This window comes from Drosophila virilis, chromosome 5 (genome assembly GCF_030788295.1).
Source record: "Drosophila virilis strain 15010-1051.87 chromosome 5, Dvir_AGI_RSII-ME, whole genome shotgun sequence".
Lineage (NCBI taxonomy): Eukaryota > Metazoa > Arthropoda > Insecta > Diptera > Drosophilidae > Drosophila > Drosophila virilis.
Genome location: NC_091547.1, coordinates 9191389 through 9455256, shown reverse-complemented (window position 1 = coordinate 9455256; position 263868 = coordinate 9191389). Strand labels below are relative to the sequence as shown.

At 41.7% G+C, this 263868-nt stretch overlaps 38 protein-coding genes and 2 long non-coding RNA genes across 63 annotated transcripts; 23 read left to right on the top strand and 17 right to left on the bottom strand.

Annotated features, from left to right (window-relative positions):
* The first annotated feature begins 13135 nt into the window (after positions 1 to 13135).
* Positions 13136 to 13991, top strand: LOC26530993 (uncharacterized). 2 transcript variants are annotated; one of them, XR_001450301.3, is made up of 3 exons: positions 13136 to 13381; positions 13439 to 13520; positions 13583 to 13991. It is a non-coding gene; the product is annotated as an uncharacterized lncRNA (long non-coding RNA). The 2 variants fall into 2 exon arrangements; XR_004304084.2 differs by having other exon boundaries at positions 13573 to 13991.
* Positions 13992 to 22114: 8123 nt separating this feature from the next.
* On the bottom strand, positions 22115 to 32590 carry wde (Fibronectin-III type domain-containing protein windei). 2 transcript variants are annotated; one of them, XM_015173654.3, is made up of 5 exons: positions 32413 to 32590; positions 28389 to 28542; positions 25274 to 28331; positions 24804 to 25213; positions 22115 to 23060 (listed from the first exon to the last, which is right to left on the bottom strand). In XM_015173654.3, the coding sequence occupies exons 2-5, from the start codon at positions 28498 to 28500 to the stop codon at positions 22615 to 22617; spliced, it is 4026 nt and encodes a 1341-aa protein (XP_015029140.1). In that variant the 5' UTR covers positions 28501 to 28542; positions 32413 to 32590; the 3' UTR covers positions 22115 to 22614. The 2 variants fall into 2 exon arrangements, with proteins under 2 accessions (XP_015029140.1, XP_015029141.1); XM_015173655.3 differs by lacking the exon at positions 32413 to 32590 and adding an exon at positions 29605 to 29894.
* LOC116651043 (uncharacterized) lies at positions 29804 to 30097 on the top strand. Its single transcript, XR_004304082.2, has 2 exons — positions 29804 to 29923; positions 30028 to 30097. It is a non-coding gene; the product is annotated as an uncharacterized lncRNA (long non-coding RNA).
* A 502-nt stretch (positions 32591 to 33092) lies between the features above and the next one.
* Positions 33093 to 34020, top strand: LOC6626555 (transmembrane protein 223). The gene is made up of 2 exons (XM_002050537.4): positions 33093 to 33579; positions 33638 to 34020. Exons 1-2 carry the CDS (start codon positions 33177 to 33179, stop codon positions 33928 to 33930), a joined length of 696 nt encoding a protein of 231 aa, XP_002050573.1. The 5' UTR covers positions 33093 to 33176; the 3' UTR covers positions 33931 to 34020.
* On the bottom strand, positions 33944 to 34373 carry Nop10 (Nop10 ribonucleoprotein). The gene is made up of 2 exons (XM_002050538.4): positions 34214 to 34373; positions 33944 to 34155 (listed from the first exon to the last, which is right to left on the bottom strand). Exons 1-2 carry the CDS (start codon positions 34265 to 34267, stop codon positions 34015 to 34017), a joined length of 195 nt encoding a protein of 64 aa, XP_002050574.1. The 5' UTR covers positions 34268 to 34373; the 3' UTR covers positions 33944 to 34014.
* Positions 34374 to 34461: 88 nt separating this feature from the next.
* Positions 34462 to 35890, top strand: mms4 (Methyl methanesulfonate sensitivity 4). The gene has a single exon (XM_002050539.4). It carries the CDS (start codon positions 34540 to 34542, stop codon positions 35467 to 35469), a length of 930 nt encoding a protein of 309 aa, XP_002050575.1. The 5' UTR covers positions 34462 to 34539; the 3' UTR covers positions 35470 to 35890.
* A 19-nt stretch (positions 35891 to 35909) lies between these two features.
* LOC6626800 (transmembrane protein 170A) lies at positions 35910 to 37098 on the bottom strand. Of its 4 annotated transcripts, none has more exons than XM_015173653.3 (2): positions 36690 to 37098; positions 35910 to 36618 (listed from the first exon to the last, which is right to left on the bottom strand). In XM_015173653.3, exon 2 carries the CDS (start codon positions 36300 to 36302, stop codon positions 35910 to 35912), a length of 393 nt encoding a protein of 130 aa, XP_015029139.1. In that variant the 5' UTR covers positions 36303 to 36618; positions 36690 to 37098. The 4 variants fall into 4 exon arrangements, with proteins under 4 accessions (XP_015029139.1, XP_015029138.1, XP_002050576.1 ...); XM_015173652.3 differs by having other exon boundaries at positions 36732 to 37098; XM_002050540.4 differs by having other exon boundaries at positions 36738 to 37098.
* Positions 37099 to 37213: 115 nt separating this feature from the next.
* On the top strand, positions 37214 to 38592 carry Yeti (yeti). The gene is made up of 2 exons (XM_032436675.2): positions 37214 to 38199; positions 38269 to 38592. The coding sequence occupies exons 1-2, from the start codon at positions 37388 to 37390 to the stop codon at positions 38357 to 38359; spliced, it is 903 nt and encodes a 300-aa protein (XP_032292566.1). The 5' UTR covers positions 37214 to 37387; the 3' UTR covers positions 38360 to 38592.
* LOC6626802 (sensory neuron membrane protein 1) lies at positions 38303 to 41812 on the bottom strand. The gene is made up of 7 exons (XM_070210603.1): positions 41209 to 41812; positions 40994 to 41151; positions 40479 to 40937; positions 40116 to 40380; positions 39170 to 39382; positions 38930 to 39108; positions 38303 to 38862 (listed from the first exon to the last, which is right to left on the bottom strand). Exons 1-7 carry the CDS (start codon positions 41308 to 41310, stop codon positions 38730 to 38732), a joined length of 1509 nt encoding a protein of 502 aa, XP_070066704.1. The 5' UTR covers positions 41311 to 41812; the 3' UTR covers positions 38303 to 38729.
* Positions 39272 to 126481, top strand: scaf (scarface). 3 transcript variants are annotated; one of them, XM_015174572.3, is made up of 8 exons: positions 39272 to 39396; positions 76517 to 76667; positions 109730 to 110094; positions 115657 to 115836; positions 122882 to 123798; positions 123870 to 124022; positions 124090 to 124358; positions 124432 to 126481. In XM_015174572.3, exons 3-8 carry the CDS (start codon positions 109765 to 109767, stop codon positions 124722 to 124724), a joined length of 2142 nt encoding a protein of 713 aa, XP_015030058.1. In that variant the 5' UTR covers positions 39272 to 39396; positions 76517 to 76667; positions 109730 to 109764; the 3' UTR covers positions 124725 to 126481. The 3 variants fall into 3 exon arrangements, with proteins under 3 accessions (XP_015030058.1, XP_015030057.1, XP_002050581.1); XM_015174571.3 differs by lacking the exons at positions 39272 to 39396; positions 76517 to 76667 and adding an exon at positions 49284 to 51534; XM_002050545.4 differs by lacking the exons at positions 39272 to 39396; positions 76517 to 76667 and adding an exon at positions 106264 to 106354.
* On the bottom strand, positions 42688 to 59498 carry LOC6626803 (uncharacterized). 2 transcript variants are annotated; one of them, XM_015173651.3, is made up of 3 exons: positions 58413 to 59498; positions 43477 to 44097; positions 42688 to 43400 (listed from the first exon to the last, which is right to left on the bottom strand). In XM_015173651.3, exons 1-3 carry the CDS (start codon positions 59195 to 59197, stop codon positions 43181 to 43183), a joined length of 1626 nt encoding a protein of 541 aa, XP_015029137.1. In that variant the 5' UTR covers positions 59198 to 59498; the 3' UTR covers positions 42688 to 43180. The 2 variants fall into 2 exon arrangements, with proteins under 2 accessions (XP_015029137.1, XP_002050579.2); XM_002050543.4 differs by lacking the exon at positions 58413 to 59498 and adding an exon at positions 44181 to 44371.
* Positions 125368 to 126914, bottom strand: Gmer (GDP-L-fucose synthase-like protein). Its single transcript, XM_002050546.4, has 4 exons — positions 126714 to 126914; positions 126540 to 126654; positions 125923 to 126480; positions 125368 to 125847 (listed from the first exon to the last, which is right to left on the bottom strand). The coding sequence occupies exons 1-4, from the start codon at positions 126836 to 126838 to the stop codon at positions 125680 to 125682; spliced, it is 966 nt and encodes a 321-aa protein (XP_002050582.1). The 5' UTR covers positions 126839 to 126914; the 3' UTR covers positions 125368 to 125679.
* A 123-nt stretch (positions 126915 to 127037) lies between these two features.
* Positions 127038 to 132201, top strand: MED23 (mediator complex subunit 23). The gene is made up of 15 exons (XM_032436668.2): positions 127038 to 127173; positions 127232 to 127319; positions 127375 to 127516; positions 127572 to 128475; positions 128539 to 128741; positions 128795 to 129171; positions 129228 to 129402; positions 129461 to 129949; positions 130013 to 130339; positions 130405 to 130628; positions 130687 to 130769; positions 130825 to 130972; positions 131035 to 131692; positions 131755 to 131895; positions 131958 to 132201. The coding sequence occupies exons 1-15, from the start codon at positions 127135 to 127137 to the stop codon at positions 132199 to 132201; spliced, it is 4242 nt and encodes a 1413-aa protein (XP_032292559.1). The 5' UTR covers positions 127038 to 127134.
* A 188-nt stretch (positions 132202 to 132389) lies between these two features.
* Positions 132390 to 146367, top strand: LOC6627024 (venom protease). Its single transcript, XM_032436673.2, has 3 exons — positions 132390 to 132645; positions 132705 to 133520; positions 146231 to 146367. Exons 1-3 carry the CDS (start codon positions 132393 to 132395, stop codon positions 146329 to 146331), a joined length of 1170 nt encoding a protein of 389 aa, XP_032292564.2. The 5' UTR covers positions 132390 to 132392; the 3' UTR covers positions 146332 to 146367.
* Positions 146368 to 146531: 164 nt separating this feature from the next.
* On the top strand, positions 146532 to 163107 carry nahoda. Of its 4 annotated transcripts, none has more exons than XM_002050549.4 (11): positions 146532 to 146718; positions 156589 to 156659; positions 157083 to 157180; positions 157235 to 158220; positions 158475 to 158984; positions 159136 to 159576; positions 159632 to 160204; positions 160262 to 160478; positions 160724 to 160944; positions 161009 to 161178; positions 162430 to 163107. In XM_002050549.4, the coding sequence occupies exons 1-11, from the start codon at positions 146532 to 146534 to the stop codon at positions 163093 to 163095; spliced, it is 4140 nt and encodes a 1379-aa protein (XP_002050585.1). In that variant the 3' UTR covers positions 163096 to 163107. The 4 variants fall into 4 exon arrangements, with proteins under 4 accessions (XP_002050585.1, XP_015030059.1, XP_070065986.1 ...); XM_015174573.3 differs by lacking the exon at positions 162430 to 163107 and adding an exon at positions 161351 to 161706; XM_070209885.1 differs by lacking the exon at positions 158475 to 158984.
* Positions 163108 to 163848: 741 nt separating this feature from the next.
* On the top strand, positions 163849 to 169557 carry Rif1 (Rap1 interacting factor 1). The gene is made up of 4 exons (XM_002050550.4): positions 163849 to 164083; positions 164182 to 166717; positions 166784 to 167067; positions 167602 to 169557. The coding sequence occupies exons 1-4, from the start codon at positions 163988 to 163990 to the stop codon at positions 168949 to 168951; spliced, it is 4266 nt and encodes a 1421-aa protein (XP_002050586.1). The 5' UTR covers positions 163849 to 163987; the 3' UTR covers positions 168952 to 169557.
* Positions 169558 to 171435: 1878 nt separating this feature from the next.
* Positions 171436 to 175553, top strand: Gpo1 (glycerophosphate oxidase 1). Its single transcript, XM_002050551.4, has 8 exons — positions 171436 to 171670; positions 172396 to 172539; positions 172596 to 172752; positions 172810 to 172919; positions 173108 to 173220; positions 173280 to 174139; positions 174200 to 174903; positions 175302 to 175553. Exons 2-8 carry the CDS (start codon positions 172438 to 172440, stop codon positions 175434 to 175436), a joined length of 2181 nt encoding a protein of 726 aa, XP_002050587.1. The 5' UTR covers positions 171436 to 171670; positions 172396 to 172437; the 3' UTR covers positions 175437 to 175553.
* On the bottom strand, positions 174909 to 177972 carry cGlr1 (cGAS-like receptor 1). 3 transcript variants are annotated; one of them, XM_015173650.3, is made up of 5 exons: positions 177741 to 177972; positions 176200 to 176936; positions 175854 to 176064; positions 175555 to 175785; positions 174909 to 175502 (listed from the first exon to the last, which is right to left on the bottom strand). In XM_015173650.3, exons 1-4 carry the CDS (start codon positions 177907 to 177909, stop codon positions 175568 to 175570), a joined length of 1335 nt encoding a protein of 444 aa, XP_015029136.2. In that variant the 5' UTR covers positions 177910 to 177972; the 3' UTR covers positions 174909 to 175502; positions 175555 to 175567. The 3 variants fall into 3 exon arrangements, with proteins under 3 accessions (XP_015029136.2, XP_070065993.1, XP_015029135.2); XM_070209892.1 differs by having other exon boundaries at positions 174909 to 175478; XM_015173649.3 differs by having other exon boundaries at positions 174909 to 175483; positions 177741 to 177971.
* A 743-nt stretch (positions 177973 to 178715) lies between these two features.
* Positions 178716 to 180981, bottom strand: LOC6625055 (methyltransferase-like protein 25B). 2 transcript variants are annotated; one of them, XM_002050553.4, is made up of 7 exons: positions 180863 to 180981; positions 180703 to 180792; positions 180435 to 180644; positions 179561 to 180381; positions 179355 to 179491; positions 179241 to 179288; positions 178716 to 179185 (listed from the first exon to the last, which is right to left on the bottom strand). In XM_002050553.4, the coding sequence occupies exons 2-7, from the start codon at positions 180781 to 180783 to the stop codon at positions 179106 to 179108; spliced, it is 1377 nt and encodes a 458-aa protein (XP_002050589.2). In that variant the 5' UTR covers positions 180784 to 180792; positions 180863 to 180981; the 3' UTR covers positions 178716 to 179105. The 2 variants fall into 2 exon arrangements, with proteins under 2 accessions (XP_002050589.2, XP_015029134.1); XM_015173648.3 differs by lacking the exons at positions 180703 to 180792; positions 180863 to 180981 and having other exon boundaries at positions 180431 to 180566.
* Positions 180982 to 180986: 5 nt separating this feature from the next.
* Positions 180987 to 186333, top strand: LOC6625056 (PX domain-containing protein kinase-like protein). Of its 3 annotated transcripts, none has more exons than XM_070209888.1 (10): positions 180987 to 181145; positions 181207 to 181417; positions 181578 to 181869; positions 181928 to 182336; positions 182392 to 182570; positions 182626 to 182865; positions 182928 to 183073; positions 183131 to 183280; positions 183386 to 183575; positions 183659 to 186333. In XM_070209888.1, exons 2-10 carry the CDS (start codon positions 181316 to 181318, stop codon positions 183853 to 183855), a joined length of 1905 nt encoding a protein of 634 aa, XP_070065989.1. In that variant the 5' UTR covers positions 180987 to 181145; positions 181207 to 181315; the 3' UTR covers positions 183856 to 186333. The 3 variants fall into 3 exon arrangements, with proteins under 3 accessions (XP_070065989.1, XP_032292232.1, XP_070065990.1); XM_032436341.2 differs by having other exon boundaries at positions 180988 to 181145; positions 181593 to 181869; XM_070209889.1 differs by having other exon boundaries at positions 180988 to 181145; positions 183386 to 183566.
* An 864-nt stretch (positions 186334 to 187197) lies between these two features.
* On the top strand, positions 187198 to 187835 carry LOC6625057 (dynein light chain Tctex-type protein 2). Its single transcript, XM_070210602.1, has 3 exons — positions 187198 to 187275; positions 187346 to 187545; positions 187604 to 187835. The coding sequence occupies exons 1-3, from the start codon at positions 187198 to 187200 to the stop codon at positions 187767 to 187769; spliced, it is 444 nt and encodes a 147-aa protein (XP_070066703.1). The 3' UTR covers positions 187770 to 187835.
* A 255-nt stretch (positions 187836 to 188090) lies between these two features.
* On the bottom strand, positions 188091 to 192779 carry nito (RNA-binding protein spenito). 2 transcript variants are annotated; one of them, XM_002050556.4, is made up of 3 exons: positions 192634 to 192779; positions 191759 to 192362; positions 188091 to 191691 (listed from the first exon to the last, which is right to left on the bottom strand). In XM_002050556.4, the coding sequence occupies exons 2-3, from the start codon at positions 192307 to 192309 to the stop codon at positions 189861 to 189863; spliced, it is 2382 nt and encodes a 793-aa protein (XP_002050592.1). In that variant the 5' UTR covers positions 192310 to 192362; positions 192634 to 192779; the 3' UTR covers positions 188091 to 189860. The 2 variants fall into 2 exon arrangements, with proteins under 2 accessions (XP_002050592.1, XP_032292231.1); XM_032436340.2 differs by having other exon boundaries at positions 192630 to 192751.
* Positions 192780 to 193525: 746 nt separating this feature from the next.
* On the top strand, positions 193526 to 196161 carry LOC6625812 (zinc carboxypeptidase). 2 transcript variants are annotated; one of them, XM_002050558.4, is made up of 4 exons: positions 193526 to 193947; positions 194005 to 195865; positions 195936 to 196025; positions 196091 to 196161. In XM_002050558.4, the coding sequence occupies exons 1-2, from the start codon at positions 193585 to 193587 to the stop codon at positions 194995 to 194997; spliced, it is 1356 nt and encodes a 451-aa protein (XP_002050594.2). In that variant the 5' UTR covers positions 193526 to 193584; the 3' UTR covers positions 194998 to 195865; positions 195936 to 196025; positions 196091 to 196161. The 2 variants fall into 2 exon arrangements, with proteins under 2 accessions (XP_002050594.2, XP_070065991.1); XM_070209890.1 differs by having other exon boundaries at positions 195936 to 196161.
* Positions 196162 to 196231: 70 nt separating this feature from the next.
* On the top strand, positions 196232 to 199708 carry LOC138910835 (polyadenylate-binding protein). Its single transcript, XM_070209893.1, has 2 exons — positions 196232 to 196912; positions 197273 to 199708. Exons 1-2 carry the CDS (start codon positions 196232 to 196234, stop codon positions 197495 to 197497), a joined length of 906 nt encoding a protein of 301 aa, XP_070065994.1. The 3' UTR covers positions 197498 to 199708.
* Positions 199709 to 200092: 384 nt separating this feature from the next.
* Positions 200093 to 202397, bottom strand: sub (subito). Its single transcript, XM_002050559.4, has 4 exons — positions 201750 to 202397; positions 200671 to 201688; positions 200425 to 200605; positions 200093 to 200359 (listed from the first exon to the last, which is right to left on the bottom strand). Exons 1-4 carry the CDS (start codon positions 202261 to 202263, stop codon positions 200252 to 200254), a joined length of 1821 nt encoding a protein of 606 aa, XP_002050595.1. The 5' UTR covers positions 202264 to 202397; the 3' UTR covers positions 200093 to 200251.
* Positions 202398 to 202515: 118 nt separating this feature from the next.
* Positions 202516 to 203695, top strand: LOC6625814 (ribonuclease H2 subunit B). Its single transcript, XM_002050560.4, has one exon. The coding sequence runs from the start codon at positions 202590 to 202592 to the stop codon at positions 203601 to 203603; it is 1014 nt and encodes a 337-aa protein (XP_002050596.1). The 5' UTR covers positions 202516 to 202589; the 3' UTR covers positions 203604 to 203695.
* A 517-nt stretch (positions 203696 to 204212) lies between these two features.
* LOC6625815 (WD repeat-containing protein 5) lies at positions 204213 to 205580 on the top strand. The gene is made up of 2 exons (XM_032436266.2): positions 204213 to 205059; positions 205144 to 205580. Exons 1-2 carry the CDS (start codon positions 204316 to 204318, stop codon positions 205435 to 205437), a joined length of 1038 nt encoding a protein of 345 aa, XP_032292157.1. The 5' UTR covers positions 204213 to 204315; the 3' UTR covers positions 205438 to 205580.
* Positions 205581 to 205700: 120 nt separating this feature from the next.
* On the top strand, positions 205701 to 209698 carry LOC6625816 (sodium-independent sulfate anion transporter). Its single transcript, XM_002050562.4, has 9 exons — positions 205701 to 205895; positions 206596 to 206895; positions 206951 to 207175; positions 208030 to 208145; positions 208204 to 208507; positions 208567 to 208869; positions 208932 to 209077; positions 209146 to 209316; positions 209373 to 209698. The coding sequence occupies exons 1-9, from the start codon at positions 205871 to 205873 to the stop codon at positions 209598 to 209600; spliced, it is 1818 nt and encodes a 605-aa protein (XP_002050598.2). The 5' UTR covers positions 205701 to 205870; the 3' UTR covers positions 209601 to 209698.
* A 2568-nt stretch (positions 209699 to 212266) lies between these two features.
* Positions 212267 to 215633, top strand: HLH54F (basic helix-loop-helix domain-containing transcription factor HLH54F). The gene is made up of 3 exons (XM_002050563.4): positions 212267 to 212504; positions 212580 to 212920; positions 215127 to 215633. Exons 1-3 carry the CDS (start codon positions 212429 to 212431, stop codon positions 215445 to 215447), a joined length of 738 nt encoding a protein of 245 aa, XP_002050599.1. The 5' UTR covers positions 212267 to 212428; the 3' UTR covers positions 215448 to 215633.
* A 172-nt stretch (positions 215634 to 215805) lies between these two features.
* ACOX1 (acyl-CoA oxidase 1) lies at positions 215806 to 219318 on the top strand. Its single transcript, XM_002050564.4, has 8 exons — positions 215806 to 216232; positions 216985 to 217144; positions 217203 to 217299; positions 217361 to 217556; positions 217614 to 218526; positions 218586 to 218691; positions 218748 to 218900; positions 218960 to 219318. The coding sequence occupies exons 1-8, from the start codon at positions 216109 to 216111 to the stop codon at positions 219218 to 219220; spliced, it is 2010 nt and encodes a 669-aa protein (XP_002050600.1). The 5' UTR covers positions 215806 to 216108; the 3' UTR covers positions 219221 to 219318.
* A 213-nt stretch (positions 219319 to 219531) lies between these two features.
* OstDelta (oligosaccharide transferase delta subunit) lies at positions 219532 to 222080 on the bottom strand. Its single transcript, XM_002050565.3, has 4 exons — positions 221931 to 222080; positions 221488 to 221726; positions 220146 to 221430; positions 219532 to 220085 (listed from the first exon to the last, which is right to left on the bottom strand). Exons 1-4 carry the CDS (start codon positions 221941 to 221943, stop codon positions 219709 to 219711), a joined length of 1914 nt encoding a protein of 637 aa, XP_002050601.1. The 5' UTR covers positions 221944 to 222080; the 3' UTR covers positions 219532 to 219708.
* A 119-nt stretch (positions 222081 to 222199) lies between these two features.
* Positions 222200 to 222920, bottom strand: LOC6626618 (uncharacterized). Its single transcript, XM_002050566.4, has 2 exons — positions 222710 to 222920; positions 222200 to 222647 (listed from the first exon to the last, which is right to left on the bottom strand). Exons 1-2 carry the CDS (start codon positions 222813 to 222815, stop codon positions 222349 to 222351), a joined length of 405 nt encoding a protein of 134 aa, XP_002050602.1. The 5' UTR covers positions 222816 to 222920; the 3' UTR covers positions 222200 to 222348.
* Positions 222921 to 222951: 31 nt separating this feature from the next.
* LOC6626619 (uncharacterized) lies at positions 222952 to 225482 on the bottom strand. Its single transcript, XM_002050567.4, has 3 exons — positions 224668 to 225482; positions 224408 to 224613; positions 222952 to 224348 (listed from the first exon to the last, which is right to left on the bottom strand). The coding sequence occupies exons 1-3, from the start codon at positions 225024 to 225026 to the stop codon at positions 222952 to 222954; spliced, it is 1962 nt and encodes a 653-aa protein (XP_002050603.1). The 5' UTR covers positions 225027 to 225482.
* Positions 225483 to 225548: 66 nt separating this feature from the next.
* LOC6626620 (uncharacterized) lies at positions 225549 to 231562 on the bottom strand. The gene is made up of 3 exons (XM_002050568.4): positions 231020 to 231562; positions 227207 to 227587; positions 225549 to 227149 (listed from the first exon to the last, which is right to left on the bottom strand). Exons 1-3 carry the CDS (start codon positions 231040 to 231042, stop codon positions 225811 to 225813), a joined length of 1743 nt encoding a protein of 580 aa, XP_002050604.2. The 5' UTR covers positions 231043 to 231562; the 3' UTR covers positions 225549 to 225810.
* A 142-nt stretch (positions 231563 to 231704) lies between these two features.
* Positions 231705 to 237587, bottom strand: fab1 (fab1 kinase). Of its 2 annotated transcripts, none has more exons than XM_032436551.2 (7): positions 237063 to 237587; positions 234697 to 237007; positions 232717 to 234639; positions 232486 to 232651; positions 232268 to 232428; positions 232044 to 232205; positions 231705 to 231975 (listed from the first exon to the last, which is right to left on the bottom strand). In XM_032436551.2, exons 1-7 carry the CDS (start codon positions 237585 to 237587, stop codon positions 231788 to 231790), a joined length of 5436 nt encoding a protein of 1811 aa, XP_032292442.1. In that variant the 3' UTR covers positions 231705 to 231787. The 2 variants fall into 2 exon arrangements, with proteins under 2 accessions (XP_032292442.1, XP_002050605.1); XM_002050569.4 differs by having other exon boundaries at positions 232268 to 232425.
* A 21-nt stretch (positions 237588 to 237608) lies between these two features.
* LOC6624809 (anaphase-promoting complex subunit 13) lies at positions 237609 to 238405 on the bottom strand. Its single transcript, XM_002050570.4, has 3 exons — positions 238248 to 238405; positions 237800 to 237946; positions 237609 to 237747 (listed from the first exon to the last, which is right to left on the bottom strand). Exons 1-3 carry the CDS (start codon positions 238257 to 238259, stop codon positions 237664 to 237666), a joined length of 243 nt encoding a protein of 80 aa, XP_002050606.3. The 5' UTR covers positions 238260 to 238405; the 3' UTR covers positions 237609 to 237663.
* Positions 238406 to 241913: 3508 nt separating this feature from the next.
* Positions 241914 to 244402, top strand: aft (cap methyltransferase 2). The gene is made up of 3 exons (XM_002050571.4): positions 241914 to 242350; positions 242403 to 242549; positions 242603 to 244402. The coding sequence occupies exons 1-3, from the start codon at positions 242063 to 242065 to the stop codon at positions 244274 to 244276; spliced, it is 2109 nt and encodes a 702-aa protein (XP_002050607.1). The 5' UTR covers positions 241914 to 242062; the 3' UTR covers positions 244277 to 244402.
* Positions 244314 to 245534, bottom strand: Ubc10 (ubiquitin conjugating enzyme 10). Of its 2 annotated transcripts, none has more exons than XM_070210001.1 (2): positions 245519 to 245534; positions 244314 to 245182 (listed from the first exon to the last, which is right to left on the bottom strand). In XM_070210001.1, the coding sequence occupies exon 2, from the start codon at positions 245122 to 245124 to the stop codon at positions 244660 to 244662; it is 465 nt and encodes a 154-aa protein (XP_070066102.1). In that variant the 5' UTR covers positions 245125 to 245182; positions 245519 to 245534; the 3' UTR covers positions 244314 to 244659. The 2 variants fall into 2 exon arrangements, with proteins under 2 accessions (XP_070066102.1, XP_070066101.1); XM_070210000.1 differs by lacking the exon at positions 245519 to 245534 and adding an exon at positions 245274 to 245415.
* Positions 245535 to 245723: 189 nt separating this feature from the next.
* Positions 245724 to 248480, top strand: LOC6624813 (ribosome biogenesis protein BOP1 homolog). Its single transcript, XM_002050573.4, has 5 exons — positions 245724 to 245887; positions 245947 to 247252; positions 247314 to 247801; positions 247878 to 248173; positions 248239 to 248480. The coding sequence occupies exons 1-5, from the start codon at positions 245789 to 245791 to the stop codon at positions 248390 to 248392; spliced, it is 2343 nt and encodes a 780-aa protein (XP_002050609.1). The 5' UTR covers positions 245724 to 245788; the 3' UTR covers positions 248393 to 248480.
* A 471-nt stretch (positions 248481 to 248951) lies between these two features.
* On the top strand, positions 248952 to 257000 carry Dhit (Double hit). Of its 4 annotated transcripts, XM_070209997.1 has the most exons (7): positions 248954 to 249907; positions 250567 to 251121; positions 251230 to 251577; positions 253133 to 253210; positions 253277 to 253338; positions 253402 to 253690; positions 253757 to 257000. In XM_070209997.1, exons 3-7 carry the CDS (start codon positions 251231 to 251233, stop codon positions 253839 to 253841), a joined length of 861 nt encoding a protein of 286 aa, XP_070066098.1. In that variant the 5' UTR covers positions 248954 to 249907; positions 250567 to 251121; position 251230; the 3' UTR covers positions 253842 to 257000. The 4 variants fall into 4 exon arrangements, with proteins under 4 accessions (XP_070066099.1, XP_070066098.1, XP_015030061.1 ...); XM_070209998.1 differs by lacking the exon at positions 250567 to 251121 and having other exon boundaries at positions 248952 to 249315; XM_015174575.3 differs by lacking the exons at positions 250567 to 251121; positions 251230 to 251577 and having other exon boundaries at positions 248959 to 249176.
* Positions 257001 to 263868: the final 6868 nt, after the last annotated feature.

Sequence of the window (263868 nt, the reverse complement as noted above, 5' to 3'; positions counted from 1 at the left end):
GAAATATAAAAATTTGGATTATGACAAAATTAAGAATTAAAGATGACATAAGAATTTAAATTAAGAATGAAAACCTTAACACCACAACCTTGGCTTCTTTGACCAGAAATGGGTAACGCATGAAGGAGACATCTCGAACCTCGTAAACAATATATATTCTAGATCAGCAACAAAACAACCGACTTGATATATCCACATCTGTCTAACCGTTTGTCTATTTCTATGCGAACTGGTCTCTTTGTTTGCTGTTTTTTCAAGATATCAAGACCAAACTATATATAGACAAAATATATATATATATATATGCAAAATCCCATCAACATCGCATTACTCTGTGGCATAGGAACGATCACTGGAATGGCAAAATGTTCTGTTTGACTAGATAATTTCATCAAACTCATCATTCGCGACCTTCACTATTTCCATACATCTGGAAAAGCGTATTCATTCCTTTCGCTTTCAACACTCCTGGCATTGCCTTTGACCACTGTGCATTGCCGGCGTGCTGTTCATTATGGAGGAAAAAGTGTTGCCGAGTTATAATGAGAGCAAAGCTCGAAAGCAGAAATTTACGAGATGCGCCACGTTAAGTGACAGCCAGAGACAGACAGAGGCAGCTATGTATGGGAGGCAGGGTGTAGCAATCGGGGGCGGGGGGGAAAATGGACGCGCTGCAACATAGATGAAAAAAAAAAAAACTTTTCCTATTTAAGCTCAATGACAAACAGCAAAGTTCGCTGAATCGAATTTTCAACTGGCGCAACTCATAAAATATGCACATTTTAATTTTCAGCCAAGGAGAACTTAAGTAATTGGCTAGCAGCAAAAAGAAGAAGAGAATAGCAAAGAGGCGGCGCGGAGCGGTGCGGCAACAATACGAAATGAAAAGCCAAGCGCCTGAGACCACAAAAGGCCGCAAACAAGCTGAATGCAGACAGGATGAAGGCCGCAGGCAGCAGGATACCGGCAACGGCATACAGGACGCACCTGGAGGCAAGCCCAGCAACTGTCAACTGATAGTTGCTGACAAAGCCGTAGTCACAGATAAAGGAGCCAAGCAAAAAAAAAAAACCCATTCGTTGGCGCCGCCAGCCTAAGCGTTGACATCCCATCAGCACAACTAATCCGAGGCGTTCTCCAAATGATAGACACATAAGAGCGCAAAATCCTTGACCAGCCCAGTTGCTTTTTTTTATCCTTGCCTTTCCCTTTAACACTTCTTCTGCTGATTACTGGACGCTTAGCCGGAGGGGTTGGCAGCAGATTTGCAGCTGCTTCGGTTTGCTTAGCCACTGATTGCAGCTACTTCTGCTCCCTATATGGAAGCGAGCGGGTGACGGTGGGAGCGGGAGGGAGGGAGAGAAGGGAGAATGAGGGAGCCAACTACCCTTCTATTTGTTTTTCTTGCTTCAGGACTTGTGATGCTGGCCTTGGAATTTGTCTTTTTTAGAGGCTATTTCAATTCTGTACACAATTATATTTTTCCTCGGATAACTTAATGAGACTTGGCACAAAATTCTTTAGGGAATAAATATGTCGAATATATACAATTAGCTAAGAAATAATCGTTTAGGTATTCGGGTTCAATTCTATAAATTTAATAATATATATATACTTTTACAGAGATCTCTAAGATTATAATAATCATGCGGGTTCAATTCTATAAATTTAATAAGATATATATTCACTTTTACAGAGATCTCTAGGATAATAATAATCATTTCAGCAATTCGAGGGTATTTGCCAGTCTATATTAGCAGACATCTCCCTTGTTTTCTTTTTGAGCTGCACTCTTGAATTACCGTGCAAACAAACAATTCTCAATTGCTGGTCAAGAGTTGTTTATGTGCATTTAGCTCATTTGTAGCCACGTCCATTTTAAAAGCAGCTTTTGAGGGCACGTTTCCACTTGTCATGTATTAACCAAGTCCGAATAGCGCCCTTTAAGCCATTGAATATTATGCCCAAACACGTAATTTGCTGCGCCTAATGCCCGTTCACATCGATCTGTGTGATTTAGGCAAGTTACGAGTAATTCCAATTATTGGGCATTACTCATACGCCATGTGTTGCCCGGCCGTGCATGCACAATAAACGTATTTTGCGTAATTCCCTGTAAATTGGCAATCGCAAATTTTAATGTGCACATTTTGCGCTGGCTAATAAAATCACCAAATAAAATTGCATTCAATTTGCCGGCCTCTAATTGCCCATTGATTTATGGCCGCTCTGAACTTTGGGTACACAAAAAACGATCAATTTTAATTAACTAACTGCAAACCGGAAATGCAGAATATTTAAAGAAACTGTACATGATTTTGATTTAAGTGCTGATGAAGAATATAAAATATATATGCTACAGACTGATGGAACAACTGATTCAGCGAAGATGAATACTATATAAAATATATTAAAAAATATTTATCTTTAGTTAAACAAGTTTCTCATAATTTTATTCTGATAATATAGAAATCATATATAATATATTTATATACTTTTCGTTGTAATTATTAAAATTTAGATACATCAAAAATGCATTTATAATTGTAAACTAACAAATATGCTTCAAAATCGATTAATTTTAATTGAAACAAATTTAATAGACTGTCCTTGGCCACGCCCTAAGCTCAGTCTGTGGCCACAAATGGGCAGCAGCCTTGAAAAGAACAATGATTGGTTTGATAAGTAGACTTAATAATTGATAATTGGTAAGACGAGACGAATGATTGAAGCCTTCAATTGAGGCTGACAATTTCAATTAATATGTCCTGTCATTTATTTTATGAAATTGTAATTAACACGAATTTGTAAATGAATATAACTTGATATTTCCTGAAAGAGCGCAATTATCTGAATTGTGCCCTTAACTTATTCAGTGCGCTATTTCTGTGCTATGCGGCAATCGCTTCGGGGACCTGTCAAGGTTGTCCGCTGACATCGAACTTGGAGACCCTGGCGAATTGCTTGACAGCAGCGCACAGCACACATTCGCTCAAGTTGAATCAATATTATAATAATATAATACTTGATGCGACAACAACTGTGCAAAGCGGCACGCGCGCCCTCTGGCCAAATGGAGAAATGTTGGGGCGGGGAAAAAAAAAACAATAAATCGATGCGGCAGCTCACGTACAGCACGAATAAGGCCAGAAATCACGCTGAAAGCAGGCAAATCCTCAAGATTTTCCTGCCATCTCAACACGAAAATAGGTAAAAGCGTTGAAAAATTTCATTTTTACGCGCAGCAGCAAAGCCAGCTGAGGGCTGACAGCAATGGAAACAAGTTAACTAAGACCGGCGACTGGCGCCCATTCGCATAAAAAAGCAGACAAAAGCCAGCCAAGGGGAAAAGACAGCAGGCAAGGGGAAAAGGCAGCGCGGTGCGATAAATTCATATAAATCGCGTTAATTTAACCGCAAGCGCAGTTTAAATAACTCAAATGACTCGGAAGCTAGCCAACCCTCTGGATTTAGGCACCCAACAAAAGTAATGATACTTGCTGAAAACGAAGCTTTAATATAAGAGCAATTGCAATTTTGTATAGATTCTAGTTACAGCTTAAAGCTTTAAAATAATGTTGTTTTCAAAGAGCTTTACTTAAAGCTTTCAGCTATTTTTTAATCTGCTCCTGCTTTTAACTTAAAAGTGAGTAAAATATTTGTAAAAACGAAAAAAGTCCACATAAAGCTCGTTTAACGTAATTTTTGGTTAAGCTTTGGTTAAGCTTTTATAGTTACATTTTGTGCTTTAAAAGCTGCTTAAACAAGAATCAAAAGTATTTGCGTCTAGAGCTTTAAACCAAATTCAAGATTTCTTTCAGTAAGCTATGAAATTTAATAATTAAAGTTAAAAAATTGAAGTTAAAGCTTGAAGAAAATAATTATTAATCAAAAAAGCTTCAGCTTGCTTTTTGGCCCTCCAAGCTAAGTAGCTTATACCAGTTTATGATGTCGTGTGTCTTACAAACTACATTTTCAGTTAACTTTAATTTTACCAATGAGGTCTTGATTAAGTAATAATTTTCAGCTGATGTCACTGGCTGCTAAGCCTGATAAAATGTCGAAGCAGCTTTGAGACAAACAACAGAGCGTTATTTTCGCATTGGCATTGTCTAACGTGGGGGAGGGGCCGCTATCCTTAGCTGTATCTGAAATTACGCTCTGAAATGTTAGCCACAATTTGTTTTGCTTTATAATGAGTTGTTTTGTATGCTTGGCAATGCGCAGACAGCAGATAGCAGACAGCCCCAAAGGAGCCGGAGCTGGAGCAGTAGCACAAGCCTGAAATATGGCTGTCTCGCATTTAGAGCCGGAAAATGTTAATGTTAACGTAGCCCAGTGTATCCAAGTGGCGCGGACTTGCAAATCGTATTTTGCCCGCCCCTAATGCATGCCCCAATAATGCGTACAAGTGTTTTTGGCTGCTCATGTTAATTGTTTATAATTAATTTGTAGCCAGTTTTGCGGCGTTAATTGCTTTTAATTGGGTCATTTAAGCATTGCACTGGCCAGCGGAATAAAAGAGAAAACAAATTTGAAAATCAATTAAATATGCGCACTAAATTAAATTTTAATGGCTTCACTAAGCCCAGACAAAGTAAGCCGATTAATGGCAATGTGTGCGCTCGAATGGAAGGGTGGCTCTGAGCGGCATATTAAATTAATATATATTTGATTTTATATTCTCGATTATGTTTTACAGTTTTACAAATATCACTCGTTATTAGATTCGTTACATTTATGCGGTCTGGTTATGAGAAATGTTAATGTTGCTGCAACAGAAAATGTTAATGTAAATGTTATTGATTCTATGTAGGTTAACTGTAATCTCATGCAAGCTGTGGCTTATGAAAACAAAAGAACGCCAAAATTTGCATATTTAAACACCTCTTCTTACAAAACTGGTTTATATGTTTGTGTTTAAATATCCTTAACTATTATATTACATAATTATAAACTATAAGTTCTGCCTCTACACCCCATCTAAGCCATTACGATTAACATTTGCTCTTTAAAGACACTTTTTAACTTCTTAAAATCACTTCGCACTGCTTTAAAGCTAAACAAAATTTATTATTAATAACTGTCAACAAGCACATTTTCAATTCTGACAGCAGCTCTGAACCTTTTTCTTCTGACTTTCAACAGCTGTTCACATATAATAAAATTTGTTGTTTAAACGTGCCTCAACTATTTGCACAACTTGTGTCTATTGATTCTTAAAATTCTCTGAAAACAGAATTTATTTTGTTTATAGACCGTTTTGTAGTGTCTATTTATTTTGTTTTTAATATTATTAAAAACCTGCTTGTAGATCACATTTAGATCACATTTATTTATTTAACAGCTGTTAAGCATAACAGAGTTAGAACAATAACATATTTATGTTATACATATAGATTGCTTCCGTCTGTTTAGGTTTATATGTTGTCAGTTGTCTGTTAAGCATAAAAGAGTTATAACACTAACAGAATTATGTTAAGCATATGGAACTACTCTGATCTCGTCACTTTTGTGACTATGTTATGGTTTACAACTGTTTAAGTTTAGGCAAACAATTGGTTTGAAAGTGATTTTACTAGCCATTAATTGTTTTGAGGGGATTTTTCAAAAGCAAATGTGTACATTATTCAGATAAGTGCAATAAGTTCTGATTTGTGCTAAGTGCGATCAGAGAGCGTTATCGTGTAATTACAAATTTCTATTGCACCTTATATTGTTTAGTGCATTATTAATAACGCTCATTTTCCAGCTAACAAAACGTTCATTTATTTACGCTGCATGAAAAGCTACTGAGCGAAAAACCAAAGCACACACACACCCATAAGTGAAATGTCTTCATTAAGCGTTAGGACTCCATTTGCACAACATACAAATGTGGCGAGGGGGGGGAATGGGTTGCAAAGGGTGCGGGCAGTGCATTGGGGGCCACGAGCTCATGCCGCAGACCGCAGCAAACGAAAGCAGACGCCTCATTGCCTTTGAATGGCAGCCGCTGAACTGTAAAGAACGTGGGTCCGCGGGCATTGCAGGGGGGGGGTCGGTGCTGCGGCAGCTACTAGGCTGTCATTTCCGTTGCCGTTTAGGATTTTCATTTGCGGCACAGCTGCAGCTGCAAAAACCAATCGAAGTCCGAGTTTGGAGTGCACTTTCCAATACCCTTTGCAGAGGTAATTATGAAATGTGCAAAGTACCAGAAATTCGAACGGCTTTCAGCATAAGTTTAAGGCAAATGGGACAAAACTTTATAACTTCACCAAAAAAATTTTGAGAAAAACATGAAATGCGTCTCAAGTGATTCTTGGTAAAAACATTTGAGAATTAATTTAAACATGAAAAACGTTTCCTCTGTTTAGGTAACAGCTCAGCTATCGTATCGAAAGGGTATTCAAACTTCGTCAGTTTTTTTTTTTAATTATTACCCTCAAATTCAAACCACTGACCTCCCAACCCAGTTGACCTTACGGCGTTGCCAAAAAAAGAAAAAAATGTTATATATATATAAAGACAACACAAAAAGTGTCGGGAAAAAGTGTCTGGCCGGGTCCATCAGGCTTAATAGCTCATTTGTTGCTGGTCAGCTAAATGGAATGCCAAATGACTGGCACTTGCCGAAAACAAAAAATAAAAAAACCAAAAATAGAAAAAACGCAGCCACGCCCTAAGCCTGACGCCCATTGGCTTCCTTGTTCGGGGCAAAGAACAAATAAAGGGGAAAAAGTTTAGATTATGATGTGCTTGTTAATTTCTTTTTTGCTCTTCGTTTTTTTTTTTTTATGCTTTTACTTTAATGCGCTCGTTGCTTCATTTCATTAATTTGCAGCCGGAAAAAGTTAGGCAAATTTTCTTTTAACTTGCGCTTTCGTGAGCACTTAACGTCTGCCTCCTCTTCTTTGTCATGTATAGCATAATATTTTATTTATTTTTTTTTTGATTTTATTTTTTGCTTTGCGAGCAACCCTTGAAATATTCATTGCATACCTTGCAGCGACAGGACACGTCCACAGGACACACAGCGTTAATTGTTGTTGGTCATGACAACAACACAAACAACAACAATAACAATGGCAGCAGCTAAAAAAGGCCAAAACAGCCATGAAAATGGCCAAATGACTTGCCGCAAATTGAAAATTTTCTGCAGCCTTGGCCAACAAAAAAAAAAACACGATTTTTGCATAAATTTTGTTGTGCCTTGCGAACTGAACTAACAGCACTTGTTCAATGGGCCCACTTAATGAACTTACAAGCATTCACACACAGACACACACACACACATGTATACCAACAAACAAACGCACACCACTTTAAACCACACACACACACAGGCACAGTCACAAATACCCTCAACCACAGCTGAGCAAACGAGCAAATGCGCGGGTTGTTTCTCCTCTTATTGCACTTTTCAACTTCTTTTTCAAGAGATTTGTTTTTAATGATCAAAAGAGAATTAATTAGAAAATTTGTGCTGAACCAAGGCAAAGTTCTCAGACCTTAGCAAGAGATCTTAGGTGGCCAGAAGGCTTTGCAGACGAAGAAAGTAACGAAGACCAAACCCAACTGGCTACTGGGATAAATATCAGCTATAAATATAAGTTAAATTTAAATAAATCAAATTAAATTACTTTGCCTCTTCTTCCTGCTTTGCCCTTACAATGTATGGAAAATAAGATTCCCAATTAACTTTGGCATTGTCAGAGCTTAAATGTAGCATACTAAAGTGGGCCTATATTAATTTATCTAGAGGAGAATACAAGCATGTTAAGTTCCTTCACAATAAACATGTAACCTATTGAACTTTCCTCGCAATTTGAACGCTTTTTGGACTTGGTTTACTTACGGCTCAGCAGGAATTCAGTACAGGATCAAGCCAAGCGCAACGGTTTGGTGTGTTAGGCCTAATGAAAGCGACAACTGTGACGCAAACGGAACGATTTCCAAATACAGGCACATATTACTGAATCTGTAACCCTACAAACACACATACACACACACACACACGAGTGTAGAGTGATGAAAAATGTGCACATTTCGCTGTTAAAAGAAGGTCAAAATGCAGCCAAACATTACAAGCGGGCATAGATGGTTGAATGAGTGAATGAATGGTTGAATGAATGGTTGAATGAACGGTTGAATGAATGAATGGATGGATGGATGGATGGCTGAAATGAATTGAATTTGTTGAAAACGCATCAATTCAAATTCAATCAAATGAAAATAATCTACATTTAACTGAACCGTAAAATTAAATTTTGCTTGGCAACATTTTTGTTTGGTTTTTTTTTTTGCAACATGCGAAATGACAATTTTTGCCATTTTGTTGATCTGCGAATTTCGTGTCTTTTGATTTCAATTAGTTCAACTACATGCGGATAAGCCGTCTGCTATTTGCATATCTAATTGATTAAGAGGAATGCAAATATCATGTGCTTAGAAAGATAAATGTATGACCAGAAATCATATTGCCAGAATTGGAGTTAAATGCCAAACCCTGAACGACTAGCCAAGCCTCGTGGGAATCGGATGAGATATGACCGAGTTATGGGCGTGAAAAAGTCAAAATAATCTGCTGGAATAACATATGACAATCATATTCACATTGTTTATGCTTGATTTGTGTTTGATTTAATTTTCATTTTGATTTCAGCATCGAGCCATTGAAAAGCCCAATCAGAGTATTTGAAACGTGTCTCTGATCCTCTTTATAGCCTGATTGGCGTTTACATTGTTTAAATTTTCGAGCACGTGAGCTTGCATAATCGAGAGTTGCGTGCGAAAAAAATTAAAAGTTTCCTAACAAACCGAAAGCCAAATAACTAACTAAAATGAAAAAAAAGCCCCAACACAAAGTGAAAGGGATAAGGCGAGGCGAGGGTGGGGGGAAACGCTAACGAATCGATGACAAGAGTAAAGTAAATGCATGTGGAAGCCCTACGCAAAGCCAATTAATCTTTGCTTTGATGCAGACAACGGCGGATGACGGTCGAGAGACAACAGATCGGGTATATGGGACGAGCTGAAAGCCAAATACGCAACAAATCGTTGCATGATTCCAAACACAAACGAAAGCGGAGCTGCCCCCTCTGACAAAACCTGGCCCCGTTCCCCCGTCTGTCGACACAATGCCAATCATAATCCTTTCCATTTCCCTTGAATACGTTTTAGACCCAGTCAGCTTTGTGATGTGCTTATGTGCCGATTACGACTGGTTGCAAGGCGTTTTCACAATGGGCGTGGCAATCTGTTTAATGGCTTATGCGTACACGCAATCAGTCCCTGGAAACGACAGACCCCTTAATATGAGCTGGTAAGGCTCATAGCGCTTAGATCAAGGTAATTTTGCCTTTGTGAAAATTCAAAATGTACGCAGAATTTCAACTAGTTTTACTTTTGAAGAAATCGTATCCGAAAACGGACGACTCAAGATTTTGATTTAGTTTGCAATTTAAGAAAATATATTTTTAGAAATTACAAAGAGCCCATCTTCGCATAAGCTTGTATATTCTTAAAATTGTTTCCTACTTTATTTGTTTTGCTAATTAAATTTACTTTAATGTGATTTAACGTAACTTTTTTGCGCTTTTAAAATGGCCTTCAAATATTGATAGATATTTATTTGTAACTAAAGTTTTTCATTCGCACAAAATCCAACAAACTTTTCTGCTGTTCGCTTCCTTGACTATATTTTCTTTTTATATATATCTAACAAGTTCCTGGCCCTGCTCCAAGCCTCCATAAATCGCCAACTTTCTGTTGTGCACTGCGTTTTTTTTTTTAAAGTTCAGCCAACGGAATGGTCCTCCATGGCCACTTGCTTGAGTGTCATTTACTTATTTGAGCAGCAGCAATCCTGCATATGCTTCAAGTCAGCTTCAACTTGTTCAATGAGCTTACAAGTCCTCCATGGTCACTTCGCCTATTGTTGTCCGTTTAGAATGTACACTCATATGTTATTTCTGGTCCATTTCAGTTTTCAATATTATATATTTATTTGCTCTTTAATTGTTGGCTATCGAAGTGTTTTTTCTTTTAATAAACAAACATTCATTTCAATTTCTTTGCAACAGCTTGCATCTTCTCCATAGTCACATTATTTGCAGGGCTTAACTTCTTTATTTTATTATAAAATTATATTGAGCTGAATGTTCTCCATGTTCACTTTAATGTGACTTGGTTTGTCTAGGCTCACTTTAATCAAGTCCGCCAGGGTCTGTTTATTTTCTCCCTTTACAATATTTTACAATTAACTGCAAATTTGTAGCGTGACAAAGCCCCACCTCGGCCCATTGCCCTCCACCCACCCCTTCACCTGTTTGTGTGTTCGTCAAGGCAGACCAAAACAGATAAACAGATATAGTTATACACATATATATGTTTGTATGTATGTGAATGTGTGTGCGACATGTCAGACATTAAGTGAAATTTAAAACTGCACGCATTTGTGTGTGTGTGTGTGTGTGTGTGTGTCTTCTTTTTTGTTGCCTTAGTGAAATTAAATTAATGACAAACAACTTTTCATTGTATTTTATTTTTTGTCTTTTTTTTTTGTTTTTGTATTTTGCACGTGCCGGAAATGGATTCACATCCGTTTGAAAATGTTTTCCATTGTTTCAATATCACGCAGCTGGGAGTTGGGTGTTTGTGGGTGGAGAGAGGGCAGAGGGGCACAGTTACAGTAGTGTGGCATAATTACAGACACATAAAAAGCGCCTTGAAGCCATATATAAGGCCGTGGCAACTCAATAAAAGCCACCTCTCTCAGCTGTACTCACACCTAGCCGCATGGTGTCCAAGTGCCGTCAGCTGTTAACGACTGTGGCCGAAAGGGTCTTGCAGCTATTAGAGATCATAAAACTTATGGCCAGACATGGTCAGCATTATGACAGCACCCAAATGGGCCGCCATCATTGACAGCTGTGCCAACAATTCACTTGACCTCGCTGCCAGGCAGGCTGCCCTTCCAAAGCAGCCAGCTTTTGCTGCTGCTGCTTCTACAAGTTCCTTTGTTCTTCGTGCGTTTGCATATTAAGCATTTAGTTGCAGTCACACCCAACCTCTAGACACACACACACACACACACATACGCACACACTTGCAATTTCCCAGGCGCTGCATTGTTGGCCGTGAAATTACTGGCAACTGCAACTTGGCCATGATTGAAGTGGCCATCGTTGGCTTTCAAGTTTGCGCCATTTACTTTTTTTTCTGTCTTGCAACACAATTTACGCAGTTGGTCATAAAATACATTCAGTTCATGCTAAAAACTTTCAGTAAATAGCATATACCTTTAAATATAATTTATGGCATCAACAATTTAACTTGTGAAACTTTGATGAATAGCAGGGCCGTAAAACGAAGCCAGGACATTTAAGTTTGAAGCACAGTTCAATTATGGTCAAAGTTAGCTACATAAGTAGCTTAAGCATGTAAAAGTAATTGCAATTGAAATTATTTGAATAATTATTTGGTAGAGTTATAAACAATTTAACAAATTACGCTGAGAAGTGAATATAAATCAAATGGCCTGTGAATCAACACGATGGCATGTGCCTGTATATGAGGGCTGGCATAGTCTGATCATTTAAACTATGAAACATTATAGAGTGTAGCTTAACCAAGCAATAGTCCATTTTAATAAATAAATAAATAAAAAAAAATATGTGCTTTTTTGAAACTAAACGCAATAAAATAATTTATAATGAAAAGTTACAGGCTATATTTGAATGTGTGAGAATCGCAAAGAAAGGCGTTTAGAGATATTTCATACAATTCACAAGCTTAGCTTAGACATGTCATTCTTCGATTTTTCAAAATTAAAAGTCTGTAGTCTGTAGCACCCCTACATATATATATACATATGTTTCATACTAAGCACTGGAGTTTAAATAAATTCAACCAAAAAGTTAAGGTAAGTAATTTAAAGGGTATCCCACAGTGTTGGCAAGCAAGCAGTCGTTTGTTAGAGCCCGTCTAATGTATGTCTACCTCAAATGGTAACAAAGTTGTTTTTAGTTATTGCAAAGTTTGTTTTCCTTGAATTTTCTATTTCCCCTTGTCCACGTTGCATTCAATTATTCACAAATAGATTTACAAATTATGCAAGCCGCCTGCGGTTAAAAGAAAGTTGGGTTGGGTAATAACTATTTACAATCGAAAATTTTAAACTCTTGCCGGCACAATAAAATTGCCAGAACAGAAAATCTGTTTTAATCTGTCGCCTTCTGGCTTAGCCCGAATTGGACTTGTCTTTCGGCTGGCAAATTAATCAGAATATTGCCAAGTCCATGTTGTGGTTTGGCTTTGTGAGCGTGCACGCTGCATGCCTCATGTTGCACGTTGCAGCTTGTAGCTTGCCACTGAATTTGCTCGAATGCGATTTTATTGTGTGCTGCAATTTCAATATGTACATTCCTCGGTTAGGCTCTGAGGTTTACTATGCAAAGCTGCAAACCCAAAGGCATTCTGCATTTAATTAATAAACAACATGGCTAAACATAAACATGTCCTCAAAAGTTGTTTGTGTTTAGCTGTTAAAGGATGGTAACACCATTTTGACCAGGAAAACCTAATAAATGTGAACTCAGAGGCAAATTATATGAGAGGTGAATAAAGAGGACTATTTTTGCAACAAATTCGTCTTTATTTTGCTTTTATTGTTATGTGAACTATTTCACAATTCAAGAAAGCTTTTTGCTTCTCGCTCACAACCTACATACTTCCTAGAATCGCAGCAAACTTAATGAGAAGCGCATAGAGAGGTCTTCTTTTTTTTTTTTAATTTTTATTGTGCTCTGATCTACTTCACAATTCATGAGCACTTTTGCTTCCCGTTTTACTTGCATATTAAAAAAATAAGTTGAGCAGCTTTTCGCTTCTCCCTCTCTTCCAAAATATTTCTTAAAAAAAATAACTCTTGATTTATTATTGTGTCTTCAATTTATCTTATCAAAATGTCGTTTAATTTCAATGGAATAAATCTGAGATTTTTACTTACAGCACTTATTCATTTTGCAGAAAAATGCTGTTTGCTTTGAACTTGTTCTATTCATGGAAATTTATCTATGGCCCACGCTCAAACATGCAAACATAACACACAAACACACGCAGTCAGCATGATAAATGCGAGTTGCCTTAGCTTTGTTTGTCTGTGTTGAAATGCCTAAAAATGTTTGCGGTTGCTTTTGAGAACTGAACTGAAAACATTTGCCAGTCATGCTGTTTTCTTTATACATCTCATGAAGGCGGCATTTCCATTTTATTATGGCATGTGTAACGCGCTCGCGTGGGCTCGACAAATGTCGAACTGCTGGATTTTTATTGGGATTGAAGTCTACGAAAGTGTCTTAAATTGTTTTTCGGTGTTAAAGATTCTTCTGTAGGCTAAGTAAGGAAATTTCATACTTTGAATGAATTACTTGGCTTTTATTAATTATTTTCACAGAATAAATGGAGAAAGATTCTTTAAGATTCTCTACGAACTGGTGCAAATATTTTGAATGAATTACTTGGATTTCTTATTGGAGGTAATGAAATTCTATATACGGAATAGATAGATATAAAAAACCTAACCTTTAGAGTATTACAGCCCAGTATTATCGTTATTCCCAAAATATATATGTTCGCTAGTGTATTTAATGTTTGGCTGTGCAAAAATAGATGTTTCTGCTGGATTAATACCAGGTTCCTTGCCTTGTTTATCTATTTTGGTGTTGCCACAGAAATATATTACCGCAACGAGCAGAGGAATGCTTATGGAGCATAGGCGTGGGTAGTATAAGGTGTAAGGCTGTCTTACCTGGCCATGATGATGTTACGCAGATGCTCACTTTGCCGCCTGCCAAAGAATGTGAGGTGTGTATACGAGGGGGATATTGAGCTTAATTTTTGGCCTTCGCAGTGGTTTTCGTTTACACGTCCTTGAATCAGGCTCGAAATGTCATTGAGCATCCGTTCGAGGGGTGTGCTGGCATGTTTACAATGCTCAGGTCCTGGCCGCAAACTAAATCAACGATTTTTTTTTTTTTTTTTTGGCAGCAAGGGGACCCACAAGAAGAAACCAACAGTCAACAGCCAACAGCCAGAGCCGAGATAATGCTGATGATGCTCTGATGATGATTGCCCCAATGCTATCTCAGTGGCAGCCACTCGGCATCGTTTATCGCTCTGTCTCTGTCTCTGTCTGTGGGACTGGAGACCTGCCAGTATCTCAGTCTGAGACTTTTGAGTCCTGTTGGAGGCCTGGGCTCGGCTACCTTGTTGCGTGATTGAGTTCGGATTTATGCCTTAAGTGTTGCTTGGGGATTTTTGCTCCGGCTTCTGTATCTATCCAGTCGCACGGCTTATGCGGCGTATGCTCTATATCCACACAAACACACACTCGCACACATGTGTGGGACTGTATCGCTTGGCTATTTGTTTGCTTTTGCCTTTTTGCAAGCGTTTTGATTTGAGATTTGAGATTTTAGTCCAAATGATGCGAACCTTTTGCGCTGTAAGACGGAAAAAAAAGAAAACAGAAACAGAAACTTTATTTTAGTTGCTGTAGATTGTAGGTGTGTGGGTGTGAGTGTGTGTGGGTGTGCGGGTGTATTTTTCCGCTTTATTTGATTGGCTGCTTTCGTTTTGCATTTACATTTACATAAACATCAACATCATTAATATTGCAAAAGCATATCAATGTATAAGCTCTTTACAAGCGCTGAGCGCTGTGTATTCTGTGTGTGTGTGTTGTGCGTATGTGTGTATGTGTAAGTGCCCTGTTGAAAACCTCATCATGTGGCATAAACAAATATATAATTTTTATACAATTTTCAGTTGCATGTAAAGCTCAAAGTCAGCAGGTACTGAAAACTCGGCTAACAAAAGTAGCATGCCAGCAGCACTTCTTTTTTCATATATATGCAGAAACGAGAAGAAGAAGAAGCCATTAAGCCCACAATCAGCTTATGTAGAATGTGAGAAACGTGCATTTAGCTATAACAAATGCAGTTAACTCCTGAATGTTTCCCTACCTAAGGCATGTGTTCAGCATACCTCTATTTTAAGCGATATTATCTTTTATTTAAAACGTTTTCAATATCAGTCGAACCCTTTTTAAAAATAATGCAAATTAATTTGAAGTATGTGCCAAAAGAATGCATAATTCATGCCTTTTACAACAGGGTTTTCTTTCTCGCATTTTTGCTTTAAGCGTTTCCGTTATTTCATTTCCGCAACAAATTTGATGCGGCTTACATTTATCATACGCCGCGTGTGCTGTCACTTCATGTTCGCACACACACACGCACACACACACACACACACATACATACAAACAAACATACAATCACATAAATCTCTCTTCTGGAAATTGCCATTCAAATGGCAAATGCAATAATAATTCGCAATCCAAACAACTTTCAGCCAACTGCCAGTTCCCAACATCAACCGAAGAGAAAGGCGTTGCCATGGGAAGATGTTGCTGAAGTGAGTTGGGGACGAACGGGACGAGGGGGGGGGCGTCAAGTTCATCCATTTGATTTGTTTGTTGTTTCAGTGTTGTTTGCATTGTTGAAGCGTTTATCATGCTCAGGTTCATGATTGATTATAATACGGCTATTGATTTCGATTGCTCCAAGGCGCCATCTTCCGCCCGCTACGTCCCCCTTTGCCACTACCCTGGCTAACTAACCATTGTGCTTCATGCCCAAGTAATCGAGGTTGCCTGCAATTTGAGCAGCGTCTGGCGGCGCAATGGATTGTAAAGGGCGTGAAAACAATGCATGTTCCAAGGGGAAACGCCCCGCTCACAGCCAGGCCAGGCCAGAATCCTCCCTTGCCCAAAAAACGTGAGGCAAACACTTTTTTATAGCTTCCTCGTAGCCGAAACAACAGGGGTGTGTGTGTATGTCTGTGTTATCAGCTGTTTGCTGCTCGTATTATGACTGTAGCGGAAATGTACGAGCAACAAATACAACGAGAGGCAAAAAAACAGGAAGAAAACAGCCAACGGAAGCGCCGCCAAGCAACACTAACACACTAACCGATAAAAATAGAAAATACAACAAAACATACACAAAACGAACTAACAACCAAAAAAAGAAACCAAAAAAAACTACGCGGCGTATACGTAATAAAACAGCCCAAAAAACAATGGCGACGACGTTGGCGTAAAATAGATAGAAAAAAAGGGAACGGCCGCCTCTTACCAAAAAAAAAAAAAAAATAAAGCCTTTGAGGCGCAGCAAAAAAATAAAACAAAGCAAATAGGCAGCTACTGTTACAAAAATAACAGTAAGGGTATTCCTCAATCACATAAATACAAATATTATGCAGTAAGAACATTTAAACTAATACGAATTTCATGGGCAGCTCAATTGTTTTCAGAAATTTAAGAAAAATATTCATAGCTCAATTACTATCTTAAGAAAATTATTTCAATAGACTTAAATGGTATTAGTTCAGGAAAATATACATCAATTCAAGGAAAGAATAGTTTTATTTAAATTGAACCAAAATTTACCATTAAAAGAATTACCAGCAAAATTGAAGGAGTATTTCAACTAAACTGCTTACTCAGCAGAAAGGAAGTATTTCCAAGAAATTCAAAGGGCTTTTCTTAATAAATTATTGTATTTTTTTTTAATTTATATTTTACTATAGTTCACAATATTTTATTTTTTTTAAAAGATTCTTTAGGATTTCTTTATTGTTATATTTTCGATTTTAATTATGTTATAATATAATTAATAATATTGTTTTATTGTGGTTAAGAAAGAATGACAAATTCACAAATATTTATAGTTAATGAACATATAGTCATATTACAGGCATACCCCTAATGTTAACTCGTGTTGCGGCTTTGCTTGGGGCCATGAGGCGCTCCCTTTTTGCTGTCCAAAGCAGCTGCCATGGCAAACAGCAAAACGGCGACTCTATCAAGCACACACACATAACCCCAAACACACAAACACACACACACATATATATATATATATACATACAAATTCATGTTAACATTTGTATGTGGCTGTCGCTTTGTTAGCCCGCGTCTCGTGTTGCCCGCCCATCGGCGAAATGGTCGGAACAAAGCGCTCGCTTATTAGTATGCAAAACTGATAATCAATACTCGGTACTCGATACCTCAGTGCTCGGCACGAGTACTCAATACTCAGCTTTAAAGTGCAGCTATTATGGCACATTTATGCTGGTCTTTGCACATTTGCATACGTGTTTCGGGACACTGTACCACACCCCCCCAAAGTAACGTCCCCCCGCCATCAACCCCCTCCCTTGACGGTGAGTGTGTTTAGAAATTGTGTTTCGTATTCTTTTCCACATTTGTCGGAAAATTTATGAAAAAAAATGGGTGTGTTTTTGTGTGTGCGTGTGTGTGTGTGTGCGTTTTGTCTACAACACCTCGATGTGTCGTGGGCAAACATGTCCTGCAGGCGACATGACATCCCTTTTTATATCCTGTCAGCCCTAAGCAATGAAGAAATGTCAAGCTGTTGCTGAAACGAACGACAAGAAATCTACGAAAACTGCAACTTAATTGAGTTTAGAATGGACCAAAAGTCCAAAAGGAATCAAATGTTAACGAAATGAAATTTCATAAGGTACTGAAATGCTGTAATTAAGCGCACAAATCTACAAAAGTTACTTAAGGAAGCCTTTTTATAAAACTTGTAAAATTATTGTGCAAAGTTGTCGACTAAAAACCGAACTGAAATAAAGCAAAAAAATATCTAGTAGCTTGACGTACCGTAGTGCAAATATAAATGTTATTATTATTAAAAATATAAAAAATGAAATAATAAAGAATTAATAAAAAATAAAAAATTAATAATCCTGTATTTCTATATAAAATTAAAAAACTATATCTTTCGCAGATCGTTTTTCTAACTTGAAAGTACCGAAATTTAGAGCTTGATATTGAAATATTTACATAATATAAATGTAACATAATGTGAGTTAAGTTAGGTTGTGCGTAAAATGTCCCAAAATAAAGGCAAGTTGACATCTATTAAAATGCCAAAAATATATTTATTTTTGGAGAATAAACTAAAACTTAAATCTTGTGCTTAATTCTGGCATCGAAAGCATTTGGTCGCCATGTGAAATGAAAATAAAGTGCGGGCACATAAGCTGCAAGCTTTACCAGATGACTGATAGACCACACACACACAAACACACACACACACACACACACACACACTCACGCACACCCATCGATACAAAAGGATCATGATTTTATCGATTTGATTCGTAAGCCTTTCAGCTGAACAATCTGCCCAAGCTGCATGCAATATACGAAAACATGCTCATATATACAGCTAATGCTGGCTTATGGCACCTTGAGTACACACACCCACACCCACACATACACATGCACATGGGCAAGCGAGCGTGTGTGTCTGGCTGAGTCTGAGTCTGAGTTACAGAAACCGTAGCATACTTATGTGCGCTCTCATTGTACAATAAGACGCTTAATAATAGTAACGCGCTACGTGCAAATGGCCACAGCTTGTAATAGACCTAGGCACAGCCCAGTTAACACACACACACACACTCAGGCACAACAAATATCAAATATGGCACCAAGCGGCCAGGGCCAAGACATGAAACCAGAGTCGCAGCTCGAGTCGAAGTTGGGTCTGAAAATGGATTCATGTGTTATTGTTTATACTGTGTATGTGTGTGTGTGTGTGTGAGAGAGAGAGAGAGTGTGTGCGTGTAGTGTTTTTATAGTTGTTGATGTTTTTTTATAATTACTCTCAATGGAGGTTACGCCGTGTAAGCGGGCGTGTGTGTGTGTGTGGGTCGATTTGTTGTTGTGGGTTTTGGGATTGTTGTTAAGCACACATAACGGTAATTTAATTAACATGCATAAACACACACACACACACACACACACATGCACGCCGAGAATGTGGAACGCTTTGGGGCATTGTTATACTTACAAAGCAATTGACGAGTTGCCACTTGTAATCGATATTTCAATTAAAGGTTATATTTATATTTTTAATTAGGCCTGTTCCTAAGCAATATGTTATAAACAATTAAAGCCGCTTTGTTATATTTCTAATGTATTTTAATTAAGCCTGTTTCTGGGCAATATATTATGAACAATAAAAGCTGATTTAATGCACAATGCCTATATTTTTTTAAAATCTATTTTCTATGCATTTTTTTTATGAATGATCTTTTATATTTATTTATAATTTTTAAACATTTCTTGCTTAGTTTTTATTTTATATTAATGTTTGTTTTCGTTTTATTTTTTTGTTCTTAAATTCTTTGCAGCATTAATATTTAGTTGCTATGAGTATTAATTTATTTTCGATTTATGATAACTTATTTTTTTTTTTTTACACTTATTTATTTTTTATAAATTTATATTTTTTAATGTTTTTACACTTTTTTTAATATGTTCTTGTGGTTTATTAATTTTCTTTAAGTTTGTTATGTATTTTTTATTTTATCAACACACGCAGAATTTTGTTAAAAGCTTTTTTAAATATTTCTTATATATTATATATGTTTTGTGTTATATTTTTTCATATATATTTTATTGAAACTATTTTTTGTTGTTGTTTATATAGTGTAGTTAAATATTATAGCGGCATATTTTTATGTTTATATGCTTTAAGTGTGTTATATATTTTTTAAATATTTTTTTTTTAATTTAATATATTTACGTATTTCCTAAGAATATGCGAAAAACACACACACAACTGATGCAATAATTATTGTTGCATTATTTTTTAATAAAACACGCGTTAATTGTCTAAAAGCGCGCCGCATGCCGCCGCTAAATGCACGTTGCGCGCAGCAGAGTTGCGAAAATAGACGACACACAACCGTTGTGTGGCGCGTTCAGCGAGCGAATAACAAAACAAAGCACGCAAATGCTGCTACCAATATGAAAACAGTGTTGCCGTGCGGCAAGTGACGCATGCGCTGCGGACAGTGAGCGCCAGCAGTTTTTTGTGTGTGCCTGCTGACAAAACATCTGTGTTTTTGTTATGCTTCCAGTAGTACATGTGTGCGTGTGTAGGTGTGTAGGTGTGTGTGTGTGTGTGTGTGTGTGGGTGAGTGCGTGTTGTGGCTGCTAAGACATTTCCCGGAAATGAAGCAGCAACAACAATTAAATTGCGCTTACTATGTGTGGAACAGTTATTTCAATTAAATGCAAGCAGGCAGTGTGCGCATATGTGTGTGTGTGTATGTGTGTGTTTATTTATTTATTTTTTCCTGCCTTGACAATTGCCAAATAATTGGAGCGGCAATGACAACAACAGTCCAAAGGGGCCAGGACATGAACAGGACATGTTTGCGACACGTTGCCTGCAAATGAATTAAAATGACAAACTGGCAAAATTTCTGTGCGCCGGATGTGCAGCAGGCGCAGAGGCAAATACCATGACTTAACATTGAGCCGCACACACACACACACTCGCACACTCGCAGACACATGCGCCTAATGTCAAGGTTTTTGGCTGCCGTTCAAAATGCGCTGGCACGTGGCACGCGCGGCACGGCAGCTGCTTGCCACCATGTTTGTTAGCGCGCCTTGCCAACTAAGCCAGGCGGCAGCTGCATATGCAGGCAACAGCCAACCAATCACGCCGCTCTCTGCCACATGCAGCGCATGAATGGACACAAAAAAAAAAACAAAAAAAAGCGCCACACGGTACAAAAAATTTGAAAAAGGTCGCGACGTCGCCTGCAACGCTCATCCAATGTCAAGTGCATGAGAGAAATCGGTGTCGCAGCCATGACAAAAAAAAAAAGCAAGTAAGTGTAGGGAGTGCACGACTAGATGATACCCTGAAACTCTGAGACGTTCATAAAATCGGACAGATGATGATCAAACATATATAAATATATATACTTTATTGGCTCGGAGATACCTCCTTTTCACTATCGCAAGCATTTGCACAAAACCCTTTTATCCATTTTTACCAATATGCAATGCGTTCAGGCTAAACATGATATCATGCAGTCGAGTTTACCGACTGCCGCACACTCTGTTCATAGGGAATTTCACAGTTAAATGAGTCGCAGGGATTATAAGTTACCGGCTTTGTGACCCCAAAACTGTTGTAAATGGCGAAAATCCGTTCTTGGCAGTTTGTGGAAGGCACCAAGCCAATATGCCCCTTTTGACATGGTGCCTAGCGTATAAAAGGGCTCTATAAATGGGTCCGGGTAGGAAGGGATTGCACTTAACATGCAATATTGGAAACGTAGGCCATTAAGCGGGAGGAGAGGAAGCAGCGGGCAGCAAGTGACCCCTAAATGGACAGTACCCAGTCTCACGGAAATGAGCGTATCTATATTTTATGTGTCATCGATTGCATTCTCATATAGAAATGCTCCCTGCCAACCCAGCCCAAGCCCCTGCCTCCAACTAATTTAACTGCTTTCGGACTGAAAATCAATTTGTGCATGCAATTTGTGCTAATTTGTCCTTTGGTTGTCCTCGAGTGCATACTGTCAGCAAGGATATGGTCATTAAATGCTAATTGAGCATTAGATTGCCATAACATTTACCTTAAACTATACGACAACAATCATCCACTCATAAGCGATAAGTATTACATTTATAAAGCTATTTTGAAATCATTTGCCTTGTAAATTAGGCGAAAGATGAAATCTAAAGCCCACTGTAAATTTAACATGCACTTGCAGAGAATGTTTCACCAAATAGATTATTTCAATTGTAAATTGTTTAATTTGCTTTGGTTATTAGTTTAGGTTTTAACTGACTGGCAAAAATTTACAAAGCACTTTATTTACATTGCAAATATTTGCAAAGGATTCATCATGACCAACCTATTGAAGAAGAGTTGCGATATTCACACAGAATTCGAAAATTTTTTAAGCGTGTGATATACACAGTTTATCTTCATTGTAAATTTTGAATCGAAATAGCTTCATTGTAAATTTAACATGTACTTTTACACAATGTTAAGACAAAGATAATAAAAACTATTGAAAATAATAATCAACTATAAACTAACCAAGCTACCTTTCCCAGAAACGTAAGAAACGGGCCTTATCACGACAAATTGATAAACAAATACAAATTTTTAATTGGATCTGAGAGTTGAAGCAATCAAAAACAGAATGCTTTTGATGTTTCAGTTTGATATTTATTCATTGTTTACTATTCCTTTAAGCTTAGAACATAAGTCTTAAATTACAAAACGAATCATATTGTTGCGTTTAATTTCTACGAAGCAGATGTTTGAGTGATGTCTGATTAATCCATAAATAAACACTTCATAAGGTTAAAACTTAAGACTAACTTAGAGTATATGGGGGGGGAGGGAAATGAATCAATCTAACAGCTGCAAGTTCTCAGTGTTTTCCCATCGTATAGGTATATCTTAAGGAACGAACATAGACGTGATTTTATATATTAGTTGGCTTAGAGTTTGGGACCACAAACTGTGCTGCTCGGCTGCTTGCCAAAAGCTCAAACTCAATACTTAAAATAGGGGCTGGGGCACAAAATGCGTACATAAATATGTTATAAATACAATTTAAAACTAATTTCAAAGAATTTAAAATCAAAAAAATTACACAAAAACAAAACACACTCCCAAACGGGGCGGGGCACTCAACATATTACCACGTTTTGGGCAAACTGAATACCCCGTAACGTTCATGGGCATCAACGCCGCGAACGGCGAAAAAGTAGCGCTGATTCTCCTGGAACTGATTCAGTGTAACCGCCATGGGCAACAGCATGGCCTTCACGTCGCCCACATGACGCCAGGAGTCCGTGCTGGGATCGTTGCTGGTCTCCTGGTAGGCGTAGATTTGATACGTGACACATTCCGCGAAACGGGGGCCCGTATCCTCGAGCGTCCACGAGATGACAATGCCCGTATCGTGCAAACTGATGCGTATAACGGGCCGAGATGGCGGCAGCTTCCAGTCCGGATGAAAGGTTTGCGGCGGCGCCAGCGGCAGCGGTGCAGGATGCGTATAACGCATACGCGTCCCGCTCGGCGGCGTATTCTCTGAGCGTATCTGCATGGTGACATTGGAGCCAATCGAACTTCGCTGAACTGTTAATGAGATGCCAATTAGTGATTGCTCCGAAATTGTATGCTACATATTTGTGGTTCACACGTGTCCCTGAATCAGGCAATGCATCCCATTTGTGGTTACTCCTCGGTAAATGTTCCTGCTCCTTCTATTTTCCCAACAACACTTGTGCTCCATGTTAACTTAATTTCCGAAAACATCCGGATTCTATCACTAACCATACAACATATAGATGCGACCGCTAGCAGAAAAGTTTGGTACATTCATTTTTTACGATTTCTGGTCCAATGTGGACTTCGTTTTTGTTCGGGTCCGAGACTCGCTCGCTTTCTCAGAGAGCAAGAGAGTAAGAAATCCATATTATTGGTGCGATAGAACGGCACTTTTGTTTTTATTTCGCTCTCACTACAGAAAACTGCTTTGGCTTACTCTCAGTGCTCTCAATGTGCTCTCTCATTGTGTCTAGTGATCGCTTTAATGTATGTGTGTCTTTGTGTCCGCACAAGCAACAATGAGCGCAAATTGAATTTCTTCCAAATTTCGGACGCATTTCTCCCCTTTTGTAATATGAAACAATCAACAGGTCATACTTGCATTTTGCCTCGTTATTATTGGTAAGGGTACCTGGGCGTGGGCTTTTGTATATATGCATATGATCGAAGTATTTATGCGTTTGTGTGGCTGCCTGGGCGATGCGAATTTGACTAGTTTTTAAATTTTTGGGATTTCCAAATTTCGAACTCTACACACACACTCGCGCACAAATGTATGGGTTAGTGATTCTATCCAATTTGATGCAAGTTGACATATATTTTTGCACTATTCGTGTCGAAACCGATTCAATTTTGTCATATTTGTATTCTCTTAAAACTCACTTCACTTCATTTGCATTCAGTCTAGCACACATTGTTTTTTTACTTCATACTTTATGGGATCGCTGACTAAGCTTCTTATTAACATTTTGCGATAAAACAATACGTCCTCAAGGGTATTCAAAATAATATACATATCATTATGTACGAATTTTAGCATGAGTATGTAAATACTGTATTAACTGTAAATTGATAGGATATAGGATATAAAAACTAGATAACACTTCCTACAGTTTTTGTTATTTCTTCCAACGTTTTTGTAAGCGGACAACTCCCCCCTTCAAATTTAAATTTGATAATATGCAAAAAACAAAGTAGCTTTTATAGTCTAGCATGTGAGTTTTCAGAAGGGGTTATACAAAAAATAAACCAAACCGAAATAGTCGTATCTAAAGCGAGCTTGATCGAGCTGAATTTTCGGACGAGTCGAGTTGAATCTCGACTCGCTTGAACGTGTTCTTTGACTATCCGAACAAATTGGAATTTTGACTCACTGGTAAAAAGTTTGAGCTAATCATTTATATTCTCACATCAACAGAACCCACATTAGCTCGAACATGTGTTCGAATTCGCTAATATGTATGTCTTCGAACATGTTGGATCGTACGTTCGAGCACTGCTCGATAGTCGAAAGTTCGAGCCTGTTGGTTTTCGGTTTGATCGACTGAGTATTCAAGGTTTGATTCAAGTAATTTAATACATGCTTGGCTCTGTTTATATGCTTACATATTTTCTTTTCTCATTTAACTACTAAGTATTTTGGCAGAGAAAAGAGATTGCATTGATAATATTTTACAACCATAAATCTGTCTCAGCCTATAAAATATGGTTATATTTTACCTGTTATCGGGACGTGTGAACCCAAGTAAACTCCACTTTTATGTAAATTACCTGGTCCATTGACAATCTGTCGGGCAACGGCATTGGCGCGCGGTATATTCATGGGGGAGACTCTCACCACGCTGCCGCCCGCCGAACGCGAATTGGGGCCCATGGGCGGCGTCTGGAGGCTGCGTTTGGCGGCTGCACTCGGCGTTTGCCGCTGGCGTGCACTGGCCTCCACGGCGGCAGCGGCAGCAGCAGCAGCTGCCGCTGCATCATCCTCATCGGTCAGATCGATGACGGCCTTTTCTTTGGGTCGGGCGGGCGCTAAACTGGGCTGCCCAAAGCCGGCGGCAGCAGCGCCGCTGTCTGTGGCATTTGACATGGGCACCGAAACGGTGCCGCCGCCAATGGGCATGGCTCGTGGCTTGTTGTTGATGCTGATGGGCTGCTTGCCGGGACTGCGACCGATGCGCACGCTGCAAGGAAGATATTGAGTTAAAGGAGTTGCTGTCAGAAATAAGGCAGGAATAACTCACGGCAAAGGCTGTTGTTGCTGTTGCAGCTGCTGCTGTTGTTGCTGTTGCAGCTGTTGCTGCTGCTGCTGCTGCTGTTGTTGTTTCGGTGTCATGTAAGAGCCGGGGTAATCCTTGCCAATGGGCTTGGCTGTGGTGCCGCGCGCGCGCATCGCTGCCGCGACAGCCGCAGCGGTTGCCGCATTCGTGCCGCCTGTGTGCTTGCTGGCGTACATGGGCCGTGATGTGACATGGGGCAGTGATTGGATGCGTTGCATGCCCTGGTTGGGGGAGCTCGCCTGCTGACCGCTGGGCGTGTTGTTTACGGGACGCTGAGGCGTCACTTTCTGCATGCAGCCGCGACGCACGGGCGTCGTGCCGCTGGTCTGCACGAAAGGTCGGGATGCGGGCAGCGTCGGCGGCGTCTGCTGCAGTTGCTGCTGCGGCTGCAGCTGCTGCTGATGATGAGGCGGACTGGGACCTGGTCGCGGCGCATTGTTACGCATGGGCGTGCGCATCGGTGAGGTGCTTGCCTTGGGCGGCGTTGGCATTCCTGCTGCTGCCGGCGCCGACATACTGCCCGCAGTATGTACGCTGGCCTGGCTGCGCGCCTCCTCGCTGGGTTTCTTCATGAGGGCCATGCCCACCTGTAGACCGACAGCGCGCGTAATGCGCACGGGCGCCGTAAACTGTGCATTCTTCGTTTCCAGATCCTTGAGCACGCGCTTGTGCACCGTCTCCAGATCGAGAAACTGCTTGGACACCTCGGCTATCTTGCGTCGATAGTTGGCCAGTGTCAGCTCGTGATTGTCTATCTGGCGTCGGATCTCCGCAAATTCGCTCTTCACCAGCATGCTCTCGACGACCTTTTGCAGCACCAGCTCCTCCAGATCGTGCCGTGTCATCTTGTCGAAGTTCTTGCGGAATTTCTTGATAAATTCCATGCGCAACGGCCTGACATCGGGCTGGAATTGCGGTTTAGGCTTCAAATCGAGCGCCAGCTCCGTTGGCTCCGACTTCTCCTCGGGCTTGACTTTGGCTGACTCTGCAGCAGCTGCTACCGCTTCCGACTCCTGGGTATTGTCGTGAGCATCGAGATCGATTTGCAGCGTACCATCGTTGGAGCTATTGGAATCGGAGTCGTCGGTCTTGAGCTTCTTGCTGGGCGTCTCCTCCTTCTCCACGGGACTGCTATTGGCTAGCAGGCTGTGACTGCGTTTGGCAACTGCGGGCAGAGCTTCCTCATCGTTGGTGGTTGTGTTGGCGGTGGTGCAGCTGGAGCTGCTGCTAGCCTCCGGCTTGTCCTCGGTGCTCAGTCGTATGCGCTTGACGGCCGGCAGGCCCGCATCGGGCTCATCCTCGGGCTCATCGCCCACCATTTCCACATCGCCGTCTTCAGTCTCCGCAATGGGCTCGGCCTCAGCTTCGGCTGGGACCTCGTCTCTGCTCTTCTGCGAGGGCTGCAGCAGATTGCTCGAGTTGCTGTCCACATCCTCCCCAGAGCTAACTTTGAGCTTCTCCTGCGTTTTGAGCTTCTCAAACTGATCGCAAGCATTGTCCGAATTGTCAGCTAACAAATCTGTGCTTACGGCTTCATTCGATTTGGAATCTATTGCTGCAGTCGCAGTTGTTGTTTCAGACTTTTTACTGGGCGCCTCCTCCGGTTTCTTTGCGGGCGGCTGTTCATCTTCGTCCTCGGACACAAGGACCACCTCGTCTGTCTTCTTCTCGACCGTCGGCATATCCTTGACAGCTTCTGTTTTGTTTTCGTCTGCTTCAGGCTCCTTTGCCGATTTCTCAATAGGCTCGAAAAAGATCACTTCGTCATCCGATTCTGCCTCCTTTGTGTCAGCTTCGATCTTCTCTGAATCTTTGCTCGGCGCCTGCTCTTCACTCTCCTCGTCCGCCTTCTCCAAGTCTTTATCCAAGACTCCGTTTGTCTCTACAACCTTGTTGTTCGGCAGGACAGGAACTTCGCTTTCTATTACTGTGTCCTTTGAGTTGGCCTCCGACGTGTCGGCAGCTTCCATCAACATTTCATCAAGGTTTTTCACTTCGAGCTCCTGCGTAGTTGTCAGTTTTGATTGCTTATCCTCTTTATCATCAGGTTTATCAAGCTCCTTTGGCTCAGCACCTTTCACAGCTGTCTCTGATTTTTCTGCAGCCTTCTGCGCGGGATCTTCGGAACTATCTTGAGGCAACTCCGTTATTGCCTCAGCTGCTAGACATTCATCCGATGAGTCTAGATCAATAATTGATATATCGCCTTTTGCCTTATCATTGGCAAGTTCCGCTTTATCATTGCTTTCGTCGGAGGTTATGTCTTCTAGGCCATTTTTGCACTCCTTTTGGGGATTTAGTTCATCGGATTTTTTAATTTGCTGATTTGCCAATGCTTCGAACTCATCTGAGCTGGATATATTTTCCAATGCATCCATGAAGACCTCATCGTTGGAGTTATTGAGGCTTGTCTGTTCATCGTCCGCTTTGGACTTATCTGTTTTTGAGATTTCCGCGTCCTCGCCTTTACCAACTACCATATTTTCCTCGGCTAGCACATCCTTTACTGCTGTTTTTTCATCCTCATTGGCAGCAATATTTTGTTTATTTTCGCTTTCCTCTAAATCCACTTCCTCTTCTTGTATTTTCTCTTCGCCCTCGACAAGATCGCCGGACTCGGGTTTCTCCACGCTGTTATCGTTCTCGTCTTCCTTTTGCTCTCCTTCGGCGCCGATCTCTTTGGCGGCAACCGCATCGATCACAATGTTGCTTTTCTCATTGTTATCGATATCGGCTGCGAGCGACTCATTGTCAGCTACACTCTCCTCTGCTGCCTCCTCGTCGATAGACTCCTTGGGATCGCAGTCTACGATCGAACTGATTTTATCCAAAAGAGCATCCAAATCTGTGCCAGCATTGCGTTCGCAGGGCAGCGCTTCGCTGGCAATTTGATCGATGCTTTTGCCTATACTATCGATAGACGGCGCTGCTTCAATATCGGGTTCCAGGACGTCTGCTTCCAGGCCATTGTGTATTTCCTCATCGCTGGCTGATTTGCAGTTTTCCATCGTTTTTTTAATATCTGTAAACGGTTTGCCTCATTTAAATGCGAATTTATCGATTAAAGTGTTGTACCTACCAGGGGTGGTGAGCTTATCGACTTCATGGTCGAGTTCCTCTGCAATGCTTCTTATAATTTCATCTTCAGTTGCCAACTCCTTTAGTTCCACTTTTTGTGTTACTTCCATCATATTTGCGCGTTAATATTTTGCCTTTAGTTGGAACACATTGAACTGAGATGAAATGAAAAAATGAGGTGTTTTGTCATTTCATTGGTTTCATTGACGATCCGGCAACACTGAAAGCGACTGTGTGGCAACCTTGCGCAGAGGCTATCACACCATATGACCTAGCCCCTACCCCCCCACCCCCTCCAACCATACAATCAAAACGTTTTATACATCAAATGTAAAATCCGTTTTACAAAACCTAAAACAATTAATTCGTCAATTCCCTCTTTAAGAATTGATGCAGACGAAAAAGCTTTCGGCGAAAGCTTACCGAAAGCTTTTACTGTAATTTCTGTCAGCGATGAAAATGAAAAAGAGCGTTGGTTAAAAAAAAAAAAAAAAACAGAAATTTACAATGAACCAAGTCCGGATTTCACTTTCAGACCCTGCTTGAAAATCGTATTACCCAATAAACAAAAAGCCCACTTATAACAATTGACCTTGAAAAATGAAAGAGTTCGATTAAATTTAACTAGCATTTAAAGTTTGGGTAAAGTCTTGAAATATGAATGTTATTTTAAAATTCTATCAATCAAGTAGTTATAGTATGTTATATATATATATATATATATAAATTCGTAAGCACCAACTGATTTTCGTCTGGTGCCTTACGCTATTTCGGTTTCGGTATGTATCTATAAATCTACATGCCTAACCGGTGTGCTTGTCGCTCGGTCGGTCGGTCGGTCGGGCGGTTCGGTCGGTCGGTCGGTTCGGTGGTATTTTGCCGCCGAACGCAACAACAACAACAACAACAGCAAGAGCCGCCGCAGCGCAAGATGACTGCAGCCGAAACACAAATACAAAGCGAACAAGCCAGAGAAATAAGCGTGCATAAAGCAGGAACATGTGATAAATATTTGGAGCCAGCGTAGAAGCAAAAACAAGATATGTTGTATGGAGAGTGTACGGGGACTGGGAGCGATATACATATGTATATTCGATAAATGATATATGATATATGTATTTTAGCTTTTACCGTAACAATGTTGGGTGTTAACAAATTTGAGGTTAAATTGAAGCAATTTTATATAATTATTGAAATTAGGACAAAATCCAACTTACGATAAGCTCGAGCCGTATGGATGCGCCTCGTTTCGTAGAGTCTCAAGCAATTTACAGCAATTTACACTAGACTCTTAAGAAATCAAATTATTTGTAACTAGATTTCTGTGCGAGTTCAAGGCAACACTAAACATTGGCCGAAGTGAACGCGAACGCGAACGCAAAAACCAGCTGACGGCGAGACGACGACGACGACGACGACGACGGCATTAAAAAAAAAGAGCACAATAGCGCTGCGAAGAGAGAGCGAGCGGGAGAGAGACAGGCAGACAAGGTGAAAGAGCGCGAGAGAGGCAGGGGCCAGCGACCTAGCTGCTTGGTAAGGGCGTGTCAGATAGGATTTGATAACGTTCTATATCTAATTTTTAAAAAATTTTAAATCAATTTCACTTTCACATCTTCGATATGCGTAAAATTCTACAGTGCGTGCGACCCCTAGCCAAATGCGCTGTGACGTCAGCATGGCTGGCAAATAAATGTAAATGATTTTGCACACCATTATGCTTGATATTGGGTACTTCTGAAATAGGTCAACTTTTCAGGCAATTTGTCAGCGTAGCTATAGACGAATTGGATTTCCAGCAACAATTTTGAAACGAGTTGGCAGCGCTGGCGCTTGAAGAACTACCTTCGGAGCGGAGGGGGTTCGGCTGCAGGGGGTTGAACCACATTACCAATTGCTGCTGCAGGGGATCTTCGTCTATGTTATGGTTTTCCACAGAGTTCCGATAACAATAACAGCCAGATAATAAAAGAAAAACGCAAAACAAAGTAAAAGTAAAGTTGCCATAAATTGCCATTTTATAAACGAGCAATGCTGCCGACTGTGCGAGCGGGAGGTCTAAAGCGAGTGAGCTGTGTGCGTGAGCGAGACAACTCTATGTGAAACATTTTATCTGCCAATGGATTGAATGGAGCGGTTGGGGGCGACGGGGGATAAATTAAATTATTATTTTCTACAGAAATTAACGACAAAATATGAAAAACGCCATTTGAAAATGAAAACATGTAAAACGGCAAACAAAAACAAATCAAGAGCACACGTTTAGAGAAAGAGACTTAGAAGCAGGGGAAAGGGGGGGGGGGGTAGAGATAGTTAAGCAGCAATATTGCGGCAATTTGTGCGCTAGTCTAAGATCCGCAGTTTTTGGGATTTGAGAAGATGCAGTTTTTTATGCGTTTGCCTAGGACTTTTGGCAGGATACCGGTTTAGTATCAGGTCGTAGGCTTTCAAGACCAAAGAGAGGGAGAGAGAGAGTGAGAGAGCGTAAGAGCTTCAACAGCAAGAGCGAGAAAGAGCAAGAGAGTGCTAATGAGTGACAGAGAAAGAGCGAGAACGGTACTAGACGTTTATACGAGGTAAAAAAATATGTATTGTATGTATGTAAGTCATCTATATGTAGAAAATAAGAAAATGAAAAAACTTTGCCGAACGACAAACACATTTGGTTCGTGCCGTCGTACAACAACGCGAGGCGTACCGAAAGACACAGCAGCACAGTGAGAAGCAGCAACTAAAACGGACGCAATACAAAAATTGAGGCGTCGCCAGCCATATTTGCCGTCCAAAGTTTGTACTATGTATTGGGAGAAAAAAAAAAAACAGGTCTTGGATTTCGAAATGTCAAGATATAGAATCGATCCGAAACATGATTTGGTTCAGTTACTTATCATTATGTTTGGGCTGTACCCCAATGTCGCCTGCCCTCTGCCTCCCTACCCAATTATACCCTACTTTAGTTTTATTGCTCTCATCTTGTTTGTATGCGCTTTACATATAGACAAAAAATAAATATGTTGTAAATAAAACAAAGCTACCTGATTAATTGTATATCTGCATATACTATGTTGATGTCTATTTCATAGTAACATAACTGTGTTTGGACTTGTTTTGGGAGTTATGTATGTCTATTATAGCTGTTTCGCTCTCGCATGCTAGCACACACACACGCACATACACTCACGCACACATGCATACCTGAGTTCGTTTAAGTAGAACTACGCGTGTGTGTGTGTATGTGTGTGTTCGTGTATGTATAACAAGGTTTGAATGTGTATAATATTTTGCAGCGCATTCACATTCTTTTTAGGTTACGTATCGATTTTGATGCAAAGTGAGGTTAGTTTGAAAAACATCTAAGTTCCGTAGAATTTTACGGATCCATGGGTCTTAAACGAATATTTGATTATCTTATTATGGGTATATCATTTGATCCTAGACATCGGCGGCTAAGTTATCATGTGCAGCTAACTGCAAGCGCAAGAGTAAAAGCAAACGGGGCAACAATTTAATTTTATGATTGTACAATTGAATGTTTTTAGGGCTGCCAAGTGCTAGCACAGCATTATTTTGATTAAAGATAGTTTTCGTTATCTATGTGCATAGGTATGGACGTTATTGTACGAATGTACATGTCATTATGGTGCACATGGTATACAATAGGGTTGCCATCTGCAAACATTGTCATACATATGTACAGCCTATGCTTGGGGTTCAAGGACACACACACACATGTGTACTCCAAAAGCCGCACTCAATGTTTACATTTTATAATAAAAGACGACAAAGTTGAGACATTTATAGTTTTACCGGCTGCGTTGCAGCCACCTGACAACCCTAAAAACGCAAACAAATGCTAAAAAGTCTCTCTTTACATATTCGAAATCAAAAACTTATGTGAATACGTTGGAAAACCCCTTAAACCCATGCATATATACATGAGACGATAATATAAACAATAATAATAACAATAATACAATGTGAAGTTAAGAGCTGGCAACAATCCTAAGTACTTAACATTAACTTACCTGTGTATATATGTATTTTGGAAGTTGTTGTTCTTGATTTTAGCATATAGATTATAACGTAACGTTTATGATATGCCCTACCTAGTAAGGATTTCAATAATTTAAACGGTTTTGTTGCGATTTGTTTACACCGTACTGAGAACCACCGCCCTGAACAACTGGAATACCAAACACAGACTAAATCAGAGCAGACAACAACAATTTGTGAGGAGCTGCGAACCAGTTGCGTTGCGGCTAGTTCCTGAACGTCAAAACTAGCTCGCAGGCAGGGCGACAAATGAACTATAAGCAACATAGCACAAACAACATCTGTAAGTTGAATGCATGGACAATACAAACGAGGGGTTCTAATAACAAATTGATTAATGAATAAATTTTATTAATTGAACTTGAAACTGGTTAAATTTGATTAATTAGATTGATTTAAGGCACTGTATAACAAATACATTTTATTTTTATGAACCGATACTCATTGGTATTAGTTGAAATTATTCAAGAAGCGAATAAGTAACTAATTGCAAAATAGTTTTGCACGTAATTATGGCTTACCTCTTCCGATACGGTGTCAATTGCATTTCGAACTGTAGTTCAAAGTTCCACAACACTGGCTCATTTAACTTATCAGCCCTGAAAAAGAGTGTGCAAAAACCAGTTCACGCGCGAACGAACGAACGATCAAAAATGAAACAAAACAAAAACATCTGTGCGGCTTGTAGGTTAGTTTGGTTTTATAATAAATGCTATAAACAAAGTTATCAGTTAAAATGAGCAATTTGGTTAATTTTGCGCTCAGACACGGCGCCAATTTCCTGAAAAGACACTCACTGCAAAGCCTACGCTGCGCCTTGGCACCGAAAGTCAGTAAAGTGCCGGCTCCTATTGCGCCCATCAGATCCAATTCGACACGAGCTGCCTTCGATGTGAGCACAAATGTACCAAAAGATATTGTGCTGTTCAAGTATGAGAATCCAAGGTTCTATCAGATGCTCAACTTTTTCGGCGTGTGCCAGTTTGTGTTCTGGACATATCTGTCGCACTTCGCCTTTACGACGCTCAAAGATGCGCCAGTTGTCGAGAAGCCTGGCGAGGAGCTGAAGTGGTTTCAGCGCATAAATCTGGGCGAGAACAAGTACAAGAATGGCATAACAATATGCAGCTTTTTGATTGGTGAGTGATGCCACAAAAGTAATTGCTGCACAGTATTAAGGTTTATAGTATTCTTTAGGCTATGGCATTTTGTTTGCCGTTTGGATGTTTACGCTGCGCTCTGTGCGGTTTCTCATCCTGCGCAAGGGCGGCCAGAGCGTGTCCTTTGTGACCTACGGTCCGTTCAATCGCAATCGTATTATGACTGTGCCGCTGAAATGCATCTCGGCGCAGGAGTCACGGGAAATGGCGCGCGTGCAGCTGCCCATTAAAGTTAAGGACAAGACGCTTTACTATGTGCTGGATATGCGCGGCGAGTTTCGCAATCCCCAATTGTTTGACTATACCGCGGGCCTCAAGCGACGCATTTGATGTGTTTACAAAGTTTTGTTTTTTACGGTTTACTTATTATTTGTAAATATACACATGTAAGCTAATTTAAACATAAACGCTGGCTTAGTAGATGGGCTCCGGCTTTTGTGTGAGCAGCAGACCAAAGCGCTTCTTGATGGTAAGGCGCTGGCGTGAATACTTGTCCTCGGGCGAGAAACGCGCTGGATGTGCAGACAAGGTGGGACGGCCGTCCTCCGTGCGTTTCTGCAAGAAAGCACAAGCAGCTGAGTTGCATTCTTTATTTACATATGCTTTAACTAACCTTCAACGTGTAAACACGATCGCCGTTTTCGTTAATTGTGTACATCAGATACATTTTGAATAAAAATTAATAAAATGTGCGTCTTTTTCACAATAAATACAAACACGTGTGGCTTGCAGTGCTGCGCAACGATTAGAGGTGCAAGCTGTGCCTATCGCATTGGTTAGACGTAACTATCGATAGTAAAGTCACGCAGTTTCTAAATCAACTCTATCGATAAGAAATATATAATGCATAATGGCGTTGTGCAGCACTAATAAAATTATTTTTATGCAAGTTGGCGCTCAATTTTGTTAAGATTTGCATTTACATATATATTCGTAAAAATGTCAAACAAAGCGGACAAGCTGCTTAAACAGGCCATGAAGGAGCAGCAGAAACGCATGAAGCCCGGCGAATGCCAGAGATATGTACGCTTGGTGCTGGACGCGGGCCTGCTGCGCATTGCATGGGGTCAGGAACTAATTGGGAAGCTAAACAATACGGACTTGAAGTACGAAATACGCACATTGCCCGCCCGCAACTGCATTATTTGGGAGCGCAATGTGGGTCAGCAGACGCTTGCGGCGGGCGCCGCACTGGAAGATGCCTGGCACATGGAGCCACAAGTTTTGGTGATCTTTACCGAAACGGACTTTCAACGGGCGCTAAAGGAACAGAATCTGGCCTGCATAGGCCCCAAGTTGCACGATGCATTTCCCGCAGCCGATTGCCAGTTTACGGTGGTGGTGCCACGTCTGCGCCAGAGCAAACACAGCGCCGGCAGCAGCGAGGCGGACGCGCTGATTGAACTGCAGCTGCTGCAGCAGCTTCACGTAGAGCAACTGGCTCAGCCCCAATGCCAGGAGCTGCTGGCACTGCTGCAGCGCTACACAAAGGCCATTGCGGAGAAGCCCTACAAGCAGCAGCGTCAGGCCATTCTGGGCAGCTTCAAAAAGTACCTGGCCAATGACAACAAACAGTGCGTGCGCGTGGAACAGGGCAACGGCTATGGACGCCTCTGGCAGCAGCATCTGAATAGATTGCCCCTGGTCACGCTGGAGGTGGCGGAAGCCATCATTTCGCAATATTCCTGCCCGAAGCGCATGCTGGAGCACTTTGCCAACGATGCCCAGGCGGTGCAAACGCTGGCGGATGTCAAGATCAAGCGCAGCAATGGGCCACAGCCGCTGCAGTCGGAAAGGCGCATTGGCAATGTCCTAAGCAATAAATTGTATACCCTGTACAATGCTAGAGATCCGAACACATTGATTTAGGTAGTATAGATTTAGGCCGTTTATTCAGCTGCTCAGAATTTACAATCGATCATTTAAGTGCTTAAATATTATTTATTTTTATTTATATATTTACAGTTTTCTATTTCGTTAGATAGTATATATTAAAAATCACAATATTTTTATACGCGTGTCTCTTAAAAATGTACATAATTGTTTAATTTGTTTAAGTTCTACACCTGAATATTTTGTTGATAGATATTTCGATTTGGCGCGTAGAAAATACTATTTAAAATTACAGATTTTCGATTTTCTAAATTAACAAAAATTCTATACGATATTAATTCAAATATATGTAACTAGGCAAAAACATATATATACCAATCATATACAGATGAGAGCTACGTATTTGACAAAGGATTTTGACATAAATAAAGAGATGGGTGTGGGTGCCAATGTGAAAGTCAGTTCGTCGCATCTTTCTACAGCGTGGCCAGAATGCGAAAGAAGCCCAGGCAGGCCGAGAAGATGGTCTGTCCGACGCCCCAGAAGAGAGCATAGATCGGTGACATGGGCAGGCTGGAAGCGCGATGGACAAATGCGATCACAGCGCTGCTAATGATGCCGCTGCTCGCAGGCGATACGAATCCCATAACCAGTATCAGTATGGAAAAGAAGCGTCCAAACTTGTGCCGGCGCAGTGTCACAAATGCCACCAAGGCGGCGCAGGTGTGTATAAATATTGATGAGAAGAAGGCCCACAGAAAGACATGGTACCACATCTCGCGGAACGTGTTGAGCCGCGCCTGGGAGCGCAGCCCAACCACATCGACAATGGCGTCCAGCTCATCGGTATCGATGGGCTCCGAGTACATGGCCAGCAGGATGGGCAAGCAGTGAGTGTAAATGTATTTATAATCCTGAATTCGTAGAATTTTGGCTACAATTATTGGAAGTACCCAGTGATTGTTGTTGTTGTTCTTGTTGTTGTAGATGTTGTTTTTAGTAGTTGCTATTAAATACGTTTAATTATTGCTTTTCCGTTGCTCCGACGTCGCGTTTTGGTCATTTGTTTTTTGTTGCTGCCGTTTTTTTAGCTACGATTCGCGTCGGTCTGATCAATGTGCAGCTGGAAAGTGTAAATAAAGCACTGTGCATTGTAGTTAATTGTGTTGGGCATTGTCAAGGAACCTGCAATGGAGGAAAGAAAAACAGCACGTTTCAGTTGTTGTTGACCTTTTGGCCTTTTGCATGCTACTCACACACACACACACGCACGTGCGTACGTACGCACACATACATACACTAACTCAGTTTGATCCTTGCGTGTGATCCGCACCCGTTCCAGTCGCTCTTATAAGCCTAGTATGTTGTTTTGCCCTTGTGCGCTGAACAAATATTTTGCTTTGTTTTCTTTTGGCGCTGGCAAAACGGGAATCGATTAAAAAGGCCACACCAAAATAGCACTTGCAGCGGCAGTGATTCACCAACTCCTAGCTAGGGTTTTTTGATTAACTATTTAAAGCACATCGCGTTATTTAGTGTATTGTGTCGTTATGCACAATTGATATACACTTGATTAAATACTAAAATATTTTAATTATTATTAGTTTTTCTTCGACTGCGTTCTATTTTACATGGCAACGGGCTGGAACGCTTTGGTAAATGAACGCGCTTGATAAGCTGTCAACTCAGCTGTTTTATGCACATATCGATATGTTTATATCGCACGTCTAGCCCAGCTGTTGTGTGTATCGATTAGCGTGCATCGTTTGCATGGCACATCACTAGCTGGAATGCTGTTGGGGCAGCTGTTTTTCGCGTTGCGTGTCTGTGTAATTTGTGCTCGTGTGCGTGTCGCCATACAAATTCTTTGCGGCCGGAAAAAATCTTAAATCTCGCTGTGAAATAAGAAATTAAAATCGCGTTTAATCTAATAAAAAGTAGCTAGAACATTAATATGAATAAGGAGCAAGACTATGCATCAGATAGCGATGAAAGCGACGAGGATTTTTGCCTAGAAAATGAAGCTGATGCTGATTCCGTTGAGGAGGAGGAGGAGGAAGACGACAGCGAAAGCGAATTCGACGACGACAACGACGCCGAATCAAGCGAAAAACCAAGTAAAGCTGCAAAAGGCAAAAAGAAAGACAAAGTAAAGCAAAAGTCAATAGACATCGACAGCGGTGCAGGAGCTAAACGTAGCACGCGTCAAACGGAAGCCAAACAAAATGGACGCGAAGTTGCGGAAAAGGACGAATTGGAATCAGACGAAGAAGCCGACAAATCGCGTTCCGATGCGCTCTGGGCAGACTTTCTGGGCGATGTCGGCGTCAGCAGCAAACCCGCCTCAAAGCCCAAAGAGACGCCGTCGCCCGCCAAGCCGACAGATAGCGGTAAACGCGCTGCGCCGGCCGCCAAGCAAGTAACGGAAGTTCTTGACTTTGCCGGCGAACCGGTGACCGTGACCAAAACCATCACAAGTTCCAGTTCCAGTTCCAGTGCTAAGGAGAACCAAGAGCAGCCGGCAGCGGCAAGCCCTAAATCTCCAGCGCCACGCGCCTTTGGCGCTGCCAAACGTGCAGCCAATGGAGGCGGCGGCGGCGGCGGCGGCGGCGGCGGCGGCGGCGGCGGCTTGGGCTCTTTGCTCAATCAGCTTGGCAAGAAGAAGAAAATGTCAGTGTTGGAAAAGTCACAGCTAGATTGGAAGTCGTTTAAAAGTGAAGAGGGCATCGACGAGGATCTGCGTACACACAACAAAGGCAAGGATGGGTGAGTTCTTTTTTTTTTGATGGCTTTGCCATGTTAAATTCTTGAATAATTTAACTTTATTCGTTGCAGTTACTTGGAACGCCAGGACTTTTTGCAGCGCACCGATGTGCGGCAATTTGAGATCGAGAAAAGCTTGCGGCAAACGCGACGTTCAAACTAAAACACGCCGCATCCACATCCTGCAAGTTTTCCACTTTCCAACACACACACACATTCACACTTGCTGTCCACACATTCGTACATGTCTTTTATTTAGGATAGTGCGTATGCCTAACAATAAGTTATAGAAATATATATATGTATATATATATATCTATATCTATATCCGTAATGCTGTTCCAAGGCACTATCGAATCGTATAATACATTCAACTGAACTATTTTAAAATGTGAACGCTGTAGACATCGATGGGAAAGCAACAAAATTATTATCATGTAAGGAGAGATCAGGAGCTGTGTGACTATAATTTCCAAATGGTTTAAACGCACGCGCTGCTGTGTAGCCGGATAAGGATAGAATTGTATTGATATTCATTCCGCATCGATGACGCCCACGCGCTTCGCATCGCTGCGAGTTAAATGCAAAAACAGAGCTCCGAGTATACAACCGAAGCTTCCCAATCCAATGGACAGCCATCTAAACCAATTATTGGCATTTAATACGCTGTACATGAAAGGAAATGGGCCAAGCATTAATATTGTAACTTTCACAAGTTCTCCCGCAAACCTACGCAAATATCTTTTTGTGCAGCAGCTGTGTAACTTGTTCGTCCAGCTGCAGCGACTCCTCAATCCAAAAGAGCGGCATGGCCAAGGAACGCAGCTGCGACATCAATGGCACATCCTTCACGGGCGCCACTTTCAGGCTGAACTGCAGGCGATTATGCACGGAGAGCACTGTGCCGGAAAACTATACAAATCAATGGATATTACTTTGGCATTTACTTGAGTTAAACAAAGCTTATGCTAACCTGCTCGAAGATCAATATGCTGGCATGTTTCGCAGCTGTTGGCTGCACTCCCTCAACTTCAGCCAATAACTTTTGATCTGCCTGATAAAAGTGCGGCAAGGAGGCCATTAAAGGTGTGCCGCTGCAGCGTACCAGATCCATGGTGCCATCAGCCGGACAATTGTCGGGATAGTCCGTGCAGTAGCAGTGCAAATCCGGTTCCGTCTGGAAAAATATTTACTGTTGCTGTAAGTTTTTAAAACTATTTTCATTTGGATTTTTTTCGGGTTTTTATTGAATTTATCTATTTTTATTAATATTCGCTGTGCCTAGACTTGTTTTAGGCTTTCTCTTGTGTTTATGAGTTTTTATGTTTTGCATTTGTTTTCTATTTTGGGCAGATTTATATATATATTTAAAGGATTTATCATTTATTATAGAGTTTTATCTTGGTTTTGTGAATTTTGTGAAATTATTTTTGAAATTTTATTCCCATTTGATGATCAACAAATTTTTGGCGTTCAAGGTCGTTTTCTTGTTTAAATTTCTTTTATTTTTATTGTGTATTTTTTTTTTTAAATTTTGATTTATGAGGTAGTTTTTTTTTTTTCAACTAAACACAGTCTCTGAAGTTGTTTGGAATTCTTTTCTTGTTTAACGCAAATATTTTGTAAAGGCTTCTTCGTAAGCTGATGGGTTTTTAGAAGTCTGCCTGGAACTATATTTATTTATCTATAATTTTTTTATTTATTTATTTTCACTTATAATTTTTTTCTGGATCTTTTTGGAATTGTATAATTAATAATTGTTATATTTTCGTTTGTTCATGTTGGCTAGCTTGATTCAATTTGTTTTTTCTTGTGATTTGGGATTTCTTATATTTTGTACTTATGAGATTTTCTTCTAAGACTATTTGAATGTTTTTTTTTTGATTATTTAATTTAAAAGTTGTTCTTGCAAGACTTACGCGTGCCGAGCCAAAGTTGAGCTCATAGCGCTGAGCGGGCAGCCTGTTGTATTTCGTCCTGCCCATCCACTGGGGCGTCAGGGAGCGGCACAGCTGTGGCGAGTAGCTCCAGAGACCCTGCTCTGGTCGCATAAGTGGCGCAAAGATGGTGCCATCTGTGCCGCGCAAGCGATTGCAGCTGGTATTATTTAGCTCCGGCCAGATGTGCAGCTGCTTCGCCTCATTGAAGGCGAGCACACGTCCCACGGACGACTGCCGCGATCTGCTGCGTGAGACCTTAAAGCGACCGGCATTTGTGTGATTGCCCTAAAAAACCAAAATGAAGTAAATTATAAAAGAAATCTCTGGGCGCGTCCAGTTGACTTGCCGCGCCCATCAGGGAGAACTTGTAGTGGGTGGCATTCACTGGCAGCGCGCCGGGCACTGCGCCCGCTTGGAACTGCTGGCAAATGGCCTGTGCAGCCGCATGCTCCTGGTCGCAGTTGATATCGATGCCAGCGTAGAAGAGATCCTTGAACTTGGCTGTAATAAAAGCGCTCTGCGGCTTGAAAATGATGTCCAGGCCCAGGGCCACAGTTGCCAGCGTTTCGGCTGGCTGCTCCAAGTTCGCAATGGTCATGAACTATGTGGAATCTCTTGTAGATCTGGTCAAGAAAAGCTTCTTCCGTTTTTGGGCTTACCTGCAGCAGTGGATGTGGCATAGTTATGAGCTCCTCGCCGCTGAGACCCAGATCGGCGCGCGTTTGAAATGTGTTGCGCATGTTAAAGCTAATCGCATTCTCCGCTTCTATATCCATTAGCTCATATTTGTCCTTCCACTCGCTGAAAAAAATTGACATCTATATGAGATGTCCATTTGGGGCTTGTGTCTGGCTCACTCGTATACAAATGGACCCACTTCCTGTAGCTTCGGCTTGCCGCCCATTTCAATATCCTGCGCATTGGTCACGTTGAACACGTAGATCTTGAATGTTAGAGGAAATGGCATTTTCTCCCATAGCTGACGCGTTTCACTGCCAGGCTTTAGATTAACACTCTGTGGAAATTGTCCTGTAATGTGTATAACTTAGATAGCCTTTATGTCTGCACTCACCCGCTTAACTAGCTCCTTGAACAGCATGGGAAACGCCAGAAATCCTATGAGTGCGCCCAGGAGCAGCACCACAAAGGACACAATTATTACCTTAAGATACATTTGTTAGCTCAACGTTTCGACGACGTTTGAGCAACTTATTCTCGAACTGGCCTCATTTAAAACGTTACGTGTCACATAAGTTGGGCATTTTTGATGAGACTTTTATAAAATTTTAATGGCTCCACACGAAAAGGCAGAAACTGGCAACAGACACAGGTCCCTTCAAATTTATTATGCACGCTAATTTGACACTCAATTTTTGTGAAAAGTAAACAAGCTGCGTCTAATTAACATTTGACCCAGTTTATTTCGGGTATTTTCCCTTAAAGCCTTTATTAAGTAATCTTTGGATTAGGTGCATTCCACAAGATTTGAAGCTATATTTATCATAAAATATTCATTAGCTGTGACTATATGCAACAGGTGTGAAAACTTGATTCAGTCAGCCTAGACAACAACCGTCTGAGTGGCTGATGTGGCTTGTGTCTTGGCTGTCTTACAGTGGTGGCAATATTAGTCGTTACACACAAAAATGAGCAAGTTAGCCCACAAATTGACTATTTTATTTAACAAAAAATAACTCGAAAAATGTCACCTAAATTCAAGAAAATACTAATTAAATTTGTTGCAATTTTGCAAATAGATATTTACTTACCAAATTCGTAGCTTTGTCATAAATTAGGCAATGAGCACGTTCGTTAATGGGCTCGTAATCGTAAAATATTTTCTTGATTTATAATTGGACGTGTGCCCAAGTCGTAGTTAGTTACATAAAAGCTCAGGCGCTCAGAATATTAACAATAAATTCAAATGCAATATTACATATTGTCAATCTACATACATCTCCCTGTAAAGTGCTAAAATCTATATGCGTAACTGGTATTTATGAAAAGTGCAGAGAAAGGCACAATTTAAAAGACATTAGGTAAGAGAGCTGCAACAAGAGAGAGTAAACGAAAGAGAAGGTGTGTGATAGACCGTCAAAGATGAGGAGAAACGGAAAGTAAGAGAAATATATAGACAGGAAGATAAATAACGAGAAAATGACTTATGTAGAGAGAAAGAAGAGAGAGAAGAAAGAAGAAGAGAACAGCTTGCTTTATTAGATGCGTTTAAATTGAAATGTTTTATTACTTGAGATTATGAAAATCGCATAGAAAGGCGCTTTCTAAGACATTAGCCGTGAGATAGCAAGTAGGCATAGATCAGGAGAGATCAGGAACACCGAGGATTAAATAGATATAGAAAAAAGAACAAAGAGCGGAGAAGAGAATAGCTTTAAGCAATTTAATATGAATATGAAAACGTTATTACTGCAGATTATGAAAATCGCATAGAAAGGCGCTCAGTTCGGATACAGCCCTCTTTCCAAATCCAAATACATTGGTCTGCTATCTAAATAAATACCTGTTAAAAGAAATTAAAATCACACATCGATTTCACATTTAGGCCATTTAAAGACATTTATTATTAAATTTGGCATTTGGACTATGATCAACATAACATATAAAAGCCGCAGCGTAGAGCATTTGGCTAAAACTGAAAACATCTGTTGCACGTAGCATCGCGCATATGTAAATACTAATCTATGTTTATATATATGTATATAGTTTCTTTAGGTATAAAATTAGGACGTTCATTTATAAAACTATGTATGTATATTTATGCATAAATTATATACACTTAAATTTCACTAAGTTTTTTATGCTTGAGAAGGACAACTTTTAAAACTAGAATATCTAAAATAAATTTGTACAGTTTTCATATGTTGAAGATACGCAACTGAATATGTATGTATATATATATATATATATGTATATGGAGCTTGTGTATGATATAAATCAGTCAAGGATCTTGAGAGGAAAACCCACACAGTACACACACACACGTAATTGTTTAGCTAATCTGCTTAAGAGATTCGTTTTGCCTTCTAGTCGAGTTCCACCTCCTTGAAGAGCGTTTGGCTCTCCGCCTCGCGCGTCAGCGGCATTGCCGCCTGATCCTCGTGTATCTCATCGATCTCCAGCTCCTTGAAGGATGTCTGGCTGATGGCCTCGCGTGTGCACAGCACCGTCAAGGGATCCTCTGCGGCCTGCTCGCTTGTAGGCGGCAGCGAGATGCCTGCGGACAGCATGTGTGTGCCCGAAGTGCTGCAGGATTGGGGAAAAAAGAATCAATCGTTTAGTAAACTGAATAAGTTTCGGTCTCTCGTCTAGGCGTACTTACTTCAGGGAATAGGTGGAGCGGTAGAGCGGCGGCGGCGTGTTCATGCGGACGGCGGCATAGGCCGCCTGCGGGGGATGGGCGCTCGGATGATAGACGAAGGCGTATTCATTCAGCGAGGTCAGATACGAGGGCGGCGGCGGCCGATGCTGAAACTCCGGATAGAGATAGCTGCCCGGCAGCAGGCGATTCGTGCAGTGCGGACTGTTGCAGTTGCGGCAGGTCTCCATGCGCCGGAAGCAGGGGCAATCGTCGACATCGTCGGGCAAGCTGAGACGCCAAATGGCGCCCGAAATGACCAGCAGCGAGACGCCGATGCCAATCATCAGCAGCGCCGCGCTCAGATATTGCGTGGAGTGCTCTATCAGGCCCGTGGAGCCCAGCACAATGCCGCCCAGTGTGCAGGCCACGCCGCCCAGCGCAAAGATCCCGATGACAAACGGCAGCGAGGGCCGCGCAAACCATTTGCGAAAACTGTAGCCCAGCGGAGCGCCGCCCAGCTCGGCGCCCTCCGGAGCGCCATTTGTGCCGGCAACGGCCGAGATGTTCAGGTTGTTGCTGGCCAAAGGGCTGGCAACATCGCCGCTGCCGCCGGCCAGCGGCACAGCCACGTCCAGAAGCGTTCTGTAAGTGCAAGAAAATGGCAATTCATGAGCATACACTGTGCGAAAAACTTGGGCAGAAATTTCAGTTTTTTGGATGCGAACATTTTGTGGCAGCAGCAGACAGTTTGTCTTAGTTGAAAGGGCATTAAAGCGCTCTACTTGGGATTTTGCAATTTAAATTTACAATTGGAAAAACTTGGAGAATAGTTATAAAAGAATCTCGTGGTCACAGCGGGGTCAGTTTAGGCTATCAAATTTGATATTTCGAGCACACTGTAAAATATATATGAAATAATATACAAATTTTAGTATTAAGATAGCCTTGTCTTGGCCTCCTTGGCGGACAAGGATTTGGGCTTAAAGTTAGATGTGGACTTTTTATGACCTTTGGAAATAACTTGAAGAATCAAAAATCGGACTTGCCAATTTATATTGCATACCCTGTAAAAATCGGATTATGTTTTTGTGCAAATGTGTGTAACAGTCGGAAGGATATATATATTCCTGATCAGCATCAAAAGCCGAGTCAATCGATATCGAAATCCTGATCAAATCTCTGAGGTTTTCAGACCTAGAGAAACCAAACTTGATATATAGCTGCTATAAAATACTTTATACAGATAAAGTATCTTTCATTTTAGCAGCTATTGCTGCATTTGGTGTTGGTAGAAGGTTCAGGGTATTCCCTAGTCGAGCACTTTTCGATTTCACAAACTTCCTTTCGCTCAGTGTTCGTTTAGGCTTTCTTGACTGCCGCTACCTGAGTTCAGTCGCTCAGGTAGCCGGTGTCTAGTTTTCTTTGGTTCACATTACATCATAGGAAATGCGGATCCTTTTGTCTACCACATGTTACGCAGCGTCAACGCGTCCTTTGCACTTATCCCCTAACTATGTGCACTTCTCCTCCTCTCACACCCTTGTCATTGCTGCCCTTTGTCTGGCTCTCAAATCTATGATTTGGAACACACACACACACACACACGCACACACGCACATTTGTTGTTGTCCAGTTTGGGCCTGCATAAATTTTGGAAAGAATCTTTGGCCTGACACGAATTGCACCTGCCTGGTCCTGGCCGGGCCCCGATCCTGGCATACCGCTCGCTGTGCGTGTGCGTGGTCCATTTGATTTTTAGAACTATCGTGGCAGCTGTTTCTCATTTGATTTGCTGTTTGTCTTTGTCTTTTTTTCTCATCTGTTTTCTTTGTATCTTAGTTTTTATCATTTTGTATCTTGTTGGGCCGTCTTTTTATTTTTTTGCTGTGCGTCAAACAAAAGCGACTTGCTGCAGTTATTGAATACCCCTACTAGGTTTAATTTATTTCCGTGTGCATCCTACATTTGCAGAGCCATAAATTCAGTATCAAATGTTTAGTTTTTTTTATTGCTGTTTGAAATATTAAAACACGATAAAACTATGAAACCTGCAGCTTTCAAGGTGTGAAAATAAATTTTAGTTGCATCGTAAAACCAAATATGCGCATAAATCAACTGAGGGCCAGACCAGGGCCAAAAAAAGGAAGCGGTAAGCCATAAAAATTAAAAAAAAAAACTTAAAGGAAATCGTTTGAAAAGCCCTAAAAAATATTTATACATATACAAAAAGAACGGAGTCGAGTTGTGCGCTTGAGATTTCATTTAATTACAAACGCCAAACAGCTGCGGGCGGCGGCGGCGGCGGCAAGAATTGACTTTCCCGATCAACTACCAAAACTAATTCCGAGACCAGACAGAGCGTCACACTCAATTGTCTGCAATTTGTCATTCGAAATCTAAAAAAGAAACATAGAATGGAACCCACAGAAAAATGTATAGAAAAAGAAAAACTAAACAGTTAATTAGGCATTGGGAAACTTTGAATGCCCTGTAAAATGTTGCGGCTATGTTAGCTACTGGGATAAACATGTTATTTATATAGATGGATTTATAACTATTTCATGAAATGCGCAATGCATAGAAGGAGACATCAAGTGGGCCACATAATGCATAGATTTGTGTAGTTTGTTTTGTAAGGAAGAAAAGTTAGTGACATTATCCAAAATCGTCTCTTAATTAATAAGCTCTCAATCTTCAAGTCTTCTACAATATTTAAATCTCAGTCTAAGACATACTTTTCGATCGCTTATTTATATGTCAGCTAAAGCTTACTATTTTTTTTTTTTTTTTTTTTTTTTTTTTTTTTTATATTTTGTTTATTAAGAAATCTGGTATCCTGTTACTCTATGTTAGCAACTTTTATCAGAGTGACATAATAACTTAGCTTAGCGATGATTGTGGTTTTACAATTAGTTATACAATTAGGTTAACAGATTACAGAAACATATTTTGGTGTAATTAACGAAGCTTGTCACCTATACATAACGATCGATTAGGTCGGTTGGGTAGGTCCTCTTCAGTCGCCTTCTTCTTCGCCTCCTTAGCAGGCTCCTCGCCAGGATGTTTGGATGGTTGTGGAGCTTTGTTGAGTAGCTCGCTGCTTGCCTGTTGACTACGTCGCCCACCATTGGAACCTTGAGGTCCTTGGCGATGTCGCGTGTGCGAATATACCATTCGGCTCCAGTTATTTTGCGCAGGGTTTTGGCCTGAATGATGCGAATTTTGTTCAGGTGTGTTTTTGCAGCTATACCGTAAACTTGAAGCCCGTAACGCCACACTGGGGCAAGGATTACCTTGTAGATTAGGACCTTGTTTCGGAGCGAGAGTTTGTTTTTGGAGTTGAGGAGCCAGCTCATTCGCCTTATCTTAGATTTGATGTTGCTCGTTACTGCAGAGACGTGCTTACTAAATGTAAGTCGTCTGTCGAGAGTGACACCTAGGTACTTGTGTTGACGATATTGCTCTAGAAGCTCACCATGAAGAAAAAGTCCGGGGCATGAGTCCTTGCGTAGAGTGTGGGTAACCGTGGCGCACTTTCCAGGGTTCACTGCGATGTTCCATCTACAAGCCCAGTTTTCAAATCGCTTGAGGTATTCCTGCAAGAGGTCAGTTGCCACGTACACACATTTGTTTTTTGCAAGGATTGCCGTGTCGTCAGCAAACGTGGCCACCAGAAGGTCCTGCCGATCATTCCGTCTGCTTGCATTTGCTGTGGGCATGTCATGTGTAAACAGGCTATATAGCGTGGGACCCAAGACGCTGCCTTGTGGAACGCCCGCTTTTATGCGTTTGGTTTGAGAGGCTACTCCATCCTGCACCACTTGAAAGGTTCTCTCAGTTAGGAAGCTCGCAATGGTGCTAAATAGCTGCGGATTCAATTTGTCCTTTATCTTGGAGAGGAGTCCTGCGTGCCACACCCGGTCGAAGGCTTCTTGGATGTCGAGGTATGCTGCCACCACATACTCTTTCCTGTGAAAGCCGTCCAAAATATAATTTGTGACCCGATGTAGTTGCTCAGGGGTACCGTGTTTGAGTCGAAACCCAAACTGGAACTTCGGGATCAAGCGTTTTATTTCCGGGGTATCCAGGACCCTTCTGAGGATGCACCTTTCCAGAATCTTACCAAAGGCAGGCAGGAGGCTGATGGGGCGATAGGATCCCAGTTGATTAGGGGGCTTTCCGCTCTTGTGCAACATGATTATATGTGCCTTCTTCCAAGCCACTGGAAAGTAACCTAGCCGAAGAGCTGCATTAAAAATGGCGACGAGAAAAAGCACCGCCTTGTATGGCAGTAGCTTGATTGTCTGGTTGTCCAACCGATCTTCCCCAGGGGCTTTGCTGCTTTTTAATCTCTTCATCTCCTGCTCTACTTCTTGGAAGGTGATTGGCGATACAGGGAGTGACATTTGGAGTGGCGCCTCCAGGATTTGCGCGACTCGCTGTATCCTTCCATGCGATGCGGTCTCAAACGGCTTGAAGCGCTCCTCCAAGTTGCAGGCAAAGGCTTCGGCTCTGTCCATTGGTGATCTGGCCCAGGTGTCATCGGGAAGTCGAACGGGGAACTTTGGCGCAGCTTGCCGCTTGTATCGACTGCTAAGTTTCCACAGCGCGAATTTGGAGCTCTCGTCTGCCGTTGCTTCCTCCAGCATGGTGTCTGTGGCATTTCTTTTCGAGATAATCAGCTCCTTCCTGACCCTGTTAGCAATACGACGATAGATCCTGTCAATCGTGGGGTCCTGGGTACGGACATACTCCCTCCTCAGTCGCTTTTTTAGGGCGAGAAGACCTTCCAATATGGGGGAAAACGTCCTTGGCCGCTGGCTTGTAGGGGCTGAGTAGATATGTGCGGGCGCAGCGTTGGCGGCTGCGGCATGTACTTGGTCCAACAGGGTTTGTACTGCAGCGTCGACGTCCTCAACTGACAGAATCTGCGTGTTTAGGTTGATCAAGCTATTTAGTTCGGCCTTAAATCGTTGGATGTTCGACCCAGGGAGGACAAGCCTGCGCTTTTTTGGGATCCTTTGTGCAGCCGTGTTGATCGTTGTGAGGAGTGGCAGATGGTCGGAAGATAGATCATACTCTTCGCGAACCGATAGTACGCTGTTGGGGATGCCCTTGAATATAAAAAAGTCGATACAGGAAGGCGTACTTTGCCGGTTGTACGGAAAGTGGGTAGGTCTACCGGTGGCCAGTACCTGGGCTGAGCAGGGAGTGAGCGCCTCATGGAGCGCAGTGCCTCTGCTGTCAGCTCTGTAGTTTCCCCACAGTCTGTGCTTAGCGTTGAAGTCGCCTCCAACGATGAATTTGGGGCCAAGCTGGCCAAACAGGGAATCAAATTCCGCTCGGTTCCAGGGGATGTTTGGTGGTAGGTATGCTGCCGCAACGAGGATTTCGCCCAAGGGAGTCTCCACCATGATAGCAGCCAGCTGTGTGTCGCTGGAGGTCACTGTGTGTAGATGGTAGTGTGCTAAATCCTGCTTTGCCAGCACTACAGCACCACCTCTGGCTCGTCCTGTAGGGTGATCCGCACGGTAGCAGACGTACCCCTCCATTGTTAGGTACAAGTTTGTGTGCAGATGTGTTTCTGAGATGAGCATGATGTCTACATCATGCTTTTTCAGAAAAAGCTTGAGCTCGTTAGCATTTTGGAGGATGCCACGAGCGTTCCACGATCCGAGACGTAACTGGGTAGCCATTATTTGCGGCTTTTTGGGAATCTAAGCTGCGGGGAACCTTGCGCATCCTTTAGCTCTTTAATGCTAACCAGAATGGTTGCAACTGCGGCATTCAGTGCTGCAATGGACTGCTGGAGGTTTTGAAGGATGCCTCCAAGGGAAGCGTCTTGCTCCTGAGGTCCTTGCAGTGGTTGTTGGAGCTGCATTGGATTGACGGTGGGCTGAAGAGTGCGCGCTGGGGGTTGGCGGACTTGTACATGATGGCCTGGCCGTAGCGCATCAGCATACGACAGGCCCTGTTGCACAATTCGGGAAGGTACGAACTGCTGAGTGGTTCTTCGTGTATTTTGAGGATGGCTATATCGTGTAGGAGGGGAGACATTGATGGCCGGCTGCCTGGCATTTAGTCTCACCTGATAGCTTTTGCATCCTTTATAGGAAGCAGCATGGTTTCCCTCGCAGTTGGAGCATCGCAGGTCTGCCACTGTTTTGGCCTGGCACTGCTCGGAGTTTGTCCAATGGGACTGACCGCACCTACCACACTTGGGCTGTTTGAGACAGTAGTTTTTGGTGTGGTCGAACTCGAAGCAGCGGAAACACTGCCTTATACTATTGTTCTTCCTCGGAAGCTCAATAGTGACCCGTTGGCGGCCAACCTTGTTGAGCCGCAGCGCTTCCCTGTTGTTAAGAGACTGCTTGAGATCGACAAACCAGAAGTTGCGACTTGGAAAGTCGTTGGTGGAGTCTGCATCACTTGTTGGCTGTCTGGCGCCCGGGTTGTAAAGGTTCGTCACAATATGGCCGTGCGATGTAAAGGCAGCTTCAATCTGGCTTCTGGGAGTGGAAGCGGCCAGATTTTTAACCACAACGCGGTATGGTCTGTCTTCCTTTAGGCAGAAGTGGGTAAATTGCACTCTCACTTCAGTGAGCTTGCGGACAATTGCTCTGTGGGTGTCGGCATCTTTGGCGTAAATTCTTAGATAGCCAGAGGGAGAGACCTTGAATTCATAGGCGTCTGCGCCCACTGCCTGATCTATGGTTCGCTCCATTGCGACAATATCGCTGACTCCAGGGACTGTTATCGGCCTGGGTTTGGAGATCTTTTTCGCTGATTGTTGTTGGTCTGTGACTGGAGGCGCTTCGTCGGCAGTGTCCATCTCGCCGTCATCGATTACAGAGGCGTCTTCCTGAGGCTCAAGGGAGGCATATCTGTTGCTAATTGCCGAAGCGGTACTGGGAGTTGCGGGCTTAGCTCCAGCGCGGCTGGTGTTGCGGTTATTTAGTTGCTTCCCTTTTTTTACGCCTTCGGATAATAATGTAGTCCCACGCCGTTTTTTTGCGGAAACCGTTTGCCAATCTACCAGTGGCTCTTCGAAGGCTAGCGTAGCACCTGCGTTCTTTATGGGAGGCAGAGGGGGGTTTGTGACACAAGAACCAGCTGCCTGGGTGCCATAAGGGGTGGACTGCAAGGTCGGATTGGCGGCTTTGGGGCGGGTCCCGATGGGCTCTAAAGCGGCGCGGCTTGTGCCTGTTGAGGCAGATGTCCTGCAGCCGCTGCTGGATGACGCTGTGGTTGTGGTGGTTGTTGCTGTCGTTGTGCTGACAGTGCCGTGCTGTTGCGGTTGCCAAGTCGAGCATTGCTGGGTACCGGCTGACAGCGAGGTGGAGGCGCCGTTCCGGTTTGCACTACTGGCGAGCACGTTGTTGTAATATTGGTAAAAATCTTCCAGTGGCCTGCTTCCGTCGAGGCGATCGACATTAGCGGCTATATTTGTAGGGGATATTATTGAGCTGTTCGGCAGCGGGTAGATTGGCGAATGAATTTCTTCGTTGTTTTGGGGTCGGTTGTTTGTAGCCATTGTTCTTTACTTTGTTATAATTTTTTCCCCACAGGGAGAAAAAAGAATAAAAAATAAAAACAAAACAAGTTTTTTACACTTAATTACAAAAATAACCCGTATTTTTGTAACAAGTGATTGATCACAAATTGTGACTTTAGTGTCAGCACTGTCACTGCAGTGACTGTTTTGCCAGCACTATCAGTGCAGCTGCAAGCTGAAAGCTCTCTCGCGAAAGCTTTGCTGCACTCGCGCACACACACACGCACTTGAGTTGCGATCAGCTGAGCGCAGCTTAAGTTTTGCAAGAACTTGTTCTCACGCACTGCACGCGGTAATTTTTTTTTGTTAAAATATTGTTAATTTGTATAACACTCCGGCTGCCAGAGGCAGCAGTTGCGTATAGTTTACCCACTATAAGCGGGATTTGTATGGATTGCCCTGGGGCGGGCTTTATACAGTGTCAATGTCACTTTCTTGGTTTATGCCTGCTGCCAGCGGTGCACTAACGCGCACACACACACGAGACTGCAATTTTCACGTCCGATCTCCAGAGAAACACAAACGTAAGTGAAAGCTTACTATAGAATTTTATTTAAAAAAACCTGATTGATTATAAATAGCTCTGACGAAAATATCTATAAAAACAATGTCGTGTTTCTTAGCACAAAAAATGTTGTTCAGACTGTGCCTGCGGCATATGGAACAACATTTTCTGTGTAATAAATTTATTCGATTTAGTCGACTTTTGTTACTTTTTCAGCTATTGCTATAAGAAACAACTGTATGAAATTTTATCGGGCTGGCTACAGCGAATTGACAGTTCGCATAGACGAGCTGCGGAGTTTCATCTCATTTGTTATAGTTGCTGTAATAAAATACAAGCACGCTCTGTTGGGGCATAAACAATGTAATGAGACCCCTAGAAAACAGAACAGAAATAACTATAAAAAAAACTGGCAGCATGTAATTGGGGCGTGAAGAGAGCCATCAATTTTCCATATAATATCAAAGCGGCGAGTGCAAATGTAAACTTGTTAAAGTTAATAAAATGAAAAAAAATCTCTATAGAAATATATGTGCATGTGCATGTGCTATAAATAATTTTATTTTAGCATATTGCCACACATATTTATGACATTTTGAGCATGTTAAAAATCTGACATACATCAAATTGATGGACATACATCGCGTTGCTCATGTCATCAAATTTATTAAACTGTAAAGCGCATAATTCAGTCAAGAGCTTCGTTTACAATTTGCAACACGTACGCATTTTTGTTTTGTACATTTCTCGCATTTCAAAAGCTTTCAGAAGCATTTGTATCTTTTGTTTTTTTATTTTTTAGATTTAGATACCTCTAAGATCGTGGCTAACTGATTTGTTTGATCATTTATCAGCTGGAACTATTACTGCGAGCGCAGCTAATGATGCGATGCGCATCCAACAGATACAAAGCAACATTTGGTAGGAAAAAGATACTTAGATGCAATATTTGTTTGCCCCGGGCACACGCTGCAGTCTGCAGCACTTGTGAATTATGTGTTTGAGTTTTCAGTCCCTTTGACAGTGCCACCATTTTTAAAGACACCCTTCAGGCACACACTCGCACACACACTCGGCTAATTTATGAGCTTTTGTGTGTGTGTGTGCGCAGCGAGAATAACATTTATTGTTATTCGAAAATGTTTGCTGCACTCTCGCCGGCTCGTAAACATTTCTCGCCTTGCCGCGGTTTCAGTTTCGGTTTTCGGGCTCTTAAGCTCAATCAGCGCGCATTGAAATTGAAATGGGGCAGCAGCGACCGACTGAAGATACTTCCACAGATACCTGAACGTGCAACATGAGGCAGCCGATGCGACAGTATCTCTACGATCATGCACGTAAAATAGCTGTATAAATGTGCTGGGATATGTTGTGCATTGGTTGGGAATACATTTTGGCCACAACTAAATATCGAATTAAATCGATAACTCAATTTGATTATTATCGAATAGATCAAATTGCATATTTAATAGCTGAATGTCTTTATTACACATATATATAAAATTAAATATATACATTTATCTCTCGCTTGCTTATTTTTAGCCTATCAATCAATTTTTTAGTAGAATGCAATTAACATACGAATGACTGAAATTATGTTCATTGCTTAAAATGTATTAATATATTTTAAAATATATTTCTATTTGCTTATCATTCGGAATGTTAACAAGTGGAATGCTGGCCAACAGAAGAAGCACATTTCATCATTCAGAATGTTGGCCAGTGGAATGCATGTGAAATGTATGAAATGAAGCAATTATAAAGCAATTGTCTTAGTTCTTTGATGTTGATGAAGCGCATCTTAAACAAGAGGTAGCTAAACGACGCGTTCTGCCCCCATTTAAGCCTGATGTCGTAGGGCATTATTTTGAGTAGATGTTGTTGGGATTGCGTACAACAATCTCGGCAGCGACTTCCGTTGCAAATTACCTGGCCCTTTGTCTGCGATCTAGTGAAGTGAGACACGACTCGACTCGAGACACGGACTTTCTTTGCCGCGTCATTAGCCGCAATGAACGAAACGCATTAAGCCACTTGCTGACCCAATTTTTAGTTCGGGTCTATGCGAGCAACAGTTGTCTGTCATTAGGCATAATTACTTCCCTAATAGCATTTTCTATTTTGGCCAGTTTTGTGCGTACAGTTAAACATTTACATTGCGCATGCGTAGCCCGGACTTTGCTCAAGTAGCCAAAACAGCTCAACAGCTGCTTCGCAGGCGGAGAAGGGCATAATTAAGAATGCCATTAGTGTAAAAGCCGCCAAGAAAAGACAATAGCTGCCGTAATTGGGTGCCAAAATAAAACAGAGAGGGGAAAAAAAAGCCCACAACAGAATAAAGTGTATTAGGAAATGCGTAAATGTCGGCGGAGTAAGAAAGAGCGTAACCCCGCGTGCACGTAATATGTAAATGTACTTGAAACACAATTAAAAAAAAAAAAAAAAAAATTAAAAAGTGCCGAAATTCTTGTTTGAAATTGGCCGCCGCCTGCGCATGTGAGAAGGGCGTCAACTCGATTTCACATGACGGCTAAAAACTATGATTAAAAGTCAATTAGAATTATTAGGCATAAATTTAGAGCTTAGATCTAGCTTCTGGCAGCTGCAAGTAACCTAAAGTTAAGCGGCTTAGGCCATAAATCGCCCCGCACTCAGCTATTGTTTACGGCTTAACTGGGCCTACGGCTCGGTTCGTTGTGCCTAGCACGGGTCCAACTTGTGTGGAGGCTACTGTTTTCTTTTCTGAGCAGGGGGAAGGGGGACCCCTCACGTGTCCAAGACGAAGAAAAATGATGATGAGCCTGATGCCGCCTAAGCTGCCCAGCCTATCATTAAACAGGGTCTTCTTATACAGCGCGTCTTTGTGTTCGCTTCTCCCTTCTGCCCACATTTGGCTGCACTTAAGCTCAGCTTTAGACCTAACTGTACTACAACTAATGGACTTTCAGCTATATATAAATATAAAACATATCATTAAATATCTTTTTTTTTTTATTTGTTAAAAAGCCCAAACTGTTGAGCTGTGAATGTGTTGGTTGTGCTGTTTCTGGCTTAAGGGTGTGCAAAGGTCTCGCCAGTGTGTAGAAAATTTGTTTAGCAACCCTCAAGGCTAAACACTTGAGAAATATTATTTGTAATAGCCTCGAAGCCAAGGTCTGAAGGTGACTGGCCCATGATCCTTTTAAAACACTTGCGTAGGGTATCAACATATTTGCATTGAATATGCAACACATTGAAAATATCTCTTCGATGTTTAGTACATATATATTTTTGATGAGTGTATATATTATATATTCTTGATCGGTATCAAGTAAACTTTTCTAAAAAAAACTCAGCTATAAAGAGCTTAAAATGTTTATTGTTCCGAATATACAAATACGATCCGCAGACACATATACAATTCGAACTACTAAGCTTCGTCAGCCTCAAAAAACCTTTTCCTTATACGATTCAAATACACATATCCGAGATCGACTAATCCCATAAACTATGTCTTGAAAGGGTATGGAAACTTCGTCAGTGCAAAGAAACTTCTTCTTTCGCATATTTTTTTCAAATTTGAAAGTCAACTTTTTGCTGGCCCTCATGTCTGCATCTGTCTGATAAAATATGCCAAGCCAAATTCAATTTGGCTCTAAAGTGTGCACGGCTTTTGGACTGGGTCCGGCGTAGATTGGATTTGGGGTTGCTGACAAAACGCTCGAAGGTAACAGCATTTATTATCAATAAACGCCAAAGGCCATTCAAAAAGGGGCGAGTTTTGAAAAACATCTTCAAGTTTCTAAAAATATATATATAAGCCGACCGAAGAGTAATGAGCATTTTATGGGCTGATGAGTACTGCGTGTGCTTGTGTGTGCGTGGCACAGATTAAAGACGCAGTTATATGATACTCGCTCGCTGTGTGAATGAGGCAAGTTTTCTCATTCAGGACATGCGAGGACACAAGATTATAAGAGGACTTGCCTGCGGTTGAGCCAGCTAGTTAAGTGCCCCAACAGGAGAACAACCACACACACAAAAAAAAAAAAAAACAAAAAAAACTGAAACCCAAACTGACTATTGATGAGACTTCCTCTCCCGCTCTCATTCTATCTCGCTTTCTGTGCGGTGTCAAATGACAGCGTGAAGAATGCCGCACTGAAAGGTGAGTTCAAGGAACCGAACTCTGCTCTGATGAAGTATTCGTGGCACAGCACTAAAATTCGACTCGAACTCTAGGCCCAATTCTCTGGCTTATGCGTTGTGCACTCGAGCGTTACAGAGTATCGATTTTGTGTGCACAACACACACACACACACACGCACACACACACACACACGCACATCACATTGTCAAATAGATTGTCAAATTATATTGAACTCTCTTTTGATTTGTTTAGGCATTTTTTAAGTCTCCTCTTTTTTCCAGGCCTTCTTTTTCTATGAATTGTGTTTGATTTGAACTTGTTGCAATGTTTGTTTCATATTGGAAATTGATATTTTCTGATATGACAGACAGACAGCCACAAGCAACAACAAACAATTGTTTCAATTAACTCTCGAGTGCCATTTAGTGTACTATTTTTTATTTATTTTTATACCCTGTGCCCTTTAAAGTGATTTAAAAGAGTTGCATACCAGTTGAGCTGTAATAGAGAAAAGTTTATGTTGTACTATCTAGTTGTTAGCTATATAATTCGATCTGCATAAGAAATCATTTAATCCCTAACGATTGGCTTAGTAATATTTTTATAATTTCCTTAAATTATGCTCAAGGTTTACTTCAATAATTTTATATATTTATTCATAAGAGTCTCTCAGCTATACATGTTTAAAACTCTTTCTAAGGTATCTGCCAGTCGTTCACTTTCACTTCTCACATATTAACATATATATTTTTATATTTTTCCTATTCGTAAGAGATTCAAAATCGCCAAAAAACTTCTAAGGTATCTGCCAGTCGTTTACGTCCATTTGTTATTATTTTGAACGCTATCAAATGCATTTGTGACAGCAAATATTTGAATTGTGCCCTGTGTACGCGTCATAATTTTTCTGTTTTTATGATCTTTGGGGTCTCTTCGGAATATGCCATAATATTTCCATAGCTGGCCTTATCAGTCGCCTTGGCATCTCGTTAGTGCTTCTAATTTGCTGTCTATCAGCTTTTTTCTTTCTTTCTCTACTGTCTCGTGTAAGTTTTATTTCTCTTTGTCTATATATATATATTTATTTCCTAAGTGTTTTAATTGGATTCGATACGTTTTCCTTGACCCATCAAAGTGGCCTAATGCAGGTGTCCATCACAGTTTGTTTTTGTTGTGGGCTTGGGCGCAGCTAATTGTGAAACTTACAAACTTTAACAAAGTTGTGCTTGATGTGCTTCTGTTGTTTTTGTTGCTCTACTTCATTAATCACGTCATTTATTTTAATTAATATTTTTTTTTATATATATACAGATCTTTTCTTTGGTATTATTTTTAGCTAAAACTTGCCTAAAAATACATGTGGGGAGATATAACTATGATAATTAATCAAAGGCACTTTTTGGACATGTCCCATGTTCTGTTGGGCTGACAAAATTTATGCGCCACTATTAATTTTAATGCTTCTAGCACCAAATTCCACGAATTGATGAGTTCAGCGTGGCTGTAGTAGGCCACTGAGATACCCCACATATGCTCTAATAATTGTGAGAATTGTGGTGAAAACAAAGGGTTAACTTTTGTTCATTTAAATTAAATTTAATGAATTAAAAGTTCTTTAACGTCGATGCTTTCACTGCGAGTATTCCTATTTAGGTAGTCGATAATATGATTAGTCGATGGTAGTTAATTATCGATTGTCGATAAACGATAGTAAATAAAGTTACTGAGCGATAACATTAATGATCGATTATCGAGTATTCCCCAAATATAACACAATATAATTAAGAAAGTCGATTGTTGATTACTGATTGCAGTTAAAAATATAAAATACTATCGAGTGTATCATATCGATATTTAAAAGAATGCTAATTAGTAATCGATAACTATCTATAAATTATTTTTTCCGTTTGTCGATAAACTATGTCGACTAAAACGGAAATGAATAGTTTATCGATTGAGAGCTAACATTGATAATTAGTAACCGATCGGAGTTTACTTAGTTATCAGACATTTTGGCTTTGCAGTAACTATTTTCATACATCGCGAAGCTCAATAAGCACGCACAAACAATATACCCCATTGCTGGCCCCCTGGCTACAGGGTATAAGCACATACAGCTTTTGTGATAATCGCCGAGGCCTTACATGTGACATGTTAAACAGCAGCAGTTGTGCCCCCTCGACAAGAGGCAAGTACAAGCGTCTGGTCGTATCTTTAGCTTTATGGAATTCCTCTCGTGCGCATATCAATGTCAGTTAATCTGCCCAATAAGGCATAAAGCGGAGAGTCTAGAGTGTGTGTGCGAGTGTGTGGCTGCCCTTGTAGTATGTCTCAGCCAAATCTCTGCTCCAGTTCTTCTTGAATAGGGGGCATGGCCGAGCATTTGGATGTGGCTGCTGCTGCTGCTGCTGCTGCTGCTTCGCTTCTTGTGCGTGACATGATTTTTGTTGAATGATAAAGTTTTTTATTTCTGGTGCAAAAGGAGGAGGAGCAGCAGCAGAGCCCCGCGGCAGTATGCCAATTATAATTTTAAATGCGTCTGTCAAACTTTCGGTTTCACTGAGACGCGACAGCGACTGTAGCCGACCGTCCGTCGAGTAGCTACTGTGCCTGTTGACCAGCGCCAGACAGTAGCCATTTTAAATGGCCACTTCCTGAACGATTTGTGCGTCTGCCCTTTGGCTACCGCTGTCATTTTAGCGTCGGTTTTTATGTCACTTTTTATGGCACGTTTATATATATATTTTTTTGTTGTTGTAAAAAGTTACCTGCGCAGATGCGGATGAGCCATGCCCATGGGCCGCTGCTGATAGTACTGATGATATTGCAAATAGTTGGCGGCGCTCTCCGGATTCGCGTTGAGGAACGGCGATGTGGCCGCCGCATTGGCCATGGCATTGGCGGCCGCTGCTGCGGCATGATGATGATGATTGAGATGATGATCCAGAAATATGGCCGTATATTGCGGCGGATAGCTGCCAACAGGTGGCGCACCGTTTGCTGCAACTGCGGCGCCAGCGCCAGTAGCTGCAACTGCCGCATTGTTGCTGCATTTGCTCTTGTTGCTCTTGCTGTGGGATTTGCGGCGCGTGCGCTTGCTCTGCCGCGACTCAGAACGGGAGCAGGCGCTCGTATTGAGCGTCGTGGACGGTGGTGCGTTGGCAGCCATGCCGGCGGTGGTGGACGTAAACTGCAGCTCACTGTAAATGCTCGACTCGAGCATGTTGCTCTCGGATGTGGTGCGATTCAATATGAACTGCTCAAATTCGGTGTCCTCCTCGGCGCCCTGCAGCTGCTGCTGGTGTTGATGCTGCTGCTCCAGCAGCGCAGTGCATTCGGCTGCCATTTCCTCATTGGCATTCGGATGGGCTGCATCAATGTCAGGGCGACTGCGATGGAGGCTGTTGCTGCTGTGGCTGCCGCTAATCACAATTTCCGGTATGACAAATGTGTTCGATGTGTTGGACATTAGAGGCGGCTGTAGTTTCCTCTGCTCGCTCATGGCGCCCAGCATGGTGCCGTTTTCAAACACAATTGTAGGCGTGGCTGCCATCACTCAACAAACACCAAATCACTTCTTTCGCTGTTAATCACTATTATTTGCCTAAATGTCCCTAACAGTCCCTAACTGTGCTTTTTAGCCCACAGCTTAATACATTTTCTTATTTTTTATTTTCCACAAATAACTTGTTATAGAGATTTTTTCAACTTAGTTAGCTCGACTTTCGCTTGACGCGCCAAATTTTACGCACACGAGTTTCGCAGCAGTCAGCTTATTTCTTGCAGTGAACGTTTTTGCTTTTACCGCTGCGTAAATGAACCGTCTCGGTGCGCGTACCGCCAAAAACTGATTTGTATTGTTGATGCGTTTGTTGTGTTTACTACGGCTTCTGGTTTTTCAACTTTAATTGCTCGCTCTCCATTTCTCTCTCTCTCTCTCTCTCTCTCTCTCGCGTTGTTCGTGACGACGCCGACGTCGTTAATAGTTCTCTGACAAAAACAACCACCAACAACTCGAACTTCGTGCGCTGCATCTCATTGACGACGTCACTGCTGCTGCTGCTGCTGCTGCTGCAGTCCGAACTGCAACAAGAACAACGCCAGCGCATCGCGCTCACGCACCAACACTAGCAAGAAACACCCTCGCCTTCACCCTCACTCTTGGTGTAAAGATGCTCGACGAGTTTTTGGACTTCAATTCGTGCGTTTGCTATCTCTCTTTCTCTCTCTCTCTCTCTCTCTCTCTCTCTGCCGCTCTCTCTGTTTTCAATGCTCACCGCCACGTTTGTTGTTTACGTCGCTCTCTGAAGGGCTGTCTAACAGGAGCGCATTTGTAACTTTGGGCGCCTTTGTGATGGTAAATGCGCCCGTTCTTAAGTCAGTTGCAGTCGCTCCTGTGCTCATCTTTTCACACTTTTACTAAAAGAACAGCAAGCGTATATTCGACGCATGTAAACATTTTCCTTAAGTGTGTTAGAGCGCCCCTGTTTGGGCCCGCATATGCCACATCCCTGCCGCTGCCCCTGCCGCTCTGCTGTTTACCTTCACCCATGGAAACTCATTTTGAACGAAAAGAAGAAAACATAAAAATGAAGCCAAACAAGAACTGTGGCCAGGAAGGGACGAGCCCGGCTCTCCAAATAAACACCACAAAATCCCAGTGTGCAACAAAAATCTATCTGCAAGATACAGATACATACACACACAACACATTTGTGTGTTGAATGCCGCATTAAATCTTTTCTATCTTTTTTTTTGGCGAGGGTGAAATATTGTTATTCTACTGCAGAAGTTCCAATGAAATCTGCTCTTTATAATAGAAATTATTTATATTTTATTTTATTTTACTTTTTTTTTTTTTTTTTGCTGTCCTCCAGTTTACTTGCAATTGTATCTTGTGCGTATTGTGAGCTGCCTTTGAGGCATTTAATTAAAATGCAACGTAGAAGAAAAAACAAGGATTTGTATCTGTTATCCTGATGGTACTCTTCAATCTTGGGCTCAACTTGTTGTGGATTTGCATCGCTTTCTGTTGCAATTCGAGTGGCACTTTAGAAAAGCGGACAGCAAAAATATTTGCCATTATTTTAGTTAGTTTCGAGTCTCCTCCTAAAGTGGGGGCCGTCAAGAGTACACAAACAAAGCCAGGGCTTTGAATTGTTGATTTAAGACGCATCTCGACTGAAATTGAGCCTTATTAGCTTAATGGCTATTAGGCTAATAACTCTTGTATCGGAGCACTCCGGCAGATGAGCGCCACTCCAACTTCAAGAAGCAAAAGCAAAAGCGAACTTCAGTCAATATCAAAGTCACGGCGTCTGCACATTTTAGACAATTACCAATCTGTACAGACACGCATATGTCTGCCATATAATTTCAAGTTTTATGCCTCATTCCTTGTTTTTTTTTTTTTGGCAATAGCCCCTGCAGACAAAATGCTGCTTAATCATAAGATACAATACACTTGCGCAAATTAGCCGCGACTTGAGGCCGAGTCGCCAGACGCAATGATGAGGACTGACCCGAACCCTTTAGGAGCGACCCTTTCTACACCCTGTAAGCGTGAAGGAACAGCAAAAGGTAGCATCGACTTGTGTTAGCTTATAAGATATACTGCATGTAGAATAGTGTACATATTCCTGATTATGGCTTGATTGAGCCTTTAAGGATATAAAATAACTGCAGCTGGGAGTCTAGTTAATCTCAGGAACTATAATACCTGGGGTACCAAAATTTGGTATGTAGGTGTACTTATGTATTGCATATAGAATAGCAGACTAGTTGAACTCAGGATCTTTAAGAGCTGGGGTACTTCAGTTTGGTATGATGATGTACTGAGTCATATATTGTATATCGAATATTTCTGACTAGGAGTCTAGTTGAACTCAGGATCCATAATACCTGGGGTACCAAAATTTGGTATGTGGCTAGTTGGGGCCGTACATAAAAGTTTTTTGATAATGGCAGCTAATTAGTAAACAGAAAGTTAAAATATATTTAAATACTAGGTTTAGCAGGGGAGATTGTGGTATCTTGTGGTCGAGCAATTTTATTCATATATTTTATTTCTCATTTAATTTTTTGTATATTTTTTTTTTTTCGTGTATGTTGTCTGCATGTTGTGTTCTGTTTTCTTTTTGTGTTTCTTTTTTTTTTTTTTTTTTGACAAGCACGCGCTCAGCTCATAATTACCAATTAGATGCTTTTCAATTTTTCGCTGCGGCCAGCGCTCAACACGTTTCGGCCATGGCCAAGTTGATGGATGGTTAGTTGGCCGCTTGGTTGGCCGTTTCGTTTGGTGGACTCCTCAACACTAAGTCCAGGTCTGTTGCATGTGGTACTTAAGTTGCTGTCTCATGGCATTTTTTGTATTTTTTGTGTTTTTTGTTTTGTTGTGGTCACGTTGCATGCAACACTTGGAGTTGGATAAGTTGTACCTGTCTATCTCATGATGCGGCTGCCACATGAGCTGGCATTTTTACTTATCATATTACGAGCCAGACCACAAACATTTCGTTTTGATAGCGGAAATTTGAGGCAACTTTATCGAGTTGGTTTTTTTTTTTTGTTTTTTGCTTTGTATTTCACAAACTTGTTATCAAATGTTCTACGATTTCCGGTCAAAATGTTTCCGCTAGTATCCAAAAAAAGCAAAAAAAAAAAAAAAAAAAAAGTAACTTAGCAAACGCAAACGTTGTGGAATTTGCATTTCCGTGCCGTGTTTGTCAGCTGAACTTCATTCGTGCAGTCAGAAATTCAAATTGACATGCAAATTTATGTAAATCGTCAACAAAGGCAACAATCAACAATCGCCGCCTGTTTTTGTAATTGGCACAAATCGTATTATTAGCTGCTTGATTAGCCAGTTGAATATCAAAGACGAGTAGCAGTAGCTGTCATTAGCATTGCATATAGCCAAATCAAACAAAAAAAAAAAAAAAAAAAGATACTCGAACGCATCCGTGAGATACGCATACTTCTCGTACTTAAGTGCAGCTACACAAATAACTCGTTGGCAGTCAGCGTTAATTTGTGCATACCCTGTAAACCTTCAAGTTGTTTAAGTGAGCATGATTGACTAGAAAGTGGTTAGATAATGGCATATTCTATATTTGATTTGTATTAACAATTGAAGAAAGTCTTGATAAAAACCTAACTTGTAAAATAGGTATTAGTATCGCCAGGGAGATACTTTTGCGATAGTGAAAAATGATTTTGTGTCGCGTGGGCGATAACAAAGCGATAATCTATATTATTTTGTTCTATTTTAACATTTGGTTTGGGTATCTCTTAGTTGAGCAAGCCCGCCTTGTTCCGACTGACTTGTTTTCAATGTTTGCTCAGCTTCTATTTCTAGTCAGCCTCAAGCCCAACGCCCATTTGCCGTCCCTTGGTCAACGGCTTGTGATAAAACGTAAGAATATTTCTATCTTTATCTATACAAAATATGTATCTATCAGGCTTTGTGTTTATCTTGCCATCTTGGCCAGCACGTCAAAGAGTTAGCGCGGGTAATTGTGACTGCTTCAATTTGTTTATTTTGTTGCCATTTGTTTGTTTATTGCTGTGAGGCACAACACAGCACGTGAGTGTGTGTGTATGTATATATAAAAGGGCCACTCGAGCTATTTGGGCAAACCTAAAATAATAGCAACAACAACAACAAAATCTATGTACATTTTTATGATGCTGCTAAAAAAAATGTTGAATACTTTTTTCCTCTGATGCCTTTTGATCTTGCACAGTTGTCGTATCTGTTGGATCGTCTCGAGGAAAAAAAGAAGAAGAAAAAAACTATTCAAACAACGCTTAGGTCCCCCAACCCCGCAACCGCCTCATAACCCGGCAGCGCCCCCGCCTGCATTGCATTAGCATCAAATTGATTTTTCATTAGCTTGTGCCGGGCTAGCGGCTTGTACCACGTCTCTAGATGTATCTGTATCTGTATTTGTATCTGTATCTGTTTGTCGGCTTTGAGTCATAAAAAACTCAAGCTCGATATGATTTTTTGGAGCTGAACTTGGCGCAAACTGTGCGCAGCGTGCGCTGTAAATGCCATTAATAAGATTGGGAATTTAATTTCTCGTTGTTTTTGTTATTGTTCTCGAGAAATGCGTATTAGTGTGGGTTACATATTCCATATTAGATTAGGCCCTATTGATAGCTAAGGGCAAACCACAATGAACTTGTTTTTTATTTAGCCATCAACTTGTGTGTGTGTGTGTGTGTGTGTGTGCGAGTGTGCAAGGTCAGTGCAATTAATATGTGTAATTAAATGCTTAGTTGAGGCAGGGAAAATTGTTTCAATCTATAATTACCAAGATACTTTGCACATGCTGCTGACTGATTAATTAGCCGCTAGAATAAGCTGATACCAAGAATATCACAAAGCGTTTGCTGTGTTCTTCCAAACAGCCAGAACAGAATTTTTGGTGAAAATTGAAATTTTGCTGAAATAATGGCATGGAAAATTCAAATGAAAAAAACAAACTGAAACAAATATCTATGATTTAGTTTACTTAAAGTGTTTTGTATAAACATTTGCCAATGAGAATTGATTGAACACTTAAAGAATTCTTAGTCAATAGCATTTCAAGGTACACAACAGGGCTTTAGAAAATTGTAGCTTATAAATAATAATTTGATAGCATTTAAAAGTATAGACTTACGAGGTTTGTAAAAAAGTAAAGTCAAGAACTTAATTGAACAAAGTCTTTAATTTCTAATATGAAGCAAACTTTAAGCCAAAACACAAATAAAGAAACTTAACTAAGACTCGAACCTTTAAATAAATAACCTTTTAGAAAGATTCAACCTTGAGTTCTAAACATTTATCTAAAAATAAATGAAAGGCTATTAAAAGCTGAAAATTTAAATATTTCAACAATTTATTGAAAATGAATGTTGAATAAATGTTTGAACTTAAGGCTGGGTTCATGGTTGAGAAAAGCCAAGATCTTAAGCTGGATTTCAAGGCAGGAAGTTGTCTTGAAGTTGGAATCATAATATTAATCAAATTTTGTTTGATTTGCAGATCTGTTTGAATAAAGATTATAGATTTTGCAGCGAAAAGAAAGAAGAAATAGAAGATTTTCATTTAAGGTTTTCATATACATAATAAGTTTTTAAATAATATACTTTCTTAAACAAAAGCTAACACACGCTCGAATATGAGATACTTTTGTACTTGAATAGTTAGTTATCAGTAAATATTGCTGAATAAATTTTATTTAAGCAGCATTCTTTTAGGGCTCAGCACACAAGGCACGTACCAAGCACATCAAATTCCATATGTTAATCTGGAATTGTATTCCAGCAGCTGTTGCTTTCAAGCTGAAGATTTTGCAAGAAGAGCTCAGCTTAAGTTGCGACTGCATCTGAGATACATTTGGCTGACTTTCAGGTGTCTGTCTCTTTCGCTCTCTGTGTGTGGAATTTGTCATGCTACTTTAGTGTACAGTATTTGCTCATTTAAGTAAACAGACGCCGACGCCTTTTGTCACAAACAAGCGGCAGTCCGTTCAAATTGAGTTTACCTTGAACAAATTTCAATATGCCGCCAGGAGGCAAAGGATGTTGTCCAGGCGGGTGGGCCACGTTGACATGACCATAGCTAAAAGGCAATGCCAATTATTTGACAAAGCTAGAGAGAGCGTGAGAGAGAGAGAGAGAGAGAGAGGGAGAAGGAGAGGGAGAGGGAACACCCATGGCTAGCAAGGATGTTTGTAGGGACGTTGACAGCATTGGGTTACAGCTAAATTGCATCAGGAAGCGGAAGTGTCAACAAAAAGTCGCCAAATTGCAGCTGACAAATGCCAGTGAAAATACCAGCAAAAAAAAAAAAAAATGCTGCCAGGAAAAGCAAATTTAATTAGCTCAGCTGCATTTTTGCATGCAAATTGGCCAGCTCCATGCAGGACACAGCTGTTTGGTATTTAGTTTTTTTTTTTTTTTTTTTTGCCAACTCCACTCAAATTTCATTGCAGCTGGGTCCTTTCATATGATATGTGGCCATGCTCTATCAGCTGCTTTCACGCTCTGCCATATCACACACACACACACACACACACACACACACATCGCATTGGCTTCTTCCCATTGATTCGGTTCGTCTCACACGCGTACGGCACGCGTTTCCTTCCGCTCTCAACCGGAACTGCAATGCGTTACATTTCCCTTTCCATTTTTCAGCTACATTCACTCTGAATTTGTTTAGCCTAATTGTGGCGTGTAAATGTTTTAAATGTTGCCCCGCAAATGTTCCATTTCTTCAACTTCAACTGTCAAACGCATTCGGATTCAGCTTGATTCGTTGCAGCCCCCGCATAAAATATATTTTGAGTGCATTTGCAACTGGAACCTGCATTTGGGGCAACGCCTTCTCCAGCAAAGTTTTCCATGCTATTCCCAAGAGTTGGTCTATAATTTGTATGACAAATCAGACGCGCCCCGAATCGCTCTAGCCCAAGTCCCTTATCGAAGGCTTGGCATCAGCATGGCCGGGCATCGCCGGGCTCATTAGACAAGTTCAGGTTCGAGCCTTGGTGTGAAAAGGACTGCGGACTGCACAAAAGGATCTCGCAGACAAACAATTTCGATCGACGGCACACAATATGTATTATCATTATCATAATTTGGTGAACAACAACAACTCGCCTGTTCGAGCAGGCAAGATGCTCGTATAAAGGGCCGCAAGAGATCGCATCAGCGCCAGCCTTTGAGTGCACGAAATGGTTAAAGATAAAAGCCGATTTTCGTATAAATGAAAATGAAAAAAACATCTGCTGCTACTGCTGCTGCTGCTGCCAAACATTTGAAATTTCTTTCCAAAAACTCATGCGGCGTCGCAACGACGAGGGCGACAGCCCCGAAACGGACCCCGAGATCGGGGCCAGCTAAGAGATGATGTGGAAGTTGAGGAAGCACCGAAGGGGCAGGCATTAACAAAATGTGTGGCATAAAATGCAGCATGCTGAAATTGTACACGCCTGATTTAGCGGCATGGCAACTGTTGTTTACACAGGCAACAAGATGAGGCACCAAAACTGGACCCGATGCCTAGAAGACCCAGTAGGAATAATAATGACGTGCAGAACGCATAGCCATGGCAGCTGAAAAATGTGCTTTGATAGAGCTAAACTACGCACGCATAAGCATTTTCTATGATTTTTATAAGTTTGTTTTTCTTTAGTTCGAAATTTTATTTAACCCGCTGACAAAAACACGTATGCTGCATGCCTGAAAAAGACAGGCACATTTTCATGATCCTTTCTTTTCTTTGCTGCCTAGAAGTTGTATGCTAGAAGAAGTATGCTGCAAGCATGAAAATAGCAGGAAGTTTCTCATGGATATTTTTTTTGCTACTCCACAGTTGTGTCTAGCCTATTCTGCAGACAGTTTCTGCTACTTTAAAGCAATGCCAGCAACACGTATGCTGCATGCATGAAAAAAGCAGGCATATTTCCATGAGTCTTTATTTTTTGCTGATTAGAAGTTGTATTTGACATACCCTGCATACAGCTTCTCTTCCTTAACTACTGCCAAGCTATATATGCTGAATGCATGAAAAAGGCAGGCACATTTTCATGACATACTACCTTTGCTGCGCTGTAAGCCTAAACGGGTCCCACAGGGTATACACACAGGCACACACACTCCGTAGCTCTCAAATTTGTTATTGGTGTCTGGCGACGTAGGGCAATTTGATTTTGCGCTGTCTTTCGATTCTTCCACTTAGTTTGAGTTGCAGCGTATGCCACAACGCAGCCGGAGTCCTGTTTCGGGGTCCTTGTCTGACTGTCTAACTGTCAGCCAGTTTCTAATTGGAACTCGACCGGATTGGAACAAATATTTTCTTTTCGCCAGAGTTGCCGCACAAAAGCGCGCGTATATATTTTTTTTCCTTTTAATTGAGTTTCAACATCGATTTCATCGAGCCAGAGCTCTCGCACATCCTGTCAGACAGTTGGCAAACATGCGACACATTTCCGTGTAAATAAATGTAATGTGAGACAATCGAATGCGAACTAAACTGAAATCTTTGCATTCTTTGCCGCAATACGTTTGTATTAATTACATAACATTTCTTTTTTTGCCAGCCGTGTGAAAGATGCAATAGCCGCCAGGGTTGTCACCCCACAAAACACTGCGATATCTATGACAAATGCTGTCTGTCTATTGTTTGGCAGCGACTCGATGTCGCCTTTGTCTTTTCTTTGGACGTAACCTTCCCCTAACCTGGATTGCCCAGCCCAATTTCATACAGTTTTTATGGCATTTGCGAGTGCGTGTGAATTTTGTCAACTCTTGCGCACAATACAAGCTATTTTTATTGTTTCACAGTTGAATGCCTTAGCTCGGCTTGATTTCTATGCTAAAAGACGGCAACATTTGCCAAAAATTAAGCCACTGCCTCATCTGACAGCTGTCATAAATTGCATTCGCCGTTTGAATAAAATCCAAATGGTTAAATTGGAATATATTTGTTGATTTACTGCAGTTTTTATAGACTGTTTCCATTGTAAATGGTTGTGAAATGTGATATAAAGAGATATAAGAGAAAGTCGATACTGGGCATTTGATGTAAAAATCTACAAGCCGGAAGGGCGTGCTTTTGCTGATTCAGGGTTTTGGGTCTATTTTTTTTGACTGATCAATCGCTGATCAATCTAAACTTTAACATGCTCGTTAATAAGGTAAAATATAGCCAGAAACATGAATGTAAGGATATATTCGGCACACCGAAGGTTTTATACCCTGAGTTTCCTAAAAATATCTTTGAAAACAGAATATTTTGCCTTATAGAAATCTACTTTTCGAGCGATCCTTGCTATGGAGCTGTAAAGTTGTTCGATGTTGATAATATTTTTATTATAAATGCGAAGTCTTGCTGATTTAATTGGATCTCCCCTCCAATAGGAAGTTCAGAAGAATACGTTGCCTAAAAATACTAGGGATATAATTAATATGGTCGCTTAGTGCATTAAGTTCTCATTAAGTATAACTAACATTTGTTGTATTTCAATAGAAGAACAATTTCTCTTTATACCAAAATTCGTATCGCAATGCCCGCAACACAAAATGTATGCAATAATCTGTATTATTCTGTGGAACTTATATCCCGTATTACTCATTTTTTTTGTCTATAAAGCATCACTTTTTTGAGAATTAACCATTTCTTCTATTGAACCTACATCTATTGCTTGTCAACTGCTTAAATGCTAATCTATGCTCAAAGATCAGTTCACATTTCAATCATCCAGTTTCGTTTACCATTTCACATTTTGCCAACATCATTTAAGAGATGCATTTGCCAACCCTCATCTGGCTGCAGTTTGTTGAATATTTGGCCATATGTTGGCTTATTTTTGCCAGTTCGGCGCCTTTGTTCCTTCTGTTGTGTTCAATTTTTGATGGATGGACTGTAAATAATTCGGATGTGTGGCGAGAGCTAAATGAATTGTCTACCTGGCTATAAGCAGAGAGCCAAGGGCTAGCTTGGCTAATAATGAAAATTGTTGAAAATTATCATGACGCAGGTAAAACGAAAATTTCGCATTAGTCATTTACATTAATTAAGCGCAGCTACTTTTATTTCCCTTTTAAATATCCGTACCCTTCGAAACTGCGTTCCACTTTCCTAATTCCATTTCTGGGGGGTGCATAACAATTAGTTGGCTTTAATTGACTTACCCAGTGAACGCGTGTGTGTGTGTGTGCGTCAGGAATGTCCCATATGGTCACCCTGAAACGGCGATTAGTCATAATTTGTGACCGAATGAAAATAGTCTGAGTAGCATTCGAATAATTTGTGTCGTACGTTGACATTAGTGTTGTTATTTTTTATGGTTTTATGGCCATGTTTCTTGATTATATTTAAACTGGAATATGAGTTCTAATTGAATAAGGGTTGGCATTTTGTTACCCTTAATTGTGACACTCTAGATAAGTTTTGGGGTAAGCAGATTTTATTTATGTTTAACAAATACCACAGAAATATTTATAAAAGTTATATATATATATATATTATTATTTTCATTTATATTTTCTTGGAAAGATGTCTGTAATAAATTAGATTATTTTTAAAAACTGGCATAAATTGACTTTACAAAACTTTGACTGTAATAACAGACCAGGTAATGTATTTAAATGTCAATTCAATTCTATCTTCTTTAAGGCGTCACACATGTCGACACAAATTATAAATATAGTATAATTATACATTGATGACACACGGAGTTGTCTTTGAGATCAAACAAATGCTTTACACATTGCGTATACGCCTGTTTGGCCAGCAACTGTTGAGTCTGTCAGCTCCATTAAATATTTATGCATTTACGATGTCATTTATTTTTTATGCTGAGCCAACCTGTTTACATTCATAAAAACTCAAAACTGTTGAAATCAAAGTATAAAATTACAGTCCTGCATAGTTTGTACTGCATAGCCAGGGGTAAAGAATGCAGAGAAAGAAGAACAATATAATCATAATAAGAGTGGGTAGAGTTCATTGATTGCCTTTTAAGGTGAAATATGAAACCGCAAGTCATGGCATGTTGAAGCGGGCCCAAAAAGGATGCGACAGGATGTGTGTCTGCTGCAGCAGTCGCAAGGACTGCGAACAGCTGGGAAAAGTGCGCACATGTGAGAGTTTGCAGCCTCAGTTTAGTTAAGCATGGGCAGGGAAAGGAGACAGCTGAGAAAAGTGCTTGGAACAATGCGGTCACTAATTAATTTGAAATGGCGCGCAAAATCAGTCGATGCTCCCCATTTTGTGTTTAATGTAGCTAATATTTCCGTTAGTTGCAAATCCTTTGTGGCAGCGCCCGAACGGTGCCCAAATCCCGGCTGTGTTTAATCCCTCAAACGTGTGCAACACGTGTGCCGGCAATGTGTTAAACTCGCATAATGAACTATGAAAACATGAAAGTAAAACGAGAACTTTGAGGGCGTTTTTACACAGCACACACACACACACACACACACACGTACACAAACACACACTCACAGCTCAGCTCAGTTTTGAAATACAATATCTAAGAAAAATGCTCGGCATTCAAATATACTTATGTATGTAGTTTTCTTATCGCACGCACATAATCTATGGCAAAAGTAATCCGCAAGCAAAACATGTTGCTCCGGAACACGGAGCCTAAATAAGTAGATGCAAATCTAACAAAACAATGAGTTATTTTCGGTTTGCTGTATCTTAAAGATACATTTATATAGCCGCAGCCCTGCCCTGGGGCAGGCAACAATGACGACGACGTCGACGACGAGTTCGCTTGTTTATTTGGCTCATTTGAAATTCGTTGAACTGAAAACATTTGATTTTGTAGAGAATTGCAGATTTATCTGTGTCTCACCGAGGCTGCTAAGCGTTTTTTTTTTGTGCGCGTGTCTCGTAATAGAGATGGGCAAAGGTCGTGACGAGCACGAGCAAAAACTTAACCGATTATTAGATATATGAATTAACATTATATTGACATTAACTAGATTAGGTTAAATCTATATCTATATATATATCTATATATAAATATGTCTATATATCTATATATCTATAAATCTATATATCTATATATCTATATATCTATAAATCTATATATCTATATATCTATATATCTATATATCTATATATCTATATATCTATATATCTATATATCTATATATCTATATATCTATATATCTATATATCTATATCTATATCTACATCAACATCTATACTTATCTACATCTATATGAACGTAGTTTTCACGCACGACTCCCGCTCATCTCTGGCTTGTTGAGGCAACAATGAAAGAGTTTGCTCTTTGTAAGATTATTGTTGGATTTAAGTTTACAATTTTCATTTGGTTTTCATTGAAGACACCTCCAGCTGTACTTCAGTCGAGCAATTAGGCGTGTCTACGCTCGTAGTTCATGGCCGGGCTCTGTACAAGATTATGTTCGATATTATGGCCGCAATTGAAAGGCGGCTTTTGTTTGCTCAGCGCTTAGGCTATACATTTGTTGGCTACAACAAAATTTTGCAGAATTTTGAACCAACAATGAGAGAGTGGGGTTTTTCTACATATTGATGGGCCAGTTGGTGTGCTTGTTGACATTGTCTGCTCAAATCAAATGCCGAATTCCAACCCCCAACGGGCAGGCAGCGTGAGGGGGAGCAACGCATATCCTTTTAATTCATGCTCGAACGAAACCCAAATGCAATTTGACCAAAAAAGATTTAGAGGACTTTATTATTGAGCAGCCGAAAACCCAAGGCAAATAAATTGCCACAGGCCTGAGAGTTGAGAGGCGAGAGACATGGCCGCTACCCGCTGTGACCGGGGGCGGTATTCCATGACAAACAACAATTTCGGGGATGTTTTCTTCAATGTGGCACACAAAACGAAACTAAGTTACATAAAAGCGAACTCTGAAAATCAATAAATATTGTGGCAAAAATGTCTATCAAAGCGAAATTCATGGAATAATTTTTGTGAAAGACAAAAGTGTCTAATGAATTTATTTGGTTGACACTCGTTAGCACAAACTCCCCCCCCCCCCCCCCCCCCCCCCCCCCCCCCCGCTGGCATTTGTACAAGTTTGATCCTGTCTTACCAGACTGCTTTTGAGTACATTTGGAACAACTCACATTTCTGGGCACTTTTCATGCACGAACGGCAAAATGCGTTCGAGTGCAACGAAAAACAATTAAAACGAAATCAATTTTCCAGCCACGGCCATGAAAAAAAGAGAACAGGAAATGCCATAGAAACAGGCACACACTCGCAGATACAGCTACATATACACCCATATATTTCAAGTACTTGATGCCGTTAAGTTATCAGCGCCCAAACGACAACCATAAATGCGGTAGGAGCCTGGGCGGGGATCGTTGTCCCACGTTAAGGTTGAACATGAAATGTCCATAAGCGAGGCATAAAACACTTGTGTGTGCGTGTGCGTGCTAGCTCTGAGATTTGGCCTTGGCTGGGCATACCCTAGCTAAAAGGGTATTAACATTTTGTCACCAACTATGCCAGGCAGGGATATTTTAGAAGATAAGACTGCTAATAAGAAGCACGAGACAGCTTGATCTGCTTTATATATTCAATATAAAAATGTTTCTTTACAAATAAACCAGCTAGAACAAGTATGTGTATCATAATGCTGTAACTGTTTTCTATCGTTCAGATGAAATGAGAAACCAGTCAGAAAAGGGTATTAACTCTTCGGTATTTCAGCTATATCCACTTTGGTTATCATTTAGTCAGCGAAGCGTTTGAAAACGCGCATAATTAATTGAGCGACTCTTTAGTAAAAGGAAAACGAGAAAAAAAAAACTCGGGAAATTCAACTCCGCCACGAGCAATTGCACACAAATTCGAACAGTTGTTGTGCCTATGTGTGTGTGTGTGTGTGTGTGTGTGGGTTTCTGATAATGCACAAGTTCAAGTGCATTTGGGGTCTGGCCGCAGTTCAAATCGCTTAACAAATTCCAACTAATAGAAATGCATTTTTAAATGAATTTAAAGCGCCGCAGAGTCAACGCAGCTGGGTACCAATTCTGCTGCTGCTTCCTCTTCTCCGCCAGCTCTCCAGTGTTTTTTTTTTTTTCAGTATTTCCAACTGAAGTGAACTAATCCGCACAGCTTCGCATTTGTCACGTTTTATCAGGCCCGGGGAGGGTTGACTGTCGACTCCCCGCTTCGCCTTTTACATCAATGAATTTTATTGAAGATATTGCATTAGACTTGCGCCTAACTATGCGACAGTAACGGGGGCGGAAGGCTGAAGGGGCAGCGTTTCGTGGGAGTGTGTGAAAAATGTTATTATCTCCATATCATCCCCTTTGCATGCAAATCTTCTCGATGCGTTGTTTTCCATCTAATGGAGCTATTGAAAGTGCTTCGTAATTGAAGCCAGCAAAGAGACTGCACAATTGCTGCAATACAGTTGTGCTCGAGAAGTTGGAGGGTCTTTCTCATATTTTAAACTAATAAAATCGTGAAAAAGTCATTTGATCCTATATAAATCTTGAAAGTTTCTATACTTAAATTTAATTTTACTAACAGAACTATGTCAAACATTTTGCTAATTTAAACTACGACTTGAAGCTTTAGGATCACATATGTAGTATTTTTAAGGGCGAGTTTAAAGTTCCCAGCGACCTTAAGTGGAATTTTCCTGTAAAAATAAAGAGTTTATTCCAAAAACTATATTACCTAAGCAAACCGCAGTAAATGGCATCTCCTAGTCCAGCTATAAAACATTTTGTTTATTAATTAAGAAGTTAAATGACGTTTGGCTAATTTTAGATCAAATGTAAGCCACTTTAAGGGCGTATAAGCTTAGAATTCCCAAAGGGTTCAAGCGCACTTTCGCTGTATAAATATAGACGTCACCCCAAAAACTATTAAGCCCAAGCAAGTCGCAACTCTTAGTCAAGCTATAATACATTTAGTTGATTTTATAACAATTTAAATTATATTTAGCTAATTTAAACGTCGACTCTTCTAGTTCCCATTATAAAGCATTTTTAAGGGTGTAAGCTTTGAATTCCCAAAGGGTTCAAGTGCACTTTTGCTAAAAGGGTTGATTATATTAAAAAGTCATGCGGCAAGATCAATGAGGTGTTTATCTTGATTGATTTTGCGTGTACATCAACTCTACCCTGTTCTTTTCTTCAAGTACTTTTTCTTGAGTCCTTCTTTTTCGCACTTTGAAATCTGTATAGAATATTAAATTCTTTTGCAGCATACTCTTGAATAAGCTAGCTTTATACATGCTGTTGTCAAGTGCAATTAATATTGTAACCACATTTGATGATGACAGCTTTTGCCAACTTGTTGCACACACGCACACACACGATGGCAACCACAAGGAATGAGCTCAATTTGAAATTCTTGACACATTTCAAATGTGCTAGAGCAAACGCATAAGCCAAGCCTACCGGCCTACAGACCAACCGCAACTGGCCAGCTGCAAAAGGGTCTCTTTTGCTGTCTCATATTGCCACAATCCCAACACGAACTCGAAACAGAATCCAAGCCCAATCATAATATGTGCATTGTTCCATGGTGGCAAATGAATTTGCAGCTCATATTGCGACGTCCAGTGGGAGAGGGGCAACAGCAAAGCAAAACTCGATTTTTATTAGTGTCAATGCAGAAAACAGCAGACCCAAAGGAGCTATTCTATTGACCATATACCATGTATCTATGTGTGTGTAAAAAGTATCTGTGTGTGCGAGTATGTGTGTGTGTATCTTCATTTATTACCCAGGCAACTGGATGCGGGCTGTGCTGCCAATCCCAGGATAGTTTCCTGCCATTATTTTTCATACGTATTGATAAAAGCAAACAGCACACAAATACATAGACACACACACCCATATATACAATATATGCTCACATGTGGTCCTTTATTGCATTATTATGATGTGCTCTTGTCTATCGACAGTCTGTGCCCCATTCCCGTCGACCAAACATCAGCATTAAAATCAGCCAAGCGCGAATCATCATCTGAACCCATCAGCAGACACTGGGCAGGGGGCAAATAAAGCAGCACTCTATATAAATTAGCGCTTTATTGAATTTTGCGGCTTGGGTGGGGTATTTGGGGGTAAAGTTCAACAACTGTTGCTTTTAGTTGAATAAAATACCAAACTAAACTTAAAATTCGATTAAATGCGCTGTCTGTAAAGTTAGTTAAATATTGCCGATGCTTGCGTAAAGTTTCTTTGGCTTAAATCAAATGTCGGTTCAATAAAATTTCAGCATCAATTTGCAATTTTCAACAGTTGTCCGAGTAGAACGAAACGCGCTGCGCATAAACAAGGGTTGGCTTTGTCATGCGTGCTTGACTCCTTAAATACCCTATAGACGGGCATATTAACTGAGCTGTGTAACAGGCGGCGATTCGATTTTTGTACATTATTAGCAGATAATAATAAAAATTAATGAAAAACTCAATTTCTACAGCAACAACAATTGGAATTTATTTAACTATTGAACTAAATTAAGTTATTAAAATCTCTTAAGGGAATTAATTTCTTAAGTATCACAGAAGAGCAAAACTAAGCTTAAGCTCCAAAGAGTTGTAAGAGTTGTGTTGTTGTTTAAGAATTAATAATTGGAGATTTCTTTAAATTAATATATGTATATAGAGCATATAGAGCATACCTACCTGAGTAATTGTGCATTAAAGAATTAATTCTTAATTAATTACTTAAGTAATTTTTACTTACCTTGAATATATTGCAATTGTAGAGCATTTACCAGTTCGTAGTTCTCATTGCTGCATTTTACGTATTTTTTATGCCCTGCACTTAACAATTTGCCACAGCGTCGCGACAAAGCCAAAGGAAATTTCGCATTTGTGATTTTCTTTTTGTGTTTATGTAGTTTTTTTTTTCGACTACCCCCTTTTTTTATTTTGTATTTTTTTTTTATACGGGGTAGCCCGTATAATAGGCCGTCGTCGCGTGCTAATGTGATTTGGCTATTAATTTTGCACAGGCTGCCGTCTAAGCCTTGGCAAATTGAATTGAGTTTCGCTTAACGCTGCGCTCCCATGTCTGCGATGGTGTCTAGCAAAGGGCAGACAGGATGCGGCGGCTTTGGTTTCCTTTATCAGTACGCAGCCCGCCCGTTCTCCCCTTTTCGTGTAACCAGTCTTCAGCTAGTCGCAGCTCTTAAATTGTGGACTGTAAAACTGATAAATTTAAAATCAATAGCTGGGCGGGGAGCATGGAGTGTGGTTTTTTACTTTTACGACACTCGAGTTCCGTCTGCTGTTTGTCTTTGGGTCCGTCTTGGGTTAGGGGTATTCCCCAAACGCTGCCTTGCCAGACATTTCGGCTAATTTATTGTGTTATCTTTTCTAGCGCTTCGACTCTGCCGTTCCTCTGGGTGCACTCTTGTCGGTCCCACGAAAATAGCCGCCGACAAAAAGGCGATAAACGATAAACGAATATAAATTGCTTTGCTCCGAGCAGGCAAGTGGCCAGCCAAATGGGATTCAACTCGGATCTAAAGGTACTTTTATATCAATTAAATTTTTAAAGAGAATTTTCAATGTTATTTTCGCTTTGTGCGACACATAAAAAATGATGCTGCAAAGTGCAGAACAATGCGAAAACATGCTGTAGATTTGAAGTGTAGTGTATTCGACTTGAAAATACCCTGTCTGCAAGATATTCCTTTGCTGCAGTGATTTTATTTACGGGAAATAAATCGTAGAGCCTGTATAATATGGTTGTATAAGGGATTGCTTCATGTTATATAACCTTTTAGTTGTAAATTATTTTTTATACTTGAGAGAAGATGCAAATTAATAATTACATTTTGATTATTGACATTTTCATCTTGGGTATACAAGAAAACCCATCCACATTTACTGACTCATTTTTTAATAGATCACAAAATTCAGGAGGTTCTTTAATAAATAGAGACAAGATAGAAAGGATATCCACGGTATGTTAAAGATTTAATATCCTTGTAGACAGTTGCCTTTTGATCTTAGAAAGTCAAAATATTTTGCCATTAAAGAATATACTTTTAATGGAGTCGGAGATATGCGTAACATATTCCATGACAAAATTGGAATACCCTCTACAACAGGAAAAAAACAGATTTGATTTCACTCAGGCTTAACTATATGATACTCTTTTGAGTCCTTTAATAGGGTATACAAAAGTGTATTGTTAGCAAAAAGAGAAAAAACTCGCCCATTTTTCACATGACTCAACTGTTTGGCTGGCAAACATAATGCCAAATTGTAACAATTGAGTTGGGTTGTTGCCTTGATGAAAATGCAGCTAAAATTGATTTTTAACTCTATTGTACACTGGACCCGCAAAACAATGATAAATGGACGGGCAGGTGTATGTGTTTAAATGCTGTGGGTGTGCGTATCTGTATCTGAGACTCTGTATCCGACCCCTCCTGCTGTGCAACGAAATGTGGCATGTAGGCAGTGCATTTGCCGACGGGCGCAGCTGCAATCCGAGCCTTAAACTGAAACAGAAACTGAAACCTCAAAGGCAGCCTTCGGTTTTGATATATTAATTGGAAGTTGTGCCGCATATCGAGAGAGCTATCGGTTTGCCAAACAATTTGCCTTGATTATGACGCGCTTTTCGCTTGGGATTGGGAATCGGATTCGTCGTGAGGTGGGTGGCTGGCTACGATATATTGTATATATGTACATATTTATATAGATATGTATATCTGCCCCCTTGGGCGCCGTTTGTGTTTGTTCAAGGCGCTGGCTGTTGACACTAACCCAAACCAAAGCAGCTGATAACGTGGCGCCGGCACGTGACCCACTAATGAGCATTTGTGTTGGCGTTCGAAGCCGGCGAGTTCGGGTACGGGGGTCATGCAAATAGCTAAGCCGCGCACTTTCCTGGAAGCTCGCTGTGTGGCAGCAACTGGCTCATAAAAAAGTCATTTACTTTGCTTCGTCTTCCAGCTCGTTCAAGCCATAAACTATAATCATCAAAAATTGTGTAGAATTTCGAGAGCAGTTTTAAAGTCAGGTAGCAAAGTGTTGCCGGAAATTTTTGGTTTTTCGGCATAATTAGATGCCGAGCACAGACTCAAGATTTATGTCGGGCCTCGATACAACAATTGTGCGGCATTTGCCTTCAAGAGCCGCTTTGTGCGGTCGCCTGACGCACTATTTTCTTCAGCTTCTTCATCTTATTTTGTTCTTGCCGGAAATTGTAAAACTTGTTCGTAAGTCAAAGAGCAAAAAGGTTGCCAGATACCATGTTTAGATCTTGAACATATTTTTCAATTGCAACTTCGCAATTTGTGAACAGATTTATGTCGTTTTTCACAGCTCTCAGCTCAATGCCTGGGAAAATTTCGTTGTTCCTCGGCAACTTTTCTAATTAAAGTACGTAAATCAGTCGTCAACCGCGCCCTCTCTCTATTGCTGCTGCATCTTCAATTGGGGGTTGGTTTTCGGTTGGCTCTCTTAATTAACAACCAATGTGACAATTTCACTGCTTAGCGGACAATGAGCAATGAATTTCAATTAAAAAAGTAGACGCTGCCCCAGCTGGAAAATATTGCAATTAAAATTTTCATATTCAAGCTGGGAGTGTAAAGCGTGGAAATGGCAATGCTGCCCAACCTAGATGGTCAATAACCCACCCACGCGAAAAATAATAATTTTATTTCGCTTTATACAAAAGCAAAAGTAAATAATAAAAAAATGCAGTAAAAGTAAAAGTAAACAGCTACGGTGAGAGTTTTGCTTAGCAAGTCGAACACGCGATACTCTTGAGGGTAAGCGATAAAAATGTGTGAAAACAAAATTTACATATTTCTTATTGTTACATATATAATTTGGCATAAAAAAGAAACTAATATATTTAAACTTTAACGTTCAAGTCTCATAAATTTGTAAAATAATGAATTATAAAAACGAAATCTTTCCTAGCTTACATTAACGCCTTTAAATTTGATGGTATAAGAATAGCGAGTATCTTAAAACAAAAATAAGATTTTTGGCAATACATTTTTCTGAGTAATACATTGTAGAAGGAACTAATAATTATGTGATTATGCGGGACAAAAGGTTAAACGAACGAAATCGAAGTTTAATTCTCGGCTTAAGGCTTCTTACCACAAGACTTACATGAGAGGAAACTATTGATTTGGATTTATGGCTTCCTTATTCCATTTATTTTTAAATAGAAAAGGGGTTTAAGATTGTACGTGCTGAATAACATTTTTCATATATTGAATATACAATATATTTTTGAATGGGATCAATAATGTTTTATTTTACTTGAATATGTTGCACATTTCTTGCCATAAACGTATTACCCTCTGCCCTGGGTTAGTGTATGCGCAACAAAAAGTAAAAGTAAAAAGTAATATAAACAATAGTCACCCCATTTTTTTAATCCGACGCCCTCCTGCGTTTGCCCTCCATTTACACGGTTGAGTGTGTCTACTCGAAATTGTACTTGAAATGTTCTGCACAAAAACAACACAAATATTTGTGCAAATATTTACAGACGGGGTGTGCTTGGGTTAGGGGGCATGCAGGGCACAATATTTACCCCACTCCCCCTTTATAGCCATACCTTAATGATTTGTCAATAGTCGCATGTGCCAGTGGCATTTAGATTGCTTAAATTCTCATGTTTATGAATGTGTAAGCGTATTACCAAGTACTTACCCCACCATATAAAGCCCCCCAAACCGAATCCTCAAACTTTCTCGGACATTGCTTTCATATTTGATGAGTGTGCGTGTGTGTGGTGTGTCTGTGTGTGCACATATTCCCCTTATTCGCACGTCTTATCGACATCTCTGGCAGTCATGTGGTGCACACTGCGGCTGCGTCTTATATTCCCCTCTCCGGGCTAAAATACACCAAGTACTTTGGCCGCATATGGACAGCGCTCGGAAAGTGTGCCAAATGTATCGATATGAGACGTGTGTGTTCGCAGCTCTTTGGCCTTTGTTTATTTATTTTAAAGGCAGCAAGCAGCAGATGCTCACTTGAAGGAGAGCCGGGCCCTTAAATGCATAACTACATGCAACAACAAGGAGTCCACGCAGGAGTAGAATTTACATTGTGTATGAACCAGCTGACATTCTGCTGCTGTTGCTGCTGCTGCAACTCATTTATGAGCCTTTGGTAGTTCAGTTAAGCGTTGTCCTTTGGCATTTTGACACCTGTCACGCAATTGTTATGCGTATTAGCTTAGCCACTTAACATACTCTGACACATCCTTACAATGTACACTTTGGGCATCTGTGCTTAGCTACAGATAAATGTTTTTGCATTAAACATTTTCTTTACACGTTCAAAAACTATTTTAGGCCTGTCTCCTGAGTGCTTGTTCTTGACTTAAAGCGAACCTTATTTGTTGCCCTGAACCTCTCGTTTAACTCTTTTTCTAAAGTATATCGGAGTTTTTCATAAATTTTACCTTCAAATATGCAATAGACATAACTTAAAATTTTCCACCCCCATAAATCGGTCAAATCTCATCCGATTTCCACGAGGCTTGGATCTTTTTCCATGGTTTTGCCTCTAAATCAATTGGGCATCTAAATCTGCCAACATGATTTCTGGTCAAAATTCATGTAAAAATGTTACCCTCAAATATCCTATTAGACACAGCTCATTATTAAAAACATGTTAATGTAATAAAAGTATTGCAGAATTTTAGGTTGTGCATGTTAAATGAGATGCTTTTTTACGAAACTGCCGTAAAGTATGCACAAATTTGGTGAAGATCTTCAGCTGTAAATTTAAGAGAGAGCCAAAATAAGTTAACAAAATATATGTGCCAAAAAATGGAATAAAAAACAGTCAATTTTTTTTTGAAAAACTGTAACTGAAAAATAGTAAAAGAAATTGAAACAGTATATAAAAGATGTAATAAATGGTATACATATAATGCACAAACTTATAACACGCATACAAAAATACACACACATATAATATATATACATTTTAACAAGATACCCTGTAAATTGTAAACTCATTCAACTGCCAAGTTACGCAGCAATCAGGCAACAATTAATATTAATAATTGATGGCTATTGACACTGCGCTCCCATTAGCTGCCTTTATGTTGGGGCAAAATAAACAAACTATATAAAAATAAAATCGTAACATTACATTGCGCAGCTCAATTATTCTTGCAACATTGTAGCAACAACAATAATAAACGCACACAAAAGCGGTTGAAAACCAATTTCCGCTTAAAACCAAATAAGAAAAACTCACGTTTGGCTTAAAAACGTTAAAGAAAAGTGGTCAAGTGGACGCAGATGGATGCGAGGTCAATTATGCTCGCAATTGGTAGCATCGCCGCGCAAACATGTCCAAGTACAAGAAAAGGGCGAAGCACCGGCAACAAGCACATTAACATTTAGATTAACATTAACATTAGCAGACCCTCTGGCTGTACGCATTTAGGCAGAGATTAACAGTTGGTAGACCCCGGTTGGAAAAGAGCAATTAACACGTTGAGGTCAAGTCGTGCTGGCCAACGGGGCCCCATCACAATGGGGCAAGTGTACCATTGCGCTACAAAAACTCAATATATATATATATATATATGAGTATATATGAGTATTATCATATTTCTTGTGATGTCATGTGTTTTTTGGTTTGGTGTTTTGGTTCCTATTTCGCATGGGTCTCATCTGCTGCTCAGCGAGCTGCGCACTTGTTAAACTATTTGCTGTCTGACACTGAGATTTGTCTCAGGCCGACAGCTCTTTTGTTCTTTTTTTTGTCCAAACAGGCAATCGGAAGTATAACACAACAAGAATGTTGATCAAGTTGAAGCACACCAAGAATAATGTACTTGTGTTTAAAGGGAACTGTCTATTTTTGGCATTCACAAGTGCCCTAGAAGTCAACTCAACTTCGCTTTATTTTTGTTTTTGGTATTTTTTGTTTTGCCGCGTGAGTAAAATAATTTGGTTTACTCGTCTGTTTGCCTAAGACACAGTGACACGAGCTGAATGTGGAAGAAGCCATAAAAAAGATACTCTTTAAAGTGTTAAGTGTGTTAAGATGCCGGTTAGATTAATCTGTATAAAGCTTTAATGAACTTTCATTTAGTAAATTTCTAAAGCGTTTTATCTCCGGACGTGCAATCTCCAATTTTTTCTCCAATGTTTACTCTAGAACAGATTGATTAATCTCTATAAAGCTTTAATTTAATTTCAAGAATATTTGCTGCACATTTTTAGTTCGTTTAGTCAATATAAAAAGCTGTTTTCTAAGTTACCTTTCTATAGGCTTCATTAGGAGCTCCTCACACGCAAACTTCTTTGCGCCAATTTCGGCTTGTGTCATTTGAATATTCGGTAATATTTTGTTTTAACTTTGACTAATTTGCTCTGGTTTTTTTTTGGTTACGCGTTAATCGTCGGCTGTTTGTCTAAATTAATTTTCGGGACAGGTCACAAGCCGGGCTGAAACTCAAAACTCATTTAAATGAATTCAATAAAAATATATATACTTATGTACGTATTGTTATATAAATACGCTGCAGATAAGATGTTGATGTAAATATAAGACAACACTTTCACCATAAATTAGTCGTTCGGCGTATTTGTAGCTTGATTTAATAAATATTTATAGTTGATTATGGATATCGATATTCGCGGATTGATGGATAAGGTACACCGAAAATGCAATCAGAAAAATGCCCGAATATTAATTAAATCGTCTGGTTTAACCAGCCCATGCCAAATCCGAATCCAGCCTCAGTCAACAATTTGCACCTTAACCTGTAGCTGCGAGCTGTTTACATTGTTGGCATTCCAGAGGTTTGATATTTGAATATGAAATTTTATGCCCGCCAGCCACATTCATTAGCTAAACAAACTCTCGTATCCCAGTTCGTGCAGGGGGGTTTCCTGTTGCCAGCGACAGCATCATCAGATCTATACTTATTCATAATGCTCATTCACTATTCAAACAACTCAATTTAAAGCAATTTGCGCATCTTAAAGCTATTTCGCTGTGGAGCAAAAATTTAAACACTGTAATCGCTTTTAATTGTTTGTCCGACAAGAAATAAATAGCATTGAAAAAAAATTAAACAAAAATGTACAATTAATAAGAATTATCCAATGAAGAATCTAAAATGACTTGGAGTTACCCTGTTTTCAGCTTGGCAAATTGTGTTTGTTAATCTAATATAAATTGAACAACAATATATAAGATTTATATTAAATTAAAGTTGGGAATAAGCCAAGGCCAAATAAATATATTATTCGAAAATCGGTTCAGAAAATGTATGAATATTTGGACTAAACGCAACAAATTTTAGTTCAAAATTTAATAACTTAAAATATTTCGAAAATGGTTTGAACTTATAGAAAAAATGTAAAAAATAACTAATAAAGGAGAAAGCCAGAAATTTTCGATAGACCTTAGCTTTATTTATGAGCTAGATATGCGAACTGGATTATTATACCCTAATTAAGTGCATGCTTTTTGGCAATAGGGTATCCCAAGAAATGACAACAATGCTGGCTAGATCATTATCACTGAGATTATTTATACGACTTTGTATCATTAGATGGCCAAAACGTAATGTACTTAACTGCAAAAAAAAGGAAGAAGACGAGCAGAGAAAAAAAAAATAACGCCAAAGTCTTGCACTTAACATTGGCAAGCTGTTAATTGCTCGGCCTTTGGCAGCGAGACTTAAGAACGCAAAAGGTCAGCTTTATAAATAGTTATAATACAATTACCAATTATAAACAAATATTCGAAATAAACGCTTGATTAACGTCAAGTTCAAGTTAAATAATTAGTAAACAATGCGTAACGTGCAAAAATGATTATTTATGCTTATGGCTTTTGTCTTTAAGCCGGAATTGCAGCTGTGGGCGTTTGTGGCTTTTAGCCAAAAAGCAAATGAGCAAATGAGCAAATGATATTCAATATTTGCGATATGTAATTTGCGATTTGTGCAGATGAAACCCATTAATTTACCAGCCAGATGTTAACGCATTTGCTTAACACACACGGCTGCCGCTTCTGCCGCTGCTGCTGCCCAGTTTTAATTGATTGCTGACAAGCGAAACGGTGCATGTTAATCGTTAATTTGGCGCCACTGAGCCACTGAGCCACTGAAACCGCCGGCAAACGTGCTGTGCATGTCCTTGCCAGTTGGCCAGGTTCGTTAAACCGCAACTGAAACGCAATTAAGTCATAAAATCAAATCGTCATAAAATCAAATCAAAGCCAACTAAAAATGCTACCATTAAAATGCGTGCGCAGACTTCGTGGGCAGTCTGCAGCCGGAAATTATCAAAGAAAAAAAAATATAATATTTAAAATAACAACAAAAAAAAAAAGAAGCTAATTTCGCCTGTTGAAATCAACAACTATTTTGTAATATTTCTTAGCTACTGCTGCTGCTAGACACCGCCCCGCCCCCGCCCCCGCCACGCAGGTCAATAAATACAAATGTAGTTAACTCTTGCTGAAGGGCCTTGCGCTGCACACACGGCGTATGCGCAATCTTGTAGAAATATTTTACTCGCCGCTGGCGATTCGTATTTAGGTCTTTAATCCATTCGCTTAAAAAGGCCAATGCAAGCGGGTTTACTGAGCTTCGGATTCAAAATTACCTGCTCAATCTCTGACCGAGGCAGCTACACAAAATATGTTGCAAATAATACGCATAATTAACAAATGATAGTCTGGACTGAAGTCCACTAAATGAAGGGGGCGTTACTTGCCTGACAGACAGACGCCATGTAAATACCACAGCAAATTGAAAAACTTCAACGAAAAAAAACAACAAATTTCGAATGCATACCAAAGTATTGCCAAATGCAAGACTCTGAAATACCAGTACCCAGAAAAATGCCAGATATATTGCTGTCAATTAATACAAAAGTCTTAAGATTATATTTCATTATGATATTAATACATTAATTTCATTTTGTGTATATTTAATATCCTAAATATCCATTTAAATATTCTGCAGAATCGTGAATTCCGAACGTTTTCGTTTTGCTGTTCAATCGAATTGATTTCACTTTTTCGATTTTGGGTTTTGTCTCATTTCGAGACTTCGCTTCCGTAAATTTTGAACGAAATCGCAACCGTTAAAAGGCCTAAAAGTTTTTGCAATATGCCTATGGATATCATATGTGCTGGCAACAACTAAAGCTCTACAACCTGTCAGTATAATAGGTTTATTTAGGCAGATGACAGATGATACAGCTTATTATAAAACTTAAGACGATCGGCGTGCTATATTTAAAGCAACTACTCAAGTGCTTTGGGTGCTTTGACAACTTGAAAAATGTTGGCGTGCGCATAGATTTCCTCTCAATCACATGTTTTCAATTGAAAAAATGACTAAAGTAGATTTCACGACATCATAATGGGTCAAGTCATGGCCTAAGCGTGTCAGGTCAACAGCCTGAAAGCGGTCAAAAATTAACCTAACCTAGCCTTGACGTGAACATTTAGTTTATGGTCCAACACCTTAATTTCAAAATTGCCTTTAAAAACATTAATGAATTTGGCTGGCACACGACTTTAATTATTGAACTTGATATTGTTTATGTTTTCGCGTTATATGAAACCTATATTTAATATTTTCTGATGCTATAAGAGCTGATGAATTATAATTTACAGTAATTGCTTGATTTAAATGCAGTCCATAGTTGATTTTGGCTAGACAAAATGGAATTTCAGCTTGATTTGCATTTCAATTTTTCTAAATTTAGTTCAATAATAGCTCAGGCGCAGCCAACTTAACTCTTGCAAGTGTTGCCAGATCGAGCAGAAGTGCAAATTCTCAATTTTAACGAGCTCAAAAACAATAAATTAGTATTGCCAGATAAATTTTAAATATTTATCTACATTTTTAACATGAACCAATCAAAATAATTGGACTTATGCTTTATGAAAAATATAAATATAAATGTTGTGAATTGTCATTTGTGATATGCCCGCTTTATATGCCGGTGCCGGGTATTACCTAAAACCGAAATTGAAAAAATCAAGTGCAGCGCTCGAATGCCAAAAACCAAATTCGAAGGTCAGCGCCGTGGCATGCAACAATTTGGTGGCGTTGCTCGATTGGACATGCTGCAGTAGAGCGTCCGCCTGTTTGCCAGTTACCTCTGTTGTTGTTGCTGCTGCTGCTGTTGCTGCTGTTGTTGTTGGCCGGCTGCGCATTTTATTTCTTCATTATGTACGAAACAATAAAATTTAATTGAACGTTAAATTTAAAACGTAGCACGAGTCGGCGGCAGCGGCAACCGCTGCGACTAAAAAGGAGCAAATTAACTCATTGTTGCAAAAAGTTATGCAAATGGGGCGTAAGGTGCCGAGCAAATTAAAATGGCATTAAAATTTATATGCCAATAAAAATAAAAATCTGAAAAAATCAAAGAATACAAAAATAAAATATGACAAAAGGAGAGCAGAGTGCGGTAAAAGTGTCGATTGGTTGTAAATAAAATGCTCGTTAATTTATGTGGGCGTAATTTATTTTTACATTTTGTATTTTTTTTTTTTTTTTTTTGCTTTACAATGGAACCTACAGCTCATGCATATGCAAGAGACATACAAAATTGTTGCCATATACCATGTTAATTCATTATGCTGTGGGAATATCCGAGGGATAACGTAGCCGTGGGAAGCTTTAAGGATTCAATGCTGAGCAGGTGCTTAAAGCGGATACTTTGACATGGTTTAAGATATATTCAACGCAGAGGGTTTTACTAAGTGAATGCAGAGAACGTCTGGCTTCTATTTGAGCCGAATCTCCTTTCTATGCGATTTTCAGTATTTAAAATAACTTTTTCTCGCTCTACCCAACGACTCCAACCATATAAATATATACAATAAAGATACATTTTCCACAATCATCATAGAGAACTATCATTAATGCTCACTGAAGGTTGAAGAATTCCCCTCCTTAAAAAAGAGAACTACTCTGATCTATCATAATATGAATAATAATATGTTACTCGCATGTAATGGGCATCACCTCACATGTAAATCAAATAAATTATTTATAATAGTTGCTGACAATTAAATGTTCATGGATAAACTCAATATGGGAAACGTCTTGGTTACGTTTTACAACATCCAAATATAACTTAGGAATACCGCACAATTACAAAAGAGACCTTCAGCAGCGAAATATTAATTACCCACATAGCTTTACAGGGTTAGAGCAGCAAGTGTGAACGCCCCAAAAAGTGCAGCGATGAAAAACATAATAGAAGAAGAGCATACCATGATCTATTATAATATGATATATGCTGTGATTATCGAACATAAAACTAATATGCTGACAGTTAAGTGGAAATTAATGAATGCTGCGTCTCAATGCGTTTTGTGCCTTTTGTTGGCGCTCTTCAATAAACATTTATGCACACACAAATACATATATATATATTTATATACAAAAATATATATATATTACCGATTGTTATGTATTTATTGTCGAAGTGTGTGGAGTCTTTGGCGAGTCATCGAACCGCTGTAGTTGTATAATTTATGCATCTGCTTGTTGCTTACAATAAACATCAAGAACTGATGACTTCAATCAACCGACAAAACTGTCTATTTGGCGTATCTTGTGTAGGTTGCGTGTGCGTGCGTATGTGTGCGTGTGTGTGTGTGTGTGTGTGTATCTCAGCGCTGATTCACGTTGACCTTCTTTGGACTTTTTGATCTGACTATGTCTTGACTCAGATGAGATACATTTTACACATTTTGTTGGTAATGAATTAAGCCACCAAAGTCACTCGAATTAGCACAAAATTAGCTAAAAAGCATTTTAGTTGCTCTCCTCATTTTATTCATAGTCACAGACAATTTACATCGGACAACGAAAGCCCCCCACAATCGCTCATAAATTCTAGTTTTATCTTCCAACCGCAGCAACAAGTTTCTGGCCACATTTATTGTTTTGTTTTGTCTGCCGCTTGATGTTGTTGTTGTTAGTAAAAACCCGAAATTCACATCCGCCTACAGAAGTGTTGCCAGGTGGAATCTGGGCTACGAGTCGAGCTAAGCTTCACATCGCTCATCAACTAATAGCATGCGAAATTAGAGCATTTTTAAGTGGGGAATTTTAGATTTTCGATTTTGAATTAACAAATTCTAATGCTAGGCACAAGTAAAACACAAGTGTTTACGGCTGACAAATGCCCTAGAAATTTATTAATTTCAATTTATTAAAGCCATTTAATACTTAATTTCATCATCATATTATTATTACCAGTCATTTATATAGTTTATTTTAAGTGAGCAAGTTTTTAGTTTAATACAAGAAAAATGATTTTCATCAATCTCAATATTATCGTTATTATTAAAATTATTATTATTATTAAAATTATTTTTTATTATTATTGTTATTATTTGTATCTTTCTCATTATCTTTATCATTGTCATTTTCATTATCATTAACCTTATTATTAATAATAATACTATTATTATCATTTTCATTATTATTATTATTATCATTATCATTATCATTGTCATTATCATTATCATTGTCATTATCATCATTATCATTATTGTTATCATTATCAATATTATTATTATTAGTATTAGAATTATCATTATTATTAGTAATGATCATTATGATTAATATTATTTCTATAATTTATTTTTAGTTGATTTATAATTTATATTTGAAAAATGTAAACTAAAAGTAAGTATTTAATTAGGTATCCATAATTATTAAATCGCTTGCGCTGTAAAACAAACTATTGCATAAATAAATAACTGATCCAGCTTAATATTACTCTTTGAACTCCATATTAAAGCGTCGAATCGACCTCTTTATAACTATTTGGCTGCTGGGCATAATCAGTTGTTTGCTGTGTGTGCGGCTCACCAATTTTCTAATGAGTTTGTTCGCACACAGGTTGCGCCCCATTGGATCGTAGGCCTCGTCGTCGCCTTTGGGCCTAGCTGTGGTTGCGCAGGCGCCATTTAAATTGAGTGTGGGGTGTGGGCTGACAGCTGGGGGCCAGGGGCATTCATTATAGTTACACCAGCTGCAACCACTGGCCGACTGCCTGTAATTATCAAGCAGCCGAATATCATTTTAATTGTCTGATGTCTGCCCAGAGCCGGCCGTTGTGCACTCTGATGGGAGGTTTTGGGGGGGGGGCAGAGTGCCAGCTGACCATTTGCCATTTTGCATGTGCAATTAACACCGTCGTACAATGCGTGCAATGTGCAAGACCTGTCCAGACCTCAAAGCCCCAAACGCTGCTGATGATGCTTAACCCAAGCTGACGCATTGACGTGCAGCTGTCTGTGCGATGTCTGTGCCGAGTCGGTCTGTCCGTCGGCCGGTCTGTCAGTGCCTGTCAAATAGTTGCATAGAGCTCTATTCGTGATGGTCTCTTGGTAAACGCCTTCTCCTAAGTCTTAAGACCAAGACGAATCTGCGGCGCACTGTGCCGCGTCTTTTGTTCTACGTAAAACTCTTTCATAATGCTCCATTAAATTTTATGCTTTCATAGATCAAGATGAACAAATAAATTTGAGACCATGTGACGAGTTGTTGTTGCTGCTGCTGCTTTACAGTTTGTGCAGTATTTCTTTTGTTGCTGGAAGGTCTGCGATCGCTGCCCAACCAGCCGTTGAAATGAACTTGAGCCCAAGCCCAAGCCACATCAGTTTTTGGGCTCTGCCGTTGTTTGGGTTTCGTTTGCCTCGTTTGGTTTGGTTTGGCTTTGGTCCATGGTTTATATGTTGGCCCAGTTTCGATGCGATGCGCCTCAGCTAAAGAGGTTTAAGCCATTCTGAACGGAAGCGCTTTGTTTAACGCGCCTCAGACATTGCAATTTTTTTTTGCCCACTTTTTGGCTATGTGGGCTCAGGCCACTGCACAGTGGGCCTAGCCGCAAAACTAGGAATATATCATATATTTTTTTAAACATTCTTCAAAAATTGATTCATCGTTTAGAGTACTCTGGAATATATATTGAACTTAAATACGATTTGATTGTGCTCTTAGAAATTTCAATCCTCCAGTTTGATCCTTTGCACCACAGTGCTCTGGTATCTGAGGTCTTTTTGGGGTCTTAGAGCACTCGGTTCACATTTGGCTTTTGCCGTTTTGTTTATCGGAAGCGGTCGACGTCGTCGTCGTCGTCGTTGTTGTCGTTTGGTTGGGCAACTGTTACCAAATAACTGGAATCATATGGATTTATGATAGAACCGTTTTGTGTGCTGTCTCCCGCCGAGTGGCCATATCATTACCCATAAAGATGCCAGTCCTTTCTAATTGGCTGCTCCGACAGTCGAAGGACGGTTGAGAATTTTTATTATTATGATTATATATTTCGTATTTTCGTATTTTGCATTTCGCATTTTGCATTGTCTTCAATTAGCTCAACCATCAGCAAAATTTAAGATCTTATTATGCGCCTTAATTAGTTCATAAAGCTTAGCTTGAAGTTATGATAGCTGGGTGTGGATTTGGATTAATATTTTATAGCAGCTCGTAATTTATAATTATGCGAACGACTTGGCCGGATATTGAGTCAGAATATGAGATAAAATTTAGCAGCGGAGTCGAGCGAACGTATTTTACGGTCAAGTGTGAATATGCTGGCAATCGGACTTGACGTCAGAGTGTTTGTGGATCTGTGGCATTCCTCGAGCTGATTCAATAAGTTCCATTGCTTATGGCTTTATTTTGTTGTCTGCAGCGCGACATTGTCCACTTCATTTGCTGGCCGCCGATAATCTTTGTTTCGCTACAATTTTGTGTTTCACTTTTCACTTTTGTTTGTTTTATTTGTTTTTGTTGGCTGTTGCTGTTGCTGTTGTGAGCAGGAGGCGTCAAGGTCGGACGTGACATGCACAGCAACTCGAGCGCCACTCAGCGCCAACGGCGGCGGCGACAGAGGCAGAGACAGCGGCGTCTGCGCATCAACGTGAGCCAACACAGTCAGCACCAGCAGACGTCAGATCAGTGAGCCAACACGACACCAACTTGAACAGTCGCCACACGTTGCTTGACCAGCACTTGACCGGGTCGTTTCGCTTGGAGGCTGTGCTGGGCCCAGGCTGAGGTCGTATGGGAAGGCAAATGCAACGCACGCTTTTGTCTCTGGACTGAAACGGGATTTGGCTGCAAGTGAATTATTTAGTCACGCCAATGTGCATGTTGCAGGCAAACAACAAACCCGAACCTGATGCCTATCAACAAATTGACCCTCATGCGGCACACAATTATTCAGAGCAATTCATTTCGATCTTTTATTGCATTCCAATAAAAGCAGCTGCACGGCCACCAAAAGCACTTAACAGCTTTAAGTGTGCTGAGTCTGATGCTAAAAGCAATTACAAATTTTTAAAGTTTTAAGTGCGGCTTTAAATCGAAATTAGGTACAATATATAAATACATTTTACTTAGCTAAATTCAGTTGACAATTGCCTTATATTTAACTTTATTGAGTTTAAAGTTAAGTTTATATTATGATTAAAGCTTATTAAATATTAAAGCTTAAGCAGCTGCACAACCACAAAACCCATAAGAGCTTTAAGCGTGGTGAAGCTTGTGACAACTTTTTAAGGCTTCAAGCACCTTCCTTGAAAGTTCTTATACCTAACTGAATTTATTTTACATTTGGCATAACACACTTATTAAATATTAAAGCTTAGAGCAAGCTTAATTTAGAACTCAATAAGTTTAAAATGTTGTCTATGCTTTACTTTAAAAAAAGTCATGAATCTTGTAACTCTTTTGCAACAATGTTTTTAAATACTTGCAGAGCTTTTGTTAAGCTTCAAGTGTATTGACTGATTTAATACAAATATATATTAAAGCTTATTCTTTTGTTTCATTTGGCCTCGATCTCACCAATTGCTTGTGTCTCTTTAACAGGCATTTTCAGCCAATGGCTGTTAAGTCTTCACACCTGCATTGCTTAATATTTTTCAAGCTGGTTGTTAATAGTTTTTACTCCCAGCTTCAAAAGCTTGTGCAAACTTCAATCAATTTGAATTTGAAAAGCAGCATACAATTAAATAGATCATTTAAAGATCAAAACTGAAATTTGTATCTTGTGCCCGTGAAGTAGCCCATTGTTTTCGAGCTAATGTCTATCAGGCTTTTCAACATTTTCGAAGCTTTTGCAATTTGGATATTTAATACATAATTCAAATAAAATAAAGCAGCTCTCTCAAATTCTAAAAAAACATTCAACTATCAAATTTTATGAGTTTAATCAAATTTACGGGGGTTTTTCGGGGATTTCTTTCTTTTTTTATTTTTTATTTTTTAGCTAAAACAAGTTAAGTTTTATTTGGTGTGTGGGCTGCTGTCAGCCTGTGGCTGCGTGTGTTTTATCGCTTTTTTCTACTTCTTTTTTTTATTCAATTGAATTACGAAAAGTTCAGAGTTCGACACAGTAGCCGAGCATGGGTCCAGCATTATATCGTGTTGCCAAACTGTTGAAGTTCTCTAATAAGATAATTTGAAATGCGCCAAATTTTGGTTATTTATGAACTGCAAGCAGCATGCGAAGTAGTTGAAAATGTTTGGGGCGCAGCTGGCGCCAAAACTGGCGCCAAATGAATTTTTCAAAAATGTTTATTTGACACTTTAGTTTTCTTATATTATTTTTAAGCTTTATTTATCCAACATAAACAAGTTTTTTCCCCGGGCCGTGTTTGCGTGTGTGTGTGTGTGTGTTAAAACCAGTTCAGTGCTCAGTGATCATAATGCTTGATTGATATGAAACTGATCTATTAGTTTTCAAGTCGCATCAATGCAAATTAGTCAGAGAAACATAAACAACAGCTCTCAAGAATTCAGAAAACTTCAAGACTTTTAACGCAATCGACAAATATTTTGTGCTCGCCTCGGTCCATCTCCTTGACTGGGGCCTTATTAATTAGCGGCTGGTATTTTGTCTAAAACGTTCTATGCAGACGCCATCAATTGGCCACGTTTTGTGACCGCGCTTCACGCACGATGTGTAAAGTGATCAACTTTATGTTGCTGACCGCCAGCGAGCAATGGGGCGTATGAGCGATGTTCGAACCGCAACGCGTTTGCTTTTAATGTCGCTCATTATTTACGCACAATAAACAACGGGCGGCGGCAGCTGCCGGTGCTGCTGGTGGGAGCAGCAGCCACATCTGGCCAACAGGCCAACAGGCGGCCCCACAACTTGGCCAACAGCCACACACATTGCCGCACAGCTTGAAACCTTTCCCACATGTCACTGTGCATTGGCGTTTTGCCGTTTCCGATTGACTGGCAACTGCTTCCACACCCGCATCATGTGCAACAACCTGGCAATTGACTCTTGTAGCGTTCGAATATGCTTCAATTCGCGACATGACATTGGACACATTGATCACTGCAAGCGCCCTCATAAATGGCAGTTGATTAAATTCAATTGGCAATTTACCTTTTTGGGATTATGACTAAATTAGTTTATTTATAATAATTAATACTAATGCGGCTGTAAACGGGAATGTCTTTGTTTATGTTGACACGTTTTGCACAATAATTTATTAAATTGTTGTTATTCATGGAGAATTCAAATAGAACCAACTAACCGAAAAGTACTTAACTCTCCAGCCATTGCAAATAGGAATATGTACGAATATCTCCCACGAACCGAAGATTTGATATCCTTGTTGACATTTGTAAAGCTCGTAAGGCTGAGGTTGGGAATATTTTTGAAATTGGAATCTGTTTTGATATAAGATTAGCTTAACTGTTTTAATTATTATTAATTTATAGGGAATATACTTTGTATTTAGCGAATTATTAAATATTCAATATTATTTATTTTTTTGACATTGTCATAATTTTTTTTTTTTTATAATTTTTACTTTTGTAGGGAATATTTTTATATTTATATTTATTATTTTATTTTGTTGTTTTTATTTTTATAAATTAGTTTTTTAATTATTATTTACTTTTAATTATATTTGATTATTATTTTGTATATTAATTATTATATCATTAATTAGTTTATGTTTTCATTAAATGTTTTTGTTTTTTGTATTTCTTTTATTGTCGTAAATTTGTATTATTTATATTATTATTGATTTGTAGGGAATATCATTAATTTTTGTTTGTATTAATAAATTGTTATTTTCATTGCTAAGCTCAGCTTTTAAGCCTTTGCTATCTTTTTATCTTCTTCTCCAGAAAGTTACTTTAAATTTATGGTTCGTAAAAAGTTAACTGCTTGCGGCTACTTTATAGAATCCTCTGTTCATTCAATTTTTTAAAATGCAATCACAAATCAAAAAATAATATACTCGTATAGGTAGGTTTGTTCATCTAAACATTTGACTTTTGATATTTGTCGCCTTTGTTGCTTTCAAATAATCAGATTATCAGCCAAATTGGTAAATGTGACCAAATGTGAATTAGAAATTGTTTGTCGCTGTCTCAATAAGTGCTGCCTAATGGCATGTCCAGAGTAACTGCTGATCCATAAAGCGCATAAATTAGTTATGCGACAACTCCGGGGGCAGCTATAGGGCAACCACTTAGCGCTCGGCGGATGGCATTGCCCATAGGTATTACATTGAGCACTGGAAGACCTTCGTGGCTTAAAGCGTGAAAGGTCTTAGAGCCGATTAAAAGGTGATCAGTTTTTATTTTTTGGTTTTTTGGGAGGGGGCTCTAAAATGATTAATAAATGTACTTCCTATAGGCCATCAATAAGTGCCTCGAACTGTGCGCGACAATTTTGGTCGCATTTTGTCAGCCATTTGAACTTTCCAGAGCTTAAATTGTCACTACTTGAATTTCAGGCGGCGTTGTTGTCGGTTTGCCTCATTTTCGTGCTTGGCTTTAAGCCAAATCAGCCGAAAGCCATTGACTGAAACACGCCCACAGCAATCACAGCAATCACAACTGGCCCAGCCCTCCGCCCCCTTACATTTGATGAGCTTTATTGACTGCGGTTGATGTCATAAGCTATTTATTATTTGTTTTGTTCATGCGCCTTAATACACTTTCGGTTTCAGTTGTATTATTTTTATTATATTCAACATTATTTTCCTCGCGTCTCGCCTTTGTTTACTCATTTCATCAATCACAGTCACTGCCACTAGGCTTGGAGGTTCATATCGTTTATTTTTTTCTTGGCAGAATGTCATTGTCCTTGCACTCGCAAGTGTAACAAATTTTAATTTCAGTTTGAGTTTCTAGTGATGTAAAATTAACTCAAAACTGATTTAAAATTAAACATTCGCAACGAATTGTTGTCAGTAATGCCTTGAGCTTCAATTACTTGCCAAGCTGCTCTAAAGTCAAACTTATAAATGGAGAATTTTTTCCAAACATTATTTGTATTTAAAAATAATAAGGAATATCTCCTGAAAACAAAGTCTATTTGTATTATGTTTTATTAATTTATGTATTTTGTAGGTAAGGATTTGTAGGTAGGACTTTTTAAACGAGTTGGAAATGAATTAAATTAAAATCATTTTAAGAGTTTAATAATAATCAGTATTTGCATTTTATATTAAACTTAAATGTACTGAACCTATACACTTAATTTAAAGTTAAATTTAATATTAAAAGCTTAAAGCTCTTTTTAAGTAATGAAATGATAAATAAATAAATAAATATCTTGCTACGGCTCTCTTTAAGTCAAGTTCTTAGCTTCAATAACAAGAACCTTCAATACAACAAATTTAGTTTGCAACTTTAATGTCTTGCCAAAGCTTTTTATGTGAAGCTCTTAGCTTTAAGTGAACTTACTTTTATGTATTACAACAAATATCGTAAAGCTAAAGCAAAGAAGTTTACAACAGCATTTGGATGCAGCTTTAATATACTTCCAAAGCTCTTTTAAGTTCAAGCTGTTAGTGCTTGAACCTTGTTAGATTGTGTGGGAAAACATGACTTTATTTAAAATAATATTAATAAAATTGTCACGCAGTTTTCCTGCTGAGGAAAGGGACAGTTCCGCATTGTAAATAGCTGGCGATTATTGCTTATTATGAGCCGGAATTAAATTGTGTTAGCGTGTGAAAAACGGAGGACACGAACGCACTTAAAGTAGCCCAGGTGTAGCATTATGAGCAATTTGTCGAAGCGTAAACAAAAAGACAAAAAAAAAAAGAAAGAAAAAATACCAAGCCAAACCAAACAGCGGCAACGACATTGAAAATAGACATAAAAGTGGGCAAAAACATGTCGGAGATGCTATTTCGCACCTTCTGTGCGCTGTTTAATTATTGTGGAATCTAATGACAATGGGAATGGCTATAAGCATGCATATAATTCTTTTGTCATGCCGCCCCAAAGGCAGTCGCAGTCCTTAAGCCGAACGGGCTGATCTCATTTGCGGGTAATTTAAATGTAAATTTAATCAATATGCAAATTTCATTAATTTCTTATTGAGCTGAGCGTTCTCAAAATATGTTTGAGATATTGATATGCTGGCTATGCTCTATGAAAGAAGAACGAAACAAAAGCCGCGCTGAATTGAGGAAGACAAACGTATATCGATCAAGCCGAACGTTAAGTTATTTATGCATAATTAATCTATGCTCTGGCAAAAATTAGCAATACTCAATTGGTTAATTAATAAGAATTTAATAGTTATTAATTCTCAGCTCGTTGCGTCAATAAAAAATCGATTTAAAATTTCAGTTATAAGCATAAATATGCATATAACGCATTTAGTTCAGTTATCTTATATTTTTAATCTAATTCTCAGACATAAAACTTAGTTTTGCCATCATTAATTTCCTTTTATTGATGGCACACTTCTGCAGAAATCCATTTTAAAATGGAACCATAAAAATCTCTTTTGCTATAATCAATAACACTAAAAAATTGAATACCCTGTAAGAATTAAAAGCGGCATGTGCGGCATATCTATACAAAGAAAATATTCTTGAAATCTCAAGTCAAGTATATCTTTTAGCTTTTAATTGTATATATAATAATATATTTTTATAAATATAAACATATTTATGTTAAAAACTTTGAACTCTCCAGACCTTTTGAGAGGGCAACTCGCAGTCGAGTACGCTCGCAATTGTTGTTGTACAGAAACTAGTTGGAGTATTAACTTTTACTTTTGTTTCGTATAATTTTTGTTTTTTTGTTCGCCAGAACAGGCAATATCTTTTATTCTGCCAGACATGAACATTAATTCAGCCGTCTCTTAATCTGTCTGTCTGTTTTGGCCATTGTGCAGCGGGTTTTGGACACATTGAACATGGCTCCGACGCAGTGTTAAATGGGCTTTTCTGTGTGGGTATTTTTCTTTTATAGTTTTTGGCAACTCCTTTGGCGCAATGTTTATTGATGAGCGCACATTAGGCGACAATGTATTGTTTTGACTAAAGATTCCTTCTTAGTGCTATAATTGATCGCCGCTAATTTGAATCTCAATGGATTCTACACAACTTATGCCGCGCTGCAATTGTCATGAGAATTGCATACGAAACTTGTCTATCTCCGGGCGGGCAAAGCCGGCGCATTTATAAGTGCCAAGTTGAAAGGCTTTGAATGCAGCTCGGCTCAATTAAAATGTTATAAATTGCTCTCTGCACTGCGCTTACCTATTCAACATTGCGCATACGTCGTGTGGTGCGCTCAGCATTTTAATTAAAAATACAAAAAATCAACAAAAAAGCCAAAAATAAAAATAAATAAATAAAAATAAAAAAAGCCACGAAGCCTCTTGATGGCCAAGAGGAAAAATTGCCAGCAACTTTATTTAATTTATGCTTTCAACTTGATTCATAAATTTTCCACTCACAGTTGCTTGTTTTAGCAATTTAGTTAATAAATGTTAGATTTAACAGCATTACATATAATTTTTATACACTTGTAAAGAGTATTTGAATCTTGTCATGAAATGTGTAACGCATGGCAGGAGAGATCTCCGACCCATATATCATTTTATATACAAGATATATTGACCAAACTCGGCATTTAAAGGTTTCACTACACTCATAAAGCTGCAATTGGAACAATCGGGCAGAAAATTGCAAAATATTCTGTCTTTCATCCAGCATTTACGAACTTTAGTATTTCCACATACTATAAAAATATCTAAAAGGGCATTAAAACTTCGGTGTACCGAGCATATCCTTAGTTTCGCTTTTTTATTTAATTTTATGAAGATTGGAATATTCGTCTAAATTTTAACTGCAATTTTTATTGTATTTTTTAATGTTTGAATTTGTTTTTAACTCAGCTAGATCTTATAAATTGAAATTGATAAATTCATGTACAAATTGTGTGCTATAAATTAGTTTTTTTTAATTTATATTTTGATTATCATCTTTTATTAAAGACAGTTTTTTTTTTTTATTAAGCATACCATATTTTTCATACTATTTTAAATATATATATTTGTTTTCTAAATCCTGTTTGCAATAAGTCCAAACTTTTTCTATTTTGAAATATTAAAAAAATATTCATTAAAGCAATTCTCATCTCTACCGAATTCCACTCTGTATTAGCTCTTGCTGTTATAAGCAATTAGCCAATCTTATCTGGGCGATAATTGAATTGGTATATTGTAAAGATATTGCACACAGATTTTTCGTTATTTATTCACTTTGCACAATCGAAAAATGCCTTTCGTGTGAGGGCTGACGCTGAGGCTGAGGCTGAGGAGAGGTACACGCCCATTCGAGTGGCATTTGGCAACCAAGGCTTTTGTGCTGGCAGATTGAATAATGATTGCCATTCACACCGACTGGACATGACTGACCTATGTTAATGCGCGTATTAACGGTTATTTGTTATTTGTCAGAGTAATCATAAAAATGCAGCAAGTGACAGCACAAGAATTTGCAGTCAAACTTTGCCCGCTTTGTTGCCTGTCAATTTTGTCAGAAGTTAACATTATTTGTTGTGTTTATCAAATTGTATATATATTTGATTTTTATTTTTTTCTTAAATTATTCTCTGGTTTTATTTATTTTTAAGCATTTGTACGACCCGCTGTGCTGTTGCAGCCTTGTATCTAAATGTTGTTAACTTTATTCTTCAGCTGCTGCGATGCTACAATAATTTGTATTCGATTTTTATCTATTGGCACTCGTTTTGATTGCTGCTCAGCTGGCGCACAAGTGCAACGGGGTATATTCGTTTCTATTGGACTTATGTTAAACAGCAGAAGATATTGTGTGCTTAAGTGGGATGTTTTGAGTTTTTAATGGGGTAAAATATCCTTCCCTCTCTATGTTAACATTTGCCTGAAGTACTTTTTTAAGGTTTTAGATATAAACAAAAATTTAAAAAATACATATATATATAAGTGGGCAGAAAAAAGTGAACATCCAGATAGTCTAAGTATTTTGTAAAAATAATTAAATATTTTCGGCCTTTTACGCTAAAATGTAGAACTGTATTTAAAAATCATATTGCATTGGCTGCCAATAATTCCCAAGCAGTTTAAGCAGTAACTAAAAGGCTTCGATCATTGGCCGCTGTCTTAGTATTTCCTCTGTTCGTACTACCACAAAAGGTATCTCGAAGCCAATCCAGATTTACTCAACTGCAGTCGGTTGTTCTGATTGAGGCTGTTTTTGTGCTGTTGCTGTTGCATTGTTGTTGTATTTTTATAATCCCAATAATCTCATTGAAATCATTGAGCAAATGTGCATTTTATACGATTGCCTTATGCGCTTAAAATTCCCGAGCTACTGTGCAGAATGGCCCATTGTTATTTGAAAGCTATTGATTGATATGCAGTCATTATGATTTTCTGCATAGAATTAGACAAATTGTTATGGGCAGCATATGAAAATTATCGAATAAAATTTTGTACCATATATGTATATATATGTTTAAGATCATATGCTCGAACTACTCGAACTCTTCGCTGTTGCGGAACATCAATCAAAAGGGGTTTTGAAATCTTATGCGTTTCTTTATCGCAAAGTATTTGCATTTAAAGCTGTTATTGTATGCAGAATTAATTGTTTGTCGCTTATATTAAATATTAATTTACCATATCGGAAATGGAAAGACCAAAACAAAAATCAATTATCAAATATATAATATCAAAGGTACAATTTGTCATAAACATCAAAACTAATCGATGAGCAATGAGCGATTTTTGATTTGAATATTAAAATGGAAGCGTAAATAACAAATTTCTATTAAAAAAAAAAAAAAAAAACAAAATAAAATCAAAAAACTCGTTTGTTTCACACATCGAGCAGACGATTGTATGTGGCGTCAAGAGACCTACACAAATCCACATAAATGGCAATATAAACTTAATTACACTCATTAAGAAGGTAAATTCCTTTAATTAATTAGACTTTCTCAGCATACTGCGGCTGTCCAGAACGTTCGCCGTGGCTCTGTTTATCTGTTTTTTAATGCGGGTTCTATAAAAAGACTTGCCACGCCGCATTCCACAAATAGAAAAGAACGCGAAGCCAACTAATTAAATTGAACGCAGTTCCTAAAGTTGCACTCTGGGGATTTCAGGACGACATTCTTAAGACTGCGCTGGCCTTGACTGTGGTCAAGTCTTGTACCGCCAAGCAGTCAACATAAAAATATAATATTCAAGAGTGAGACAAACAGATCAGAGAGAGAGAGAGAAAGGGAGAGTGAGAGAGATCTCTGGTCGCAGCCTCAAGGCCGTTTGTTGACGCTGGCGTCTGGAGTGGAAACCTGATGAAACAGACAACAAAATAGAAGAAATTACTATCTGAGTGTCTTACAAAATGTGGTTTAGACCCACATAATTATGGCCAGAGAGATACGTGTATGATTACAACAAAAGCTTTTGTTGGCGGAACTACGCAACCAGATGACTGGCAAATGCCAGAGTTATGTGGCCAGCCAACGCATCCAATTCCAATTCCATGGCAAGTTCTCTACGCAGGGCCAACATAATTTGTCTGTGGGTCAGTCGAGGCATTAAAAAGCAACAAATTTTTATGCGCTCAAATTATATCAAGTAGCCGACAAGAAACCAGTCCCAATAACAATAATAATAATAATAATGCTGCCGCTAGAGCTAAGTAGTTCTAGTTCTAGCGCTGCAAATCAAAAATTAAGATGACTTGATTATGCTTAAATTATGCTAATCTCTGCTCTTTGACGATGCGACGACAGCGGCCAATTACGTCAGCTTAGCAGCACGAGATCCATAACCTGCACAATCTATGGCCCCAGTTCTTAAGATCTTCAGTTATTTTAGGGGCCACTAATCATATGCATATCCGCCTTCTTACGGGTTCCAAACAACGCGGCTGCAGTCAAAACAAAGAGCTTGATTTGGTTCATTGGTTTGGCAATACCCTACAAAACAAAGGGCTGCTGAGGTTTATTCGGCGAGCAGCAAGAAATGGGCTGCTTCGGAAGAACGCATCGCAGTGCGCTTTAATGTCGTTATATGATATGGTTTAAGCTTAAACTTTTTGGAAATTATAAACAAATTGTTTACAGAATTCATATTTTTTATGGTCGAATCTTAAGTCCTGAAGAAGTTTTGGCCTAGATGGCAACGCTGCTTAAAACGCAAGTGCTGGATAATGAACAAAGCCGGGAATCAGTAATTGGGAGCTTTTAAAATTCTTGATTGACAATTACAAAATTGACTTCAAGACAGATCCTCATCAGTTTTCCATTTAAAATTTGGAATTTTTCTATAGTCACTGCCGGAACAATGCTGAGTATTTAATAGTCCATCACACCCAAGCAGCATTCTTAATACACGAGCTTCGTTTCGGTTAGGCTGTAAGTCTCTTGGCATACGGTAGCTCAAAGACATTTGTCAGGCTGGTTGATAAAATAAAAAATATAAATATATGCCGCATTGGAACTTGATCTCAGCATGTTTTAAAAATCCATTTACAACTTTTTATGGATTTAATGAACATTTTAGCACCAGCTACGCATATTGACTATTTTTCCGCTGCCTGACTTTGGTGTTCTTTTCCATGGCAAAATATCTGTTGAGTATTCTAATTAATTTAAACCCAAAACTGTAATTTAATTATCTTACATTTTTGGTAATAAAAATTAGACAAATTTAAGACAAAACAAAAAAAAAAAAAAAAAACGGAATAATATAAATAAAAAAATTCCAATAGAAAACAGAATTCAGACAATGCCAAAGACTTTAGTTCCGTTTGTCATAAAAATGCCGGTAAAGATCAAAATTTTTAAATATATTATTGAGCATTTAGTTTTTTATTATTTTGTTGTCTCGCTGTTTTCCTCACCCACATTGTTTTTAAATATTTCAATCAACCATTTCGCAGCACAACAAATTGCACAGCTGTCAATATTCTTTAAAAGTTTTTACGAATTTTCGAACAAGCCCGCGCTCAGCTCCTGGCTAAGCTTTATTAATTGTTCTAGTGCCAGTTTGTTGTTTGTTCTTTGGAACAGGATCTGTTTTGGAAATATATGTTTAAACTACATTGTGCATGCTTTAATAATTAACTAATCATCAATCTTCATTTCCTGATGCCTTCATCAGGTGAAAGGAGTCTAGAGTCTGACGTCAGTTGTGTTCCATCCCCATAAAGCTGATTCATTTCAATATTTGTAGCATAAGTTTATATTTGAAATGCGTAATATTTGACCTTCGGCTTGCACTATTTGACTCATGCATTCTCGATCAGAAAATTAAATCAAATTCCCCAATGCCCAAGTCCAAGTCCAACAGTTCAATAACCTGCCAACATTGGTATTCTTGTGGTTCGCATGGTTTATGGTCACCTAATAAATGTATCTGATTCATAGCTGGTTGTGAAATCTTTTCTAGAAAAGTTTTCGGACATTTTTATAATAATTTTATTATGCATAACTTTATTAAGTCCGCTTTTGAAATTAGTTAGTCACAAATCTGTCAGCTAAGCGAGCAGCTATTTTGTTATTTCAACAAACCTTTAAGAAAAATAATCTACTCCAATTTAACTTCGCTTAAGGAAAGCGATTTTATACATTACTATTTATCCAATCGCAGCTTGAGTGGAGATCTAACTTCAACTTAATTATTTTGTAAGACTCCCTTTTCGTTAATATAATATTGGTTTTATTTCTGTATTGACTTTTAATAACTATAATGGAAACTCCTTAACAGAACTTTGAGATGTCTTCCAAGCTCAGCTCTTCATATTGATTCATACTTATGGTTCATATTGTTTGACTGATCAGTAATAAACATTAGAGCTGTGCCTTCATTAATATAATAATATATGTATACACATAATAAAATAAATATACATAATATAATAATGTATGTTGGAAAAAAACGTTTGCCTACGTGACACAATTAAGGTCGCACTCAATAAAAAATACAATATAAAAGCAAATAAATAAATAAATTAGACAAACGCAATTAAAAAATTCAATTTGTTTATACACAAAAACAAGAAGTTATTTTTTTATATTTAAAAAAAAATTAAATATAAATTAATTATAAACTGAAAAATTCGTTTGAAGATTTACATAATTTAAGCAAACTTGTTTAAGTTCTAACTATCCAAAAACTTAGGATTATTATTATTTTTTTTTATATTTTTAATTTTAATACGTATTTAATATTACTTCAGGAATTTCCAGCATTAATTTAGTTAAGTAAATGCCCAAAACCGGTAGAAGGCAAATAACTTGTTCTGATTCTAACTTCCAAATGTGGCTGAATGTAAGCTAAACTTTGTTAATTTTTTTATTAAAGCCAAAGAAATCGCCAAAATGTTTAAAGGGCCAGTAAATCTCATAAATTCTTCTAGAATTCGCGTGCCATTCGTGAATAAAATAATAATTCAAAACTTATTTTAAGCAAACTTGTTTATTTTTTTTTATCACTTTCACGGCTCGCCAAATTATTGTGTGTATATATAATTATTAAAAAAAAAAAAAGAAGATATCAGGAATTTCTAGCTTTTGTATTTGATCAAATTGCCGAAACAAGTATAAGGCTATGAATAATCTAATAAATATTTATGTGCCACAATAAACTTGTTATGTTGGCTTAAATACTTAACGCCTAGGTGAAAGGAAATGCCCAACAGTCTGGTACTTAACAAGGGCCTCTCCCGAATTGACCAGCTGAACTGTTTTTTGTTTGGCTATTTGAAATTTCACCCAGCATGGTCCCTGAATTGAACTCGCATTGTTCGATTCTTCAATTAATAATAGCCCAATTCGAGCCACAAAAGAAATAAAGGAAAAGTTGAAAATAAAAAATAGCTGAACTGCTTTAATTATAATGTGCATTTGATTTGCGAATCAGTCTGCTATTGACCCGCCAGTAATTACACAATACCCACATACATATATATATATATATATATGCTATAGCTTTCATCACACGGCCAAGTCTTTGGACTGCCCCAATAAAAACAAACCACAACCTCACACAATACCAAAATCCTCTACGGTTTGTGGCAATCAAACGGGGGCTTTGAAAACTTCAGATGTGATAGATCACAATTGTGACTTGCACTTGATGGGAATTGCAGCAACCGAAGGGAGACATTTATGATATTGTGTCAACAAAGTGGCAAATATTACACTGCGAAATTATTTGCGGGCCTTGCCTTGACCCACATATAATTGAAATTCATTCTATAAGAGCCAATTGGGCGCATTAATTAGCCATCAATTGTTGGCAACTGATAAGCGTAACTATTATCATTTTTTTTCATTGATATGCCGAAATCATCCCAGATTTCAATTCGCATTTGGCACATGTGAAAAATGCCGCTTGGTAATTAACATGGCCGCAAAATGCGGCCAAATCTCGTGCATTTTAGCAAAACTGAATGAAAGTTTGGTTTGGCAATATAAAGTTTTGGTTTTTTTTGTACGATTTCGATTACATGCAGTGTAGTTTATACGATATATTACGAGCATTTGGATTTCCACATGCCGCGTGATTTCAGTTTGGGGCCAGACTAAATTCGGTTGCGTTTTTGTGGCTTCTCTTTTATATTCGCGTCTTTTGGCATGATCAATATTTAATTTTGTTAATTAATTGTTTTGTTTTTATTGTTTACAGTATTCGCATTTTAGGCAAACAGCTGCTTGCTGTCTTTTTTTTTCTGTATTTGTATTTTGTATATTGTATATTGTATTTGGCTTATGAATCAGCAGCTTGGCTTTGGCTATGACAGGGCCGAATGACTGTGACGTTTTGGTTAGAACATCTACCCGGATTTGTTTGCGGCTTTAATTGCCAGCCTTTAAAACAAACGTTGGAATTTAATTGTTTCCCAGCAATAATTTTTGCGTGAGCCACAAAACAATAAAAAAAAAAAAAAAAACAAAAAAGGAACTATGCAAAAATTGCTTCTCGTTTTTTTTTTCTCAAATATTATTTTGACAAATTGCCTGTTTCATTAAATAGAATTACCGTATAAAATGCGACTGTCGTAAAACTTGGTTGGCTCTAGAACAAATTTGCCTAATGCTGCTAAAAAAGTTCATAAGCAGAACAAAATCAATTAGCTGCCGGTCCTAAAATCAAGCCAAGAAAATAATAAAAAAAACAAGCCCACAGAGAAACTAAACAACTAAAACTAGAAAAACAACAGAAACACAAGAATTTCGATTAAAACGGCGGAAAGACTTTCCGAATAGCTGTGCCAAAAGCCCAAGAAGCTTTAGAGGCAGAAGAAGAAGATGAAGCAGCAGCTCAAGAAGCTGCTCTGCTCTGCTTTGAACTGATCTGCTCGGCTGAGCATGCACGCCCGCACTAAAAGCCAGCGCAGCCATACACGGCTAAGGCCCAGGCTCGCTCTCGTTCGCGCTCTCCCTCTCTCTCTATCTCTCTCTTTTTTTGAGAGCCGCTGCCAACGAAAGTGAGCAAAAGCAGCAGCAGCGCCGCATCGCATCTGCTGGCGTCAACGCTTTTGTTGCTGCTGCTACTGCTGCTGTTGCGTTCGCTGCCGCTGCCGCGGCTGCTGTTCTGCTGCTGCTGTTGTCTTCTGCTTGAATCCACTTGTTCGCATCTTCGAGCTGCGTTGGCAGCGTCGACGCCGACGCCAACTATTGTGTTTGTTGTTCTGCTTGCCGACGCTTGGGTGCTGCTAGATATGTGAGGCTGCGACGCTGGCAGCGACGCTGGCGCTTCCAAACGTTTGCTGGGCCGCATATAAAAACGACGAACTTGGTAAAAATATTCACAATCATATTGAAGTATTGAAGTTGTACACGTTACGTGCGTTCAGTTGTGCGAGTTTAAACAATATATATACACATAAAATCCCACAGTGTGTAAGTGTGTTCTACTATAATAATCATAATAACAATATACAGTTAATTTAATAATTAAAGAAATAAAAGACAATTTACAACAAGTGCCAAGAAATGAACTAAAGACTTTGTGCCACATTTTGTGATTAGTGACCAGTGCCAGGCAATAAGGATATTTGATATATATATACGTATTTTTTCAGGATAACTAAGCTAGAGTAAAAGTTACAAAGTTTTCCAAGTGCTGCACAAAAACCACCAAAATTAACTGTAAATTGTGCCGTGACGTTATTTTTGTTGTGGTTGAAAATTAAATTCATTTGCGGTTGATTGATTGATGGATGGTTTGATTGATTCAGCTGCCGCACCGCCCCTGCCACACAATACCCAGCTCTGCCTAACAGGCATGCCCTGACGCTCTGTCGCTCTGTCTGTCTGTCTGTCTGTATGTCTGTCCGCCTTGACTGGGCTGTGCATTGTGTTTAACTCACTTGAAATTTATTTGTTAGAGATGCGATCTGAACTTTGTGCCGCTGTTGCAAAACTGCATACGGCTGCAGCTTGAGAGAGAGAGAGAGAGAGAGAGAGAGAGAGAGCGAGAGAGCGCGAGCGAGAGGGCGAGGGAGACAAGACAAACATTTGCACTTTTAATTTATGTGAAAATCAGTCACAGAATCTCAAACCCAACTAGCTAAAGAGTTAACCAAACACCAAGTTCAGGCGGAAGCCGCATTTTCCAGCCGCAGCTAAATTAACATACATATATAAGTATGTCCAGTTGCAAGCATTAGAACACAACAACTGGCCACTTAGAGCAGACGAGTGTGAATTCATTTGCTGCATTCCATTCAAATGTAAATTAATTAGCATATATTTTATTTTGGCTGTTCTTCTTAACGAGCAGCACAACGGCAAAAACAAAAGATTATCCTAAAAAGCAAGTTTGTTGCCTAAGTCTTTTGTTTGCAGCGCCAAGCCAAATTCGGCAAGTCCATCAATTCCCGTTAAAAAGTGTGTCAACTGACAAGAAGCCCGAGGCCACAGAATTCCCAAAAGTCAAACAAATTATGAATCTGCGCATCAATCAGAGAGCAGAGAACAAAAAATTAATAATGATAATAATAATAAAAAACACAATTTTTGCCAGCTTAATTCTGAGCGCATTATGTAGAGAAAGTATTAGAAACTTGCCAAAATTCCCAAGTTGTTTTTAATGAGCAACGAAAATCGCATAACATATTTTATGCAAATTAACTACAACAACAACAACGAAATTCGCTGTGGTAAAACCAACAAATTTGATTTGTATTTATTATAAACATTCGCCAGTCCGTCCGTCCGTCCGTCCGTCCGTCCGGCTGTTCATAGATTTTTATTTATAGCACTGAGTCAGCTGGCACGCATCCAGCCAAATTTGGCTCAAATCGAACAGCTTTAGAACAGGCGTAGTTCTCCCTCTATCTCAAGCTCTATCTCGATGTCTATCGCATCGTTTGTCGTGTTTATCTCTTAATGCTAATTTCTTGGCAGCTTTTGCTTTTCATTTTCTATTGTTGCTATTGACGACTATTTACGAGCCAAGATATTTGGGCTTTGAGTCAGCGGGCAGGATTTAGCAAACTGGTCTTGACAATCGAAAAAAAGCGAACAGAAAAAAAAAAAAGAACAACTGACATCCTGACTATAAAAAACTAACGAGCGAATGCAAATGAATTAACTTCAAGTTTGTCAATTTAGAGACTAACTTGTCAGCTGCCATCAATTATGAAATTGCCGCACTAAACGCCAAGAGGCTGGCCAGAAGCTAACCGAACGACGCCTCTTTGCGTAATCCAAGCGGCCAAACAGCTTAGCAACGATTTAATGAATAGACAGACAGTCGGACAACTAGACGGACGGACAATACGGATGGACATATCCAAACAGATACATCAACTAGACGCAACAGCAGCAGTTGCTGCTTTGTAATTTATCTGACTTAGAATCTTTGACAAATTGCACAGCAGCCGCCCGCAGGGGGCAACAATAAATATGCTGCTCCATAGACAAACATATATACTTTACTTATATATATATATATATATATATATATAAATGTTTATATATTTAGGCATATCTTTTGCAAGTCTTTTCGGAAGTCTCTTTGGCCAAAAAACAAGTTGCGCGCTAGACACTGAAATTCCTTTGCGCAAACAACTTGTAGACAACTGCCCAAAAGCCTGGCCGAGCCAGCCTCACGCAGCGGACTCCAAAGTAGAATCCGCTGGACAGTCATGCTGTCTGAAGTGGACGCTTGTCAGCAGCAAGTGCCATTTGCCATGTTAACCATATTGTCGTAGTAGTTGTTACAGCTGCCGTTGTTGTTGTTGACTTGGAGCCGGCTCATTGCAATATCCATAGCTGGCAATGCGCAGCAGACACCCAGATACAGCGGCACAGCGTGTAGGCTGAGGCTTGGGCTACAACTCACAGCATCTTCGGGGTATCCGGCGCGTGCACTTTTATGGCATTTTGCACGTTCCTGTTGCGAAATTATGTCATCACGATATTTTGCATTTCATCGATGACGACAACAACAGCAGCAACCACAACTGACAGCTGACAGCTAGTGTTATAGCCGGCCGGCGAGCGCTTAGTCAGCAGTTTCTAATTGTTTAGTGTCGATTAGCTGGTTCAGGCTTTTATTTTTAGCCTCACGGGAAATTGTAAATCAAGCTTCGTTTATTCTAATAGTTATCTGCGGGGAATATGTGAATTGGACTAGTTTTAATAGTGCTCAAACAGGAATAACTAGAACTGAAGTCAAATCTTTTAACTGCCTTTGTGTTAGTCTAGTTTTAGGCAGAAGAAATATAAAAAAATATTTGCCTCGACTTTATTATTAATTATATATTGAAAACTTAGTACTAGTATATTTGCAAATAAATAATAAATAAATACCAATATGAAGCATATATTAAATTATGAAATATTATTAATATTTACGTAAATAATAGTTGCCAAAACTTATATTTATATGCAGAGATCTGAGTACTGGGATATTTTGATTGCAAAAATAAATCAATAATAATTATTATATATATTATGTATAATATGTATAAAGTTAGTAATTATTTTATTTCCATCTACTTTTATATATTACATAATTTTTTTTTTAATTTATTTTAATTTGTGGAAATGCTAATATCTATATTTATTACACAATTCTCTGAAAGTGTCGCACAAAAACCCAGCATAAATTAAAAAAACAAAACTGTGAATATCAAGTCGTTTTCATATTATGTAATTTAAATAAAAATAAATAAATATTCAATAGAAATAATTTATATGAGTAATAATTATGAATTTTAAATGATCTTGCAATAATTATGAATTTTTAATTATCATCCATTTCAGAAGCGACACGCATTTGGAATATAAAATCAAACGCCATGTCACGGTTTCGAAGCCCACTCGCTTTGGCCCCGCTGCTGCTGCTGTTGGCCATGCAAGGCGCCGTCAATGCCAGCTACCAGGCCAACATGTTCCTCAATGGTCAATATCAAAACGACATTAAGGATCAGCCCGAAACGCACTTCTCCGTCAATCCCGTCTCGAATCCATTCCTGCATCATGCCGTGATCAGCAGACAGGCTGCGCCATTCCAAGCGCCAACCTATCTGCCGCCGCTGGAGCAGCTTAAGTGCGCCAATGGACAGCAGTGTGTGCGTCAGGATCAGTGCCAGAATGGCTACTTTAGCCAGCAGCTGCCCAAGATTCAGGTAAGCCAGCCGTAGAAATCATCAGATTGTCGCTCTTGCTGTTGTTGCTGTTGTTTGTGTTGTTGTCTCGGGTCGCTCGGCTAGTTTGCTAGCAATTGCATAATGCGCATCGATTGTGGCTCGGTTAAACCCGATATTCATGAAATATACGAGTAAATGTGGCAGGCGCTTGACAAGCGGCAGCCCGGCAACCGGACAAAAGGCCAACGCCAAATTAAAAGCCTGTCTACGGTCTGGATAATGTTGAAAATATGGCAATGCGCCTGATTAGCCAGATCTGATCTGCATTTTTTATTGTTGGCACAGTCACCGTTATTTTCCGGTTTGTCGTTACAAAAAATAAATATATATATACATATATATATAAATGAAAACCAAAACACATTCAACCTTTCGTCGGCAGCGCATTTCGTAATAGCTGGCGAGTGAAATAAAAAGTGAAGTTCATGTTTAATTGCTGCTCGCCAAGTTCGCCGCTTGCCAAAAAGAAATTTATGTAAATGCACAAAAGTTGTTTTTCTTTTTTTTTTGTTGCCCTTTTTGCTCTGCTGAGTGCTCAATTTTGCATATTCATCGGCCGCCCATAAATAACGTAAACAAAACAGATCACAGACCCCCAAAATTGATGCACCTGCAACTGCAACCTCCGGCGGTTTCTCCACATGCTCTGGCTTATGGCCGCAAAAGTTCGAGCATCGAGCGTCTATGCAAATGAATGGCGACAATTGCAATTTGCGACCAAATTTTATAACTTATTTTGCTTTGAATGGCGCACATCGCCGGCAGCTACAACAAAAGACTTAGGCAACAAACTTGCTGCATTTTAAACAGCCTATTCACGTTTATGTGTGCATGCTAGTACATTTATATGTGTGTGTGTGTGCTTGTGCATATAAAAAATGCATTTTATTTCGCGCTTAAATTGCAAAACCAAGCAACTGAATTATGTTTTTTAATTAAAAATTATTGAAGACGATCTATGTCTACTTATTGGCCACAACGTCGACGCTGACGTTGACGTTGACGTCGACGTCGGCAGCGGCGCCTCAAGTGCACATTTGACCCATTGACCAGCGACGACAAGTTTGGCAACTCAAATAACAGCAGCAAATGCAATTTTATCGATGACAAACTTAATTACGCATACAAATAAGAAGGTAAAGAATGCATATGTTTATTACAACCGCTAGACGGATAAATACCCTGTAGCTAAAAGAAACAATAATGAGCTGCAGACTTCTGTTACGCAAAGGCTTCTGCTAGAAATGCTGTTCTTTGTATTAAGGAACCAAAAGTTGGAATCAACACTTTCCGCTTATGTTACCCTTATGGTGAGAAGCTTGAAGCCGAAAAGTAATCTCGCGTTCATTAGGCCTTTCACACGCATTTCTCATCCAAAGGGGGAAAATTTCCAAAAAGCACCCCTCAAATAAATTTGAACAAAGACCGTTGAAAATGACTTTGAGGCGGATCGGCTGGTAAAAAAATATGTGGTATATTACGGTTTTTGATCTTTCAACACTTGCGGGTGGAATTTCCCAATAGCCAGTCTTAGCGTGCATCTGCATCACATAAGGAAACCGCAAAACAATTTGCAGGTTCTCTGCTCTTATGGCTTGGGCTGTGCATTAATCAACAGTCAGTCAGTCAGTTAGTCAGTTAGTCAGTCAGTCAGTCAGTCAGTTTTATATATAGAGATCATATATTCATATATTCTGTCAATCTGTCTAGCTTGAATTTATTAACCGATCTTCCGTGTCCAATTTGTCAAAATGTGTGAATATGTTAACAAATTAAAACAAAAGTTTTATTTTTTGTTTAATTATGTAGGAATTTTTTGATTCGAAAACCTAAGCATATCAGATATTGATTGAAAAGCATAAATAAGATAACAACAGTATAGAATTGAATGTTAAACAAAAATTAAAGGTTTTCTTTATTGGAATATCTTCATTAGAATAAAGATTGCATAAAGACTTTCCATTTAATGCTTCATAAAAGTAGAGAATGTCATATGCTAAATTAAATAGTTTATAAAAATAATCTATTATTTATCAAGAAAAAGAATATCAATGTCATTTGTCTGTTTAATATGCGATTGACTTGAAATTTATTTAGCGCTTTGTTTTTTTTGTCTATAAACAAAAATGTGTAGCTCAAGCCATGTTTGTTTGCATCAACTAATATAGTCAAAAGATATATATACACAGGTTAATGGGAATTTTAAGTGTGCATTTCAAGCATTTTTATTCAATTCAATTAGCAATAGCGTTTAAAATGTTTTAAACAAAAAAAAAATATGGTTCTAAATAATAAATTATAAATAACATATTTAAGCTAAATGTGCGGAGCGCGCGTTTTGGCTACGAAACATGTTGATTAGCCGTAGCTAATAAGGCTTAATTTAGTGCGGCTCGAAATGGGCAGCTCAGCTGCTCAGCTGCTGGAATTTGGTCATTAAAGCGGCTTAGAGCAATGAACCTGGAAATCGAGAGAATGTCTATAATAAGTGCGACTATTAATAGCTGTATTTAAGAGCTGAGCGCTGTCGATTGCTTAAATTAATTGACTAGCACCAGATTAATGAGTTGATTGAAGCCAAGCTACAATGGGTAAAATAAAGTAATGCCAATGATAATCAGTCAACAGCAAACACGTGCACTTTAACTATTTATGTATCTATAACGGACAGCTGGCAAATATATTTGCAGACCACAAATGTTGACCAATTCGCGCCTGGACAATAGACAAAGAGCCAAATCGTTAGACAAATATTTAACGCGTGGGCGTCGCAACGCACTGAATCACAACATTATGTTTGTCTCTGTGCTTTTGGCCAAATTAGGCAGTCGGCTAACAACTTTTGTGTAAACTTGACTTTGACATAGTCAACAGTGCGAGTTATGCCAATTGTGTTTTTTCTTTTTCCCCATTTCAATTTGTTTGCATTTCCTGAACAAATCACAGCTTTGCGCTTAGGGGAATCTGCAATACAATAATATATTTATATTTGTCGAAATACCTCACATTTTTGTTGCTTCTTTCATTAGCGCTCATTATTATTAGCACACAGCATGCCAAAGATCTTAAATCAATAAACAAGCCAAATATTTGTGCGAATTTTGGAATATAATTTGCGCGCACAACCAATTAAAGTTGAATACATAAAAAAAAAAAAGCACAACAATCAAAGCTCAGGAAAAATTCTCAGCACGATGATGTCAAGTGTGCTGTGCGCCGCTTATTTTTATGATTATTCAAAAATTGAACAGTGTTTGGACTTACGTCAAAAATGCCGCACACGTTCCGTTTGTTTAAAAAAGGTTTAACAACCTGTGCGCCGAAAACCCCCCAATTTTAGATAACCAACTAAACCCGCGCAGCTAGTCATCCGGTTTGACGGGAATACTTCAGTTCAGAGTCTAGCCCGGCGTTCACACGTGCGCGCCTAACATGTTTATATTATCCTGAAACCTGAGAAACAAATGCCACGTAGAGTATTCTAACATGCAGCTGCCGCAGCACAATGTGTGTGCCTAAGCTAGATGTATTAGCATTTATTATACAAGCTAGTTCAGGCTTTACTTTCAACTTTAAACAAAACTTAAAGTGCTTCACAGTCATTAAGTTTTGTGTGCTGTGTTTTTTTTATGCTTATAAAAGCGTTTCATAAATTTGTCAGTCGTGATTTAAATGATTGGACTGTGCTACTAAGCCGAGGCCCTACTTAAAACTGATGTTCTACATGTGCCTTGACAAGAATTTCTAGTTTTCGAATACCAATTTGAGCGTGTCCAGCGATCAGCGTTTTTTATTACCCAAGGTCGATTAGTTTGATTATTTTTTTCTATCTCTCTATAAATATATAACATAAGCGCGTGTTTTGCGTTTCGTGAGGCTGTAAAATGTGAACATAAATTAGCCAGAAATCAATTTGGCCTGAAAGCCAACGAGCCGCAGCTTGATTGATATGGTATCAGACCCACTCGTATATATATATACGTGCTACAGTTCATCTTTGAACTGGTTTTGTTTGCCTAGGAAATGGGTTCAATATTGAGTGAATTGCATAATAAAGATTAATGGCTCAATCTTGAGCCAGCGCTATTTGAGCCATGTTAATGCTGCATTTAAGAAATCGCATGGTCAAGCTAATTGATTTGCATAGACGTCTAAAGCACGCCTTTGGCTACTGTGAGGCTTCTGTAGCTGCGGCCAAGCAAGACGCAAAAAAACAAGAAAAAAAATAAGCCTAGCAGAAGAAACACCTTGGTAATTCTTGAACTTCTGGCCCGCAGACAGCTAACATGATTATTATTATTAATTTGCAATTGTTCAAATGCCAGCTGGACGTTTGGCTTAAACAAATTAGCTAGCATTGTCGAGGCGTTGCGAAGGTTCCATTAGAATCACATAAAACCGTTGAATGAAGGCGGCAAAGTTCAATGCAAATGCTGCAATGCCAACAAGAGGCTAAAAGATAATAAAAAGTAGCTGAAGACTGTGGCAAGAAAAAGCACAGCATAGGCGGCATTTGTTTGGACATTATTTTAACACATCATTTATGCAACTGCAATGGCCGCTTTGCTGACCTTTTGCCAAAGGCGACTGCAACAACAATTGCTGCAACAGTCGCAGTCGCAGTCGCAACAGCAACAGCAGCAGCAACGATCGTTTAGGCCGCTTAATTAATGCCGATGCCAACGAGTGGCAACTTTATGGCTAACAGTGTTGGTCAAGTACGCGGCTACTAAACACATTGATTGATTGTGCGACAAGGCAAGTGGACAGTAAGCTTTGTATCTGTCATTTGCCAAGTTCGTTGCAGCAGTCATTTATCTCTTTATGGCCTATACAAATCGAAGAAAAATACAGGATATTTCATAGCCATCGTGGAATGGGCCATAAAAACACAACAGTTAAGGATATGCCAAAAAAAAAACATTTAGCCTAAGCCTAAGACTTCAGCTCTTGGCAACAGACAGTTATGTAATATCTGCAGGTTCGTTGCCTAAGTCATTCGTTTCAATGGCTATAAAAATATACATTAAGAAAGGATATCATATATCAAATTAGCTTCAGTATTTTATACTTTTGTACATTTAGCTATGGCCTGAAACAGGTTTGTTTCCTCAGTCTTTGGTTTTTTATGGTCTATGTAAATTTAGTAGCAACAAATAATTTTAATACTTATCATCACATATTGAAGAAGACATATTATATGAAAACTAAGTTTGAAGACACAGCTATGACAAGTTATATAAGCATTAAGTTTGAGTGCACAGCTATGACAAGTTCGTTGCCTCAGTCATTCGTTTGTAGGACCTGCAACTATTCAAAGGTTCATATAGCTCTATCCTTTTATTCTTCTATTCGTCTGTATGAACGCGTCGGTGTCGATTCTAAAAGATTTAAAGACTCCAGATATCATAAGTAGAGCAAATTTATATTCTTTTTTTCTTGATATATCATTCCACTATCAAAATATCAATCAATTTTGAATTTAAGACTTGGTTTCTTAAGCAAACGTATGTGAATTTAAAAATATCTCTTTGCTTGCAGAACTGCAATCCCGAATCAAACATCTGCTGCACTTACCGACCACCGGCCACAAGGACGACCACAACCACAACAACCACGCCCGTGCCGTATGCCACCTGTCCACGTGATTCGGATTGTGTGGCGCCGCAAGATTGTCGCAATGGCGAAATCAGCGCCATCAACTATGTGAAAAAGCAGGGGGTAAGTTGTGATAAAACATTTGTCAGACCCAAACCGTTTAATTGGCTCAACTTGAGCAACACACACGCACACACACAAAAAATAATCATTAGCACCGGAAAGTGATCTGGGCGTATCAAAAATATCAAGTTTTTTGTTGTTGTTGTTGTTGTTTGTGAGCAGCCGAAAAAGCATTAGAAAAAAACCCAGCAACTGCATAAAATCGCATTTGGATGTGCCAATGATGAGATGCCCCGAAAACAAAGCGTTCCGCAGTTAAATGCAGCAATCGCAGCACATTTCACAAGCAACTGCAACTGCAGCAGCCAGCGGCAGCAGCTGGAAAAACCCACAACAGTTACAGATGCAGCTGATTAGCACACAATTAGTTTACATTTTGAAGCAAAATATTCTTTTGTTGTTGCTGATTGTTGTTGTTGTATCTGTAACTAGATGCAAATTGCACTCAACTTTTGATCTATTTGGTTGTTTTTTTCTTGTTCGCATCAAATTCTGTGAAATGACGAATTGTCCGCCTTTGCAATCCGAGATTTCAAATCCGCTTTGACACGACATCAGCTAGAACCCGCTGAGATAAGTCTCATCGCGACGTGGGAGTGAACCGTGTCAGCTTCAATTGTCATCTAATATTCGTGTTTTGAAGCTTACAGCTTAAGAGCACAAGACTTTTAGATTGGAATCAATAGTAAATTCAATATAATTGAAATATAATAATTGGATTTTGTTGTGCTTCCTCTGCGCTCATATAGAAATCTATATATATATATATATATATATATATATATATGGGGCTTCACTTCCTTGTTTTTATTTTGCGAATAAGTTTTTCACAATTTCAGGCTGATTTACAATAGGTTTACGGCATTAATATATGTACAAGTCATGTTCTCACACAGTTTATATTTCAAAAAAATAATAACTTCATTTTAAATGCGGAATATTTGAGAATTTCAAGATTTCACTTCTGCATTTCATGCATTCGCTAACATATTCGACTTAACTATTGAATTGTTGCTGCATTTAGCCACATTTAAGCTTTTGGCTTGAAATACATAACATAAGCTGCTTTTTAGCTGCAAATGATTAACATATAGTGAAAATGTATCTGATTTACATAGTAATACGATGACATTGCCCAAGCTGGAGTCCGAGTTCGCAGCCAGTGGCAATGTCAAAACGAAAGACTCAGGCAACGAACTTGATGCCGTCAAGTGGCAATCAAGCAATGGAATACAGTTGAACTTACGAGCAATGTGCATGAAATGCATTCAAGCCAAAAAAGTGTTAAATTACGGCCTACCAGAATACTAGCCAGGTGAAAGAGACAGCTAGAGGCGGACAGAAGAAAGAGATGGCAACAGGCACTTGCAGATTTATTCAGACCGGGCGCTGGCATTGCAATTGCATAATTTGTTTACATGCAATGGCCAACAAAACGGGTCAGTTGCGTACTCAACGCTCTTGTTGCCCGTTGCCCGTAGCCCGTTGCCGGTTGTTGCACGCAAAAAAATAAACAGCAAAAAAAAAAGAGAGAAAAAAATCAGCACAGCAAGTGAATTATGTTGCAGCAGCGCCTGTTGCAGCCACGCACTTAAAACTGAAATCGTTTCAGCCAGTTGATGTTTTCTTATTCAGTTTTTTGTTTTTGCTGGCTGCACATTTCGGTGGGCCGCAGCCTCATAATTTGCCTCGACTGAGAGGGGAGCGAGCTGGCAGCTGGCTGCGACCAGGCCCAGCGACAATTACGCACCAAAAAGGTGCCTCGAACTCGTTAAGTTATGCAGGCATTGACGCCAATTGCGTGGCATGCTACAAAATGCACGCTGGGGACAACAAGCAACAGCAACAGACGAACCAGTTGCCGCAATGTATACCTAATTTACAAGAGTGCGAAGAGGCAAAAATAACTTAAGTAGTTTAACAGTGAAAAATGCGCGGAATGCAACATTGCAAGGTCGTTCGGCAGCCCTCTCTGTCAAGCGTTGCACCGGGAGAGGCCATACTGTGGCCTAGGCCTAGGCACACTCTCCCTCTTCCTCTCTCTCTCTCTCTCTCTCTCTGTTGCTGCGCGCATATCTGATCAATTAATGTTTACATGCCACATGCCACGCATGCCCACTGTGCCCATATCGGCTATTGACCGACCTTTAAGCTTCAGCATTTGCCAAGCTTATTGATAACGTGCATACGCTGCTTTTTTAATGGATCCTCCTCTGACCAGCTGACCGGCTGACCAACTGAACTAAACGACTTCTCCTGCCATACAAATAGCATCGTATAATTATGTAGATGATTATGGCGCATATTTTCATTATGGCCATTTATCATTTGGGCTGCGGTACTGTGTGCTGTGCATGTTGCATGTTTTACATTTTGTAACATGCTGCATTGCGTGAACTCAATTTTTAGTGTACATTTTATTTTTTAGTTCCAGTTTCATGTAATTTATGTAAAACGAAATGTTGTATTTTTCATCGTTAATTTTTTTTTTTTTTTGTATTCAACGAGCCGGTTTAACACTTGCAACTTTGACAAATTTTAAGCTACGGATAAACCTTGTTTACTGACATTTAACATAGTAAATTATATTTAATTTATTGCATCCAAGAATTTTAATAGAGAGTTAAGACAGCGCTTCAGAATTAATTCGACATAATACAATTTTTTATTATGCATAAAAGACATATTTAATTTAAAGTTTCAAAATAGCCCATCAAATTCCATCAACAATTTCATTCAAATTCGATTTAAATCTATTATCAAATGTTGGTTTAATTCGTTAATTGCTTTAGAATGCATAGAAAATAATAAATTTATAAAATTTCGCATTATTATTTTATAAAATTTTTAAAAATAAAGCATGAACCAGAGAAAAATCCATTTAGCATATATATTTGTCTAAAACAGTCTTTAGGTTTTTTCTGCAGGCTCTAAGCAGACTAGGAGGCCTCATTAGGCTTCTTCCCTTTCAAATTGATTGAGGCTTTAAAATAAATTTGATTGATTGGCCAGGCGAATAGCATTGAAATTTTTGCAAACTCTCCAATTTCATATAGAAATCTTAGCAAAACTTGACCAATGTGGTCTTTGCATTGAACCCAACAACTGACCTAGCATTCCGTTTGACAGGCATTTGGGGTTTTTATTGTTTTACCTAGATTTGCTGTCATAATTGTTGCGTTATTTAAGCTTTTACTGTAGACAGTCATATGGGTAGCTGACTGTCATGTTGAGAAGGCAAATACCGTAAGACAGACAAAAACAACAAAAGGCTAACACAGCAAACAGAGCATGTCGAGTAGGCACGCAGCAAACAACACCACTGACAATAATGATGATGATGTTGATGATGTTGATGATGATGATACTGACGATGATGATGATGACGACAACTACAACAACTTCAAGGTCTAGGTCGTAGTCGGAGACAGCCAGAGGCTTTGCGGGGCGCCAGACTTCGCCAAGCAGTCGTTGACAGCGTTTAACATTTTGTTGTTTTTTGTTTTTTGTCTTTGTATTTATTGATTTTGTTTATATTTTTTGTGCTTATATATTTAAGGCAGCTTTGGTATTTCTTTGTCTGTCTTTCGGCTTGAATTTAATGCTGTGGTATTTGCCACATTAACGCTGTCATAAAAAACAATTTCGCGAAACATTTGTGTCATAAATTTGTATTTTACATAAGGCACCAGAAGAACACTTGACATTTCCAAGCGAACACACGACAGCCAGGCTTCAGTTACAAATGAACTGCCCATCTCCAAGCTCTAATGACAGTAGTTGAAACTGGCAATAGCTTTATTTCAAGATTCATCTGGGAAGCAGCATGATATGTTAGAGCTCGAAAGCTGCTTAAATGAATATAATGCAGCTTTATCAATTCATTTTTGACAAGTTATTAGCAGATACTAAATATACTAATATTTTGTTTGTTTTCATATTTTATTTGATATGTTTTTAAATAAAAAATTTGTCAAAGAGAAATTTTTCACTTTTTTCTTTTTAGCAACACTGTCAAAAATAATTACTATTAATGTAACAACACTAACAAAAATAATTCTTAGTAATGTAGAGCACATATAGAAGGCTTTTAAAAGGTTTTTAATTTCTTACAATAAAAAAGCACAACTTTTTTTAGCAATTTACCAACACTGTTGCATAACACTCTTTTCAACACAATACTTTTCAATACAGTGCAGATAAAAAGCTTTTATGTGATTTAACATCTATTAAATATTTACTGCATAGCCTAATAATTTAATTTAGCACAAGGCTATCAATTGCCTGCCTTCTCTCTCTTCCCCTCCCCCTTTGACACTCTAACACTCAACATTTTTATAACTTAAGCTAATAATCAAGTGCCATTTTAAGCTACTGTCATTGCCGATATGACTTTATGCACTATTAGCCTTTGGTCAGTTCGTTGCCTAAGTCATTTGTTTTGTTTTGTCTTTTGCTTGGCTCAGGGAACAGCTGCCGCGCCTGGCTTGGCTTGGCTCGCTTAGCAATGGCATTAAAATAAATTTCATAAAATTTCATATACTTATTGTAATTGCAACATTATTAACAAATTGCAGCGCGCCGCAACTGAGACAAGCAACAACAACAACAACAACAACAACAACAACGAACAAGTTGTATGGCCAACAAAATTTATTAAAAGCATTTTGGCGTCATTGTTGCTGTCGCCCGTACAAGTAGCTTCAACTCGCTGTTCTTGTTGTTGTGGTTGTTGTTGTCGCTGTTGTTATCTCGAAGCTGCAAAATGATTGATCATAAGCAAGAGAGTAAGAGACGCGACTTAATCGGCAATCAGGTGGAAGCTGAGGGCTGCTGCCCGCTGCCTGCTGCCTGCAGCTTGTCATTGATCAACAACAACAACAACAGTAGCAAATATGCCAGTTTCGCATTGTTGTAGCGGTTTTTTTTTTAATGATAACGTGTATTACATAAAATTTAATGCGTGCGTCTCTGGCTTTATGCTTAATGCTCATTGGTCATTGAGTGATGTCTACATTAAGATAACATTTGATTAACGCTTAATTGATGAAAATTATGCCAGAGGGTCAACTAATGATAATGATAATGATAAGAAATTAAGGCAGCCAGTAAGGACAACCGGACCACATGCGACAACGTCTGGCAAATTTAGGCCAAGCCTTGGCCAGCGGAAGCGTCGCATTCCCCCATTTAATTATAATTATTAATTTGTCATCCGACGCATCTCGACGGCCCGTCGCTGTTCGCTTTTCGCTTAATTTTTTAACAAATGTGCACATTATTTTTTTTTTTTTTTTGCCTTATTCTTGTTTTTTGTTTTCTTTTTTTTTTTATTATTATTATTATTTTTCGCACGCCCCGCGGTAGCAGCTGCTGTCTGTCGTCTGCTGCTTGAATTATGAGTTACAAATTGCGCGAAAACAATAAAACAGAAGGTCGCAACGTTGACAACGCGGCCGTGCGAAGAGCTCAGGCTTGGGATCTGTTTAATTTTTGCTTGGTTTTTGAATTTGTTTTTCAAGAATTTACAATTCAATTCTTTTGTGGGCGGCCATATAAACATTACGATTGCGTAAACATTGCGACAATCAAGAACCAGTTTTTTTTTTTTTTCTACCCCCTCTTTCATGCAAATGCAAGGTGTTGAAAATAATAATAATTGTTATCTGTAAATTTGCGGAACAAAAACTTAAGTGAAAAATAAGCTGAGCTAGAAGTGCAGAGACACAAGTACGATTAATAGAGATTGTTCTCTGAGTGTGCTGCAAATGTCAACAACTTTATAAAATGCCCAAGGCATATGGATTGTGCATTTATTAAAGCTTTGCAAGGCAACTGTATAAAATATATTTAAATATATTTTATTTTATATAATTTATAAGATTTATATTCATATTTATTAACTCGAGCCAGAAAATAAATAAATATAATTGGAAACTCGCCAAAAGCAAACATTAATACATTTTAATTGCTTTCTATTTTCTTTGAGAATGCATAAATAAAATAAATATTGCAAATTTTAACTATTTATTAAGCAGCTTTAATACAAATCTCTGCTGTTAGCTGACACAGAAAAAGTTGGAATATTCATTTGTTTTATGAACAACCTTTTTATTTAAGCAAACTTAATAATATAAATTCTACTGCAAAGAAATTCTACAAAAATATAATACCCTGCCTAACTGAAAGAGTATTTAAGCTTCGTCACGTTCCTTATGGATTAACGTGTATTCTTTACTTATGTCTAAACTTTTGTTAGTTTCCATAATTTGTGTAATTTTTGTGTAGCGGCACTTTGATTGTAGAACCGACTAATTGCCGCTGAATGAAGCCGTTAATGTGCACATTTATATTAATATTAATATTAATATTAACTTTATTAAGATGTGTCTAGACGTGTTTTTTATTCCTTCGATGATTTTTACACAATTTAGTCATCAATTTGTTTTTGTTTGTCTTTTATTTATTTGATCATTTTTTTTTTTTGTTTTGTCACGCACCCACAAAGTTTCTCAAATGTTTTCCGTTTGCAATAATTGTTGGAGATTTTAGCATATAAATAAACAAATTAATAGACAGTGTGTGTGTGTGTGTGTGTGTGTGTGTGTAGGTGTTGCCAGCGAGCAAAAGACTTAGGCGACAAACTTGACACAGCAACTGCCGCAGCAATTGAAACGTTTTGAAACGTTTTCTTGCCGCATAGATTGCACCATGAAACTGCAAATTTCTGGGTTAACATTAACACCAGATGCAAAACCAAAAGCAGAGGCTGCAGCACACAGAAAGCAAAAAAAAAAAAACAAGCAAAACAATTGACAGGCAGCATTGGCCACTTTAATGAGCGGGTTGCCGTGCTCAACAGTCGAGTGGTTGGCAGCAGTTGCCAGTCGCTTGTTGCTGGTAATTTAATGCGCTGCCTCATGGACTCCAAAGCACGACCCAGACACGACTCTGACTCTCCGCCCGTTGCTAATTTGTGTGAGCCCTCCCTCTCTCGCTTGGCAAATTTATAATATCTGTCTCTCGCCTTTTTGGTTTCTTTCAGGCAAACCGTTGCTATGAGCCGGACATTTGCTGTCGCATGCCATCGACTACGCTGACCGAGGATGGCTACATTTTCAACCTGCCCGAGAAGACATTCCCGCTGCCCACCAATCCCACCGTGCCCGCCGTGCGCACCACACAGCCCGCCTATCGGCCACAGCCCACAACTGCGCCCGCGCCTCGTCCCACCAATGAGTATCTGCCGCCCACAACCACACGTCGTCCCGTGGTTGATTATCTGCCACCGCAAACCACTCGCCGGCCCATCTATCAGCCGCAGCCGACGCAGACACGCGCTCCGCAGCCGACACGCCCACAGCCCACGCAGCAGCCGTACCGCCCACAGCCCACGCAGCAGCCGTACCGTCCGCAGCCCACGCAGCAGCCCTATCGCCCGCAGCCCACGCAGCAGCCGTACCGTCCACAGCCCGAGCAGCCCGCACCCACCCAGCCTGCGTACCGTCCACAGCCCACACAGGCGCCGACGCGTCGCCCCACTAACGAGTACCTGCCGCCCGTGTCCGTCAACGAGATTCCACACCGCGAACCGCGTCCCACACAGCCGCCACGTTATGAACCGGACCGTGTGCCACAGCCGTCCAATGAGAAGCCCGTGTACCGCGGCGAGGATCAGCTCTCGCCCCAGATCTTCCCCACGCCCGGTGCCGCCGATTTGCCCAAGCACTATGCCAAGTGCGCCTCAGCGCTTGTCTGCAGCCCGGAGAACTATTGCAATGCCATTGGCGTGCTGAGCGATACGCCCCTGCAACTGAGCCCCATGGAGGCCGCCTTCCGTGTGCCGCTCACCGACTGCCTGCTGCCCGACAGTGGTGCGCCCGGCAAGTGTTGTCGCGATCCCAACTATGTCGATCCCTGGCCCGTCAATCTCGCCGGCGTTTGCGCCACCCGCAACAAGCGGTAAGCTGGGAATTCGCTTTGAAAACTAACCTGGAACAGTTGCTTGACTTTGTCCGATTTCATATTTGCAGCACCAAGCCCACGGGCGTTAAGGATATTGATGCCAACTTTGCCGAGATCCCATGGCAAGCGATGATTCTGCGCGAGTCGAGCAAGACCCTGCTCTGCGGCGGCGCCATCATTGGAGACGAGTTCGTGCTAACCACGGCCAGCTGTGTGGACGGGTAAGTTTCCTTTTTTTATCTAGTCTCTAGTCTCTAGAAGATTACAATATACGCCCTGCCGCTGCAGCGTGCCCGTCAATGATGTGCGCATCAAGGCCGGCGAATGGGAGCTGGGCAGCACCAACGAGCCCCTGCCCTTCCAGCTGGTGGGTGCCAAGACCATTGACGTGCATCCCGCATACGATCCCTCGACCAAGGCCAATGACATGGCCATCGTACGCCTGGACAAGCGTTTCGAGTTCGCCACCCACATTCAGCCCATCTGCATCAGTGACGAGGATCCCGGCGCGTCCGAGCAGTGCGTGACCACCGGCTGGGGCAAGCAGGCGCTGTCAAGTAAGCCCAGAAGAAGAAAGCCGCCCAGTCTATGGCCAACTTTGATTAATTCCTTGCAACTCTCACATCACAGTTCATGAGGAGGGCGCCATTATGCACGTGACCCAGACCTCAACGCAGGCGCGCAGCGATTGCGGTGCGGACGGCACCAGCGTCTGCAGCGCCACCAAGTTCGATGCCTGCGAATTTGATGCTGGCAGCGCGCTGGCCTGCGGCAGCGGCTCCAATGTCAAGCTCAAGGGCGTCTACAGCGGTGAGAACAATTGCGGCGAGAATCAATCGGTGCGCTTCGCCAAGCCGGACATCAAATGGATCAATCAGGCATTTGCTGATCGCAGCAAGCCGCTGCTCCTGAAGCGCTTCTAGAGGCGCCTCGGGCCGCTGAACTGGATTTAGCCAACCAATCGAGTGTACAACAAACGGAAGATGATATCCAGAATGTTGAGCAATCAATGCATCGGGCGACAGCTCAACTGTTGCGAACGTGTTTTTTTTAGTTGAACTATTTTTAATGTAGCCAACTTTGCGCTGCTGTTAAACTCTTTTCACTCTTCCCCAAAGCACCGCCAGCACCTGCACCATCACACTGACCAGCAGCAGCACCATCCCATCGCAAACCACCAACCAGTCCAACCACATCTACCCCTTCATATTTCTAATTTATTCAAAACAAGTGTCTTTTGTCTTAACCTTTCTTTGAGTTTTTAACTGCCAGCGTTTCTTCTTGAATCTATTTCTATTTTAGTTCAAATAAGCAAAGTGAACAATTTTAATGGTATAGAAGTCCAGCAAGTTGTAAAATATTTAATTATAAGCCTAGGTTCTACGGACAAACTCGATGAATTGCCAATACGAAAATTACGGACGAACGAAACCCAAAATTCAATCACATTCAAATCAAACAACAATGATGAACCGCAAACCTCCAAGTCCTTTGAGAGAAATTGAGATTATACAAGAAATATAATATTATTTTTGATTTTTTTCTATCATTTACTTTACTGCGTACCTAGCTTAAGCGATACCCGCCCATGCCCCTGACCCCCAAGTACTCCTTATAGATGTGCACCTTTTCACATATGAGAGCACCAATACCGAGATTTACCGTTATTTAAAGCTTTTTCCTATATCGTAAATCGTATAATATGTATGTATGTAATATGTTAAACATGTTGTATAAAGTGTCTATGCATCTAAATTTAGCTTCTTATTTAATTTTTAAATAAAGAGAAATTATTTAGATATATCGTAAATGCGCGCATTTATATTTCCTTTCATTCTTTTAATCACATTCAATTATGTATATATATATATATATGTATTAGTTTCTAGCCAGATCGTAGTTGGTCGTATACCAGAGCACAGATGCCTCTATGGCTTCCTGGAAGTCTGTAAACTTAAAGTCCGGCAATAGGCTGCGCAGCTTGGCATTCGATGCCGTCTTCTTGTGTTGTCCATCTGCTTTGCTCGTATCACAGACGAGTTTACCCTGGAAAAACAAATAGCTTTATAAGTATATCATCATTTAAAATAAATTAATTGGCTACGGTTGCCCATGGCTCACCTTAAAGTTAAATGCCTTGGCTATGGCTTCCGCCACTTCGTAGATCGTCACCTCCGACGATTCATCCACGCTAAGCACAATTGGCTCAACGCTGTCGTAGTTTCGCAGCACCCATATCATCAGCTTGGCCAAGTCCAGAGAGTAAATGAACTGACGCAATGGCTTGCCACTGCCGTAGACTGTAAAAACCTTTTCGCTTTCGGGCGTTTCCGGATGCTCTGTGCGCAGCTTGTGCATGCGATTGATCATGCCCGGTATGACATGACTCACCTCGGGCTTATAATTGTCGTGTGGTCCGAATATGTTGCAAGGTATCACAGATGTATACAAGTGTCCGTACTTGTCATGATATGCGTGATTCTGTATGTCTATCAAACGCTTTGCATACGAGTAGCCATAGTTGGAGGCGTGTGGTGGTCCGTTGTGCACCATTGTCTCATCGATGGGGTAGGTGGTCTTGTCCGGAAAAATGCAGGTGGACAGGCAGGAGACAACCTTTGTGCAGCCCAGCTCATGTGCCGTTTGCAGCACATGATCGTTGATCAGCAAATTGTTGCGCTGAAAAAGATAAGATGAAATTTAAGGCTCTGCGAACAGCTGAGGCGGCGCCTTCTTACCAAGAAATCCAGATTGTTGTTCATATTGTGAAACAGTCCCCCGACCATGGCAGCCAAATGTATTACATGCGTCGGTTTCACTTTCTCAAAAAGTGCCTGCGTGGCTGCCAGATTTCTGCATTGTTTATAAAAGTCAAGCCAAAATTATGTGAAGTGCAAACAAAATTCACTAACGTCAAATCGGCATCTTTGGAGCCAGCAAAGAACCATTCCTCGTCGCTTGGCTGCTCATTTTTGATAACGGCCTGCAAGGCTTTGCCCACAAGACCAGTACCGCCCGTAACAAGCACCTTTTTCATAATTCTAACGGCTTTAATGTGTGAAGTTCACTTTTAACAACAAATTCAACCACCTGATAGACTTAATAGTGATGGTCAATGGGAGAAACGGTATGAGCGATATATTGAGTTTGCATGTCGCTGCTATCGATAGGGCATAAAATACCAAACATATCGATATGGCATACAATGGCAGACGTATATCGCCGGCTGCAATCGACTTCTTGTACTCGATACCTCATTTGTTGTTCGTCAGCCGGCTTGCAGTGAAAATTTGTTTATGCGTGGAAAAAATGCACAATAAATGAATAAATAAAATGGATACGCAAATTTTAGATGCCGTAAACGACTTTCTGGTAAGATGAAATAAAGCAGCAATTATAGTATGACCTCTAAACGCATTAATTTGAACAGAAAGTGGACTCCATAGATGAAGCGTTTGTAAGCGTCATTTTATTCAAGTCCGAGGATGACAAGGCAAGCAATTTTACAAATAATTTGAGTAAGTTAAGCCATAAATTCTGTTTCAACACACATTTAATGCGCACTTTTTGCAGTCACCGCATTCGGCAATGTGGAAAATCGGGAACAGGTTCTGCGCTCGTATTTGCTGCGGGCCGCAGAAGCACCAAGCTACCACATGCAGGTGCTGATGGGCGCGCTGCCCAAATTGGTGGATGCACACCTAATTACGGCAAGGTGGGTAAGCTTACAGCCATATGATATATCAATCTTAATATGCGTACAATTATAGAATGCTGTGCGACAAGGTTTTGTCCTGCGAGAAACTCGACTATGAGCGCAAAACTTTTTGGATCGAAAGTTTCCGGCTGATCAAAAAGGTTATCGCGCATGTGGACTATAAGGGCGTGCGTGAGATCATGAAGGCGTGTCGCGACAAGGCCCAATGGTTTCCACTCAATGTCAACGTCACATATCTACCCCAATTGCTCGCCGTGGAAGAAATCATACGCTTTATATTCGATCGTAACAACTGCCTGCTGCCCGCCTACTTCATAGCCAATGAAATAATGCGTCCGTTTCCCTATCACTGGAAGCTTAACAAACTGATGACTGATTTTGTTGAGGAATTCCGGGCTACAGCGCAAATGGTTTCGATCATTGGCCATGCAAATATGCTGCCCATTGTGGAACATTTTGGTTATGCCGATCACTTGATGAACTCCTGGCGACTGGATCACAACACCTTGAAGTTCAACTTTAAGGGCAGCCTGCCGTATGAGCCGGAATTGCTAGAGGATCAGACGCCGTTGTTGCGCTATGTGCTGGAGCAGCCGTATTCGCGCGAAATGGTTTCAGTCATGCTCAATCTCCAAAAGCATCAGAAGCAGCGCTACAATGCGCTCGAGGAGCAGCTGGTCAATCTGATAATACATGCTATGGAAATGACTGAATCGAATGATGCCACTGCGGGCAGTGGCTTCAATGCTACCGACGAACAAATCTCGCCCAATGAATGGGTTTGGCTGCATCTCTCCTCACAGTTGATTTACTTTGTGCTCTTTCAATTTGTCAGCTTTATGCACATTGTATTGGCTTTGCATGAGAAGCTATCAAAGCTGGAGCTGCGCAAGGGTCGCGATCAGCTGATGTGGATACTGCTGCAGTTCATCTCAGGCAGCATACAAAAGAATCCCGTAAGTAGGCCAACTTGAGCAACCCCTGATTGTAGCTTATAAATTCAATTTACTTTTACGTAGATCACCAACTTTTTGCCTGTGTTCAGACTCTTCGATCTGCTGTATCCAGAACAGGAGCCACTTAAGCTGCCCGACTACAACAAGTCTTCCCTGGTGCGTCACATGGCGCCCATCTGCATCTGGATACATCTAATGAAAAAGGCGCGTGTTGAAAATATGAACATAACACGACCGCTGCCAATTGCGCTGAAAAACCATCAAGAGTGCGTATTTTGCATTTTAATCTATTCTTTTTATAAACTAATATTTCTTGCAGCTTTCTGCAGCACCTGGTCGCGCCAAACAGCATGATGAACGTCACGTTGGGCAATGATTTTCGCATTATACTCATCTGCAATGCATACTCAACGAATCAGGAGTACTTTGCGCGACACATGAATGTATTGCTGGATGCCATGAATGGCAATGCGAAGTCAGCGAACGGCACTCCGATACCAGCTGTAACCTACTCCGTTTCAGTGCTGGACAGCCTGACGGTGCACAGCAAAATGTCGCTGATACACAGCTTTGTTACGCAAATGCTGAAACAGGCGCAGAGCAAGACATTGGTCCCGGCACCGGCGCTCATTGAGACCTATGCCAGATTGCTGGTCTACACTGAGATTGAGTCGCTGGGCATCAAGGGTTTTCTGAGTATGCTAAATAAGATAAATGTTAACTTAACGGCTGATTCAACATTCTCTTTATAGCTCAACTGCTGCCAACAGTCTTTAAGAATCAGGCCTGGGCCATGCTGCACACGCTAATGGAAATGTTCTCCTATCGCCTGCACCATGTGCCCACACACTATCGCGTCCAGCTGCTCTCACTGCTCTACACACTCTCCTCAGTGCCGCCGACCAATAAAATGCAGTTGAATCTGTGGTAAGTTTGTTATTCAAATATTGTCTTCAATCCCATATTAATTGTGCCCTTTCCGTAGCTTTGAGTCCACTGCATTGCGTTTGATAACCAGCATTGGCTCCGCTGAGTTTCAGTCACAGTTTTCGCGCTATTTGAATGACAAGTCGCCTGGTGGCGTTGCGTCCAATGAGAGCGAGGAACTAAATCGTGTCCTCATCTTGACGCTGGCGCGTTCAATGCACGTTCATGGCGGCGGCGATGAGTTGGCCGGCTGGTGCAAGGACTTCCTGTCCAACATAATGCAACACACGCCGCATTCGTGGCCAATGCAGTCGCTGGCATGCTTTCCGCCCGCACTCAACGAGTACTTCACACAAAACAATCATCCGGCTGAGAACAAACAGCAGCTGAAAAAGTCCGTGGAGGAGGAGTATCGCAATTGGACATCCATGTCCAATGAGAACGACATCATTGCCCACTTTATCAGGCCCAACACAAATCCGTTGTTCTTGTGTTTGCTTTTTAAAATCATATGGGAAACGGAGAGCATCAGTCCCGTGGCATACAAGTGAGGCACTGCCAGCTCAGCCACCTGTAAAACAGTCCTTTAATAGATCTTACTCCTTTTTAGAATTCTGGAAGGGATCAGCGCACGTGCCCTGTCCACACATCTGCGCAAATTCTGTGATTATCTGGTCGCCGAGGTCGCCAGCTCTTCGGATGGACGTGACTTTATACACAAATGTGTGGATACCATCAATAACATGATCTGGAAGTTCAATGTGGTTACCATCGATCGCCTGGTGCTCTGCCTGGCGCTGCGCACGCACGAGGGCAACGAGGCACAAGTATGTTTAATCATAATTCAGTTGCTGCTGCTGAAAGCCTCCGAGCTGCGCAATCGCGTGCAGGAATTCTGCAAGGACAATAATCCTGATCACTGGAAGCAAAGCAATTGGTAAGTAAAACTCTTTTCAATAAATTCAAAACTGAATCTTATATTTGCTTACATTTTGCTTTCAGGCATGAGAAACATTTGCAATTTCATCAAAACTATCCCGAGAAATTTGCGCCGGATGAGTCTGCGTCGCAAATCCCGCTACCCGTCTACTTCAGCAATGTCTGTCTGCGATTCCTGCCAGTGCTCGATGTGGTCGTGCATCGCTTCATTGAGCTAACCATACCGAATGTGCACCAAATTCTGGGCATCATATTGGATCACTTGAGCATACTCTATAAGTTTCATGGTGAGTGTAGCCGCCTTTTCTCGCTGCACATTCATAAGCTCTTATTTTCTGTTTTCAGATCGTCCCATTACCTATCTGTACAATACGTTGCACTATTATGAGCGCATTTTGCGTGATCGCCTGCCGCTGAAAAAGAAGCTGGTAAGGCATTTGCTTTAATCCGTATTAAACACTGTTAAAGCTGTACTTCAAACAGGTTAGCACCATCACAAGCGCGTTTAGCGAGATACGTCCCGCCAACTGGAGCGTCAGTGAGCCGTATAAAGTTTATCTGCAAAGTCAGGACGCTTTATGGACGCCCGAGCTGAGCTACTACATGAATCTCATTCGAAGATTGGCTGACAGTGAGCTATAACCAGAGTTCTCTTAAAACATATATTAATGCCCAATTTTGTCTCCCATTTAGCTATCAGCGGCAAGAATGTCTTCTATACCACCGATTGGCGTTTTAATGAGTTTCCTAATGCACCCACCCATGCGCTATATGTTACCTGCGTGGAACTGCTTGGCCTGCCTTTGGCGCCTTCGGTGGTTGCGGGCAACATAATCGATGTGATTGTTAATGGTTACGCTGTGGTGCCGCAAAAGGAAATACACAGCTACATCAATGCGGTGGGCATTGTGCTGGCCGCCCTACCGGAACCCTACTGGAGTGCCATTTACGATCGCCTGCAGGACATGCTAAACACGCCCAACATGCTCAACTGGACATATCGTTTTAATGCCTTTGAACTGTTCAACTTCAAGACTGTGCGAGAAGCCATGCTGGAGAAAAGCTATGCTGTGGTGCTGGCAGTGGCGCATGCGGTGTTCCATCACATGGGCGCCTTCAAGCTGGCAGCCATGACCAGATACATCAAAGAGAAACTGAAGCCCTGTGTGCGCACCGAGCACCAATTGCTGTATCTATGCCATGTCTTTGGACCGTTTCTGCAGCGCATTGAGCAGGAGAAACCCAATGCGGTCGCGGGCATAGCCATATTCCTCTATGAGATGCTGGAAAATGTAGACAAGCAGCATGGACCTAAACCGTTGGAGTATATGGATCAAATTTGCGACTTTCTGTGAGCATTTATTGAGCCAAATATTGTGTATACATGTATTAAGAAACTTTACTTTTATGCAGCTATCACATTAAGTACATACACGTGGGCAATATTATCAAAAACGAATCGGAGGCAATAATCAAAAGGCTGCGACCGCAGCTGCAAATGCGTCTGCGTTTTATAACTCATCTTAATCTGGAGGACATACACACAGAGAAGATGTAAGCTTTATAAGCAAATTTGTGTCATTTATAATATTCATGTATTTATTATAATTGAATAGAGCTGACAGCAATGCAAACACAACCGCAAATGCAAATCATTCGCCATTGCAAGCACAGCAGCAGCAGCAAGCTCAGGCTCAGGCTGTGGCAGCCACAACAACCAGCTTGCCACTGGGCAGCGGCGGCAGTACTCAACAGCAAATGTACCTGCAACACATGCAGCAGCAGCAGCAACAACAACAACAACAGCAGCAACAACAGCAACAACAACACTTGCAAAGCATGGGCATGCGTCACAACTAGACAGCAGCAAATAATACTACTAAAACAACAACAACAACTAGCTTTAGCTTAGGTTCTACGTATTTATTTAAGTATGCATAGGTTTAGTAACAGTCCGGAATTCACAATTAGCACAGCTCAGCTTAGGGATCTGGTTTGGCCGCTAGCAGTTCACCTCGCGCCGTTCAGTTGTGCATTCGAACTTGTTCGCAATGTACGCTTTTTGTAGTTTACTTTTAACGCTTCTCGCCTGCTTGAGCATCGTTTGGAGTGAGCTTTGTGATCGCGGCACTGGCGAGTGCAAGGAGCTGTCCGCCACGGAGTGTCCAGTCTTATTCTATAATCAGCATCTGATTGGGAACGAGATCAAATATTGCAATGAATTTGAGGACATAGTGTGCTGTCCATTGCCTCTTAACAGGCAAAACCAAGCGCCAGTGGATGTGACTCGTCCCTTTGAGAAGGGTAAGCAGCAGCACTTTTTATTTAGCAATTTAAATAACCCCACGCTCTATCTTTACCAGAATGCAAGCACTTTAATGATATCAGAGCTTCTTGCCATAACTCGCCCTTCATTGTGGGCGGCACCAAGGCAGAAGCTCGTGAATTTCCCTTCATGGCGCTCATTGGCACCATCGAGAAGGGCGAGAAGAACATTAAATGGGACTGCGGCGGCACATTGATACATCCCAAATACGTAATTACGGCCGCCCATTGTCTGGTGACGATTGAAACAAAGGAGCAGCGTCTGGATCCCAACTTCGACTCGCCCAAGTATGTGGTGCGGCTGGGCGAATTAGATTACAATAGCACCGAAGATGATGCGCAGCCGCAGGACTTTAAGGTCGTCAATTACGTGGTGCATCCCTTCTACAGTGATGATGATGAGGGCAACCTAACCAACGACATTGCCGTCATTGAGCTGGATGCAAATGCGACTTTGAACGAGTATGTGGCACCCGCCTGTCTGCCGCCCAGCACCGGCAACGAGAATCTGCAGCTAACAGCCGCCGGCTGGGGATTAACCGAAGATGCGGGCAAGAAATCCTCGCATCTGCTCAAGGTAACCCTCGAGCGTTTCGGCGATGATCTGTGCGAGGAACGACTCGACCTGGACATACAAAGGCGCACCCAGTTCTGTGCGGGCTCCGTCGACAGCAATGGCGACACCTGCAACGGCGACTCGGGCGGGCCCATTTTCGTGCAGCATCCGCATTACAGTTGCCTCAAGCTGCTCCTTGGCATCACCTCGTTTGGTCGCATCTGCGGCACAAGAGGTCTGCCCAGTATTTACACTAAGGTTCACCTCTACACAGATTGGATTGAGAATATTGTGTGGGGTGAGTAAATTAAATGTTGTCTTCAGTCTGCAAATTGTGTTTGTTTTCGTCTACTCGTTTTATCTGTGTAAATTAATTATAAATTATTTTAATGAAAATGTCATTTAAGTAATTAATTGTGTTAAAAAACTTTTATCAAACGTGTTTAACATATTTAAATATTATAACCGACCTCCTCCACCTATTTTACATCAAAGTCCACACAGAAAATTCTATAGCTCTTATATAATTACTCTGAGAAAGTTACAGTAGACTTGCAAAGCTTTCCAGTCAATAGTAATTGTAAATCCCCACGGACTGGTTTTATGCATATATATATGTATATTACTTTAAACATATATGTACTTTAATCGTGTTTACAAAATTTGTGGGTAAAAAGTGAGGTTAGGGCCGTTTGTCTTAAGATATTTGTAAATTGATTTCCTTAGCTCTACTGCAAATGATAGAGTTAAAATTGAGCTATATGACTCCCTCTGATCCGCATAGCTGCTTCTAAAAATCATTGCGTGTAATAATATATGCCTTTATTGGCATTGTTTTCCACTATGACTCCGAATTCTATTCTTATGTTTCGCTTCGGAATATCGTAGACAATGCTGAGAGTAGGAAATTCAACTGTACTTCTCATACATAGTTGCTCTCTCTCGCTCTCTTTCTCTCTGGCTGTGCGGTTTCTGATTTTCGTCGTTCACCAATTTGAGCAGATCTAAGTGCTGCCACTCAAAACTGCACTTTATTGCCACTTAGTTAAAAAGTGATCGTCCGTTGCATAGCAAGCAGCTGCTGTATGGCAACATTGAAGCTTTGCCTGCTCTATTACTCACGCGCTCTCAACAACGTTTGCCTGTAAGTCCGGCTTAAGCTGGCGCTGCCAGTTAGTTTTTCGACGTGCTACCAAACAGACGTGTGCTGCGCCAGAGCTATTGTGATTGTGTTTGTGTGTTTGCCGCCGAATTGTGCAAGGCACGTACTGTAGTTGATCGTGTGCTCACTGTGGGGCCCGTATAGAACGCGCCATTGCAATAAATCAAGCGAAAAGTATTTAATTAGCAAAAAAAAATGCAGCAAAGCGAAATGTACATTCGATGCGCATTCGATTTTTATTGATTAACACATCGCACACAAACAACCAAAGCGCGTGTGTGTGAGTGTGGGTGCTACGATCATCGATAGTTGTGTTAGGGGTGCGCGGAGTGTGCAATACCACCGTCTTACCGTTGCTTCAGTACCTTAGATCGTAATACAACTCTACGTTCAAAGTGCCGCGCGACTGCATTGTTTTGACTTTGATCGTGTGCTTACCCCGCCCCTCGTTGCTCGGCTACCTGCCCCCGCTGTCAAGCGCGTGCGTTTCGTAACTTTTGATTAGCTTTTTTCTGCGATTCCAAGACTCGTCTTCAAGTGCCCCGTCACCCGCACCGTCACCCTCTCCGACTACCTAGCAGGAGCTGCAGCTCACCCTTTGGAACATTGCGCTTGGCGTTTTTGTTGTGTTTTTGTTGTTTTTTTCGTAACTTATCGCCGCCTACATCGCATAATTTTTGCAGCTGTTGCCGTTTCGAAGGTGAGCATCAAAGGAATTCACATTTGCCAGTTATTGTTCTTCTTTGTATTGTTGGCAGGAACACGGGCATAAATTTATTTATATTTCGTTTCGTTTCTTTTTAAATACCCAACGATATGTTGTTCTGAAAGTTGTGAACTATAAATACATGGGACAGGTGTCTTCCGGTTCGTCAAACTCTTAAGTCAGACAAAACGTCCTTAGCTTAAACCTTTTGGGAATTGTAAATGAAATTTGCATTTGCTTGCCTCACTATTAGAAATATGAATTCACAGGCTTGATTTTAACTTGGGGATAAATTAATATGTTCGTCTTGTGCATGGAACATTTGGATTCTAATCTATAGAAGCTCAAATTTCCAAGCAATCACTGTAATATGATGATGACACACCTTTTCTTCATACCTCATCGATATTTTTTCAATTATGTTTTTGCCATACGATTTGATTATTGCATATTGGTTGACAGCTGCTTTTAGTAATTATTCAGCCTTCACAATTGCCGTATCGAATGCTCATCCAATGTGGGCTGTGGATGCTGTCGCAGATGAGATCATTTCTAAAATCAAAGACCGCAAGACGACGAGCACACACAGCACACAAAAGAATGGCCAAAATAAAACAAAACAAAACAAGGCAGAAAAAATACCGAATTCTTGTGTGTTTGGCTTGTAAGTCCATTAATCACAAAGGAAACGCTGAGTCCGCAGCTCCAAAGTTTTGTATACTGAGTCAGAGACGATATTTAAATACTTTCATTAAATACAAATGCGGATTGTTTTGATGTTAATGTCTCTTTTGAGCGCTTTGTGAGTTGTTTAGCCTGTCTTGACTTGTCCAACAGAATCTACGCGTAATTAATTGTCGGTTTTGTTAACCGAGCCGCACTTTTACGGCCTTTGATAAGAGCCACTTGGCAAAACCGCCAAAAGCATTCAAACTGTATTCAAACTCTGCTCTGACAGGCTCTTAGAATCGAATCTGAGTCGGAGCGGTTTCTAGAAATACGTCGCACTCAGCTTACAAATAAGCTAACGAATTTCGATTTTCCGATATCGAATAAAGCGCAAGTCATAGCCCAACACTTGAGAGCAAAGAAACAAAAAAAAAAAAAAAAAAACACAAATGACCTTGAGGGTAATAACTCTTCGGTGTCTGTTAGTCATGCCTGGAATGCAGCCGGACCGCATTGGCGGGCAGTACGCCAGTGCCTTAGCCCCCAGCTGCAAAAAAAGGCCAGAGCTAACCAAACCGGATGGCATCTGCATGCATCTAACAACCGAACAGCAGAACCCACACACACAACAGACACACACACACTTATACATACAGTGAGCGTTAGAAGTATTCGTCAGTGAGTCGCTGCTGTCCACGCAGTTATGAATAGAAGCTTATGGATATTAAATTTTATGAACATACTTAGAACGATATGCCACAGAGAATTTCAATAAACGAAATGCCAATAAAATTTTTTTTAAGCCCAGAATAAATACGAAACAAACAGCTAAAAGTGAGAATGCGGGGAGCCGAAACCAGTCGCCGGATTTGTCTAATGTGCGGGCGCCGAATACGTTTCGGTTAAGCAAACTGGTTAGAAATACAGACAGAGAGAGCTAGAGAAAAAGACAGAGAGAGAGAGAGAGCGAGAGAACAGACGCTGCTCAATTGGAGATTCGTTTGCTGACAAATAAAACCTTGATGCGCATCTTGACTCTTTTAGCTGTATTTTTCATATAAAATATACAACAACAACAACAGCTGCCAGCATTTAGCTGTAACATTCCATTTAACCAACTGAGCATATTTCACAGCTGAATAATGAATTCGCATATTTGTGCAGTTGTTGCTTTGGCTTTAATCACAGTGCCAAGTGCGCAGCATGTCTACAAATAATAGTTGCTAATAAATGAAATTTCAATTAGCACATCACATGCCAATTGTTGTCTTAGTCTATCCTTATTTGCGTTTATGTTTGTATTTGAAAGTTCGTTGCCTAAGTCTTTCGTTATGGCGCGAGGTCAAGCACTGCAGAGCGTGCACACATGTGCTGAAAGGTTAAAATAATGCGCTGCACATGTGTGTAAGACGCGTCACGGGCCACAGACCACTCTCTAAAGCATATTCATTTCCGCTCGGGCTTTCAGTTTCTTTTAACACTTGTAACTTGCCCTCTATATAAATTAGAGCTGGCAAATCAGCCATGTAGACCTCAGATCTATGCGTTTAACAGCTGGCTGTAAAATTATAAATTACCCTTTAACCCAGCTAACCCCCCTCTTAATCATTCTGTTAAGCCATAAGCCTCTGTGCCTGCGTAATCTGAGCCTTTGACTTGCCTGTAACTTGCTCTCGATATTAGTTAGAGCTGGCAAATTATTTATGTAGATTTTGATATCTTTGCGTTTAACAGTTTGCTGTCAATTTATAATGTATCCCCAGCCCCCTCTCAACCCGTCTGCTAATCAATAAGCCTCTGTGTCTGCCTCTTTGCACGCTGCGTAAGCTGAGCCTATCAAATCTTTGTATATGGCCTCTCGAATAACACATATTTAACGGGCTGGTGTCAAATTTTTGCTGCAATTGGCAGTCGATCCACATTGATTTACCCCCTTCCCCCCCCCCCCCCCCCCTCGGCTAATTATTTAGCCGCAGCCTTCAAAATCATACGCTAAGTTATTTTCAAACATGTTGGCCATTAAGTGGCATGCAGGGTATTTAATAGCCGCACAACGCTTGATTGGCACACACTTATTGGTTTTTGGCATTTAGTTTTTGGCTCGAATTAATAATTGTTTTCAATGCCATCGAAGCAGCAGCAACAGCAGCAGCTGCACACAATTTGTAAGCGTCTCGTGTAAATTGCCATAATCGTAATCGCTCATCAAAAAAATGATGCAATTGGCCAACAATCAATCAGTTGGGCGCGTGTTCAACAGCGGCTGCGGCAAGCGACCTTTAGCATAGCCAACGATCTTAGTCAAATTATAAATCAATGCACGGCAGCATTTATGAGGGCTTCACAACTCTTTTTTTTTTTTAAAGTCACGCAAAATTTCGCTGAAAATGACACCCAAAACTGTTTTCAGCGAAAGTCGCAAATGCAAATCATTTGCCAGAGCCAAACAAAAGCCGCCCGATTTTGCCGTTAATTATTTCTGTTTTTTTTTTTTATTTAAATCAAGTGTGTAAAATGTAAAAACCACGTAAAATAAGCAAAAGTCATTTGTGAATTACAAAAAAAAAAAAGAAAAGGATTTCTCAAGTGCTGCTTGGCAACAGGTGAGCAGCCATCGGGCATGTGTCTAATTGTGATTTAATGTTTATAAATACAATTTACGTGTGCACACATCAATTCGCAATTTGTGCGCGGACTGTGCCCATAACAAACTGAACTTGAGTTCAAATGAAGCTACACTAAACAAGGTACACAACAACAACAACAACAACAACAAGAACAACAGGCCGATGAGTCGAGTCTGAAGTGCGGGGCCCAAGTCAAGACCCAATCGTTGTCGTCTCGACTGCCTTCTAATGCCAACAAACCGTTCAGGCAAAACGGCCATCAGTTTACAATTGTTTGCCATCTTGAGATGAAATATGATCTGATAGGCAATGTTTGTCTATAAACACGTCTCTCTGTGTGTGTGTGTGTGTGTGTATAGCTCGAATGTCTTTGCAGTTTTTGGTATCAAGTTAAATAGACAATAAACACGACAAGCGTCTAACAAATAAGCGCTTAACGCTGCTGCCTGAACCCTGACCTCGACTTTGACTATAATTTTTATACCATTTTTTTTTTTTTTTTTTTTGGTAAATAAAGCTTAATAAAACTTGTGTAGCTAGTTAGGCTTGATTCTTGTGAAAGTTGATTGCCGATCTGTCTAGGTATGTGTGTGTGCTTGAGTGTGTATGTGTGTGCGTATCTGTGACTTTCCATAAATGCGTTTTAGAAACCAACAAAAATAAACACCAACATTTAAATTCACAGATAGCCAGAATAAGCAGTCAAACTTGCGCAGGCGACTATGAAATACTCTAGCAGGCACAAAAGCAGTGAGAGTGATCTAGTCGGGAGTGCCCGACTCGGAAATACCCTGAACTTTTCTGTTACCAACACCAAATGCAGTTCGTGTTGGTGTGGTTGGGGGAGGGAGGGATGGCGGTAACTATAAAATATAGGGTAGCTATAAGTTTCCAGTGCAATGTGTCCAAATTTTAAGTTCCTAAGACTCGCATGCGCTTATATAAAATGGCGATAATTTGTGCGTAACTCAGACTTGAACGCCAAACAAATTCACCTTCACGGTGTTACATATTGGTTAACATAATGTAAATAACTTAAGCAAGTGTAAGAAATAGCTCCCAAAACGTGCTTCTATTTTTGTATGCTAAGCATACAAACGAAAGACTTAAGACACGAACTGGCTGCACCAGTTCGACTAGATTACATATCGCACAGCTAATTTATGTTAATTTGATCCATAAATATGCATCATTATTTATAGCTAAGCAGTTGACACTTTGCAGTTTCCAGCCAAACAAAATTACTTTGGCGATAATTAATTTTTTTTAACGCTGCATTCCAAGGCACAAACAAAGAAGAAAAAAAAACAAGCGCCAAGTGAAATAGAAAACTGATTAATGAAAATCAATCGAACGGACCGCAAACAAACGCAACTTTCACTGTGTTTTGTATTTTTTGCTTGTGATGTGTTTATTTTATTAATTAAATTGATTAACAAGCAGCCAGGCCTAGCAGTTGACCAAAAACGCGGAGGCCCAAATGCCAAATGTTGCAAATGGGCACTCGCATCAAAGTCACCCGAGGACGCAGCGTTGGCCAAGTTGTTAATCAACGGGGCAAATACCGACAGATCCGCAGCCGCGACGCGACACGACACGAGTTGTTGGCCAAGTGCCGCTATTTATGTCACCAAAATAAAAAAAAAAAAACTAAGCCAAAAGTTAAACGAACGGACAGACAGGCAGGCAGGCAGGCAGCTGGCTATGGCAAATAGCCTGATAGCAACTGTTGTGGGCCAAATTGGCATCGAGTGTTTGTCAATCACAATTTCGTACAATTGCGGCATCAAATTTTGGCCAGTTCGCAGCGAATAGAAATCAAATCGCGCTCTCTCACAATAATCATACGCATCATAATGAGCAGCAACATAATGACGCCGACTTTCGCAGCTCGTCAGCAGCTCGACGTCAAAAGTAAAATTAAAAAAAAAATAATAAAAAAAATAAAAAACTCAAGTAGCAGCCAACCGCTATAGCCGCTGGCCATAACGCACATAACGCATACGCCATGTGTGCCTGTGTTCGTATTTTCGTTGCCTCTTTCAGTCGAACTTATCAAAACTCACATTCAACGTGCAGTTCATCAATAAATTGCGATTAGAAAGTTCGTGTGTGCGCTATGAATATCATATCTGTTTAATATTTTTATTAGCTAATAATAATAATAAGTTTGACTGGCTTTGGCTTAGGCTCTCAGCTGTCTGCGGCTCACGTTCAAAATCTAATAAAATCAGTTATATTGGACAATTTACATGGCAACAGCGTACGGCAATTATATATTGTGCAAAGAATTCTGACGTTAAACAAAGCTCAAAATAAATATTAATATTATTATAGGGAATGGATAAAGTACCCCAACATATTCCAAACATTTGTTTGTGTACCTTTCCATATATACTAAAATAAATAATTCCGCTTTTTCAGCTAAACAATTTAGCTTTCGAATAAAAATAAAAGAATTCTTATCAACTTTCTAAAGCATATGTTTTTTGGTTAAATATTATATGGGTAGTCCCAGATTCCGTTCTATAAATTAAACAAACATCCAAAAAAAAAATACGAAAAGTATTTATAGAAAGTAGCATCTTTTTGACTATAGAGTTGACTGAGTTTTGTTTTATAATGTTTAAAATTTTATTTAATGTTGTTGGAATAAAATATCAAGCCAGTTAAATACAAATTTAATATATGGAAAGATCACCAAAACCAGCATTAAATAAAATAATATAAATTACACAAAGCAACTTGTTATGTTCTGGGAAAATTTTCAAAAAGTTTCCATGCATGCAGAAGAATTTCTCAAATCTAACTAATTGAAATTAACATAAAACGAAATGTATTCAGCGTATAATCTTCTATTAACATTAAAAACGAATAAAATGCCTTTTACAAATAAACTAAACTATTTTCCCAAGCTGAAAGGGGAGCTTAATTAGGAAATAATACAGAAAAATAATAATATGCAAATAGTTTTATTTTCTTTAATATAATATTATTAGTTTATTATTTGATTTAATTAGCGTTATGGGATATTATATGATATTTCTATGGTCTAAGATAATGCCGAGTCCTAGATGGAACTGTCTAAGTTAATGAGGAAAGCATCCTTCGCCACCTTCGACTAAACCCGCCTGATTTTGATAAGTTGCATATCTGAAGGGGGCACTGCTTCAGAGTTGAATGCCATAGTTCCACTTGGACGCCAATCGTAGTAAATCTTTGGGTATAATAAGCCAGTAAAGCTTTGATAGTTTGGCCTTAGCCTTAATTAGCGTGCTTGATAAGTCAACAAGTTCTTAAAGTTTCCGAATATATTTCTTATATATATCAAGTAAAATTTTGTATTAATAGCTTTTCTCTCAGATTTCGCCTTTAATAATGACTAAGTATTTAAGCTAACTGTTTTTGCAGATACGTTAACTTGTGCACTCCCAGCAATTATTACACAATTTTTAAAGCTCTATTTAAAATCAATTTCGACTCTTTTACTTAATTTTCGTTTTGCTTTTTTGTTTTCTGTTGTTGTTTTGGCCAAACTATTTTCTAATTTTGGTAATTTCTAGTTAAAAACTGGAGCGCGCTCGCAAATTGCGCGCTCTTGTTGTTATTTTGTGCGATGTTTCCCTTGGAAGCTGCCACATTCGATACGGTTACAGCTACAACTAGAGCTACAGCTAAAGATACAGATACAGATACAGATACTCAGATACTTGCACACTTGGCCGCACTTGTTGCCGTCTGGGAGCGCATGGTGTGAGTATCTATCGTAAAACCATTAATAGTTGACTATTTTGTTATGGCCCAGCAACCGGTTACTGGGCACACACACACACACACACACACTCACTTGTTGGCGGTACAAATTTGTATACGTTTTATTTAGCTGTTGTATTTTGAAAATTGTATCTCAAGCTGAACATGAATGAGCTTTTCGAATATTTCGTAACCAGTTGGACTGCATTTTTTTCTGGCTCGCTGTTGTTGTTGTTGTTGTTTTTGTTGTCGAGCAGCGAACAGCGTGGCCAAAATGTTTATGCCTTGGCTATAATCGATAGCCAGAGCAACAAGCACGATCACAACAAAGTCAAGTGTGTTTTGCTGGCAGGCATTGAAAGAACTACAAAACGCGCTCTTCATCTGCCAAGCTGAATTGTTGGCTTAATTGCATGTGAATTGCACAGCTGCAACAATTATGTTAATCAAGCCTAGATTCTAATTAATTAAAAGCGTTAAATAATTACAGCAGCCAGTGTAAGTTTAACCATAATGTTATGTAATCAAAGAAATTTGCTCAACTCATTGCGTGCCTTCGCACGAAACAACAGGGAAAAGTATCTTGTAGCCAAAGCTGCTGCTGGTAAAGCGGTATCTGTATCTGTTGCATTTGTATCTTTAGCTGTTTACGTTTCCAGCTGTGCGCCAAATTGCTCAAGCTCTTGGTACTTGGTAAGAAAGCACGTGAAAATGTGGGCATATTGCGTTACAGCTAAAATAAATAGCCAAGAAATGGCTAAAAAGCAAAAACCGCTGCACAAACAGCGCGCACAAATTCGATGCGGGTCAGCTACAATTTCATAGGCCCCACCTCCCCGCCCCGCACACACTCCTCTGGCCCGCCCGTATTGGCAATTTGTTCTAACCCACTTGCGGATCCACTTGGATCTATGCTCTAAATATTTTTTCAATTAAAGTTTTTTCAATACTGCGACAGCAGTTTCTTATTTTGTGTTTACATTATCTTAATTAGCTTATTTTTATTAGCTTTCCATACCCTGTGCATATTTCAAAGGTATAAACGGGTATGGTTCACGATTGGACAATATCTGTTCGTCCCTTTGTCTGACTGTCAACCTCGGAGAACTGAAAACTAGTTTGCTGTTAGTTCATTCTGCTATTCCCCCTTCTATGCGATTCTCATAAGGTCAACTAAGTTATGCAGACTTTGAATTTCATTATCTGCTTTACAAGTTTTTGTTTGTTTCGTTCGTAATATTGTCAACTCCGCTCCCTTTTATTTCTCTCACTCTCTCTCTCTTTCTCTCTCTCTTTCTGTCTCTCTCTCTCTCTTGTTTTCTTAATGCCATTCATATTTATTCTGTTTCTTCTCCGTTTATGCCTACGAGTTTTCTCTCATACGAGTCGCTTTCTGTATTTATCTCTCTCTCTCTCTCTCTCTATTTTTTACTTCTCCTCTCGCTGTCTTTCTTCTACCTATCGCCTCGCCTCTTTTTCTATTACTGCCTCTCTGTTTCTCTCGAGTTTACTGGCTCTCTCCTTCCTTCTCTCTATTTCTATTCCTATATTTTTCTTCAGCTTACTCTCTCTCTTTCTCACCTACCCTTATCTTTCTCTCGAATTTGCTTTATCTTCCTCTCTGACATTCTCCCTTAGTCGCTCGGCGTGAATTAGGTTGTAGTTAAGCTTTTTTGATGTGTGTACAGGGTATCTCTATGTCGACAATTGCACTCTTACTTGCTTACATGTGCACTTAGCTATTTATTTGTAGTTGTTGTCGCCGTTTTAACCAGCTTGATATGTATGTAGTTCAATGTCAAGCATTTTGTGGTCAGTCGTCAGTCACAGTTGTCGCCGCCGCCGTCGCAGTCGCTGCTCTCAATGCCAGCCAATTTCTAGAGTAGCCAAACGAGGCAGGCCTCGACAAAAAAAGAGGGAAAAAACATGATGAACAACCCAGACAGACCGAACAGATCCAACAAAAAAACATATATATATACTACTAACAACAGCTGTTCGGAAGTTGAGCTACCGTTACGGCTTATAAAAGATTGTAGTTTATATATATATATATATTTCTCTGATTAGTTGCTATTGCTTTTGGCTTGGCATTGTACAATGACTGGTTAGATTACGGCTTTGGGTGTCCAGGCATAAACTTTAATTACAAGCCAGTTGTCGGCAACTGGCCAAAAAATGTGTAGAAAAAGCCACGGTAGAAGTGGAACGTGCAAATGGTCAAGCATCTAGCTCTAAGTCGACTTCCACATCTTCATTTTTAACTCCAGCTTGTGCTGCTTCTACTGCGCGTCGTTCCAATTCTGTTTTAAATTGTAGTCATTTTTGCCAATCATTTGTTGTTTGGTTTTGTTGCCACGACCAACTAACACCAATTGGTGTTCATTTATCTTGCCACATGCAATTTGCCCGTCAAAAACTGAGCCACAATTTTCCATATCAAAACAATTCGAGGCACGACAAAAAACAACAATAACAACAACAACAACAACAACGGGCAATACGACAAACGCTTGTGCCACACATTTGAGACGCCCATTTGAGACACCATTTGTTGGCCAGATTTGTGGAGATTTGTTGAGATTTTCCACGCCCACCAAACAGCTTTCAGCTATGTTTTGCAGGTAGCTGCCACAGTTTAGGTTCGGCTTATTTATGAGTATTATTTATAAAGAAACGAAGCTCACAAGTATTTGTACCCTGTATACATGCTGATAGATAGATGGAACTGATGGCCCTCAAATAAACTGGAACAAGTTGTTGCATGTCTTAAATTAATCAATTTTAATCAAGGGAAAATAAGCTTTTAAAGTTACCTTAATCCGCAGAGAAATCAATGTATTTTAGCATGTCTAATTAAGAAGCTTTAATAGTCATTAAAAAAATCAGAGATAACTATATTGTTTAGCATCTCTTAAATTTAGAAAATATGAAGACATAAGACTTAAGTATCAATCGCCGGACTTCTTATATAAGCTATTAATCAAACTTTCATTAATTTTTAACAGCTAATACCGTTTAAGCCAATGTAAGCTTTAAGCTTTAATATCTATACTTAAAGCTCAAAGCTCATGTGCTTACAGAAATACACTTCCCTTGCATTAATAGTATGTATTAAAGCACTTTTTAAGCTTGCAGCTAGAATAATATATTTCAATTTATACAATCAGTGATTGTTAAGTTTAAGCTTTAAAAGCGCTTCAAAATGCTTGCATAAAATTAAGCTGAATTAAAGCTCAAAGCTTTGCCAACTTAGCCAACAATGCATTTGAAAGTAATAAGCATAAAAAATGGTATTCTAATAACTTTTTAGTCTATTTCCCATAGAAGCCCTTTAACAATTTGCCAGGGTATACTCACGGTGCAACAGTCACGCGCTGCATAATTCTTGACTGTGGTAACTCGCGCTGATTTCTGGCCCGTGTTAAGCACGTCATTTGCTTTGGCAGCTGTCATTGGCTTTGATTAGTTTGTTGAACGTTGAAAATAAATAAAAAAAAACCTTCGATTTCACTTCCCAACCCGATTGAAGGCGTCGTTCGAGTGTACTCTGTACATTGAACCTGCGTTTCACACGCAGCTTTGCCGGCCAACTGAGCTGTGTGTCCAATAACCAAATCTGTTGACGGTTTTCAAGTTGCAACCGATGCTGTAGTTGGGTTTATGGCTTCATTACACGCCATGTAAAAGTCTGTCACCGGGCGCCGAAAAATATCTTTCAACATATTTCTCCTCGCTTTTTTTTTTCATTTATTTTTGTCCCCCTCTCTGTTATGAAAATCTATTTTAATGGCTTTTGTGGGCTGAGAAAATTTCCTGGCATTGTTTTTTATTTTTTTTTTTGGTTGCCTGTTTTTCATTTTTTTTTTCTGTGTTTCTTTTTGTTTTTGCATAAGAGTACTTTGAGTAGTTGCGGTGCAATACATACGCATACTTTGAGTACTTAGCGCTAAGGCAATAAGTAATTTTTTTAGAGCTCAGCTAATGATGTAATTTTTTGGCATTTGGCATGTCGTAAAATAACTCATTTACCCAAACGCATAACTGATAGATAATTTTTTGTAATTATAATTTATTTTTTCTCTTTGCAGTGCCACAAATTATTGTACAACATAAAATACAAATACCAAAATGTGTCAATAATTTATGTTTGAAAAGTTTAATTGGAAAATGTGCACAAAATAACGTGTAATTTGCCATTGGCCAGCTGTTCCGAGGCACACGTGTGACTGAAGGTGTGCTCTTTGTGGTTGTTGTTGTGCATTATATCATTTGTGATTTCTTATTTACAACACGATTCGTAAAGCTAATGCAACAAAGAGACCCGACACAATAATACGCAACATTTGCCAATAAATTACAACATTAACAACAGACAAACAGCATCAAAAAATGTCTATTAATAAAAGACTCGAGGGCGTGGCCGCCGCCCGCCTGTTAGCCGCGACTCTGCTGACGTTGGTCTGGCTAAAACTCGGCGCCGAGGCACACGTGGCCCTCACGTATCCACCTGCGCGCGCCTTGGATCTGGACTTCTTGGACAACTCGCGCACAAAGGCCCCTTGCGGCATGCCCAAAGGTAAGTCTCCGGGCTTGAGAAAGGCATAGGCAAAGGCATTGGCTAAGGTAAAAGTGGGTCTGAGAAAACTCCTGCCAATCTGATCTGCATTGCAATGCCCACGGGCAGCTGTTTCTGTGCCAACTTCCAGTCAGGCTTTTTTTTCCATTTAAATATGTTTAGCCTTCAGCCTCTGCATTTGCCTACAAATTGTTTTTCTTTTGTTTTTCTTTATTGGTTTTTTTTTTTTGTTTTTTTGCCATATAAATAATATTTGACTGCCTTTTTTATTTATTTTTGTGTGTGTTTTTTGGCTAGCGAAATACTTTGGTTAGCAGCTCGTGGGAATTATGGCCGGTTTTTTTCTATGGCTTTTCTGTGGCCAACACTTGCAGCTGGCTGGCGCCTTTTTTTGTGCCACTTTGCCCACTTGGCCAACTGAATGTGGCCAACAGTTTTCGGCTGGACTCTCATAAGAGTCTTATACTTCTTATTTAGCCTTAATCCACGAGTTAATCTTTCTATCAATTCTATCCTATTTATATTTCTTCCTTGCTATTTCTATCCTTTTCTCAACAACTCTTTAAGCTGTTCTTAATCCGCATTTAACATTAATGTATGTGTTTTATCAGAGTATTATTTTAGTTCTTACTCTTGGGAAAGGCATCACATTTCTTCTTAATCTTAATTTGTCAAAAATCACAAAGTAGGTTCTTGTATGGCAAATTATTTAAATAAAACTCCGAATTTACGCGAATTCCTTTCCCGTCGTGCCTAAGATATTCTTTCTCTCATGCTCTTTAGTATTATGTCATTCTTAACAGCTTATGATTATTTTGACTAAGCTACGTTTAGTTACTTAGTTTGTGCTTACAAATAATGCAACTTCGCCAGCTGAAATCTTTAATATCCAAGAAGCAGAAGACATTTCTTTGCAAGCAATTTTTCGCTGTCCATTGTCAGGGCTACAACCGGCTGAATTCTGAACGAAGTCAGCCAAAAACAATTTTGGCTTAAAGGCACGTAGTGTGCATTATAATCGCATTATTCAGTTCGCATGAGTCATTAAATAATACAAATATTTAAGTTGAAGTTGTTTACGTTTCGGGGCACGCTTCTGTTTTTGTTTTTTTTTTTTTGTTTTTCTGCTGAGATCGTGTAGACCCCATTGATCACTGAAGAGAGAGAGAGAGAGGGGGGGGGGGCATTTGTTTGGCCAGTTATTTTAGTCGCATTTAAATTGGCCATGCACGTTCAATTCACAGATTCATAGATTCATTTGTGAATTACATGCGCATACAGCGAGCATATTCATGAGTGGCATTCATGCATTTTATGATTCACACACACACACACACACACACACACACACACACACACACACATAATCATATTTCTATGTGCATTCGCGCTTGCATAACGATTTTCAGTTTCAGTTCAGTTTTGAAGTTTTGTATTGTTGCGTCTTACTTAACTATGATTATTGTTGTTGTTAGTTATTGTTGTTGTTGCTGTTGTTGTTAGTTGTTGTTGTTGAAGTTGCAGCCGCAAAGTGTTACCAATTAATTTGCATATGTTGGAGAGGCAGCAGCAGCAGCAGCAGCAGCAGACGCCATTCACTCTCAGCGCTTATTAAAAATTGGGTCATCATTCGTTTATTTGAATATTTAAAATATACCCTGTAAACATGGCTCTTTAAATAGCCCACACACAACTCTTACACGTATATGTAGCTAGTTTTTTTTTTTAAATAATTCAATTTGTTTAATTGAGTGCCAGAATCGATCAGTATCTGATCTCTACTTTACTCTATATATGGTTTATTAAAGTGCATAGTATTTCATTGAGACGTATTTGAAATGAAGTGGATTGAGGACATAGTCTATACTGTGTTCAAATGGTTCGCCTTGTAGGTGGGCCGCTTTGGAGACGCCCACTTGACGGGGTCAGCCAGGACCCTAGCGAGTGAATTGCTGTAAAAGCTAAATATGCAGTTCATTTCAATATAAAAATGTATCAATTATATTATTTATTTGAATGCTATATATGTCAAATAAATTAATAATAAGCTATACCTTAATAATAAAAAACCGAAGTCTATTTAGATTTTGCTTTAGTTAATTTTTTTAAATTTTTACTTCAATCATTAAAGCTTGCTACAGGGTATCTGCAAGTCCAATTCTTTCGCTCTTGAAAGCAGTCTTGTTTGTTTGTTTTATTGCCCGCATATCTCTGCGCCTCAAATACTTTCAAGTTTGAAGTTTTTTGACATTTCTGATGTGCCTTCAGCTGATATATCTGACTGCATATAAATTTACATATACATGTGTTTTTTGGCCACATATATATATATATATAAATATTTTAATTAAACTACCAACAGTTAAATTTCGTTTGCCTTGGGCAGAGTCCAAAGACACGTGTGTCGCATCAAAATGCCAAATCAATTTTAATAGGTGCTTATAAAAGCGCATCGTATATAGACACACACACACACACACATGCATATATATAAATAAGTGTATATATACAGATATATATTTATATATATATTATAATGCTTATAACGCGCATATTAAACGCTGCGCATTGCACACTCGTTCCACGACATTTTTGTATAATTTGTAATTTTTTTCGCTTGACTCTTTTATTTTTGTTAATTATATACGAGTGCGCATTGCGTATACGCAACGTGCGCCGCTTGTGGCAAACTGTGCGCTGCATGTGCGACCTGCCGCTGGCTCGCCATCTGTCTGTCTGTCTGGGTGGCTGTCTGCCTCTACCGGTTGCACGTTTAACCCATTTCGGGCCATGACAACTTTTGCCTTCATTTGCGGCTTTTTGCTTTTCTTGAACGGTTTGCTTGGTTTGCGCAAGGCGCCGCTTGGCTGGCCAATTGGCGAATCGGTAGCTGCAGCCGCGGCTGACTGACTGCCTTGCTGCTGCTGTTGCTGCTGCTGCTGCTGCTGCTGCTGTTGATGATGATGATATATGCTGCCAATAACAACAACAAGCTGAATGCAAGTGAAAAACTTTCACTTATGCTTTTATATATATATGGGCATTGCGCCACACACACACACCTGAGCAGGCGGGCTAAGAGCTGCTGCCAGATGATGCAAGTTAACAACTGTATCAAGACAAAGCGCGCTTCTCGCTCTGACCGCATTTGTTATTGAAGAAGAAGATGAAGATGAAGATGAATGAGAAGCGCTTGCTGCACCTTTCTAAGCGGCTGTTGCAAGTGCAACCGCAGACTCTGTTCGGGGCAGCCTCATTGAACTGACTCGTTGACCTCTTGTTGCATCTCAATTTGTTAACACTCGTTGCGCTTGTTAAGGGCCAAATGTTTTGTTTTGATTTGTCTATTTTACTTTTTTTGTCTTTGCTTTAAAGTTGTAATTGTCTGTTGTTGTTTTTTTCTTTTTTTATGTACGCCACTTGAATGGAGGTCAAGCTGCGGTCTGCCGCTTGTGTCACACTTTGTAATGCGGTTCAAGCTCTTGTATCTGCTTACAGATCCGCCAGTAATTACGCGCCATAATTAGCTAAGTTTTAGCAGCCTACGATGGTGCATTAAAATATAAATTATAAGCGAAATTCCGCTTTCGTCATACAACTCCAAGTTTATCATCTCAATTTACTTCATTTTTTGTTTATAAATATTTCTCAAGTGCCATTTATCAACATTTGCTGTGACTTGAATTGTTTTCGTTTCGGTTTTATTTGTTTATTTGTATTTCTAGCGGCGCTCATATTTCAATTTCCAATGGCCATTCATTTGTTAACTGAAATGTCGCATTGAAATTACCATACAAATCTGAACAGCATTCACTTGCACTAGACCCATAAAAAAATAATGCCACAGAATATCAATGAGAGCGCGCACTACAAATGCCATTTCAAATGGCAAATGTGTGACGAGCATGTGTACGGACTGGCTACACTGAGCGAAATTTATGGCACTCAATCAAAACGTTTAATTCTTGAAGAACAAAGTTTGCAGCGCGTGAAATGTAGCGGAACCAATATAGAAAAATTCCCAAACTAAGCTTTAATTCAAATTTATTATACGCAATTTAATACATACATTAAAGCTCTTAAAAATAACAGTTAAGGCTTCAAAGTGTTTTTTAACGCCTTGCTGAGAAAACAAATGCTAATAAATTTAGAATTCTTAAATCTGTTTAGGCGTTACTTGCATAATGGAATACATTCCTCTTCAAGCTTTTGTGATTCAACTTGTTAAACTTTAAGAATTTTAGTAACATTATCACACTTAAGGCTATTAACAGCTTTCGAGCGTTGTTTTGAGCCTTGATGCGAAATCATATGAAAAGAAACATGAACTTTCATTTCTTTAATCTGTAAAACCTTTACATACCGTGACGCTACAACTAAGTGTGTGTTTCTATTTGTGGTTAGAGCTTGTGATTAAAGTTTCTCATGCTCTCTGAGACAAAACCTAAATATCGCTTTGGTAACATTCAATTGGCTAGCCAAATTAAAACGTACAAGACTTTTACCCGATTGAGTTGCAGCTTTCAGCTTTTAACAAGCTTCATATTCAACATACTTACTTAAAAGACAAAGCTCTGAAAAACTAGAAAATTGGGATTGATGAAAAGCAGAACATATATAAAGAAAATAATAATTTTAACTAAATGCCAATAAATTAAATAAAAATGTTCTATTCAAAAATAAAGCTTTAAGAAATGCTCATATTAGGAAGATTGCTACTTATCTTGCCTTTTAAGTCAATCTCACTTTTTATGCTTGTCATAAGTAATTTTTTTCAGTGCATATGCCACATATGCGATAGATATCGAGTGGCATGCCATAAATATCAACCGCAGAGACGACGCCAACGTCTGACTGTGCAACTGGCTAAGACAACGTCACGAGCAATTAACTAAAGCGAAAAACTCCTTGACCACAAGCAGGCCATAAGCTACCAGGCACCCAGATAGATAGATACCCAGCAACCAGCTACCAGCTACCAGTTGCAGTTGCTGGCAGACCGAAATGCAAATGCAAACACAACCAATCAACGCTTGCCACAGGTTGCCACGTAATTTGCGGCAAATGAAACGGTGGCAACATGATGTTGTTTTAGGGTTGCCAAAGCCAAAATTCATTTTATGCCATGTTACACTCTCCGGCGTCCACACTTGCCTGGACGGCCAGTCGCTGCCATAAAATTTATGGCATTGCGCGGGGCTCAAGTTTATTTGTCAACCTTTTCACGTTGCACAGTTGCAAGTGTTTGTGTCTGTATGTGTGCGTGTGTGTTTGCGGAAGTCTTTGCCTGTGCAACGACACGCCATATTTGGCAGCCATGTTGCCAATACCCGACCCCCTTCCCGCCTGAAACACCCACTGGGTGGACTGCCTCTCCGCCCAGATGCATGCAAGCGGCACTGCAATTAGAATGCATGCAAGCACACATTCTTTTTCCACAGCTATGTAATAACAACAAGCAAATTGGCCTCAGGGTTCGGTTGGCTGGCCTAAGCATACCATTAAGAAAATGATGCAAAAGCCAAGACAATTCTTATATAAGTGATTGGCCATTTGGGCCTGGACTCTGCCACTGCGAAAGTTGACTGCGAACACATTTCAAATTATCTTTTTAGGTTTTCAATCCTAAAAGGCAAATACTTCCAAAGCACAGTCAAAGAATTCAGTAAATAGCTGCAATTATCATAATGGATATTATTACATAATTGATAAGCATATTAAGTGGAGCCGTTAGCTAGAGTTTACTGTATTTAGACCAAAGACCAACATTCCAAAGGTCAACATTCAAAGGTCTGACAGTCTCATTCAGCATGAAAGTTATTCGCTTTATTTAGTTTTTGATTTATTAGCGATAAAAACAAATTTATTTTATTTAAACAGAATCGCGAATGTGTCAATTTAAATGAATGAAAGAAATTTCCTTTGATTCGATCAACCATTTTAATATATTGCCGAGAAAAACTGGGCTAAGATTTAAATTAAAATGTGAATGATAGATATGTTGGCCAGTAGAATGCGGCTATTTAAATAGGTTAGCTTCAGAGAAATTAGATAAAATGTGTTCATTAGTCGAATGAATTACTAGAATGTTAAACAGTGAATATAGTATTCTATTGCTTGTAGTTTTATATATAACTAACACAAATTCGTTTATTAAACTTTCTTAAATTCCAATATGGCTAGTAGAATGCCTAAGACAAGAATGACAGGAATGTTGGCCAGTGGAATGCAAGCATTTTGAAACATTTAGCTTGAGACAAGCTATCTAATAATTGTATTCAATTAAAGCAAATTAATAATAGCTTATTAACATGTTTAGGCCACAAGTCTTATGCCAAGCAAACAGCCCCAAGAAAACTGTTGGAAAATCTTCAACTTGCTGCGTTTTTCGGTCGAACATCATTATCATTAATGAACTTCAGTCGATATCAATCAAGAGTTAAAAACTTTGGCTCAATTAAATGCATTTTGTATAACATAAATAAGACGGTCTCTTTTTTCGAATATTTTATATGATAATAATATTGCTGTGAATGCCAAGCAAAACACTTGATATTGAACTGCTGAGAATCATAATCATTATCAATATTTTGGCTACGACTTTCGAAATGAGACAGTCGCGCGTTGTGAGACGGCGGGAAGGCGAGAAGGCGGGCAGGCGAGTTCAAGCGCAACATTCGATATTCATGCAACGCAGCCTCCAAAAAATCAAAGGTGAACAACTTTCGCGCTCGTGAGAAATATGACAGACCGAAAACCGAAGCGAAATATGAAAATGACCAGCAGAGACAGAGAGAGAGAGAGAGAGAGAGGGAGAGGGAGAAAGAGTGCGAGTTACAGTGGCGGCTACATGAGAAAAAACACAAGCTCAAGCACCTGCCAATATTTTGGGTGTCCAGTTTTTGGGCAACTGGTTACGCCCTAAAAAGCAACATATATATACATTGCATATATATATATATATATATACTGCTGCTCTTGTTGTTGTTGCCTCGATTTATTAATGGGCACAATTGATTTATCGCTCGGGCTATCAGCCTCTTTGTATTTTTTTGTTGTCTGCCTCAACTTAACCCATTTTCGCCGAGCTGCTTCAACGTTTTTCAACTTGAGTTTTTTTTTTTTGTGTATTTTTTATTTTTCATTTTTTGATATTTATTTATTTTTTTTGTGGTTGTCAAAACCACTTCGTCTGGCCATGTGAAAATGTGTGGTCCACTTGGCTGCAGGTGCGGAAATCGCCATTTGCAAATTCAGCCAAGAACCATCGAAGTCTAGAAAAATTACGCCATTGAAATCAAAAGTCGCAGTCAATTGTTGACCTACAAAAGTCGCTGTAATGTCTATAGACACGCAGCGGCATTTTTTCTCCAATACCCTGTAAATATGCGGTGAACTCGAGAAGGGGTATTGCGGAGCTAAACAAACGCTTGAAGGACAGAAGATTTTGTCTCCTTCTTTCCTCTTTAACAGGCAAGTTTAAATAGCTAGAGCTGGCAAATTTGTTCAATTATTGCTAAGAAAACTAGGCTAACATTTTAAATTGTTTTACTTATATTTAAAAGGGAATTGCATATGCAAAGCTGATAGCAAAGACTCAAACCTGAGTAGCTGAACTCATACTTTCATATCAAAGACTCGAACCTGAGTTCATATTTGATTTGTTCGAGTGACTTCCCTATCTTCTTTCCTATATTCTTTCTGTTAAACTAAGACTTTTTTATGTGTAAATTGAATTAAAGTTTTCTAGGAACTTAAACTTGATCTAAGCTCAAGTTTTGTCTCAGGTTTTTATTACAGGATATGTTCAAGTCACGCATTTAATTGAAACTTGATTTTTTACTGCTGCTCATAATCAGCGCCATCAATGACAGCAAAGAGACAAAAAGCTAAAGACTTGCAGCTGCAGACGGGCGGACGGGACGGGCAGACGAGGGAGTTCATTTCTATGCCACGACTGTGCCTAGTCTCCGCCATGGCTGTTGTTGTCTGACCATATTGGGCAGCTGGTGGAAAAAGTGTGGCAATTGAATGCATCCAAGTGGTTGGGTCTTCAATATTTGGCCAGGTCTTTAAGCCAGCTATCGGGGAGATGACCAACCAGCTCGTGTGCCAGCAGCAGTAATCATAATTTTCCAGCTTCCTTATTTGTCTTGTCGTAATGCTAACTGGAAAGTGTGCCCCCCGCTGGCCTATCTTCTCCTTTGACTGCTTTCGCTTTCAGGTATCGTTATGGCCATTAAACGGCTTCAATTAGCGACTCGACTCGCCTGTATTGGCTGACAACGATGTGCGATCTGCGCTTGGGCATTGATTGGCCACTTTTAGCAGCAGCCCCCTCTGCCACCGCCTCTTCCCCTCCCACACACCTTTCTTCCCTAGCTGGGATGCAATTTTTCACAGCTGGTCGAAGTTACCGCATTGCACTTATGCAATAGTTGTGAGCATATGAAATTTGTCGGCAGCCAGAAAAACTTGTAATGCGAAGATGTGTGTGGCGGCACTTGGTGTGGCCAGTGTGAAGGTGTGTGTGTGTGTGTGTGTGCTTCCTGAGCTGTGTCTCTCTTGTCGGACCTGCCTCCGTTTGTCCCAAGTCTGGGCCGACTCGCCTATGCAATTGTTGGAATTTAGTGCGCAGGTGCGCAGCTGCGGATCACTTCTACTTGAAGGCCCACTTGGAGCCGCACTCGGAGCCCCACTTGGCTGCTACGCAATGCAGAACCACAAAACCAGTTCAGCTTGAGTGCTGGCAAAACATTTAATTATGCGTTACATATTTCAGTTAGGCCAATTGCCAGCTAGTTCTCTTCGCAACTGTAATGCCTGATCAACTGCCCAACTGCATGGCCTGATAAACAGCATCCTCATCATGTGGCTATGCCTCTTGACGATCATCATTGCCGTTGCTCCACTTCTTCCACTCACTGGTTAACAACCACATTTCAATGGGCTGCCATTAGGTATTGATACTTGGCCTATGCGAATTGTATAGATTTCTTAGAATTGATCAAAGTATGTAAATGGGATTATGGAGTGAACATGCGGATTATATAAATTATTTTTGAACTGAACAAGGAGGAGTTTGGATTTCAAAGACTATAATAGCCATAGGTTAGGTTGATTTTTTATAACTTGATCCCATGCTTATAATAATAATAATATTAGTTTCTTTTTGCTCTAATATATTCTCAAAAATATGTATCGCATTCGAAAAGAGATCTCTATAAGTATATATGTACACATATTCCTGGCTAGAATCAACAGCCAAGTTGAAGCTGCACAGATTTGAACCAGCTTCTGCTCTTACTGCAAACAGCTGTCTTTTAATAGCTTAAATTTAGCATCTATTGTTGCAGAAGTAATTAATCTTGATAGACCTGTAACTGTTTCTTGTTTTAGTCCATTCTTTAGTTAATTTCTAGCCCTTTCTACGCTGAGCGCTCTTTCATTATAAATTAAACCTTTTCTGTATATAACACCTTGTAGCATTCTCCGCATAGCATCAACTCCATCAATTTGGTTCATGTTCTATTTAAAAAATAGCTTCAAACTATTTGTGAAGATCCAGTTAACCAGTTCACAGACATAACAAACACCCACAGCATCTAATTAAAATATGTTAAGCATTTGTCTCAACTCGAGAGTGTTCGAGAATGTTTTTTATTAAATGGAAACCAAAAACATATGAAAGTTCAATATCAGGGATCAAATATTAACAGAGTTTGAATCACTTTTGCAACCAAAGCTAATCTAGAAACTAAATTAGAGTCAAGTTGCGGGCAATTCAAGCCAATTGCAACAAAATCTAATCTAATCTTTTAACTGCAACTAATTGTTAATACCTCTTTGTAAATTGTCTGTATTTTGCAGGCTCCATACGCACCTCGCTGCTGTCGGGCTCCATGTTTAATGTCACCTGGCATTTGGCCTATCCGCACAAGGTAAGTGGAGGAGTTGGAGAAGTGGTGGCTCTTGTCTGTCATCTTGCGACATCTTTTCGGGGCAATTAGGCTGATGATCAAGGCATGCACAATGAAAACCCGGTTCTTATCTCTCTACGTCAAACGTAATTAGCCAGACGTGTGCATCTGTGTTCTGGGTAGCGTAAATGATGTAATGATTGCCGCACATGCACCAGCAGAGAGTACGAGCATCTAGATAGACGAGCTTGGGGCCCCTTGGCTCTCAAAGTCAGGCATTGCGTTAGAAGTTCCCATAATTGAAAAGCCAATGGGAATTGGCTGACAGACACAAACACAAACAGATCAAGACACAAGTTCTCAGTCATTGTTTGCGAAATATAAACAGAGTTAAGCACACGAGAGGAATTTTTATTAAATAGTTCATATCATGCACACTTCTAGGGCGGCTTCCGCTTGCAGCTCTTGGATGCACTCGACAGGCCCGTGCTGGATCTGACGCCGCACGTCAACAACTCTGAATTTGTGCGCACCGATGTCACGTAAGTCAAAGTGTAGACCCGTTCGAGGATGCAGCTAATCCTGTTTTCCCTTAGCGCTCAATCGTACCAGGTGAACATTCCCAAGGATTTCGAGTGCTTCAATTGCACGCTGCGCCTGCTGCGCCAGGCGGACGAATGGTCGAGCAACTATCGCTTCTGGTCCTGTGCTGATGTGGACATCAAGCAGCGCAAGGACTTCAAGGAGAGCTGCTCCGGCAAGGGCAAATACTTCCCCTCGCGCTGCAAGTGCGAAAAGAACTACTATGGACCGCAATGCCAGTACCGGGACGAGTGCACCAGCAATGCGGACTGCGGCGCCCAGGGCAAGTGCATCGATCTGGACGGCACCTCGCTGCCCCGTCGCCAGTGCTATTGCAACCTTGGCTGGCATGGCATTGGCTGCACCAAGCGCTCGCCCTACAAGTCAACCAGCCTGGACCTGTCGGCCTTTACGAAGAAGGAGCTGTCGCCGGACTATCACATGTACTGGCGTCTGTTGGAGGAGCAGAAGGAGATCGAGATCGTACTCAAGGTCAATGGCACCTCGTGGGTGGGCCTGGGCTGGCGTCCACGTGGTCTGACGCCGGAATGCAAGAACTTCCCGCTAATAAAGGACATTGGAGACTTGACGACAACGCTTGAGAACACGGGATCTGAGCATGCGGAGCCGGAGCCCAAGAGTGAACCGGAGCCCAAGAGTGAACCAGAGCCTAAGAGTGAACCAGAACCCAAGAGCGAGCCTGAACCCAAGAGCGAGCCGGAGCCTAAGAGTGAACCGGAACCCAAAAGCGAACCGGAACCCAAGAGCGAACCTGAGCCCAAGAGCGAACCGGAGCCCAAGAGTGAACCGGAGCCCAAGAGTGAACCCGAACCCAATGCTGAACCAACAGCCGAGCCCAGTGCCGAGCCAAGCACCAAAACAAAGCGCGTCGCCAAGCATGAGGACGAGCTTGCCAGCATTGACGGCGTCACGTCAGTGGCCACCAGCGTATCCTATCGCGTCAGCACCAAATCCGGACGCAGCCGCCGCCAAGCCACAGGTAAGAACGAGGGGAACTGCATTAGTTTCGCACCTGCAACAGTTAGCACAGTTCGTTTAATTTAGAGCTAATACGAGTAGTGGCAAAAACACACAACCCTGCAGATCCTCTAGAGCTACGTACTAGGCACTATCTGCATATTGTTGTTGCTATCCTTGTTGAGCTTCTACTACTTTTGACCTCTCTCTGAAACCCGCACCTAACACTAAGCACACAAATCTATTTTATTTAAACAAAACACGCTGTATAAATAGAGCCTAATAGCACAGCGGAGCCGAAGAGCGAACCGGAACCAACGACAACGAGTGAGCCAGTGCCGAAAAGTGAACCGGAGGCAACAACGAATGCACCGGAACCTAAAAGCGAACCTGAACCGAAGAGCGAGCCGGAACCGAAGAGCGAACCTGAGCCTAGAAGTGAACCGGAACCAAAGAGTGAACCAGAGCCAAAAAGTGAACCGGAACCCAAGAGCGAGCCAGAACCTAAGAGCGAGCCAGAACCTAAGAGCGAGCCGGAGCCTAAGAGCGAGCCAGAACCCAAGAGTGAGCCCGAACCGAAGAGCGAGCCGGAACCAAAAAGTGAACCGGAGCCCAAGAGCGAGCCAGAACCTAAGAGCGAACCGGAGCCTAAAAGCGAACCAGAACCGAAGAGTGAGCCCGAACCCAAAAGTGAGCCGGAACCCAAAAGTGAACCGGAACCCAAGAGTGAACCGGAGCCAAAGAGCGAGCCGGAACCCAAAAAGTCCGCAAATCTTGAGTCAGCAGGTAAACGCATGCGAATTGGTAAAGGCTTAGCATTTTCAAATCCCGTTCTTCATTATCTACTAACCAAGTTAAACACGAAACCCACACGAATCGCATCACCAACCCAACCCAATTGAGAATTCCTCTGATCCTTTCATTTGTGTTTCCATAGAGCCCAAGTACAAGCTCAATCCGTACACACCGCGCCACGACTTTAATCCCATGGACTGCACGGATATCGTCATTGGTACGGCGCGCGGCATGGCCAGCCGTGTGGGTGATTATTATACTCGGGATCGTTCGACGCCGCGCAGCGATGAGTTCTACGGCGGCAAATCGGATTTGGCCTTGGGCACAGGTTTCGAGGAGAATGGCGTGACCACCATAATATTCCGCAAGAAGTTGGTGGCCAGCGATGCCACCGATCACACCTTGGACGATGCGCTGACTCACGTGATCTGGGCCAAGGGTCAGGAGCCGGGCAGCTATGTGCATGTGCCAGCCTCTGGCCTGGAAACGGAATCATCATCCGTCAAGGACTTCTATCAGCCGGATGAGCTCAAATATCATGGACACAAGCTACAACGCGGCGTTACCCAAATCAATTTCTTCGGTAAGTCAAGAAAAGTCCGCAGCTAATCCAATCTTACCAATTGAAACCCCTGCAGAGAAAGACAAACCGGCGGCCAACACCGATCGCAGTGATCTGAGCAGCAATGTGCTGGACAACGATTGCTACGGTCACTGGAAGTACCCCTCGAACTGCTCGCCCCAGGAGCACAGCTGCGAGTACTACGCAAGCTGGGAGACTGTGGGCCGGGGCGACGAGATGCGCTGGCACATCGAGACATCGAATACACAAACCTGGACGGGCATTGGCTTCAGCGATGATCAGCGCATGTCGCAGACGGATGCGATTATTGGCTGGGTTGATGGACGCAGTGGTCGTCCCTTCCTGATGGACACCTGGGTACTGGGCTATGCGCCGCCCAAGCTTGACGAACGTCAGGACATCTACAATGCATCCGGTCGCATTGAGAAGGGCGTCACCATCTTGGAGTTCAATCGCAAGCGTGTCAGCAATGACGAACAGGACTTGTCCTTCACAGATGATCACTGTCTCTATCTGTTCTTCCCCGTGCTGGGCGGCGCCTTCAACGTGGTCAACAAGAAGACACGCAAGCACGAGCAGGTCCCACCCATTTCTCCTCAACGCGTCTGCATCAAGTCCTGTGGCAAGGGTAGGCTTAAGCCTCGTCACTAGTTGATCATGTGTTCATGCCCTGTTTTTCTTCCAGAGCTGGAATCCGTTTTCGTGGGCACCAGCACACCAGCGCCCAGTCGCTTGGTCTATGCGGTGGGCGTTAAGCTCATGAATCTGGCTGAATCATTCGAGGCGCCCAAGCCAGGCACTGTGGATTTCAACAATCTAGCCGCAACCATTTCGGACTCCTTCAATGGCATACTTTCTTCTATTCCGGGCTACTACAAGACCGAAATTTTAGGCTTTGAAAAGTGCGTAATATTCCTGGGCTTCGCATTCGATTGAGATAATTATTAGCTGTATTTAGGCGCAGCCAACTTAAGAGGGGCATTGAATTTAAGTGTTGCCAGATCGGTAAACGGGCCACTTAAGTTTAAGTATTGCCAAATCGTTAAAAACGTAGCGAAAATCTTAAGAGATGCTGTTAACTTTAACTTTTCTTTATTTGTTATATATGTATGCTATTATAATTATATATCTTTCTTTCCTTCTGAAGGGAGGGCAGCACAATGGTGGCCAAGGTGCAGGCCATGTTCGACAAGGCCGACGTCGAGAAGCTGCATACGCTGGATACCAATAATGTGGAGAAGACCAGCGAGGCGGCTGTGCAGAAGAACGCGGAAGCTATCAAAGCAGCGCTATTGGATCAAATAGCCACCGGCAAGGTGGGCTCCCTAACAGTCGATCCGCAGTTCTTAGATTTCGAGGCGCTGGAATGTAAGTTTCGTGATAGTCAAGCTAAGATTCAAGCCTAACAGCTTTGGTTTTTGTGTGCCCACAGACAAGAGTGCCGTGGATACGAGTGCCAAGGATACGCTACTCTCCTTCTTCGATCTGTCCGAGACACGTTTGTATATTGTCCTAGGTCTGATTGCAGCCCTTGTGCTGATAGCACTGATCCAAGCGTTCTGCACCATTTTGAAGACCTCGCGCAAGAGCAAGAACACAAAGGTAAACTATTTTATTCCCATTGCCGTGTTAAGTTACCAAGTTACCAAGTTTTTAGCATTAACTTTACATGTTTGTTCAGTTTTAAACGTGGCGCACATAATTCTTGTTAAAGAATTCGATTCTTACACGATTAATAATGTTTTTTTGTTCAATTGTATAATGTTATTTAAAGCTGGTTTACGTAATACCCGACGAATGGCGCATATATCAACAGCGACAACACCAACGCTACTATCAGCCCTCTAGCGATCTATAAAAACAATACATACTATATATCCATAAAAAATAATCCAACACAAATTACCCACCATATATGTTATAAAAAAAAAAAAAGAAAAAAAAGATAAGATATATACTTCTATATATCTCACTGCCTGAAGAGTTACAATCTGCCCAATAAAATCAATAATAATAAAAATAGTTAGCCAAATATCAGAAAGTCCTAACAACAGCGCGGATATCTTTATACATGTACTATATATAGTATATACGCCAATGTGTGTTGTTGAGTCGCGTTTATCAAAATTCTAGAACATAAAGAATTCATTGGTAATTGAAATTCCTTTTTTGTTTGTTGTTGTACTAATTAACCAAAAAGTTGTGACTACTTTTAAAAGCTAACCATATAAAAAAAAAAACCCCCCCAATAATACTGTTCTGATCCGCAAAGGGTTCTTTTCTCACATTTCTCACATTCGCTGTCTATCATTCCTGTGTATGTGTTTGCTAATCATTTCAACTATCTTAATAACTATCTAGTCACTATATACTTAATCTTTTGTGTTTGTAGCCAAACCAGTTAGCATTTGATCTATGCTATGTATTTCTTACTAAAACTCAAAATCAAAAACAACTTGGCATACCGATCCTAAACTATTTTCCCACTATAAACCTATGTATTTTCGAGCAAATCGAATGTAGTTCACATCTTTCTGCACAATCCTCCCTAGTCATAATGTCCATGGGTGTCATATCTTCTGCTTGACTGGTTATCAGCTTTAATAAATAGAAATTTGCAAAATTCGAGAGAAACGCAAGCACAAGGCACATACCAGAATCAATTATAGTACATATTAGTCCTCCAAAACGTTGACTAGCGCACAGTACATGTCGAGCGTTCCGAAGATTTAGAATAGATCGTAATACACATAGAGCCCGTATGCCCAAATGCTGACTGGTTGAGCGCTAAGAACTGTACGAACCTGCACAAAAAAAAATATCAATCCTGGTGAATGCTCTGTTTGCTTGCAGGAGAAACTGATACAGAACTCGCCCTGGAAGGAGTTCGCCTCGAACACGAACTACGCATTCGATCCATATGGCGAAACCGAGGAGAAGCACATGACCAGCAGCACCGCGGCCAAGGAGAAGGCGCGCAATCGTTCCACGGCCAGCAGTCAACAGACGACACTGCCCATGTCCCACTCGCCCACCAGCAAGTCGCAGATGTACTACGAGAACAGCAATGGCAATGGCAATGGCAATGGCCATGGACACGGCAAGAGCAGCAATGGCAACGCTCGCTCCAATGGCCGGCACATGACGCAGGAGAGCAGCGCGGGCGGCAGCGCGAGCACGGCACCCGGACCCTATGCACGTGGCAGCTACGCGGAGCGGGCATATTCGCTGCCGCGCCAGAATCATCATTACCAACAGAGCTCGGCCAATATGCAGCCATCCGGCTACTATACGCACGATCGTCGGGCTGCACGACAGGAGCGCGAACGGGAGCGGGAGCGGGGCGAGGAGCGACGCCAGCGACATGAACGGGAGTCCAGCTATGATAGATCGCGCGATGATCCGCGCTTGAATGGCGGCGCCGATACGCCGGACTTTTACTTTATGCCGTCGCAGCGCAAATATTCCGGCGAAGTGGTGCGCGTTTATGTGGACTACAACAAGGATCCAAAGCACTAAAAAAAACAAAAACCAACAAGAACAAACAAAACGTCTTCGGGCGGACAAACAAATTGAAAGTGCATACACACAAAACACGTTGCAGCTTATTTAAAATCTTGTTTTAAGTACTTCGCTCTATGTATTCCGTCCTTTTATCTGGCTGACTGCTGCTTCTCGTTTCGATTGCCATAAAGCAGTTTCACTGCATGCGTTTTACGGGGAAAACTTCCCACATTTTCACCATTAATTTTTTTTATTTTGGCTGCGTAAGCTTTATAACAACGCACAAATGCACCGAGTTTAATTTAATGCAGTTCAGGAAATGTTTTTTAAATCCACAATTTAGTAAATTGTAAATATTTTGCATAGAATATAATTGTCTGGACAAGTATTGATTCAGGACTTTTGCAATGTTTTCTATTTAATGTGCAAAGAAATATAGTCACTGTATTTAATCAAATTAAATATATGTATGTTAATATATAAAGTTTTAAAATGTTGAGCGCATTATACGATATAATACTCGTACAAAATGTTTAATTTTACAATACATTAAGTTCATATTAATAAACTTAGGCACGTAATATACAGTTAAAAGTTGGTTTAAATTTGTGCTAAATAAGTAAATTTTTCCATTTTGAATTGCCAACCGTTCCAATTTGTCAGTGCTGTGAGACATTGTAAGTGCTGCAAAACGCGATATTCCTCATATCGATATTGCGCGCTGTAACTATCGATACCTGTTTACTGCTTATATTATCATCCCTATGCGCAGAGTTTCGCGCCCTTTTAGTAGAAAATGAATGCCTGCTCACACATTTTCCGCGTAATTAAATCGTTTGTGTGAATTGGGGTAGTGGAATCAATTAAAAACCATATTATTTATTGTGTAAAATAAGCACAAGACACAATGGACATCGATGCAGAAGTGGGTCAGGCGTACCACACGGTGCAGTTGTCGACAAAAGAAATGCTCAAAAACAATCGACGTCAACATTATTGCAATGTAAGTAATTTTCATGAACTTTTCGCTGTGCTGTGCAGTGCATTTTATGCAATTATAACAACAACCACCATTGTATTTGTTGCTAATGAATAATCTAGATGATTGACTTGCTGGCCAGCAGCTGCAAGGCCTCGGGCCTGATAACCACTTCCTTTACGAATGAGGAATTGGTCGAGTTCTGGCTGGGCGACATTTTGCCGCTAATGTTTGACACAGATCGCAATATACAGAATTGTGCCATGGCCGCGATGGCCGAGGCTCTGGTTGCACTCGATGTGTCTGTCATACACGCTGCCAAATGTTGGCCCCAGATACGCAGCGAATTCGTCAACAACTACACGACGCTCATCGGGGAGATGCGCGATGCAAAAAACAACAATTGGCACAAGATCTGGACGCTGCTGGTGCAGATTATGGACAGCGAAATGCTGCGCGGCTGCACCTACATCAACAAATTTCTTGCCGTCGTCGAGCTGGGCTTTCGCAATCCCGACAATGGCGTGCGCTCCGAGGCATTTCTTTGCTGGCGCGTACTTATCAAGATCTTTGCCGCCTATAATGAGCTGGCGGCGGGCAAACGTTTGCGTCTGCTCCTCATTCCACTGCGCACATCCCAGTCGCGTTCGCCGCACGTAAGCGGCATTAAGCTGCGCGTCTGGTGGTATTTAATCAGCTGCCTGGATGTCGAGCTGCCCAAGTCGTTCGACAATGCTGTTGAGTATTTTTTGAGCTTTTTGTTTGGCGGCGGCGCACGTGGCAATGCAACGGGCCTGGCGCACAGCTATCAGACGGCAAGGGAGCTGGCGCTGCCTTGCCTGGTCGCCCTGTGGAATATGGAACCAGCCTCGGCCGCCCTGCAGCGCCTGCTGCGTGACATGCGCCTCGAGGTGCTCCGCCAGCCCTCGCCGCTTATGAACTCGGAGCTGCTGCAGCAGCACTGGCGTCCCATGCTGGCAGCGGCTGTTGCCGGCATGCAGCTGCTCAGCCAGGCAGAGCACAGCTCTGAGACGGAGCAGGAGCTGTTGAATTTGCTGCTGCGCAATCTGACGCTGGCCATGTTCCAGCTACGCGTGACCCCCTTTACGGTCGCCTGTTGTGCGGAGTTGGAGAAGACGCTACCCGGCGACGGCAGCATTGTGCGCTCCGTTTTCAATGCCTGCGCTGGCCTAGCCATGCCGCCGCAACGCGTAGACTCCCTCGAAGTGCTGGAAGCTTGTCTGAAGTTGTGTCTGAAGGCGCGCGCCGAGGTGCCGCCCGCAATTATGCAGCGCTGTGTCGCGCTCATCTATGCCGCGGAGCAGCTGAAGACGCGCAGCACCAGCGAATTCCGTCAGCTCAGCAGCTTTGCGGAGCTGCTCATGCAAAATAACGACGAGGAGGACTACGAGACCTTCGGGCTCAAGCTGCAGATATGGCGACAGGTCTCCGGAGCACTGCTCGACTACTTGCGTGACCATGCGCTCGAATATCGCGTGGCGCACAATGCTGCGTTCGTGGATAGCTGGATTCTGTGGCCGCTGCTGACAAGCGCCAGCTTTGCCGGGCGACGCGCCAACAGCTCCTTCGACGGCGCCTTCTGTGAGCAATGGCGGCAGCTCATCAATGCGGGCCACAATGCCAACGAGCGCAAGAAGTTCGTTGCGGATCTAAAGACGGCGCTGATCGAGCTGCTGAAGAATGGCAGCAAAGAGGAGCCACATTTCGCGGAGATGTTCGACATATATGTCAGTGCGGTGCTTAGGCTGGGCATCTGCAAGGACTCGCCCCTCTACAAAGATGTCTTTGCGCTGCTTTACGCTGTCTTCGAGCGTCCGGCACTGTCCCAGTCGCTGCTGGAGGGCTGTCTCAATACGCTGCGCAATCTCATACTGGAGCTGCGCCAGAACGAGCTGATGGTCGTGTTCGATGCACTGAAGCCCACTTTGAGTGCGGCGCTTCAGTGCTGGAACAAGGGCAAGTACGAGGGCAGCTTTCTCAGCGAGTGGAAGCGCGCCATTCAGGAGAAATTCCGCAAGCTGTCCATGAAGAGCATGGCCAATCAGCTAAAGGATCTGTTCAAGGGCGACGACCTCTTCGTTATCATACCCTCCGTATGGAGCTTGAATCCGGACAAGCTCACCGATCGCCAGAAGGAGCGTTTCGCGGAGAAGTCCGACATACCAGCGCTGTACAATGACATGAGCCAGTCGCAGGACTCGTCCTCCATCAAACCCTGGACACCCAAGAAGGTAGTCATCGCCAAAGGCAAGCAAACCGAATTGGCCCTAAGCGGCGGCGACAGGCAAACGGAGCAAGATAAGGACCAGGACAGCGATGGCGTGACCATCATTGAAGAATCGCCAACTGATCCGCCCACGACTCCAGCTGCTGGGGTTTCCACGCCCACACGCCGACGCCGGCTATCGGAAGTAGTCGGCACCGAGTCGAGCAGCGCGGAGAAGTACCAATTCCGCAAACCGCGCGCGCAAATTGAGGAAGAGGCCAAGCCAACGCCCGTTCCTGCCGGGGATACATCTGTGCGCCAGACACGCAAACGTGCTGCACAAAAGGACAAGCAAATCGAGCAGCCACCAGCAGCAACCGACAGACTGCGTTCACCCAGAAAGCAGACAGCAACCCCTCAAGCAACAACAGGTAAGAAGTCCATCAACAGGCTCTGCGAATCGTCTTTCTTATGTTTGTCTCATTTTTTTTCCACAGCTGCCAGCAAAGCCAGCGCACAGAAGGTCAAGGACACTGCCAAACTCACCCCAATGCAGAGCGAGGATCTGTTCGCTGAATTTGCAACCCCGACACCTGCTGCACAGGTGCTGCACGAGCCGGCCAAAAAAACGTCGAGTGTGCCGGATACGCAGCTGATTGTTTCGCCAGAACCGGCTGTCGAATCGGTGGCCAGCACACAGATGCCGTCAGAGCCCATGGGCGATCCCATGCCCATGACAGAGAGCTCGCCCAAGAAGCACAACACACGACTTTGCAATTTGGTAAGTCCACAAGAAACTAGCTCGGGGTAGATATATTGGCATATTATGTGAAAGTAAAAGGTACTTGTGAGGGGGAATAGAAAGATTCCAACTATGGAAGGAACTGAAGGAATAATAGGAAAGCATTGGACAGCTAAGAAGGAAACTCAAATAATTTTAACAAGATGGTTATTAAGTGAATAATTAATATTTAAATAAAAGGAATAGAAACTAAATAAGTGAAGTCAAGTTATCCGACCATAGATGTCTTAAATGAAAGGACAATTTATTTATGTACCATGAATATAAACATGGAGGACCATGGATGAAGGAAGGAATACAATAGATCTATGAGTACTAAAAGCAAAAGTCACCATGGACACAAATTTGAGTGAAAAATGGATCTTTCATATAGTAGAGAAATGGATGGAAACCTATTAATAGCCTGGAGGACAAGGAAAGCAATTTAATAGGCATAAAAAGGAATTCCGACTTAGCTAAGCCCTTGTCTAAGTACACTCAATTAATCTCAAATATGTAAATCCATTTTGGCAGAGCTCTCCGCCGGACCGCAAGCAGACAAACAACTCGACGAGTCCGACGCTGCGGCCCAAGCCGTCGGCCCATTTGACCGGACGCGGCGCGCAGTTGATTAACATGATACGGAACAAGAAACTGGATGCTGGAGCAAACTATAATACACTGGCCGCGTCGACGTCGGTGGCTACTCGCAGCCAGGGAACGCCGGCTCGCCAAATGGAACGCGCCGAGCTGGTGTCGACGCCCACCTGTGAACTGAACGAGCTGGCCGCGGCGGAGCACACGTCCACGCCCATACAGCAGACCAAGGATCTGCTGATATTCTCAAAGCGGCTGCCATCGCCGTCGGCGAGTCCGTCCGCGTCAATATTGAAGCGAAAGCTGCGCTGCGAGAGCATCGATGACTTTGAGTCGCCGGCACTGAAGCGTAAACGGGTCAGTTTCCATGATCCGCCCGTGTCCATAACGAAGGAGTATCTGCGCGATGTGGAGGAGACGCGGAGCGGCAAGCCGAAGCGCTGCCTGCTGCTGGACAAACTTGCCCAGACCACGGAGGTGCGGCAGGCGCTGAAGCGACGCGGCCGACTGGACAGCATCATCGAGATCGAGAAGTTTGCGCACGAACAGACCGCCAGGAGCGCGGCCGTGGATAAGTCAATGGACAAGTCCCATGAAGCAATGGAGGACGAGGCTTTCGATACGCTCAAATGGAATGAGACAACAACGACCACAGCGGGCGGCAGCGATGAGAAGAACCAGCCGGAAGCCGAGGCTCTGCCTGCTGGCACGCCCAGTCGTGACCTGGCCATACTTGATGCAGAGTCCGCATTGGATCTGGTTGTGGAGCAATGCTCGCTGGATTCTGTGCTGGAGCGTTTCTTTGCCAAAGCCCGCAGCTCGCCGCTGAAGGGCGCCCACAATCTGGCCAAACTCCTGTCCACTCAGATGAAGGCCAACGACAAACTGAAGACCACGGTGCTGGAGACGCTGTCCGAGAATCATTCGAAAGATTTCCTGGATCATGCAGTGCGCGAGAACCTGTCCTCGGTGGTGTGCGATCGCCTCAATCTCAACTCCGTGCTGGAGTACATTTGCGCCAAGTCGAAGATCAACAACGCCTGCCGGGCCAGCCTCTTGGCCCAGGTGCCAGCGATGATACGCCTGGAGTCGGAGCGCTTGAGTCTGCTCCAGCAGCTGTTGCAGCATTGCAACCTCGGCGATGACCAGCTGCTCGATCTCATTGGCCAGTTGATGCAGCTGCGCGACAATCGGAGCAACTGCATCCTTGCCAGCGGCAGCGCCGGCGCCGGTAGCATTAATGACAACGTCGCCGAAACAGCGGCCGACTCATCCTCCAATTTGTGAGTCGAATATTACTTCCTGAAAGTATTTTATATCTATTTTTGACGGCCATTATCAAGAAATCGTTTGACCTGATATCTGCCGTAGCCTAAGTTACATTTTTTATAGTTATACGCCGTTTATGGCACCTGCTTTTACGGCTTACCCCGATTACAATTACATATATATATATATATATGGAATACAAATTATTTTTACCCAAAGCCCAATGACAACATTAACATCATTTCAAACATTTGCAGGAGATAGCAATTGGGGAATTATTCTTCTTAAGATCATTTAATAAATATAAAATGTTTTTTATACTCGTAAAACTGTCCATAGTGTAATTTTGAAGGATATCTTATCGGTTTCTGAAAGATACAATATAGTACAATACGTTAATCTTTATAGTGAAAACGAGAGTCGGTAGATTTGTGAGATCCGTAAGCTATCCATTGTAGGTAGAAAATTTATACTTGAACTTTACATTTTTATTAAGTATATAATCCTTATCCACATAAAAATGGGTTTCAAGAGCTTAGGGATATAGCAAGCTGATCTATTTTTAAATTTCTCGCTCTAAAAAATACTATAATTATAATTATCTAACTTGATATCTCAATTAAATTAATTAATTAATTAATTTACAGAGTACCTACTAGTCGGTCACTTTCGACTAGAGCATTTACACTGCCCTTATATGTGATTCTCACAACCTTTTGCCCAGCCCTTCTGGTCACACTGCTTCAATAATAATCCCCATAAGCTTTATCCACAGCGAAAGCTCTTAAGTGGACATTTTGACCCAGTAACCTTCAGTGGAGGATTTGGCTACGTTGTCGCAGCAAAGATAAGATTACTAGTATGCATATTAAGTGCTAGTAGAGCAGCTACTAAAAGCCGCAAGTATTCATATTTGTTGGCATGTGTATTTGCCGTGTACAATTCCATTGATAATGTTCACGTGCGGACATTGCGTCTCGCCGCGAGCTTTATCAGTCGGCGGCGTCTGCCGACATCGTGTGACGGCGAGCTTTAAAGCTTTCCGCGTAAGCGTGCGGCGCGGAACAGTTGCCGGCTGAAATGGCCAAGAGCTGAGAACCCGCTACGAAGAAACGATACGTTTTATATCAAATGCAGATACCAAAAGAAAAGACAGCAAAAACAAAACAATCGCCTGACAAACTGGCAAGGTTATTTGTAGGTCTGCACTTTGTGGGTCTGGGTCTGGCTGTATATAAATAGCCTGTTGTTGTTGCCTTTCTTCTGGCTAGACAATTGTTGCTGACCTAACCCAAGCTGCTGGACGTCATCATGCACGTCCAATGTCTGCTCCCTGTCTACGAATTGTTATTTCTTTCTCTACTTCTTCTCCGGATGACGTCGGACCTGAATTAGCACTGGATTTGGGCTATAGCTGACGTTTCTAATTTCGGTTATTTAATTTGTGTTAGCTGTCGCTAATGAATCATTCATAAATCGCGGCAAACCAAGTGGAATGCGTAAAGCAATTGACGAAATTCCGCTTATCAATGGGCAATTCACAGTTACACTGCACAGCAGGGAAATAGTTTCGTGCAGAGGCTGGACAAATAACTAGGTATGGGGAAAAAAATAATGGGAAAAATACTAAGGGAATAAATTTAGAATAATGGGAATAGAGAGAGAGAGAGAGAGAGAGAAGAATACTATGGGAAAATGAATATGGATAATATAGGTAAATAATTAGACCCTTCCATAATCAATTCATTTCGATATGCGAAATCAAAATGAATACTCGACTTTATAAACATATTTGAACTTCAAATTCAACTGTCAGGCCAGAGCAATTTTTTTTTTTAAATCGAAAATTTGATTGTGCAGTGCTTGGATTAATTTTATCTCTTATGACGCTTCGTGCCGCCATTTATCAGCCTAGATATGCGAGTAAGTACTCCCATAGTATCTACAGACCGGCATATGTGCAAACAAATTGAATAATCACAAAGTCATGGGGTGAATATAGTGAATAGGCCGGGATGCGACTATAAAATACTCTATAACTCAAAATAGTTATATATGAGCTTATATGAATCAGAGACCTGCATGCATTTGAAAATGACTGAACCTTGTACTTTAAGATCGCATCGCGTGTTGAAAATTAATCATGCTATTTACTTTGAACTATTAGCCTAGCATGCCCTCTCTGTGCATAGTGCGACAGGGCAGAGCATTGTTTAAATATGCGTGTCTAAAGATATGAATATAGAATAGCGCTCGGTTAGTTACAAAATGAAAATAAACTAATAGGTAAAAATAATATAAACGACGCCGTATCGCCGCCACAAGGTGAACTCATCATTCACGAATAAACGAGTGTGTGAATAGTTCGTGAGTTTCAACTTTTTGCCGAGTGCTTGCTAGCCAATTAGACGTGTGTTATAGACGCGAGAGCGGATGTAAGAACAGCTGTTGCTTAGAGAAACGGCAAGGGGGAGGTGCAGTTCGACAAGTTGCAAATTCTCTGAGCCAAAAAAGCTGCACATGCAACGGCAACAGCTGCTGCACAGCCCAGCAAAAGCAGCCAAACAGCCAACCAGCCAAAAAGCCAGCCAGCTGTGAACGAACGGTCTGCGTTTAGAGCGACGACGACTATCAACGCACACGGACGGGGTAGCAGGCAGCAGAGCAGCAGACAGAACAGTTCACAAATTTCCAGCAGCGACGATTACGAATTTCCAGCATCGGAATAACAACAACGGTAAGCTTAATACACAATTTGAACTAGCTCAATGCGGTCGCGCGGGCAATAACAGCACTAGCAGCAGCAGCAGCAGCAGACCGAGCCGAGTGCGAGTGCTAAAAGTGAATAAAAACTCTGATGTAATCATTCGCTATTACGCTCGCCACAAAAAAAAAAAAAAAAAAATTCAAATCGCATTGAATTTCTTCAAATATCGCCGCCGTTGTTGCCGCTGCGGACTCTGTTAGATTTTATTCAGCATTTATTGCGTGCCGCGAACGGTTTGGCTGGAAACAACTCAAGGTAAACATTTGGTACGCGCCTGGAAACGCATAAACGACGCAGCTCAAATTGTAGGTACATTTTTATGCGTTTATTCAACACTGGGCAAAGCTTTGTTTGAGTCTACCTACGCACTGCTGCGGCATGTCATGGAACTAAGCGCGCCCATATCGATTTAACACACTGAACGGAATTTTTTTTTTTGTTGCCAATTGTACATGTGTACGTGGGAATGTTGGAATGAAACACACACACACACACACTCGGTTCCAATGGTGCGCGCGCCGGCAGCGCTAAAAAGTTCGCAACAAAAAGCTTGTAGCGTGCTCTCTCCCATTGCTTTCGCGCTCTCACCACATGAAAAGAGAGCGACGAAAGAAAGAGACATTAACTGAAGAAAAAGAAAAAAACAAGTGCTTAATATGCCGTTTAATTAAATTTTAAAAATAATTTTTAATTAGCTAAATAACAATAAAGAGAGCGTTTCGTTGCCTTAAGAGAAGATGTCGTCGCGCATGTTTAAATTCGGCGTCACCGCCGCCAGCGCCTGTGTGGGCTCCGTAATTGCCTCATGGACCATCGATCGCTGGAACTCGCCGCATGTGGTAAGTGCAAATCGCTTTTGGCCATTAGCCAGTCCTTAACCAAATTAGCTCCACAGGTCAACAATGCCATGCAACGCCCACCCAAACGCAAGCGCACCCTGCCCATGCGCAGCGAACAAATCAAATCCCTGATGAGCGGCGAGGAATTCGATGTGCTCATCATTGGCGGCGGCGCCACTGGCGCTGGCTGCGCCCTCGACTCCATTACAAGAGGTTCGTATAAAATACCCTTTACAATTAACTGCATTTAAAGGGTTCGCTTCGACACAGGTCTAAAGACGGCACTCGTCGAGCTGGATGACTTTGCCAGCGGCACCTCATCGCGCTCCACCAAGCTAATCCACGGTGGCGTGCGCTATCTGCAGAAGGCTATTCTAGGCGTAAGTATGCTCAGATTCTGTATACTTGCAGCAAGCAGGTATTACCCCGCCAGAAACTCTAATGGTGCCGGGTAATCCCTGCGAGTCCAGTAAATAGGAGTATTGTGTTTCATTAAAGCTTAGATCCTAGATCGTAGATAACTAAGGCTAGAAGTAATGCTTGTTTTTGTGTATATCTATCGCTACAGCTAGATCTTGAGCAATATAGAATGGTTAAGGAAGCGCTGGCGGAGCGCGCCACAATGCTTGAATCGGCGCCACATTTGACGCATCCGCTGCCCATTATGCTGCCCGTCTACACGTAAATAGCTCGACTCGACTGCTGACCACGCGGATTTATAAATATTGTTTGCATTTCAGGTGGTGGCAGGTGCCGTATTTCTGGGTGGGCATCAAGGCGTACGATCTGGTGGCTGGCGATCGCAATGTGAAGAGCTCGTACTTGCTGTCCAAGAAGGATGCACTGGAGCTGTTTCCCATGTTGAAGAAGGATAAGTTGTGCGGCGCCATTGTCTACTATGATGGCCAGCAGGATGATGCACGCATGTGCCTGGCGGTGGCTTTGACGGCGGCTCGTCATGGCGCTACCGTCTGCAATCATGTGGAGGTCAAGGAGCTGCTCAAGAAGGACGACGGCACCGGCAAGAAGGTGCTGTGCGGCGCCAAGGTCAAGGATCATATCTCTGGCAAGGAATTTACGGTCAAGGCCAAGTGCATCATCAATGCCACCGGCCCCTTCACCGACTCCATTCGCAAAATGGACGATCCGACGGTGAAGAGCATCTGCTGTCCCAGTTCGGGTGTGCACATTGTGCTGCCCGGCTACTATAGCCCCGATCAGATGGGTTTGCTCGATCCCTCAACATCTGATGGACGCGTCATCTTCTTCCTGCCCTGGCAACGGCAAACAATTGCCGGCACAACAGATCTGCCCTGCGAAATAACGCACAGTCCCACCCCGACCGAGGATGAGATTCAGTTCATCTTGAGCGAAATCAAAAACTATCTCAACGCCGACGTTGAGGTGCGTCGCGGTGATGTGCTGTCAGCCTGGAGTGGCATACGCCCGCTCGTCTCCGATCCCAACAAGGACGATACACAATCCCTGGCGCGCAACCATATCGTGCATGTCAGCCCCTCGAATCTGATCACCATTGCCGGCGGCAAGTGGACCACGTACAGAGCCATGGCGGAGCACACCATGGATGCGGCCATCAAGGGTAACTATTCATTAAGATATCTGGTGTTAAATCAGCTTGAACTGCCTTAATCTTTGCCAGCCTGCAACCTGAAGCCGGAGCGCGCCGAGGCTGTCACATCGTATCTGAAAATTGAGGGCGGCCAGGGCTGGACACCCACCATGTACATACGCCTGGTGCAGGATTTCGGGCTGGAGTGCGAGGTGGCTCAGCATCTGGCCAAATCGTATGGTGATCGCGCCTTTGCCGTGTCCAAGATGGCATCGCTCACCGGCAAACGCTGGCCCATCATTGGCAATCGCATCCATCCCGAGTTCCCCTACATTGATGCCGAGATTCGTTATGGCGTGCGCGAATATGCCTGCACCGCTGTGGACATGATTGCACGCCGGCTGCGTCTGGCTTTCCTCAATGTGCAGGCCGCCTCAGAGGCGCTGCCCGTCGTCGTGGACATTATGGGCGAGGAGCTGCAGTGGTCCAAGGAGGAGAAGGAGCGCCAGCTCAAGCATGCCACAGAATTTTTGGCTAACGAAATGGGACACACCATCAATCGCCAGTCAAAGGAAAGAATACCCATCAAATTGTCCAAGGAGGAGATTCAGACATATGTCAAACGCTTCCAGCTTATCGACAAGGACAAGAAGGGCTACGTATCCATCAACGATATTCGTCGCGGACTCAAGAGCTTCGGCGACGGCGATGTCTCCGGCGAGCAATTGCACGACATTCTCAAGGAGATCGACACCAACATGAACGGCCAGGTCGAGCTGGATGAATATCTACAGGTGCGTATTTACACAAAATCAAAATTTATTTCATTTCACATTACACAAGACACATTACAAAAGTTAAAATTGCAGTCGGGTATAACCGACTGCCTAATACTCGGTTTACAGTCTAATAGACTGAGTCGATGTCGTCCTGATTTTTGGGCTGGCGACTATAGGCAGTGTACATTTATTTTTAATTATATTAATTGATCTTAGAGGGGATGATATGATTAGTTTACATGCTAGCTTCAAGGACGACGACACGTCTGACACGGATATATATAGGTATCCCAATTTCTCTCTTAAACGGACACACAAACGGACATTGCATACAAAACACACTTCTTTCACATCGAGCCGAGTCAAGTTACATACACATATATATATCAAATATATAAAATCAAATTGCACAGATGATGTCCGCGATAAAGACGGGCGATGTGGCCTATTCCCGGTTCGCTCGCATGGCCGAGCTGGAGGAGCAGAAGCACGATGCGGCTAACCTGAAGCAGAAGATCAGCGTTGATCGCTCCGGCGGCGGCTTGTAAGCGACTTAAAGGACGAGGACTTCACGCGTTCATCTACTAGGACTAAGCTGCAACGAATTATACAAACTATATAAACAACTTCTTTACATTTTGCTGTTAATAAAGTCTTGAAACTCACACCGACAGCTACGTTACGCAATGCAACAGCTACTGAACTCTGCCGGAGACTGTTGACTTGGAGCTGGCGGTTGCCTTTGAGCTGGCTGTTGCCTTGGAGCTGTCTGGTTTTTTGGAGCTGGCTGCTGCTTTGGAGCTGACTGGTTTTTTGGAGCTGACTGCTGGTTTGGAGCTGCCCCCGTCTGTCGTCCATTCCTTTGCTCGTCTTGGCTGAGGCGTTCCGCGCGTGTGCCTAGGTTTTAAGCATAACTTGTTAGTTAAAGGACGCCCATCCAGGAGTACTCTTTGAGTCCATCTTACTGAACGAGGATCTGACATTTCTGTCAATATCCGCCGTCAAGTTGCCATCGGCGCGCTCGAGCGTATAAATATGTGCCACGACGCAGTTGAACATATCGTCGCGTTGACGTTGTGTGAATGCGGCAAACAAGTCCAGTTTGGGATCCCAGAAAAAGAGCAGCTTACCATTGCGGCCAGACGTTGCCAAGGAAGTCTTCAATTCTCTGCACATCTGAAAAAACGGACAGACTTTTAGACGCCAGGATGTTTATAGAATTGATTGAAATCAAGTATATTTTTGAAATAGGATTGTAAATTTGAAAAATACTTGCTCGAGGCACTAATTCGTCTTTCTTATCATACTTACGTCTATCAATATATCCTTTAGCGTCTTGGTACTCCAATAGGCGTCGGATTTGGCCTTGATTTGCCACAGAAACAGGGTCTTGATATAATAGCTCTTCAGATTGTTCATATTTTGTTTGCTATCGCGAAACTTCTTCATAAATTTAATAGTTTCCTTCAGCTTTTGCTTGCCCTTGATCATAACATTTTCGGCATCGTAGTAGGAGGCGCGAAAGGACACGTTGTTCGCTTCAAATGGCTTCAAGGGTTTCGGTATCGCGTCCCAATACCGAATATCCTTAAAAAACCTAAGCTGCTCTGGCTCCAAAATATTTTGTCTGGCAATCAACCTAATGGCTGGCACAAAGTCCACCGAGTATTTAATATCCCTGTCGTTGATAAACATCGTGTGTGCCGGGCCGCATCGCCTGTAGACAATTGGCGTGACCCTTCCGTTGACCTCGATTTTGTTGCCCATTTTGTTTAGAGCCCGTGTCACGGCGCCCTGTATCATGTTCTGCATCTTGTCCTCGAGCAGCAAATTCCTGTTCGTGACTAATTTTTTCAAATACGTGTAAGAGAGCTGGTTGTGCTCCTGTTTCTCCAGAGCGTTTAGCACCTCGGTCATGTCCAAGGTAACATTGCCGGGTCGCCTGGGATCCTTTTTCACAATAATCCTGTCATTCTCGGGAAACACCAAATGAATTACCAAATCAAATTCGTCCGGTTTCGTAATCTTCAAATTGTCCGCATAACTTCCTGTATTTATGTATATATATATAGGGGGATAGAGTGTAGACCGCATTACTAAAGCCCAAATAAAGCCTATATTATATACGCGAATAGTCAGCTTGATAAAGTGTTCGGTTCACACAATCCCTTATCGCATCTAGTTTTATAGCTTCATGATGTATGGATTTCTTGGAAGCAGTTACGCAGATCTTGATAAGATCCCAATAAAGTGCAACTCTTCAGATTACAAATTGGGAACTAAACCTTTATCTTTGGAATATCGCGGACCTGCCGGCAAATGCCAATGATATTCCAGTTAAGTCTAGTCAAATGATGAAGGAATCCAATAATTCGTTAGGTTCAAATCTTGGATAATAATATTAGATTTTATGCCAAAACAAGCTTTATGATAGATTTTAATAGAACTAAAATATCTTTTTGAAACATTTTTCATACATTAAATTGAGCCACAAATTGTTTCTAAATGCAAATAATGGTATTCGATTTGAATTTCCAATTCAACTGGGAGACAGAAAATAAAACTAGTTTACACAAACGGAAATTTGAACTTCCAGCACAGCGAGCCGCGCCCCTAAGTGAGGCGGCACATGCTCACACAGACACACACACACACACACACACACACACACACAGATGGCACGCATTAAACAACACACACGCACATATACAGACAGGGTATGCCCTATATGCTATGCATGCATGCGTGTAACGATTCCAAATCTGTGTTGGCTTTCCAGCTGCAAATGCCACGTTGACGCCACAGACACAGTTACACGTTGCAGTTCCTTTTTTTGCTTGGGTTTCGCTTACCACCCAATTTGTGGCCACACAACCATTTGCCAAGTGGCTGTTCCTCCTGCAGCGTTTTGTAGATCGAATTTCGCAGTACATTATAATGATTTGTAAATATTTGCCGATCACCGTTGATATTTATATAATCTGCATTGGTTGCATGTAGAATCTGTTCTAGCAATGACATTTTTTTTCGCACTTGCACTGCAGTTAACTGATCTTAACGTGTCCAACATCAAGAATAAACTGAAACGGCATACTGCAAACTGTAAAGAAGAAAATTAAGAGTGGGTCTCAGTTGCAGCGATAACGAAGCGAAATGAAAGTTCGCTCTCTTAGTCTCTCACTCTCTCTCTCTCTCTCTCTCTCTATGCTACGTTTATTTAATAAAGTTTATATGTATTTTTTTTTTGCTTTAGGGCAAATGTCTGCGGGACTTACTCTTAATTTTTTTTTTCGGGAAATGTCTGCACACAAGCAATACATTTTCGGGACTTTTCATTTCTGTTTGCTCATTTTGATAATCGTTCTTTCTTTGATGATCTTTCAGGGGGCAGGTCATATTTGAAAAGGTCAATGTTGGCGTAGTTCTGTGTATTGCCCGCGTGTCTATACAATGTAGCACTTGAGTTTGTATTTTTGTTTGTTTATGGAGAAATGTGTGGAGTCAAGAAATACATTTTCGGGAATTAAGTTCTGTTTGTATGATGATTTATTGTGCAGTTCATATTTCAAAACAGTGATCAGATTAGTTGAAATAAAAACACAGTTTCAGCGCGCCGAAGATTGAATTCCCTTGAATAAATAGAGCTTAAAGTTTTTTTGTAGCAGCAATATGATACATATTTTGCCAATATAGTCAAGCCAACTTTGCAATCTTTAATAAACAAAATAGTTACTTATACAGTTAATAAATACGTGGTCCGATCGGATCTGGCAGACACCAACATATATATGTACTCCCTGCAATGCAAAGTTTAAGGGTTTTAGACCTTTTCCGTTCGTTTAACTTTATTGAATACATATTAAATACATCAAACATCAGTTATGACCATAACCAGGCCAGATGAAGTGCAACTATTTTTGGGCACGTTCGCCAGGCTACGGCACAGGCACAGCAGTTTGTACATTAAGTAAACAGACAATATTCTCGACCATAAAGGCCATATCAAACACCCCAACTGGGAAGTCCCGTACAGGGCCACTCGACACCCATTCATTTTTTTAAAATAAGATTACAGTATGTGGTTGAAGAAAATAAATGTATAAGCATTTCCTTATCGACATTCGGCAAGAGCTGTACGTATTTCAATATAAGCGTTTATTGTTTTTGTTTAGCTTATGGTCAATAGCTTCCTTTGAGCTTGGGACAAAATCGTCTCGTCAGCTTTTTATGGCGCTGGTAATGTGATTTCTTGGCGACAGGCGAGGGTCAAATATGGCCTCAATGTTTACTTGACAACCTTGAGGGCGAAAAGAAAGCATAAACAAACAAAATGCAAAATCAAAATAACATACCATTCTCCAGCAGAAACATTCCGCGATCGTACAGTATAATGCTTTCCACTTCAGACATACAATAAACAGCAAATATAAGTATATTTTATAAACAATTTGCATTTAAATGCTCACCCAGGGGCGCCAGCATTAAGCGCACCGTATAAAAGCATACGATGCGACGCCAGTGCAAAAGATCTGCATCGATTTGTTCAGGATTCGCTGCTTGCAGCGAGGCAAAGCGCGTGCCTTCGATGGCCTTTTGAAAGTAGCTCAAATTGAAAAGGAAAATAAATGAATGCATTACATTAAACTCTTTCGAATCTCTACGCAGGTCTTACTCATTGAAAGTCATGCCGGGCGCATGTTTCACATTGCGCAGTGCCGAGTGCCTTAAGTCGGGCAACTGTTCGACAATAATTCGCTCGGCTGCGGCGCGTAGCGAGTGTATCTTGAGGTATTCATATTGTCCAGCTTGAAGGCGATCACTGTACTGTTCCATCGCGTGGCAAGCGATCTCGCGTGCCTCGTAGCTAAGCTGACAGTTGGGATCGTTTTGCAGCCGCGAGCTAAGCGGATAGCCGTGCAGCTCCTTTCGGGGCTGGGTTTGCCGTGTGCTCATTTTCTGGTAACAGCAGCCCACAAAATTCAAGAATTTCGCTTGCTTACAGTTCAAGAACATGCGCATTAGCGTGGCGCCCAAATCACCGCACGGATGCAGTCCAATGATGCCGAATTGGAAATCCGTGTCTGGCAAGTGGAAAGCCTCCCGTATGCTCTCGATAAAATGCACAGGCTTGGTGTCGCTGCTGAGACGCTGGGTTAGATGCACTGGTCGCTTAAAATGGGTCGTTTCGCTGGCCTCCATGTGCTTGGCAGCCGTGCTCTCCAGTTTGGCATCGATTGCCACCGCTTGCTCGTTCAAATCCGGCTGCATTTCAAGGCAGCAAACATTGATGCCATAGCCATAGGCCAGTATGCGGGCCAAGTGTCCTACGCCGGCGCCAAAGTCTACCACGAAGTCAACCGATGTCTGTTGGCAGCTGCGCGCACAAATTGCGGCCATTCTTTTGATTTCATGCGACTTTTTTGGCTTCACACACTTCATAAACATGTGCTTCAGCTTGCGGTGCTCCAGCAGTGGGCAAGGCGGCAGTGAAACCTGTGCATTAACAGCCATTAATATGTCTTACCAAGGTCTATTAGCTTACCAACATCAAGCTGGTTCTTTTGCGTCCTTCTGATGCACAGAGTGCGCAACACCTGGCGCAGCGCTAACAGCTCCAAGGGCCAAAGCACACGTGTTTTAATAGAATCGACGCTTTCGCATTGCAGCAGCTCGCTCAACTTTTCTACCGGCAAGTCTTCCAATTGTCTGCGCCAGCTTAAAGGAAGCTTGCTCCAATGGTCATCCACATAAAAGTCCTGCCGAATAAAAGAGATCTTGTTATATGGTTTTGAAAGAAGCGAAAAGCCTATCTACCAGCACATAGGAATCCAATAACCACTCGTATCTTTTAACTACATCTAAACAGGCGGCAAGTTTGTTGTTAACATCAAGCATGTTGGCCAGCTGTAGCAGTAGGATTTAACAGCTGATTAGGCGCGCACAAAATTATTTAAAAAAAATATTGTATTGTTACTTTTTCTGCGCAAACAGTAAACAACCAGGGGCGCGCATTAGTTATCGTTTTAACAGAGTTTTATCTACATTACCCAACACTGTTTATAATTTAAAGTCGATAAATCAAATCAGAAGTAGTAGTCGAGTTCAGTATTTTCGATAGGTAGATAGAGCTTTCGATGTTTCGTTTTCAACACTAGTAAACAGATTGTCTACCAATAATAAGAGGAAAGAAAAACACGTCGTTCGGGCCTAATTGGCCAGTTAAAACGGAAAGAAAACAATAGAACGCGCAGCAGTTTGTAAGTGCTTCATGAAAAAAAGAGTGAAGTGATGTATTGAACAGTATTTGTGCCTGGCCAGGGCATTTTTCTAATCCCTAAAGGGTGGAGACAGGTATACATACACACACACATATATATTGGCTGTGCCGTTAGCTAAAGCGAAGTGAAAATGCATCTGCATCCAACAAATGGCAATATTTGCGAGCAGATATGAAAGAAAACTACCAATTGACGACACCGAGGCAATAACTTGCGAAATAGCAACAGTTGAGGAGGTCGACGGACATACGGTAAGTGCAGGTGCACATATGAAAATTAACATCGCCCAAAAGAAAAATCAATAATCTGCGACGCCGCTGCCGCTGCCGATTTGTTGATGACGCCGTTTTGCATGATGACGGTGCCTGGCTGTGTCCGTGTGTGTGTGTGTGTGTATGTATAGAAAAAAAGTGTGTTTCTTTGCAGGAATACCTGCTGCGCGTGCAGAGAGGCGATAGCTCCTGGAACGTTCTACGCCGTTACAATGACTTCAATAAGCTGCACAAAAGTCTTCGTATCTCTGGCATTGAATTGCCGCTGCCTGGCAAACGCATCTTTGGTAACATGCGTCCGGACTTCATAGCTGAACGGAAAGAAGCATTACAAGTTTATATAAACACAATACTAATGAATCCCATTTTGGCATCATCGCTGCCAGCCAAGCGCTTCGTTGATCCCGAAAGCTACTCGCAATCATTCCATGGTGAGTTATGCTTAATTGGTAATTAAATGTAACCTTATCATTTTTAACTCAATTGCAGACCATGCAGTGCAACATGCTTTGCTCTGTTTGCGCAACGACACGGTGTGGACGCTGGGCGCCACCATGGGCGCGATAGGTTGGCGGCTACGCAAGCATTACTTTAAGGCGACCACCAAGCCGCCAGAGAAGAGCAGCAACAAGTTGGTCAAGAGCGGCTCACAGAACCAACAGAGCAAGCATTTCGCAGCCGGCAGCAATGGCGGTGCTCACTCAGTATCGATTGATGCGGGCACAGTGGATCCGAATGCGGAAATGGTGGCCGAATGGCTTGAATACGGACCTGACAAGTACGTCGATGATAAGGAAATGAATGGCGTGCTGAAAAGCCTCATGGGCCTGCAGCATCCGCACATTGAGTCCATAGTGCTGGCAGCGAACACCGAAAACGGCTGCTTGATCATCAGAAAGTATGTAAACCTCTTCCTCCTACATATTTATCATGCTAAGCCTGGCCTTTTACAGATTCCATAAGCATGGCACACTCAAGGATGTGCTCTGCATGGCAACGCCAAAGAATCCATTTTTAAGCAAGTACGGCAATCCCAAAGGACGTACAGCTCTGTCCATGAAGCAAGTGGCGACCTATGGCAAGCAAATTTTAGAAACTCTTATATTCTTGCACTCGAAAGGCTATGCTTATGGTAAGTTTAATTTTTGATATAGGGTTACATATTTCTAATTTGATTTTGATTACAGGTCACCTACATTCGGGAAATATTGTCATTGTGGATGACTGTGTCAAGCTGTTGGACGTTGAGAACTATTTGGTGGGTGTGCCGGCGTTTTATCGACCATTTTTCGTGCAGCACAGCAAGATACACACAATTGAGACAGTTGACGTTTACTGTTTCGGTCATGTGCTGTTCGAAATGGCCATGGGCTATCCGCTGCAGGAGTCGGTCGTGCGACAAATAACAGAATGCCCCGAAGCGTTAAGTAAGAACAGCTTAATGTATCCTTTGTTTATAGGGCTAACTAATGGTTTTCTTAACCTGCAGAATCTCTATTGGAGAGCATACTATCGAAGGAAGCATGCAAGGCAGGCCTGCCCACACTGGAGCAACTGCTTGGCCACAGATTCTTTACGCAATATGCAACTGACAGTGGAACCACAGCCGAAAAGCCATACTTCAAGTTGTCCCTGGTAAATTGTATAATTATTTATCTGTAGTCAATTTTCTAAATTCTCGTTTCTTTGCAGAACGCAAAGGAATTGCTTAGGCAGGCGGCCGTTAAGTGCGAGAATCGTTTGCGTGACGAGCAAAAGTCGGTTAAGAACCAAAAGCGTATTGTACGCGTACAGGAGCTGATGAGCTCCGAGGAGGAGAAGCGCAAATCAAAGCAGAAAGCTGTAAGTAGCATTTAAATGTGACTAGTTGTCAAGTAGAAGCTATAGTCGTAGGCTTATCAACACGGTTATTTATTTTATTTCTCTTTTACTTTTGGTAATATTTAGAAGTTAGAGCACAAACAATCGAAGCTTAAGCAACAGGGTTCGCTCCAAGCAAGCAATGGACGCTTGTCGCTGGCGGCCGTGACAGCTGCATCGACCAGCACAGTTACCGCCGGCGGCGGGCTAAGTACGGCAGACTCTTTCAACCGCTCCGACAGCACCCCAGAAGAGCCCCATCTAGCTGGTATTAAATGTGGCTATTTGCTTTTATTTTTCTTTTAACTATGTCCGTGTCACACCTGATCCTAACAATTTGTTGTATGTTAATGTTCACAGCAATCATGCCAGCTGCGCAGCAGTCGCACCAGGTGCTGCCAGCGAGCAGCGCTCCCGTGGAGAGGCAGACATCGACTCCGAACATTGCAACAGAGGACGTTGACGCTGGCGAGGATGAGCCCACGCGCTCAGCATTGCTTGAGTCAATTTGCAAATTCAATCGAGGCTCGCTGCGCAAGGTGCGCTCAAATGATTAGGCGACGCGCAAAGAATTTTACATATTTACATTTTGGACCAAATGTGGCGTTATGAAATAACGGTTCCATCAAATTAAAAGGCAAAACAAAGAACAAATCAATGGAGAATAACCAAAAACAAGAAAACAAATAGATACATTTTTAGATACATATAACAATACATATTGGTAAACTAATGCATCTATTTATTGGCATACTTAAAGAAAAACAATCCAGCAAATAACTATAAGTAACTATATATATATATATATATATATATATATAAACATATATATTTACTAACGAAACCCACTGAATCTGTGTCCACAAAATAACGTATAGAAATGTTTTATGAACTCAAATGATATGTTCGTCTATTTAGTAGCATATATATATATATATCTATGAATCTAAGTTACAAATCACACACGTCTGCGATACGGAGGCGACTAAAGGTCAAGCGTACGCAACTAAAGCTTTACATATACATATACATGACCACTACACGACTGAGACTAACTTTGGTACGAGTATCTTAAATGAAATCACGATTAATAACAAGACAAAAAAAAAAAACAATTTAAAAATTTCCAAAAATTGTTAACTATAAGTCTGCACCAAAATTCGCACGACGATGACGCTCTAAACAAATAATCTACTTATAACTATCATGCATATGTATATGTATTTAATCCATATAATCTGTTCCTTGATGTTGTGCCCCCTCTTTTTTATTGCCGTTACGGTCTAGTATTGAGGACATACAAATGTATTAACTTGGCCAAATGTTGTACTGCTTTGTTTTTATTGGTATACTTTCTCTTGTATTGATATTGATATATTAGATGTTTGAAAGCGTAACAGGCGCATTATTGAATTCAAAAGATATATTTATATATGTATACTCAAACAAAATAATGAACAAACTCATGAAACAGTTGTAATTTGATATTGATGTGTATGTTTGTATTCCTGTCTATGTGTTTTTATGTAACTGACTGTGTATATGTTCAAATATGTGTGTATATATGTATAAGAACATACCAAAACTAATGCGTGTAACGAAAACTATTTGAACAACATACATCCTTGGTGAATACGATACCATTGATATAGTCCTAATGATCCTACAGAATCCAAAAATATGTACGCTCTTGCAGCCTTCCCCTCCTCCCTTAATGGTTCCTAGATGCCCGATAAATCATTGGTTTTACTATACCATTGATATAGTCCTGGTGAACCTAAATATCAAAATTACGTGCAAAATTTGCTCGTAAATGGTCTAGATATGAATATGCATGCTTTTCTTTCAGCCGCCCCACCTCCCTTTTGGTTCCTAGATGACCCATAATATCCTTGATTAATAAAATATCATTGATAGAGTCCTGGGGAACCTATAGTTCCAAATCCCAACAAAATTACCCTTAAAGCATTATCCACATTTAAATTAAGATTTAAAAATTAACGGCCGTTAAATCCCCATTGCACTGTGCCCGGCCGTTGGCTCACATTTTCAAAGCAAAATTCAGCTGAAATACCAGGCGAACAGAAATGCCCAGCAGGTAGCTGCACCGAAAAATTTTTTATTTAACAGTCCACTGTTAACTAACAGTGGCATCAGCTGTTACTTAACAGACCACTGTTAAAAATGGGGCGGTCGATTTTTAACGCCAATTTAGCAAAAATACCAGGCGAACAGAAATGACCAGCAGGTAGCTGCACCGAAATTTTTTTATTTAACAGCCCGCTGTTAATTAAAATGCCACTGTTAACTAACAGCGACCGCTGCTGTTAGTTAACATACCACTGTTAAAAATGGGGCGGTCGGTTTTTGACGCAAATTTAGCAAAAATACCAGGCGAACAGAAATGACCAGCAGGTAGCTGCACTAAAATTATTCGTGAGTGGAAAAATGCATTGCATACCCAAACGGGGCGCGTGGTCGAGCAGCTCGCTGGGTGCCTAAATTTCAACGAAAATTCGGCTGAAGTACCAGGCGAACAGAAATGAGCAGCAGGTAGCTGCACTAAAATTTTTCGTGAATGAAAAATTCCATTGCATAGCCACAAGGTGCAGCTGGGTAAAATGGGTACTGAAAGCATAAAACATACATATTTCGGGACCGTTTCCGTGCACATTTCGCAGGGATTCGGTGCTCTAGGTTCACAAGGACTATATCAATGGTATGGTATAACCAAGGATATGTGGGTCAACTAGGTACCGTCGAGGGGGAGGGGTCTATTGCTGAGAGGGCGGCTGAAAGATAAAGCATTCATATTTTTTGACCATTTCGGTCATGTAGGTTCACCAGGACGATATCTTTGGTATGATAAAACCAAGAATATGTGGGTCATCTAGGAACCATCTGTTTTGATTGTTCGCCAGGACTATATCTATGGCACAGTGTAACCAAGGATAATGTTGGTCAACTAGGAACCATTTGTTCTCTTTTACATTTGATTTTCTTACTTCGCAAATAAATAAACATGTTTCTTATAATTTCAATAATTCTTAAACCATAGTTCTACTTAATTGTAGGCTGTTTTATTAGATGTTCTTTTTCATATTGGTGAATAAGACGTTATGCTAACATATATAAACTAATCTCGGCTGGGTTTCTGCTGCTTTTACGCCTGATTCCGTGGTAATCCAGTTCTTCTGTTGTATCTAGTGTCTAGATATATCGCTCTTGATGTGTTTGGTAGCTGAGTTGCTTTCCTGCTGCCTCTACATTTCGAAGCTTCAAGTTTAGCTGGGCCTTTTTATCCTGGAATGCTGATAAAAAGAAAAAAGCATCGTGTCCTTTAAAATAAATACGAATCTTAAGGTAGATTTACCTGCATTTGGTTGGGTGGCAGCTGGCAAGGTCAGTTAACCGAGACGTGCCCGGTTAATGTGTGTCAATTATCGATTCAACATTTGGGCCCGGGCCGGGCCATTGCCAAGGCGACAGAGCCATGGAGGGCACCTTGTCATGCTGTAAATGGAATAATATAATAATCATTTGCGGTTTTATGGCAAGCCGCGACGTACTCGAGACATCGGAAATTGTAATTGAACACGTGACGGCAAATGGCCAGCGCGGCGCAAAACTGGTCGGGCTTGGTAACGCTTTGTCTGGGCCAGGAACGCGAGAAGGTACTTCGATTGATTTTGTGCTTACTTGGTTCGCACGACAATATGTGCGCCTAATGAACGGGAATGCTTCGAGCATGGGTAGAATTACAAAAATTTGTCCAAGTCACGCATATGGGCGATAGCTGGGCGAGGGGCGGATGGTGCCAGAGCGAATCCCCTGGAGTTAGTGCCAGTTAGTCGCATGTAATGTAATAGATTCTGTTTCGACACTTTCGTTTTGTCACCATGCAGAGGCAGACGAGCAGCCAGCGCACATCCCTGACCAAGTGCAATGTGGCCGCAGCATTGGACGCGTCGTCAAAGGTGAGTGTTGCACAGGTCAGATAATGTGCCCCGACGGATTATGTTCCTATCCTCTTGTCCTGTGTGCCAGGCGACTATGCGCTATATGCCCAGCTATCGGCTGGAGCCAAAGAATCCCCTGAACAAGGACCGCTTGGAGCTGACCATGCGCACCATCATGAACAAGAACTATAACGAGGATTATCTGTTCCATCCGCGACAGTCCTATCATCTGGCTGCCCAGGTCAGCGAAGAGATAAAGAACAGCATCAAACTGTTGAATTTCGACAGGTGGGCTACAGATCCTCCTTACTGAATTGCCCTAAACCTTTGCCTTGTGCCTGCCCAGATATCGTTACGTTGTGCTGGTGACCGTTGGCGAGCTGCTAATGCAGGGCCTCTGCTCCATGGTGAACTTCCTGTGGGATGCCGACAAAGATGGCTTTGTCACCTACACGATCGAGACGCCCAAATTTGTGGCTGTCTGCACGATATTCTATTTGTACTACGATTGAGTGTGTAGGGGATCTAAAACCAGAAAAAATAAATATATAAGAACGAATTTTAAGCAAGAAAAAAGAAGTGGCATAATAATGAAAAAGGAAAAGAATTACACAAAGTGCTTACAAAACATAAAAACAGCTTCAACTGGATTTCCCAGCGCTTTGCAGCCCGCCTGTCCGGGGGGGGATTTGGTAAAAAGATCTATGGATTATATTTCCTGTGCTTTTCGAATTGTCACTAATTCACTTTTTGGCACAATTTCGTTGAGAACACTTGCAAATTAAATCAATATGCCACACACACACACACACGCACACAGATTAAAAGTCGAGTTTCCGTTTGTTCATATTTATTTGAATATCGTTTAAATGTATATATAATAGATATATAATATGGTGAAGCATAATTTAATTAACTGGACGACGTCTGCACAAAAACCAATTAATTGTATAATTTAATTTATGTAGTAATTCCAATAGATTGTGGACATATGATAAATCGGTTAAGGAAGTCTCATAATATATTTATGTATTATATAGGCCACACACATGCACACATATACACGCACACTTTTGTCGCTCCAGATCATAATTCGTAAAACTATATGCATAGATATATATATATATATATATAATTTTATCTGTTGGACACTTCAACTGACACAAACATTGGGCATACAACATGGGTATGCCTGGATTTATTATATAGCATTATAGATCATATATAGATATCGATATACACCATATATAGGACACAGAACTTGTTGTTGGAGAGCGCAACCATAAGAAAACCAATGTAACATTTGCAAAACCCATTTCAACAATCAAAACATTTTGAAACAAATGCTACACGACGTTCTCTTTTTGCTAGCTGGAACAGAAAACAATACCAAAAACTCGGGAACAGCTCACAATGCACACACATTGATATCTCGGGAGTCGGTGGCCCAGATCAGAGACACTTTAACAAACGCACAAAGTACCTGAATCCTGAATCCTTGGGCGGGCAACGGAACAGAACGGAACTCAGATTTTGAATATATGCGTATTTTCATTTTTAGATCACTTTCGGCCCACAAACAAATATATATAAATATATCGTGTATATAAATTTAAATGGATATTACTAGTGGGGCCCCACCCCTAGTTAACATTCAAGCACTTCTTTTGCACTATTTTTGTTCACGACAATCAAAACATTTTGGATAAAACTCTCAGAACCAAAAAATGACAAACTCTCAAAACTGATTCGAACTATTATAACACAATATGCAGTAAAATAAGTTAACACAAAAACTGATGTACATATTTTTTCCATTTTGTTTAAACTTTTTGTTGTTGTTGTTTTTTGTTGATTTTTTTTTTTTTTTTGCACTAGTTGCACATTCGAAAAGATATTGTATACAAAGCTTTTGTTTTGTTTGGTTTTTGGTTTAGGTTTTTGTTGTTGTTGTTTTTTTTCTTTCTTTTTTTAGTGTGGGATGAGGAAATTTTTACACTGTTTGTAAAAATAATTGAAAATCAAATATACAATTAATAGTTATTAAATATTGAAAACTTTTGGCACAATTGTAATTAAAAAAATTGTTTTTCATTTTTGTTTTTGAACTGTAGAAACTTTTACACTCTCACTACACAGGAAAACAGAATGTGTATGAAAAAAAAAAAATAAACCATAAATAAGGTCGATTGATTGATTGATTAACAGATTGATTGAGTTGTCTGCAAAAAGAACAATAATAATTGGATTAATACAGATTCTGCAAAACTCAGCATATATATATATATGTATATATATAGAGTATCATATGTGTGTGTGTGCGTGTGTCTTCTTCTTCTGCTTCTTCTTCTGGGAGCAGGAGCTGTTGTCACAGGTAACTCCAATTGTCTATTGATTGAACTATGCTTCTACCAATACACATACATGCGCATATGTATATGTGTATTTGTATTTGTTATTCTGGAGAGGGTCTTGTGTAAGTCTACGACATCTAAATTACGTGTCCACAGAACTCGTCTGGGTTGGGGGTCCTGCATTTGTTGTTCTACTTCACCGATCACTGTGAGCAGCAGGAGCAGCTCTCTGCACAGCTTGTCCATTGTTTAGGCGGTGCCGCCACGCACAACCACAATGACCAGATGATCCTCCTTCAGGCCCTCTTCGGTGAGGCTGTGGCAGGTGCGCTTTAACAGATCCGTGGAGAAGTCGCACGGCGGGAATGCGTATAGCACGCCCGTGGCCTCTGTCTCCTTGTTTAGCAACGAGATGACGCCAGCCGCTTCCTTTTGCTTCAAGTAGGAGACGAGATTGCGTAACGGACGCGTCTGCACGCTGGCATCATCGCAATCGGTGTCCACCGTCGAGCCAGCCAGGCCCATGAATATGGCATGCGATGACGAGGATGCTATGCGCTTTTGTACATCTTCCAGCTTTGGTGGATCGAGGCGCAATCTCTGAGTTATGCGCAAATTGTGCTTGCCCTCCTCGTCGCGCATCAGCGACTCGACAATATCTGTATCGCCGTCTGTCAAATGAAATTTGGCCGGGAACAAGGAACTCTTCAGTATGAGTGCACCCGTCCAAATAGTGCTGCACTTGCGGGCCACCTCTGGGACTGTCGCCGCCGAGCCGAGTGCGTCATTGCGCCGCGTTGAAGTATCTGAATCTGAGCCAGGTGAGCGTGCACGCTTTAGTGGAGATCGGGAGCGCGAACGTTCAACACCAGGTTCCCGTGAACCGGAACGCGCCCGATCGTAAGACTCTCCAGGCGGACGACGCCATTCATCATCAGCACCACCCGGTGGCGGCACAGAAGACACGCCACCCAGGGCACTGGGATGCGGCGGTCTGTGTACATCGTTATGATAGTGATACATGCCGCGTCCACGGCCGCGATAGCCGCCACCACGTCCACGATAGCCACCACGAGGCAGATATGGTGAGTAACCACCACGTGGAGGATACACAGCCGCCTCCTCATAATAGGGATCATACTCCGGCCGTCTATACTCTATGGCGCTCTCGTCATACGACGGCTTTGAGGTCTTAAATGGTGCCACCGGGGTAGCACCAGGCAGCTCCGCGAAATCTGTACGTAGCCTACGCTCCGGTCCGCCTAGTGGAAAGCCGCGCATCTCCTTGACTGCCGCCGTTGCGGCCTCAACTGTTTCGTATTGTATATATGCGTAGGGTTCACCCTTCTGGTATTCGATCTTCTTGATGGCACCGAACCGATCAAATTCACGCTCGAGCTGTGTAACCGAAGTCCAGGCGCCAAGTCCGCCGATCCACATGCGTGTCGCCGGTGTAACCTTGCCGTAGCCAATCTTACACTGGAACTTGCCAATGTACTGGCCGGATAGCTCGATTTTGGCGCGATGAGCCATGTCAAGGTTCTGATAGCGCACAAAAGCAAACGCGTTGCCCGTGCCAGGAGGCGGCCTCTTTATATCAATGTCATCGACTACGCCATATTTTCCGAAAATACGGCGTAGCTCATCATCGGCAATAGTCACTTCCAGGTTGCCAGCAAAGAGCGTACGCGTGGAGAGTGGATCATCTTCTGGCTGCACATGGTGTAAATAATTGGGAAATTTATCCTTTTTGCTTTCTGGCTTCTCGTACGGCACGTGAGGCCGCGGGGCCATCGGACGCATCGGTGCATATTGATGTGGCGGTGGATGGCCATGTAGATGATGGGGATGGGCATGGGGATGACCACGATGCATTGGAGGGCCGCGGGGCGGGTGTGGATACTCATGGTGCATGGGTCGATATTCACGTGGGTGCACAGCATGCGGATGAATAGGCGGACCATAACGGTCATACGGATCAATTGGCGGCCGACGATGATCCAACGGAACGCCGGGTCCCATGGGCGAGCGCGAATAGTGATAACGTTCATAATCCGGTGGCGACATAGAGTGACGAGGTCTATAAATTCAACGCCCAAGCATAAATACCCAACCTCGAGATAAGTATTATAGTCGACTCTACATACCTGTATTCCGGCCGTGTCGTTGACTTATAAACAGGCTCCACAATTGCCATTTTATCATAGATTATCAGGCGAGGCTTGTGATGTTTGGCCTCGCGCGCATCCTCGGGCGTGCGAAAGCAAACATAGGCGACACGTTCGTCCAGATCGTGTGCAAGGCGCACACTGAAATCCCCAAATTTCTTGTACTCGCGATAGAGCGTTTCCTCAATGAACTCGTCCGGCGCTTTTGGCGGCAGCGCGCTCACACAGAGAACTTTGTAGCCGGCGGGACGCTCTGCAGCGGGTGGACCGCGCATGTAGGGCTCACGGTGCGGTGAACCATAGCGACCACGGGGGCTTGGCGAGCGGTCCAAACGTCGCCTCATGCGCTCCGGTGACATGCGCTCGGGAGAATCGCCCGGCACCCCACCGCCATTATCGTAGCCACGACCCATGCTGCGCGAGTTTCTTACTAAATTTCCTCTGCCTGGTGAGCGGGAAGCGCTACGTTTCATATTGTGGATTTTGACAGTTATTCGATCAAGTTCAGCTCCTTCTCTATGAATACTCATGAGCAGGAGCGGAAGCGGTTAATTGTGCCTTAGTCTTTTTCTTGTGACGAAGTCTGTGAATAAAGTTTATACACAATTATTTGTAAATTTGTAAGCAATAAATGTTGCGCTGTTATTTTTATGCATACATACAAGGAATTGCAGCTGCAAATATGCGTACTCATTAACATACGCTAAGTGAAATTAAAAGAAAAAGTGCACGCAATGAAAAGAAAATGGCGGCGAGACTGGCGTCGACGGGACAGGTAATATAATAAGTAAAGTTCAAGACAAATCTCATGCATTTACATAATTTAAACACACTCTTCGTGCTTACTCACTTACCACCAACTTTATGTACGTTTTTAATGTACTAAAGTTTTATTTTAGTTTCTTTTTATGCAGTGGCACTGAGAATTCCAACTTTCTGCGGTTCGCAATTTATGTATTCGACGAAAAAAAGTGTGGTGACAAGATGATGCAGCAAATATATCGATATTTCCAGATTATTCGCAATATCGATAGCCTTTATTTTTAAATAATTTTTGTTACGTTTAAATAACAATATTTATATATATTGAGATTATCTTGGGTCACAACTGCATAATATGGCAATATTTAATTCTTTTTTTTGTGATATTCTTTAATCTTTTTTATATATCGACGATACCACAAAATCAAGCTATTGTGAATTAAATATCTAATTCCGATGTATCGATGCAATTTGCAACTAAGTACAAATGCAAGCGGGCCGGGCCGGCAACATTTGCTACAGGTCATTAAATTGTAATAAACACTGCTAACACATATGTCGAAAATTCCGGATAAGGATTAGTCAAAACGGATCAAATGGTTAAATTGCTGCCACTAACAGCTGCATTTTAAAATGGCTGGCGTTTAAAATAAATTCCGAATCAAAGCTAACGGACAAGACGCATGTTGGAAAGCTAAGATATGTAGCTCATGAATTTTTGGAATTTATAGCTGAATACCAAGAGGCAGCTGCAGGTAGCTAAATAATTACCTGAAGTATTTAGCGCGCATTTATAGCGGCAATAAACTGCATTTACCAGCGAATTATTGTGCCCAACAGCTGTCTGCCTGGACAAACATAGATGTGTGTATGTATGTATGTATGTATGCATGTATATATGCATGTGTGTGCATGTGCCCATGTGTGTTATTAACCCGCACTCGCTCTTGTGCTCTTTATAGCTCTCGCTCACGCTGTTGTATATATATGTGGGCATATATGTACTAAACAGTTGACGATAACAAAACACAAGGTTCTCCCAAATGGAAATACATAGAATTTTGCATACGCTTAAATGGCAATTGCGCCTGCGTCTACTAGTCATTCCACTTTTAACAATGACTGCGTGTGGTGCTAATACTGAAAGCGTCTCGGACAACACTTGCGGCGTAGTGGGTGCGGGGAAAGATCAGGCACGTTACGATCACTACCGCATTTATAATGTCCAGTTTGATAACGAGGAGCAGATCGCACTGTTCCAGCAACTGGAGAAGGAGAGCGACAGCCTCACATTCATTGGCCACGCACGCGAAATCGGCCAAAAGCTATCCATATTGGTCGCTGCTCATCGCGTAGCGGACTTTGCGGATCTGCTGGAGACATACAAGCTGCAGCATCGTGTTTTGGTATGCGCTTTGATTTACTCACATAAGTGGTTCCATTATCTAATCTGTTATTTGCAGACGTATAATTTCCAGGAAAAAATTGATCGCAATATGCGTGAAGTTTTGCCGGAGCATATCGATGCATCCAAGTACGACTGGCAGCATTTCTTTCACCTAAAGACCATTTACGATTGGATGGATCGCATGGCTGCCAAATATCCGGATCAACTGAGCGTGCTGAACCTAGGCAGCAGCACGCAGGGAAACGACATTAAGGGCGTCAAAGTGGGCAATAATCCTGCAAATAAAGCTATTTTCATTGAGAGTGGTATTCATGCACGCGAGTGGATCGCTCCAGCCACAGCGACTTATATAATCAATGAGCTATTGAACTCGACGGATGAGCGTGTCCAGAAGCTGGCCAAGAACTACAATTGGTTTGTGTTTCCATGCGTTAATCCTGACGGCTACAAATACACATTTGAGCACGATCGCATGTGGCGCAAGAATCGCCAGTTGTTTGGCACCTGTCGTGGCGTGGACTTGAATAGAAACTATCCCGATCATTGGAACTCGACCGGTTCTAGCAGCGATCCCACGCGTTATGATTTTGCTGGGCCCAGCGCCGCCAGCGAACTGGAGACGCAGCGACTGATTGAGTTCATACGCGAAAATGTGGAGAAGGAACAAATCAAGACTTACATTGCCCTACACTCGTACTCACAGATGCTCATGTTTCCCTATGGCTACACCAAGGAGCACGTATCCAATTACGACGATCTGCAAGAATTTGGAAAGAAGGCATCGGCGGCCATCAAGGCTGAAAGTGGGCGGGACTACGTAAGCGGGAATCTGTACGAGACTATCTACCCTTCAAGCGGTGGCAGCATGGACTGGGCTCATGCCGAGGCCGGTATACCAATAGCATACACATTTGAGCTGCGCGGGCCACCCGACAGCCAGGACCTATTCATTCTGCCAGCTGTGGAGATACAGCCGACGGCCAGTGAAGCCTTTACAGCGATTCGTACAATTGTCGAGGCCGCAGCCGAAAAGGGATACTACAAGTGAATTTTCTCCTTGATAATGTTAAACTGATGATATTCTTAAAGAACTTGACGTATAACGATGTAGATTACTAAGTACATTTTGTTTTGACAAGCGATATAATCTTAAATAAACTCAAATGTTTTACTGTTTTGTGACTTTACAGAACTGAAAGATAAAAAATTCGTTTTGCTTGCATATGTATATATGTTTATATTAGATATCCATACCATGCGGCTTTTGCGGTTGATAAACGTTAAAGAAACGCGCCTATAGCCATAAGAATATATTTAACTAAATAAATATGAAAGAACAAAAATATTGAGATGACAACAAAAACTATTTTAAAAAGTCTGAGCTAACGGTGTTTTTTCGAGTATCCTTAAAAGTTCACGATAATAAATAAATATTTATCGGTGTTATCGTATTTGGGAAAGCTCGATTATTATTTTGTAAAATCGAAATTGGTTCTTTGGTATTTTTCTTATATTATAATCAGTGTATTTTTCACGTTGACCGCTCGCGGTCACACTGTACACATCCCTATAGGTCTCGGCAGAAACATATAGATTTTTTTTATTAAACACTCACTCAATTAAACAACAAAAAGACGCCGAAGTAGTTACGTTTTTTATTGCTGTAACGTAGAATAAGACGCATCTCTTTGTTTGCAACGTGTACGTGTAGGGTAAGCCCGAGCAAGCCAAAAGTGAAAGTCCCAGAAAAAGTACAAAAAGAGAGATAGAGTGACAGAGAGTGAGAGAGAAAGAGAGAGCGAGAACGGTGAAAAGAGTCAGAGTCTGGGTGAGAGAAAAACGATTTTTTCAGAGAACAACGCGGATTTTCGTATTTGCTGTGGACAGGGGAACGTGTGTGAATTGAGCAGAACCTGGTGAGTACATTTTCTGCCTGTTTGCAATTGGTATTTTTGTATTTTGTTGTATTTGCATTTTCAATTGAAGCCGAAAATAATTTGAAAGCAGAAGCAAAAGCGAAACGAAACTAAACTAAACTAAACGCAACGCAACGGCGCCAAGCGATAACAAATCGAGGCAAGCGAAAATAATAATAACAACTACAACCACAACTACAACATTAACAACAACAACAACAACAGCAACAGCAACAATAGAAAATAACGAGAACAGTCAGCGCGCTGCCGAAGACCGTCAAAATTCTCAGCCACAGCCAGCACACACCACCTTACAGCACCTGCACCCTATTAGCTGCCACCACGCTCCACAAACAGCCAGCCATAATGTTCGTCAATTCGATGACGTTCCGTGGAAATCCGGCGAACTATCATCAGCAGCAGCCGGCGCTTAATCATCATACGCTGGCCGCCGCCGCGGCCCATCATCAGCAGCAGCTGCATCATCATGCCGCGGCCACCGGCCATTTGAGCCATGGCGTTGGCGGCGGCCATGCGGCCAGCAATCATTTGGCCGCTGCAGCTGTGCTGGGACGACATGGTCATAACTCGCTCAATGCCGGGCACACCTCGAGCTCGTCCCATTCGAGCGGTGCACTGGCCAGTGGCAGCAGCGGCGGCAGCAGCAACAGCTCACCGGACAGCGGCAAGATTTACATCAAGAACTTGGAGCGCTCGATTGACAACAAGGCGGTGTACGAGACCTTCTCCGTGTTTGGCAACATACTCAACTGTAATGTGGCCAAAGATGAGGAGGGCAATTCGCGCGGCTACGGCTTTGTCCACTTCGATTCGGAGGAGGCCGCCCGTGCTGCCATCGAAAAGGTCAACGGAATGCTATGCAATAATCAGAAGGTGCATGTGGTTAAGTTTATACCGCGACGGGATCGTGAGCAGGAGAAGGCAACCCATTTCAAGAATCTGTACGTTAAAAATCTCAGCGAGGAGTTCACCGAGCAGCATTTGCGTGAAATGTTCGAGCCCTATGGCCGCATCACCAGTCACAAGGTGCGTATATTTATGTTTGTCTATTTTGCGAATATTTTAGCACAGGATGTGTAGGCCGGGGCGGGGCGGCGGAGCTGGTGGGGGTTGCCGTTACCGAGAGAGAGTGAGATATGGAAGGGGAGAGCTAGTTGCAGATAAACCATGTGGCACACTTTGCCATCTCTTAAGCCAACAGCAGGCATCTCAACGCTTTCCGCTCCCGGCTCTCCGCTCTCTTAGCCAACGCTCCGGCTCAATGCTGCGCATGCCCGCCCTAAAGAACCTGGTCGTGGTTGTGGCCCATGCGTTCCCAGCCAATGGCTGCCGCAATGGGCAGCAATTTGTTAAACATTTGATTTTAATTATTCAATGCACTTGCAGTTGATGCTGGATGAGGAGGGACGCTCGCGTCGTTTTGGATTTGTGGCATTCGAGAATCCGCAATCGGCAGTGGCCGCCGTCATTGGGCTGCACGGCAAGCAGCTGGGCGACAACAAGTTCTTGTATGTTGCACGGGCGCTCAGCAAAGCCGAGCGGCAGCAGGAGATCAATCGCAAGCTGGAGGAGCGCAAGCGTCAAAAGGCCGGCCAAATATTTTACTATTAAATTGCAAATATTTGGTGCACTTTCAACGGAAGGATCTATCGCCGTTGCGAGCGATGCTGAAGTAATAAAAAGTTTGTTTAGAGCCCCACATAACATACACTACACACACACACACCCACACACACATCTATAACTATATATATATATATATATATATATATATATATATACACATATATATGGATATTTACAGAAAATAATATTGTGCATCAAGCAAAAGATCCAAACACAGCAAGCACAGAAGAGACAACACACACACACCCACACACATTTAGGCGTAGGCAGCTCACACACACACACACCTCCCCCACACACACACACACACTTGAGTTCTGCAAAGGCAGAACTATCAGAAAAGAAAAATTTAAATCACACTTAAAAAGATTTCTAAATACTAGAGATTAATATGAAATCTTTTATAAACAAATTCGCTAGTTTTTCTTTAACTTCTTTTCGATTAGATGTTTGTCTCTTGTTGAATTTACCGAGCACAGAAGCTAAAAAAAAAAAAAATTAAAAAAAAAAAGATAAGAGCAGCTTCTAGCTTCAAGAACAGAGTGCGTACACGCATACTTCTAATACATAAATAATACTTACTAAATTAAAATGAAAAAAAAAAAAAACACGCAATTAGCAAGTGAAATCTAGGCGAGCGGCGAAAACAAATATATAGCTACCATGTCAAGTCATGGGCAAATAATGAATATTTACACATACTATATTAAACAACAAAAAAAAATTACAAATAATAAAAACAAGTACACACAATTGATGTAAAATTCTATAAACAATTAAAGCACCCACTTTACGTATATAAAGGCAACAAAAAAAAAAAAAACAAAGAAAAAAAAAACAAAAAAAAAATTATATATTACACGCTGTAGTTTAAAAGCGTTTATTATAATACTCACACACACACACACCCCCTTCCCCCACTCGAAACACAACCCCCCTTACTAATGCTAATTTAAAAAAAGAAAGAAAAAAAAAATAACGCAAAACAATTTGAGAAATCTTAAAAAAATTTGATAGCACGAGGGAAACTCTTGTGCGCAATTGCAGTTTACATGGAAAGAGTATTAAACATTTAACAATTACAAAACATTTTTGTAATTTATTGTAAATTGTTTCAAGTAGCTAACTTCAACATTTAACACCAGGCAACAGAACACGAACCATACTATAACGAATATAGTTTCAAATGCAAAAGCCTAAATAAATAAATGTGCAACGCAAATGCAATGTTTACAATTTTTTAGAAGAAACAAAACAAATATTCAAACACACATATATATTGCAAATAATTATGCAATGCAAAATAAGGGAAAGGCAAGCGTGTAAACATGCTCAGCACATTTATGATTAACCGGAAAATGGCAAATAATACATAAATAATTTAAGATTATTGAGCTTAATTTTTAAACATGTTTCAAAAAGCAAAAACAACTCCCCCAAATAATAACTAAACACACGAACAATTTGTATAGTTAAAAAAAAAAAAAGGCAACAGCAAAAAACAAAAAGCAAGAAGAGAAAAAAACAATTGAAATATCTAGTAATTAAATAAAAAGCGAAACCTAATTGAATACACATTTACAATAATTTATTATTTAACACATAATTTACGTTTTGCGTTTCGAGTTAAAAGCGCTGCTAACAAAATTTGTCAGCTAAGTAGAGCTAAAAATGAGAAATAAATAAAAATTATAATTTACAGGAAATTGATAGTATTAGAATGTACACACACACACACACACAGACACACACGCAATATGAATTTAGAGAAGAAAAAAAAAGTAAACAAATATGCAAAAATGTTTAATGCAAAATGTACAAAAAAAAAAAAAAAAAAATATGAAACTTTTCGTTTGCAAAGCAAATGCGACATATGTGTATTTTTATCATTAATTGTAATAAAACCGAAACTTAATTGCTTTTGCAGAATTTAAATTAAAAAGAAAAGAAAACAAAAATAAAAACAAAATCCGAAAAAATATTAATAGTATGAGAAAAACAAAAGCAAAACCTTGAAATATAACCTTTTATAGTACTAAATTTTTAGCCAGTACGAATTAAACAAAATGCAAAATTATACACGATACAATGCATATTTACAAGGCGAAACTCGAACAAAAAAAAAAAAATAAATAAGATGAAAAAACTAAAACCAAAATCCTTAAAAAATGAACAGAATTCAAAATTTATAATAAATACTCGATTTTGCACATTTTGCTAAATGAGAAATTAATAACATAAATAATACTTATGTACTTTTTTTTTTAATATATCATTTTTTTTGGGCAGCGACTCTCACGTTGAGTCCCCAAGCGACACACACACACACACACACCCTATACACACACACACAAATAGTGCAGGCATATATACATACATATATTTATATATGTGTAATTCCATTAAAAAACAAAAAAAAATCCTAATTATAAACATATAGAAGTGAAAAAAAAAGGAAAATACCTACTTATTAAAAACCAAGACGATATATAAAAATTAAAAATGATGAAAAATCAAGAATGAAAAAGTAAACGCAGTAAAATATGAGAAATTTGAATAAAAATGCTTTTGCAAAAAGTGTTTAAAATTGAGATGAAAATGTTTCATTTAATCAATTATTATTAATCTTGGGGAAAACAGAACAGAAATTTTTTAAAACGCAGCAAACCAAAAAAAAATAGGGCACGAACTCTTAGTAGAAAATAACACACACAACATTAACTAAAGTGCGTATAAAAATTATTCCTCGTCGATTATTTCTACATCGCTATTGGCCGATTTCAGTTCGTCGATTTCGTCATTCAAGTCTTCGATTTGTTCCTCGTATTTGCGCTTAAGCGAAGCAATCTATAAATTTATACAATAATTTTTACAGAATAGACCAAGAGCATAGTGGAGTAGCATTGACAAACCTTCGCCTCGAATTCACGATTGAGCATTTGAATCTTTTTTTCATGCCGCTCCTCGCACTGCTTCAGATTGGATTGTATGGTCTCCTGGAATGTGTCCGTTAGCTCCTTGCGCAATTTCTCCTCTTGCAGCTGCATCTTCAGCACATGATCGTAGATCAAGCGATCGTTCTCGGCACGCAGGCTAGCAATTGAATTATTGTCCCTTTCGTTAAATCCATGTCGAATAAATGTCATAATTTACTTTACCTAATATTCTGGGCTTCCAGTTCCTCTATGTATTGCTTATCTCGCGTCTCCGCTGACTGGCTGTACTCCACAAACGCCGAGTAGCGGGTATTGTGCTGCTTCACCAGCCTCTGTTTAAACAATATATTCTTGGCTATGGATGCAAAGCTTAGCACATTGAGATTCTCCTCGTAGTATTTATCCAGGGGCGTCACCGTCACAATCATGGCCAAACGCTCTTTGCCCAACAGAGCAGCTTGCAGAAGCATTGTTAGCTTTGAATCCCGATACGGTATAACATCCGTATTGTTCTTTTTCTTTAAAGAATTTGCCGCATCCAGGCAACGACCCAGCACCATCAGTGAGGTATTGATGCTTTGCGCTTCCCTGAGACGTGAACCGATCGTGCCCGTTTTGTCCACACGCTCAGAGCCAGCCAGATCGCAGAATTTATACGAGTTCTGTGTGGTCATGCCCGATCGATGGTACTTCAATACATCCACAGTGAAGACGCAGTGAGAACGACTAGAGTTGGAATTTACGGCCGTTGAAGCATACGTTAGCCGTTGCTGTCCCAGTCGCAGCAATTTTAAGGCTTCATCGCTGCTTTTCACAAATATGCTGGTCAAGCCCTTGATGAAGACTTGACCCTGGTTACAGACGATCTTTAGGTTTTTCCGGCGTGGTTCGCACATATTCGCCTGCCGCGGCGGCACGGTCAACAAATCATAAACAAGCTCATTGTAAATCTCAACAAATGACACCCAAATCATGACGGAGACTTCCTCCGCGGGCTTCTCCTCGAACTCATGATCGCCTCGGATGATTTGTTGCAGGCGCTGGTGTTGTGCTGTCATATCTGGACACAGTGCGAGCAATTGGCGACGTATTTGCATTTCCTTGATAGTAGCATCGTCCTCCAAGATTATCATGCGTGCATTGATCAGCTTAAGCTTGGGCGTGGTATACAACTGCTTATTATACATGGTGAATATGTTTTCCAGGGCGCGCGGTATAACGCCGGCCCTAACATTATCACCTAGAGTAGCAAACTGCATGAACGTGGATTCAGAGTTAAGTTTTTTTTTTCGATTACGTACCAAGCAGCGTGTAGGTTTTGCCTGAACCGGATGTTCCGTAAGCCATGATCGTAACACATTCCTCCTCCGAAATGCGTGGGCCCACACATTTGTCATATACATCCCGCTGACCAACGAGACTGTCAAATATGTTGGTGAAGCTGTAGTGCTTCTCCATGCGATTCACATTGTTGCTGCTGTTCTCGGTCACGGCGGCACTGGTGATCAACACATTGCCACAGTCGGAAATGCCATATAGTTTGGAGGGAGATTCCACTGGACGCAGACGTAAGAACACCTGTGGTCCCGTCTCCAGCTCACTGTTGTCTGTCGAACTGCCATCTTCTTCGCCGTTTTTCGTGTAGTCCGATTCCGTATCCGAGCAGTCTGTGGAGCTGTCGCTTGTTTCGGGGATCGCCTCGTCGAATAAGCGTAGCTGTTTGTTGGGGCGAGGTCGAAAACGGCGATCAATACTGGGATCGCGTGGCATTAAAAAGGAGCGCATCTCGCGCTTATTCCCCACATCCCTTTCCATTATTTCGCAACGGTACCAACGGCTGGTATATTTTAATGTTTTTAATTAATTTGTTTGTAGTTTTTGGCGGTTCGACTTAAAGACGCTTTGTTTCGTGCTGCCAACTTTTTTGAACTTGTTTTCGCTTTGCTAACTATCTCGAAGCTAGAGCTGGTCGGACATACGATAACATCACATTTTTCACTACAGCAAGTGGCATTCCTATCGATAGCACGACATGCTGACAAAACTATCGATTGATTGCACCAAGGTGGCAACATTTGCACAAGTGTGCAAAACAAAAACATTAATAAAGGCGGGAGCTCTTGTTTTCATAAGTTTCTGATATGAGTAAAAAGGGAACGCGCTCCACAAAACCCAAGGCGGATCCAGATGCGGTGCCACAAAAAGCGTGTGCCATAAAGAAAGTATTCTATATATCGGAAAAGTTGCTCGATGCTGAAGGCGACCATCGATTGCGCTTGGAGCGCTTCTATCATCCCGGTAAGGCGCGACCGGCTTTGTTTGTAACGCTTCAGGAGCGGGAGATAATGGAGGTGCTAGAGTACGCAGAACCGCGACGCAGCTGGCTTATAAACAGTGAAGTGAGCTCAAACGGACGCACATACATGACGACGCCAATAGATGCCACACTACTAGCACTTCATCATCTACGCAAGCATTGCTCCCAGCGCGCAATGTCGCTGGACAGCATATGTGTGGATGAGCCGGATGCCAGTACAAATCGTCTGCTTACCAACTTCGTGAGCAGCGACGGCTTGAAGTGTGTGGCCGATGTGAAGACCTCCGGCGATCTGATCTTCTACAAGTACAATAATCAGCGGGTGCTGGCATGGCTTGCCTTGAAGACACGACAAGTTGTGTCCGTGCTCAAGGCGAAACGGGTGCACTGTGGATTGGGTGCCAAATCGCAAAACTACGTGCGCAGTGAAAAGTTGGTAGAAGAAAACGATGTCAACGAAATTGACTACATGCGCATGGCCTGCGATTATGTGGGAAGATATTTAGATGCGGACTTACATGCGGAACTCACAAACTATCTGCACATACCAAGTGAGATTCAGGCACTAGTCGAAGAAAATGCCACGTCCCAGAAACGGAAATCCCAGCAAGGACAAACCAGTGCAAATAGCAAAAAAATTAAGCTCGCCAATGGCGATGATGCTGCTGCACAGCTGCGGAACAGCAGCCTGATCGACAGCGATGACATAAAGGAGAGCATCACGTCGCCCAGCACACCTGCACCGCTTAAGGAGCGCACCATGACGGCCAAGGAGAAGGCGCTGGCCAAAGGCGCCAAGGGCAGCAAGAGCATTGCATCGTTTTTCAAAGTCAAATAGTCTTAAGCATATAATAAGTTGCATTTTTTAGAAGCATTGTTCACAATATCAACTCATTTTATTTATATAAACGATGAACAACAATGATTGAAGTTCACTGACTTCTCTGTTTATGTCGCAGCGCACGCACATCTTCAGATTGGGCGCATAACTTCTTGTCAAAAGGCTTGTTTAATGTTTTTATTAACATGTCTGGCCTGGTACTACCAACAGGTTGTATAAATATGACGCCCCAACTGTCGCAGGCAACAAAATAATTACATGTTTGCATAGCACGGCATTTCTTATATGATTGATGTCTCATAACTGGCTAGATTTAAATGACTGCATACTAAATACCCTGTAATATGCATTGTAATGTATGTTACAGACAGATCTGCTAAGCAGATAAGCTTAAATTATTTTATATACCATTGTATAACTATGGCCCACTGTATTTATTGTGCTTTTTTATCCATAAACGCATGTTTTTATATATTTTAAATGATTGTTTACATGCAAGGCTCTAATCGAATAGCAATATGCACGTTAAGTGTTGCCCTCCCGCTGTTTGAAATTCAGTTAGAAGGCGCTCAAAATGCAGCCCTGGCTTCTGAAAATTTGCAACAGCCTGCCGCTTGGGCCTGTCTGTCATTGCCCAGTTTCTAAGGCCGTAAACTCGAATTGTACTAAAAATTTTGTATTCCAATTGTGGACCAATATTGACTGCGCAATGTCAACGCCTGACGATATATTGACCATGGAGCTGGTCTATGCAGATCCTGCGGAACTGCCGAACACATTGTTCGGAGGCGGCGACATGGCTGCCAGCAGTGTGGAGCAACTTTTCAAGATGCCGCTGCCATTTAAGGAAGCCAACAGCGAGGATAAACCCATAGTAAATAATAAGATCGAGGCCGTGTCGCCTGGCTATGAGCTCAAGTACACGCTGGAGGGTCACCAGCGGCACATAACCGCCGTGCGATTTGCTCCTGGCGGCGACTGGCTGACCAGTGCATCGGCAGATAGTTTACTCAAGCTGTGGGACTTGGGCACGGCTCAGCTGAACAAAACACTGGCTGGACATGTACTGGGCATAAACGATGTGGCCTGGGCGCCGGATGGCAAATTCATGGCCAGCTGCAGCGATGATAAGACCATAAGGCTCTGGGATCCGCACGGCGGCCTGTGCCTGCGGACAATGGAGGGGCATGCTGGCTATGTGTTTGCCTGCAGCATTAATCCGCAAGCGAATCTAATAGCGTCCACCAGTTTTGACTGCACCGTGCGGCTGTGGGATGTGCGCAACGGCAAGTCCCTAAAAATTATACCCGCCCACATGGATCCAATTTCGTCCGTGGACTTCAATCGTGATGGCACACTCTTTGTCACCGGCAGCTTTGATGGCCTTGTGCGCATTTGGGACACGATCAGCGGGCAGGTGCTGAAGACGCTTATCGATGAGGATAATTCACCGGTGGGCTATGTAAAGTTTGCGCCAAATGGCAGATATATACTCGCCGCCTATTTGAACAGCCAGATAAAACTGTGGAACTTTCAGAAGCCAAAATGTTTGCGCATCTACAGAGGCCACACGAATCTCAAGTATTGCATTGCCGTCAAATTTTCCGTTACAGCGGGCATGTGGATCGTGTCGGGCAGCGAGGACAGTTGCCTCTATATATGGAGTCTGCAGAGCAAGGAGCTTGTACAAAAACTAAATGCACATGCGCACGAGATCATCTGCACGGATTGTCATCCCAAATTGAATCTGATCGCAACGGGCGCACTGCAGAACACCGAGAACCTCCGGATCTGGCAGAGCAGCGAGACCGTAATCGAATTAAATAAATAATTAACCTGTATTTAATTAGCATTTAATTGCATTTGTCTCTAAGCCAACTTTGTATTGGTATTCTTATCGCTGAAGTCGTAACAATTGTAGTAATACAAGATAACATGATAATCAGAATCGCAAATCATGTATGGCACAACACACACGCACACTTCTGTGTGTACGGGTGTGTGTGTGTGTGTGTGTGTGCACTCAGTCTGGGCCCAGTCGGTCCGCCAAGCGATTGGAGCGTCACTCAAGTCTTGAGCGTCGCACTGAGCGAACGCTCGCCTCATTATTGTAATTTAACGCGGAAGTCAACGCGGAACGCGATACTTAAACGAAGTATCAAAATAAAATAACAAAACTAACAAACAATATATATATAAATATAATAAATAAAAAAACAATTGAGTAAAAAAAAAACTAGAAGAATCGTTGAGCTAGCAAAGTTATGAGAGCCAATGACAACAATGAAGGTGAGTTTGCGTTCGTATTGCATTTGGTTTGTGGACAGCTGGCGGGGAGGGAGATGGAAATCCCCCTCTGGGTTTTCCCATGCCGGTTAGAAAGCGAATGGCATTCAATTTAAGATCTCTTCATTTTAAATTGAATAACAAAAGCCGATATTCAATTGATCGATGCGAACAAATTTCAATTTCCAAATATTCAAGCTCTGGAGCTTTATTTTTAAAGCTCAAATATTATTAAATGCAGCAGAAATTTGTTTCTGGCGCGAGCCAAACCTTAAATCCCAGCATATATATTATACATATATAATTTTATATATCGGTTATTGGAGTTATTGCTTGGCATTTGTGGATTGTCCCGGGATAACATAAGATAATTGTTTGTAATTTATAATAATAATAATAAACCCACTTTCGAATGCGACTATTAATGATTTCACTGGTTCATTCAGCACACATGTTTACGAGATAAGTCTGTACGTGCCTTATAAAACAAACAAGTTCATATAAAAGCGAGCTTATCTCTGGGTTATTCGTGGCCCCCCAATAATATGTTGTCCGAGTCCGTTGCTACTAGGCGGCATATTCGAATCGGTTCGGATTTATGATTTGATTTCAAAACAGACCCAACGCCAATGCACGTCGCAGCGTCATAAATATGTTATTAGCTCTAATGGATTTGTGATTCCGGGTCGGGGGGTACTTGCAGAGAATCTTTACCGGGAGCAGTTGCCCGATGTGGGCACGCTTATCAGAGAGAGTGGACGAAAGTTTTGTCGCCCTGCGACAATCACCAACAAATTTCCGATACTAAGCTGGCTGCCGCGCTATCGCTCCGGGTATGTGGTGCAGGATTTTATAGCCGGCTTTACGGTCGGACTCACAACCATACCGCAGGCCATTGCGTATGGAGTTGTGGCCGGACTGGAGCCACAATATGGCCTCTATTCGGCCTTTATGGGCTGTTTTACGTACATTGTGTTCGGCTCCTGCAAGGACGTGACCATTGGTAAGTCGGCACATCTAGATCTTTAATCGACTTCTAATTGGCTTCGCGTACACAGCCACAACTGCGATCATGGCGCTGATGGTCAACCAATATGCGACCATTAGTCCGGATTATGCGGTGCTCGTCTGTTTCCTGGCCGGCTCCATCATTCTGCTCCTTGGTCTGCTCAATATGGGCGTGCTGGTGCGCTTCATATCGATTCCGGTCATAACTGGCTTTACGATGGCAGCGGCCACAACAATTGGAAGTGCTCAGATCAATAATCTCGCTGGCCTCAAGGGTAAGTTCGAAAATTTTTCCATTTCTTATCGCCTATCAGCAGGGGTTTCTCCAATGCAAGCAATTTTTATAATCATAATTACGGTTATAAATTTGCATAGGTATCAAGGAACATGTCCTTTGATATCATAGATTATTTGGGTTCACTTTATAAAATGATATACATTCATTATTTTTGGTTTTATTTATTATTATTTATGTAATAATGATTGAATCATTTTGTTTATTATTATTATTATTATTATTATTAAATATTATTGGCTTTTGGCCCGGACACTACGTGCATAGATTAGCCTGGGACTTGAAGTTTCTCCTCGTTCAGTTGTCTGATTTATTGTGTCAGATATTTTCCGAGGATTGATTTATAATCGTCGACTTGCTCCCAACAATAGAATCTGGTTATTATATTTAGTAGTATCGTCTGATAAACCTTAAAATATCCGGGTAGAGAGATAAGAACTGTGGAGCAGGTCGCTTTTTAGGGACCGGATCAGGGAATTGGAACGGGAACTGTCTTATGAGGTCTTCTTATCTCTCTCAAGTGAATTATGTTTGTTTCAGTTATTTCCTTTCGCCCTTAACAGAGGATAGAAGTCTCATTTACCCAAAATTAATGAACAAATAGAGATTGTAGCGCTAATTGCATAATAGTCTGGCTAAGGGTCTTAAAATATCGTGAGGAGACTTTAAAGATATTTTGCCTAAGTCAAGGTAGAAAGTCAGCCTGAGATCTCGACTATATAGCATAGAAACTTTTGGATTGAAGGAATGGAAGTTTAGCTTCCGTATAATATGATATAGCCCAGTTAAATGTTCTTCAGACATCCTGGTAATCCAAGATCGTTTACTTCATAGGTCCTTCGAACGATTTGTTGCCCTCGTGGCAGCATTTCTTTATGAATCTGACTTCGATACGGATCTGGGACGCCTTGCTGGGTGTTCTGACTTTGGTCTTTCTGCTGCTCATGAAGGTAAGCCTTGTCCTAGTAAGTATTCCTATGATGAACCTAGTAAACATATTTTTTGCAGCAATTGACAAAGATCAAATGGGGCCACAGGCTGGTCTGGAAGTATCTCTCGCTGTCGCGCAATGCATTGGCCGTCATATTCGGGACATTCCTCGCCTATATACTCAGTCGAGATGGCAATCAGCCATTCCGTGTGACGGGCAACATAACCGCGGGCCTGCCACCCTTCCGCTTGCCACCCTTCAGCACAGTCGTCGATGGGGAGTACGTGTCCTTTGGCGACATGATAGGCACTGTGGGCGCTTCCTTGGCGTCCATTCCAATGATTGCCATACTCGAGATCGTGGCCATATCCAAGGCATTCTGTAAGTGATTTCAGCTTCAGCGGATTCCAGCTCAGCTTAACTCTATGCCTTGCTTCTAGCCAAGGGCAAAATTGTGGATGCCTCGCAGGAAATGATCGCCCTGGGCATGTGCAATATTATGGGTAGCTTTGTGCTCTCCATGCCGGTGACTGGTTCGTTTACGCGCACGGCCGTCAACAATGCGAGCGGTGTGAGAACACCCCTAGGAGGAGCCGTAACTGGAGCGCTCGTGCTGATGGCCCTGGCCTTTCTCACGCAAACCTTCTACTATATACCCAAATCGACGCTGGCAGCTCTCATAATAGCAGCTATGATATCTCTAGTCGAGCTGGAGAGAATCTCCGATATGTGGAAAGCAAAGAGTGAGAGCAAGAGAAAAAAGAGCTGCATATGCATATGTCAAATGATTTAATATCTTCAATAGAACGCGATCTCTTTCCCTTCGTGGTGACAATTGTGACCTGCTTGTTCTGGAGCCTGGAATACGGCATAGTCTGTGGCATTGTGGCCAATCTCATCTATATACTTTATAGCAGCGCTCGACCGCAGGTTCTCATTACGCTTGAGAAGGTGAGAAAACTCTTCCGAGTACATTCTCAATTAATATACATTTAATTTATTTACTTTGCTCCCCTTAGATCAATGGCTATGAAGTTGCACTGGTCGATGTCAAGCAGAAGCTGGACTATGCCTCTGCGGAGTATCTGAAGGAAAAGGTTGTGGCTTATCTGAATCAGCAGGACTGCAAAATACTTTTAGTTGTGATCAAGGGCCAGGAGATTAATTCCATTGATTATACAGTGGCTATGGTAGGCATGAAGAGACCTATTTAGTCTTAAACTAAACCCTTAACCATGCTCTGTAGAACATAATATCGCTACAAGGCGATATTAAGGCTCTGAACTGTGATCTGATCTGTTGGAACTGGAATATTGGTTCCGCTGGCGTCGTCTGCCGGCTCAAGAGTGACATGCGTTCCATATTCAAATTTGATTACGAGCTGGAAGAGCTGGTCGCTTCCCACTTCGATCCATCCAACACGGCATCGACTGTAACCATTGACACCTCACAAAGCCAAGTCAATGCGGCCTAGAGCGTAGCTTAGCCCAACTATTTAAGCTTACAGTATTTTATATTCATTAATAAACAAGTAAGAGGTTCTAGTCGGAACCCTCTTCTTCCAACATCAAATGCATATATATATTCTATTTTAGAAGCTATATGGCAAGTTTGGGGACTCTAGCTCTCATTATTTACCAAAATTGCCCAAAAACAGGATATCGATACCGATTTCTTATCGATTGCTTGGAAACGGAGTAAGTTATCGATTATCGGAAACAAACTCGATCTGCGCAGGCACTAGGAGCACATCTATAGGTTCTGAGATCCTTGCGTTCATACATACGGACGGACGGACAGACAGACGGACATGGCTAGATCGACTCGGCTATTGATGCTGATCAAGAATATATATACTTTATGGGGTCGGAGATGCTTCCTTCTGCCTGTTACATACATTTGGATTTTGCACAAATACAATATACCCTTATACCCATATTTAATGGGTTCAGGGTATAAAAACAGTGTTCTTACAAAGCCGTCTAATAGTAGTTAAGATCTTTTGGAATATTTGCCTTTACATCAGAACTGAGTCAATGGGCTGGAGTTGAACGGAAGGCGAAAGGGTTAGAGAAAGATTTGAAGGCAAAGTTTCTGGAGGAGCTACATCAACTCGAATATCGTTCTCTCTATTTAAGCTCTTTTCTCTCTATTTAAGCAGCCAAGGCATAAAAGTGAGCACTAACTCCTTCCCATTCCATACATTTCCATCCCAGACTCTGAAGGCACGGCGACAGCCTGTCTGCTGGATTCTCGCCTCATATTGTATTACGAGAAGTTTGGAAAATGCTTCGAAGAACCTCACCCATTATGTCATAATAGTTGCTCAACAAAATTAATTGAACTGTTAACCGCAGACAGTCAGGCAGACAGCCTGTGGCTCCTTTCTCCGAACTATTGAGCCGAATGCAGCACAATTTATGGCTTTCTCCAGGCACTTGAAGCGGTCTGCACCCGCTCAGAGCCAGAGAGAGAATGAGAGAGAGAGGCAAAGAAGGAGAGAGAGAGGGATCTACCTTTCACCGGTTGGGCAAGAAATATCAATTTTCTAGGAAGAGTTCAGCCGAGTTTTAATTACGGCCTTTGGTGGTATCCAATTCATAGTAGCCCGTTTTGACTGGACTGTCTCCTATATATATGTATTGTATCCTTGGGACACTTGCAAATGTGTGAGGTTTTCATAGCTCCTTTTTGAACCTTTTTGTAATCGGCACCAATCTCTGTTTTCCACCCGTGGTCTGTAGGTCACCTTGGCGGATGACCCCATCTCATTTGGCAGTCTGCTGGGTCTTCCAGCTGCACACACTCCTCGTGTTGCGCCACAGCCTAACATCCGCCTACGCCAGCTCCAAATCCACACTTCCGCTATTTATCCTGGCGCTGTGTGCGCTATTACTTGGGCCATAATTGTGGTGACGCTTTCAAAGTCACATTAAGAGGTTCGACTAGGTAATCTCTATATAAACGACTGTATTGATTGGTGTTTTATTGTCAATTTGGAGCTTAGGTGTTAAATTATGAATAAAAGATTTCCACAAAATGTGCAAAAACAGACACATGTCTCAGCCGAACCTGTCTCAGTAATATCCTGAAGATTGTATAAATATAATTCACGGAACAGAAGTATTGGATGAAAGAATTATCCAACTGAACCACGAGGTAACGAGTTATTGCATTAAATACAGTTAACGATAAGTTACGGACATTTTCGACACGCCTACGTTTTAAAATCCTTTGCCTGTTTTACAGATATGTGAGAAAAATGTGAAGCACGATATTCATGGGCAACAAAACAGTTTCCCATCTAAAAACTCATTTTTATAGACCCATTCTTCCACAAGAGCTCTATAATATCTTGATAGGATATATATCAGATATATTATTATATCTCTATATAAGTATAACACTGTTTGTTCTGACTGATTGACTGATTGATTGGTGATCAAAGCACAGCCCAAACCATGCACTTTACACACACTAGTCTGGGATCGGGTTTTTACCAGTTTCCAGAAAAGAGCAGCTTTCTCCAAGTGTAAATAATATTTTGAAATAATAATAATAATAAAAATGTAAATTGCTTTAAACTTTCAAGTGGATTACGATGATATTGATTTCTAATAATAAGAATGGCGCGTGTGCTGTCGGGGTCGTGTCCGGATCAAGCGCCCGACTGATTCCTGTGGATTACACGACGATATCGAATTTGGGCTCCAGGTGGTTACAGCTGGTTCCTAGCACGCTTTGCGCGCACTTCTGGCATCCTTAAAATTTTCTTTAGGATCTTGTGTATGCACAGCAAATATAATACATGCCCGATAAATATACAAATTGATTCATTTTTGGTTAGCGTAAACAAGGAAACGGCAGCAGCCACCAGCTGGACCAATCTCATGGCGGCCCCGGGGCCCAGAGATAATACGGATCGCACCATGTGTTGCCGCTTCCACCAATTGTAGCTGCCTCAACGGACTATTACGGAGCGGGGGCACGCCTACAAGTGCCAAAAATAGGCAACATTGCGAGAGCAAAAGACGGCGACAGAGATCGCCGAGGGAGAGAGAGAGAGAGAGAGGGAGAGTGAGAGGAGTGTGTGTAAAAAGGAAGATTTTTCGAGCAGAATATTCAGATGTGTTTCAAATGTGCTGCGACACGGTCATAGACGGTTCGATCTTTACAAAATCAGAACTTTAACGAATTCCAAAAAATAAATTATATTTAAAATAGTGTTAGAGGTATTTCCTCACGAAATTGTGCAAGTGCTTTAAGAATTAGTTTATAGAAAATATATAAAAAGCTTGCCCAATGCCACGCAAAAAGCGCGCCTCCAGCCCCCTAGATCTGTACGACGATGACTTCGACGAGGATGCCAGCTCACACAGTAAGCACCAGTGGGCCATACCCTAGCCAAACCTTGCTCCCATGGCTAATCCACAACAACAACAAAATCTATTAGGTTCCCAGCCGCCGGTGCAACGGAATGCGGCAAATGCCAGGGAGCGAATGCGCATGCGAGTGCTATCCAGCGCCTATGGACGTCTGAAGACCAAATTGCCCAACATTCCACCGGACACAAAGCTATCCAAGCTGGACACACTGCGCCTGGCCACGCTCTACATCAAGCAGCTAATCAATGCCGTCGAGACGGGCAACGGCACAGCCAATGCCAATCCAACGCAATCCGGCGCCGCTCTAGCTGCTGCGCTGGACACACGGAGTCTAGCGACGGATTGCGGCAACGATGCTGCAGCAGCGACGACAACTTTCAATTTCCACAATGCTGGACAACTCGGCATGGTAAGTGTCAACAGCAGAAACTCTGTCGAGCCAACGCTCGACCTGTGCCTGTGTCTATGGTGCGTATAAGTGATGTCAGTGGCACCACTTAGCGTTGCAGCAAAAGTGAATGGGATATATACCCTATATATATGCATACATATATACAACATATATGGAACATCTATAGCTGCTCGTGCTTGCAGCTGGACTGCGTCAAGTCGTGACAGGTGTCAGCTCAGCTATGATAGGCGGCGTTGATAGGCTCAAGCTCGTCCAGTTTTTTGTCAGACGTGCGACAGATCGCAATTAACCCAATTAAAATTTTATAAAATACAAAAAAATATCTATAGATCATGTTTTAGTAGTGCCCGCTTAGCATAAATTCTTCTTTTATCCAGCCATCAAGCTATTCCTCAGAAGTTAAAAGGTTTCATCTTTTAAATCTTTGACATTTACTTTCGTTGATATAAAATATTCTCTAACATGTCAGACGTGCGACAGATCGCAATCAACCCTATTAAAATATCATTAAATACAAAAATATCTATATTTTTCTTTCACCCGACAAACAAGCTGTTTCATAGCCCATTCTCTAGTTATTCCTTGCCGAATCTTCGGACATAACTTTTAATTAGTTTTCGTTAATATACAACATTCTTCAGTTAATCAAAATTCGGGTTTACAATAATTATAAGAGTCTACTTTCTGCTCTTTAGTTAGCAAACCTAGATAAAAACCATCAAAATCTAATATTTTCAAATAGTATGTTGGGCAACATCTGCTCAAGTGCTTTATACCTTCCAAAGGTGTAGGCCCCCGTCCGCCCAATTTTGAGTACAACAGCAACAACAAACAGCAGAAAAAAAAATCACATTTTGTGATTTCAGTTTGTGTCTGGCTTTCCTGTAATCAGATACTTTTGTGAATTTCAAAAATACTAAATATGAGTGACAGACTCACACGGAGACATCTCCGTTCGTCGCGTCGAGCCGTCGGGCTAGGAACATTGGTTATTCCTCGCAAGTATTTCTTCTTGTTATTTTTAAAAAGATGCACGACTTTGAAGCGACCAAAGTGAATGACATGCAAGGGAAAATTGTCGCTGCTGACTCTTCGCTAGATATTAAGTGGTATTTAATAAAAAACAAGTCCAAATTCTCTAATCTGAAGCGTTCGACTGGCAGATATCCTCTACCCGTTTGGACAATACTCACAGAGGTTGGGAATTTTATCTTTGGCTAAAATAAAATAAGTTAAAGAAAATCGAACATATATATATAACTTGTCTTCCCCCAATATCGGGATCTATGCCCACTAGACGATCTATTTTCTCAACTTTAAGGAGGAAAGCAACGATGTAAATTTGGAAAGGTCTAATCAAAATTCTGTAAAAAAAAACTACGTTTGATCTACAAAAACCTATTTTATTTCTAATTTTTGAGTCTCTAGTTAAAAGGGTTAAAAGGGATTCATTCATTTTATGTCTCTTTTTATATAATGCCACCTTTTTTTATTCCTTTTTTATAAGACATTAAAACTATCCGTATTATAATTGGGTATTTCTCTACGATCTGCCTGCACCGAGGATTTACCCAAAGAAAAAACAGAAGAAAAGTTTCACAAATACTCTAGCAATCCGTTTATAGGCAATTTGTTTATTCATTCACTGAAGTTGAATGCGTGAAAATGTTCAGCAAATATTGTGCTTCGACGGCGTCTTGTGCCCATATGTTGGCCGTGTTTTGTTTGCATTTGTCAGGACCATATCGCGGCTTCCTAAACAGCCGCACGGCGGCACCCTAATTTATCTCGGTCGCACGCGCCGCCTACAGACTTGAGGGCTGGGTGGGAACAGAGAGTTAGAGAGAGAGAGAGAGAGAGAGAGAGAGAGAGTGCAATCCATTACCCATTGGTTAGCCGGGGCTGCCCATGAGTGTCTCTTGTCTTTGGCCTGTTTATATGTTTTTATAGATACGTTAATGACGCTGTTATTGTTCAACTATGAAAACATTTCCCAAAGAGCCACTAAAAACAATCAAAATTGTATAAACAAACAAAGGAGCTGTCGCTGTCGGCTTGTCGTCATATTGTTGCATTTACAGCTGTGCGGTTAGCCCTAATCAGAGCATTGCCTTGCAACAACTCTATCTATCAAGATGGGGCTTTCATCAGCATCAGGTTTTGATCGACTATTATATATCATATTCGCTTATTAATTTCACAGAGCTGGCCCTTTGAGTTTCATCAACATTTGCAACACGGCCACAATCGCAACAGCAATTCCAACCTGACATTCAACTCGGCGCGCATGGATTGGCAAAGTTCTCAAACGCAATCCTATCCGAAGACGCCAAGACATGAGCCTCACATGGCAACCGATGTTAGCTATACACAGCTGCAGGATGCACATTGGTATCCAACGGATATGGGCTTGCAATTGGAGCAGACACGTAGTGGCAATGGCTGTTGTGCCTATGAATCGGCTGGCCTGGGACAGCATCAGCGTGGCATTACAATATCAACTAGTCAGGCGCATAGCCTCTAGTGAGGTGCATATCTTGCATTTACTTTAACTTACGCTCTAACTGAAATCGTATTAAAAACGTGATTTTAATCGTCATTCGTCATTGTATTGCATTGTATGTTATGTAATTTACTAAGCCAAAGACTAGTATTATGTTTAACTTTAACAATATTACCTAGCCAATAAACATAAGCAAGAGAAACGTAACAGAAAAACGTAAGCATTTTGTATTCAAATTTAACAGCCAACTATCTGGCAACTCTCTTCGCGCAATTCACCATCACGCAGCCCTGGCGCACAGCTGCTTGCACACAAACAAAGAGCCCAACAACAACAACAACGACAGAAGTATCAACAATAGATTAGCGTATGCGCTCATATGGCGCAACAACAAAAGATTGATTGAAGGCAATTATCACAAATAATCCCACTAGAAGCTGGGTACAAGTGTATTTCAATTCCCAACCACACGATTAAAGTTCACTGTGCTTAGCAGATAAGATTTGCACAAGCATACATATGCATTAACGGCGCTCAAAGCAAGTACAACACATACAGTTGTTTTTCCATGTTAAATTTAGTTAGTATTCGCTCGTCGTAGCAGACGCACGTGAAAGTTTTCTTTGTGTTAAAGAAAAAAAAAACTCGACTGTGTGCCCGTTTTTGGAACAATTTAAGCAAAATGCCAGCACTGGAAGTAAATCCTGATTTGCAAAAGGAGCGCAACACAGCGACCTTTGATCCAAAAGAGTTTTCAATCTTTTGGGCCGGTGGCGCAGACAAATACAAAGAGAAGAAGGCCTTGGGTAAGTCGACTCTCCAATTCGTGTACTCAGCAATTTTTACTCGTTTAATAAAATTAACTGGTTTTTAAGCTAGACTTTGAGAGCTACACTCTCAAGCGTACTCAATCGCATTTCGCAATTGGCAGCAATTAATTGCAGCAGTAGCATGACGCGGCAAATACCTTTATAAGATAGGCAAGCTACACTTATGCAAATGTAAAATGTCCAAAAACATTTCAACTTTTGAACTGTGCTCAATATAAATAACTGTGCTTGATACATTCTTCATGTCTGGCAAGCCTTGACAATGTGTAAGTTTTCTGGCAACCCATGGCCGGGCCTCTCGGCGTCTTTGTTTTGATTTGTATCTTCCATAGTTTCCCATTCATTAGTTCGCGACGGTATTTAGCCGCACAACTAATGCAAATTTTACGCATTAATCGTTAGCTCATGTCAAATGCGACATTTTATGATCGTAGCTTACAAATTTATAAATGATGAACTTTGTACAAGTAACAGCATCTCTCTCGAACAACTGGTTATGAACTGTAGACTTTGATTGCACTATTTAAGTCACATATTTCCCATAGCTTAGCAGCACTTGAAAATGTTATAAATTTTCGGTATGGGGTCGATAAGCTTTATCTAGTCGATTTGGCTTAATCGCTTGAATTAATAATAGTAGCACAGTAGTCCGGCATGATTGATAGATAGATAGTGGGAAAATGCGCCTACGTGTCATGCACTTTACATATCTGTTGTTGCAATTGCAGAGAAAATGTTTCTGGAGGATCCAGAAATGAAGGATGATCTTCCTACGTCATATTTGTCCCACAAGGAGCTGTACGAGAACAGCCTACGCAAAGCCTGCCTCATTGGCGAAAAGATACGCAAACTGCGCGCTGATGGCGAGGATGGCGTCGACACATACAAGTAAGGATTGCAATTAGTCCGGACTGCATTTAACTAACATTTTATTCCCTTGTGACAGTGCTCTGTTGGGCGGCTCATTGGGCGCGGCTATACTTAAGGAGGGCAATCCCATTTCGCTGCACTACATCATGTTTGTGCCAACTATTATGGGTCAGGTGAGAATCACCTTAGTTTCACTTAGATTCTCATTCAAATAATCCAAAAAATGTCTTATAGGGCACCATGGAACAGCAGGTAGAGTGGCTATCCAAGGCCTGGGATTGTGAAATAATTGGCACATACGCGCAAACTGAACTGGGACACGGCACTTTTTTGCGTGGTTTGGAAACGCGCGCCGATTACGATGCCAGCACAAAGGAGTTTGTGATTAACACACCCTCACTAAGTGCCTACAAGTGGTGGCCCGGTGGCTGTAAGTATTAAAACGCGGGTTAGCTCATACTACACGACACTAAAATATCATCCACAGTGGGTCATACGGCGAACCATGCCGTTGTCGTGGCCCAGCTGTACACCAAGGGCGAGTTCCGTGGTCTGGCGCCTTTTATTGTGCAGCTGAGGGACACAGAAACGCATATGCCAATGCCAGGCATAGATATTGGCGACATTGGCACCAAGCTGGGCATGAAGGGCGTCAATAATGGTTATCTGGGGCTAAAGAATGTGCGCGTGCCGCTCAACAATATGCTGATGAAGAACCAACAGGTTCTGCCCGACGGCACCTACGTGGCGCCCAAGAATAGTGTCCTAACATATGGCACCATGATGTTTGTCCGATGTGCACTTATTCGGGATACAGCCCAGAGTTTGGCCAAGGCGTCCACGATTGCAACACGATATGCGGCTGTTCGAAGACAGAGTCCCATTGATCCGAAGGAGCCAGAGCCGCAGATTATGGAACATACCACACAGCAATTAAAGCTATTCCCGCAGATAGCCAAGGCTATTGTGTTTAAGACAACCGGTGATGGTATTTGGAACATGTACAATGTACTCTCCGGCGAAATTGAGCTGGGCAACTTGGATCGTTTGCCCGAAATGCATGCGCTCTCCTGTTGCCTGAAGGCCATTTGCAGTGCGGATGCAGCAGCTGGAGTGGAAACCTGTCGTCTGTCTTGCGGCGGCCATGGGTATATGGACTGTTCCAACTTTCCGACCATCTATGGCATGACGACGGCCGTGTGCACCTACGAGGGCGAGAACACGGTAATGTTGCTCCAGACGGCACGTTATTTGGTCAAGGTGTACGGACAGGCGCTGAGCGGTGATCAATTGGTGCCCACTGTGGCCTACATCAATGAGGCGATTAAGCAGAAAGAGTTCGTCTATTTCGATGGCTCCTTGGAGTCAATTGTAAAGGCATTCCAGTTTGTGGCCGCCAAGTGAGTGTGTTCAAATATTTATGATATTTAAGTGAAATCTAAAATGTATTTCCATATAGCAAAGTACGCGTCGCCTATGAGCAGATCGAGCAACGCCGCCGACAGGGCCACAGCACCGAGGTGGCCGCCAATCTCAGTGGCGTCTTCTTGACAGGCGCTGCAGACGTAAGCAGGAACTAGGCCCCAAATGAGTTATATACTAAACTATGCTATATTTTTAGCTGCACGGTCGCGCATTTTTGGCGCAATCCGCGTACACGGAGCTGATGGCTGTTTCGCGACAAGTTTCGCCCGCCCTAGCCGATGTGCTGATGGTGGTGCTGGAGCTTTACCTAGTCGATGCCTGCCTCAATCGCATTGGCGACTTTTTACGCGTAAGCCCATACAATCATATAAATTGAGTTTGTTCTGTACTTACCCACGTTGTATGCAGTTCATTGAGCTGACTGATGCGGATGTCACGAAGTTGGAGGTGCGCCTGGAGAGCTGCCTGAAGCGTTTGCGTCCAAATGCTATTGCTTTGGTCGACAGCTTTGATTTGCATGATCGCGTTTTGGACTCCGCGTTGGGTGCATACGATGGCAATGTGTATGAGCATATTTTTGAGTCAACCAAGAAAAATCCGCTCAACAAAGAGCCGGTGAACGCCGGGTTCCACAAATACCTAAAGCCATTCATGAAGGCGCATTTGTAAAATAGCGTGCACTTTTTTAAGGGGTATTTCGTTAACTGTTGTAGGCCTGTTATGTCGCCGTATTTGTATATATCATTAAAGCTTTTTCGTTAATTTTATATTATTTTGTGTGGAATTGTTTGCTGAAGTTGTGTTTGGTACTCGAAGCACTTTTGTTTTTATTAATATCTGGATTGATCTATGTCGATTGTTCTCAAAGTTCCTTAATCCTTAGATATTCATCGAGACTTTTGTAAACGGATCCTAGCGAATCCTCCACAGTCCTTGGCTTGATATAGCCTAGGCACGCAGCCTATTATACGTAGTCCAAGTTTTGTGTTTTAATAGAGCTTACACTAAACGCTTTATTAAAGATGGGTTTTAATTATAGTTTTTAGATAGAGTGTGACTGTAACTCCTGTTTTTGTTTTTTTTTTAACTAGCAGCTGTCGATGGCGGCCAATCGAATGCTGAACAGAGCACAGCCATAAAGCCTTCGGTTGTATCGCTTATGAAGCACCAGCTGGATTCTTGGCGTTGCGTTGTGCATAGAGACGTCGCAACAGGCGATTGCCGCAGAGGAATGTGAATACTGCGATTGGTATGAGCAGGCGCAGTGTTTGGAACATGTTGAGTTGCAGCCAGAAAACGAAGAACAGCGCCAAAATGCCACCAAAGCCCAAATGAAAACCGATGGTGCTGGGTGCCAATGTAAAGTTGGACACATTAATGCCCAGTTTGGCCCAAAACACAAAGAGCAGCACGAGCGGCGTTATGCACAGGCCGGTGAATATATCCGAAACAATGCGGGGCGGGCGCTTATCGGGCACGCGGAACTGATGCACAATCTCTGGCAGAGGTCCCCTCACAAAGCTGGGCTTGATATCTGTAAAATGTTATTGAATTTAATATCGGCTGCGAATTATGCAGGCAAGTATAGCCTTACCTCTGTCTGGCTGATTGAATTTCAGCTGAACATCAGCTAATAGCCACTCGAAGGAGTTGGACAGTGAGGCATCGCCGATAGTTAGATAAATGTTGTACAAGCCGTTTTGATAATTGAAATTCTTGCCCTGATTGCCCACATCCATATCAAATTTGTAGGCCTTGCTGCTGTCCTGCTCCGCAACGAATATGATTTCCTTGTCCGTTTCCTGGTTATACAAACGCACAAAAGCCTGATGCACTGAGATGGGTTTGTTGTTGCTCTCATCGACCAACAGTGCCTTAAGCAGCAGCTTTTGTGTGCTGTCAGCTGAGAGTGTGTCCTTCAGCTTGTTGGGAAAGCTGACGCTCTGCTTGCGTGTAGCTGCGCTCGCATCTGATTCGGCGATACCCAATTCCAGAGTTTGCACCTTAACACGTCCAAGCACTTTGAATTGCAGCTTCTGCTTATAAACGCCATCGGCATTCAAGTCTGCCTGGTAGATGCCACGTGCTGGCTTCAGGCTGCTCAAATCGGCAACGTAAGTGGTTTTGTCTGAAGACTTGGAAACTAATTGAATCTTTTCCGCCAACACTGAGTTATCCTTCTTGACACTAATCTTGGCACTGAGGCTCTGCACGGCTGGGGACAGAGGTTTGCCGAGCAAATCGACAATGGCCACATTCAATGTGGGTGACTGCGACTCCAGTTGTCCATTTCCAATTAGCTGTATGCAGATGGGCGCTACCTTTTCCGTGCTGCTGATGGTTTTTAGCGCCTCGATGAGCACATGGGCTCCTTTAGCGGTTTGCACAGAGCGGCGACTTAGCAAATAGTTGGCAAATTTAACGGCCTGTTCGGACGTAACAGGTGCTGGCTTGTTGAAAGTTTTCGACACGCCAAAAACGCCGTTAAGTATCAGAGCCGTAATGCTTAGTCCGCCCTCGAATTGCAAAAGTTTGCCATCAACCTCGTCAGCCTGCACAACAGCATCCTCAATGCGATTGGCAATAAAACTGGCGCTAGGGCCCAGTTGGATAGCCACATTGAATGCATAACCGAGACCGCTCAGCGTGTCATCTCGTTTCAGCAGTTCCTGCAGGCGTTTCACAATTTTCGACTGAGCTGCTTCGCTAACCTGAACGCCAAGCGCCTTATGAGTCACTACGCGATAGTAAATCTCCTGAGTGGTGCCCAGCTCCGATTCCAGTGAGCTGTACACCTTGGACAGCAAAGATTCAGCGAGTTTTGCTGTGCAACGCAGGTTCCTGTGGGCGCCAATTAGATAGTAGTCTTTTTCAAAGTTCTAAAAGTAGGCAAAGGGTCAAAAATGAATTGGATGAGGCGATTAGGAGATACTCACATTTAGTTTGGATTCCGCATGCAGCGTCACAATCTTTTGGCATAGCGCTTCCTTTGTCGCAGCATCAGTTGTTTCAATGTTTAAGCTGGCGAAGAAAATCGCTTGCAAATCGTTGGAACTGAGGCCATCAACGAACACTTTTTGCAGGCGGGTGAGATCCTTTGGCCCCAGATGACTATCGACGGTGCGCGTACTCCAAGTCGTTGATGCAGCGCATAGTACGCATAGGATCATGAAGCCTGTTGTAAATATTAAAACCATAAATATTTTTTAAAATGTGTTGGCCAAGTTTTTGTGCCGTAGCTGCGAAGTCAACGCCGACGCCGGCAATAGCGACAGAGAACGAGACAGCGACAGCGACAGCGCCTATGCCGGCGTTTGGGCCGCACACACGAGGGCCGATTAACTTTGCTATTGATTTTTCACTATCAAAAATAACTTACCTAAATTCAACATTGTCCTATATTGTGTGGCGTTGTTAAACGCAGCTTATATGCTATAGGATAATAAATAAAAAATGCGTAAATAGCCTGCACCGCCTGTTTCAGCTTCGATATTTTTTACAGACACGTCAGCGGCAGTGTTGCCCTATACGCGCGAGAACAAGGGCTGGCGACCACACTACAAAACTGTGTGTACACACTTGTAAAAGGTTGTGTCAAAAAATCGACCGGCTATCGGTTAATCGATTAACATCAGAAAGTCTCTGTAATTATTCCGTTATTTAAATAGCATTTAATTTAAGATAAACTAAGATTTTGCATGTTTAGCTGTATGTGTTGCGTCCGTAATACATACATATAAATTCACACAGAACATTAAAACTCAACTGAACAAAAACGATATTTTTTTTTTTTTGGATTAGGGTCCAAACTTCTCGGTACATTCCGCCAATGGCCTGGTCACAGAATACTTCACTTTGAACGTCTTCGAAACGTCGCCCTCATGATTCCATAAAGTTATGGCCGTGGTACAGTAGAGGGGATACTTGTTAACGCGCACTTCCAAACGCTCCTCATCCTCCGGCGGCTTATCCTTGCAGAACTGTTCAAAATACTCGGTGTGATTGGGGCCCAAGTCAACCTTAACTAAATTCTGACGATTATATTCGTCCAGAAACTCTTTCCACAAGTATTGCTCCATACGATTAGCGCGAGTAACTGCAATAAAAGGTAAATAACTGAATCAGACGCTAAAATATTAACAAACAGTTTGCCCTTACTCAGCTTTTTGTTTCTGTAGGGTGTGCCAAAGCTTTGCTGAGTTTCGGTTATCTCAGCGGGGCAGGGGCCCTTGCCCAAGATGCGAAAATTATCGTTGCGTTTCATTTTTAAGCGCTTTTTAGTGTAAATGGTAACGAAAATAATTTATTATTGTGTTATACGAGCTAATATGCGACAATGAAAAGTGCTTGACCGACTGCTGTGTCAGGCCAAACATATTCGGAGCCTGGCAACGGCGCAGCTAAGCAACCGGCGCTTGCTCTGATTGATCCCCTTGGGCTGCTGGCTCGTCCTCCACGATGAGCGTGACATCCTTGGGACGCAGTATACAGTAGTAGACCACGATCGTGGCCAGAAACAAGATGCCGCTGTAGACGATCCACTCCCAAATGAAGCCGAACCACCAGGACTCGAACTGTTCGTTGGCATACCAAATCGCTGACATCGTTATGTTCTCCACCAGTATGAGCACCAGGTAGCAGACATACCATCTCCTTACGCTCTTGAAGCACACACGGAACTCGAGCAGCACAAAAATATAGATGTATCCGAGCAACAGATAGAACAACGAACGGCTCCAGCTGCCGCGGCAACGTGTCTCTAGCGCCAAGGCGGCCAGCATGAGGGCATAGTGCACGCCCACAATGATGAAAAAGGCGCGCGGATAAAATACACAGAACGTGGCCAGCGAGAGCATGCGCATTGTGATGAACGCTATCCAACCGAAGAACGCAACCGTTTTGCCCGCAAAGTCATCCTGCTGTATGCCATTGACAATCTTTGTGGGCCGCGGAAAGTAGAAGTCCACCACATCCTTGGGCGTAACAGGTGTGCCCTTTGGCGTCTGTGCCAGCACCAATGGAGTGCGATCATCGCTGGGCTCCTCATTGACGCGTCCCATCAGCACTTTGGGCGGCCGCGGCACGTGCTCCTTGATATAAAGCTGGGCATTGACCAGCAGCATATCCTTGAACGTCTCCAGCTGGGAGAGTGGACGCGTCACGAGTCGGCTGCGTCTATGTTCAGTATCCGACACAGTGCGTCGCAGATCTGGTGCGGCCGTGGGCGGACTATTATCTGTGGGCAGCCGCAGCATGGGCAGCGCTGGCGGCGCCGTGGCAGGCGGCGGCGGAGGTGCTGGTGTTTCAGGCACTGTGTCCAGCACCTCGATGCTATCCAGATGGTTGAGCTCTTCGCGTCGCAGCTGCAATTTGGGCCTGGCCTGATATATCTTATCATCATCCGTGATGTTGCCGGCAGCTGTTGTGGGCGAGTGCAGCAGAGCTTTGGTTTCCAGCGTCTCCATGCCATCGTTATCCACCTCATCAAATCCGCTTATGTGTAGCTCATGGCTGCCAATCTGGCTGTCCATCTGTCTTGCATGAAAATTCTGCATGATCTTCTCTGACTGCGGAAAGCTTGTTGCCAGCGTGCGCTCCGATTCGCGTTTCCTGCGCTCAACCTCGCCGCACAGCCGCTCGTTCTGCTCCAGCCGACAGCGCTGTGCCTCCACCTGCTGCGCCGTTGCCCAGGGATAGTTACGACCCACGCGTCGCTGGCTCTCGATGCGATGATAGCTGGTGGTAATCCCGGCCAGATCTATGGCGGCGAATACAAGGCACATACCCTGCAAGGCGGCTGCAATGAAGGCATTTACTTAAACCAGACTCGGATGTGAACCAATCTTCTCTACTCACACGTCTCATAGTTGCGAAAGATGTCCTGGGCGAGCATATGGTACATCTGCAGTATAATTTGTGGCGCCGCCTGCGCGTAGGCCTGGATCAGCAGGTACAGCTCTATGCTGGAGGTTTGCGTCGCCTTGGTCAGGCACTTCATGCGTTCCACATCGTCGTCGGCATGGAAAAGCGCCTCAACGGACCAAAACAGGCGCTTGGTGAACCTGGAGAGGATTAAGCTTATATAGCAGGCAGCCATATATTTTTTTTAAGCTCACCTGTAAAGCACGGCGACTGGAAAGAGCAACAGCTGCAACAGTCCCAGGCTGCAGACAACAAATTGATTGCGACTGGCATCGCTGGCGCTGCTGCGCTGCTCCCTGGAGCTGAGCACCAGAACGCAGGTGAGCAGCGGCGGCACTAGCACCAGTATTAGTGTACCGGCTCCGTAGCCGGGCTCATGCTGCCGGAAATGCTGATAGCTCAAGGCCAAGTCTGTGGACGTCTGCAGCATGTAGACCAACAGCGCCAAGCAGGTGGGGATTATGTAGGAGACATAGATGCGCGTATGGCTGCGTATCGCATAGCCAAGTATATGACCAGGCGGACTGGCCGCATGACCCACCTCCACGCTCATGTCCAGTATTGTGTTCCTTTTAATAACTCTTCTTAGTGCGCAGCTGCTCTTCACATGCTTCGATTGCAAAATTCCTGATGATACTACGGATCTATGAGTAAGCGTCGCTCTTTCGGCTCGCTTATCAATGGGCGTGTAGATTAGATAAACAAGTTGAGTTGGTCGCGTGTTTGAAACCCCGCCAAGGTTTGTTTATGTTTACGTGCCCAAGTCTACGCTCTCACAGATCCACCAGAGCGCCGAGAGAAGCGAAGCGAGTAGCGTTCGGAGCAGATATTGACTGGATCGAATCTAATATTTACTTCTAGGCTTATTTATACCCTTTGCTTTGTCTATCTCATAGTCTTAAATCTATCCTATTAAAACATTGCGTATGACTCCTATATCTCTTAATGCTCATAGGAATTATAGATCGAAAATTATGTTCTCCATTTTTAAATGAACACATCTTATTAATATCGGACTTATATATTATATAGGAAGTATAAGTCGAAATATTAGTTTTTAAATGGAAGAACTTTTTTTAAAGATATCTTCTGACTGTTATATGACCGATATAGGAACAATCTGATTAAGAATATAAACTTTTAAACTTCTTTTCTCGTCATCTTCTCGCGGCTACTTCAATTGTTGCTTAAGCAAGGTATTAACTTTAAAACTTACTTGTAAATTTTACAATGTGAAATGAGATTTCCAGATGGAAAAATGTATAGTTTTAAAATAGAATTAAAATCTATATAAATACTTGTTTATAAGTAAATTCTTTATTGATTGATGAATTTGCCTAGGAATCGTACCAGGTCTTCTTCATCCAATTGGAAGGCTTGCATGGCTCTTCGAGCACCAAAAAGGAGCCCTGTTGATTCTCAGTGCTCTGCTTGGCTTGGCGGCGACAGCCGGCGGCATACTTGGGATTGCCCTCAATAATGGAGGATTTGTCACGGCATTTGGACGCGTTCTGCTGGACGGAGCCGCGTCGTCCATATCTGGGCGGTTTCTTCGAGCCACCAGTGGCCACATCCTCGAAGCTCGGCGCAGCTGGCGGCGTCTCCTTCAGCTGACGCTGTCGCGACGGACGCCGCTTGGCCTGCGACTGCAGCGGGCAGTGGCCGGCATCCAGCGAGGAGTCGGAGCTCTTGCGCAGATTACCAGCTGGAGCAGCATTCAGCTCGCGCGGCCGTTCCCGCTCCCGTTCACGCAGCTGGTAATTGTACTGGGCGCGACGATACTCGGGCGTGGCGGTCAACTCGTTGGCAGTCATGCTGCTGGCCGCGGGTAACTGAGGACTGGTCGCGGCGGCGGTGGTGTTTGTGTTCGTGTTGGTGGTGCTGGTGGTGGGCAGCCGGAAGGAGGAGACTGGCTTGCGCAGCACCGGCCGGGCGCGTGGAAAGTCTAGATAGTTGTTGCTATACTCTGGATTAAATTCGATCTTGCCGCGCAGACGCAGGCACGGCTCGCGCACCTTGCCGCGCTCCGGCATCTCGGTGATGTGCGGATCACGGAAGCTCTCGTAATACTCGGGCACCTCTTTGGTGAACTCGCCGCGTGGCCGCAGATGATCGTCCGTCTTCAGGGACTTCTCCTTGGCCATGTGCTTGGGTGGGACATTAAACTTATCGCGATATTCGGGCAAATCGCCGCCGCTCGCCTCGCTCGGCTCCTGCTCGGCGCCAGAGATGCGCAGATTGTCGTGCTTCTTGATGGGCGCACTCTTCGAGTAGTTGGCGTACATCTTGAAGCTGTCCTGGTATTCCGGCACAGCATGGAACTCGCCCTGCATCCTGATGCTGCTGATCTGTGGTATCGAGTGCGCCTTCTCAATGGGAAACTGCTCCACATACTGACGCTTGTATTCGGACGGCGTTGGCTCGTACTGTGTGTCCTCGGCTCGCATCTGCAGATGGCAACGATTCTGCTCCCGGGCGGCCACATCGCGCTTGAACTTGTCGCTAGCCAGCCGGTTGGACGGCTCCTTGTCGTCGCGAAACATATCCCGCGGCAGTATTTGGGCGCTGCTATCCACCATGGGATGCGACAGATACGAGGAGCTCTTCATGTTCCCGTCTCCATGCGTGCCACCCAGCTGCCAGCTCTCCGGATTGCGCACCGGATACGTGCGTGCACTGAGAGGTGGTAGGAAATTAGTTATTTGTGCATACAAATTTTGGGAGTCAGCTTACAACTGCAGATCCTCGGCCGTGTACCAGTGATATTTGTCTTGATGCTCGGACAACAGCTGCATCAAGCCCTCCAGCCGCAGCGATGTGGCACGCCTCAGCAGGGTACGCGGTGGTCGGGCGTCGCCGTGGCCCTTGCAGCAATAATTCCTGCTGTACTCGGACTTCAATGAGCCGAAGGCAACCGTTGGCTCCGCGCTGTTGTACAGACAGAAGTTGCTGTGCGTGTGCAGCTGGACGGGCTGCCGGCGCCGGAAGAACTTGAGATCGTCAACGGCAATGTACTCGTGCGGCTGGCCGATGGCAAAGCGATCCCTGTGCTTGTGGCTGGCTGCAAGGTCCGGCTCCGAGAACGAACGACTCCAACTGAACTCCGCCCCGGCACTGCAGACAGCAAAAGAAAATGCTTTTAGCCACACAAATTGCCAATTGGGAAACCCTCCTTCCGGGGCCTTGGCTACGTTTGGCGTCGGCGTTGCCATTGGAACCAAATAACACGGAATCGAAGCAAAATCGCTAATAATTACAACAAAAAAAAAAAAAAAAAAAACAAGGAAAATGTGCTACGTGGAAATAGCTAAGCATGAGCATGCCCCACCCAGGCATACCCTATAAAATGTTGCATACTTCAAAGAGTTACCCTTTCCTTTAAGGCAATATACTCGCAAATAGTTAAGCATGAGCATGCCCCACCCAAGCATACCCTATAAAATGTTGCTTTCTTAAAAAGGGTTCCATTTGCCATAAGGCAAGATTTCTTGAAGTAGTCTCTACGATAATTTGCTTTGGGCAACATTCTTCATATTCTTGGCTGTTATAATAGTTCTTTCAGAAATAAACTTTATTCTCACGCCTTAAGGAAAACTTCGGGAGCCCGACTTTCCCATTCTATAGGACCAGGTTTGTGTTCAAGCCTTTTTTCTTAAGCTTTAAGTTTGGCCAATTCCCGAATTAATTTATTATTTGTTGTATGATTCATGACGCAATTGTTGAGGCAGTAAAAAATGTTGATTCAAAGAAGAAAGAATGAGAAATGATATATGAGTAATTACATTTCCAGCTGGCGAATACAACGCGGCATACCCTATAAAATGGAACAGAGTTAGACAATAAAAAGACGCTCTGATGGTAGACCTTAGCAAATGGTGCCTTATGAATATTACTAATACGCCTGTTAGACCCTAGCTGGGAGCTGCTCCAAAGGAATTTCTTCATAGCGTGCCAGCACGCACACAACAAACTAACTAACACACACACACACACACACACCTTTACACATCTGCTGGTATGAGTTGCTAGGCACACTCACACACAACTGACAGAAAAACAGACAAATTGCAAGAAATTGGAAATTGTTCAATGTGAATGTTTATGGGAATTAAATGATTTGTTTATTTTTGCACATCAATCAATAGCTGCCAATTGCTTAGGGTGCCACGCCCACATCGCCAATGGATACATACGGATTAGCCTTAAATGTGTTTAATATTCATAAATGATGCACCTTTCGTGGCATGCAAATTGCAACGTGCACACCTGTTGCCATTGAGTACTTCCAGTTGCAGTGGCCGTAGTTCTTGTAATATGACTGGCAAATTAGCATATTTAATGGCCAAAAAGTTTTTGCATATGCATTTGCAGCTATTTTTTAAACAACCAATGTGTAGAACCATCAATCATAGCTTGGAACGCTGTGCGGAGTGTCGAGTGGACTGTCGGCCCATAAGGGTTTAGCAAAACGGTAGAAGTTTAAAGAGGGTAAAGAGTTTACAAAGATATTAATGAATACAAAGGAATATAGCTCGATTTCACTAAAAATAATACATTGGATGTATTAATAGTCAAAATACGATCAAAATCTGATATTTGAAGCTTATGAAAATCGCATAGAAAGGCGATATTCAGTAAATGAAACAAAACGTTAAAGTGGAAGAGTTAAAGCGAACGAATAACAAAGAGAGAGGTTTGAGATAAGTAAAATTTATTAGAGCTACATTTTTTAGTCAAAATCTGTTATTTAAACTTTTTGAAAATCGCATAGAAAGGCGAAGGAGAACGCAAAAGTGAAGGAGTTAAAGCGAACGAATAAAAAAGTGTAAAGACTCTAAGAAACAACTACATACATTTACACAAATCCATTATACGTCTTTTACCCATTTTCAATGGGTTCAGGGTATACACATGAAAAGGCATACAACGACTTAATTTCCTAGAAACGCTTGCATCATCAAACTGCTCCAAAAATAGTTATGCATATCAAATATTAAGAAATCAAGTAGCGTGCAGATTAGCTGCTTATGGCTGTAAATCAAAATCGTGTTGTCAGTGTCAGCCTTCTATCAGTTTGCCCAAAAAGCCAGCCGTCAGCTGCAGCTGCAGCTGTAATTGCGTGCGTGACCGTTGCCTCGAAACGGAAACGGAAACAGACACAAACGCAAAACGCAAAACGCGAAAGCAACAACTGCAGCTGCGAGTGCTAAAGGCGCCCAAATCATGTCGGGCTCGACTTTTAATAGCAACAGCGCCAAACGGTTGACCCAATTTGCCACCCGCCCCAAGGTAATAAATGTAAGCAAAGCTGGCGAATGCGCCCAAACAACGAAGTTTCTATGCCCTTCTTCTATAGGGAGTGTAGATAAAAAGAGGAGTTTCTCTGGAATAACTTAAACTATTGAGTCGATTTTTTTTTGTATACCAAAAGATAAAAGGAGTTTTTCTAATCAGCCCAATAAGTGTGCTATGCGAACTTGTCTCCCAGCATATACTTTGGAATATATATAAAGCATAAATCAAGTTAAGCTATAAGCATATTAAGTGTTCATGTCAACTTTCCCTATAATACCCTTTTTATAGTGTATTATAATTTTGTCACGAAATATACAAAAAAAAAACAATATACCCAATAACCTTGAACCATATATCTACTGTCTTTCTGGTAATATATATATCGGATTGGGCCTGTTTAGATCGGCTATATCTGGGACTATATTCGAGAGGAATAATTGGTCAATAAATAAACTGTTGTGTAATATATATCCAAGACATCTTGAACAGACTGTGCACCTTAGTACTAGTTCTATCATGCTTGCACTACTTTACCCAGAAGCTCTATCGAAAGCAAGGCAAATTCCCACCTTTCCCTTCATTGTAAATAATCCATTTAATATTCGCTTGGTAAAGAGAAAACAGGAATTACTCGAAAATGTTTATCAAAATATTTTCATGTATCTAGAGGTAGTTTACCTCAGTAAAAATAGCTTCTATATAAAATCATTCGAAAAGTAAGGAAATTTGATCTATTTTTCAAGATTTCTTCAACGAACTCAGCTACCACCAGCTGCATTATCTACTATATCATATATATAAACTCAATGCTCAGCTATTTGTCTAGAAGGCAATTTCCAATTCGGCTTTAACAAGCAAACTTCTTTTGTTTTCAATTTAGTTATTGTAACTAGTCCAGTGCTCTAATCTTGACAATGCCAAATGACCTTTGGTTAGTTTGCTATTTTTAGTTTGGTTCGCATTTAAATATGCTAATCAATTGGCAATTACAGCGCCAGCAGCAACAATAATAAACAATTAGAATACGTGTACACAATCCTCTGCACATAATTATATATATATATATATACAAGATGGAGATTTATGGCCGGCATTTAATTAACATTTGCATGTCACGCCACGGGGCGTATACGTAATGCAGATGGCATGAATGCGCCATTATGCTGGCGTGAATGCAATAGCCAAGGCCATGGCACCTAACACTTCTTTGAACTACATAAATGTATATATATAAAGGAAAGCTTTCTTTACCCATCGTTGTTTTTCCAGTCCATCGTTTTTGTTGCACTCTTTAACACTTGCCACAGGACAGCACTTGGGGGGGCGAGCGGCTGGGCGTAAACATGGCCGGGCTTAAGCCCAGATGGCCGCTGTCCATGTCCAAGTGGCACAGCAAGGAAGACGCGAATGCGAAACTGAAAGCCGTTCAAGCGCAAACAACAACTTGACCGCACGGATCGTAAATCGAAACTGAGCCAAAACACAAACTTCTCACACGCCAAAAACTTTCAATCAAGCACGAATCGCAGTCGCCGAGCGTGTGCGAATGCGAGTGTGAATTGGTAGGTTTGTGTGTGTGTGTGTGTGTGTGTGTGTTGTTTTGTGTCCCTGACTCGAGTTGAAGGTGTCACTTTTGTGGGTGCAGCCAAATAATGCAGCCTGCCAGCCAGCTGTCAGCTTGTCGAGGTTCCTGCATTTTCGCATGCATCCATTATGAAGCCACACTCCTGAGTCCATTTCGCAACGCAATTTTCAATCAGTATAATTATTTCCGCACACGCAACTAACAACAGCACCCACAGCGGGCAGCTGGCTAGCCAGCTTTCAATTGTCCTGAATGGCTGGCCATTTCCGGCGCACAAGTGGGTCAAGTGCAAAACAATTCGCTGGCGGATATGTCGGCTGGTTTATGTGAATGTGATTTTAAGCAGCAGCGTTTGCGTTTTAGTTGCTTTATCGAAACTATACGTTAACTAGACGTTAAACAGCTTAACTAAGTGTTGGTTATATTTGGTTGCGTCAGATCTTGGAGAGGCCCTCCCAGCGATCGGGCACCGTATAGAAATAACGATCCATCGCCTCGACAAAGCGCTGCTTGTAGGGCTGCGGCGCCACAATGGTGGGCGACTTGCCCATGCCGCCCAGCAGACCCGACTGCTTGATCATCGACTCCAGCATTTTGTCCAGCGTATAAGTGCGTATATAATCTGCAAAAGAACAGGCGAATAAATAAACTGACACATCTGTGGAGACACACACACACACACACACTCACCGATTATGCCCAGTACGAGCACATTGTGCTTACTGTCCAATCCCACCAGCAGAGAGTAATCCATTATTTTATTGCGCTCCAGAAACGAGGCATCCCTTTGTATGGCATCGCGCAGCACAGCTTTGCTGTGGGAGAGCACATAAAGCGGCTTCGACCAGGACACTGCAAAGCAATTCATTTCGTTGTGAGCAACTGCAGCCATGTCACGATTATGTTGGACTTACTGTTTACTAGATTCTCATCGAGCAGCACAATTTCGCCGTTCGTATTGCTGGGATCCACACGGCGATTGCGCTCCGAGCCCTTCAGGTCAAACTTATCGGATATGTCGCAGCCATAAAATAGATTCTCCATGACCAACAAGGACTTTTCCACATAGGAGCTGCTAGCGGGCAGGCCAAGAGATTAGTATATGAATATTCAACTATTGTCGCGCACTTACTCCTTCTTTTTGATGCTGACTTTGAAGACGCCAAAGATTTTGGCCAGCAGCGTGGGATGCTGCTGCTGCTGCTGGCACTTGGCAATGTACTCGAAGTACTCGGGCGCAAAGTTCTCAAATAATAGCATCTCCTTTTTGCCCATTTCCTTGAGCACGAAACGATCGTCTGCAAATATGATTTAGATCTCAGATATGTTTATATATTTGTGGAATGGAGGCATCGTAGCTTACCCAGCGTCTTGCAGAATTGTGAGCCGGATTTGCCACCGCGCGCCTCCCACTGCACGCTGCTGGAGAGGCTGCGGGCGAGCGCAATGCGTGACTCCTCCTCGGCATCCGGCTGCTCAACGTGCTGTGCGCTGCCGGCCACATCGCTGGGCTTGCGCACCAGCTCCATTTCGGAGCCGTTGCGATTCTGTGAGATTCTCAGCTCCTCGCGCATTTTGCTTTTCTCCAGCCGGCGATACAGCGTCCGGTCCAGCTTGGGCGGACTCAAGCATTTCGCGCGCATCGCATCGAATTCGCGCGCAAAGTAAATCTGGCACTGAAATTGTGTGCTGTTGCCAAACGAGAGCAGGACATGTGCGCTGGGCGGCTGTGGCTGGGTTTTAGCTTTGCTGCGCTCCTCGGACTCGGCACTGGCAGCCGTCTCCTCCGCATCGGTGTCCAGCTGCTTGTGCTTCGGCAGCGGACTGGAGTTGGCATCGCTGCCGGCTGCCTCGCCAGCATTCAGAGCTGCAATAGAGCGCTGATACTCGACCGAGGTCAGGGCATAGGCAATTACCGAGCTGAGATCGTTTTCGCGCACCAGCACGGGTATGGCGCCCATGGGCAGCGTCAGATGATCCTGTGGCGCAAAGGGCGACTGCAGCGGATTGGCTTGGTTGTTCGCCGGCTGACGCAGCGTGAGCAATCGGGATTTGATGGACTTCTTGTCCGCATTGACGTTGACTGTGGAGGCGAGCATCTGGTCCACGGTCAGCTTCTTTTCTGTGTCCGGGTTGTCTTCTTCTATTGAAGTGCCATCCTGCTGCAGATTGTTGCCTTTGCTCTTCGCCAGCTCCTGGCTGGCGGCATCTAGCTGTTCGGGTCGCAGTTCCTCAGTGCATATGGTGCCGGCATCGATATGATGCGACTGCTTGGCATGCTTCTGGGCCAGTTGCTCGATTTCATGCAGTCGCGGACCCCATAGCTCAATGCTCTCGGCCAGCACGCGCTTGGCCATGACGAGCGCGTCGGCTATATCGTAGGAGTTGACCAGACGTTCCGTCAGCAGGGTGTGCACAATTTCCACCTTTTGCTTGAATATGAATTGATCCTTGGTGAGGTTAGCCTTCAGCGTGGATACCAACGGGGAGTTCTCCTCCTCGGTGGCCAAATCGGCGATGCGCTCGTGTATTCGCGTATACACCTCATGACCGCGTATCGAGAAGCTCTTAATCTCCTCCTGCACTTGCACGCCAATGAACGGCTTGGGTAGCTCCATTTGCAACGTCAACGAGGGCAAATCCGTTTCCCACACCTCGACGGGCGTGTACTGGAACTTGGCGCCAACGCCACGAAAGCTAAAATGATGCACATAATCTCTATGCAGCGAGTGCTCGCAAAGATTGCTCTGCTCAGCAGCTGCGCCTCCAGCTTCTGTGGGCGGACGGCGCTTATAGGCATGGCCATGGAAGCGCATCTCCAAATACTTTGCCAGTGAGAGACGTTTGGCGGCATCCGAGAGCGGCACCGCTGGCGTCGTTGCATTGCAAATGCTGCACCAGGATGTGAAGTAGATGCGCTTGGGATCGGAACGCGTTGAATCCTCGGTGAGATAAACATGCACACAGCCCAGCGAATGAACGTAGCGACGCACATGGCCCAGCATGGGCAGATTGCATGACGGGCACATCGAGTTGAAGAGGCAGCAATAGCGCTGCAGGAACTGCTCCAGCATGATGTCGTGCTGACCATAGAACTTCATGTCCAGCAGCATGGGCAGCTTGCAGAACGAGGACACGCCCTTCGGGTTGAAGTGGAAGCTGCAGAAAAGTACAGGCAAACGCTGATGATTTTGTGGATCGAGTGCATCCTTGTACAGCTGCTCATCGGTGACCTTTTGCGGCCGCTGTATGATCTCGCCAATCTTCTTCTTCTTCTGCTTGAGCACTAAATTAGAAGGAGATTTAATAGATTCTAATAGCATGTCAAATATTAAACACTTACTTGACGCCTTTCCTTTGGGAAAGCGGCCACCAAATGACCGAAACTCGGCCAGGAGCGTTTGTATATCCCGGCTGTTGGCAGGTGATGTAATCTTCATTTTGACGAAATCGTGTGCCGGCAGCAGCTGCTGTTCGTTCTCCTTGTTGCCCGGCTCCGTGTTGGATTTAAATGGATCCGCGTCTAAACTTTCGGGGCGCTCCAGAGCAGTTGGCGTCTTGGACCACAGCTTGGAAAAGTACAGCTCGGCGGGAAAAAGTTTGCGCAGCTTGCAATTGCGACCCTGCTCCGTCTCCAGATAGGGCAGCGGAAACGTGAGAAACGGGCTGACCGACAGCAACGTGGAGCTGAGCGCATTGCGAAAGCGATTATCGTAGCGATTCTCCACGGCCAAGGCCTGCACGTTGAGATTGGCCGCCGAGCTGGACATGGTATCGGTCTGCGAGGAGCGCAACGGATCCGTAAAGTCAGCCACGTTCTCAGTGATGGCTGCCGTAAACTTCTCCTCCGATTTGCGTTCGGCCAGCGGCCGCTTTGCGGATGAGCGCAGCTGCGGCTCTGCGGCCTCCAGGTGCTCCTCGGCAGCATTCTCTGCCTTGGGACTGGACTCCTTAGAGTCGAATATGGATGGCTTGGGACTGAGCGGCTGGGCGAACTCGTCCAGCAGAAAGGACATCTCCAGCCGCCAGTTGTAACGCGCAAAGAGCAGCGCCGAGGCCACCTTCTTGACGCGGGTCAGTTCCGCATTATTGCCGCCGCGCAGCAAACACGTGTAGCCACGTGGATTCTTCAGCTTCTCGAAGAACATCAGAGTCTTGCCGCCCGAATAGTTGCGTATGTAGAAGTCATTGCAGCGGCCCAGCTTCGGCATGGTTATGTTCGATTCAATGGAGCTGACAATGTCGCACTGGAGCGTGCGCGCGAGGCGTTCCATTACGGAGAGCTTGACATCAAGAACCAGAGTGACGCCGTAGGAGCGCAGCAGATCCTGGGCAATGCCGGCTACATTCTTGTGCACCAGCACCACGTTGGGCTCGAAGTTCATGATGCGGGCGCAAACGTTGCGCAAATATTCCTTCTCCTGCAGCAGCACCGTCTCGATGGTCACAAACTTGCCCTCGATGCGTTCATAGACAATGGGGCACTGCAGCAGCAGGATGTGCGGAAATTCGACATGCGTGGCCATATCCTTGTGAGCGACATTCTTGGAGAATGCCACGCCGTGCACGATTTTCGAGTCTTTGCGCCTGCCGCCCGGCACCTTCTTAAAGTTGACATAGTTGCGTATGTCCATGAGATCGTTGGTGCAGTACTCGGGCTTGAAATGATTCGCTGCCGTCGAGCAGAGCGTCTGCAGCACCTTGCCCCACTCGGCGTCCAGTTGATGGGCGCGCAACAGCTGAGCCAGCAGCTGCTCCTCGTGATCACAGTAGGACTCCAGCAGCTTGGTCGAAATGGTCGTAAAGCTCATATCGTTTTCCAGTTCCAGCTCCTTGGCAGACTGAAAGCTTAGGGACAAATCCATAGACTTGGGCGGCTGCGGCTCTGCGCTGGTATCAAACTGTGGACTAATTGGATCAATGCTCTTGTCTGGCGCCTCCGCCCTGGCCGTACCCGTGCGCGACAGCTCCGCAAATCTGTAGTGCAGCGTTGCATCGAATTCCGTCTGCTCGGCATCGGGCACGATCGGCTCGAGGAAGCCGGCCGCCAACATGGCATTCAGTATGGCCACCGCCTGCACCTCATTGGCCGACTTGTTGTTCGTATTGAGAAACTCGATGAGCAGCTGGCCGCAGTTTTGAACTGGCAGCTCGCGCTGCATTTCCTCGTGCAGGGTTATCAGCGAATTCGACTGTTGCAGTATATACTTGCGATCATTCATGGAGAGCACCGTGTAGTTCGGTTGCGAACTGAAACGCTCCTCCTGATAGCCCAGCGATGTCTTGCGGGACACCTGAACGCGTTGCTTCTGGGCGGAGAGTGTGCTGGGTGCACTGTCCTGCACCTCGAGCTTGCTGCTCAGATGCTGCTGTAGTGCCTGCAAATCTCCGCCGATGTTCGAGCTGGAGGATTTGAGTGAGGTGAGCACAATCTTGGAACAGTAATTGCACACCTTCAAATCGCCCTCACAGCGTATTATGCTGCCGGGCACAACTTGATTGCAGCACTTGGAGCAGAATATTTGACCGCAGAGACGACAGTGATGCTTGCGACGAAATGTGGAGAACTTTTGTGCACAATCATAGCACTCCTTGGCCTTCGAATCGGGCATCCACAGGCGCTGCAGCTCCGTCTCTTTATAGTTGCGTAAATCCTGCAAAGAAACGTCAGCAAACAAGCTGCAACAGATCGACTGCCATCACACTTACATTATTATTCTTTGAGGCAACAATGCTGCTGATGTGCTTAAGCACATTGGACACGGTGCGGCCCTGATTCGCTTCACCTGGCAGCTCATCGACACGCTCGTTGGCCTCGCATGTTTCGTCCACGGTTGTTGTGCTGCTGCTGCCGCCGCTGGCCGTTTCGCTACTCTTGCGCAGCTTAAGCGTTGTTGGGGGCTGCGGTCGAATTGTGTTCAAGCTGGATGTTGAGCTGTTGCGTGTGCTTGCGTCGCCGTCCATGTCGGCGCTGCCTGCCCCATAGAATTTGGACTTGCCCACCTGGACGCTGCTGCTGCCGCTGCCGCCGCTGGATATATCGTTGACCGTGTTGTAGCTTTGATTATAGACATTTTGTATTTTTGTGACGACACGTCCGAATAGCGACTCTGGCTTATCCTCAAAATTGCGCGCGAATTCGGTTAGTTTACTGGGTGAATGCAGGTGTTGATGTATGGCATTGTTATTGTTGTTGTTGCTGTTGCTGCAGCTGCTGCTGCTGCTGCTACTCATGCTGGGGTGTAATTAATAGTACTTGTGGTATAAGAAGCGTTGGGGAAGTGCTACCACGTAGGCTGCTCGTCCTTGGTTAGATAGCTGTTATATTGAGTTGATCGATTAAGGCGGCGTCCGGTGCCAGAGAGCCGAGCGCCAAGTCAGTCCACTTTTGTTCCTGCAAATGAAATTTTAGACCGGTTATCACGTTATCATTGCGCATTGCTCACCTGCTCGCTTAGGGTGAGGTGTGAATCACCACCGTCGGCTTCGGGATCGGGCAGCTTTTCGATTGGTACTAATATTTGATCGAACGGCAGCACTTCCATGCGCCAAGCATTGTCCACAATGTCCAATAATAGATCATCAATTGGTGCCTGTGAAAGTACAGCAAACGCCCCTCTAAGAATCCGCCAAAAACTGACTACGATTGCCCTGATAACTGTAGCTAATGTTCACTCAGCCGTGTTAATTACGTCATTGGCGGGACCCGCTGCCCTTAATGTCTATTGTTAATGTGTACATACTATGTGTGTATTTAGGCAGATTTATCACAAAGCCACTTTCAGATAACGTTGTGGCGCAACTAATTTGTGTGAAGTATTCATTGACGACAACACTTTGACAGTTATGGGTGCTGTTGCTAAAGATATCATTGGTGGCATTACACACACTTACCTGGCTGTCCATCACTTAAAATATATGCTTTATGTAGATTATCCAGCTTTACTTAATCTGCTTCACCTAATTGTTTACTTTTTTTTCAGCGATGAATGCTTATCGAGAAATCACCACTGTATCGATTGCAAAGCAGTGTTGCAAAATGCCGCTGCCAAAAGGGCGCAAGTTTAAAAATGGCGCTGCCAATCTGTTTTTATGTGTGCTTATAAGCTTAGCGTCTGTTGGGTTGTGGACTTTTCTTCTTCTGTTTACATCTAAAGTGTTTGCGTTTAACAATTGTGTTTTACTTATTATGCAGCTAAGACAAGCTATGTTTTGCTGTAAATGTCAAAATGAAACTAGTTTTATTATGCAACAAATGTCTGACATTCATTTCACACGGCCCTCGTTTTACTTAAGTAGCAATCAAATAACTCTATTTATATTTGTATTTAGTTATTGTATTTACATTTATTTTGCATTAATTTATAATAATAGATACACCAAATATTATAGTTGATAAACAAGAGAGGCTGAGCACTCTCTTACTTAGCCTGTTAAAGTTATAAAAATTAAGTTCAATTCCGAAAAGAGATGAAGATAACGGTTTCTCTTCAAGGACTTTAAGCCTCAAGACATGCAAAAGTAGCAATCCTTAAAAAAGTTTTGTTTTAATAGCAATTTCGTAAGGCAAACAATTCCAGCGTCAAAAGGTTTTTATTCAAAGTTATCCTTGATTGTTTTTCGATTATCCTTCTATGGGTCCATAATCCTGTCTACCATACGCCTCCTTTCCTTGCTGCAATAAAAGCTTAATTATGAAAATTAACGAAAAGTTAAATACAATAAAAACGAGCAATATCAAACGATCCTCTTGATGAGATGTTCCGAGTAACGAAATCTCCAAAAAAGTAAAGTATTGAAACATTGTTTTGTTGATTGTTCCATTGAATAACTGACTAGATGCAGCATAGCGCTATAAAAATGCGCTTTCAAACGTCAGCTATGCCGACATCTTGCCAATTGAACAACAGATGCGAGGCGACGGGATAAACAACGCGACAAAAATGTTGCTAGCAAATTTTGTTATTGTAATTTCGCATGAACGAAACTTATTTTTATCAATGAATTTCTTGTTTTCTTATTTCTCTTTTTTTTTCGACAGGCACTTAACAAGTTTTTCTATTTCTTTTTTTTATTTTGTGCTGAGGCAGAGGCAGAGGCAATTGTAATCCGTCAACGATGAAGACTAATTGGCAACTGATTTTAAAGCCCTGAGTCGAGCTTAGCACCACACCTCGGCCGGACTAAACGTGAGCAAATAGCGGCGACAACGGCGACGTTTAGAAGCCCAAAAGCGACAATTGAAGAAGTTTCAATTTACGTGCGTGTGCGTGTGTGTGTGTGCGTGCGGCGATGTGCAGCTCAAAGAGTTAAAGCAACAAATACAATCAAATGTTGTCTAAAACGGGGATTGATACCCGTTGCCAGCACACACACACACACGCACACGCACAGAGTCGCATGCCTATGCAAAGTGGGGGTGCACTCACACTAGCATAAATACCCGTACGTTCGTGTGCGCGTGTGTGTGTGTGTGTGTTTACAGTACAGACTGCCAGTGGCAGGTAGCTGACGCTGACGCTGAGCGTTTTTTTTTTGTTTTTTTTTTGCCTTTAGCGCAATGGCGCCTGCCCGGCATATTAATGAACTCCCTTTTGAGAAAAGAAATATGAAATTAAAATAAAATTTAGTTGCCAACAAAAGCCGTGTCCACGTACACGTCCGATTCGACTCAGCGTCAGCGAGTCGCCGTCTTATTGGAATTTGCCGCCACGGAGCCAAAAGCCAATTGAATGCATTTGCCAAAGAGGGCCTAAGGCCACGCCTGGACATTAGCCAGAAGGCGTTACTTCCGCAGAAGCCGCAGACACCTGCGTTTCAATAGAGCTCCGCTCCAATAGCCAGGAGAATGTCTCACGGCGACAATCGCTTCTTCTCGAAGTTGGAATCGTTGGAGCCATCGCAGCACATTACATATATGTATTTATGTCCAATTATATAAAACAGTCACGTGTCGTGCCCCGACTTACACACATATGCACACACATACACATGCATAAAAGAGCGTCTCGTCTGCATTATATACGCATTCCTATATACTATAGAATCCTATACTTGTTATTTTGTCGGACCTAAGAGCCGAGAGAGTTTCTTTTAATAAATGCAGCTCTTCAATTTAAATATTATTATTCATATACACACAACGCACGTTTCGCTATAAAGTCGGCAGCTCACGCGCCGATTTAGTGACCATATAGCCAAAAGTTAAATATAAAAAGTATATGAAAAAAATAAAAAAACAATTTGAATTCCAATGTTTGAGACATCATCGCCATGATTCAAAGAGGTTTTTCGTATTGCTCGTTTTTGGTTGGCTTCCAAAGCAAAAATCTTTTCTTTTCGGTTTCGGGCTTAGCCTTAACAAAGTACCGTTATTTTTCTATCTTTTTTTTTTTTGTTTTTGTGTCCAATATTTTCTATTTCCGTTGCTGACTTCCATTGTGACTTAATGCACAGATTTATATGCACAGGCCGATGCAACGATTTGTCCATAAATACTTTTACGTATGATTGTTTCATAATATCTCTTTTTTTTTTAACCCCCAACTTATTTCCATTATTTTTTATGGTTAGCCTAACTGAGTCAAGGAAATTTACTTTAATTATCAATTTAATATTTTGGACACAAACTCAAGAAATTCCCATTAACTGAGCCGGAAATGAATTGGGAAAGCAATTTCGATAAAAGTTATAAACTCGAAATATCCAGAAACCCCTCGAAATATCCAAAAATATTAACTAAATATATAAAACAGGTTATAGAAATTGAAAGATTTCGATATTAATTTAAAGAGAATACAACGAAACGCTTTCTTGACAAGCAAATAGAAAGAAATTCCCAATAAGCTTATACTAATTATATTACAAAGTAAGTTAAAGTCTAACTTCCAGGATAAATCATTCATAGTTTGTTTCGTACCTTAAAAGACCAAAAAACATTTCGACAAAGCCTTATGAGTTGGAACCCTTACATTTACAGCCTAGCGAGAGTGCATAAAAATTGCAAGTTTTAAAATAATTTGAATTTAAGTGCGAACAAATTCGCGGGTGAAATAAGCTATCGATAACTATGCATCGGTATCTCTTTTAACTTTACTTAATATATCGATATAAAGCGAAACGATAATTCAAGCAATATAGTATGAAGCTGCTATCTAACTTGTGTGTCTTTACTCACCAAGAACTCTATTAGTAATGTAAGTCCATTAATAACTCAAATATTTATAATTACAATCAAACACCTTTACCTATTATACAGCTAAAGCAAAGACAGAATCACGCTATCAGAGTTTTGAATTGGAAACGTTAGCCATAATCTGCGCATTGGCAGCTCGGTAAAATACAGCCAGTTTACAACACTGTTTCAGATGCGCTTTCTGTTGCGATAGTGCCGATAGCTTTCGATAGTCTTATAGCTGTTAGACAACTGTTAAATTCAAATTGAAACATCCTGTCAAAAGTTTTTGTTCCAAAATGCCCAGTCCAAATAATATAAACTTCCCCTATTTAAGCTTACAACATTGCAAATATCTTAATTTGCTTAATGATATTAATCCACAAATAACTTGTTATTCTTACGCGCTGTTAATAACAGCTCTTGAAATGTTAATGCTATTCGCGCTGTTAAGACCGCTGTTTATGCGAAAAATAAATGCAAAAGAGATTTTGAATTAGCTTTGCTTGCTCAAATTGAAGAAACCTAAACAAATATGCGTCCCAAGCTGAGCATAAGAGAGGAAGTGGAACAGCTCTTTGAAAAGAAGTTCCTATACCAAAAGCCAAAGACCAGCGCCTGGTTGCTGCCACAGCAAGAGCCGCTCTTTAGCGAATTCTACCAGTACGAGTCGCTGCAGGAGCTCAAGGAACAGTTGAATCGCATCAAGAGCAAACTGAACAATTATGGCGTACAGGAGTGGAGCACACACACAAATCGCCGCGATCCGTCGGGCGAGATCTCCTGGCGACTCAAAAACGAAACAAAAGCTGAATTTGTGACCGTGAGTCTTGGACTTAAATAGAATATTCATTGACTAATTATTTGCTCTGCAGGTGGCTTGGTGCAAGATCTTCGAGTGCCTGCATCGATTTCCACTGGTCACCCAGCCGGAACTGAATAGCCTACATCTGTGCGAGGCGCCGGGTGCCTTTGTTGCCGCTCTGAACCATTATCTGCACTCGGTTTACAAACAGGATGAGGTATCTAGAGCGCAGATAGTATTTGAAGAGTGGTGTTATATGGTTCCTTGCAGATCAAATGGTGCTGGCGTTCCACTACCCTGAATCCCTACTATGAGGGCAATGCACTGAATGAGATGATAACCGACGACCGCTTCATATTCCACACGCTGGACAATTGGCTCTTCCACAAGGACTTCACGGGCAATCTGCTTGATGTGGCCAACATCGAGCATATGACGGAGCGTTGCGCCAACGATTTTCCCGCGGGCGTGCAATTAATCACGGCAGATGGCTCAATCGATTGCTCGGCGCAGCCCGATTGCCAGGAGGAGATCGTTGCACGTCTATTGTTCGCCGAGATCCTAAGTGCACTCAGCATACTCAGCGCGTGTGGCAATTTTGTGATCAAAATGTTTACGCTGTTCGAGGCGTGCAGCGTGTCGGTCATGTATATGCTGAACTGTGTATTCCAACGGGTGCACATTTACAAGCCGGCCACATCGAAGCGCGGCAATTCGGAGGTCTATGTGATTTGCCTGAACTATCAGAAGGATGCAGCTGGTCTGCCGCGTCTGTTGGAGGCCATGCGAGCTAAGCTCGCGCAGCCCAACGATGCCATGGTCATGCCACTGTTTGGCAAGGCGCAAATACCCAACGACTTTTTGCTGCAGCACAACATCGGCTGCCGACTCTTTCTGAAGCTGCAGGAGGAGGCAATCGAGAGCAGCATCTATGCGTACGAGTCCAAGGATCGTTACTATTTGCGTCATTTGCATCAGCTGCGCGGCGTCGTCTCCTCCATGTACTACAATCGCTACAAGGTGCGCCCGCTGGCCGAGGAACTGTGCATTGTCAGGCAGCAAGACATCAACAAGGCGCTGGGCTTTTCGGTGCCCGTCTATGGTGGCTCATATACGGAGCGTGAGCATCTCAAGCAGGGCGATCTGCTTAAGCAAATATACTGCCTGCGACGCGAGTTCAATCAGCTGGAGAAGTGTCCCACCGGCACGAACAGCTACAGTCATGTCAAGGCGCACGGAGCGCCCCCTTTCAAGCTGCAGCTGTGCCGCGGCGCGCCGGTGAGAGCACTGCAGAGCAGTCTCTTTGCATCGGAGCCGGTGCTGCTGCTGCGTTTGCGCCTTCTGGACACCTTCGAGCTAGATCCGCTCTGGCAAACTGCGCCCAAGTGCTTGTTCTTCGATGGCAACAACAGCAACACGCAGACGTTAGATTACGCACCCGCCAGCGACGACGATGAGTCAACATTTCATAAGGTTCAACGACATTTCTTTGTCATGCTAATTGAGTCATTGCTGGCACAACGTCCGGCCAAAATAGTCTTCCACAAGTTTCCGTTTCTCACCCACTATGCGGCGTCTGTGCTCCTGCTGCTGGCCGAGCACATCTTCGAGCACACACAATTCGAGAACAGCGGCACACTGCAGACCATAACGCTGACTGGGCCGCAACTGGAGGCCAACGCAGCGGCATTGGAGCAGCTGCAGCAACTGCAGCAGGTGCTGAGCAGCGATGTGAACGAGGCGCGAGATGCACTGCACAGCGTGTTGCCGTTGCAGCAGCTGCAGAAGAATCAGTTCAGCAACGCGCTCATCCAGTACAACAACAGCGTGCTGGTGGCCTGCTTTCGGCGCATGCTGGGCGAGGATGCGTTCCCCAGACGCTTGAGCCGGGATCAGGCCCAAGCCGTGCCTGGCATCAAAGAGACTGCAGCCGTTGTGTGTTAATTATGTATACTTATTTTTAGGTTTCTAACAGATGAGATTTTTGTTTACATATTGTATTTCAACTTTTGTTTTCTTCTTTTTCATTGTATTTAAAAACAATTAATGCAAATTAATTTCTACTACAAATATTTCTCGAGTTTATACAAATTTGACAAGACTCGCATAAACTGGGACTCCATGGAGCAGTTTACACATCCATCTTTCCATCTTTCCTTCTAAGCAAAATTTGTGTTAATTTCGTATGCATGTGTGGGGCTGTGTGTGTGTTCGTGTGTGTGTGTTCGTTTTGGGGCTTCAATTCGTGTCTCATCCTGGTTTCAGTTTGGTTTGTTAAATCGCCTGCGTTTGCTGTTGCTTGGCGCCGGCGCCTCGCCTCCATGGGACTAATCGGCCGGACGCTTTTCGCTGTGTTTCCTGGTATAATCCTCGGCATTCTTAACGAATTTCTTTTTGTCCTTCAGGAATTCCTCGGCCAGTTCGGCGCGCAACGGATGCTCGGGCTCGGGATCGTTAATTAGCGCTATCAGTGCCTGGACCACCTGGTCGGTGCGCGTGGCCGGCTTCCAGTTCTCGGTGCTAATTATGGGCAGGCATACTTGGCCCTTCTCATCGATGTTTGGATGATAGATTTTTGTTTTGAAACTAATCTTTGGCGGCTTGAACGGATACTCTGCCGGGAAATTTATTTCGATGCGAAAGGCGCCCTTGTTATAGGGCGGATTGTCCGGCACAATTAGGCCCGTCCAGCGCAGCAGATTATCATCGTCGGCCTTGATGTCACGAAACGATTTTAAACTACTTTCCTGCAAATCTACGAGCTCCTTGCGCAGACGTCGCGGGGCAGTCATTTTTTTTGCTTTTCGCTTTTAACTGTGTATAATTGCTCCAAATCGATGGAACTCGCAGCTGAAAGTAGTTTTTTAGATGATGCAATAGCTTGTCGCCGTTTATTAAATATGTATATAGAGGATCTGTGCTAGTTTAGCACTCTTTTTACATTTTCTTTTTGTGGCAAGCTCTATTAAGTTTTTATTCTCATCAGAGTTGTGTTGTCTTGTACGTTTCTGTCGTTATTTAGGTGCTTATTCAATATTTATTCACATGACGCGTTTTCGTCGATATGGCAGCGCGGCAAACAGTCACAATGCTGCTGTACTGCTCTCACAAATGACATTTCCTATGCTAATTGCAATGTACGGTAAACCTGCGTTAATACGACTTTACAAAAATATGTTGTCTTACCAGATGCAGGATGAGTTTTTATATATTTGCCTTTTTGTTTTTACTGTGCACACTACTGATTAATTTTAATTTGGAATCACCTTGCTTATTTTGAATAAGCAACATAAAAATGCTGTGCAATGGTGCGCAAAAATGAGCACGTAACGCAAAATTGAGAAAATATAACATTCACACAAGGTGTAAACAAATGCATTTATCGATAAATTGTTTGATATCGAAACTTGGGCCGCAACACGTGCGCCGCGCTGATTCGTTTTGTTTTCCATTAAAATGACTAAAAAACAGGCAATAAAACGTAAAGTGAAGGAACCTGAGCCCACAAATGAACAATCTTCAGCTTCTGAGCCATCTGACAATGAAGAGGATGACGTAAGCATTAAAAAGAGGTGTGAAATATGTTTGGACTCTAATGTTTGTGTTTTGGCCAGGACCTGCTGCAAGCTGTAAAAGATCCTGGTGAGGATACCACTGATGATGAGGGCATAGATCAGGAATATCAATCGGACAGCAGCGAAGATCTGGAGTTTGAGAGCGACGAAGAGGGCAACTATTTGGGCAGAAAAGCAAACAACGAGGCAGAGGGCGATGCAGAGGAAGACGAAGACGACGACGAAGAGGAAGATGAGGACTCCGATGAAGCTAGCGAGGACAACGATGATGCCGAAGAGGAGAAGCCCAGCAGCAGTATGACAGCGGCTGTACAGACAAAAGTGGAGCCCATCATTCAGATAATTCCGCGGGATCCTTCAAAGCCCGAGTATGAGGACTCGGACACTTCTGATGAGGAGGATATACGCAATACGGTGGGCAACATACCCATGCACTGGTACGACGAGTACAAGCACATTGGCTATGACTGGGATGCCAAGAAAATTGTTAAGCCGCCGAAGGGCGATCAAATCGATGACTTTTTGCGCAAGATCGAGGATCCGAATTTCTGGCGCACCGTCAAGGATCCGCAGACCGGCCAGGAAGTGCTGCTGACCGACGAGGATATAGCTCTGATTAAGCGTGTCAACTCGGGACGCATACCCAATGCCGAGCACGATGAGTACGCGCCATGGATCGAGTGGTTCACCTCGGAAGTGGAGAAAATGCCCATCAAGAATGTGCCCGATCACAAACGTTCGTTCCTGCCGTCGGTGTCGGAAAAGAAGAAGGTATCGCGCATGGTGCATGCTCTCAAAATGGGCTGGATGAAGACCACCGAGGAGGTGGAGCGCGAAAAGCAAAAGAAGCGCGGTCCAAAGTTCTATATGCTATGGGAAACGGACACCGGCCGGGAGAGCATGCGTCGCATACACGATCCCGTCTCGGCGCCCAAACGTGATCTGCCTGGCCATGCCGAATCCTATAATCCACCGCCCGAGTATCTGTTCGACGAGAAGGAGACCAAGGAGTGGCTCAAGCAAAAGGATGAGCCGCACAAGCGCAAGCTGCACTTCATGCCACAGAAATTCAAATCTCTGCGTGAGGTGCCCGCCTATTCCCGCTATCTGCGGGAGCGCTTCCTGCGCTGCCTCGATCTGTACTTGTGTCCGCGTGCCAAGCGCGTCAAGCTGAACATTGATGCCGAGTATCTGATACCCAAGCTGCCTTCACCACGCGATCTGCAGCCGTTCCCCACGGTCGAGAGTCTCGTCTATCGCGGCCACACAGATCTCGTGCGTTCCGTCAGCGTGGAGCCCAAGGGCGAGTACATGGCCTCCGGCTCCGATGACAAGACGGTCAAGAGTAAGTTTACCCTATTTATCTGTGGTTAGATTCTACTCTACTTTTACATACTTTCTTGTAGTTTGGGAAATTGCCACGGGACGTTGCATCCGCACCATCGAGACAAACGACGTGGTGCGCTGCGTGGCTTGGTGTCCCAATGCCAAGCTGTCTATCATTGCGGTGGCTACGGGCAGTCGCTTGCTGCTCATCAATCCCAAGGTGGGCGACAAGCTGTTGATCAAGAAAACGGATGATCTGCTCGCCGCATCGCCCAGCCTGGATGTCATTGATAACGAGCGCATCAAGACGGCCGTGCAGTGGTCCAATGCTGAGCCCGAGGAGCAGGAGAAGGGCGTGCGTGTGGTCATCACACACTTTAAGCCCATACGTCAGGTCACCTGGCATGGTCGCGGCGATTATCTGGCCACCGTCATGCCCGAGGGCGCCAATCGCTCGGCGCTTATACACCAGCTCTCCAAGCGACGCTCGCAAATACCCTTCTCCAAGAGCAAGGGCCTCATCCAGTGTGTGCTCTTCCATCCAGTCAAACCGTGCTTCTTCGTGGCGGTAGGTTCTCCACCTCCTCCTCCTCCTCCTCCTCCTCATCTTTCTGTTCATCATAATCCATGTGCGCTCTTTGCAGACCCAGCACAATATACGCATCTACGATCTGGTCAAGCAGGAGCTGATCAAGAAGCTGCTTACCAACTCCAAGTGGATATCGGGCATGTCCATACATCCCAAGGGCGACAATCTGCTGGTCTCCACCTATGACAAGAAGATGCTTTGGTTCGATCTGGATCTCTCCACGAAACCCTATCAGACAATGCGTTTGCATCGCAATGCCGTGCGCAGCGTGGCCTTCCATTTGCGCTACCCTCTCTTCGCATCGGGCAGCGATGACCAGGCGGTCATTGTCTCCCATGGCATGGTCTACAAGTGAGTATCAAGTGGATATCCCATAATGCATTTCCATACTAATGTCTGGCCGACCTCTTCTCTAGTGACCTGCTGCAAAATCCTTTGATTGTGCCGCTCAAGAAGCTGCAGACGCACGAGAAGCGGGACGAGTTCGGCGTCCTGGATGTCAGCTGGCATCCGGTGCAGCCTTGGGTCTTCTCCACAGGCGCCGACTGCACAATCAGGCTTTACACGTGAAGCGTGCAGCTTGTTGCACATCTAGTTTTAAGCGCTCAATTTATATGTGAAAGTTGAGATAGTGAACAATATATCTTATTGAATGGTATTTTCCGTTTTAAGTCCTGCATGTAAAAGCTTGAATACAACCCTGGCCATCCAGCCCCCCCCCCCTCCCCCCTCCAATAAGCAGTTCGACGCCTGGTCCCCGGGGCTCGTTTAGGCAGGGGCATGCTATGCCTGCGAGAGCGAAAGAGCGTAAAATTACAAACTAAAACAAAAAGCAACAACAAGTCTGCAAAAGAAAACTGTAAATCTATTAATGAGCAGCAGCAGCATTGCCAAAAAGCACAAATCCCAACTAAATTCCAGTCCAGTGTGAAGTGAGTGGCACCGTTAGCTAGAGTGAGAGAGAGAGAGAGAGCGGGAGCGAAAGCTCTTTTGGCAAAAGCACTCGCGCGCACATGTCGCGACTCGCGATGTGTACCAGGAATCTAATCGGCTCGCTATCGGCTCCACCGACAACAATAACAATAACAACAACAACAACTGTACAGCTATTTGGGAGCTTTTCCTTCAATCAGCAGTCAGTCGCCAGCCTTTGCCCATGTGAAGAGAAACGTTTGCACTTGTGCTCGTGCCGTCGTCGTCGGTCGTTGTCGTCGTTGTCGTCGAGGATTTTGGGTTTTGGCTATCAGAGCGCGCACACACACACAAATACGAAAAAAAAAAAAAAAAAATAGCAAAGAAATTCACACACGTATAGAAAAAAGCGCAGCAGTGAAAATGAAATAGCAATAATGTGGTAAAGCCAAAGCCCCCCACCCAAAAAAATTATAATAATAATAATAATAATAAAATATGGCAAGTGTTTTGTTGAGCTCTTGAAAAATGCCAAAAATGTGCAAATATCCGAAAATATGAGAGTCAAAAAGTTCACAAATGTAATTATCAAATATAACGGAGTGTCTAGCTAAATTGCACTACTTTCTCGCTCTCTCTCTCTCCCTCGCTCTCACACCAATACCTCCCCCACCCCCACGGACCGTACTCGCATTCTCTCTCCTTGGCTCTCTTTCTCTGTGTAGAAGTTGAATCAAAGCAAAATCATTCAGAGCAAAAAGAAAGAACGAACAAAAAAAAAAAAAAAATACCTACACATATTTTTAGTGTGGCTGTGTGGCAGGCAAAAAAAAAAAATTTGTATATATTCGTTGCTCCTAAATACATAGAGAAGACATAGGCGCACACCACAAAACCAAACCGAAATCAAATCAAGTGTGTGCCACTGTTCAGTGTGCGTGTGCGTGCGTGTGTGTGCGTGTGTGTGTGTGTTAGTGTGTGTACAAATAAGAGCGGAAGCCCACACGATTGAAAAATGTTCGATATTTTAGCAAATGTAACGGCTGCACTGTGATAAATGCCAAGAAACAAGCACAGCAGCATCAAGTGCATCAATTAGCAGCGCTGCCCTCTGCAGCTGCCACAACAACAACAACACAAACAACAACAACAACAACAAGCAGCAGCAGCAAGGCAAGCTAATCGCGCATACGCCCCATCAGCCCCCAAAACAGAGCAAACCAAAACGAAAAATAAAAAAAATATATACATATATAAAAAAGAAAAGAAGAAAATAACGGTCAGGCGACCTCGACGCCGCCATCATGGAGCAAGTGTGTGTCAATGTGTGCCAAGTGTGAGTGTGTGTGTGTGTGTGTGTGTGTGTGTAATGACTAGCACAAGAAATAAATACAAAAAATTTCGAGCAACAACAACAACTCTTCATCTCCAGCTGCTCGCTGGAATAAAAGAATAAAAGCCAAAAGCAAAAAAAAAAAAAAAATGAAGAAGAATATTCAAAGAATTTCATAACACTTTAAAATGAAATTCCCGCATCAATTGCTCCTCATTACAAACTAATTTCGCTGTAAATACGTAAACGCAAATGTGTTAATTGTGAACGCAGCAGCCAGCAACAACAAACTAGTGCCCTCACCTTCCCCGCCCCAACTCCCTTCCAGCCCCTTGGCCTGACCCGAACGGAGCGCACCTGCGAGCGCGTCCAACGCACATTTCAAGAACAACTAAATAATAATAATCATAATAATAATCATAATAATAATTCATCAGATTTTTAACTGTTTCTCTGTGCTTCTCTTTTCCCTGTTCCGCCGCCAACTTCTTGTGTGCAGATAAAAAAAATCAAAGTTATGCGCAAAGGAACCGACGAAGCAGCGCCCAAAAGGCAGAGTCGAAAATTTCTCTGCACATGCATGTAAAAACTAAAAAAAAAAAAAAAAAAAAAAAAAAAAAAAAAATAAAACAAGAATTATTCGAAAAAAGAAACAACAACAACTACAACTACAACTACTAGAACTACAAGCAAGAGCGTGCAAGGCGCGAGAGTCGAAAGCACACATAAAAGCAAAAGCACTCGATAAAAAGTTATTAGCAAAAACATAAATACGTTACTTGCTCTCTATTCCGCGCGCGCTCTCTGACGCTCTCGCTCTCGCTCGCTCGCAAAAAGGGCGCCCAACGCCAACGCCAACGCTCGCGTCCCGTGTGTGCTCTGTGTGGGTGTGCGAGCCGAGAGTGGAAGAGAGACAGAACGAGACGGACAGTAGGTAGGTCAGTGGCAGTGGGCGGCCTAGCAGCGGCAGCAGCGCCAGCGCCAGCTGTGGCAGCTACGCCAACGCCAACGCCAACGCCAAACGCCAACATCAACTTGAACTTGCAAAGGGCAGGTAAGTGTGGCCAATTTGTTGTGCTTCTGGCCTGTTCTGTGGCGGCGGGGGGGGGGGGGGGCGAGGGGTGTGCAGCTGTTGTTCATCCAACATTTCAATTGTTTGCAGCATGTCCTGCACCGTTTCCGAGCTGCCCAGTGGCTGTCGCTTGCGCGGCATGACTGCATCCTCACAGAGCGCAGCAGCAGCAGCAGCGGCGGCGGCAGCGGCCAATAACGGTAATGGCAACGGTAACGGTAACGGTAACGGGGATAGCGTCGGTGCCGGACCTGGCAGCGGCTTGAGCTCAACGGGGGGCATCGGGGGCGTTAGCGGCACAACGGGCACAAGCGCAACGCTGCAGGGCAGCGTTAGCGCCACATCGAACGTGCTGCAGGAGTCAAATGCGACGCTGCAGCGGCCGCAGTCGCAGAAGCCGTGCTGCTTTTGTTGGTGCTGTTGTTGTTCCTGCTCCTGGTGAGTATTACCTGCGGGTTAACTGTTAAATGCATAACATCTATTTCAACGGAAACTATTTCATTGCCGCTGCTCCACGGGTCGTCCAACCGCAACAACAGGGCTAAGTGGTAAGTTCCTAGGCACACACACAAACACACACACAGACACAAACACACACATACACACGCACCCACGCAGTCAGGGGCATTGCCTGCTCTCTCTCTCTCGCTCTCTCTCTCTTTGGCTTGCTTGCAGCTGGCAATGCTCTATGCTAGGCGAATAGTAAAAGCTTTTGCTCTCTGTCAGACCATCTCGCTCTTGCCAATTCGAACAACTGTTCCATTCACAATTTTGGGAGCGCCAAAAGCTCTCAGCTGGGCACTTTTCAAAAATCACAATCAAACAATTGAAGGCTCTTGCGTCTGCTGCTGCTGCGGCAGTTTTTTAATGCTGTTGCTGTTGTTGCGAAAATGTTGCAAGTTTTCGTGAATGAAAACGAAAGCTGTTCTTGCTTGGGTGGGCATTTCTCCCGCACCTTTGTATGCTTAGCTTAGCTGTCCATCTATACGCATTTAATCATACAAGTACACACACAGACACTCACACACAGCCATGTTATTGGCAAGCTGTCCAAGCAGGGTAAACAGATAACGAACTTTGATGAGTTTTACGTAGGGTGCGTGTAACGCTTACCTGATACGAGGCAGCCGAATCGAATCGAATCGAATCGAATCGAATCGTTGATAACGCGTGGCCAGTTTTGTGTGAACCACTGTGCTGGCAACAACAAAAGCAACGCAAGCGCAGCCAACTCTAACTGTGCGAGCAGCTCAAACAGCTGTTTCTCAAGTACCAAAAGCTTTAGCGCTTATCAGTGATCCTTAACGCAATTACACTAAGCAAAAGCTCAAACTAGTAACACGATTTGAAGCGTGAAAGCTTCAAATGCAGCTAAAACCAAAATGTTGGGCCTAACCAAACGTATGCTGTACGTTATATATTCTAATTTAAAGCGTATTTCAGTTCATGAAAGTTAAATATAGTCTGTGTGTGTGTGTGTGTGTGTGTGAATTGATTATGGCGAAAACTAAGAAGAAAACCTAACTAAAGCTTTTGGCAAATTTGTGAAGATAATTTCCATGATTGATAAATCTGACGAAAATCTATGCAAATCAAACCAAATTTTGTTAAATGCATAAATAATTAAATTAAGTGCAAGACTTTGCACTCAGCTTAGTTTGAGAAAGCTTTTAAGAGCTTCAACTTAAACTTAAAACTCAAGCTGAATCCAGCTCGAGGATAATCTTAGCTATATTATTATTTTTATTTATAGACATTTGTAGACATTAATTAATTAAATCTATATTTATTTAATAATTTATTTATTGTATTACTTTATAAATATATTTTTATATTATTATTTAATGATAAATCATTTGAATTCTATTTGTTTAAAAGTTTTCAGTTATTTTCGAATAGAACTTTATTCATTTTATTGAGCTTGCGCTTTCTGCAACATTTTTAACATATTTTGGTTCCATTTCGAAACTAATTCAAGTTGTATTTCCCGCAGTCTTGCCATCAAGAATGCCGATGAAAATGCGCCCACCAAACGTGATCTCGTTAGCGCCGATTTCCTAGATGGCGATCAGTAAGTTTTGCTGCCCGATAAATTTGCAAACGAATCTATTTCTAATTACATTTCTCACATTTACAGACCCACATTAGAAGAAATACGTAGTTGGGGCAAAAGCTTTGATAAACTAATGAAGAACTCAAGTAAGTTCTTGAAAATTCCCAAAACATTTTTTGTAATATTTATGCTGAAAATATATATTGCAGATGGGCGCAAGGTATTCAGGGATTTTCTGCGCAGCGAATTCAGCGAGGAGAACATATTATTTTGGCTGGCCTGCGAGGATCTGAAGAAGGAGAACAGCGCCGAGGTGGTCGAGGAGAAGGCCCGCCTTATATACGAGGACTATATATCGATACTATCGCCGCGCGAGGTCTCACTCGATTCGCGAGTACGCGAAATTGTCAATCGCAATATGATCGAGCCGACGACCCACACCTTTGACGAGGCTCAAATACAAATCTATACGCTGATGCACAGAGACTCATATCCCAGGTAGATGGCCATTAAATATATCTGTTTGTTTTATTATAATCAGCGAAAATGTTGTGTTCATTGCAGATTCCTAAACTCGCAAAAGTTCAAGACACTCGCTCAAATGCAAGACAATTCGAATGCCGGCTCCAAGGCGGATAGTCCCACTTAGATGTTATGTTATCACAATTGACGTTCTGTTGATTTTGTTGTTGTCTTAACATTAGACTATATAATTTTTTTTATTTATTTGATTTTTATTTGCCGGTTAACCCCGCAGCTTGTCCACAAACTGTTGCGCACAGCTGTCCCAAACAAAAAAAAAGCAATATGTCATAAAAACTAAATTGAATCAATTCCAAAGAGAATTTATATATAAAGAGAGCGGGACGGCTGGCAAAAGGGCAACAACAGTTCAGGATACGCTCGCGGAGCTAACCACATATACATATATATATATATATATATATATATATGTATATATATCTATATGGATATACTTAGATGATATATGATGATGCATTATGTGAAACCGATTCCTTCTTTACAATGTTCTAGTCGTTAACAAACCAAAAACAAAATACCAAAACTAGGCAATTTATATACAAAATTAGTTGTTAACAAAAAAAAAAAAGAAAAGAGGAGAAGAAGCGCCGTTAGATATACTACAGCCGGCATTTCTAGGGAGATTACCATATTCGAACTTTAAGCAACTATAAGTTAATATTGTAAAATGTATAAAAGTCGACAAGCTACAACAACAGATTGGCAAATGCGAAACAATTAGCATACTATATATATATATATGCTAAGAACTATTAATCAAATTGAAAACCAACTTTAACGCAAATACTTTTTCCAAAAACAAACAAATAACGCAACATTTTTAAACGTATTACTTACATTTATACTTGTATGTAACTTAATTAGTTTTGAAAACATTTTAGATCATACAAAACAATACATCCATATATATATATGTATGTGTGTATATATATATATATATATGGATAGCGACATCGAAGCATTCTGTAAATAAAAAATACAACAAAATAATAAAATAACAAACAAATAAATTAAATTTAGCAATTTAGTTGCGATTACGTTGTGACATGGCATTGCAGTTCGTTAGATTTGAAAAAAAAAAAAAAACAAAACAAAAAACAAAACCAAAAAAAAAAATAACTACATAAAAAAACATTAACAAATCTAATCTAATATTATTAAAATAGAGATACGAACTCGGAATCAAGACAATTTGGATTGTGTCTAATGTTTATAAAGTATGTAACGCATTAAAACAAATTATAGATTACATATTTATTGTACATTTGTTTAAAGAAAATGAAAATGAAAAAAAAAAACAAACAAACAAACATAAACTAAATCATTTACAATAATGTCAAAAAATTCTTATAATCGAGCCCAAAAAGGGAAAAACGCGTACGAAACTTAACCATGTGCGCATTACTAAGTATTTTATTTGGATAACGCATTGATTTCAAAACAAAAAAGAATAACAAAAACAAAAAACAAAATGAATACCAACAAAACGTTTCGCAATATCACTGCCAACTCCGCAAGAGATATATCATATATATTATATGTATATATATGTGTATATGTATCACATACAAAGCAGTTGCGTTTACTAACCGCACACACACACACGCACACACACTCACACACACACACACGTACACACACACACACACACACACACACATTGCATACACTGGCAACTGCGGGCTGGGCTTATCAAGATGATACTGCAAACCCCTTCATACATTGAAACCCCCACCCCTCCCCCTCACACACCCCCTGCCCTCACACACTCCACCGCCAAAATTCACACGCTGAGGCGCGCGCTAGTTTTTCTGCATTCAACAGTCAGTATTAACATAAAAATAAAATTAACTTTGGCATGCCGAAGCTTGAATACCCTTGCAGAGTGTTCAACAATTTGAAAAGCACAAATAAAAGCTCTTTTCATAATAAAATGCCAAAGAGAGCAAATTTTAAATAGTTGTCCGAGTAGCATGATCATAACATGACTTTTCCGATTTAATAAATATATATATATTATATTTTTTGATCTCGAGCTATTTCTATTTTATATATATATTTACAATTTTCTCAAATGATCTTTAATAACAAATTCGTTTGCTTAGTTTCACGCTCTTCTCTTCTGCTTGGCCAAAAGCTCAAAAGCTCTGTGGCAACATTTGTTCAACATAACCTTAAAATTGTCAGACTCTGCAGGCGTGAAAGTGCAAGCATTATAACCGAATATAAAACAACTGTTCACGATAAATATTTAAATTTTAGCAAACGTTGTCGAATTACATTTAAAATAAACTTAAAATAAAAAAAAAAAATAACGAAATCATTGAGCAAAAGTTAACATGAGTTTTAACAGGTGACGTATCCACGTGTCGTACGATTTACAGCACAAAAAGTTTCGTATTTGAAGTTCGATCCCAAAAAAAAAAAAATAAGGAAAAAGAAAAACCAATAAGAAAATAAAAATAATAATAAATGGTTACCTCAGTTAAATCAGAGAATGTTTTTAGTAGCTATTAGCTAGTTGGTGTGTCTAGTTTTAATGCATATGTACTTAATAGACTTAACACACACACACACACAGACAGACAGACACACACACACACACACACAGACAAGAGCGGCGTGGGAGAGAAAAGCAAGCGTCTTCCAGAGCGACGCTTTACCGCTACACAAACACGCCCCCACCCGCCTCCCCCCCCTTCTACACACACCCTTAACCTCCTCACAATAGGCCTTAGCTTCTGTTTTATGTGCACCCCCCCTCCCCCGCTCCACCTTTCCACCACAGCCACACTCCTTGCCCACAAATACTAAACACACAAAAAATACCAAAAAAAAAAATACCACTAGAAATATCCGAAAAGCTCATTGAATTTACGTCACTCAGGCTGCTACTTGGAATTGAAAATTCGACAACCTTTTGCATTATAGAATACGAATATCGATAACAATAACGATAACGATAGCGATAAACGCATTATCGACAGTTCTTTAACAAGTGTCATTTTCCATGGTTTGTTAACTTAATTTTAGGCTACCAAGAAATACCAAATATTAAAAACAGCAACATTTCTTTTTGTGTATATGTGCTAATTTTGAAAACAATATTATATATTTAACGTTATTTTTTTTTAGGTACACAAAAACGCGCAAACACACACACACACACACGCACGCACACACATGCATATACTTACATACATATATATAAATATATATACTATATAATTGTATATGTAAAACATACATAAATGTAAATGTAATCTATTGATGGCTCTGGCGACCTTTCCATATTTCAATATTTATTTGTTGGCTGGCTCGAGGTCCGTGTTTGTTAAAACAAACAATGAAAAACAATTTTATTCAATTCTCTTCCGATATATTTCGGTTGCACATCGGCAAACCGTCTTCAGGGCACTAACACCAAGATACAAAAAACAATTAACAATTATAATACAATAAATTAAACATTATTTCGAACATTTTACATACATTATTTTACACGTCTGCGCTTTTTGACGTGGAGATTGTTACTGAGGTTGTTTGACTGTTTAAGAGGTGTCTGTACAAGTGAGCGCAATTTTCTGTGTCTGTCTTGTAGTTTAGTCGTTTGTAGGTTGGTGTGTTAATTATGTGTAGCATTTCCAATGTGTGTCGCTTGTTATAGTGTTGTTCTTGTTGTAAGATTGTTGTTTCATCAAAATTTGGTGTGTGGTTGCTTCTTATACAATGGGTCATAAGTGCTGTTTTCTGTATATTATTTTGATGTCTTAGTTTGAAGTCCGATTTATGTTGACTAATCCTTGTTTTTAGCTTCGATTTTGTTGTACCTATGTAGACACTATTGCACTTGTTGTTGTTATCCCCGCCACATGGTATTTGGTAAACGACGTTGCTTTTTTCGATCATCGGGATTTTCGACTTTATCTTGTTGAAGAATTTTTGTAATGTATTCGTCGGTTTGTGTGCTACTTTTATATCTTGTTTGTTATAACAGTCTGAGTTTGTGAGGCGTTCTGATAGTCGTGGTACATATATTAGTGATTTGTATATTTTAGCAGGTTCTGTTGGCTTTTTTCTTTCGATTTGTCGTCTTTTTAATAATGTTTTGATTATATTTGGGGGGAAGTCATTTTTGGTCAAAAGTTCTTTGATTTCATGTTCAATTTCTTTGTGGTATATTGTGTCCGATATTTTCATCATTCTATTCATACAGCCTAGTGCTGTATTGATTATCATACTCTTTGGGTGGTTTGAATTGAAGTTGAGTATTCGTCCGGAGGCTATGGGTTTCCTATACCACTTTATTTTGAGTGTGTTGTCCATTCTGCTTACAATAGAGTCTAAAAATGGTAATTTCCCGTCCTTTTCTAATTCCATTGTAAATTTTATCTGTTTGTGGAAGGAATTCAATTCTTTTAGAATATTTTCCACGTCTATTTTGTTCGTTATGGCAAAAAGGTCATCTACATATTTGGTCAAGAGTCTTGGTTTTATTTTTAATTTATCTGTAATCTTGTCCAACAGTTCCTCCATTAATATATCTGCGATTACTGGGGAAGCCGGTGATCCCATTGGCATTCCCTTAAGTTGTGTGTATATTTTGTCTTCGTATTTGAAATATCTGTTTTCCTGTATGCAAAATCTAACTATGTCCATAAATAGTTGTTTCGGTATATTCGTGTGCTCTTCTAATTTGGTCCATTTTTGTCTTATTGTGTCAAGTGCTAATTCTATTGGTATGCTGGGAAATAAGGATACTACGTCAAAAGATACTAATGTTTCCTCTTCTCTAATCTGGGAGTTGTTGACTCTGTCTTTAAAATCTACCGCGTTCTTGATGTTGTACCTAGAGTCCATTGTCAGATTTTTTAATATTTGTATTATATATTTGCACAGCCCGTAAGATGGAGATCCTATGGAAGAACATATTGGTCTCAGTGGAGTTCCTTCCTTGTGTATTTTTGGTAGTCCATATATCCTCGGAGGTACCGCTGTTGTTGTAGTCATCTTATTTCTTTCGTCCTTTGAAATAAGACCCATCTTGAATAATTGTGCTACGAAGGTGTTATTCTTTGTCTGTAGTCTTGATGTCGGATCCAGTCTCAATGTTCTATACGCGCATAAGTCGTCTAAAATATTTGTCATTTTATTTTTATATTCATCCTCATCCATTGCTACGGTTTTGTTGCCCTTATCCGACGATAGAATTTTAATATTTATATTTTCTTTCAGTAATTTTCGCAAAAAAAAAAAAACAAAAATAAAGTATTAGTGAAAAGTTTCGACCAGTTAAAAACCCAAAAAAAAAAAAAAATGAAATGATTACAAAAAAAAATTTAAACATACAAAAACTTCAAAAATGAATACAAAAACACGTTTAAACTAAGCATACATTTAGTTTTAAAACAAATTTAATATATTGCAACAATAAACAACATGAAAATAAAACAGAAATTCAATGGAAAAATGCATTCAAAACGAATTTAAAATATCTGCATACATATTACTCCTATACAAATGAATTGTGTGCACAGAATCGGACACCCTGTAAACGGCCTGGCAGAAAACACGGCAAAAAGCACACTGCGCAAACACAGTCCGTATCGTCTACACGACAAAGCGTTGATTCTGCCGCTGCCTCTGCCGCTGCCGCTGCCTCCGATGCTGTTGTCGTAAGGCGGCGTCGGAGTCTGTGCCGACGGCTACATGGCATTCATTTGTGCTACATGCATAACTATTTTACGTGCGCGCATGTGTGTGTGTGTGTGTCTCTCTTGGTATGCGTGCAGGCAGCTCTCTATCTACCTGGTGTCCAACTGCACTACCACTTTCACAATGCGCGCTGGCGCTGTAAGCCAGCAGCAGTGGCTGCGCAGCGGCAGCAACAAAAGCAACAAGCAAAACAAAAAAAAAAAAATAAACGCGACAGCGTGTTCGAATGTTCGAAAGTTCGAAAATGAATGCACGCCACAAAATGAACCAGAAAGCTACAAAAGCGCAATATGACCAGGGCCGGTTCAGCGGGCAAATGCGAAATGTGTCGCTGTCGAACTGTAAATTGAAGGCGCCATCTAGCATATGCTGTGCGCTGTGCGCGCGCGCCAGTAGGCTAGGCTAGTCAAGTTTCGAACCAAATTCGAAGCGAGTTCGTTGCCTGAGTCATTGGTTATTGCATTGCAGTCATAAATGCGTACCTGGCAAACGCGGCACTAGCGCTATGCAGGTGCGTGCACAGAGCGGCAGGCGCAGGCACAGGCACAGCCACAGGCGCTGAGAGAAAAGTACGTGCGGACTGACACTGGCTGCTACCTGTGTGCGTGTCTGTGTTGCCAGTGTAGAGACAACATCATCATCGAATCGATGAATTTGAGTTTCGTTCGCTCTGGCCGCTGCCGCTGCTGCAGTCGACAGCGACGGCGACTGCGACGCCTCGCTCAATATCAGTTACGAAAGAGATGAAACCATAAAAAGCAATAATAATCGAGCTCTCTCACACAGACAATCACCTGTGCTCGCATGCACAGACACGAGGCGCGCACACACACACACACAGAGCGAGAGAGAGAGAGAGAAGGCGAGCAGCGACTGCGCAGCAGAGCAGCAGCAGCCGCAAACGCAGCAGCAGCAGCAACAACACATTCAACAGTTGAACAATCTCCAATTGACTCTTTGGGCATTATAGCCGAGCTCAACGTTCATCCGCGACAAGTTTTTCGTACCTTTCGTGCAGGCGAGTTACACATTTTTGCTTTGGCTCCTCAAAAAGTACATTCGCAAACGCACAATAAATTATTAATAAAAATTGCGACAATAGAGTTGCCAGCACAGCCGAAAAACTCTGCGAATAATTGTGATATTTAAGTGAAGTCGAAAAAAGAAGCAGCAGCAGCAGCAGAAGAAGAAGAAGAAGAAAAAAACATAAAATACAGAAAGAAACGTAGAAAAAAAAAATATATACACACACACACACACATACACACAGAATTCGTTCGCGTTCGTTTCGCGTGTGCATGTGAGTGATTGTTTGTGCATGTGTGTGTGTGTGAGTGTGGCTCTGTCGGGCCCGCTGCTGCGTGTGCATGTGTGTGCGTGCGTGTGCCTGTGTGCGTGTGTGTGTGTTTGTGTGTGAGCCAAAACGAGACGCCATCAAAGCTGAGCAACAGAAATAAAATTCAAAATAAAAATTGTGATTAATAACAAAGCAAAAGCAAAGAACAACAAAAGGCGAACGCGCTGAGAAAAAAGCGCGTAAACCAAGCACACATACACATACAAACAGACATATGTATGTGTGTGTTTGTATATTACAAAAAAAAAATACTAAATATACTAAACAACCATAAAGGCGCGCTCACAATGAAAAATGTATAAACTGTTAACAACAAAAGTGCAAAAGCAACAACAGCAACAGCAACAACAACAACAACAACAACAGAGAGACGCAAATGCTGCGCGCATACGCCACCGCCAGCGCCGCCGCCCCCGCATGCTACGCAGCCGTGTTTCGTGTACGTCGTGGCAATTAAAAAAGTTTTATGCAAAATACGCAAATCAAATGTTAATGCTGTGAGCTGTGCATGTGTGTGTCTCAGTGTGCGTGTGCCTGTGTGTGTCTGTCCAAAATGCACAGACGCCCGCCAGCAGCAGCAACAGCAACAACAGCAACAACATTTAACTCCGACAACAAAGAGGCCAAGGAGTCGCACATTAGAAGCTCAAAAAGCCAAGGCACACAGCTCGCAGCCAGGCTTTGAGCCAAGACGCATACCACAGCAGCGCAAAAGTGGCGAAAGGTGCACCCACCAACAACAACAACAGCAACAACAGCAACAACAGCAACAACAATTCCAGCAGTCAGCCACGAATTAAGCGGGCACCAGCAGCAGCACACACACACACACACACACACTCACACAGCATTAACGGTGTGTGTGTGTTTTTTTGTACGGTTTTTGTTTGGCTTTTTCGAACATGCCGCCTTCCAGCGCTGCAGCCTTCCAGTGATAGTGTGCCATAGTGATCGATCCTTAGGAATTGTAGTGCCAAAATTCCAATACAACACAAATACATAACGTTACGTTTTTTACCTGTGGACTGGCGCGGACAGCGGACAGCTGCATATACAAAAGAAATATGTAAGTATCAGTTATATACATAGCTCTACTACACAGAAGTAATTATAAATGCATAAAAATGCAACACTGCGCTCTAAGCCAGGCTTAAACGTAACGCAACAGCGACATCAATAAAAGCCAAATATAAAGCACCCTGTAAGGTGCGCACAGACGCTGTCAACGTCGCAGCCGCGACGGTAATAGGCAATAGTGTTGGAGAGTGCGCAACAGCGTGCAAGAGAGACAGAGAGCGCAAGCGCGCATTTTCGTACGGTCAGACAGCGAGCGCAAAGTGGGAGCGAAAAGGGATCAAAAGGTGTTGTCTGTGTATGCGATGCGGACGCCGCCGACGCCGCTGCTGCTGCTGCTGCTGCTGCTAGCGTCTCAGTCGACTTGTTCGAAAATCGAAGTTACTGTTGTTGTTGCTTTTGTGTTTTTTTTTTTTTTTTGATTACGTTTTCTCGTGGCTTCTTGTATCGTTTGGTCTGCGACTTCGTTGACTTTGGCTTTTGAGCTGCTGTTGCTGCTGTTGTTCATGTTGTTGTTGCTCTTTTTGTGTGTTGTTGTTGTTGTTGTTGTTTTTTTTTTGTTTTGTATTATGTATTATTCTTTATACTTTTTGTTAGTGGTCCGCACATTGATGATGGCGATCAATTTGGGGCTGCGATTATGGTACAGTAAAATGAACAACGTTGCCGCTGCCGTCGCTCTCGCTCTCGCTCTCGCTCTCTCTCTCTGTCGTTGTCGTTGTCTTGCGTTAGCCACTACGCAGCACACACACACACACACATACAGATACATAATGACACTCACATGTGCACGTCAGCTTACACACACACACACACACACATACACACAGGCAAAGAGTCGGGGCACACTTAACCCACACAAAAGCCAAGGCGCGCCAAAGGTGGGCAACCGTAAGGGGCTTGGGACGGGGAGTTAACTTCGTGAGAGAGTTATTTTATTTTCGTGTTCGTGTTAACGTTTATTGTTTTTCTTTTCTTTTTCTGCGTTTTTCTTACCTTCTCTGCGCTGGCTCTGGCTCTTTTCAGTTGGGTTCGTGTAGTTATTGATGCGCGGCTCTGACCGATGGCTTAGGGTTAGGTTCGTACATTTCTTGTCTTTGGTAACGCTGTCCAGGGTGCTCACACACACACACACACACACACACACACACACACATGCATGCATGTATCTGTATATGAAATGGCCGTCTGGGCCTAAATTATGTCAAATCTTGATGGGATTTCAAATCGTATTGCTTCGATACGTTTATTCCTCTATTCTTGGACCTGGCCCTGGTTAAGTTGAGTGCGTCTATCGTATATTAAGATTCTCTAATAAAAACAATGTACAGATTAAATTTCTAAAGTGAATAAATTACAAGAAAAAATCGCCTTTTCACTTAATGTGTAAATGTTGTATGTTGGAAAAGATTAAGTCGGGGCTAATTTGAAATACATGTGAAATTTATATGCCAAAGATTAAACAAAGAAAAACAATTATCTTTGCTGTGATCATATATATCCAATACTGATATATATATATCTCAATTACATATATATCATGTATATAAAATACTGAGATTTATATCTGAAATGCTCTCATGATTGCGTTGCTAAAATCTCGTTTATGTAGCGCATATTACCCGGCCTTGCCCGTGAAAACAGTTGGTATGCTTCCACTCAGGCAAAGTTCGTCGAATCAAGAGCCTAAAGTTCTCAGTCTGGCCATCATTCAGTCAATCTGTCAATTGTTCAGTCAGTCAATATGCAATGTTGAAGATTTTTACGAAATTATATTTGTTCACTTTTTCATGTTTTTTTTTTTTTTTTTGCTGAAAAGACTTTGCTAAGCTTCTTATACTTATAGTTTTCGTTAGATATAAGAATTAAAATCATAGAAAATATTTTATGAAATCTTTTGTGTTCTAATATTAGGCAGAGGAATGTGAATATGAATGAATTTAGGAGTGGGGTTAGAATTGGGCTTAGAAACTCTCGACTTTTGAAT

Coding starts and splice junctions, on each gene's coding strand:
- wde (XM_015173654.3), bottom strand. CDS start 28,500: ATGATGGAAGTAACACAAAAAGTGGAACTAAAGGAGTTGGCAACTGAA. Junction 28,332..28,388: donor CGATAAGCTCACCACCCCTG/GTAGGTACAACA, acceptor AACCGTTTACAG/ATATTAAAAAAACGATGGAA. Junction 25,214..25,273: donor CAGCAACAACAGCCTTTGCC/GTGAGTTATTCC, acceptor TCTTCCTTGCAG/CGTGCGCATCGGTCGCAGTC.
- LOC6626555 (XM_002050537.4), top strand. CDS start 33,177: ATGAGCAATTTGGTTAATTTTGCGCTCAGACACGGCGCCAATTTCCTG. Junction 33,580..33,637: donor AATATGCAGCTTTTTGATTG/GTGAGTGATGCC, acceptor AGTATTCTTTAG/GCTATGGCATTTTGTTTGCC.
- Nop10 (XM_002050538.4), bottom strand. CDS start 34,267: ATGTATCTGATGTACACAATTAACGAAAACGGCGATCGTGTTTACACG. Junction 34,156..34,213: donor ATCGTGTTTACACGTTGAAG/GTTAGTTAAAGC, acceptor GCTTTCTTGCAG/AAACGCACGGAGGACGGCCG.
- mms4 (XM_002050539.4), top strand. CDS start 34,540: ATGTCAAACAAAGCGGACAAGCTGCTTAAACAGGCCATGAAGGAGCAG.
- LOC6626800 (XM_015173653.3), bottom strand. CDS start 36,302: ATGTACTCGGAGCCCATCGATACCGATGAGCTGGACGCCATTGTCGAT.
- Yeti (XM_032436675.2), top strand. CDS start 37,388: ATGAATAAGGAGCAAGACTATGCATCAGATAGCGATGAAAGCGACGAG. Junction 38,200..38,268: donor CACAACAAAGGCAAGGATGG/GTGAGTTCTTTT, acceptor TATTCGTTGCAG/TTACTTGGAACGCCAGGACT.
- LOC6626802 (XM_070210603.1), bottom strand. CDS start 41,310: ATGTATCTTAAGGTAATAATTGTGTCCTTTGTGGTGCTGCTCCTGGGC. Junction 39,109..39,169: donor GCATATTGATCTTCGAGCAG/GTTAGCATAAGC, acceptor TGATTTGTATAG/TTTTCCGGCACAGTGCTCTC. Junction 38,863..38,929: donor CTGCACAAAAAGATATTTGC/GTAGGTTTGCGG, acceptor TTTCATGTACAG/CGTATTAAATGCCAATAATT.
- scaf (XM_015174571.3), top strand. CDS start 51,435: ATGTCACTTTCTTGGTTTATGCCTGCTGCCAGCGGTGCACTAACGCGC. Junction 123,799..123,869: donor TGCGCCACCCGCAACAAGCG/GTAAGCTGGGAA, acceptor TCATATTTGCAG/CACCAAGCCCACGGGCGTTA. Junction 124,023..124,089: donor ACGGCCAGCTGTGTGGACGG/GTAAGTTTCCTT, acceptor CTGCCGCTGCAG/CGTGCCCGTCAATGATGTGC.
- LOC6626803 (XM_015173651.3), bottom strand. CDS start 59,197: ATGGCAGCCACGCCTACAATTGTGTTTGAAAACGGCACCATGCTGGGC. Junction 44,098..58,412: donor GCTCATCCGCATCTGCGCAG/GTAACTTTTTAC, acceptor TTGCACTTACAG/AACGCTTCTGGACGTGGCTG. Junction 43,401..43,476: donor CGCTCCACCTATTCCCTGAA/GTAAGTACGCCT, acceptor CCAATCCTGCAG/CACTTCGGGCACACACATGC.
- Gmer (XM_002050546.4), bottom strand. CDS start 126,838: ATGAAAAAGGTGCTTGTTACGGGCGGTACTGGTCTTGTGGGCAAAGCC. Junction 126,481..126,539: donor ACAACAATCTGGATTTCTTG/GTAAGAAGGCGC, acceptor TATCTTTTTCAG/CGCAACAATTTGCTGATCAA. Junction 125,848..125,922: donor CCAAGGCATTTAACTTTAAG/GTGAGCCATGGG, acceptor TTGTTTTTCCAG/GGTAAACTCGTCTGTGATAC.
- MED23 (XM_032436668.2), top strand. CDS start 127,135: ATGGATACGCAAATTTTAGATGCCGTAAACGACTTTCTG. Junction 127,320..127,374: donor CAATTTTACAAATAATTTGA/GTAAGTTAAGCC, acceptor CACTTTTTGCAG/TCACCGCATTCGGCAATGTG. Junction 129,172..129,227: donor GGGCATCAAGGGTTTTCTGA/GTATGCTAAATA, acceptor TTCTCTTTATAG/CTCAACTGCTGCCAACAGTC.
- LOC6627024 (XM_032436673.2), top strand. CDS start 132,393: ATGTACGCTTTTTGTAGTTTACTTTTAACGCTTCTCGCCTGCTTGAGC. Junction 132,646..132,704: donor GACTCGTCCCTTTGAGAAGG/GTAAGCAGCAGC, acceptor TATCTTTACCAG/AATGCAAGCACTTTAATGAT. Junction 133,521..146,230: donor GATTGAGAATATTGTGTGGG/GTGAGTAAATTA, acceptor TTCTCTTTGCAG/TGCCACAAATTATTGTACAA.
- nahoda (XM_002050549.4), top strand. CDS start 146,532: ATGTCTATTAATAAAAGACTCGAGGGCGTGGCCGCCGCCCGCCTGTTA. Junction 158,221..158,474: donor CAGCCGCCGCCAAGCCACAG/GTAAGAACGAGG, acceptor CTGTATAAATAG/AGCCTAATAGCACAGCGGAG. Junction 160,945..161,008: donor AGATTTCGAGGCGCTGGAAT/GTAAGTTTCGTG, acceptor GTGTGCCCACAG/ACAAGAGTGCCGTGGATACG.
- Rif1 (XM_002050550.4), top strand. CDS start 163,988: ATGGACATCGATGCAGAAGTGGGTCAGGCGTACCACACGGTGCAGTTG. Junction 164,084..164,181: donor GACGTCAACATTATTGCAAT/GTAAGTAATTTT, acceptor TGAATAATCTAG/ATGATTGACTTGCTGGCCAG. Junction 166,718..166,783: donor AACCCCTCAAGCAACAACAG/GTAAGAAGTCCA, acceptor TTTTTTCCACAG/CTGCCAGCAAAGCCAGCGCA.
- Gpo1 (XM_002050551.4), top strand. CDS start 172,438: ATGTCGTCGCGCATGTTTAAATTCGGCGTCACCGCCGCCAGCGCCTGT. Junction 173,221..173,279: donor ATTATGCTGCCCGTCTACAC/GTAAATAGCTCG, acceptor TTTGCATTTCAG/GTGGTGGCAGGTGCCGTATT. Junction 174,904..175,301: donor AGCTGGATGAATATCTACAG/GTGCGTATTTAC, acceptor CAAATTGCACAG/ATGATGTCCGCGATAAAGAC.
- cGlr1 (XM_015173650.3), bottom strand. CDS start 177,909: ATGTCATTGCTAGAACAGATTCTACATGCAACCAATGCAGATTATATA. Junction 176,065..176,199: donor TAAAGGATATATTGATAGAC/GTAAGTATGATA, acceptor CCGTTTTTTCAG/ATGTGCAGAGAATTGAAGAC. Junction 175,786..175,853: donor AAATGTCAGATCCTCGTTCA/GTAAGATGGACT, acceptor CTTAAAACCTAG/GCACACGCGCGGAACGCCTC.
- LOC6625055 (XM_002050553.4), bottom strand. CDS start 180,783: ATGCTTGATGTTAACAACAAACTTGCCGCCTGTTTAGATGTAGTTAAA. Junction 180,645..180,702: donor TATTGGATTCCTATGTGCTG/GTAGATAGGCTT, acceptor TTTATTCGGCAG/GACTTTTATGTGGATGACCA. Junction 179,289..179,354: donor CTTAATGCTGGCGCCCCTGG/GTGAGCATTTAA, acceptor GTATGTCTGAAG/TGGAAAGCATTATACTGTAC.
- LOC6625056 (XM_070209888.1), top strand. CDS start 181,316: ATGGCAATATTTGCGAGCAGATATGAAAGAAAACTACCAATTGACGAC. Junction 181,418..181,577: donor AGGAGGTCGACGGACATACG/GTAAGTGCAGGT, acceptor ATAGAAAAAAAG/TGTGTTTCTTTGCAGGAATA. Junction 182,337..182,391: donor GGCTGCTTGATCATCAGAAA/GTATGTAAACCT, acceptor GGCCTTTTACAG/ATTCCATAAGCATGGCACAC.
- LOC6625057 (XM_070210602.1), top strand. CDS start 187,198: ATGCAGAGGCAGACGAGCAGCCAGCGCACATCCCTGACCAAGTGCAAT. Junction 187,276..187,345: donor CATTGGACGCGTCGTCAAAG/GTGAGTGTTGCA, acceptor CCTGTGTGCCAG/GCGACTATGCGCTATATGCC. Junction 187,546..187,603: donor AAACTGTTGAATTTCGACAG/GTGGGCTACAGA, acceptor GTGCCTGCCCAG/ATATCGTTACGTTGTGCTGG.
- nito (XM_002050556.4), bottom strand. CDS start 192,309: ATGAGTATTCATAGAGAAGGAGCTGAACTTGATCGAATAACTGTCAAA. Junction 191,692..191,758: donor ACGACACGGCCGGAATACAG/GTATGTAGAGTC, acceptor TTGAATTTATAG/ACCTCGTCACTCTATGTCGC.
- LOC6625812 (XM_002050558.4), top strand. CDS start 193,585: ATGGAAATACATAGAATTTTGCATACGCTTAAATGGCAATTGCGCCTG. Junction 193,948..194,004: donor AGCTGCAGCATCGTGTTTTG/GTATGCGCTTTG, acceptor TGTTATTTGCAG/ACGTATAATTTCCAGGAAAA.
- LOC138910835 (XM_070209893.1), top strand. CDS start 196,232: ATGTTCGTCAATTCGATGACGTTCCGTGGAAATCCGGCGAACTATCAT. Junction 196,913..197,272: donor GCCGCATCACCAGTCACAAG/GTGCGTATATTT, acceptor ATGCACTTGCAG/TTGATGCTGGATGAGGAGGG.
- sub (XM_002050559.4), bottom strand. CDS start 202,263: ATGGAAAGGGATGTGGGGAATAAGCGCGAGATGCGCTCCTTTTTAATG. Junction 200,606..200,670: donor CTGGAAGCCCAGAATATTAG/GTAAAGTAAATT, acceptor TTCAATTGCTAG/CCTGCGTGCCGAGAACGATC. Junction 200,360..200,424: donor ATCGTGAATTCGAGGCGAAG/GTTTGTCAATGC, acceptor ATAAATTTATAG/ATTGCTTCGCTTAAGCGCAA.
- LOC6625814 (XM_002050560.4), top strand. CDS start 202,590: ATGAGTAAAAAGGGAACGCGCTCCACAAAACCCAAGGCGGATCCAGAT.
- LOC6625815 (XM_032436266.2), top strand. CDS start 204,316: ATGTCAACGCCTGACGATATATTGACCATGGAGCTGGTCTATGCAGAT. Junction 205,060..205,143: donor TCGATGAGGATAATTCACCG/GTGGGCTATGTA, acceptor TGGAACTTTCAG/AAGCCAAAATGTTTGCGCAT.
- LOC6625816 (XM_002050562.4), top strand. CDS start 205,871: ATGAGAGCCAATGACAACAATGAAG. Junction 208,870..208,931: donor CGATATGTGGAAAGCAAAGA/GTGAGAGCAAGA, acceptor TATCTTCAATAG/AACGCGATCTCTTTCCCTTC. Junction 209,078..209,145: donor TTCTCATTACGCTTGAGAAG/GTGAGAAAACTC, acceptor TGCTCCCCTTAG/ATCAATGGCTATGAAGTTGC.
- HLH54F (XM_002050563.4), top strand. CDS start 212,429: ATGCCACGCAAAAAGCGCGCCTCCAGCCCCCTAGATCTGTACGACGAT. Junction 212,505..212,579: donor CGAGGATGCCAGCTCACACA/GTAAGCACCAGT, acceptor AAAATCTATTAG/GTTCCCAGCCGCCGGTGCAA. Junction 212,921..215,126: donor ATGCTGGACAACTCGGCATG/GTAAGTGTCAAC, acceptor TTAATTTCACAG/AGCTGGCCCTTTGAGTTTCA.
- ACOX1 (XM_002050564.4), top strand. CDS start 216,109: ATGCCAGCACTGGAAGTAAATCCTGATTTGCAAAAGGAGCGCAACACA. Junction 217,145..217,202: donor GATGGCGTCGACACATACAA/GTAAGGATTGCA, acceptor CCCTTGTGACAG/TGCTCTGTTGGGCGGCTCAT. Junction 218,901..218,959: donor GCATTGGCGACTTTTTACGC/GTAAGCCCATAC, acceptor CGTTGTATGCAG/TTCATTGAGCTGACTGATGC.
- OstDelta (XM_002050565.3), bottom strand. Junction 221,431..221,487: donor ATGCGGAATCCAAACTAAAT/GTGAGTATCTCC, acceptor GCCTACTTTTAG/AACTTTGAAAAAGACTACTA. Junction 220,086..220,145: donor ATTCAATCAGCCAGACAGAG/GTAAGGCTATAC, acceptor AACATTTTACAG/ATATCAAGCCCAGCTTTGTG.
- LOC6626618 (XM_002050566.4), bottom strand. CDS start 222,815: ATGAAACGCAACGATAATTTTCGCATCTTGGGCAAGGGCCCCTGCCCC. Junction 222,648..222,709: donor CTACAGAAACAAAAAGCTGA/GTAAGGGCAAAC, acceptor CTTTTATTGCAG/TTACTCGCGCTAATCGTATG.
- LOC6626619 (XM_002050567.4), bottom strand. CDS start 225,026: ATGAGCGTGGAGGTGGGTCATGCGGCCAGTCCGCCTGGTCATATACTT. Junction 224,614..224,667: donor CCAGTCGCCGTGCTTTACAG/GTGAGCTTAAAA, acceptor AATCCTCTCCAG/GTTCACCAAGCGCCTGTTTT. Junction 224,349..224,407: donor CTTTCGCAACTATGAGACGT/GTGAGTAGAGAA, acceptor CCTTCATTGCAG/CCGCCTTGCAGGGTATGTGC.
- LOC6626620 (XM_002050568.4), bottom strand. CDS start 231,042: ATGGACTGGAAAAACAACGATGG. Junction 227,588..231,019: donor GACTGGAAAAACAACGATGG/GTAAAGAAAGCT, acceptor TGCTGTCTGCAG/TGCCGGGGCGGAGTTCAGTT. Junction 227,150..227,206: donor ACGGCCGAGGATCTGCAGTT/GTAAGCTGACTC, acceptor ACCACCTCTCAG/TGCACGCACGTATCCGGTGC.
- fab1 (XM_032436551.2), bottom strand. CDS start 237,587: ATGAGTAGCAGCAGCAGCAGCAGCTGCAGCAACAGCAACAACAACAAT. Junction 232,652..232,716: donor ACAATTCTGCAAGACGCTGG/GTAAGCTACGAT, acceptor TCATATTTGCAG/ACGATCGTTTCGTGCTCAAG. Junction 232,206..232,267: donor CGATGAGAATCTAGTAAACA/GTAAGTCCAACA, acceptor ATTGCTTTGCAG/TGTCCTGGTCGAAGCCGCTT.
- LOC6624809 (XM_002050570.4), bottom strand. Junction 237,748..237,799: donor ACCTCACCCTAAGCGAGCAG/GTGAGCAATGCG, acceptor TTTCATTTGCAG/GAACAAAAGTGGACTGACTT.
- aft (XM_002050571.4), top strand. CDS start 242,063: ATGCGTCCCAAGCTGAGCATAAGAGAGGAAGTGGAACAGCTCTTTGAA. Junction 242,351..242,402: donor CAAAAGCTGAATTTGTGACC/GTGAGTCTTGGA, acceptor TTTGCTCTGCAG/GTGGCTTGGTGCAAGATCTT. Junction 242,550..242,602: donor CGGTTTACAAACAGGATGAG/GTATCTAGAGCG, acceptor GGTTCCTTGCAG/ATCAAATGGTGCTGGCGTTC.
- Ubc10 (XM_070210001.1), bottom strand. CDS start 245,124: ATGACTGCCCCGCGACGTCTGCGCAAGGAGCTCGTAGATTTGCAGGAA.
- LOC6624813 (XM_002050573.4), top strand. CDS start 245,789: ATGACTAAAAAACAGGCAATAAAACGTAAAGTGAAGGAACCTGAGCCC. Junction 247,802..247,877: donor AACCGTGCTTCTTCGTGGCG/GTAGGTTCTCCA, acceptor CGCTCTTTGCAG/ACCCAGCACAATATACGCAT. Junction 248,174..248,238: donor TCCCATGGCATGGTCTACAA/GTGAGTATCAAG, acceptor CCTCTTCTCTAG/TGACCTGCTGCAAAATCCTT.
- Dhit (XM_070209998.1), top strand. CDS start 251,231: ATGTCCTGCACCGTTTCCGAGCTGCCCAGTGGCTGTCGCTTGCGCGGC. Junction 253,211..253,276: donor GATTTCCTAGATGGCGATCA/GTAAGTTTTGCT, acceptor TCACATTTACAG/ACCCACATTAGAAGAAATAC. Junction 253,339..253,401: donor TAAACTAATGAAGAACTCAA/GTAAGTTCTTGA, acceptor TATATATTGCAG/ATGGGCGCAAGGTATTCAGG.